The sequence below is a fragment of the Emys orbicularis genome, chromosome 5 (genome assembly GCF_028017835.1).
Source record: "Emys orbicularis isolate rEmyOrb1 chromosome 5, rEmyOrb1.hap1, whole genome shotgun sequence".
Lineage (NCBI taxonomy): Eukaryota > Metazoa > Chordata > Testudines > Emydidae > Emys > Emys orbicularis.
In genome coordinates, this window is record NC_088687.1 from 77946770 (window position 1) to 78235127 (window position 288358).

At 40.9% G+C, this 288358-nt stretch overlaps 1 protein-coding gene and 1 non-coding gene across 2 annotated transcripts; both read right to left on the reverse strand.

Moving 5' to 3' along the window:
* Positions 1-26697: 26697 nt before the first annotated feature.
* Positions 26698-170806, reverse strand: VEGFC (vascular endothelial growth factor C). The gene is made up of 7 exons (XM_065404876.1): positions 170085-170806; positions 70688-70901; positions 67109-67299; positions 52062-52213; positions 39119-39228; positions 38487-38820; positions 26698-27203 (listed from the first exon to the last, which is right to left on the reverse strand). Exons 1-7 carry the CDS (start codon positions 170226-170228, stop codon positions 27089-27091), a joined length of 1260 nt encoding a protein of 419 aa, XP_065260948.1. The 5' UTR covers positions 170229-170806; the 3' UTR covers positions 26698-27088.
* On the reverse strand, positions 139254-139394 carry LOC135879809 (U4 spliceosomal RNA). Its single transcript, XR_010561480.1, has one exon. It is a non-coding gene; the product is annotated as a U4 spliceosomal RNA (small nuclear RNA).
* Positions 170807-288358: the final 117552 nt, after the last annotated feature.

Here is a 288358-nt window from a genome sequence, read left to right on the forward strand (position 1 = left end):
ACCATGATCCAGCTGTTAGTGTTTCGGGCAATTGGCTAAAATCTACAGCTACTTCTGAAATGCATAGTTTTTTGAACGTCTGAAACATTCTCCTTCCACAGATAGAGAGGGCTTGATTCTTTGCTCCCAATCTGACCCTTTTCCACTGTGGTAGCAGTGGAAGGGGTCAGAAAGCAGCCCTAACTCAGCATCTTGGGACTCTCCTGGAATGGGGCCAAATCTCCACCATCCCCTCTGGGATCTTCCCTTGCATAGGATCATGTTATGTCTTCTGCTCCAGTGAATGGCCCCTGGATGATCATGTACTGCCAGCATACATTGGAGTAGCCCAGTTTCTAACTGGGATCTAGGGATTACAAAGGTGGTGTAAAGCCATTGCTGTCCCTAACTTCTTGGGTCCTACACCAAGACAGGTTGACTGGACTTGAAAACCTGGCACTTAAAAGTCAAATAAATATGAAAATCTGATGTGTTTTATACTAAAATTAAGAGCTAAGCAATCATTTTACCTTTATACTGCTCTGTCACTGCCACTGATACCCAATCATGATAGAGACTACTTGCTCCTTAGGAACAATGGAACCCGGGGTTTTTTGGTTCATTGGTCTGATAGATTTCAGCCCTTAGCTTACTGGTCACTGGAACGAAACTAGATTCTCAGTACACAGTGCCTCCACTTAGTGTCAAGGGGAATATATTAATATACATTAATTTCCCTACAATCTCTAGAACATTAAGAATTAAAAGCAATCCAGGAGCAACCAGTTTTAAAAAGAAGCAAACACTTCAGTTGAGGAAAGGACACAGTTTAATTAAAGAAGTGGAAAAGATAGGACTTGAAGGAAAAGGAAGAGGCAGGAGAATCAAGGGGTAAAAGATGAATGACCAATTAAACCCACAATGATAATCAGACTCTCTCTCAAATAAAAAATCCCAATAACTAAATGTAATCAAAATGCCACACATAATAAGGAGGCAAGTGGGTGCAACTCCAGCATTTATTTTCAGCTCTTGGTTGGTCAGTGGCGCACACATGGTCCGTAGGAACACTGGTTTTTGTGCTGGAGCTCTATACGAGTGGCTGAACTTTTTTTTTTTTTTTTTTTTTTTTTTTAACAGTAAAATGATCAAAAGAACAAGGCAGTCCTGTTGCCAGTGTGCAATGTGATGCCGCACGTCCCTTCAGTTCTGGGTGAGCCTTCAACTGGCAGAGGGCCCTCACGGATCAGGACTTTCCTCACCCTAGAGCCATTTCCTAACTAAATGAAGTAACCGCAGTACTCACTGTTAAGGCAGATCTTTCATTTTGTGAAGCAGGTCCTCAAGGTATTCAAATCCTTTCAGAGCACTGAAAACTTAAGAAGTGAGGACAGCACACTGTCCTGTCCATCTCACTATAAACTCTAGGGGCTCCTTCTCTCCCTGTTAGGTCCAGCTTGTGATTGGTGATTGCTTGGATGGGTCGCTGGCTTCTCTCCCAATCCCATCCTTTCAACAGGCTATCTGCTTTAAGGACCGGTCGCCAAGGGGGTTCTGGTCAACTAGGCCCCTTTGGCTGAAAAGCAAAATGGAATTCTCTCCCCTACGCAGCAGAGAACAACTGAGATGCTGTATCTCTTTATGCTGCTGGAAGCCAATCCTCTAACACTAAATAAATTACCCAAAGGGTAAATATCAGGTTTTTTTTTTATGATATCCATTATCTACATTAACAAGAGCACATCAGTTACTACGAATGACTCATGGAATAAGTATGTGCTAAATAAGGAGAAATAAACTATAGTTGTAAAACTTTTCATTCTGTACCCAAGCCTGGCAAATACTCTTAGGGTGAACCCAAGAAATATAGCATTCCATGCAGCTCATAAATAGTGGCAGACATCCCACGTTTACCTTTTTTAAAAATTTTTTAAATACTGGATGAAAAAATGCTTGTATTTAACTTTGACACTCCAGCTTTGCAGGTGAAATGTGACTCAGGTGGATACAGCTCCACTTCCTTTTACATTGATGTTTTGAAAGACAGGAAAGGAAGCTAAGGCAACTGAGGATAGGGAGAAGCACTGAAAATATGTACAAACATGAAAAGACGGTCTGAACCTGCTTAAGCTTACTTCATGCTTTGTTTCTTTAATCAGTAAATATGTCAAATCCAGTCCCATAGAAAAGAAATCTAAATAGTTCTTTTATGGCCCCAGCATTAATTCCACAAAAAGATCATACACTTTTCTAGGACATAAGGAAGACTTTATATTAAACCACTACATATCATTTTTTAAAATCTTACTGACTTAGTTCCAAGAATCTTTGGGTTTCATTTTACAGTTATAAATGAAATAAACCAGCTTTACCTTTCCAGATTTCTGAATTGTAGCGATAGTTGAATTAATGTCAAGTGTTAGTTCTCAGAATCCTAGCAATTAGGAACCTTGGTAACCTTTATGGGACAGTTTGATACTCTGCCCTTTTGGGCAGGAATACATTAGGAATGCAACTTTAGGTCTAAAGCCTGTTAACTTTAAGCATGTGAATAGTCCATTGATACAATGCTACTAGTTACATACTTAAAATTAAGCATATGTGTAAGTCCTTACAGGATCATGAACTTAATTGCCATCTATCAGTGTGTACAAGGGAACTATTTTATTGCAACAGAAATTGATAAGGCAGGTCAATTTTTAAAGTAAAATATCTTCAGTGGAAGATCATCATCTGGTTTCCCTCAAACCTCTGTCTGCAACTGCCTTTTTTTCCTCACTTCAAAATCTGTCTATGAAGTTTGTGAATTAGTTCGGATACTCTAACAGAGCAGCAAAAATGAATAAATTAGGAAATATCTTATGAATAGATCTACTAGATGTCTAATTTAGACTTCCTATTCATTTTGACCTCCTATAACAAATCAGAAGTACTTGTCTGTAGCTACTTGGCATGTAGCTGGCTTTGTCTGAATCACCCAATCAGGTTTTCTTTGTGGATTTATCATTGTAAGAAGTCAGCATTTGCCAATAATTACCACAATGTGGTATCTGAGATTCCACAGTTATTTCCTATTTCAAATATGGGGCAAAACTGTGGTATCTTATTTATGACTATGTGGTAACTGTTGGCAAATACAGTCTGTGTAATGGCAACCAATGAATGTTTTTTGAGTAGAGACAGACGTGAACAAACTCACAAACACCACATGGTCAGTGTTCAGGATGTTAACATTAAGAAATGCTTTTGAGTGCAGCTCTACACTAGAGATACAAAACATGCATCTAATGTCAACTTAATAAGAAAGCTAGTGTTAAACAGATAAAATAATTAGCACACAGCTTTTGACTCTCAACCCCTAGAGCTATGTATCCATTACATAGCTCCTAATCCATATTAAATATGTTAGACAGCCATTCACTTGGTATTTATTATATAATGCAGAATAGATTTTCCATGCAGGATAATATGACTCCTGTTAATGGGAATAGCACAAATAAGTCTGAAAACCCTAAGCTTTCAGCTTATTCCTGTTTTGCTTTATATCTGAATTAAATAATGGTTTGAAAAATCTTAATTGAAGACATTAATGTTTTTTGCATAAACGTCCAATGGGATTTCAATCACTTGGCACTGCCCTTTGCGCTGATATATTCAGGTAGGTTGACTACTGTGCAAATGTTAGGCTAATGAACTGAATCTAATGTCATGTAATTTTCATATATTTCTACTTTAGAAAGAAACCCAGGGCTTTGATCCAAAGCCATCATGTTTCCTGTTTTGGACAAGTAGCTGTGTAGTTTTACAGTGCTACGTGGAAAGATGCAGCTGGGGTGACCGAGTTACATATATTGTATAAGCAAATACTCTACAAGCCTGTACTTGGGGAAGTAAATGAGCAGGGAAACACTTTATGAATTGCCCTTTTCTGAAAAGAACAAACTCCTTATCAAGAGAGAGGCAAGGTGGGTGAGGTAATATCTTTTATAGAACCAACTTTGGCACGCTCATGTCCTTGGACCAACACTGCTACAACACTGAAAACTACTTATCAAGGTCCATTGGTGTATGTGTGTGTGGTCTTTGTGTTTTCATCAAAAATAGTGTTGGTTACCTAGGGCACAATATTAGATGTTTTTATTTTTTTACTTTGGTTATAATTAAAACATCGGTATTCTGCACCTAAAGTGAAATGAAAGAAACTGTATGTTCAGCAGAAGCAGTTTTCCTACCCATCCTACATGAATTTTTTTGGGGGGGAGGAACTTTTTGAGGGCTAAATTGATTGGTATAGGGGTTAGCTTTTGTTGCTATTTATTTTTATATTAAATGAAATAATGTGTAGAAGGGTATTACCTTACAGTAATTGCTACACAACCTGCATATGCAGATCTTGCCTTCACTCTACTAAGGTGAAGTTGTGCCAAGTAATTACCAGAAATGGTAGCTGCATGTTTTGAGAAAATTATGAATATTTGGAACTTGAAATTTCCTCGCTGAGCTAACTTTCTGAGATAATGCTATTTCACTAACAAGGAAATTTGTGTGACATTACATTCAGCCTCTCTTTGGTAGACAGCCTAAAAGCACTCTACTACTGGAAGAGGAAGAAAGACTATGGGTAAATGGCAGGTTGTGGTATCAAGACAGAGTGGTGTAGACAAGTGGCAGTAACAACAGTACAGAGTTAGGGAGAAGTTCAGCTGTGCTAGTGGAGAGGAGGTATGGAGCAGTGAGAGAAGCCTGGATTTTCTAAAGTTCAGTGCAGACAAGGTAGAAGTTAGGACAGTAAGGAGAAGAAAGCATTTGGGCAGAGTGGCAGGTTTTGATGTCCCTATTATAATAATGCTAATTCCAAGTATTCCAAAAAGCATGCAATTAAATAATTGGGTTCTTCTAATTTGCCTTCTGGGTCCTGAGCCTTTAAGGTACACTGGGTCATCTTTTCAAAATTTTCTCTGCAAATATGATGGCTAGAAGCTGAAATTTGTATAGAATTGAAGTATACCAGGAACTGAAGCTTTAAGAAAAACAACAAATGTCACAAGACTCACCACAGAATCATGGGAGTTGCCAGCACTGCTGTTAGTGAGAGGGTACATCCACCCATTGTGAATGTCATATGTGGTTGGCTTCTAGACCCCTGACTGTACCTGAACTCCATGGTAGCACTGCTTGATAGAAAGGCTTTTCCCATCTCCATTTAGTTATGTAACTGCACATACACCCCTCCAATGTGGGTCTTGCCACAGTAACCCAACTTTTATCGTCTCCCAGCGAGACTACTGCTATATGCTCAACATGGGGCCACATTTGATTCCCACTCAGAAATTTCAGCTAATGTTGCTTCCTGCTTGCTTTGCATTGTCAGTTATAGAGAACATATAACCTCTTCAGAAGCTTCACTGTCTCCTTATTTGTTTCTGGACACAATTCATTTGAATAGGTTTTGATCTATACAGTGCTACCTGGTTTCAGTCCTGGGTACCAAGCATAGTGCCTTTCTTACCATCAACACTGTCTATGATAGAGCAAAAAAAAAGTCTGAGAAAGGAAGCAGTGTTCTTGGTAGAGGGTTCTGGACTCTAGAACTCAGGCTCTGATGGCCCAGTCAAGGAGCAGTTCTGGTCATCTTAAAAGCAGGGTGCAAGGCTTATCAATGAATTCATGCAGATCTTTCTCTGAGCAGGTCAGGGATGAGACCATGGAAGATGTGGAGTTTGTGGGGAGAAAGTCCCTGTAATCTGTTTGACTTTTTTTTTCTTCTTTCTATAGGTTTTCTTTGCTTAAGTTTTTGTTTACTGTAGAGAAGCATATTTTATAAATAAAAAATGAATACATAAATAAATGTGAAGCAGTCCATTATATTGGGCCAAAATAGAGTATTCCCCTCTCTTCCTCCAGTTTGAAACGCAAATCTTTGAAATTTCCTTTTGATCTGAATCTAATTACGGTCTGCAGCATGTGTCACTTACCCAAGGTTTCTTGATTAGCCAAACCACTGTTTATAGGGATGTTCCCTCCAAAACATTTTGGAGAAAATATGTTGTACTGCAAGCAACAAAATACATAAACTTTCCTTTTAGTAAGAACATGATTTTTTAGCCTATTTTAAAATAGTGGTTTTGGTTTGGCATGTCTGGAATTCTTACATTTTCTTATTTTGTGCTCAAAGTAATCAGAATCCTTGGTAAATCTATCCTGAAGAACCCTCAAAATTAGAAATATATCATCTCTAAGTTCTTTTTCCAAAACCATGAACTTTTCCAGTTCATGTCTTGTTTTGAAATTCTATATGGAGGGGTTCCAGAGTGCTGCCTATAGATCAGTTACCCTATTCCTCTTGTGAATACATTGCTGCTGTCCTGCCTGGAAAAAAGTAGATCGTGGGAAAGGGAGAATACTGGCTCAAGAGAGACCGCACTAAGATTCTACTGCCATTGGTGTGGCGGATCAGACTTTATATTGGCTTCCTAAGAACAGAATTACTGGACTTGTGTATCAGGGCTCCGGGGATGATCTTGCAGGGTACTGAGTGCCCTCAACTCCCCCTGAAGTCTGCTTAAGTCCTTGGCAGTTAAGAGCACTCCACATGCTTCAAGAGGTGCTGAACATCTCACAGAATCAAACCCTAAAAGGAGCTGCCTTGAACACTGATCACAATCACCTTTGCTAGTTTGAAAAGGCTTATGCAAGAGCAGGGAGCTATTTCTTGCTATTGTTTTGCTTTTGAATGTGTCTGTCGTTAAAAATCTGTATTTATTTTTCTTTGTTGAAAATTTATGAATAGTATTAGACCTATAATTAATCATATTAAGTTATGAAAACTTTGAAATGTTCTTTGTATAATTTGTGGTTAAAACTCTCTAGAGGATAAGCTTAACATTGTTTTCTGTAATTTACATTGACATGGGAGGAAGATTTAGATCTTTAACATAATTACACAATGTTTGGCAGATTCTGAGGGTAAATGTTAAGTGATTAGAATAAAGGAATAATTCAAACAAAAAAAAAGAAAAAAATAGTCTAAAGGAAAACTTAGTTAAGTACAGATTTATTTGATGCTTGCCCCCTCTTATCAGGGTATATGGGGGAAGGGAAAATTCAGCTGAGAAAAGTGACTTTCCCTACCTGCCAAATGGTCTTCTGTTCATCATAGACAACAACTTGGACAGATTGGTGTTCCTTCCATCTACAGACAGGCAAGCAGAAAGACCATTAGAGAATTTATCTCCATTGAGCATCTCTCTTTAGGATCTCTTCTTGGAAGGTTCCCCAGGTTCCTCAGCTACTATATACAACAGTTGAAGAAAACTTCAAAACTTTGTGCAATAGGAGCAATCAACAGGAATGTACATAAAACAAGCAAAGGGTAACATTCTTACAGGGAAAAGACAATTTAGGGCCTTTCAGGAATAGAACAAGTGAAGGCCCTAATAGAAACCAGTTCTGGGAGTGTTCCAGATTATATTTTCTCTATAGAAAACTGTTAAAGGTATAAGGAAGTCCCTTTTCTGTGCAGCATAGGCTCCAGTTTCAAAAGACGAGAGACATCAATATTAATTCCCATGTGAACTCTGTAGGTTGGAAGCAAGACTTGTTTATATGCCTGCTGCTGAGACTTTACATCCAAAGGCAGCATCAGATGAAGCCTTTCCTTTTACCTTGTGAAGGCATCTGTCTAGGTAGATTAGACAGACACATAAAATGGGTACCCCAATAGGGGAGAGGCTGCACTTGTGTAGGATTTGGAAAAATCTGGAAAATCTTATGTTTAGTTTTGAGAATGTACATCCATTTATGAAATCATCTCTGTACCATCTAATCTTTGCATTTTAGAAGCCACAATGACAACTAGAAAGCTTGGGCATGGATACATGTAATTCAACAACAGAGGCTTTCTTTTTTGGGCTCTTGTAGCTGGGATCCCTTTTCTGGGATCTGACTGATGAGCTATTTTTGAACAATGGCATTTGCAGTGGCCACGTATTTGTCGACTGTTGTAACTGGTCATTAACAGTAAGCGGCTGCCTTGAGATACTGCCTAAGTGATGACTCTGTCCATTGCCCATGTTCTTCAACTTCCTTCTAGTTTGGGATATTTTGGCAATGGGTTTGATCAAGGAGGGCTACAAGATAGAGAGCAAGATAATTAGTTTTATAACATACATATGTGGTGGATACAGTGTTCACCATTAAAGTAATCATGTGCCAAAAAACCACAGATTTCCCATATACCTAATATAGGAGGCAACAACGTGGTTTCATTTGGCAAGCACAGATACCTACTGTGTTGTTTGTGACAGTTTTACTATGTGAGGTGAAAATGTTATGTTGACCAGACATTAGGATATATAAGGAGATCATCTCCCTTCACTGAGGAAGAATAGGTGTCTGCCTGGCTTGTGCTGGGACATCGGCACATCTGGAATATTTTAGCTACTACCTATCCCAATGTGGTGCAGTAGCAACTTTTAAAACGACAGGACTTCCCTTGGGAAGCCATTCAGGAATGCGTCTACTCGTGAGAATGAAGGAAACAGCCCACCATATCCAGGTTGACAAATTCTGGATACTAACCTGTGAGAGGGAAGTAATATGCTGACCTCAAATTACACACGTTTAAGTATAATATGTGCTATTAATGCTGTTGTATAAATGTTATTTTTTGTACTTGGACTTTATTAAAGCCACATTTAGTTACCAATCTATTGCATCCTTGATATACTATGTCTTGAGGCTATCCATCATTAAACAGTTTAAAGCAAACAACTGCCAAGCTGTTCTATGTAGAGGGTATTTTGGTGTGAAAATTACAGCTCTCTACCTGCATAAACTACCTTTCACTTTAAAAATAAGTTAGATGATGGAAAAAATCTGTTGGCTTTTATACTTTGAGCCCGAAGAAGTGTTATTTATTTTATTATTTTTGTTTGCCAGTTATTCTGGTGAGGAGAATGTTTTGTTTTCCCACAGCTCTTCTTACCTGGTGGCAGCAAACCATCCTCATTAGTGCATCCCAAGTCTGTATGTTTTCAGATCACTGTGTACTTTTCCCTTTTCCCCCCCCCTTTGACGTAGCAAAAGCAAATCAACTTTGAAGAGGCCTCTCAAGGGACTTGTGAACTGTTATAAAATTGACACTTAGATTTTAGCAGTTGTGTGGAATGACTATCCCTCTGATTACTGTCTGCATTTTTTTTAAGGAAATTATCTTATCAACTGAGCTTTCGGCATATAAATACTTGTAAAGCAAAACATGCAACTTTTCTTAATAAATACTCACTTGTGGTAAAAAAAAAAAAAGGGGGGCCTCTTATTTTAAGTTTTAATAATATGTAATCAAAAGGTATTTTACTGCTATTGTGTAAGAAGCTATTACTGAAGTTGAAGTTAGACATATTGTGACTTTTTTAAAAATGCAAAGTAGTTTGCTAACTCCCTCGGGCCCTCAACTTTGACATTTATGTAATCTGCATTATGCAAACTAATACCAGTTCCTTAGTCAGTCAGGCTTTCAGACTTTGAAAAGGTCCTTAAATAGCTAACTGATCATTTTGAGCCACCAGATTTTCATCAATCTTCTACATGAAAGGACTGGAAGTTCCAAATACGTGCAAGATCTGACCTCGCCACTCCAGCTAGTTCATCCTTCTTGCACTTTATGATCTCTTTTTGCTTGTCGCTTGCTTGCAGCTTGAGCTGGAATTTCAACAGGAATATTTTGTTTCTAATTTAATCAGACTTTAGTCCAGCTATCATTTTTCTAGCAGGCCATCCACAGCAGACAGCAAGTACTTAAACAAACCTAATGTCTATACATCTGAGGCAGTTAAGTTTTGTTTTCTAGATGATGTCTTGCATGTCAGTCAGCTATGCTCACTTTGCTGTGCAAAAGATTATTTAACTATTCCTGGGAAGGAGGCATTACAGGCAGAGATCTGATGGCGTTTGGGGAATAACCCCCCCCTCCCACCAGAAATCCTTGTGCCATTAAAATCAGTTGTAAAATTCCTAGTGATTTCAGTGGAACCAGGATTTGCCTCCCTGCCCCCTTCCCCAAGTTTGCCAGACTTTATTCATTTTTTTTAAAATTAGGTAGATAAGCCTGTTTTTTCATATTGATTCAATAGACCCATGTCTAGAATCAAGGCTGAGCATAAAACTGAAGCAATGCTCAGGACATTACTAAATCACCCTCTAGTAGTAGTAACTGAAAGATTGTGAGCGTGGTGGGATGCTTATAATATAATATATGAAGATATACCTATCTCATAGAATGGGAAGGGACCCTGAAAGGTCATCAAGTCCAGCCCCCTGCCTTCACTAGCAGGACCAAGTACTGATTTTGCCCCAGATCCTTAAGTGGCCCCCTCAAGGATTGAACTCACAACCCTGGGTTTAGCAGGCTAATGCTCAAACCACTGAGCTATCCCTCCCCACTTATGAGGGCAAGGTAGTGGGAAAGAAACCCATGGGAGCATTGGAGGCCTGTGAAATCAGAAGCGAAACTGAGGCTTGGGGTATGTCTACACTAGAAACATAAGTCAACCTAATTGCTGCGGTGGTGTATGACCATACTATCCTCCTGGGGTCAGTGGTGAGTGTCAGCTGCCCCACAGGCTAAGGGCTCCAAGAGGGCTGCCCCCTCCCTTTGTTCCCCATTTCCCACCAGAAGCTCGGGAGAAGCTGCTTGGGGCTTCTTGCCCCAGGGAGCAGGGTCTGGCTGCCTCAGCTTCTCAGCCTGTCCCCTCCCCGCTGGGAGCAGGGCAGTCTTGTCAAAATTGGCAAGGCTGCCCAGCTCCCAGCAGGGAGTGAACGGTGGGGTGGGGCACCATGGCTTCTCTCCCTGGCTCCCAGCTGTGAGTGAGGTCCGGTCTCCCTCTGGCTTCTGGTTGGGAGCAGGGTCCAGCTGCCCAGTTCTCCAGTGGAGCTGGGACAGCTGGGCTCTAGCTGCCCAGCTTTCTTGTCAGTTTCCTTCCGTGAAATTGACAAGACAGTCAACAGCCAAAGTAAGGGACACAGTGTCTACGCCAGGGGTTCTCAGACTGGGAGTTGGGACCCCTCAGGGGGTCATGAGGTTATTACGTGGGGGTTCGCGAGCTGTCTGCCTCCAGCATTTATAATAGTGTTAAATATAAAAAATAAGTGTTTTTAATTTATAAGGGGGGGGGGGGTTGTACTCAAAGGCTTGCTGTGTGAAAGGGGTCACCAGCACAAAAGTTTGAGAACCACTGGTCTACGCAGACACTTAATCGCCCTAACTACATCAAACTAAGCCTTATGCCTCTTGTGGAGGTGGAGTTACTATGCCAGTGTAGTAGGGCACTTACATCGGCAGGAGGAATGCTGCAGTGTAGACACTAACATAAGTAGGTTTCAAAGTAGCAGCCGTGTTAGTCTGTATCCGCAAAAAGAACAGGAGTACTTGTGGCACTTAGTCTCTAAGGTGCCACAAGTACTCCTGTTCTTTTAACATAAGTAGGTTGACATAAGCTGCCTTATATCGACCTAATTGTATAGCGTAGACCAGCTTTAAGATTCCCAACTTGAGGATCAGTCAAAGGCAGACTTGGGCTCTTGTGCACAACTAAATCCCCAACTCTTGCATAGCATTGGCTTGGAAAGTTGGCATTTTCTATTGTCCTCCCATCAGCTAAATAAATTCTCTTGTATGAACAAAGTGGTTTACTTTAAGTTTAAAGAATCAATACTATCACTAACTGAAGATAGGAAACAACAGAGAATTCCAAGCTAAAAAGATATGCTACACAAATGTTTTCTGTTCAGCAAAGGGATGGAAAAAGAGAAAGTGAGAACTTGCATGTTTCTTGTAGAAGTAATCAAATGCTGAGATACTACCGTGATGGGTGTGGTGCAAGTACATGGCTGAATAGATCGCCTTAGTGTTATAATTATTCTCCTCACTGTTTTTATGTCAGTGTCATTCCATTGACTTCAGTGGAGTTACTCCTGATTTACACCAGCATAAAAGGAGAATTGGGGCCACTGGGCTGCATTCCTCTTAACATTCCTCGGGGGTTACACAGTATGGGAGCAGAATTTGACAATACCGTCTTTTTACAGTTTGTTTCACAGCCTTAGAAAATGTAAAAGAAATTCTTCTATTTAAGAATTTTACCTCTGCAGACAGTTGGCTTTGGTAATATGTGCAGGTAGCTTGACTAATAAGGATTACAGCATTAAATGGAAGCCTCTCAGGTTTCTGCCCTGAGTTTCTACTGTGGAACCAATGACAGTCCTGCAGTTAAATGCTAGACAGACTCTTCATGTTGATTTTATAACACATTTTGCCATTTAGAACTCTGACTTTTCCTCAAATCTTCCAGGAAAAAATCAGAGTTATTAAGGACATGGAAGCAAATTTATACTGTTACTTTCCTGTCTTCAGGACATTTCACTCCATTTGAGTTTAGGGAATAAGATTGTTCCGCTTAAAATGTTTTGCATTCCTGAGTCATTTTAATTGTTATGCATAAACTAAAAATCAAGGTAATGCTTTTCTCATGGGAAATGCATTGGTCTCAAGAAAATATAGAATATTCAATAATGATTATCTATGTCAACAGCTATAATGATAAACCAACAGAGTGCAGCAAAAGAACAAAGCGCACATCATGTAAAACTAACAGAATTCCTACTTGATGAATGTAGCTGAGTTCTAACAAATTACATTTATCCTACAAGTTAATGAAACTATAGCAAATATACAAAAAGTTGTACCTTTGCCTGTAATGCTTTTACATGAGATATTCATGACCGCCACAAAGTCATTAGTCAAAGGGCCAAGGAACATATCTTATCTATTCTAGTAAAGCACAGTGAAAGTTAACAATGGAACTACTCACATGAGGTAGACTAACAGGATTTGTTCTTGGATTTGCCACAGCTCTGGAACTGCTGAGCAGTATGAAGTTGTCATCTAATAACATTCAGGACAATGTCATCTTATTCTGAAAGTTACCCAAGAAATTCTGGTATTAACAAAATCATCATCTTGAGATCTGAATAGATTATATAATTTCACTACTGCTAATTACAGACAGTGTAGGCAATGGTGGTACAGGTTGGTTAAAATTAAACGGAACCAAATTTCATTTGGATTGGGGGGAGGGGAAGAGATAAATGGGACACTGTCAATTTAAATTTCATCCAAAATTTAAATTAAAACAAAAAAAAAGTACGAAACCCAAGAGCCATGTTGTAATGACAGTAGGACCTTTGGAGTACGCACAACCATTACACACGTTTCTGTGAGTTTTTAAATTGAAATGTGAACAGTTACTTTTAAACAAATAAGCATTGCATTGCAAGCTCTGGTATGCAGACATTGAAAACCTGAAAGTGAACCTGACTATAAAGCGAAGTAAAATTGACTTCATTACCTTTCACTGACCATACTGAGAGAGCCTGATCCAACACCCATTAAAGTCATTGGAAAGGGTCCCTTTGACTTTAATGGGAGCTGGATCAGGCCCATATGACATAAACAGCTAAAAGTAAATTGGAATTCAAAATTCTTTCCAGTGTAGTAATATAAAGCACTGTTATCAATATAAAAAAAAACTACGTTAAACATATTTCTCTCTCTCTCTCACCTGGCTCTGTACGTACTGGTTTCAATGAAAATACCAGGAGAGAGGCTAGTCTCTCTCTGAGCTACTTTAAACCAGGATGGCCTTTTGAATTCTGCCGTTTTCTTTTGCAGCCTCTCATGGCAGGGGAATGGAGCATGGAGCAATTGTTCTGTGAATGAAAAGGGCTGGCTATTGGCATTTCCTATTAGCTTGCTGCTAGGCTACTTTTGGTAGCTTACGAAGGGATCTGGCAATGTTTATCATATAGGAAATTACTTCTTTTAAAGTAGGAGAACAAGATCAGAAGCATTAGCTGCTAAAGAAGCTAGTGGGCTTCCTTACTCCTTTGGGAATGTTTGCACAGTTGTGTAAATGATGGCATGTGCTATAGGTCCAAAGGGGTCTGTTTCAATAGAGCTCCCCAAAATGCAAATATGGTGGCCAGCTAATTTTTAAAGTATTCAGTTCAGTGGCTCGTTCTATATGAGTGAGTTCTATCTGCTACACGACCAAGCAGCTAGGGGCATGACGATGACAGCCTACAATACAACGATACTGGGAAAGCCTGGGTCTTCATTCTGCCCAGGCTTTCACCATTCCTCCATAGTGTAGTTTGACACTCTTTATTAGTGCTGCCGTCGAAGCCTATGCTGCCAAATATCATTCAATTATGTTAAACTACTGCTCCAGATGTGGGAAATATAAAAGACAATCTGAGGGGAAACATAGACCTCAGCCAGACAATTTTAAATGATTCCCATTTACAGTAAAATGTGTTTTAAGGTTAGTTAATACTTTAAGTGTGGAAATTTAATTGTGCACCACATCTGAATTAAAAAATTTTTTCCATTGTGTTTTTGTCAGCTCTCCATAGGCTCTTAGAGCAGGAAGAACTTCTAAAGAACAGTTTGCTCACCAGCCAGCTTTTTGTAAGCTCTCCCAACTCTCTCTCTTTCACCTGTTAGTCCTGTCCCGCAATGTATACTTTGAACTCCATCAGCTGGGGCTCCTGTTGTTCATCTTCCTGAAAACCGGCCCAGAATTTCAGTAGAGACCTATACATTTCATTTTGTGTAAAAATAGTAGTAAAAATTAAATTCAAGGAAGATGCAGATGGATAGTGTCCCCCTGGTCAGCTCTTCTGGAGAAATGGCATTTTTCCAGCAGCTGCTGTTTAGGATTAGGTACTTGTGAGTCTAATTCTATAAGCGAACTCTATACTGGAGATAATATATTGCTCTTTCTCCCTTCTGATTAATCAAACATGCTGGAACAACCTGCATAGAGTAGGATTGTTGGTGATTTTTGCCAGATCTTGTTGTCATGAACATAGGATACAACTGTATTTAAATGATGCCATCATATGCTTGATAAATGTTGGTTAAATCACATTCAAACTGAACTTGGATTATAGATGTGGCAGCAAAATGACTACACATACTCTCATGAAAGTAGAAATGTTTCACAGTGAGTTAGAAATACTGTATCTGGTTGATTTATATATGATATATTCTAAGCTACCTATGCAACTACATTGACTTCATGGCTGCATACACATCAGTGACTCTCTCTCTCACAACCACTTCTTCATGTGCTTAAACCTGCTGGGGAAAATTCTTGCATGTTCACAACTTACCTTATAGGGAAATGGTGTATATGAATAACATGGAAATTTAATGTTGCTTTAAATAAAAGCAACAAGCAGTCATGCAAATGTATGGAAAATGTTGGATCCACAGTTAATTTGTGGGTGGCACTTGCCAGCAGAGATTCTTCTAAGGAGGACATGCTTTACCCTGTTTTGGGTCCAACACTGTGCGTGTATATTGGCACTTAGCATACCTTTCACTTTTGCAGTACACACATTCACATGTCGCCAGCTCTGCTCCCATCTGGCTTCATGTTGGTGAGGGTTTCCCAAAATACTTTCAAGTACCTGAAACTTACTAGACTGATTTATATAAAAAAAGCTCCTTTGTTTTACTTTTACAGTCTTCACTTGAAGTGTTTTGACATCATTTTGGTCTCCAATAGCCATTACTGTAGCCATACATCCTTGCTATTGTTTGCATGGCTAATAGCTGCTCTATTTTGTTTCTGTTCTGCTGGAACCTTCCTTTCTCCAGCACCACTTCTCCTCCTGCAGATTGTGTTACTAATGAGTATGCATAAATCTCTCTTGTTTACTTGACTTGGGCTCTGCTTGCTGCTCAAAACTGCCAACTACACCATTTCTTCACATTAAATTACATCATCATAAAACAATGAAACTTCAGCAATATACTCCTCACTTCAGAAGGATTAAAGGATACCCTTACATCAGGCTGTCTTCTGCAAAAGATTTTCATGGCGTTGAATTGCTTAAGGCTGGACATATAATTTCACTGTGACTCATGCGTGAGGCGTAGCACAGAACTTGTAGCTCCCAGAGTGGGGGTGGGGTTCCACTGGTTTTAAGAGATCGGTGTGATCTCTTAACCCTGGGCTTCTTAGGGGTTTTCAGAAGGCAGCCTTACACCGGTCTTCCTCAGCCCCTGCACTAGGAGAATTGTCTCCCAGCCACAAACAGGGTTTTTAGGGCACCTTTATGCCACTCCGGTCCCTTTACCTGTGGTACAGTTGCTAGAGCAGGCATGTTTACTAAATATACAATAAGAACATATTTACTTGTAATACACGTTTGTTTTCATTTGATCATATGACTGACTTAGTTTTTCATATTTTTCATTTAGCTTTGAAATAGAAAAAAACCCAACATTCTTTCAAAGGACAAAATGCAAGAAACAATAAATCACACACACGAGAAGTAAATATAGTATCTCCTGTTTGAAAAGACCACACAAATGAACACATACAGACAGCTAAGTGTATGAAAAACAGTAAGCATCTTTTAGCTAATATGTAGTGTAACTTACAGATTATTGGCATTAAAAATAAAACTAGAAAGATAAACCATCACAAGATGTCATTGATATTCAGGGAGCAAGGACAGAGACAACCTTTCAGCATCCAGCTAATCACTTATACAAAATAAGGTCTTTTAAAATCTGTTTTAGCTTAATAATAATAATAATTAATAAAACACACAGAGAAAAAAAATTATACATGCCATTAATTAAAATAAATGTAGTGGGAAATGATAGTGACCAGGAAACCTAGGCCCAGGTCCTGCAACTAGAAGCTGATGAGCCTACCTCTGCACTTGCATGGAGTCTCGTTTAAGTCCATAAGAATCCACTAGTGCAGGAGGCCACCTGTGCAGTGAATTGCAGGACCAGGACCCATATAATAATTTCGATGGCAACGCTAATAATTTTCTAATGGGGATTATGAGTTGTTGGTAAAGATATTATGAAAAAAACTGATATTTTACCAAATTGCATTTCAGTTTTTCTTCTATTATGTTGTGAAAACAACTACAATCCTACAAGTTATAATAGAAGTATTTTGCAAAAGGGTACAGGAGATTGTTTCTTTAAACATACTGGAACTAAGTGAACCTTTAATTAAAAGATTCTTAATAGCAACAGTCTCAGAGGTATCCAAAATCTGAATATTTGTAGATTTAATAAAGTTTTCCATAAATTCCAAATTACACAGAACAAGCATATTGTTTTAAGTGCATTAGTAAGTTTGAATGCTGCTATTCTCTAAAGGGTAGGCTGTGATCTATCATTAGTCTTACAGGTTTGTTTTTTGTACATCATTAGTATGTTCTAAATGTACAAGTTCTTTTTTTTTTTTTTAAATTAGTCTGAAATTTGTCAAAATTAGTTTGAGGAACTTTTACTGCAGAGAAAAATAATAGTCAGTGTGATCTAAGGAAGAGAATGTGGTGGAGAAATGAGATCAGATTTCTATTCAGAGGAAAGACAGTCCTGAGGTACTATTCTGCAGTAGCTGGAGAATGAATGGGCTATCAAATCTGCATTTTCAGGGACCTTGAGGTATCTTACTGTCTCATCAAAGTGTGCATAATGTTAATGGAATTTATTTGTGTATCAGGGCAAGGATAAATCTCATATTTCTATTTACCTTCAATATTGGTTTTTCTGCTATCACAGTGCTATCTATAGCCTGCTGAAAGTGATCTAATACATGGAAGTACTATAGAAATGTGATTAGAATATCTCATTGTATTTATAATGTGTCCAACATACAGTGATGCTACCCTACACAACTTATTTTCCTTATATAAAATATGCTCTCTTTTTGGAAATGTTAGTTATTAGCCTGAATATAAAATGCACCCCAGGATGCCTTGTTCTTCCTTTTTTTGGTACTTACTCTACTAGGTACCTAAACTCCATTTAATGTTCCTATTCATTTATTATTCTCACCAGGGAAACCTAATAATATTACAGGAGGCAGTAGTGAAATTAATATTTTACTTCCCAAATCTTATCTTAGTAAAAGTAATTCGCTTGGTTTTATTTCAGAAAAAAAAAATCAAAATCTGTCTCTTTGTGGAGTTAGCAAAATTGCACTCTGGAGTTTAGCATGGTAATCTAAGAGGGTTGAAAAATTTTGCAGGTGTATGCATTTTTAAGCAGCAAGGCAATTTGGTATGGTTTTGCTGTTAAGTCCCTTTAAACAGAGAGATTTCTTCAATTTTCTGAAGATAAAAAAAGCATGTGATGTAAGTTATTAAAGACTTATGTCTGGTGTTTTAGAAACACAGATAATTTGCTGCAACAAAAATGTCTGAGTTTAAGGAACTGATTTGAATGATTGAAGTCAGTAGCACTACTTAAGTGCAACGCTGGATTGGGGCCAGAGTGCTCATCACTAGGCAGGATTGAGCACCCGAACTTCAAAGAGGTCATAAATTGGCCTCTAATATTTCAGAGCAATTTTACATAGCTGTTTTTTGGGCAGGAAGTTTTTGATTGCAAGGTTTGCATAGGCAGAAACTCATTTTTGCATGCAAACTGTATCTGTATGGGCTGATGGGCTTTGTACATACACAATGCGAGGTTTTGAGCCAGTACTTTTAGATGTTCCTTTTATATACAGTTTAAATTATTAGTAATCACTTATAGCTAGACTGTGCCCAGTGTGGGGGTGGCATATGGCTGCCCAGGTGGTAGCAGGTGGATAGAGTGGATTTTGGTAATAATATGCAAGAAAAAATGACAGGGTTTAGCAAGAGCTTGGATGCAAGGAGAAAAGAAGAATGAGGAGTCAAGACTAAAGCAAGTTAGCATTGATATGAGAAAGGTAGAAGAGAGGAAAGAGGGGCAACTGAAAGGAGACAAGATGCTCTCTTATGGAAAAACTGAATTTGAGACAGTGGCCAGATGTCCAAGAAGAAAGGCTTTTAAAGTTGTGAACCCTGGACAAGAGGGAGAGGTCAGGGCTAGAGGGAGAGATTTGGGAATCATCTATATAGTAGGAATGCGTGAAATCATGGGACAGGATAAATTAATCTAGGATGAAATACACCCGTAGCAGAAGTCCAGCACAAGCTGTTAAAATAGGATTTAAGTGGGACCAGTCCTCCGTATAGGGGTCAACTTCACCCTTATAGGGGGAAAGAAGGATGGGGACATGCTGAAGGTGCAGTCAGAAAGTTAGGTGTGGAACTTGGAAAGCTCTGGTTGTAGAAGCTTAGAGCAGAGAGGAAGTGTAAGAGAAGATTAATGATGGCAAAGGCAGCAGACAGATGAAGAACAGAAACAGATTAGTGTCTTTTCCACATAGCTAGGATGATACAAATGGAAATTTGGCCATCTAGATTTATATAAAAATCCAATCCAACTAGAGATTCATCTCATTCAAAGGGACAAAGGGAAGAGAAGAGGAAAGAGTGGAATTTGTGCTTATGTTGTTTAAAATTAGTTTGTGTGCATGATTTAACACACACTGAGAATGTTAGCAAGTCAATGTGGCATGGCCACAGATGCTGATCCAAATGTAGAAACTGGAATAGAGATGTTACTGAAATTGAGATGAAAGGTCAGTGTGTGTCGAGAACAGATTCAGAACTTTTACCCAGAATAAAAATATGAACATATAAACTGTGGTTTAGATGGGGAGTACTTTGCTGAAACAAGACAATAGCGCAATACTGTATGCTGAAACGAGGTAATAGTGCAATAAAATGACTTACAGAAATTTCCATAGAGGTTTGCCAAACAAATGCTTATGCAAGCAGCAAAGCATTATGTTTTATGATGTAAAACTTTTCATGTAATGCAAACCATTGCAATTCTCTAACATATCCCCAAGCTAAATTTAAGTTCACTTTGTAGCTTCAGGCACCAGATAAAATAATATACATCGTTATTATGACAAATTACTGAAATATTATGAGTCATACCACAATCAGATTGGTAACCGCTATTGTTCATATTCCATTTCCTACATTTGGATGTAAGAATACATATGAAATAAATCACTATACATGATATTATGGAGAAGCTTTAAAAGTTTATCAATGAAATAAATTAGAATTTAAAACTAGAAAGCTTGATTTTTATCAGCTTTTTAAAAATCCATCTTGCACCTCTAATTGGAGAACCCTAGCTTACAGGGTTGTCAAACTTGAGCCTTTCACATGCACTAAATTCATTTGTTTTTTGTGCATCCAAAGAAAGTTATAGAAGTGATTTCTATACCTGGCCAATCTGATTTTGGCAAATTCAGCAGGGCAGCGGAAGATTCTTTTGGATTGTTGCTCAGCAGGTTATCAGAGATAGAGGAGAAGAAGTCAGGAAATTATTAAGGAACCTCTATGTACTACTGCAGTTTTTCAGTTGATTCATTGAGGTCAAGTAGTTAATTACTACAACTAAGAGCTACTTCAGATATATGTACCCTTAATAATAGTCTTAATTGGTAGATTTCAAACTTCCCCAGCTAGGAATAACCTCTCCTTCCTCCAAATGCTGCAATATGTCCATAGCAGTTCCTAGATAGGAAGACTTGCCAGTCTGTCTGTAGAGCACAGTAGCCACACAAATTATTCAGATTTAGGTACAGGTGTGAAAACAGTGGTCTTATATGAACTCTTATATGAATAACTGTGCAAGGAAAAGTGTATTGTAAAGGCTTTGCAAAGACTGTCCCATCACATGATTTATTGCACCTAATTATACCTGTTTTGGAAACAAAACAAGACCAATCTCCATGAAAATGAGGAAAGGAAAACATGGAGTTGAAGGGCACTGTCATTAAGATACAGGCTAGGAAAATCATAAAGATCATTTGGAGGGTCAAAAGCCCCCAAAATAAAAGTTATATAAGGAGGGCCATTCAAAGTAACAATCCAAGAGGGGCACCATAAGCTTTTATGCTGCTCCTTTATATGGAGATAAGGGAATGGATATACCAGTTTGTTCAGTATGAATTTATAAGCATAACTACGAGTAGACCACAAAGGAGCTAAGGACACATGATACTGTACAAAATCTGTCTCCTCATGAAGAGAAGTTTCACAATTCAAGGTGTCTACACAACATGATGATAACTGCACTAGGTAGAAATTTATACTCTCATTCTCTGTACATTCCTGATGCAATGCGATATAAGCTTAAACCAAGATGCGTTTCCCTTAGCATTATTTCCGTAAATCAAATTTATCGTTTTGTGCCTGAGTGCCATCACTTTTCTGTCTACAGCACTATTTTAACATTTTCAGTTAGACTATGTTTGACATTAGTATGGAGACACTTTACATAGATGGTTGTGACCTTTTTATTTAGGGCTGGAGTTGCCAAAACAGCCTGAACTGTGCTTGATGGTGCTGAACCACTTAGAATATAAAATCTGCATTGGCCTACAAACTCAGCTCTGTACACCCTGAACACTGCACATTTCATTTTTAACAATGAAGTAATAAGATTAGAATGAAAAATAAAATGAAAACTGTTGTATAGTTTATATTCAAACAACACTATAAAAATGCACCAAAGCCAACTGTAATCCATATACATCACCTTCACACAGCAGGAAAAAAATGTCAACTTTTATGTAGCTTGCGCCACTCAACTTTAAAAAAACAAAACAAAAAAACCCACACACACACCAAATTTTGCATCCTTAAGTAAACAGCTGCCGTAAACATAGACTACTTCTTGAAACACTGGGATATACAAAATCACATTTTATAAGAAAGAATGGAGATCAGCAGGCTAATGCTAATTCAAGTAATTACTGCAAGCCTATAATTATAGCAAACGAAAAAATATTTTGTTTGAAACAAAACACATTTAGGACCGGACTTCCAAAAGTTGCATTCTGGTGCTAGAAAATAGTAATGCTGAGTTATCTGCGCATATGCATATCTGGGAGAATGGCCACTTATTCATTTGCACATACAAATACCTAATTTGTGTACATAGTAATGCTAATTGCACATGCAAATTAAGCATGCATGTATTTAGGTGCCAGATCTTTTAAAAATCAGGCCCTTGCTTTTGTCAAAATTTTAAAAACTGCATTTTAATATTTTTAGTTGAAAAGGAGATTTGGCACTTGCTCACAGATTGTGAACCACAATATATTTCAGAAGCTAAACAACTTGAAAAATTGCTTGCAATAAATGCTTTCTTTTTGACTGTTAATGTTTGTTTTAAAGTTTTGTATTCTCATTTTCCCACTTTCCCAATCTGTGAGGACTATGTATTGGAAAATGGTGATCACTGTATATACAGTATGTGCAATTGGAACTCAAAATGTCTGCTTGATGACTATTCTAGTTAAACCTTTTTATCTGGCTTTGACATGTTCACAGTGCTGCACTTGTTCATGTGCAAAATGAGCATTGTATAGCTAGGACTTCAGTTGACCACCTTTATTGGTATCCCTTGTTCTCATGCATTTTAGCAGTGTACAATGGGATTTTTATGATCCATATAGAGTTGATTGTTGGAATTCCTGGCACTGCTTTGTCTTCATCTGTATTTCCTAGTTTTTGATGATAAATCACATTTTACCTCAAGGGTAGAATTAAAATCTATTATGTTTTGGCTCACCGCAACCTCTATTCTAGTTTTTTTGACCTGTATAAGAACTGGGAAACTTATATTGTAGCACTGTGTAAAATTTTGTTTTGATGGTACAGTCAAGTAAAATTGTATTTCATCATAATTCATTTCTAATGAAATTTTCTGCCTATATGACTGATTGCCTGATATTCATAAATGGGTACCCAGTTCTCTCCAACTTTTTTAGCAATACCTATATTATCAAAATTACATTAGATGTGATTGACTTTGACAAATTAGACCTTAGTGACTTAAGTCACCATTAGTCCAATTGACAGGAAGTTGTGTGTCATACTGGCTCAAGGGTGCACTTTGATGCTGATCTGTCATCAAGGGTACTCCACCCCAATCTGAGATGAGATTCATTGTTTTATTATGTTACTTCATCTCCTTAGTATTTGTATGCCTGATTTCTATCCAATTTGGGTGATTACAGCTGGCCTCGTAGGAAGAACTTTGGGAACACTAGAACTCCTCACAAATTCCACTGCTTATCATTTTTCCACGAAACATCAACCTATCACCCCTCTTGCCTACATATTACACTAGCATCATATTGCCCTGTGGATTGAATGAGTACAAGGTGCTTTCATTCCGTTTTATGAACTCTGATATCTGAGCATCCCATGGTCTAGGGAAAGTACATTAACATTTTAAAAACATGCATTGACTTTCTAAGGAACATGGATATCATAATATTGAAACACACAAACAAAACAAGACAAAAAACAAAACAACAACAACAAAAAGAAACAACCTGAAATGGAACCATTTAAGTATAAAATTTAAGTATTGCTACATGATAGATTATCATTTCAAAGAGTGCTTGTTCCTATGTGTATTCCACTTCTGGTAGCTCATGTGGTCAACAAACCTGAGACTGTAAAGTTTTTGGTAGCAGTGTCTGTTGCTGGCTAATTGTCACTCTAGTTCCTTCTCACACCTTTGGCCGGAGACAGAGTGCTCATGTCCACACCTAGCTCTACTCTTGGATAGCTCCTTTCTTCTTGTACGTATTTAGTGTTATTGTAGTTTACTATAGTTTTAACCTTTTCCTAGTTAATTAGAAATGGTTTAGTTTGGCAGAGGGGTCTCAGGTATGGCGGTTATATCCCGTCTCCCTCCTGCTTCCTGCCACCAGGAGCCTGTGGATTACACCCAAGACCCCTGGTTTCAAAAACTGTGGGGTCTGTCTGAGGCCACTGCCTTTCAATGACAACCACGACGCTTGTTTACACTATGTCAGAGAGGCTCACATCACCTACAAGTGCAGCATCTGCCATTCCTTTTAGTGACGGACCAGACAGGAGAGGGAGGTCTGTCAGGAGAGGGGCGTCTGTCTGAAAATGTTCCTCGTGGACAGAACCGTAAGAGCAAAGAATGATCCAGACCCAGGGGATCCCCCCCATACATTGGCCTTAGGAGTCCAGGAGTGCCCTATTGAGGTCAGCTTCAGTTGGTTACAGAGCCTTCAACATCAAACACTTAGATTCCTGTAAGAAGCTGGGAAAGAGTGAGGAGATGGGATCTAGATATTCCCCTGATTCTCTCTCTCTCTCCCCCCCCCCCCAGATATTAAGGATAGATCTCCCTCCAAGTCATTGTTGTCTTCAAAGAGAAAAGGACTATCTACATCCCACTCCAAAACTTTGGAGGCCTTGTGTCCCAGGCAACGACAAGTACAAACAGTACCAAGGGGCCAGCACTCTGACCAAGCTGAAGACACAGATGGTGCCAAATAGTACAGGGAAAACCAGCATGGGACCGTCAAGAGAAGGTTCTTATACAAAAGGTGGAATCACTTCCAGACCCAGGAGCTACAGAACCAGTCCCCACTCAGCACATCTAGAGAGGCTTCTATTCAAGACAGTTCCTCATCCCAAAGACAAAAGGCTTATCCTGGACCTAAGGCTTCTAAACTCTTACATTCAAAATCTGAAGTTCAGGATGGTCACCCACTCTTTAATAATCCCATCCAGGAATCAAGGCAACTGGTTTACAACTCTTGATCTCAAAAATGCTATTTTCATAAAGACAGTCATTCAACACACAGGAGATTCCTGAGGTTTGTCATAGGTATAAACTATACAGAGTGCTTCCATTCGGACTATTGACAGCACTGAGTGTATTCATAAAGGTGTTAATGGTTGTGGTAGCCCATCTATGGCCTCAGGGCATTGCAGTCTTGCTTACCTGGACAACTGGCTCATCAATGGTCAATAATACCAGAGCATACAAGAGGCCACACACACGGTGAGGTGCTTTCAATATCTCAGCCTCAGATTAAACAGCAAAAGTCCATTTTAGCCCTGACACAGAAGATGGAATTCATTGAATCGAGACCGGATTCAATCACTGCAAGGGCATACTACTTCTTCAAGTGATGTCACTGGGGGTGCTCCATTTCAGGTGTCGGTGCGTCCCTGGGCTGTTGATCGGACAGGTCTCATGGCAGATCCACCATATACTGTCTTTCATCATGATAAAGTGTCCTTGAGGATCAACCCTAAGTTCATTCTGAAGGTTGTCTTTGGGTTCTATTTGAATCAGGTCATTCATCTTCCTGCGTTTTATCCAAAATCACATAACAGCAGAAAAGAATTTAAGCTACACTTGTTAGATATATGTAGAGCGTTGACTTTCTATCTAGACAAGGCTAAACTGTTCAGACGGTCTCCCAAACTGTTCACGTCCTTTAATGAAAGGTAATGCTGTTTCTACCCAAAGACTGTCCAAATGGATCTCAGGATGCATAACCAAATAAGGTTTCAGTTCCTGTGGGGGCACATTCAAAAAGAGTCCAGACAGTATCTATGGCTGTGCTCAATAATGTCTCCATCCTAGATATCTGCAAAGCTGCAACATAGGGTTCTATAAATACCTTCACTCAGCACTATACATTAGTACAAACACCTGCTTCAAATGCTGCTATGGGTACTCCAAGCACCCATATCCTGACTGAAATTATTGCTTAGAAGTCACCAGAAGTGGAATTCACATAGGGACAAACACCTGAAGAAAGAAGTTACTTACCTTGTACAGTAACTTGAGTTGTCCATACATTCTACTACCTGCCCTACTTCCCCTCTGCTCAGAGACCGTTTTTCAAGGTTAAGTGGTAGAGAAGGAACTGGAGTGGCAGTTGGCCAGCAGCGCCCTTTATACCCTCAGTAGGGAGCATTAAGGTGGGGTAGGGCCTCTTACGCAGGCCAGCAGATGCTACAAGTGAAAACTTCCCTATCTCAGACATATTGTGTGCATGCACAACCGGAAGTGGAAATGAAATGATTCCTTGATTACTATTAGACTATCTCATTCATATTATTATTCTATCCAAGTTAAAAGCTTACCTCTTTTTCTAGAGTTTGTAGATGTTAGATTGGAGACTCTCCATGTAAAAATGCTCTGTAACAATTGTTTGTACAGAGATTATCTTGTAAATCCAGACTGGCTTGTTGGAAGTCTTTTCTGGTGCCCAGTGGAAAGAAAAATACATTATTTTCTCTTAAAAGCATCTGGCTTACAAGAGACTTTAGATCACAATAATTTGACTTACAATATGAAATAGTAAAACATCAAATAATTTTAAACTAAGTTGTTTTGAATTTTAGGGCACAATCTTTAAAACTAAATAAAACAGCATAATTGATATTTCCATATATAAATATTGTAGTTAGATTTTAATTATTTATTATACCTGCATGAACACTTACCATATAAAATATTTTGAATATATATTAGCATGCATGTATGTGACTACTAATAGCTGCTGCTCTCCTCTGAACAAGCTTTGTTCCTGTGCAATAGAGAGGACTCATAATAGTTTTTATGAAATATCACCCATGCTTAGCTAGTTTGTGTAAATAGTAAAATATCACTGGACATAGATGTTGTAAATATAACTTTTTTTTAATAGCTCAGCCTAGATATTTTAACCAGATACAAAAAGTTTACTGCTGTCTCACTTACACTTTCTTTCATAAAATCACTTATTTTTATTGGATAGGAATTCTAGCTCTGGATTTCCAGAAACTATTTTAAGAACCACCATTCACGTTGTTGAGCTATGGTTGGTTTGTACAGACTGGGTCATAAAATAATCAATTAAACATTCTCACCACTATATAATACAATTTTCATTTTATTTAAACATATTTTGCATGATATAAAAATATTGATCACAGTGAGCTTTAACAATTGTTACTGCTATAAACAGGAATGCTGCACAATGTTTTTAGTGGAAATAAATTATATAGTCATTCTCTCTTTAAAAAAAAATCACAAGGAGGAAAACCAAGGCTGTTTTGTCATTGGCAGAAAACAAGTCCTTAGTGAGTTCTTTACACAACATGAGCCCCATTATTGTCTACATGTGCTTTCCACATTTCTTGGGGAAAAAGCACAATGTGTCTGTCTCTGTGAATCCCACAGGGTCTCTGGTGCACAGTTAATTCCAATGTTAACGCAGTTGTTTTTTTAATGGAAAAATGTACACCAAAATGGCAAGTAGTGCTTTCTTCACTAATTAATAAGCGGTCTTTTCCAATATGTGGGTACGCAACGGCACACTTCTTCACTATAATAAAATCCAGGCTCACAGCGTTTCGTTCTAACTGTACACGGTGGTCTGTAGCAACTGGAGGAAGGAAACAAAAAGCCATTGGTAAAATGGGGCAGGCACATGAATCAAAGAGAAATATACATCTGACTGTGTACACTTATGCTGCACTTATACCAGAGAACACTTAAATCCTATAAAAGATATATTTTATTGGAGATGGGTCTGAGTTTTACATATGTGCATGAATATTCTTTATCTTCCATTTCTGTGAACTTTCTTGCAATGAAAAGCAAATAAATAGGGTTACAAATACTGCTGAGGTGACTCTGTGATTTTATTCAAATGAATATTCATTAATACTTTTTTGAAATACTTACCCAGCTCTAATTACATTCTAAGCTAGAGTACACGTTGGTATATTATTCTGGCAAATACTTCTAACATTTTTTTCTAGTAGGCAACTCTGTTTAGTATGCCACTACTGAATGTCTCCTAGCTTGAGCCAGCATTCCCTAACGAGTTGATGTTACAGGCCAGAATACTTTACTTTTTTCTGTATATTTACCAGCTATTTGCGTAATAGAAAAGAGGGATTTTCTATACTATGACACTGATCCTGCACTGAGAACTGCACAGGGAAAACCTGTATACTTCCACAGATCCCCAGTGAGTTCAGTGGGAGTCTGTTTGCTGTATTGCACTGTGTGATTTTTATTGTAGGATCCAGGCCCATATGTATATGGTAAATTTTAAAGGAGAAGAAAGGGTAACAATAACAATAATATTAACTGAAATAACTTTAATGCAAATAGATCATTAAACTACAGATTACATCTATAAACAAAATGTTCCTCATTAGTGGATATTTGCTTGTACAAGGAGTTGTACAAAGCTAATTTCTTGGCTTCTCTCCCCCCACCTCATTTTTTTTTTTAACAGCTTGACCTAAAATAACCTTACAATAACAATGCCAAATAACCTCTGGTGTGTAATGGAGACAAAGTACTAGTCTGTGGCTTTTTTCAGACATTGGCAGCGACTCAAGAGAGAAAAGTATATGTTTCAAGTTTCAACAGTTATATTTTAAACTTGTCTTTAAATAATGTGTCTCTGTTTTATGAAACATACTGGTATAATGATGTTCTATTGTAATAATTCTTGCTATATATTTCTGTTTACAGATACCACATAATATACTATTGAGGTACTTTTAATATTCTCTTCCCCAGGCAATTTTTTTCTGTTTTTTAGACTATGCATACTCTAATTATCATTGCAGATGGTTTAGCACATTGCATGCTTATTTTGGACATTGACTTGCCACTTTACAGTAATGTGTTTATAAAATGAGATCTTGGATTACAGTTACATTAATGCAAGCCAATTAATTAAACCAATGAACATGAATATGAAGAAATCAGTAAAGAATGAGGAAGACACAGCAGTAATGGTAGTTATTGACTAGCCATATCTTGTTCAGATATTTCAGTGTAATTTGTCACAGTGGTCTGATTCATTAGCAGGTTTTATGTAATTCCGAGGTTCATGTTATATCATGTCACTTAGGACAAACTCTAGAGCTATCTCGGAAAAATTTAACGACTTTCATGGAATTTCTGTAAAAGATCACGTTGCTCCTTTTGCCTAATGCTAAACATTTTGTAAAATATACAACACCTGAAGTTTGGGGTGAGGGTGTTAGTGTTGGAAAGGTGTTGAGGATGCTGAAGCAAGAGAGGCAGAGCTGACCCCTAACCAAAATAATGTGGCTCTTTGATAGAAATGCATCTATCCTCCTGTATACCATCCCTGATAGTGCCAGCAAAAAAAGAATCAGGAGTAAGTTTGGACTGGGAAAATTAATCTTCTGTGGATACAAAAATGGGGGTGAAGTGGATGTAGAATTTGCCTTCTGAGCTGCATGTTACAATGATGTTTTGTCCTTCTATAGTGCCTTTCATTTAAAGATTTCAAAGCGTTTGTCTGAATTCCCACTAGAAGGTCATACCATCTGAGGCACTGATCTTTAAGGCAAAGCCAAAAAACGTACCTATTTGCATGTTGCATTTCCCAGGATGCCTAACCCTAGCAAAGCAGTTGAGCAACATAAATGAAAAAAATAGTAGATAAGGGCTGTCAAACAGACTGGATACTGCCGTCTGGATGCTTTCGTCTGGCCCACAGATCTCTCTGCCCTCATCAAAACAATCTGGCATTAGGCCTGGTCTACACTTAAAAGTTAGGCCAACATAGCTATGTCAGTCAGGGGTGTGAAAAATCCACAACCCTGACCAATATAGCTATAGTGACCTAACCTCCAATGTTGATGGAAGAATTCTTCCATCGGTGTAGCTGCCATTGGTTGGGGATGTGGTGTTCCTACACCAATGAAAAAACCCCTTCCAGCATTGTTGTCTACGCTATGTGGTTGCTGGCATAATTACGGCAACCTAGCTATGCTGATAGTCTGTATAGGTAAGAGTGAGGGAAGAACAGTTAGTTATAGATGGTGTTGATACTGTTACCTATTGTTAAGGTTGAGCAATACTTCTCATTCTAAGACAGTGCTTTCAGTTGCTTATAACTCTGTCAAACTTTAACCATCTGGACTGATTTTATGCGTCAAGTGTCTGCCTCAACCTGACTCTTTTTCAGAAAAATTCAGCCAAAATGCTTCAGGCATTTCTGAGAACGAGGCTAGGGGCAAACAACTTTTCCCCATGTTAAAAAAAATTTCTGGGGACCTTTCTTTCAAGCAGCTCTACATGTCCCCATGCTTTGGAGCAGGTCCTAGCAATTTGCTGGGGGAATCACCTTGTCTCAAGGATGTGCCTTTTGCCATCCCCAAAAGGGATTCTGCCTGTATCATTCCAAGTTACAAGCCTTAGAAAAATCATAGCAGGCGCATACCCAGTAGAGTCTTGCCAGAAGAGAACAACTAAAATCTCAGAAGATTCTGTCCCCATGGAGCATGTTTGGTCCTTTCACAACTCTTAGTGCTGACCAGACTGCCCATGTGCTGCCATCCCCACAGAGTGACCTGGCCTGCTCCAGCCTACATTTTTACAAGGGCAAAGCCAGACTTTCCCTGTAAATGCTGCTTCCAGCTTCTCTGAGCTGGGAGATTGGGCCTAGGCTGTGGAATTAAGAGAAGGTAGCCCAAATCTCCTGTACCCAGGCAGCATGGGGGAGGGGGCAGTCTGGTTAAAGTGCAGAGGGGCCCAAAGCTGAAGCAGGGGGAAGGGAAAGGAGTAAATTGGGACCAGGAATCTGGTGAGACTGGGACTGGAGAGGGGGAGGCAAGCTGGGACTGAGTGGGCAAGGAGACTGGAGCTGGGGGGAAGAGGCTGCAAATAGGACTTGCTGGGCAAAGAGGCAGATTAGGAACTGGGAGCTGGTGGGGACACAGAGCTGGGAAGGGAAACTGAGAGGGATACTGGGAGCCAGTTGGCTGGGGGAACACTGAGATTGGGTGAGGGGTAGGAAGACAGATGTGACAAGGAGGTGTGGGGGGGAGAACTGGGACTGATTGGACAAAGAGACTGGGCCAGGGAGTGGAGGTGGGGAAAGAAATGTCAGGTGAGGAGCCAGGAGTGGGGGCCTGGGACTGTCTGGGCAAGGTGACTAGGACTGCAGATGTGGAGGGAGAGAGACTGGTAATTGGGACTCTGACAGTGTGGGGATACCACCTCCCGCTCCTCTCCTTACAGAAATGTGAAGCACTAGGATACTATAGCGAAGAACACCATAGAAAAGCACATGAGGAAGTGAATAACTGTTTTCAGAGCAGGGTTTGAATGGTATGCTGTAAATAAGGCACTGGACAATGAGGAGAAAACAAAATATTGAATAGCTGCTCATTAATTGAGCACTGTCCAGACTGTGCGCTGACCAAGGCAGGAGTCCTCTGGAAAATACAGTATGTGACTCTACAATTAAAGACTGTATCATAATGCACATGCACAAGCAAACTTAATTCTGGCATTTCCTAACTTTTGAGTGCTTGACTTTGCAACCTTAATATTCTTTTAATGTTGTTTTCTGGTGCATAACACCGCTAAAGAGGCACATTCTGTGGTTGGAGAAGATCACTAAATGTATCTCTTACCAGTGAACTTTATTCCTGTGGTGCATGGACCACAACTCAAAGTGTAATTTGCACTGCACCCCAGAAGGAATTTATACTAGACACTGATGACCTTTAGCCCCCATCCTACGGGGTGCCAAATGCCTGGTGGTAATTGCCCTTATTTCCTATTAAGTCAGGGACGAGGAGTGGCCAGGAGCTGTTGCTGAACATAGAATGGAGGGAGTAGAGATGTACCATGTGAGCTGTATTTTGATATGTTTGTCTATATTTGATTGTGTGTCTTGTCATTTTAGATATTAAAATCTTCAGGGCAGGATCCATATTCTAGTATGTCCACCAGTGCTGTTTGGGGCCTTTTAGGTGCTGCCAGAATATTTATTAATAAATTAAAACGTTAATTTTGTAACCATTTCAATGGTTTTAGGTAACTGAACAAATATGTATCTCATACTATGAATATTTACTATTACTATTATTACTACTAGTATTAATGAACTTAGTGATCTTGTTTCTCCAAGCAGTATTATCTGAGTTATATCTGCTTAGCTTTACTTTATAAAAAAAAAAAAAAAGACAGTTACCTGTTCCATAACTGGTGTTCTTTGAGATGTGTTGCTCATGTCTATTCCACAGTAGGTGTGTCTACTCACCACGTGCACCGGTGCCGGAAGTTTTTCCCTTAGTAGTACCCGTACTGGGGGAGCACCACTGCGACCCCTGGAGTGGTGCCTCTATATCGCGCTATCAGGGGAGCTGCGTGCTCCCCCCAGCCTCAGTTCCTTCTTGCCGGACAACTCCGACAGAGGGGAAGGAGGGCGGGATGTGGAATAGACATGAGCAACACATCACAAAGAACAGCTGTTATGGAACAGGTAACTGTCTTTTCTTCTTCGAGTGATTGCTCATGTGTATTCCACAGGTGATTCCAAGCTATATCTGTTGGAGGTGGGTAGGAGTTATGAGTTCCCAGGATGCAGAACTGCCCTGCCGAACCCGGCATCATCCCTAGTTTGGGGGACGATCGCATAATGCGAAGTAAACGTGTGAACTGAGGCCCAAGTAGCCACCCTACAGATGTCCTGGATAGGGACATGGGCTACCTAGGCAGCCGATTAGGCCTGAGCCCTCGTAGAGTGTGCCCTGATGATCGGGGGCAGGGGAACCCCTGCCAGATCATAGCACGTGCGAATGCACGAGGTGATCCAGCGGGAAAGACGCTGGGTAGAGATTGGTTACTCCTTCACACGCTCGGCCGAGGCAACAAAAAGTTGCGAGGATTTCCTGAATGGCTTGGTCCGATTCAGATAAAAGGCCAGTGCCCTACGCACATCGAGCGTGTGAAGGCGGCGTTCCTTGTTGGAGGAATGGGGCTTAGGACAGAGCACGGGAAGAAAGACAGGTTCTGTTCCATATGGAAGGTGGAGACCACCTTCAGGAGAAATGCTGGATGAGGGCGAAGCTGGACTTTATCCCTATAGACCACCATATAGGGGTTCCGAGGTCAGGGCCCTGAGTTCCGAGACACGACAGGCCGAAGTGATTGCTACAAGGAAGGCTACCTTCCATGAGAGGTGAGGCCAGGAACACGTAGCCAAGGGCTCAAAGGGAGGCCCAGTGAGGTGGGACAACACCAGGTTTAGGTCCCATTGCGGCACAGGGGGTCTAGCATACGGGAATGAACGGTCAAGGCCTCTCAGGAAGCGGGAGGTCATAGAATGAGAGAAGACCGAGTGCCCTTGCACCGGCGGGTGGAAGGCCGATATGGCCGCCAGGTGTACCCTGACAGAGGTGGGTGCCAACCCTTGGGTCCTAAGGGACAGGAGGTACTCAAGGATGAGCTGGAGCGGTGCGGACGACGGGGAGGCTCCCCGCTCCCCCTGGAGAATCTGGACCACTTCGCCAGGTACGTCCAGCGTGTGGACGGCTTCCTACTTTCCAGGAGGACCCGCCTGACCTCCTCCGAACACCTCTTCATCTAGCCACTGAGCAGCCACGCTGTTAGGTGGAGCGTGGCCAGATTGGAATGGAGGAGGTGGCCTCCGTCCTGAGAGAGGAGGTCCGGGAGAAGTGGCAGCCTCCTCAGAGGGGCCGCCAAGAGGTGCAGGAGGGTCCCGTACCAGTGTTGGCGGGCCCACGCTGGGGCTATAAGGATGACATGCACTTTGTCTGTCTTTACTTTTTGCAGGACTTTGCTGATGAGGAGAAACGGTGGGAAAGCGTAGAAAAGCTGGCCTGACCACTGCAGGAGGAAGACATCTGAGATCGCACCCCTCCCTACTCCCCCCCTGGAGCAGAACTGGGGGCAACGCCGATTCTGGCGGGTTGCGAAGAGGTCGACCTGGGGAGCTCCCCACTCTCGGAAGAGCCGGTGAGTGACCTCCGAATGGAGCAACCACTCGTACTGGGGGGAGAAAACCCTGCTGAGGTGATCGGCTTGTGTACTGCAGACACCTCGTAAGTGGAACGCCCTCAGGGAGATATCGTGGGCTATACAAAACTCCCATAGGCTCAGGGCTTCCCAGCAGAGGGCCGAGGAACGAGTCCCGCCTTGCCTGTTGATATAGTACATCGCGCTGGTGTTGTCGGTCAGGACTCTGACCACTTTGCCGCGAAGGTGCGTGTTGAAGGCAACACATGCCAACCGTATTGCCCTGAGCTCCTTGACATTTATGTGGAGGGACAAGTCCGAGGTCGACCACTTTCCCTGGGTTTGCATGTTCCCTGTGTGAGCTCCCCAGCCCAAGTCTGACGCATCGGACACCAGGTCTAAAGATGGGGTCACCTCCCGAAAGGGAACCCCTTGCAGCATATTGCTTGGGTAAGACCACCATTGTAGGTAGGCAAGTATCCGGGATGGCACCGTGAGAACCTTGTCTAGCCCGTCCTGGGCCTGGGAGAACTGGGAGGCTAGCCAGAGCTGGAGGGGCCTCATCTGGAGCCTGGCGTGGCGGACCACATACGTGCATGCCGCCATGTGCCCCAGGATCCGAAGGCACGCTCTCGCCGTTGTCACCGGGAAAGCCGTGACCGAGGTGATGAGATCTTTTAGGGCCTCGAACCTGCTCAGTGGGAGAGAGGCTGTGGCCCTTGAGGAGTCCAGCAGTGCCCCAATGAACTCTATGCGCTGCACCGGAACTAACGTTGACTTGGTCTCATTCACCACTAGGCTGAGATCGACGCATGTGGACAGGAGCAGCTCCACATGGGCCCTTACCTGGGACCGAGAGTTGCCCTTGAGAAGCCAATCGTCCAGGTCTGGAAAGATCTATACCCACTCCCATCTGAGGTAGGCGGCTACCACAGCCATGCACTTTGTGAAAACCCTGGGTGGTGTGGATAGGCTAAACGGGAGGACTGTGAACTAGTAGTGGTCTAACCCCACTAGGAAGCGGAGGAAGCGCCTGTGCCCCTCGAAAATATGGATGTGAAAGTACACGTCCTGAAGGTCCAGGGCCGCGTACCAATCCCCTGGGTCCAAGGAGAGGATAATAGAGGACAGGAACACCATGTGAAACTTGGAGCGGACCAGAAACCGGTTGAGATCCCGCAGGTCCAGGATGGGCCTGAGGCCCCCTTTCGTCTTTGGGACCAGGAAATATCGGGAGTAGAAACCCTTGCCCTGGAATTCTACTGGTACTCTCTCCACCGCCCCCAGGTGCAGTAGTTGCTCCACCTCCTGCCCCAGGAGGTGGGCATGCTACGGGTCCCCCGGGCCCATCAGGGAGGGGGGTGGTTGGGTGGGAGTGAGCTGAACTGCAGCGTGTAGCCCCTGGAAACGGTGTTGAGGACCCATTGGTCCGAAGTTATACGGGACCACGCCATGCATAAGGCAGATAATCGGTTGCAGAACGCAAACTTTATTAATAGGGGGGTCTCCCCGGCAACTGCCCTGGCGCCCCCTACAAATAGTCAAAGCCACCTCTTTCCCTGCCTCTTGCCCTTAGAGGGTCCTGGCCGCGGGGCAGTCACTGAGACCGGCGTTTCTGGTCTCTCAGCCTCTTGTACGGAGACTCGTATCTGTTCCTTGCCAGTTGAGCCGATGGGTGTGGTTTTGCCTTGTCCTTAGCCGGAGGGACGTAGAGGCCCAAGGTTTGCAGAGTGGTACGGGAATCTTTCATCCTGTGCAGCCTGACATCCATCTGATCTGCGAACAGAGATTTTCCATCAAACGGCAGGTCCTGTATGAGGGACTAGGCCTCCACCGATAGCCCGGACAGCAGGAGCCACGATGCCCTGCGCATAGATATCCGATGCAACCTGAAGAGCCGCTTTGGCCGCCATCGCACCCTCATCCACCAGAGCCTTAAAGTCCTTTCTCTCCCGCTCCGGGAGAAGAGGTTCGAACTTTGGCAGGGACTCCCATAGGTTAAAGTCATACTGGCTCAGCAAGGCCTGATGATTGGCGACCCTGAATCGGAAACTTGCAGAGGAATAAAATTTCCTACCAAAGGAGTCCAGTCTTCTGGCGTCTTTGTTCTTGGGAGTGGGTGCGGGCTGGCCCTGTCGCTCTTGGTGGTTCACAGATTCCACCACTAGTGAGTTAGGTGCCGGGTGAGAATAGAGGTACTCGTGGTCCTTGGCCGGCACGAAGTACTTCCTCTCAGCCTTCTTGGAAATCGGGGCCAAGGAGCCGGGAGTTTGCCACAAGGTGTTGGAGATGTTGGCTACCCCCTGGGGAAGGGGTAGTGCCACGCGGCCCGGTGCCGAGGAAGACAGTACATTAAAGAGGGAATCGGACGGGCCCTCCATCTCCTCGGCCTGCAGGAGGTTGGACGCCACCTGCTTTAGCAGGTCTTGACGCACCTTAAAATCCTCTTGCGGGATAGAGGGCGGGGATGCCGTTATGGTGTCATCCGGCGCCGTGGGCCTCGGTTGGTATCGGAGGATCGACCCCCAGGTCGGAGTCCGGGCGTGGAGCCGCTGACTCATAACCTGCCAATTTGTCCCTCGGCTGAGATGGAGACTGGGACGCCCCGGCCACCAAGTGGGTTCCTGTCTGGGCGGGCATCGGTGGCCACCGTGCCCATTAGGCACCACTGTTCCTGCCACGGGGTCCCTTGCCACTGTCCAAGTTGAGAACCTGGTGGTGCTGTCTGGTCCAGCTGAGCCGCGCGGCCCTGGAGATGGGTGCCAAGGCTGAGGTCACCGTCGAGCACGCGGTCCCATAGGAGTGGTAGGAACGACGGTGCCTGCGACGCCGTCTTCCGCGGGACTGGGACCTCGGCGTCGAGGACCAATACCCATCAGAAGTGCAGCTTCAGTACTCGCCTCGGCGCCGGGAGCCGAAGAATCGCAAGGAGAGTCCCGTGTGCGATGTCTGGCAGAGTGGGAACTTGAGCAGGAGCGTCGATGTCGGTCGCGCCGAGACCGGCTATGGTAACTGCGCTGCGAGGACGAGCGTCTCCGACGCCTGTCTTGGTGCCTGCGCCTGCTACTGCGCAGCATGGAGGGACCCCGAGACTCCTGGCCAGGCAGCGAACTGATTAGCCTGGTTGGCATCGAGGGCGGGCGGAAGCTGCGAGTTGACAGGCCGCTGTGTGTTGAACGAGGCAGGGAGTGGTCCTCGGAGTGGGAGCTGTGCCGCGCTGGGGAGGTCTGACGAGCACCCAGCGGCGTCTTGCCGCGGGACTGAGGGCCCGTCCCCGGTGGCGCCCCAGGTACCGGTAGGCTCAGACTGTCTCGTGCAGCCTGTAGAGCCTCCGGTGTTGATGGCATTCTGGCCGCAGGAGACGCGTGTGTGGACGGTGCCGGGCTGCTCCGCTCAGCACGAGTCAGAGCTTTTGGGCCCGGGGGGGACCGAGGGCTGCCCAACGCGGGACCAGCCTCTCCCCTTTCCTTCTCTCGGCACCACTGCGAGGCGGAGCCCCTCCCTTGCTTCTTGGAGGGAGTGGTGCCGGCTGGTGGAGGGGGCCACACTGCGCACTGATGACGCAGTGCTGGTCGCCGAGTCTGCTCGACGCGCCGGAGTTGGGGCCAGTGCCGATTCCATAAGGAGAGTTCGAAGCCTGATGTCCCTCTCCTTCTTAGTCCGTGGTTTGAATGACCTGCAGATCTTGCAGTGTTCACTCACGTGAGTTTTGCCCAAGCAGCGGAGACACTCAGCATGGAACGGCGACAGGAGTCGCACGACTTGAAACCTGGGGCACGGGGCATGCCCCGAGCCCACTCTAACAACTGAAAACCGCTAACTGTAGCGAACGGTACCACTAAGGAATAGAAAGGCTGCAGTGGAGCTGGAGCACGAAGTTCCGACCACCTTCACTGGTGGCAAGAAGGAACTGAGGGTGGGTGATATAGACGCGCCACTCCAGGGGTCGCGGCGGTGCTCCCTCAGTACGGGTACTGCTAAGGGAAAAACTCCCGGCACCGGTGCACGTGGCAAGCACGCACACCTACTGTGGAATACACACGAGCAATCACTCGAAGAAGAAACAAGACTTCACTGTTTTCAACATTGCAGAATTAATAGTGTTTCAGCAAAGCAGCCAAACAAGATACGATAGTGACAGGTGCCTTATATATACCTGTAATAATTAATTACCTCAACAAAATTACATGACAGATCACTGCATTTTAATTGATAGTGATGATGTAGGAAGCAGAAGAAAAATTGATTTTCAGAATTGTGAAATATTTCCAAATTGAGTGGCTTTGATTATACTGCTAGCCAAGAGAAAAAACTTGTATGCAATATGAACATGAACATTATCAAATTTACAGTCTGCTTGCTGACCAGAATCCCATTTTAAAGGATAATATGGGCAATTGGGTTGGCTATTGGCTAGGACACTGTGAATATTCCAGCTCTAGTGAAAAGTACACTGGGATTTTTAAGGACCACAAATAGTCTAGAATTTGGTTTTACAGTATGTCTCAGCCAAAAGACCTACTGAAAGAGTGTAAATTCATGTTGTTTTCTCTACCTGAAATCACAGTGAATATCTATAGGATCCAAGAATCTCAATGTGGTTTTCAAATACTCATTAACCCTCAGACTGTCCTTTTACAGACAGGCAAATCATAAAGCTCTCGGTCATAAAGTAATTCCATGGCAAAGGTAACCTAACATTTTTAGTCCCTGTCCAGTGCTATTAGGGTGACCATATGTCCCGATTTTATAGGGACAGTCCCGATATTTGGGGCTTTTTCTTATATAGGCTCCTATTACCCCCCCACCCCCACCCCCGTCCCGATTTTTCACACTTGCTGTCTGGTCAGCCTAAGTGCTATACAATTGGATTACAGAATCTTTTAGTCATTTAACTCACCTGCATGTCTGGTGATGAAACCTTTTTCCTTTTAAGAAGCATTTATTTGGAGATTCTATACATTCACAGATACATTTTGCAGAATTTAGTGGCTGATGTTTGGGGCAGGTTCTTTTACATACACACTGGCACTTATCTTCATCAAATTCTTTGTTGGGACCACAGGAACTAGGCAAAAGTTTGTTTTTACATGTACACTGGCACAATGTTCTATCTAATTCTTTTTGGGGTCCACAGCTTGAAGGCCGTACACCCCCTTTGCAAACACATTGACAGGTTTCTTCATCAAGCTCTTTGTTAGGTCCACAGATATCATGGAATTCGTCAGCAGTGTCTAGGAATACAGCAAACATAAAAAAATCGAAATTCACACATTACTAAAAATGGAGAACCCATCTGTGTATTTCACGTTTTTTTTATTAAGGAATTATGATAAATCCAATTTTAAAATGATGAAAAAATAATCCGACCCTGAGGATGCGTGTTACTTATCTAAAATGCCATTCTGTAAACAACGAATTACAAAGAATTAAAAAGATTCAAACTGTTTAATTTGCATGGTGTATTGTTTTCTTTTTCTGTAAATCAGCACAGAACAACTACGTTTAATCCTATAAAATATAACTGCTTACCAGTATCTCCATGTTGGGAAGAGAAACTGAAGTCATGCTGCACCAGACATCTGCAAATCTGATTATTCCAGATAAGATTCTTTGGACAAGTTTTGTTTGCCACGTGACACCTATGGATGAAATACACTGTTTGTTTATTACCATAAAAATACAAAAGATAAGTATCTTTATATATGGATAACAGGCATTCTCCTGTTAGAAATGTAACTATTGAAAGCTTTGATTTCATTCATATTGTTACCAGCATCTTGCACTGTATAGGTTATTTTCTTTTCCTTATGAAAAACTGATTATAAAACATACTGGGTTTTGCGATCCAATTTCATCTAAGCATGTATATACTACTACACATAAATTATGATTTAGTGCAGTACACGTAATAAAAATGTCATGATGCTCTGCTTCACTAGAGAGCTGCCAATTGGGAAGACAGGTTCAAGGACAAGTACAGTTTGACTCATTTAAAGCATTATAGGTATTAAGAGAAAAAGGTGTGAGTAATTAGCACTGGAATGACTGATGAAAAGTTTTCAGCAAGCCCAGTCGAGCTCTGTCTTTTTAACATGTTCAGAATTCACTTAATCCTAATTGAAGGTGGAAATGTTTTTCCATTTTGGAAAACTTCCTTGAATTGAAATCCATCCCTGAACTGAAAATACATGACTATTTGTGATATTTTTGTTACATCTCTAATTTCTTTAGAAAACTAGATTTGTTAAGTCAGAAAAGGAGGTTTCAAACTGGGAACTGGGCCTCTTAAAAATGTAAAAGAGAATATTTTAAAATATTTGAGAATGAAAAACATTTTCTTGGTTTCCTAAACAACTGGCTGCAAAACTGAATTGGAATATTTCACATTCAGTACTTGTCATTAGACCACTAAAGATAAAATGAAGCTCATTCAGCATTTGCTAACAGCTGATATGATCAGAATAGCACAGCTTTTTAAGGAGGCAAAAATGTTAGTGGAGCGCTTACAAGTTATAAGATAAGGCAGCACTTCTAATATTACTCAACATAAAGTCCACTTCTGTAGGGAAGCCATAGATATAGGGGGAAAAAAATTCCGACCACTTTTTACAAAGAGTTGGTCTCTCTGCGTAGAAGACTATTCTGATCTTATGGCAAAACAACAGCAAAAGTATCTGATCTACTGACAAAAAAGATTTGAACATGTTATTGCCAGAGAATCCAAACTGTGGGATTATATACACAAATGGTCATATTCTAATATATTTAAAGGGTAATGTAATTAATGCAAATCAAACTAACTTGATTTTTTTTGAGATTACAAGTCTTATGAATAAAGGTTATAGTGTTGATGTAATATACTTAGACTTCTGTAAGGCATTTGACTTGGTTCTGCATGACATTTTGATTAAAAGAATAGAATGATATAAATGTCAGTTTTTAATCCATTCAATGTGTGTGCTAACTGATAGGTTTCAAAATGTAACTGTAAATGAGGAATAGTCATCAAGCGGGTGTGTTTCCAGTGGAGTCTTGCAGGAAACAGTTCTTGGGCCTATATGGTTTAACATTTTTATCAGTGACCTGTAAGAAAACAAAAAACCATCACTGATAAAGATTGCAGATGATACAAAAATTGAGGAAGTGGTAAATAATGAAGAGGACAGGTCCCTGTTTTAGTGTGATCAGGATCACTTGGTAAACTGGCTACAAGCAAATAATATGTTTTTTTTTTAATGACTAAATGTAAATGTACACATTTAGGAAGAATATAGGCCATACTTACAGGATGGGGGACTCTATTCTGGGAAGCAATGACTCTGAAAAAGATTTTTTTGGGGGTAGAGGGTGGATAAACAGCTGAACATGAACTCCCAGTGTGATACTGAGGCCAGTAAGAGTTAATGTGAGCTTTGGATGCAATAAATAGGGGAATCTCGAGTAGGAGTAGAGAGGTTATTTTACCTCTGTATTTAGCATTGGTGTGACCGCTGCTGGAACACTGTGTCCAATTCTGATGCCCATAATTCAAGAAGGATGTTGATAAATTGGAGAAGGTTTAGAGAAGAGCCACAAGAATGGGTAAAGTATTAGAAAAACATGCCTGTGAGGGGTGTCTACCTGACACAAGGCCTGAGTAGGTAAAAAAGAGCCAATTAGCCCCATGACAGGCTGCACCTGGAGGGACAGCCAGGCTTAACCTACCATGAAGTTTAGCTGGGCAGGAGCAGGCTGGTTAGTATAAAGCTTGGAAGTTGAGAGCAGGATGGAGGTGCAAGGAGAGACTCTGGAGCAGAGAGGTGGTGAAGAGGACGCCTACAGGGGAGAATAAGCCCTTGGATCCTAGCCCCAAAAGAAGGGTCAAGCCAGAGACGTTGGAGAATGAAGACCTGAGAAATGGGGTAGGAAGAAGCCCAGGAAAACAGCAGAGAAGAGTGGGACTGTGCAGACCTTGGCTGCTGGTTATAGGGTCTCTGGGCTGGAACCCAGTGTAGAAGGAGGGCCTTGGTTCCTTGGCCAGTCACTGGGAAAGTGGCACAGGATCTGGTGAATTGGAATAGAAGACAGCCTGGGACAGCTTATGGACAGTTTGTCCAGTGGGAATTTGTTACCTCAAAAGGGGAAAACTATATAATGACCTGGTGTTAGGGCTGAGTCAGGAAGAGAGAGCACCCTAAGTCCTGGAGCATGAGAGGAACTGTGGGGCAAGTGAGTGATAGAGGGGGATGCTAGACCAGGTGAGAGCTGATCCCTAGACCCAGCTAGAACCCTGTTACAATGTTTTATAGTGATAGACTCAAAGAGCTCACTCTATTTTGCTTCACAAAGAGTAGGTTAAAAGGTGACTTGATTACAATCTAGAAATATCTACATGCAGAACAACTATTTGATAATGGGCTGATCACTCTAGCAGAGAAAGATCCTAAGGCTGGATGTTGAAGCTAGAGAAATTCAGACTCGAAATAAGGTGTACTTTTTAAAATAAGAGTAATTAACCATTGGAACAATTTACCAATGGTCATGGTGGATTCTCCATCAATGACCATTTTAAAATCTAGAGTGGATGTTTTTCTAAAAGATCTGCTCTAGAACTTATTTCATGGAAGTTCTATGGCCTGCATTATATAGGGGGCCTGACTAGATGATCACAATGGTCCCTTCTGGCCTTGGAATCCACGAAAGAAATGCTTAAAAAGTATAAGAAATCAGAGGGGGATATTCACTTCTCGGATGATGCCTAATGTAGGTTGGAAATGATGTACATGGGTTTGAGTGCCCACACATCAAAGACTCTGGAAAATGGTACATTCTGGTGACCATTAACCTTGAAAGCCCACAATTCAGAATGATTTCCCCTTTGACACTATTTCAAACTGCCAAGGATGAACAATTAAGATGACTTGTCTGATCACCAAATCCTCTCAGAGAAAAATGTGATATCCCACAGATGGAAATGGCCTGCAACGCAGGTGGAATGAGTCCAGAGAACATGGTCTCCAGGGTCATGGACAAATGGATCCCCTTTGCACAGCATTAAGTATCAAGATTATGCTGTAAAGGGGCTTTCATGCCACCAGCTATATCTACACTGCAATTGGGGGTGTGACTGCAGCTTGGGTACACACACCCACACTGGCATAGTAGTGCAGATGTGGGGGCATGGGCTTCAGTGGAGGTGAGTGATGCGAATACAGACCCAGGCCTGTGCTGAAGCCCAGGCCACCGCATCTACACTATTTAGCAGCTATGTCTGCCTGAGCTACAATCATACCTCAGATTGTAGTGCAGACACACCCACTTATAAGAATGCCTAAACTATGAAACTTGGGAAAATCACAGTATGAAGAAAAATGCAGCCTACAGCATTGTTTTTCACAGGAAATATTATTCACAAAAAGTGTCCTGAACTAAGTGGCAATTATGGGACAATATGAACCAAATTAGCTAAATAAATGTTTATATTTGGGGATGAATATCTTGAGAACAGCTTGTGTTATGTTGAAACAGCCAAAATAAAGAAAGACTTAGGGGATGAGAGAAGTGTCTAAATAAGAATGAGGTTTCGGAAGGTGTCGCTGAATATAAAAACCTACTGCTATTAATGTGTATTATTGTTGTATCTGGTAATTTTCAGTAAAATTCAAAACAAAAATAGAAGTTCTGTATACTGGGTGGAAATCTGTTTTCTAAGCTTTAAATAGGAAGTATGAAACAGATCTGAGACTCCAACTCTGACTTCTCCTAAACTTTCATTACCTAGTAAAGAATATTGTTCAAATTGTAAATACTTAGTTAATAAAAATGATCACCACCTTTGTTCTGAGAAATTAAAACACCCAGGCTTGATTCTGTTGAATATGTTGTCAGCCTACAGCCTTAGGTGCAGCAAAGAAAGTGCTCAAGAGGTCAAGTCAATTCTTTTATTCATACCGAAGTGTACAGTAATGCAATATTTCCTGAAAATTAGAGTTAAGCCAGTGTATGATTTGCTTCTTCATTGAACATGTGAGATGGAGAATTGACCTACATTTTGGCTGGGAGTTTAGCACCTAACTCTCTTAGACTCCTTTGAGAATGTCAGCCTTTGACTATAAATTCCTCCCAAAAAAGCATCTTAATGGTGTCCTGTATAAAATCCCAAAAGGAATCAAGTTCCAGTTCTTGATAATTTAAGGACATTATCCATACGTGCTCAGGGGCTGCATTTAGCACATCTTGTTGGACACAGGGGTGTGTGAACAAAGGTTGCAGCTCTAAGTTGCACCAACTTGTAACTAGCTCCTTGGGATCACAGGAGCACATTATGCTCCAGCTAAACTCCTGTATATCCCTTGTATGTCGCTTATACTAGCTGAGGTTTCCCCCCACACACCAGAGAAATCCTCAGTCAACTGCTTAAGGAAGCTACAAGACCCCTTTGTGCAGGCTGGGATCTGCCCTAATTATCTTCCTTCCTCAACCCATTTAAGTAGGTTTATAGACACTGATAGTATGACAGTTCTCCCAGTGTAGTTCTGGTCATGGTTCGGACTCTCAAATGTATATTACTCCTTATGTAAAAGGTAGCTACAATGAGTGAGTTCTAATGATTAGCTGTTTCCAGAATGAAACACAGGTGTCATCAATTATAAAATACCATAGATGTTTTGCAACATAATACATGTTTGTTTTTAATTAGGCATATTGCTATCAAAATATATTTGATATTTTGTGTACAAAGCAAATATTATGATGGCTTTAGAGAGAAACATAACTTCAAATATCACAAGACCAGGTTTTCTACTTACAAGCAAGTCCTAAATCAGTCTGATTCTCCCCCCCCCCCCTGCCCCGTTCCCCCATCTACCACTCACTTCTCAATCACCATTTTTACATCTAAAGAAGACAGGGTTTCCCTTGGATGTTATTAGCACTGCTCCTTAATAAACTGCAGAGATCACTGATGTGAGATACTTCTAATGGTTCAGTAGATAGCCTCTGCTGCTCCCTCAAATATCTCTAGCCTGAGCAAGAGTGTGACAAAGGAAACAGAGCCAGCCCGGCTCTTTGTCATGGTTGACTGAACTCTGCCAGTATGCCTGCTACAAATACAGTCTACAACACAAAAACCAGATCACTGTCAACCACATAATTTGATCTTCCCCTCTCCCCCAATTTCTCTGTCTTTGTGGATTTTCATAGGCACTCTGGGCACCATCTTAGATTTGGGCCTCTCTCTACACCCACCTACTACTTGCTGTTTCTACCTATATAATAATTGTAATATTCCAACTTTTCTAACTATGGAGCCTGCCAGGGCCTTTGTTCATGCTCGCACCATTTCATCCCTCAAATATTTATCTCATTCTTTTTTACCTTGATGCCAACTACATTGCTCCTGCAAGCCCATTCAGAAATGCTGCTGCTAGGATCATCATCCTAGCTCAGCAACCCTAACACATCACCAGCCTCCAATGGGCTCATCCTCCTCCACTGCACTGAACACAAACTCCTTGTCTTTATCTTTAAGGCCTCCCATCATTTAGCACCACCCTATCACGTCCACTAGTTTAGCAAGGTGTGAATCCCCACCTTCACTTTGCCAATATTGCTTGATCAGATGCTTGTCTGCCTCTCCCTCAGGCACCTTTGTGCTTTCTTCCATGTCCTCTCTCCCCCACTCATCCTCCCCAGCATGAGGAAAAACTCCCTTCCAAATTAATAAAAATTGCTATCTGCTTTTTTCAATTGCTTTTTAAAACCCATTCCAATCTTGTAGGGGCCAGGATGGGTGGATTAGTCAGGAGAGCAATAAACTAATAACAAAAGGAGAGGATGAAAAGGGGGAACTAATGACCATTCATTTAGAACAAGATCAGGATGTTGGTAGCAAAATTAATCAAGGCACCAAGAGAAGAGGAGGGGTCCTAGCATGGGTGGATAGGTAATTAAGAATTCTTATTCTTAATAATGAATTCTTAATTACCTATCCACCCATGCTAGGACCCTCAGGAATCATAGAATCATAGAATATCAGGGTTGGAAGGGACCTCAGGATGTCATCTAGTCTAACCCCCTGCTCAAAGCAGGACCAATTCCCAACTAAATCATCCCAGCCAGGGCTTTGTCAAGCCGGGCCTTAAAAACCTCCAAGGAAGGAGATTCCACCACCTCCCTAGATAACACATTCCAGTGTTTCACCACCCTCCTAGTGAAATAGTGTTTCCTAATATCCAACCTAGACCTCCCCCACTGCAACTTGAGACCATTGCTCCTTGTTCTGTCATCGGCCACCACTGAGAACAGCCAAGCTCCATCCTCTTTGGAACCCCCCCTGAGGTAGTTGAAAGCAGCTATCAAATCCCCCCTCATTTTTCTCTTCTGGAGACTAAACAATCCCAGTTCCCTCAGCCTCTCCTCATAAATCATGTGCTCCAGACCCCTAATCATTTTTGTTGCCCTCCGCTGGACTCTTTCCAATATTTCCACATTAGCAAGAGAAATTTAAATAGATTATTTATGAGCATAAATTCAACCTAGTGGTACCCCCCAGGGCTTTGTATTGGGGACCAATCCTATTCAACATATTCATAAATGATCTGGAAAAAGGGGTAAACAGTGAGGTGGCAAAATTTGCTGATGATACAAAACTACTCAAGATAGTTAAATCCCAGGAAGACTGCGAAGAGCTAAAAAAGGATCCCTCAAAACTGGGTGATTGGGCAACAAAATAGCAGATGAAATTCAATGTTGATAAATGCAAACTAATGCACATTGGAAAACATAATCCCAACTATACATATAAAATGATAGGGTCTAAATTAGCTGTTACCACTCTGGAAAGAGATCTTGGATTCTTTGGGGATAGTTCTCTGAAAACATCCATTCAATATGTAGTGGCAGTCAAAAAAAGCAAACAGAATTCTGGGAATCATTAAGAAAGGGATAGATAATAAGACAGAAAATATCATATTGCCTCTATATAAATCCATGGTACGCCCACATCTTGAATACTGCATGCAGATGTGGTCGCCCCATCTCAAAAAAGATATATTGGAATTGGAAAGGGTTCAGAAAAGGGCAACAAAAATGAGTAGGGGTATGGAACGGCTTCTGTATGAAGAGAGATTAATGCGACTGGGACTTTTCAGCTTGGAAAGGCGACAACTAAGGGGGGGGGTATGATAGAGGTCTATAAAATCATGATTGGTGTGGAGAAAGCAAATAAGGAAGTGCTATTTACTCCTCTCATAACACAAGTAGGGGTCACCAAATGAAATTAATAGGCAGCAGGTTTAAAACAAACAAAAGGAAGTATTTCGTCATACAATGCACAGTCAACCTGTGGAACCCTTTGCCAAGGGATGTTGTGAAGACCAAGACTATTACAGGGTTCAAAAAAAAAAAACTAGATAAGTTCATGGAGGATAGGTTCATCATTGGCTATTAGCCAAGATGGGCAGGGATGGTGTCCCTAGCCTCTGCCAGAAGCTGGGAATGAGTGACGGGGATGGATCACTAGATGATTACCTGTTATGTTCATTCCTTCTGGGGCACCTGGCATTGGCCACTGTCAGAAGACAGGATACTGGGCTAGATGGACCTTTGGTCTGATCCAGTATGGCTATTCTTATGTAACCTAAGTTACATTAGTATTATTGAAACCTAGTGGTGATTTTCATGTTAAAATCAAAAGCTATAACCTCTTTAGGAAAGATCAAGTTGGCAAAATGGGAGGAGAAGTGTCATTCTGTCATAAATGATATTACCTGTTTGAGTCGCAGACAACTCAGAAGCAAATGATCTTGAATACTTCAGTGTTTACCAGGTAAAGCACAAGATGAGTACTAGCTGGTGTCTGCTACAGACCACCAAATCATATGAGGGAACAGGGATGACTGATTCTTTAAGCCCCTATCTATGATGTGTAAGGGGAAAAAAAGCTGTGTTATCATTAGGGACTTCATTCTAAGTGATGCATCCTGGAGATCTCATTCTGCCAGCACTAAAATATCCTCTGAATTTCTAAAATGTATAGATAACAATTTCCCAACTCAAAGTATTGCACCCATCATGGAGGAATTCTATATTGGATCTCAGCTGGAGAGATACAGAGATTGATCACAGAAGTAAAAGTTAGTGATTGCTTAGGTGCAAGTGATCATGACTTTTGTTCTGTTTGCACATAACAAATGTAATCAAGTCCAAACTAGTAATCTCTCTCTCTCTCTCTCTCACACACACACACACACGGTTTTAAAGGGCGAATTCCAAAAAAGCTGAAAAGAATTATGACAATTAGGAGCCAAACCAACTAGGAGAAAGACAATTTCCAATAATCATTCACTTTTTTTCCTGTTTAAATTCTAAGAATATTTTACTAGATACCAAAAAAAGCCACAACTAAACAAGAAGGCTACACTGGTTAAAAAAAATCTGACCTGGTTTAGAGGCAAGTAGCTATAAAAATAATATATAACAAGTGGAAGGAAGAGGAAGTTGATAGCGATGAATAAGGCTGCAATTTAGTCACGGAGGTCACAGAAGTCACCGAATCTGTGACTTTCAGCAGCCTCAGTGACTTCAGCCGCGGTGGTCAGGAGTGGCAGGGTCCCCCGCCGCCTTCTGGGGCAGGAAGCTGTGGGGTACCCCCGCTGCCTCTGGTGGCTCCCGCAGCTCCCTGCCGCCGCGGTCGGGGGAATCCCCCAATCTCTCTGCCGCTAGGGGCAGTGGAGGACCCCCCCAGCTCCTAGTGGGAGGCGTCAGGGGAACCCCCCCCAGCTCCCTGCCATCAGGGGTGATGCTGTGGGGGCGAACCCTGAGCTCCCAGAGGGAGGCGGCGAGGGAAGCTCTGAGCTCCCTGCCGCTGCAGCAGCTCCTGGCCCCCGTGGGAGGCCCTGAGCTCCCAGAGGGAGGCAGCGAGGGAAGCCCCAAGCTCCCAGCTGCTACAGGAAGCTCCTAGTCTTGCTGCAGCTGCCCCCCTTGAAATAGTGTGGGGATTCACAGATCCCCATTTTGCCAGGGATATTTTTAGTAAAAGTTAGGGACAGGTCACGGCTTCCGTGACATTTTCTGTTTTGCCCGTGAGCTGTCTGCGATTTTTACTAAAACTATCCCTGACAAAATCTTAGCCTTAGTGATGAATATAAATTAAGAGAATGCAATTGTAGAAAATTGATCAGAGAAGCAAAAAGATCCAAGGTGAAATCAATGACCATCAGAGTTAAGGACAATAAGAAGGAGTTTTAAAAAAAATATTAGGAACAAAAGTAATCCTAACAATGATACAGTCCATTACTAGATGGAAATGCTAGAATTGTTAATAAAAATGCAGAAGGGTTCAATACATATTTCTCTTCTGTATTTGGGAAAGCCAGATGAAGTATTCATGTGGTGATGATGAAACACCTTCCATTCCAATAGTAATTCAGAAGGATGTTATACACAGCTGCTAAAGTTAGACCATTTTAAATCAGCAGGTTTGGATAACTTGAATCAGAGTATTAAAAAGAGCTGGCTGAGGAGCTCTCTGGGCCATTAATGTTGATTATCTATAAGTCTTGGGGAAGTTCCAGAAGACTGGAAGAAAGCAACTGTTGCATGAATATTTAAAAAGGCTAAACAGGATGACCCAGGTAATTACAAGCTTGTCCTTGGCAAAATAATGGAATGGCTGATATGGGACTTGATTAATAAAGAATTAAAGCAATGTAATATAATTAATGACAATGAAAAACAGATCTGATGAAGCTAACTTGGTATTTTTATGAGATGACAAGTTTGATTGATAAAGACAATAGTGATGATGTAATACGCTTAAACTTTTGAAAGGCATTTGACTTGGTACCTTGTAACACTTTGAATAAAAAAACTAGAATGATATAAAATCAACATAAACACACATTAAAACTGGCTAACTGAAAGGTATCAAAATGCAATTGTGAATGAGGAATCATCCTTAGGTGGGTGTCGTTAGGGAGGTCCTGCTGGCTTGGGTCTTAGCCCTGCACTATTTCAGACTTTTATCAATTACCTGGAAGAAAACAAAATCATTACTAATAAGTTTGCAGATGATACAAAGATTGGGGAAGTGATAAATAATGAAGAGGACAAGTGATGTATACGGAGCCATCTGGATCACTTGATAAGCTGGGTCCAAGCAAACAATGTGTGTTTCAATATGGTCAAATGTAAAATCATACATCTAGATTGAAAGAATTTAGGCCATACTTATTGGACAGGGGACTATCCTGAGAAGCAATACTAAAAAAGGTTTTGGGCTCAATGTGACCCTCAATGTATAAACAGGGGAATATCAAGTGAGAATAGAGCTTATACACCTCTTTATTTGGCACTAGTGTGATTGCTGCTGGGGTACTGTGTCTAGAATTCAAGAAGGAGGTTGACAAACTGGAGAAGATTTAGAAAAGAGCCACGAGAATGATTAAACAATTGGAAAAAACTACAGTAAAAGGTGTGATTGCAACTTGGGTGCACCTACCCATGCTAGCTTTAGTTTAGCCAACACAGCTAAAAACAGCAGTGGAACCATGCGGTGTGGGCTTCAGCATGGGCTGTACAAGCCCGCTTGGAACCCTAGGTAAGTGCTTGCATTCCTAGTCTGCACTGGCGTGGCTTCACTGCTATTTTTAGCTATGCTAGCTAGATTAAAGCTAGCGCATGTATGTCTACCTGAGATGCAATCACTTTCTTCAACTGCAGTGTAGATATACCCCTAGTGAGAAAGAGCGAAATCTGACTAGTTTATCAAGAGTAGGTTAAGGGATAATTTGCTCATAGTCTGTAAGTACCTACATAAAGAACAGAAATTTGATAATAGATGGCTCTTCAATCTAGCAGAGAAAGGTACAACAGGATCCAATGGTTGGAAGTTGAAGCTAGACAAATTTAGATTGGAAATAACATGCAACAATTTTAACTGTGAGGGTAATCAGTCATTGGGACAATTTACCCAGCACTGTGGCGGATTCTCCATCACTGCAATTTTTAAATCAAGATTGAACTAGACTCTAGAGCGTAATCTTTTAGAAAAACATCCAAACAGGAAGTCCTAGGGCCTGTGTTATGCAGGAGGTCAGACTAGATGGTCTCAGTGGTCCCTCCTGGCCTTATAATCCACGAATCTTATAATTAATAATCTGTATTGTCATAGCACCCAGGAGCCTCAGTCATTGTACAGAGCTCAATGGAGTCCTGGTCCAACACAAAACAAAAAGACAGTCCCTGCCCCAAAGAGCTTATGATCTAAGTATAAGCAAGAGATGACAGATGGATACAGCCAGTTGGGGGGATACAAATAAACAATGAGATAATATTGGTCAGCATGATAGGCTGTGGTCTCAGCATGCCAGCAGCCTAACCACTAAACAATTGGAAAAAACTACAGTAAAAGGTGTGATTGCAACTTGGGGGCACCATTCTTTTGTAGGCATCACGGCAAAGGAATGTAGACACCCAGAGGTTGTAATAGAAATGTTGACTGGTACTTACAGAGCTATGTTAAATGGGTGTCTTAGTTTTCATGTTCTTTCTATATTTAATTCTTCTTAAATAGGCTATTTTATATTCCTTTTATGGTTCAAATCATTTCTGGAGTTGATCAGCATGGTACCACTGTTTTCAGGTACAACAACTGTATTCTGCTAAATTCTGAGGTCCATGCTCAGTCTACACTTAGACAAACTCTCACTGGAATCAGTGGGAGTTTGCCTGAGAAAAAAGTGAGTGAAATTTATTGTTTTGGTTTTGTTTACCCACCATGTCTGTAATTTTGATGCGGTAGATTGTTCTGTAATGAACGAAAAATAGTTTTGACTATTGTTCAGCAACCTGACTGCTTTTGCAGCTTGATGCTTTATAAAGAAAATTATAATGATTATTAAAATGAATAAGCAAGTCCATGATTTGGCTGATTAGGGACTAGTCATAACCCAAACTGTGTGGTACAGTACTTTATGATTTGATCATATGTAGTCATTTTATATACTAGTTTTATTTAAAAATCAATAGCTGCACTACAACACTGGATTGCAATCCTCCTCCCATGGAAGTAGGGCGACCAGACAGCAAATGTGAAAAATCGGAATGGGGGTGGGGGGTAATAGGAGCCTATATAAGAAAAAGACCCAAAAATCAGGACTGTCCCTATAAAATCTGGACATCTGGTCACCCTACATGGAAGTCAATGGCAAAACTCCCTTTGATTTGAATGACAGTGGGGTTCAGCCCCCTAGATTACATCACTGCTTAAATATACTGTGCTAACACCACTAATAGGGTTCCTCCCATGTAAAACAATGAAAACAATATATTTTCCTTATTAGTATATTTCCTAAAGCTGTTCTTGAGGGAAATGCATATTAATATTGACAATTAACCGAGTTCTATTGCCTGAATTACCACAACAAATAGTAAGCTATTGTACACAGGCTTTATGATAAGGCATAAGGAAATATGCAACTCATATACTTACTGTGGTTGCGTCGCTGGCAAGGAGCGTCTAATGATTGAATGAACTTGTCTGTAAACATCCAGCTTAGACATGCATCGGCAGGATGTATGATTAGCAAAACTGACTGTTACAGGTTTAGGGCCATGAGACAGCGGCACAGTAATCTCAAATAACTACAGAAAGGGAAAAGAGAAAAGAACCACTTATAAATCAGAGTATACTTGAAAAGAAAAACTGTGTACACAAAATGAAATGTAAATGAGATAAAATCTTGATTCTTGTTGTACATCACTATTCAGTATTAATGACTTAGTAAATTACCATTATGCACCTGATGAGTATAAGAATTAGGTATTTATACCTTCCATTAAAATAGCATATTTTCCTGCATTACAAAGTCTTTCACATGTCTCTACCATTTGCACACTAGAGTATTTGGGAGGTAAGGAGAAAGTTAAAAAGCAGAAAGTGCATAAAGAACACATTGTTCCAGGGAAAAAGACTTGCTGATATTTTTAAAACCAAAAATTAATATTTGCAAGGTACTATCCTCATCAAAAGGTCATGTATTAAGAATAGTTTAAAAAGTGGCACTTTTACAAGGTGGAATATTGGCTATGCAATTACAAAGATGTGTAAAACAGTAATACTGGATTTCGGTCAAAACACTTCTGTGTGAAGGGAACATCTTTATTGTGTTCTGCAGCATGATTTTTTTTGGTAGTGTTGTTCACTTTGCATCAGTTTTATGGTAACCTTTAAAGTCCCATCGGTGTTCTTAATATTTGTTATTGTGATGATAGTAATGTTGGACAATAATATCTGATGTCCCACTTGGGCACAAAACATTTCTGTTTTTCTGTAAAACAAGCAACAATACTGAGCAAGACTCTTAAAAATGATACAAGGTGGAATGAGTGAGGTTGGGATGAACAACAGGAAAGAAGGGAAAATCATTTTAATTACTTAATCCAAGACTTTTCCTCTGGATGCAGAATAAAATCAGGAGAAGTCATTTTAACAATAAAGATTCTTGCTGTGAGACTCAGTTCATGGAAATCTCCTGACAAGTTATCACAAGTATATTCAGGCCAAATATGTAAAGGTGTTTAGGCATCTGAAGTGCAGATTAGGCACTTATTGGGATTTTAAATCCCATCTAGGTGCCTAATTCCCATTGATTTTGATGGAAGTTAGGTGCTTTTGCAAATCCCAGTTGGGGCCTATCTGCACCTTAAGGAACCTAAATATCTATTAAAATTTGGTCCTTAGTTTTTAAACTCCAATAGTTTCCACTGATGGGATTGTGCAACGTAACAATGAATTAGCGCTGAGATGGAATACACTTGCTAACCCTATGATCTTTTATGTTAAACTGTTTTATACTCCTAACTCAGGGTACGTGTATACTTACCTCCGGGTCCGGCGGTAAGCAATCGATCTTCTGGGATCGATTTATCGTGTCTTGTCTAGACGCGATAAATCGATCCCAGAAGTGCTCGCCGTCGACGCCGGTACTCCTGCTCCGCGAGAGGAGTACGTGGAGTCGATGGGGGAGCCTGCCTGCCGCGTGTGGACCCGCAGTAAGTTCGAACTAAGATACGCAACTTCAGCTACGTTATTCACGTAGCTGAAGTTGAACTATCTTAGTTCGAAGTGGGGGGTTAGTGTGGACCAGCCCATACAAGCAATGTGAAATGTAGTTACCACTTAACATTTACAGGTTTTATTTTAAAGTTTCAAAACACTTAAGACATATGCAGAATAGGGAAAATGTATCAAATAGTTCCAAGCACAAAAAAGGCCCATGGTCTGGTTCTGCTCCTAAATTAAGTGGGCTTGATTCCACGGCTTTTATATTTTATGCTGGTGTAACGCCATTGGATTGTTACGTACTTTGGAGTAGCACCAATGTAAAATGGGAGTAAAGTTGCGGTAAATAAAACAACCTATGCTTTATCTTCACTAATGTTATAAAGTAGCAGTCTACGGTAAGTCTAGAAATGCACTGTTTTATTAAATTAATAAGAAAAGCAAAGGTCAGATTTCTACCATTTATTAGACATTTTCAACTTCAAACATCTGTTATAAACAAACACAGTCATTAATTATAGTAACAATGCAACCCTTAAAGTTAAGAATTTTAAAAATTCAATTTACTTCTTATTTCTGTTCTTTATTTACTTCCCGCATTTCTCTTAGATTGGCTAGTGAAATGCAGTAATGTCAGTTAGCCTTTATGTATATTCAATTTCACTTTCAGGTTGTTAGTGCTGCAGTGTTTATGTTTCAAACACTTCAAGGTGATGTTGGTTAATGATTTAAAAAATTGTATAACTAGTAATAGTGATCTCAGGTTTTATAGAAGTTAGTTTTTACAATGTGAATTTTGTCCAAATTTTGATGACAGTGTCCCTTTAAAGATATTTGGCAGTAATGTGTCCTTTTGTTGGCAGTCTCATCAGAAACCAAGGACTGAATGGGCAAAAGGATTCTTTTTTTCTATTAGAGAAGTCTGAATTACCACTGCCTGTGCTGCACCTTTTCTGTTAACAAACAGAGGACTTTTATTCTGCAGTCCTGTGACTCCAGCAACTTTTAGGAGTATTAAATTACCATGAATATTTTTAAGTGATCATTTGCAACAGAGTTTCTAAAGATTGTAAATAGATTTGTCTACTGTTGTGGATTAAAAATAAATAATCAGAAATCAGATTCACTGATCGTCCAACCTGATGAAATGGACATCTATCTAGGGAGCTGCCATGGGAAGAATGATGTCATCTAATTCAGTGCAAACTAGCCAAACTATTAACATTTAGACTCTTGCTTCAGTTGGAAAAAATAACTCTAAGATTTGGTTCGCACAGGGATTAGCAGAATAGGTCAAGTCAAAGGACAAGTCCACTTTTAGTTTAAAGATTTGTGCTATTAAAATGAATTCTAAACTGATGTCTGCCTCTCTCAAGCATAGTTATCACCAGAGAGACCTCCTGGGTCTTCACTAAGAGTTCAACACAGACCCCTAAAAGGAGGCTTCTTATCAACTTTTTATTAGATTTATAATCCCCCTTGCCTTACGATCCACTGCTGGCCCCTTCCTTATCCTGCCTATTATAGCAGTACTGTCAAATTCATGACTACACACATTCTTACCAGTATGTCACATCCAAAAAAAGCATGTAAAAAGTAATTGTAAGTACACAAATAAAGCAGACATGTAGGTTTTTTTAACTAATCTCATTTTTATATGGCTATCGTTCTAAGTGCCTATTTATTTGTCTAAAAGACATTCACCAACCGCAGACCATGGTATTTGTTTTTGCTACAATACACTACATGTGCAAATGAGTTGGAAGATTGTTCATGTTTGGTTTTCATTACAGTTTGCTTGCTTTAGTTTAATAGACACAAAGGAATAAATTTTCAAAAGTGGCTTTTATTTGTGCACAGAGCCACACGAGAAAACCTATGCGCGCGCATGCACGCGCACACACACACACACACACACACACGTACTAGCTCCTCTATGTGTCTGTGATATAATTCACACACGAAACCCAGTGGGTTTTATGCAAATTTTATCACTTGTGTATACCAAGTTGTGCACACAAAAACAGAGGCCAGGTTGAAAATAAGGACGACATAAAAGGATTTACAGATGTGAAAACAGGCTTATCATATTGACTCTCCTGTACACATGTGAACTTTTGGAATAAGACAAAGGGGGTTTACTTCATTTTATATTACAATCACACAGACATTTTTCTGTTTTCCCTATTCTCATTTATGAACATGCACACCACCCCCCAAGCCCTAAATGAAATAGTACTATAGGTAGAACTGGCAAAATCTATTATCTGAACACTATTTAATATCTGATATCGAATATCTGAGACCAATTCTTGGCTGCAGCCAAGCTGTGATTCATGCAGGAACAGGGATGAGAGACAAAGGTGGGTTCAACACGTTTTTGTACCTCCTGTATTTTTAGGCCATCTGGCTGCCACTTCTACCCATGATGTAAATTAGACTGTTGCTCTGGTTTTAAGGGGTGTGTATACCCCAGAATGTAATCAAGCTAATTGCAACCATATTATGTGCATTCAGCCACCCTACATTAATAAAACAAACACCACATAATTGTTAATTTAAAAACAGGCTTTCAGAAGCAAAGGTTCTGAAAACCCTGGGTAACCAGACTACACTCAGGATTGCGAGGGAGAGCAGTATAGGACTATTCTTGCAGCACTAGGCCACCTGAAGAAGCCCTCTCTGCCTCAATTATTCCCCAGGAGCTACTTCTGCCCTATTTATGCTGCTGGAAAAGTGTAAACACTCTGGAAAAAAACATATCTCAGCAAACATCTAATAGTAGGGTTTAACAACATTTAGCTGAAATGGAGATGAATACAGTTTGTCCTTGTCTACATTTAAACCATATTTAGCACCAGTTCAGCAGCAAATGTTGTTAACTGTTGTCATTAATAGTTCCATTTTATCATGTAAACAAGGCCTCAGTTACACCAGCATAAAACTAGACTAACTCCTTTGACTTCTGTGAACTCTCTCGAACGTATACTGCTATTAACTATACAGAATTTAGTGGAGTATTTCATATTACTCACAAGCAGATGCTATGCATAGGCAAAGTCAAAATAACACAGTACACTAATCTATGTCACAGACTATATTATATTAGTTATTAAATTTCTATTCCTCGTTTTTGTTAAATGCCACAGGCTGTAAAAAAACCAAACACAAAACACCAGTTCTCCTGGAAGTGATACTGTCATCTGCCTTACTGAAGATATTTTGTCTTTCTTTGTCAGAATAGGCTACTAAGAGCTCTGAATCATACAGGAAGAGTTCATATTTATACTTATTTCTTTTTCTAGTTGAACCTCTCTAGTCCGGCACCCTTGGGACCTGACTGGTGCCGAACCAGAGAATTTGCTGAACCACGGGAGGTCAATGCAGAGTGCCAGTGGGTCTCCATAGGCGCAGGAAGTAGAGGTGCGGGTGTGTGTGTGTGCTGCAGCACCCCCAGGCTTTGCGGCCAGCGTGGCCCCCCACCCTGGGGCCCCTCTGATACCCGGGATCCCAGCCACCAGCCCCAGGTCCTCACCCTTCCTCCCAGAGCTTGAACAACGTGAATCAGCTGTTTGCGGCACTCTGGAAGTGCTCAGAGGGAGGAGGAGGAGATATTAAGCTTGGGGTTGCCAGCGCACGAGAGGCACGGGGGGAGGGGGACATAGAAGGGAGTTTAGCGCCGGTGGATGCTCCCCGCCCACTAATTTTTCCCTGTGGGTGCTCTAGCCCTGGAGCACCCACAGAGTTGGTGCCTGTGCTGGACCACGGATGTGGCCGGACTAGGGAGTGCCGGATTAGAGAGGTTCAACCTTTACTGGAAATTGTGTTTACTCAAGGAATTATTTTGTGTATTAATTTTTGAAAATTTAAAATAGATCAAAGTCCAAATTCTGCTCTCAGCTATGCAAGAGCAGTACCAATGAAGTCAATGGAGCTGAAGTAGAAGCAGGATTTGGTCTCACATTGTTCTCTCTATGAATCAATGAAATTAAACAAGGTTGGACTCTTAGTAATGTCTCCTCTCTTTTGTTTGCATCTTTAATTCATTTCCTGTTAGTCCTTGCACTCCATCTGATCCAGCAATGAACCCAACATCTGTGGCCACTCTGGGGCATGTTTGGCAGTGTAATAGCCAGCTATCAATCTCTAGTATGGATTTTCCAAGCAAAAATGCAGCACATATTTATGGCTAGCTCGTTGGCTGGCTTCTTTTCTGGCACCACTGCTGGCTATTTCATGGACATGAAATTACCTCTGGGACTGCCCAGAGGTCAGGCAGCTGATTGACTGTCTGAACTGTCTTGTTTAGCTAAAGGTTACTTTTATTTTATTCACATAAGGCCAAATCCACCCTCCACCCCCACATCAAGACCAAATTAAATACAGTTGGATTCTGCAGGGAAGAGAGAAAGGAAACCTTCCCTTAGGGTTCCATTCCAGGCTCTGGATGGGAATATAATCTAGTAGGCAAACTCTTCTGTCACATCCCCTGCAACCAGTCTCTTTGCCCAGCCAGTCCCAGGTTTTGTTCCCCTCACTATGATTCCTCATCAAATGTCTCCCCTCCCTGACCAGCCAGTCCCAGTCTCCCCACTCCTACAGACTCACAGTCTCTATTGTATTCCTCCACAGCTCTCAGGCCCAGTTAGGGTGACCAGATGACCCGATTTTATAAGGACCCGTCCTGATTTTTGGGTCTTTTTCTTATATAGGCTCCTATTACCCCCAACCCCTGTCCCGATTTTTCACATTTGCTGTCAGGTCACCCTAGGCCCAGTCAGTCCCAGTTTCCCTCCCCGTAACCAGCCTTCAGTCCCAGTCCCCACCCACAAGCGCCTTGTCCTAATCTTGGCAAAGTTATAACAGGCATTGCTACCAGCACCACATATACTGTATCTTAATGAAATTCATGTACAACTTTATCATAAATGAAATAATTTCCTCATCCCTGATGCCTTATGAGAATCCTGGAGAATGAAAAAAATAGCAAGGTCTCCGATTCGAGTAAAATCCAAACCCTGCTTATAACATTGAAAATATAGTCCAAATTTTGCCTCAATTCCTTTGCAGTTGGGGGAGTTGCATAGTATAAGCGAGTTCAGAGTTTAGTTCCATCTGTAAACTAGAAGGATATATTTTTTCTTTGAAGTTCCTAATGAAAGTCTCCATGATTGACCATTATTTTCAAATTTATTATCTCTTTTCAGTGTATATTTAAGTAGAAGTTTGCTCATTTTCCAGTCCAGATGCTGATAGAGACAAGCATTTTTTTCTGCTCCCAGCTAGAGATCATGTACAATAAACAAATTTGGTTTAATTAGAATAAAATGTAACTTGCTGTTTTGTAAAACTACTAATAAATACTAATAAATGTGTTTCACCACCAAAATCATATTTGTTCTTCTGGTTGCATTTTCCTATCTTGCATACTTCAGACAGTAAGTGTTATTTTTATATTTTACTTCTGAAAGCATTTAGATAAAATGGTTAATAATAGCAGCTAGATATAGTACTTTGAAGCATTCATTATCAGATAGCTGACTTTCTTGGTATGCTAAGTGCATGAGGTTTTACTTTGAAAAGAAGGCTTTGTTTACAGACACATTATTATAACGTGCACTTTGTTGAACTTTATTGTCTAAATATTTCTAAGAAGATTTCTATAAACTAGCTTTTCATGAGTAACCATACACATTCGTCGTTGTAATTTATAATATGTTAATTATTTTTGGGTGGAAGCAAACAGACTGGCTGATAACCCCTTATCAAAATTGTTTTTTTCAATCCAGATACCTACTGCACACCACTACAAATCAAATATGAGTGTAAGATAACACGTATAGTGTGTCATAACACTTAATTTTTCACCTTTTAAAAATAAAATCCTCATGTTTCAGCACCAGGACTCTTAATTTTTAAATGGAAAACAAAGCTGTGTACAAAATGTTATCTGGCTGACAATATTAAGATTTCTAGGAAATCAGCTGAATTAGCCATTGATAAATTATTTCATTATCATTATGGAAAGCTTTCAAAAGTGCCAGACAAATGCTGAATATTTATAGCTATATTTAAAGGAATTTACAACTAAGATCTGTACAAATGTAGTTTATAGTAAACCCTCATTGTCTCTCGTTTTTACAATCATTATTGCCAGATGAACTGGTGGAAGAGTACAAAAATCAACAAAAACCTAGCCAAATATTTTAAAACATATAAACAAACAAAAAAGTGAAACATAGGGACTGTCACACCAGAGCAGATCATTGATTCATCTAATCCAGGACTCTACCAGATAAAGAACAAAGATCTATATCTGGCTGTGCCAGGGTTGCCGCCCCTAGGTACAGGTCTCTGTCAGTACGTTGCTGTCTGTGGGAGGTCCGAGGTAGTGGCCAAAGAACACTTCAGTCCTACCCTTTACAGCATGTTAAGATCCAAAGGAAACCAAGAACCAAAAAAACCACAACTCAAATCAGGCTGAATCCAACAAGCTTTTCTGGTGGGACCCCTTCCTTCTATTCAGGGCTTGTCTCAAAACTCTATATGTTCAGCTGTTCCCCCTGGGCCTGGCTGTCCCTTCTGGCAGGGGCTTAGCCTGCTGGCAAGCTAGCTCATGCTCTGGGCTGCAATCAGGCTCCTCTCCCATCAAGAGAAGCTGCCGCTGTTCTCCTTCCTGGTTGGCCCTAAACAGCATTAAGTTCTCCTCCTTTTAGCTCCCCTTGCCGTGCCTCACATTTACTGTAGGTGTATGTGGTGGGGTCAACTGGGTCCACAGGCTCTCCTTACCATCTCCTTGTCAGCGTGGGACATACCTGAATGTGAACCCCTTCTTTCACACACCAACACATGCACATTGCACATGCTTGCGCACCCCTCCCCCCCAATATACCAATAGTTCTTGATTGTACAAAGCTTCATGGGGAAATATTTACCAGTCCCAATCTATTCAAGCCTAGAACTTATGCCCTCAAACAGGAGGGAGACTCCTCTTTCTTTGTAGAGGAATGTTCACATATACAGTAAGTTGATATATCCTGTATGAAAATCTGGAGGAGAAGACAAAGAGGAAAGTACGAATTGGGTTTGTTTCTGCTTTGTTTATTTGTTGGGGTTTTTATTTTTTTTATCTGGCTTCCTTTGTTTCTGTTTATTAAGTATATCTGAGTCAAGAAATAGGTAACTGGAACGCTGGACTAAGCTGCTACCTAACTTTTCTCTCAATTAAACTGCTGGGTCTTCCTTCTTAGCTGTCTTACATCACTGGAACTACATGCAGCAGAAAGGACTGAACAGCACTCATGTCAAAGCTCATAAAAAGCCACCCAGGGTTGCTATGAGGCGCTGTTAGACATTTTATGTAAATTCATAAAGGAACCATTTCAGTTTTGAGAGGTTTGCCCTATGACATGCTTCAGGAAGCCTTGGAATGCGAGTTCTCTCACTTTTGAAATACTACCCACATCATTGCTAATAAAACAAAAGCGGATATCACAGAATGGATCCTCTATTTCATAATATTATCCATTTTCCATATTTCTCTATTTTTGTAATATTTAATATCTGGGATCAAAGCATATGTATAAAAGCACTTCAAAGTTAATAGATGGTTCAACATATTATTATTTATTCTGGTATTTTTGATAGGCTGGTACTTTATGAACAGTTGGATAAAAAATATCTGGCTTAATTTTCAATGTTTGTCTTTCATTATATTATATTCTCATATGCTTATTTTATAGCCTACAATTAAAGAATATATTATCATAGCAGCGTATATTCAACTGATTGAAATCACCTCCTGTGAATGGTAGGTGTTCTCTAGACACTGGTCTTTTTGATTGAGATCAAGTGAAGAATAAGTTTAATATTTGATACATCTGCTATATCCTGCAATGGCAGTGGATAGATTTGATAGTCTCTTCCATCTTTAACTTCTGTTATCTTATTTACATATGTAAAGAAGGTAAACAGAATAGTTGAATATGTCAAACTACACTTTACTTCCAAAGCATAACAGCTAGATAAACAAATCAGAGATTTCTTTCAAAGAATTTGGAGATAGCTCTAATTTAAATAGCAAGTATATTTACCTCAAGCATAATCAGTAACGTGTATTCTGTGCCATAACCCAAATGCAATCCTCACAGCCAGCGCTGGCAGCACTGGCTTGCCTTCACCTAACCCTTGCACTCCTAGAGTGCAAGCAGTCAAATTATGGCAGATTCCTCTGTGTGTTTTACAGTTGGAAAGAGGATTCTTGCATCTTCTCCTTTCCTGCACATTTGCACTGGAGAAGCCATAATTTGGCCTATAACTTTAAAAGATACAAACATAAGAATATTGCCCAACATTTCCTAAAAAGGATGGTTCAATTTAATTTAAAAGCTCAAACAAGTTCAAAACCAAGGTGTGGCTGAATGATCCTGTACAAAAAGACTCTGAAGAAACTTATCCAAAGTATAAATTTACACATGAAAGTAAAAACTTTACTATATACTCTAAAGTTTTACCCTCCAGAATTCTCAAATCCTGTCCATGATCCTGTAGCTATCTGATATAAATAAATTGAAACACTTTTCTCTTTTTAAACCATCATCTTATCAATCATTCAAGTTAGTATGGCTTAGTGGATAGAGCACTGAACTGGGATTCGGGAGACCTAATTTCTATTCCCAGCTCTGCTATTTGCCTGCTAGGGTATGTCTACACTGCAGCAGACACAGGCCTCCCATCCTATACACACGCTAGCATGCTAAAATTAGCAGTGTGATGTTGTAGCTTGAGCTCTCTAATCTTGGGAATCAGGTGGGCTTCAGAGCCCAAGCTCCAGCCTAAACTGCAATGTCCACACTGCTATTTTTAGCATGATCGCTTGAGCCCTGCTAACAATAGATCAAGCCCTGCTAGTGTGAGTCTATCTACCCAAGCTGGGAGGATCACTCCCAGCTACAGTGTAGACATACCCCTGGTGACCTTAGACAAGTCACGTCACCGCTCTGTGCCTCAGTTTCCCCATCTGTTAAACTGGGATGACGACACTGGTCTCTTTTGTAAAGTGTGTGGAGAGCTATGAAAAGTACAACATCAAGCTACAACACACACATGTCCAGAGTCACCAAATGACACACTATTTTTAATAATACTTAATTCTTGCAGGTCTGAAATTACATTAAAGAACTTTTGGATGAGAACAAGGGTAAGACTATGATCAGAGAGTCTGTATAACCATCTATGTGATTGTAACAGAAATGCTTTTCAAATGCTTTTCAAGGAACACAGGTTTTACCTCTATTTGTATAGTTTTTGAAATCCTTGAAAACAAGGGAGTTGATTCTGTACCTGCACCTCTTAAGAAGGTGCAGCCGAGGTAGGGCAGGGTAAAGTACATTAATAAAAAGAATCCCAAACTGCATCTCCAGAAAAGCTATCAAAATCCAAATAGAGGCAACGATTAATATATTTTTTCACACATCCATCTTTATTTAAATATTGTATTTCTGAGTCACTGTCTGGTCAATTCTTTATATACAGACTACCTTGAGATAATGCCATTTTTTCTGGTACGTACAAATTAACATTATGACCAGTAATTTCTGATACAATCACAATTGAGGACCTCACCTTAAGGCAATGCTTTGTGTAAACTTATCCTTTCCCTCTTGTATGAAGCACTGTATTTATGTAATTCGCCTCCCCACATCCCAATTTGTATTAACGGTACTATGTTTTTCTGATGGACTGTGGTTTATTTTGGCAGCTTTCCTGCCAAGTAATTCACTCTTGGTTTCCATGACTTGTGATCTGTACACTTCCTAAATTGACACTATAGGCTAAAGTACAGGCCAAGTATTCCAGTGTAACTGAGAGTAGAATTTGGCTAGAAAGCTTTCCAGCAAGAGGACAAAAGTTTGTTTGGTTCAAAAAAAAGAAAAAAAAACACCTTTCTATACTACAAATGAGGAAAATAAATTGTAATCTGATAGCTGCTGAAATATAGTTCTTCCTTTTATGATTACCTAAATTGCCTTTAGGTCACATCCCTCTCTTTTGATAAAATTACATTGAATTTTGTGTGTAATATATAAACTGATAACAGTGAAAAAAATCAAGTCAAATGATGCATTTAACTTCTGTTAATATATTAGCTTTCATTATGCCACCTTCTGCGATTTAAAACAGCTTACACTGTAAACTAACATTATCAGAATGTCAAAACTTATTGACTCTGTATTGATACAACAGCCAATATTAACATTACTTATTATTTTTGTCAGACTAAACAGAAAAAAATACATGGGAAAAAGAGGCCCATAGTTCATAAATGACTCAAGCATTCTTCTGATGCATACATCTCCAAACTGTGCATATGAACATAATGTAAGTCTCAAATATTGCAAGCAATTTCAAGCTGGTAGCATGTTTCCTGTGAGAATAGTTCCTCTAAAACATATTTCAAACTATTTTGAGAAATGTTTTCCCTTGAGAGATTATTACTGTAGTCATGAAACTAAACGATTTAGAACTTTATGCTCACTTCCACTTCAATGATCAGAGAGAAACCAAGAAATGTGGGTCTTACCAGCAAAGGTACAAAATGGGGAAAGATGTCAGTAAGGCATGGTCTCAACCTTCCTTGAAGAAGTGCCTTTGTGGACATTGTGGCTGAGATGTAGGCAGCGTAGAACTGGGGACTGGTTGCTTTTCCACCAGATTCTGCTATCTCAGTCTAGGGAGTACAGCAATTGAATTGCTGTTGCATCACCGAGATGCTATGGAAATAAATACTTTATAAAATGCGTAAATTAATAAAAAGTCAGTTTCTTCACTGGACAAGCCACCACCAACAAACTTAAGATGTTACTGAATGACAGAAATTAGAGAAGGAAAAGGTCTGCTGTATTAAGTTACCTAGTCCAGGGGTTCTCACACATTTTCATGTTGTGGACCACATCTGAATAAAAAAAATTGTCTTGTGGACCATCTCCCCTCCCATTTGTATAAGCTCCCTGTGCCAACTACATCAATTACTTTTGTGGGAAAAGTGATATCAGGAAAGCATATCTGTATCTTTAGCTGTCTTTTAGTCTCCAGTGTCCAGTTATTGGCCCTAAACACTGGAATTCATTTCGCATTGGTCTGTAAGACTAATATATTTTCTCATGCTTTTCCTGAGTGGCAATGGTAGTTTATCCTCGGGAATACCAGTGGGGATCTACTATGGCAACTGGTGTGATGGCTTTTATGGAAATCAAACAATGTATAGCAAATAGAACAATTTTTCTTATTTCATTTGGGAAATATAAGAGAAGAAGGAGTGAAAAAAATGTGACTGACATCTGAAATTTTACAGTGTGGTCCCTTTGAAATTAGACCCGATATCCTTTTGTCTGATGTGCTCTTTGCTCATTTCATTGCACTATAACAATGTTGAACCACTGTTGCATAGCTTCAATACGATCATTTTCAGGTGAGCAAAAATGAAAAAAAATAAGGCTGTGCTAAGGTCTCTCCCTTTAAAAGGAAGTCTTCTGAAACTCGTGGGTCCTGGAAGTCACAGTACCATTTCTAAGGAATTTTGCCAATGACTTCATTCAATAGGAGGAGGATAGGAACCTAAATGATGAAGTTCCTTGGCTTTGTGGAATAGGTAACCAAAATAAATAAATAAAATAAAATAAATTACCCCCCCCCCCCAAGAAACCAACCCCACCCACCACCACATAGTGCTACCTTTTTTTGTCTAAGCAAGGCTTTGTTTAGTTCTGGTGAGCCCACCCCCCATGAGCCTTCTGTCTTTAGTTCTGATATTTTCTTAACTGTTCATGTCAGGTCCCTCCAAAGACATTTATCACCTCTTAAAAGGCTACTTTCTTAAGATCTTGAAAAATGACGTCACTACCAGTATCAGAAATATAAATTATGCCATAAACTGATGTTGCTCCACTGACATCAATGGACTGGTGCCTATGTATTGCAGCTGAGAATCTGGCCCTGAATCTGGAAATCTGAGCTACACCTCTACCTCGATATAACGCGACCCAATATAACATGAATTCGGATATAATGCGGTAAAGCAGTGCTCCAGGGGGGCGGGGCTGCGCACTCCGGTGGATCAAAGCAAGTTCGATATAACGCGGTTTCACCTATAACACGGTAAGATTTTTTGGCTCCTGAGGACAGCATTATATCGGGGTAGAGGTGTATATGCTATGACTACATCTGCATTAGGCGATCTCTTATTCAGGTAAGCAGGACTTGGCAAAAGTACATATTTGAGACAGTAGCTACTAAAAGAGTGAAGCACATGTTTCTGAAGTTATAGCAATGTGAAGATATATCATTTGTATCTCTCAACCAGCTAGAAGAACTGTGGCTTTGAAATAACAGTTGTTTTCTTTTTTTAAACTGTTTGACTTGTACCATCCCTGTGTGGCTGTCTAGAACGCTAGAGTAGCTCACATTCTGCACTGGAAATCCTTGGTAGAATGCACAATTACAGACGAATATGTTTGAAAAAAGGCTTTCACGACTGGATAAGATTATGAACATTTATCTTTTCTTCACTGACTCTTCTCTCCCCTTCCCTAACCCTTTCCTTAGCTGGGTGGTACACTAAGCAGTTTCATGGTAAGGGATCCTACTCGCATGAGCTGCCACTGCACAGCTGCTTCTGCTGTGTTGGGGCTCCAATTGAGCAGTATTTCACTAAACAGGGAACGAGGTGATAAAGGAGATTATATTAACACTAAAATTAGATCATCCTCATTTAGAGCATCCAGCAAGAAGAGAGAGAGAGGAAAAAATAGAGACTACCAAAGGAAAAACACAGACAGCTGATCTGAGAAGATGACAATAGTGAATGGCTATTTGGGAGGCTGCTTAACTATGCTGCTCAATGACAGAATGTGTAATTGTTATAGTTGCACATAACAGTATTTAATTTTAGCTTTTTTTCCTTTAAAAAACCCTAGAAATTACAGTAAAAACCCAACTATGTTAAACAAATGTCATTTCAGTTGGAAAGTCAAGCAGTTGAAAGTTGTGTCCATGCAATCTCAATTCTGCCCATTTGCATGTACCGTATGAAACAGTCTGTATTGAGATGATCACATACTATTTTTTCTACAGCACTCCTATCTCATACAGTGCATAGTGGGACACTCTGGGGGTAGGATTAAAGTTGCATAGGCAATCGCAAATCTGGCATTTCATAACTTTCAAGTGCTTGACTTTGCAACCTAAATTTCTTTTAACATAGTTTCTCCCCCCTCCTTATGTCATTAATTATTGTTAGCTGCACGGTTTATAAAGGTAACAGTTCTGGAAACAATGTGTGTTCAAATGAATAATAAATTGAAATAAAATTAGATTCTGGGATAGGTTTTTCCATGTAGCAATACATTAAAATGCATAACTATCCATTTACTTGAAATGTAAAGACAACTCAGAATATAACTGGAATAAGAACCTACCGTTTTGCTGATGTAACTTGTGCTGATATTCATACATTGCAGCCCCTCACTATTGCAGCAACCTCCACATCTGTAGATGGATACACATGGGGGTTTAAAGAAGGTGTTTGTTGTTGCTCCAAACTCTTTCCCCACATCTACACACACCTCACGTGGCATGCACTGAGTTTTCCTCCATTCATTATCAATACCTGCCAAGTTATAGGGAAGTTCATACGTTATAATGCAGCTAGTTAAAATAAGAACAAATATCCCACCATAGATTAACAGCAACTTGCTTATGTTTGGAATCAGACTAGCATGTGACTTCGTATATTTAGATTCTTGATTCAATTAAATACACATTTCTTTAGAGAAACTGAATTCTCTCTGCAGTAACTTTCCAGAATCCCATGGCAGTGCTGCCAGGGAGCAGAGCCGCAGTGGGGACAGAGCTGTAGTGGAACCACTGGGATCCTAGTAAACATCTCCAAAGTCTAGGCAGATCTCAGGATAGCCAAAGATTTCAGAGAGATTTCCATGTAGAGTTTCCTATCCCTATGTGGCAATTTCTGCAGAGGAGAATCATCTGGCCTGGGTAACAAACACTTCAGGATTTGGACCATACCGTATGTTAAAAAGCATGTTTGATTTGTGTCTTGTACTATTAAGATGGTATTAAGGTAATTGGATGTTCATTTACTTTTGCTAACTACAGAGTGCTCTATCTATGCTTTTCCAATGCAAAAAACAAAAACAAGTTACAGGGCAATATTTTATACCTTCTTCATTAAACTTAAATTCTAATTAGGCTAGGCCCTTAGACAGTGATGGGATTTTCTGGCTGGGCATTTCTGCCAAATTGCAATTGTGCACAGCTCAGACCTCATTACTAAAAAGTGATGCAACTTGCCTCACTACAGCCCCGTTCCTCTGTCTTGGAGCCAACTTCTGTTAGGTTGCTTTCTGGCTCAAAGAAGAACTAACATTACACCTGTTATCTAATCAATTCCTCCTATAACAATTCAATTCAAACCCACCTACTCTATTGTAAATTTTACTCTTCCTCTTATAAGTTCTACATCTTCCCACCAAAAAAAATCTATAAAGTAGGGCTGTCGATTAATCGCAGTTAACTCATGCGATTAAGTAAAAAAAAATGAATCACAATTAAAAAAATTAATCGCAATTAATCGCAGTTTTAATTGCACTGTTAAACAATAGAATACCAACTGAAATTTATTAAATATTTTGGATGTTTTTCTACATTTTCATCTATGTTGTATTCTGTGTTGTAACTGAAATCAAAGTGTATATTATTTTTTATTATAAATATTTGCACTGTAAAAATGACAAACAAAATAAATAGTATTTTTCAATTCACCTCATACAAGAGCAACTTACAAATGTACATTTGTTACATAACTGCACTAAAAAATAAAATAAAATTTTAGAGCCTGCAAGTCCACTCAGTCCTACTTCTTGTTCAGCCAATCGCTCAGACAAACAAGTTTGTTTACATTTGTAGGAGATAATGCTGCCCGCTTCTTATTTACAATGTCACCTGAAAGTGAGAACAGGCTTTCTCGTGGCACTGTTGTAGTTGGCGTTGCAAGATATTTACATGCCAGATGCACTAAAGATTCATATATCCCTTCATGCTTCAACCATCATTCCAGGGGACATGCGTCCATGCTGATGACTGGTTCTGCTTGATAACAATCCAAAGCAGAGTGGACCGACGCATGTTCATTTCATCATCTGAGTCAGATGCCACCTGCAGATTTTCTTTTTTGGTGGTTCAGGTTCTGTAGTTTCTGCATCAGAGTGTTGCTTTTAAGACTTCTAAAAACATGCTCCATACTTTGTCCCTCTCAGATTTTGGAAGGCACTTCAGATTCTTAAACGTTGGGTCGAGTGCTGAAGCTATCTTTAGAAATCTCACATTGGTACCTTTTTTGCGTTTTGTCAAATCTGCAGTGAAAGTGTTCTTAAAATGAACAACGTGCTGGGTCATCATCCAAAACTGCTATAACATGAAATATATGGAAGAATGCAGGTAAAACAGAGCAGGGGACGTACAATTCTCCCCCAACGAGTTCAGTCACAAATTTAATTTACTCATTTTTTTTAATGACCGTCATCGGCATGGAAGCATGTCCTCTGGAATGATGGCTGAAGCATGAAAGGGCATATGAATGTTTAGCATATCTGGCACGTAAAATACCTTGCAGAAGTGCCATGCTACAAAAGTGCCATGCAAATGCCTGTTCTCACTTTCAGGTGACATTGTAAACAAGATGCGGGCAGCATTACCTCCTACAAATGTAAACAAACTTGTTTGTCTGAGCGATTGGCTGAACAAGAAGTAGGACTGAGTGGACTTGCAGGCTCTAAAATTTTACATTGTTTTATTTCTGAATGCAGTTTTTTTTTTACATAATTCTGCATTTGTAAGTTCAACTTTCATGATAAAGAGATTGCACTACAGTACTTGTATTAGGTGAATTGAAAAATACTATTTATTTTGTTTTTTTTTACAGTGCAAATACTTGTAATCAAAATTAAATATAAAGTGAGCACTGTGCATTTTGTACTCTGTGTTGTAATTGAAGTCAACATATTTGAAAGTATAGAAAACATCCAAAAATATTTAAATAAATGGTATTCTATTATTGCTTCACAGCGCGATTTTTTTTTAAAATTTTTTGACAGCCCTACCATAAAGTAATTTATTTTCAGGCAGAATGATTAAAAAAAAAAAGAATTATGTTAATGTCCATTAATGCTTCAACTGGTCTGTTGTAATATTATAAACATGCTTATTTTGATTGTGTAAAGTCACACCAAGGTGTGCAGTACTTGGCTACTCCAGGTGGTTGAAGATCCTTTGCCATGAGCCTCCCAGTGCATCTGAGGCATGCATCAATAGCTGAATAATGCATGCATTATTCTGGGTTATTGCTTAATTGAAGAAAATCAGGAGGAAAAAGACAAATATTTTCTCCTCCCTCCCCCTCCCCCCAGTGGGGACATTCTTTGGGAGTCACCTATTACTGCCTTCTTACTTCCTGCAAAGTCTTCAAAGTCCCAGCATAGCAGAGATTCTTTCCAGCTGAGGACTTCTGGATTTAATTTCAAATATCTGCTGTAATGTGCCATCTGAAAATGGTGCAAACACTTCCTTCTGCATCAGTGTACACCTCATGCATCCCACTGAGTTCACAAAACGTATATCAGAAAAAAATAGCCATAAGGATTAGTTTCTTTCATTATGGAAGTGTCTAAAGCAGTGCTTAATTTGTGCCAGAGCTTGCCAGGGCTGAGTCCTGGCACCTGTAGGCTTGGCAGTTCATAGCCCCGGCACCTCTGGCCTTGCCACGTCAGTTATGAAAATAAGAAAAATTGCTGAGCCCTGGCACCTCTTTAATTACAAATTAAGCACTGGTTTAAAGGTCCTAACTGATGCATTAATACAAATCAAAGGCCTTAGCCGTTTTTATTTTCAGTGCTTAGATTTTAAAGTGTTTTTGACACAATTGACATTTCTTCAGATTTTGATTTACAGTATTTGGTACATCTTTTATTTCCTGAACTTACTTTTCAAGATCTCTGCATTATAATGTGCTGCTGCAAATTTTATTGAATCATCTGATCTTGTGTCGAAGCTGGAGTGTTCCCTGTTGTGTTGCCAGCCCCCTTTCCTCAACTGACATTTGAACATTTTCCAGTACTCTGGGTAAAGTACTGTCATGAGTTCATCCACACTGGACACAGACCGCAACTGCTCTTCCAGCTCTTTGCTTGCATGAGCCTGTTAAAGAAACATGCAAGATTAATTACTTTCTGCATTGCACAAGTTTTGCTGTAAATTAGTTTGTTGAACAGCTAAGCTTTTGTAAAATCAAGTCTCCCCCTTAAGAATCTTCTTGCAAAAAAGTCTACACTGATGTTGTTCTGTAACGTCTGATACTGCAATGCCTTTCTCTCATCACTAATTCTTACTCAAACATGTTGTTCAAGATAAGTATTATTCATGTGAGAAAAGGGTTGCAGAAGTAAACCCTTGCACGATACAATTTGGAGGTTAAGGCAATGTATTACATTTTGTATTATGGATAACCGAATGATTTTTAAATAACATTTTTACTTTTTCAAACAAAATCAGAAAGATTTTATAATTATATTCATATTGCCTAGCATCATGTAACATTAAAAAGGATGAGATCAAGGAAAATTTTGCATGTTTTCCCAAAATTTCATGAAAGCAAAAAATGATGAAAGTGCAAAAATGGGTGAAAATGAAATTAGAGAATTTTTGAAAATTGTTTTTTTATAATTTTGTACATTGTTAGGGATCAATCCTGCAGACACTCGCTATAGAGCATAGTGTTTACTACTATGAATAGTTCAATTGAAGCCAATGAAACTATTCATAGTAGTAAGCACTATATTTGGTAATAAGTTATTGTAGGATCAGCCCTATCTTGTAGTTCTTTATTTGATAAATATCAGTTTCTCCCATCTCAAATATAAATGAGATATGAACATAGGTATTTTAAAAAAAATCTTGTTTAGAGTCAATCATGACTCTGCCACAAGCTTTGCACAAGTTTTCCATTGCCTCAAATGCAGCTTGTGAAAGAGATGATGACTATGAATTACATTCTGCCTTGTGATTCCCCTGTGTTGCCGGTGGAACATGCACCCCACCACCATACATTACACAGAAAATGTACCTGGTTAACACTCCATCCATTCCCTGCCCACTCTTACCCACATGCACAATGATGGTGGAGAAAACCACACACAATGGTTCTCTGGAAGTTGCTGTCTCCCCAGATGCAACTACCCACAGTATGGATATCCAGTGCAGAAGAAGAAGGGATGCCTTACAAGTCCTCATGCATGTGCATGCAGGAATGGACACAGTGTGGCCCTTCGATGGCAACATTAGAGACAACGTAAGCAGTGTTCATTAACTACTGTTTCTGTACATATAAATACATACACATACACTAACTATTGTCTTCTGCATCCCAGAAAGAAATGGCCACATTAAAAAAATATTGGTGACAAAACAGGTGGTTTAAAAATAATATAGCCTTATCAGAGTCTAACAATTTTAAGCAGGTCACATTTATTTTTTATCCTAACCTGCACAATAGTGTATTTCTAAATTTTCAAATATTTTGATATGGATGCTTTTAGGTGTCTGTGACAAGAAGTAGTATTAATTTTAGCAATGAATATGGCTTACATAAATTGGTTGCAAGATTTAGTCATGAATTAATTTCTATATGTAAACAAAATAAAGACTATTACATAATAAGAAATATTTTATTCCCTGCACAGTTGCAAAATATTGCTCTCAATGTTGCCAACTCTTGTGATTTTATTGTCAGTCTTGCAATATTTATTGCTTTACTTAAAACCCCAGTTCCTGGAGCTGACAAACTCATCTTCCATTATAAAACAAAACAGAACCTTCTAGCCTTCCAGGCAGCAGAGAAAACCCTGAAATGAGCACAATCTAAAGGCTCAGAAATCAAGAAGTCAAATAAAAGAACCCTTTTCTAAATCTTACGATTTTTTTGGAGGCCTGACTCATGATTTTTGAATGACTGGAGTTGGCAAGACTGTCCTGTACAATTACTACCAGGAAAAATAGAAATGATACAAAGATTTCATATATACTGAAAAACACTTTGTAGCTGAATGAACTATAACATGTTCATCTTATTTATTCTTCATTACAAGAGATATGAAGTATTCTCCCCCTTTCTTCCCTCCATCGGGGACACAGCAGCAGGGACCAGCCAGAGGCGTAGCGAGCGCCCTCCGTACCCTCCGACCGGAGTGGGCCCCGCAAGGAAGGGGGCCCCTAAAAGTGGCAAAAAAAATGTAAGGTATAACTAGGTAAGTGACATTTATTGACGCTATTGCACAATCCATGTCGGTTTTACTGACAAAACCGTGAAGTCATTATGATACGTCATAATGCTATTGGCTACATCAGTTGTCTGTCGGTCAGTTTCGAATTTTAGTTGGACCCATTCAAAGAATGTGTATTTGCGTTCATAATGGCGGTCGGCGGATAAATGTTATTAATTTAGTTGTTTAATTTTTTATCGTTTGAAGCGATTTGTTTCCAATGCAGAAGCGTGCTTTGTGATGTCTAAGAGAACGTATAAGAGCGGAGCTAGTAAACGAAAGGCAGCAAAAGATGCCGAGAAGGAACTTGAGAAAATTCCAAAGTTGTCAACGTATTTTGCGCTGCAATCCAACGTACAGGTACAGGCACATGAAACGGACAGCGCTAGCAGCGACGAATCGTATCCAGAAGTATCCAGAAGTGCTTCAAGTGAGGTCGAAGGTGAAGCCAGTTGTTCTACCAAACAAACTGTGACAGATATTCCAGCTGCTGCCGGGAAAGAAGTATCTGAATCTGAACCACTGACTGATGATCCAGGAGATTGGCCGTCTATAATATCGGACAGGCAAGTGTGTGACATTGTTGCACGTGGCCCACCGCAGCAGAATGAAAGTTACGAATTTCCATTTAACGAGGAAAGACGAAGGTTCACAAGTACTCATTTCTATCGAACCATGGCAAATGGCGAGAAAATAAGATGTTCATGGTTAATGTACTCAGTTCAGAAAGATGCCATTTTTTGTTTTTGTTGTAAATTATTTGGCACTGGCGACATACCGCTACGTCGTGGAACATCTGCTTGGAAAGCACTGTCAAAAAGACTTCAGCAGCATGAAACAGGCAAAGGTCATCAAGACTGTATGGTGAAATGGTTTGACCTTCGGTCAGGCATAGTAAACCGTACATCTATTGACCAACTCGAATTGCAGGCTTTTCTGAAAGAAAGAGATTTCTGGAGAAATGTTGTCAAACGCATGGTTGATGTCATTATTTTCTTGTCCAAAAGAAACTTGGCATTTCGAGGAAGTAATGAAAAGCTCGGCGATCCTTCGAATGGCAACTTTTTTGGACTGTTTGAATTGCTTGCAAAGTATGATACTGTCCTCAGCGAACTTTTACAGAGGATTAAGAAGGCAGAGACACATGTTCAGTACCTCAGTCCACAGATCCAAAACGAGCTGATTCAACTTGTTGCCAGTAACATTCAAGAGGCCAACATAGTGCAGCTTAAAAAAGCAAAATATTATTCAGTTATTTTGGACTGTATTCCCGACATGTCACATGAAGAACAGATGTCTGTGGTGTTACGCTTTGTTGAATGCAACGGTGAAGATGGTGTCAATATTCGTGAAGCGTTTGTTGGTTTTCTTAATGTTCATGATACAACTGGCGAGGGCTTATTGGAAGCATTTCTTGAAAAGGTAAACAACTTAGGAATAGACATTGCTGACATGAGAGGCCAAGCTTATGATAATGGCGCAAATATGAGAGGAAAGAATAAAGGAGTTCAAGCCCGCATGCTAGAAATAAATGACCGTGCCTTGTATGTACCATGTGGAGCTCACACTTGGAATCTTGTGATCTCAGACGCGGCAAAGTCATCGAAATATGCCGTTGACTTTTTCGGTCTGATTAACAGAATATACGTTATCTTTTCTTCTTCACCTTCACGTTGGGATATACTTCAAGAACATATGCCAATATCTGTTAAAGGGTTATCGGACACTCGTTGGGAGTCGAGAATTGATGCTGTGAAGCCATTGCGTTATCACCTTGAAGAATTGTGCAATGCTTTGTCATCTTTGCGAGAATATGCGCTCGAAAAGAAAGATGGCAATACAGCAACAGAAGCCGGTGCGCTTTTAGACCATGTTACGACGTGGCCTTTTGTTCTGACTGTGTACACGTGGTACGATATACTATTTCACGTCAATAAAACCAGCAAATTAATTCAGTCACCAGATGTGTCATTTGACGTACTGCAGGCAGAAGTCGGTGCTACAAAGACGTTTTTGGAAGACTATCGAAATACAGGATATATCTCTGTGGTCACAAATGCACGTGAAATAGCAGAGCATATGGGTATTGAGCAGGTGTTTCCAGAAACCAGGGTGCGACGTAAGAAGAGAATGTTTGATTACGAATGTGCTGATGATTCGAGTCGTCTTTCTGCCGAAGAAAAATTCAAATCGCAGTTCTTTCTTGTTCTCACTGATCAGGCCATATCTTCTGTTTCGTCGCGATTTGACCAACTCGTGGAGTGGTATAAGTTGTTTGGATTTCTGTACAACGCTAACAGCCTGAAGCAGTGTCACAGAGAAAATGAACTGGAGACTCACAGCAAAAATTTTGAAAGAAAAATGGGAGACATTGATGCCAACGAACTCATAATGGAATTGAATCGTTTTATTTATGTCATCGAGAAAGAGAGAGGACTTGTCACGGCAAACAATTTTTTAACGTACATATACAAGAACAGCCTTCAGGAGATATATCCGAATCTTTGCATTTGCATCAGAATTCTTCTGACCACACCAGTTACTGTCGCTGGTGCTGAAAGGAGCTTCAGCAGAATGAAACTGATCAAGAATATCCTGCACTCAACCATGACAGATGACCGGCTTTCTGCGCTTGCAGTTATCTCAATCGAAAACAAGATTGCCAGATCTCTGGACTATGATGCATTGATTAACCAATTTGCAGAGAACAAGGCTCGAAAGAAGTGCTTTGCGTAAATACGGAATACATGTACACTGTAGGCCTATGTATACATAATATGAACCTTGTATATTGTATAAAATAAATACCGCATTCCAGTTTCTGCATTGTAAGGGGCCCCGCCCGGACATATGTTCGGAGGGGGCCACGTTCTTTGTTGCTACGGCCCTGGGACCAGCTCTAATTGCTACGCATGCCACCAGCCTCATAGGAGCAGCAGAGAAGCCTGAGTGCCCTTAAAGGGGCTGGGACCCTGCTTCTCTTATAATGTAGACATTCTGGACCTCGCAGGATCCTAGACTGAGCCCAAACGTTTACATAGCAATTAAACATCCCTTAGCATGAGCCCAAGTCAGCTGATGTGGGCCAGCCTCGGATATCTGCAGTATAGACATACCCAAAGTTACCTGAAATAAAATTGATGCTGTTCTGAAGGAACTCAAGTATGAAACTGTAGAACTACTAACAGTGAGTGATATGTAACTTATCATTTCAATCAGCTTCTGTACCAGATGACTGGAGGATATCTGGATGATATCCAGATCACTGGACAATGTGACACCAATTTTTAAAGAAGTGTCCAGAGGCAATCCTAGCAACTAAAGGCCGGTAAGCCTAACTTCAGTACCAGGCAAATTGGTTGAAACTACAGTAAAGAACAGAATTAACAGACACATAGATTAATACAATTTGTTGGGGAAGAAAGAGTCAACGAGGCTTTGTAAAGGGAAATCATGCCTCTCAAATCCATTAGAATTCTTTGAGGGGGTCAACAAATATGTGGACAAGGGTGATCCAGTGGATATAGTGTACTTGGATTTCCCTTTGACAAGGTCCTTCACCAAAGGCTCTTAAACCAAAGTAAACAGTCATGGGATAAGAGGAGAGGTCCTCTCATGGATCAGAAACTTTTTAAAAGACAGGGAAAAAAAGGATAAGAATAAATGGTCAGTTTTCAGAATGGACAGAGGTAAATAGTGGTGTCCTCCAGAGATCTGTACTGGGACCAGTGCTATTCAACATATTCATAAATGATCTGGAAAGAGGGATAAACAGTGAGGTGGCAAAATTTGCAGACAATACAAAATTATTCAAGATAGTTTAATCCAAAGCAGACTGTGAAGAGTTACAAAGGGATCTTGCAAAACTGCGTGACTGGGAAACAAAATGGCAGATGAAATTCAATGTTGATAAATGCAAAGTAATGCACATTGGAAAATATAATCCCAACAATACATACAAAATGATGGCGTCTAAATTAGCTGTTAGCACTCAAGAAAGTGATCTTGGATTCATTGTGGATAGTTGTCTGAAAACATCCACTCAGTGTACAGAAGCAATCAAAAAAGCTAACAATGTTGAGAACCATTAGGAAAAGGATAGATAAGACGACAGAAAATATCATAATGCCACTATATAAATTCATGGTATGCCCACACCTGTGTGCAGTTCTGTTCACCCCATCTGAAAATAAATATTAGCATGGAAAAGGTACACAAAAAGGCAACAAAAATGATTAAGGGTATGGAACAGCTCAGTATGAGGAGAGATTAAAAAGACTGGAACTTTTCAGCTTGGAAGAGAGACAACTAAGAAGGGATATGATAGCAGTCCATAAAATCATGAATGGTGTGGAGCAAGTGAATAAGGAAGTGTTATTCACTCCTTCACGATAACACCAGAACCAGGGGCCACTGAAATTAATAGGCAGAAGGTTTAAAACAAAAGGAAGTACTTCATCACACAACACATAGTCAATTTGTGGAATTTGTTGCCAGGGGATGTTGTGAAGGCCAAAACTATAGTGAGGTTCAAAAAAGAATGAGATAAGTTCATGGACAGGTCTATCATGGCCAATGGGAGATGTGGGGGTGGCACTTGGGGCAGGAGCAGCATGCAGAGCCCCCTGGCTGCCCCTACACGTAGGAGCTGGAGGGGGGACATGCCGCTGCTTCCAGGAGCCACGCAGAGCCGTGGCATGCGCAGAGCGGGACTAGCCCCCAACCCCGCTCCCTGGCTGCAGCACCGGAGCGGGGCAAGCCCCAGACTCCGCTTCCTGGCAAGAGCTCGAGGGCCAGATTAAAATGTCTGAAGGGCCGGATGCGGCCCCCGGGCCATAGTTTGCCCACCCCATGTCTAGCAGCAGAAACCAGAGCCAAAAAAAAAACAAACAGATTTTTTTGTTCATTTACAGACCACCAAAGACCAACGGATTCAAAAAGGAGCTAAGTAAAACCTTGTTGTGAAAGGGTGGGGGCTTCAAATTTACCAGACACCTACCAGCCTGAGGTTGATATGAAAGTTATATCCAGAAATTAGGGTGCAAGGCCAAGCATCTCAATAGGAATTCTTGCCCTTCCCACCAAAAATGCTGCTCATCAGCAAGTTGATCCTGGACTATGTTGATAAGGTTCCCCATCCCTCATCTTTAGTACTGATCTCAAGCTAGTATGTTTAGTCCTCTGGTAACCTAGACAAGCGGATTTCCTTAAACTCTACAAAACCGTTTTGCTTATGAGCTAAGTCATAAATTAGGCACTTGTATAGCATTTTAGATCTATGTTGCAAATTGAATTTTTTCATGGCCATACCACTTAGTAAAAAGCTTCATCTTCAAATTGGATTGGAGATATTATATGCAATTTCAGCTATTCAACACAATTGAGGAGGTGGCTTTAGAAACAAGTGTTTGGTCATAATTTTAAAGTGCTGAAGTTTTATTTATTTGTGATAAGATCAGAAGCATTTACAAAAAAGCAATAGTACTAAAAACAGTTAAAAAGTCAAACATATTGTCATTACATTATTTCTTCATTTGCAAATCTACTCTATTGTTCTCTTCTTGTAATAGAGCTGCCAGTGGAGCTGAGAGACTGGGCTCTCAGCTCCCCGCAGTGCCCCTCTTAAGTCAGTGCAAGTGCTCCTGGTGAGAACACGCACAAATGACTCAAGGAGGGTAGTGTAGACATGCACCACTGCAGTAATTACTGTGGTGGTTGTAAGTTGACCAAATGTAAGTTGACTTAGGATTGTAGTATAGACATACCCTGAGGAAGTCACCTTGGTTCACTCACATTCAGAAGTTTATCTCTGTATACCCATACTACTGAGAAAAGAAGACTGAGGGGGAACCTGAAAACAGCCTTTAACATATTTCAAGACTCTTATAAAGAGGATGGTAACCAACTGTTCTCCAAATCCACTGAAGGTAGGACAACAAGTAATGGACTTAATCTGTGGCAAGGGAATTTACGTTAGATATTTGAGAAACTTTCTAACTACAGGGGTAGTTAAACGCTAGAATAGGCTTCCAAGAGCTGCTACGAAATCCTCTTAATTGTTTTTAAGAACAGGCATGACAAACACCTGTCAGGGATGTTCTAGGTAACTTGGTCCTGCAGCAGCACAGGTAGCTGGACTAGATGACCTCTTGAGGTCCCTTCCAGCCCTACATTTCTATGATTCTGTCAAGAGCTCGAAATGCCATGTGTGTCTGAAGCTTAATATCTACAGAAATGGATGGCTTAATATTCCAGCTCCACTTGCCAGAGAAAGTTGCATATTCACTCCTGATAAGTATAATTTTCAAGTCCTGATCTAAGATAATGTTGTGAAATATTGTTTTAAAAATGCATTTCCTCATGGATTTTCCAGAAGGCCATGTGTACTGTTAATGTAATAGTGTTTACAATTTAAAGGGTTCATTTAAAGGAGAACATAATGAAGCATGCACACATTTTTCAAATGTGGGCAAAAGGAAAACACAATATATTTATAAGATACAGTACATATTTTCTGCAAAATGAAGTCTTGGTGGAGAAGACGAATACTATTTTGATGTCTGCTGAGAAAGTGCAGCAAGATTATTCCATTATACCTGCTCAAATTCTAGGAGACTGATTAAAATAGATTCACAGGGAGTATTGAAGCATTTTCAGTATAGCAGAGGGAAGTTTTCTAATGCACTATACCTTGTTTATTCTATAAATGACCCATGAAACTGGACCTATAATTGTCCTAGTTACAAGTGAGTAATTAGAATGATCACAAAATCACAATTTTTGTTCTTAAGAATCACTCGCTATTGAGCTTAATTAATGAACACACTTCCCTTAAAAGCAACTGATGTTTTAAGTCAGGTTTACAAGTACAATGTAGGGAACCTATTCAGTCACTAGAGGGCTTTTGCTATTTCTTCTCTTCAGCCTGACAAGGGAAGGAAGCATGGAAGCAAGAGTGAATAGCAAGGTACACATACTGTACTAAGTATTGTAACCAGAGCCCTCCGAAGCACCATTAACGATTTAGAGGAGAAAGAAAAGGAAGGTTGTCTATTTATTGCCGGTATGTGTCTGCAAATGTATTTCAAAATGTGTGTTGACCTCTCCTTGCTGTAGTCATCATTAACCTGTAGGCATGAATTTTGAACTGCGGCAAATTAGGCAAGTATTTATAACTGGTTCATGTTGAATGAGATAATTAGAGGCATTAATGACCTATGTAGAAATTTAATTCTGGCCCAGCAATCAAACAGACAGTACTGCCAAATTGTACACACAACTAAATCTTAATTTCCACTTGATTAAATGAGGGCGTGAACTGCATTTCTAACAGTAATTGAGTTGGCCAAGGAACCTTGAGCTGGAATTAACTGCCAGCAACATTTGATAAAGGAAAAAGTATTCAGTATAAAAAATTAAATAAATGAATTCTTTAGAACCAGAACTATAAAAGCAGTTCTTACTGATGTCTGGACATTTGCAAAAAATCTACATATAGTGGTTTTGGTTAATTAATCTAATCAAACTAGCTAACTCTTTTTTTATCTAGGCTCTTTGTTCTGCTTTTGGTTGTAGCATAGTGCATACCAGAAATGATACTTTTAAATCTTTAAGTAGTTTGGCTTCATGAAAATCAACATCATAATAACTGTTCAGAAAAGCATAACATGAAAAAACCAAAACCAAAAAGAAACCAAACAAGAACAGAAATGTACTGTAAATTAATGAATAGAGCCCTTATGTTTAACAGTGTTATGCTAGATCAGATTAACAAGGTTTGGAAGTGATTAAGGTTTGAATATTTGATTACTTACACCATGCTAGTTATTCTCAAATGAACTTTTAGATGTAATCCTAAATTTAAAATAAAACCATTGTATTAATCATGACAACTGTTATTTTGCCATAAAATAACAAACATTATCAAGCTATTTAGATAATAGCAATTCTAAAACAGTGAGGGCCAGACTGTGACTTCTGATTAATTAACAGTCTGCTGATTTCAATGGGAGCCACTTGCATGCAACAGAGGGTAGAGCCCAGCCCTAGCTTCTTGATGGGAGGGAAGAGTGCTACCTATACCCACCATGCTTTCCTTTCTCTTTCTATTATGTAAATGAGTCAGTTAAGTCCAAGGAAACATTTCACTGACCCGTCCTAAAATACTCAGGCCAACCCTGGGCATAGTTGTGATATCACGCTGAGTAGGAGCTGGTTACATTTTGGAGGAAAAGCCTGAAAAATTCTTTCACTGACCAATCTTTACAAGGTTAGGAGTGACTGTGTGGAGTGGAACAATTCCTCAAAAGACAGAAGTGTGAGCAGGAAATCCCACAAGAAGACGCTCACTTCATTTCTTTTCATCTACATAGTTTATTGAGGAGCAGGGGAGAAAAGGGCCCTAAATGAACCAAGTGACAAATCCTCTCCTTCTAAACAAAGTAACAAGGCCTAGTAAATAAACTATCCCACACAGTAAATTTCTTATAGACCTACCTATCTATATTTCTATAGTTCTTATCACTCTGGTATCTTAGTGGCATTGTGAAACAAGAAAGTATATGGCTTGATTTTCTTATTCCAAAGCTATTATATAATTACCTACATTTTGGAAAACTTTGTTCTGTAAAATAGATGTATTTCATAATGTGGTATTCCAACTCTATAGTATGTTAAATATTTCATAAAATTATAGTTAACAGAAAAACAATATCTGGAAGGTTAAAAAACATCTATGAACAAAATGAAGTTTATAACATGTTTCCCTATTCTTTACATTTACAGTTTATTTTATGTATCCCTTATATCCTTCTCTATTAATATCAAAGGTCAAAATACTTAATATTTGGCAGAGACTATGACACAATTGATGGTGCAATATGCAATAACAGTAATTAATGCATCTGCTGTGATTATAGTTGTCAGCACATTAGATTTTCAAGGATTTTCTTCATAGGAAAATTCTGGCTCTAAAGCAATCCATTTTAATGTACTTGTATACCCCATTTATTGACCAATTTAAATATATTAAAAAATCATGTCATTAATTTAGCATAGGGAAGCAAACATAGGTAGTGTGCAAATACATGGAAATATTGCTAAAGAAAGCTGTGCGTAAACATTTCTCTTGCATAATCTTTTAGAATTATTGCAATTTATATGTATTTTCCTTTAGAATATTGATGTGATTAATGTCAATTAAATGAAAATATAATAATTCCAACTGAAGAAAAATCTGAACCATATAGTATGATTAAACATCAACTTTGCTATATGCCACTTACATTCAAGCTGAATATGATATGCCTGATTTTGATCTCACATCTGTTTAGCACTAATATAATTTAACTGATTTCCAAAATTGTAAAACTCCTTTTTATTAATTTTAAATATTTATAGAGCACTGTAATTTTGCATGGTTCTTTATAGAAATCAGAAGATGACACTGACCCTGATTCTGGTCTCATGCTAATTTAAATCAGGAATAACACTACTGAAGTCAACTGGACAATGTACAGCTGATATGAGTGAGATCAGTACCAGACCCACTGTCCCTAAACCAAAAAGCTTAAAACCACACCAGACAAACAAGAAAACATAGAAAACAGACAAAAGAAATGATAGAAAAGGAAGTGAAAAAAGGATAAAATAAATACGATATGATTTAGATTATACTGCAAATAAGCTTTATATATTCTGATATTTTTAACACTGAGAATGAGGTAGAGAAAAGGGAAATGAATAGAGGTTAAAGGTGGAAAGAAAAGCAAAATAAATGAATTTGAGAAGGGATCTGAAGAAAGAGAGAGTGAAAGTCTGACGCACAGGAAGAAGGATATAACATCAGGTAAAGAGAGGATGAAACAAAATGTAAAGGGCTGCAAAAGTTTTATTTCTAAATGAAAAAGTACACAAATTCTTTAATTTAAAACAAAACAAAAAAGGAGATAGTTGATAATCCTGCATGAAACTAATCCTATCCTCAGTTATTGAATTTATCTGCATGGTTTACCTATTCTACATAATTAAGTATCTGAAGAATACAGCTGGTTGAGAAATAGAATTTCCCTTCCACAGGAAATAGGATATTTTGAAATTTCTTTAGTCCCTAAGAACAACAAATATTAGAAATTTTTTAATTTACTGCAAAATGAAAGTTCTGAAATATTTTGTTTTGGCAACACTGAAATGACCTAAACATTTTGTTTCAATAAGGTCAAAATGTTTTGTTTAAATTTAATAATTTTGTCATACACATACACACACGTCAAAATGATAAAAATCAAAACAAAATGTTTTGACCTTATCAAAACAAAACATTTCAATAATTTCCCATCAAAAATTTTGACAAAATAGATACGTTCCCATTAAATATTTCAAATTGGCATTTCCTGAAAGCAAACTGTTCCACTGGAAAACTTTAAGCCAATTCTACTGAAGAGTTATCAGTCTGTGAATGTAATCAATAATGGCATCCAAATGCTCTTGAAAGATATCTGGTTTATTTTATAGTTATATATTATTTTTTCATAAGGTGCTGTTTTCATCACAGTCTAGATGTAGTCTGATTCTGAGGATAGGAAATTATCAATCACCAAAACCAGAATCTGTTTTAAATTTAGCTATATAAGTGATATAAAGAAGTATTAACAAACTGAAGAAGTGTTGTCACAGTGCTTGAATCCAGACTGATCTCAGTTCTCCTCAGAACACTGACCCCCAGTTTATGACCCTGAGACAAATTCTACTCCTATTTACATCAGCGTAAATCTGATCTAAATTTACTGTGTAGTTAAGACTGACTAAATGAGAACTGAATTTGTACTCCTGTATGCAACATTGTAGGTTGAGATTTTACCAAAACTAGATTTATTTAAATCATATTTAAAATACGGCTTTGAAAATGACATATTGTAAGCTTTTTTTGTTTATTAATCTATTATTGACAGTAATGCTTTCTGTCAATATTTACCAATAAATCATTTTATCACCTATAATATTTTAATTTAGGTACTGTCTGAAGTTATAGCTTTCTGTTGCTTCATGTTATTCTAATTATCCAACAGTGCCTTAAGGGTGAATGTTTGGATCAAATAACTTTGACAGAGAAGTATGTATATATCCCACATGCAGGTGAGTTAAGTAATCTTGGGCAAGCAACGTAACTTCTCAATACTTCAGTTTCCCCCCTCCTTTGTGAATCACTTTGAAATCTATGTATTTCATTTTTTTTCAATGTAGGATTCATTGCAGCAGCCATCTTTTCCCTCCCCTACTTCAGTAAACAAGAAAAGTTATATCTGAGAACTTTGAGAATCATTAGTTACCAATACAGATGGACTCACACAAAGTCTTTTATGGGAGACAAACTTGATATTTTATTTATAAGAATAAATTCTCTAGATGAATATGTTACCAAGATAGAAGGGTGACTGGATAATGTGAACAATGTGAGCAAACAGTGAGTGGAAGAATTTAATCCACTCTTGTAAAATACAGCACAGTATGTGACAGGCTTATAAAAAAAGATGGGAAACCAAATCTGTGTGTGTGGAAAAGACCTAAACCCTTGGAATTCCTACAAAAAAGAAAAGTCCTGAAGCAAATTCCTTCCATATTGATTTGGAAGCACAAGATGAACTGAAGTAGCTAAATTCTATAGTAGTCCTGCCAAATGGTCTGCTACACAAGAAAATACAATTACAGTATTGCTACAATTTTAGATTACAGAGACAGAGAAACTCTTTGTTACAGCTAGGGGAAAAAAGGAGACCAAACATTTCAAGGAAACAAAACTTTAATTTTCCTAGATCTTAGCTAAACCATACATTCTCACAGGAGAGAGCTGGAGGCTATGAGAAGGGATTTCCAATAAGAAAGCAATGATGGTACAATCCTAAGATTTCATGGTTTTATATCGTCTCTCCATTAGTGTAGTATCTGACCATCTCTCACGTAAAATTGATTAGCAGCAGTGAAGTCCCTAGTGGACTTCACAGAATTTCTGTCTCTTCTCCCTTTTCAGGGTAAAAACTCTGCTTGGGGTAATTTTTTGTTACTGTTCTTAGTTTCTGTTTCGTTGACCGGGTCTATGGGATGGAGGTGGAAGGAATATCAGTGTTGTGAGTGTCATTCTGGGCATGCGGGAAAGCCTTCATTAAAAAGGTAGGTTCTGCAGCATTTCCTAAAGATGGTCAATTCACCTCTCTGGAAGTTCTTTCCATATTGACCCCCCTTGACTGAGGCTGTTTTGTCCCAGCTCTCGGGCACTTCTGTCTGGTCTTTGTGATCTGCATTGTTCTAAAGCAATGCAACTGTCAGGGACATTCCATCACCATTCTCAGAGTTCTGCTAGACAGGAAAGATGGGAATCACTGTAGTGCTGTGCTATCTACTCCTGCTATGTCACATGGGTGGCTAACCGTGCCTTGTGGTCCACTATGTCAAAAGCTCCGGAGAGTTCTAGGAGGATGGAGGGAGTTATTCACCTTTTGCAGTAACGATGGTTCTTCAAGTTGTGTCCCCCTATGGGTGCTCCACTATAGGTGTGTCTGCGTCCCTACGCCTCTGATCGGAGATTTTAGATAGCAGCATCTGTTTGGCTCGCACATGCACTCTTCCTGTCTCATGCCTTGCCTTGAGGCTATCAATCGCTAAATGGGCAAATCGCCCTCAGTTCCTTCTCTATTGCAGAGCCCCATATTGAGAACTCCAAAATAGAGGGAAGAGGGTGGGTTGTGGAGCACCCATAGGGACACACATCTCGAAGAACCATTGTTACTGCACAAGGTGAGTAACTCCCTCTTCTTCTTCTTCTTCTTCTTCTTCGAGTATTGTCCCTATGGTTGCTCCACAACCCACAGCAGTATGATGGAGGACTGGGGAGGACTGGGGCTTCAGAGTCGAGTCTATTAATGATGTCAGCACTGTACAGACGAAGATGGCATCGGAAGCTGAGTGTTGTGTAAGTGCATAGTGTTCTGTGAAGGTATGAGTAGACGCCCAAGTTGCTGCTCTGCATATTTCTGAGATGGGGATATTTCTAACGAATGAGACAGAGGTGGAAACAGATCTCATGGAATATGTGTGGACTCCGGATGGAGGTTGCAGATTACGGGCATGATAACAACAGTTAATACAGTTGAGACCCATTTTGAGAGATATTGCAGAGCCCTTGGATCTGTCTGCAATAGATAGGAACAGTTTAGGAGATTTCCTAAAGTCCTTTGTCCTGTTCAAATAAAATGCCAAAGCTCTTCTAACATCAAGAATATGTAATATTGCCTCCCTGTTGTCATGGTGAGGCTTTGGGAAGAAGGTGAGAAGTGAAGGAATTGGTTAATATGGAAGGACGAGGCTACTTTGGGGAGGAACTTTGGGCGTGGCCTCAGTGTGGCTTTGTCTTTAAAGAAAATTGTGAAGGGGGAGTGTGCCATTAGTGCAGCTATTTCACCTATTTTCCATGAGGAGGTGATGGCCACTATGTACGCGAGTACATAGCCGTGGGTCCGAAAGGTGCCCTTGTTAGGCTTCTGAGAACTAGATTAAGGTCCCATGTTGGCATGGAGCATCTGGTTTGTGGGAAGAGGTTTCCCATGCCCTTGAGGAATCTCTTTGTTGTTGCATGGGCGAATATTGAATATCCATCTGTCTGCTCATTGAAGGCCGTTATAGCTGCAAGGTGTACTTTTAGTGAGCAAAGAGACAGTCCCTTCTTAGGATCTAGTATGTAGTCTAGAATTAGGGGAAGGGTGGAAGATGCTGGGGTAATTTGTTTGGAATTACAACAGATTTGGAATCTTTTCCACTTTTGCACTTAAGTGTGATGAGTCATTGATTTTCTGATGTGTAGTAGCACTTCTTTGACCTCCTCAGAGCAGAAATTCTCTATGCATTGGAACCATGGAGGAGCCAAGCCTTGAGTCAGAGAACCTGTAAATTGGGATGAAAGGTCTGTCCAGCATTCTGGGAGAGGAGGTGAGGAATTGGTTGAAGAGAAGTTGGTGTGGGTTCCTTGAAAGCTGTGCTAGGGGTACCACATTTGTCTTGGCCAGGTGAGAACTATGAGTATAACTTTTGCTTTTTCCCTCTTTATTTTTAGTAAGACCTTTTATATAAGAGGGAATGGAGGAAAGGCATACAGAAGCTCTTCGTTCCATTGAAAAAGGAAAGAATCACCTAGTGACTGTTTCCCCATTCCGGCTCTGGTGCAATAACAGGAGCATTTCTTGTTCAGGTAAGTAGCAAACAAGTCTATTGTTGGAGGCCCTCAGCGACTGAATATGTCGGGTCCATTTCCCATTCATGATCATGTGAGAACTTGCGACAGACTGTCTGCCATGATAATTCTGTAATCCTGGAAGGTAAGTGGCTGATATGAGAACTTTGTGGTGAATGCACCAATTCCATAGTTTTACTGCTTCTGTGCAGAGGGAGGGTGATCAGGCACCCCCTTGTCAATTTATGTAAAACATGCATGCTATGTTGTCTGTCATAATTTTTCGTATGCATACCCTTGATTACTGGTAGAAAAAACGCACAAGCATTCCTGACTGCTCTGAGTTCCAAAAGGTTGTTATGGAGTGCGGATTCCATGGGGGACCATTTGCCCTGAACCTTGTGGTTGTTCAGGTGAGCTCCCCAGCCTATTAGAGATGTGTCTTGTCAGTATCAATGCTAGTGGAGGTGCATGAATGGGATCCCTTCAGACATTCCTTGGATCTTTTCCACCATTCTAGGGAGCCTTTGACCAGGAATGGCATCGACAGTGGCTTGTTTAATCTGTCCTTGTTTGGCATGTATACCAATCTAAGGCATGCTTGTAGGCACCGCATGTGTAGTCTCACATGAGATATCATGAATGTGCCCGCTGCCATGTGCCCAAGAAACTGAAGGCAATTTCTGATTGACATTTGTGGGCTGGCCTTGACTGTGTCTATTAGGGTGGTCAGGGTGTTATATCTGTGTAGTGGGAGGAATGCTCTGGCCTCCACCGCGTCAAGATAAGCCACTATCAACTCCAAGTGTTGCACTGGTGTTAAGGTCAATTTCTGGGTATCGAGTTGTAAACCCAACTGTGCAAATATGTCCATAATCTTTCGAGTTGCTCGTAGGGTGTCGTCAAATGAACAAGCACTGAGAAGGCAATCGTCTAAATATGCGTAGATTATGATTCCCAATTTGCGTAGATGAGCTGCTACCACAGATAGAATTTTGGAAAATACTCTGGGTACAGACAATAGGCCAAATGGAAGCATTCTGTATTGGTAGTGGTCTTGGCCAAAGGTGAAGCAGAGGAATCTTCTGTGGGATAGTTGAATTGATATGTAGAAATAGGCATCTTGGAGGTCAAGGGCTGAGAACCAGTCTCCCTGGTCTAGAGATGGAATAACTCCTAGTTACTAGTGTAACCATCTTGAATTTTTGCGCCTTTATGTATTTGTTTAGTGCTTTTAGATATAATATAGGTCTCCAACCTCCTTTTTTCTTGGGAATCAGGAAATATCTGGAATAAAAGCCTTTTCCTTTGAGTAGCCCATATGCATAGCAGGTGATCTATGTCCTACTGCAGAAAGCTTTTGTTAGAAAGGTCCCTGGAGAGGGACAGGGAAGGAGGGAGGTGAAGTGGATGGGAGTAACCTTTGGAAATGATCTCCAGAACCCATTTGTCTGAAGTTATGTTTTCCCAGTTCTATCTGAACAGAGCAAGGCGGTGTCCAAAAGGATGTTGTAAGAGTTGTATATGGCAGCAATTGTTGATGAGAGCGATTGCTGCGGGCCTCAACCAATGTGTCAAAACTGGTGTTTGGAGGTCAAGGGTTGTGATGTTGAAGTTTGGTGGGCTGATGGCCTTCTTTCTTGGATTCTTGGTCTCATGCGTTGAGGATCAAAGTACTTTTGGGACGGAGGGAACTGGGCCGGACGGGATCTATAGGACGATTGTGTACTAAATTTTATTTTCTAACCGGTGTGTAGATCCCTAACAAGCAGAGCATGGCTCGAGTCTTTGAGTGTGTGAAATGAGGCATCAGTCTTGTTGGCAAAGAGCTTGGAGCCCTCAAATGGGAGGTCTTCTACTGTTGTCTGTACTTCCTTTAGTAGTCCTGAGAGGAGTAACCAGGTAGCTTTTCTCATTACCACCGTTGTCGACACCGAGCAGGCTGCTGTGTCTGCGGGATCTAGAGTAGTCTGCAGTGCCGTGCACACTACCAGCTGGCCCCCATTAAGGATGGTTTGAAATTGTTCTTTGTTTGTCTGGCAGGTGTTCAATAAAAGCATTAAGTTTGCCATAATTCATGTGGTCATACTTTGAGATTAGGGCCTGGTAGTTTGCAATCTGAAATTTTAAAGTTGCAGAAGAGTATGCTTTTCTCCTGAATAGATCAAGTCTCTTCCAGTCTTTATCATAAGGGGTAGATTTAATGTGGTACTGTCTTCCATGAGCATTCACAGCATCCACAACTATAGAATTTAGTGAGGGGTACAAAAAAGAGAAAGTCTACATCCTTGGACAGCATGTAATATCTTTTATTGGCCTCTTGCAATTAGGTCTTATGGAGTCTGGTGTTTGCCAAATAACCCTGGCAGGATCAAAAATCACCTTGTTGACTGGAAGGGCGTTTTGTGATGAGGAGGCTATATGCAGGATGTCTAATAGTTTGTGATGAGACTTATCTCCTTGAGAGGAATCTGGAGTGCATCAGTGACCGTCTTAGTGAGGTCTTGAAAGAATTTAAAACCATCCACCTTCTGATGGTGAGGATGATGAGATATTTGCTGGTGGGGTAACATCCCTTTTTAATCTAGGCTCCTGCTCCTCCTCCTCAAAAGTTTGCTCCTGCAGTTCTGGGGCTCTGGAGAGAGAGGCCGAGGGAGATTGCTTTGCGCTCTCTCTCTCTAGGAGATACTGGAGGCCCTAGATGGATGATGCCTGTAAGCTGTCCTGGCGCCACTGGGGCGGAGGAAACTGCATGGGTAGTGGCACTCACAGGTGTTCATACCAGGTGGGTTGAAACTCCAAATGTGGGTGCACATTGGATATCCCCGGGTGTTGCTCAGATGCGCTGTGGTGTGAGGCTAAGGAGAGGTTGTCATCCTCCTCACGGTCTGCCTCTTCACTGGAGAAGAATGGGACTGACAGGGAAGCTGGTGGTGAGTGTCCTGGTGCCAAGTGTGATCCTGGGGACCAGGATGTAGTTGGAATTGGAGCACTGGTACTGAGTAGCGGAAATTCTGGCATCTCTGTTACCAATAGGTCCCTGGAAAAATAAAACTCCTGCAGTATCACAGTGATGGTCGGTACCACTAGGGTTTGCTGCTGCTGGCAGCAAGTCAGTACCCAGGGAGATATCTCTGGGGTGACCATTGTTAAGGAGGAGACCCAGGACAGGATCACAGGCCAGTCTGAGGGAACTATCCATCATTATGAGTTTAAGTTTTAGCTCGCGGCTCTTCCTTGTCCTGGCCTTTTGGGAGAAGGTGCACTTCTGCGTATGGTGAGCCTCTCCGAGGCACCGAATACAGAGCGAGTGTTAGTTGCTAATTGGTACTGCCTCTCTGCAGGAGAGGCAATGTTTGAACCCAGGAAGCCAGGCATACCCCATAATAGGGAGTGGTCCCCCGTGAAGGGGAGAAAAAAAATGTGTCAACAATGACAGGGAGAAAAACGAAGGTATAAAAGTTTTTTTGTTTTTTTTCTTTGAGAAAAATAAAATGGGGAAAGGAGAACAAACGGAAACTCTACTTAGAAACTATAAAGAAAGGAAACTCTACTGTCAACTACAAAAATACAACAAACTGAAATTTGAATTGGACTGCTGATCGCTCCGTCTCAGGCCAAGGGTGGTTCACCCAAGCAGTGCTAGATAGCCTCGAGGCAAAGCACGAGACGGGGAGAGCATATGTGTTGGCTTAGCGGACACAGCTATCTAAAATCTCCAATCAGAGATGCAGCAACGCAGACACACCTACAGTGGAGCACCCATATGGGACACTACTCGAAGAAGGACTTTTATAGTGCAATCTCTAGGGTTCTCTTTATGCTGTGCCCTGGATTGAACCCTGATAATGAGGCATCCGGGATGTTGGATTGTCATATGGCAATTCTGTACCCTGCAGAGCTCAATATATGTTATAAAAGTAAAACCTGCGGTTTTTGGTACTCAAACTCAGATAATCAATTATTAACTAACATGAATCTCAAACTTCTGAGGAAGAAGACTTACAGGAGTAAAAACTGGAGTTTGATTAAGAGGTTTGCTTATAAGATCTTATTCTCTTGGAAATTAAGGGTTTGTCTACGTGGTGTGCCATGCTAACTAACATGCTGCACTCTAACCTGGGTAGACTCTGCTGGTATGCTCTAAAAGATACCTAGTTTGTGTTAATGCAGTCCTAACATAGTACAGCTAGGACTATGTTATTGTGAACTAAATGCCTTTAGAGCACGCCAGTAGGGTCTACACACAGGGCAGTTAGAGTGCAGCACATTAGAACACTTTACAAATCACACCCCTCTAGTGTGCATTGCCAGTGCTGTGTAGATAAGCCCTAAGAGAACCTTAGTTAGTAATTAGGATTTCCTTTTATTAGTTTAAATTCTGAACACTTTTTCAATAACATGCAATGTTATCCAGCTTGTATTTTCTTTACGACTGTCAGAAATGACTAATTAGAATCAGTATACAAGAGTAAACTATCATTCATTTATATTCATGTTGCTTTATTACCATCCCTAGCTGAATTCCCTTGATACTATCATTATTTCTGTTAGCAATTGCCAACTGCTCCACAGCTAAAAGCAAACAAATACTGAGACAAATTTATGTTGTGAATAGCTATACTCATGAAGTGAACCATTAATATGCTGAAAACTGGAGTCACCTATTATCATTTGGCCAGCTGCAATACAGGTGACCACAATGCAAGAAGCTTCTTCATATTCTCCCATCAAAGTTCTCAATAGTGAACTCAAGTGTTTGCAATCTCTAAATGTAAGAGATAATTCTGTTATTTCAATCTGCATGCCAGCTCACTCTTGGACATTGTTTCAGGACAGACTACGTACTATGGGAAGATATGCCAGACTGTTATTAGTAGGGTTAAAAATAAGAGTTTGGGCCATCCATCAAAAGATGGATTATGATAGAGCACGACCCATAGTTTAGCTGGTACCTCTCCAAAGTTGAAACTTTACAGTGTTATATCTATAGTCAGTCAATGTTGCAAAAACATTACATAAAAGTTTATGTAACAGTTGGATTAAATTAATTAGTAGTTGCATATTCTGAAAAAAAATATTCCTGAAATGTGTCTCTTTGGTCAAAAACAATAAATCAAAATTAGGACTTTTAGCTTAATCTGAAAAACTACACTGAAATATTCTACTTTAAACAACTTGATAACCCTATGTACCGTATAACTATTTACGTGATTCTGCAACTAAAGGAAATTTGGTTGAGACTTGAAGAAAAAAACTCACAGGTTTATCATAAGAAAAAATCAATCCTGGTTTTAGACAGCATTTAGTTTTATACTCAATTCAGTTGTTGCATTTTTGACAACTCGGATGTTTTTATGATGGAAGTTATTATTTAAACACATCTCATCTCTTATTACTGTTTATAGTGTCCTTCATATTGCTAAGAAACCTTCTTTTTTGGCAACTGTTTAAGAATTACGGTACTAGTTATAAAATTCTGCGCAAACAGAAGTAAGGTACAGTCTAAATATTTAGCAACAGGTCACAGAAATTACTTCAACTAATTATACATTTAAAGCAGTTCTTGAAAAAAAAAATCATTTCCATAGACCATGAAATGACAGCAATTGTGTTTCAAGGCAAATGTTGAACTTTATTCCTAAACAAATGTCTGAACATAATAGGGCATGAATTCTGAACTGTTAAACAATCCTTGTATAGTTTACAGATCTGAACTGTAATATTAATTAGAAGACCACCTACCTTGTCACATTGCCTATTCTAACAAATATTTCAACTATAAACATTATTCACGAATAGAAAAAAATCTCATAAAAAGCTAAAGAATAAGTTAATGGTCCAATATAACACAGTGAATTTATTAACAAAACAGTTGCTTTAAATAATTCTAGGCACTGTTTTCCACAAATGATAATTGAGAATGGAAATGTAAAGACTTATTAAAATCTCAAGAGTGTCTATGGATATTCCAGTAAAAAATGTTATTCTCTGATATTTTTTTTTTATACAAATGCCTAAGATTGAGTCTACTTGCTAAAAGTCTTCTTAAAAAAACATCTCTATTGTATTCTTAAGAAGCACACTGGACTGAATAACAAATCACATGACTATATCACTGATACCTCAACTTTTTACTTCTGACTCTGAAGATTCCATTAAGAAATAAAAAGCTAGAAAATCTTTAGTATTTGTGATGTCAAAAATTGGGATCTTACCCAAACACTTTATAAAAAGCTTCTTCATTAGTTTAAAATAGGTAAAATTAAAAGATATTTTGAATGTAGACAGAATGTGGTGGACACAGAGAGCAGGGTACTTGCCATCCTAAAGCAGTGTCGTTTTTTCTTGGTTTTAAAAAAAAAAAAAAAAAAATTGTGGTGTGGGGGGTGTGTGTGGTAATTTGGCCTGCCCTAAATTGTTATGATGAGGAACATTATTTGGATCTCCTTTGACTTTGTAAATCTACCATCTGTTGCAAAGAAATTAAACAAAAAATAAAGACCATTGTTTATACCTTGACCCTACAATATTTTTGCTTTGATGCTGCAAAGACAGCCAGTCAGTAGAGGAAAAACACAAGTTAACTATCTAACCATAAACCCCAAACTAGACTAAAGTGGATGACAAGAAGAAAGTGAATAATATAAGCTATGTACTGAAGCAAAAGAAAAAAAAAGTAAGTTTTACATATACAGTGCCGCAATAGGAAAAGAAGTTTTAATTTCAAGCATCTAAGGAGAATAGTGCAAATGAAGGGAACACAAAACAAAAGCAGAAGAAATTCGATTAAAGGCAAATTATTAAATGTAACTAATTGCATTAAACTAACGTTCTAAACACAGTGGAAAAGTCTGAGTTGGAATGATATATTTCAATTTCTCTCTTGGTTGTTTGATTAGTCCAGGGGTGGGCAAACTTTTTGGCCCGAGGGCCACGTCTGGGTATGGAAATTGTATGGCGGGCCATGAATGCTCACGAAATTGGGTGTTGGGGTGCGGGAGGGGTGTGGGCTCTGGCTGGGGGTGCGGACTCTGGGGTGGGGCCAGAAATGAGGATTTCAGGGTGTGGGAGGGGGCTCTGGGCTGGGGCAGGGGGTTGGGGTGCGGGGTGGGGGGGAGGGCTCCGGCTGGAGGTGCAGGCTCTGGGCTGGGGATGAGGGGTTGGGGGTGCAGGAGGTTGCTCCAGGCAGGGATGGAGGGGTTTGGAGGGTGGGAGGGGGATCAGGGCTGGGGAAAGGGGTTGGGGTGTGGGAAGGGGTCAGGGGTGCAGGCTTCAGGCGGCACTTACCTCAAGCAGTTCCCAGAAGCAGCTGCATGTCCCCCCTCCGGCTCCTACATGGAGGCGCGGCCAGGTGACTCTACACGCTGTCTTGTCTGCAGGCACCACCCCTGCAGCTCCCATTGGCCACAGTTCCCAGCCAATGGGAGCTGCGGGGGCAGCGTGCGGAGCCCCCTGGCTTCCCCTATGTGTAAGAGCTGGAGGGGGGACATGCCGCTGCTTCTGGGAGCCACGCAGAGTGGGACAAGCCCCAGACCCCGCTCCCCAGCTGGAGTGCCAGAGTGGGGCAAGCCCTGGATCCCACTGCCTGGCGGGAGCTCGAGGGCCGGATTAAAATGTCTGGAGGGCAGGATACAGCCCCCGGGCCATAGTTTGCCCACTCTTGGATTAGTCTATATCATCTGTACACATTCAGAGGGTCAATCAGCGGTTCATACTATGCACCTGCACAGGGAAGTAAGTGGATTTAAAGCACCACCCCCTTACTCCATTTGTGTAGGCTATCCACCTTGCAATTCACAACGTGAAGGAGACAGAAGCTGCCACGGGGCTGCTATCCCCTTTCTGCACGTGTGAATGAGAACTTGGAAGAACCTTCGCTGCCTCCCCAATATATCACCAATACAGCTTAGCCAGTACAAAGAAAGAAATAACTTGTGCCATGTAAAGGGCTGGCACAACTTACTGGATGTAAAGGAAGACTCTTGGAGCACGGGGGATCCAGGGACCAAATTGTGCTGTGCACCTGAGTCAGCACAGCTATATGCTGCACCTTACTCAGAACTCATGGTAACTCCACAAGCTAGCTCATAATTAGCATTCATTACTATAATGTTAATTTTTGAAAAGTGGTTTGGAATAGACTAGTGCATCAGTGGTATCAGATATAAGATGACTTTCTGCTGACTAGAAGCCAGGAGAAATTGTGAATGGAATCTATTAGGGAATCCTTGGCTCCTGAGTTACACTGGCAGAACCCAGAGCTGAATCTAGTCCATCATCATTTTTGTATCAATTTTGATAATTTATCATTCAAAACTTCAACAAAGCACTTTGTTTTGATAAAGTCAAGGCACTTTGCTTCCACTTTATTGGTTCAACTATTGTAGTATGTCTTATTATGATGAGTTTTGAGCTGCCTATAATAATTTGTTAATATTATATATTATATCTATTTGTCTGATTGTTGAAAGGATGTTTACTGTATGCATATACTGAGTTAACTTGTCAGAGGGTTGTCAGGAAATGCACCCAGAAAGGAGGGTGGCTCCTGCTATGCATTTCCTAGCAAACACTTAACTCATAACTCAAGAGCCTTCTCTTTTGAAGTGACACATCCAAGATCATGCTGAGCTCCCCAAACTGGTTTAACTAGACTCAGAAAACACAGAACAATAAGACTGGATAAACAGGGTCAGAGAATGGGAACCCAGACTCTAGAGGTTGAAGTTCTGGGGCAAGTTAGACCTATTGAGAGGAAGGTTAAACTCCAGATAAGATAGACTTGTGTGTAGGCCTTTTGTTGTGTTCAAAAGCTTTTATGTCATGCTTTGTTCGTGCTGTTATGATTAAACAATACTTTGTTTTAAGAAGGTTGTCTTGTGATTCACCACTGGTCACAAGCTCCCAATGGGAAGAACTGCAGGTATCTAAACCCAGTCAGTCCTGTTGGGGTAAGCCTGGTTGGTACACTAGGTGCTGTATTTTAGCACCTGGTCTAAGAACGGGAGAATAGCAGATTTCTAGGAAAGCAAAGGCACGAGCATAAACACTGTAAACATCACATATATGATATATTATAAAAATTGAAACAAAGCTCTTCAACCTTAATAAAATGAAGTACTTCAACCTTATCAAAATGAAGCACTTTGATAAGATTGTTTAGATATTTTTGAAACAAAATTGCTCAGAATTTCATTTTGAGGGGAATCTCAAAAGTTTGACTTTTTGTTCAGATCTGTGACAAAATGAAATTTTGAAATGTTAGCATTTTGCATGGAATGGAAAGTTTGAGTTTTAACACTGTCAATAATAGAGCTGGTCAAGGGCTGCAGGATTGTGCCCCCAAAACAGGGCTTTTCTAGTCTTAAAAAAAAAAAAGTGATCTTAACTTATCCCTTAAAGCAAACCAGAAGTGATTATTTATAACAATTTAGGACTAGAACATGACTGTCCCTTATACACAGGCACAAAAAGAGTGATAGAGGCATTGTTTTGTCTTTATGTTTCAGTGGAATTACTTGTGCATAAAATTAAGCACATTCATAAATCTTTTTAGGACTACAATCCTGCGAACAGTTACTCTTGGTGTCTATTTACTCCCATGAAGAGTCTCTTTGAAATAAATGAGGCTACATGTGGCAGTAACAATTTGCAGGACTGGGCCATAAAACACAATCTCGATTAATGTGGTTGATTCTGGTATTTTTGTTACTGAGACCTGTAATTTCACTCACACTTCCTAGCAGAATGTCCAGTCTGATAATGTAGATTTTAATATAGTGAATGCTGCTCCCATTGGAATAGATGACACAGTAAAAGACTTTCACTTTTCTGGTAAAGTAAATTAGATTTTATTTTAAAGTAGAATTTATCACTTGTTTTCAACTTTATTGTTTTAATAGATGTGAATAGGATTGGGGAGGAGAGACAAATAAGCAATATAAATAAATGAACCTTGACCAGTTTTTACACACATCAAATATTGTAGCTTTGATTCTAAAATTGTTTCAGAAAATAGAATTATGAAAGCAATCATTTATATAGCTCTAGAAATTCATACCATGTGCTATTACATTTTTGTGTTCACTTACCTGAAATATTTTTCAAGACTGGTGAGATCACTCAAGCCCACATACCAGTCCTCTACAATAAGATCCATCATTGATTTCTATTTTTGGAAAATCAAGCTGTTAGGACCAAATCTTACTCTTCTTTCTCGGTATGCAAAACATCCATTAATTTCCACTAAACTCCTATTTATTTCAATGGGAGTTCTGCCTGAGTAAGAACTGAGCAAAGAATATAGAATTTGATATAAGTCAATAAGAGTCAGATTTTAAAATGCCTCATCTTATGTGCTTGCAATTATTAGCATTTGCCATTTGAATTATTTAGATATTTAACTACACAATTCGCAGGCACAATTAGTTATTTCACTGTCTCAATGACAATGATTGTATCTTAAACAAATGTGCCAACAGGTTTTGTGGATGGATTTATTTACAGGGACAATCAAAGGCTCAGTTAAAGCCAGGCTGAAATTTGGCCCTAATGGCCCAATTCTGCATTCCTTTTACACCCAAAACTTCCACTGACTAAAATAGATATTTTTTTTTGTATTTGGCCTAGGATGATTTTTTTTTTTAAATGTTGCATTTATACACCATTATATGTAGCATGTTGAAGTCCCCAAGTTGAATATATCTGGATGTTTTATTATTAGCCCCAAACATAATGTTAAGCTTTCTAATTACTTCATCCCAAAAAGAGTCTTAGAACAATGTTTGAAGTCTCTCTCTGCCATACATTCATATGGGACTTTCTTTTCCTGTTCCCTAATCTACATTATAGGACTGTTACAAATGGTAGCATATTATTTAACTAGTAACTTTCTTTTTTTAATGCAAGACATTTTATTTTTGCTTTTAACAATTTAGACTTTAAGAACATAAGAATGTCCATACTGCGTCAGACCAAAGGTCCATCTAGCCCAGTATCCTGTCTTCCAACAGTAGCCAATGCCAGATGCCCCAGAGGGAATGAACAAAACAGGTAATTATCAAGTGATCCATTCCCTGTCGCCCATTCCCAGCTTCTGGCAAACAGAGGGTAGGGACACCATCCCTGCCCATCCTGGCTAGTTGCCATTCATGGACCTATCGTCCATGAATTTATCTAGTTCTTTTTTGAACTCTATTATAGTCTTGGCCTTCACAACATCCTCTGGCAAAGAGTTCCACAGGTTGACTGTGTGTTCTGTAAAGAAATACTTCCTTTTGTTTGTTTTAAACCTGCTGCCTATTCATTTCATTTGGTGATCCCTAGTTCTTATGTTACAAGAAGGAGTAAATAACACTTCCTTATTTACTTTCTCCACACCAGACATGATTTTATTTACTTCTATCATATCCCCCCATTAGTCATCTCTTTTCCAAGCTGAAAAGTCCCAGTCTTATTAATCTCTTCTCATATGGAAGCCGTTCCATATCCCTAATAATTTTTGTTGCCCTTTTCCAAACCGTTTCCAATTCCAATACATCTTTTTTGAGATGGGGGTGACCTCATCTGCACGCAGTATTCAAGATGCGGGCATATCATGGATTTATATATTGTCAATATGATATTTTCTGTCTTATTATCTATCCCTTTCTTAATGATTCCCACTTAAACATTCTGTTTGCTTTTTTGACTGCCGCTGCACATTGAGTGGATGTTTTCAAAGAATTATCCACAATGACTCCACAATCTCTTTCTTGAGTGGTAACAGCTAATTTAGACCCCATCATTTTATATGTATAGTTGGGATTATGTTTTCCAATGTGCATTACTTTGCATTTATCAATATTGAATTTCATCTGCCATTTTGTTGCCCAGTCACCTAGTTTTGAGAGATCCTTTTGTAGCTCTTCACAGTCTGTCTGGGACTTAACTATCTTGAGTAGTTTTGTATCATCTGCAAATTTTGCCACCTCACTGTTTTCCAGATCATTTATGGATATGTTGAATAGGATTGGGCCCAGTACAGACCTCTGGGGGACACCACTACTTACTTCTCTCCATTCTGAAAACTGATCATTTATTCCTATCCTTTGTTTCCTATCTTTTAACCAGTTACCTATCCATGAGAGGACTTTCCCTCTTATCCCATGACAGCTTACTTTGCTTAAGACCCTTGGTTGAGGGACCTTGTCAAAGGCTTTCTGAAAATCTCAAGTACACTATATCCACTGGATTCCCCTTGTCCACATGCTTGTTGACCCCCTCAAAGAATTTTAGTAGATTGGTGAGGCATGATTTCTCTTTACAAAAACCATGTTGACTCTTCCCCCAACAAATTGTGTTAATCTATTTGTCTGACAATTTTGTTCTTTACTATAGTTTCAACCAGTTTGCCCGGTACTGAAGTCAGGTTTACCAGCCTGTAATTGCCGGGATTACCTCTAGAGCCCTTTTTAAAAATTGGCCTCACATTAGCTATCCTCCAGTAATTTGGTACAGAAGATGAATTAAATAATAGGTTACAAGCTACAGTTAGTAATTCTGCAATTTCACATTTGAGTTCCTTCAGAACTCTTGGGTGAATACCATCGGGTCCTGGTGACTTATTACTGTTTATTTTATCAATTTGTTCCAAAACCTCCTCTAATGACACCTCAATCTGGGTCAGTTGCTCAGATTTGACACCTAAAAAGAATGGCTCAGGTTTGGGAATCTCCCTCACATCCTCAGCCTTGAAGACTGATGCAAAGAATTCATTTAGTTTCTCCGCAATGGCCTTATCATCCTTGAGTGCTCCTTTAACAACTCTATCGTCCAGTGGCCCCACTGGTTGCTTAGCAGGCTTCCTGATTCTGATGTACTTAATTTTTTTTTGCTATTACTTTGAGTCTTTGGCTAGCTGTTCTTCAAATTCTTTTTTGGCCTTCCTAATTATATTTTTACACTTCATTTGCCAGAGTTTATGCTCCTTTCTATTTTCCTCACTGAGATTTATCTTCCACTTTTTAGAGGACGCCTTTTTGCCACTCACTGCTTCTTTTACTTCGTTTAGCCACGGTGGCACTTCTCTGGTTCTCTTACTATGTTTTTTAATTTGGGGTACACATTTAAGTTGAGCCTCTATTATGGTGTCTTTAAAAAGTTTCCATGCAGGTTGCAGGGATTTCACTTTTGGCACTTTTTTCTTTACAATTAACTGTAATAATTAATATATATTTTTGGTTTCCATGCAATTTTTCTTTAATTTATCTACTGAAAATTTCAGCTCCAGATCAAAGCAGCCTGGAGATTCCTGGATGACGTGGCCTATCATATGAGCTGTGATACCCATAAAATTCTTCGATCATCCCTTAGTTCCATTTTGTCTGGTACCTTGTGCTAGATTTACAAAGGGACCTACTTTTGGTGCCTAAATTCCAGATTTAGTTGCCACTGATATTCACAAAACCCCTGCTGTCAAACCCTGTAAGCTCCTAAATCACTCAGCACTTACATTTTCACAGTAGAAGTTCCCTAAGTGCCTATGTTTTGGCCTCTGGGCATGAACACTGCTGCCTCCCTCTAGATGTCCGGATGCCTATCTCCCACCTAAGTCCCAGTGTGAGTCATGATCTGGAGAAAGATAGGCATTCCTCCACCTAACTCACCTGTAAGGCCCAATCTGGTAGGTGTGCTCCAAGCACATCTAACTCCACACAAAACAGGTGAGGCTAGGGGAGATCTCTCTTATAACTTTTAGCCAAGTGGCTAGTGTACTCACTTGGGATGCAGGAGATCCCCAGATAAAGTCCCCTTCTTACTGATAAGGAGAAAGGATTTGAACAGGGATCTGCCATCTCTCAGGCGAGTGCTCTAACCATTGGGCTATAGGATAGTCTAAGTTGGGTCTCTCTCCATCTCTCCTGTTGAAGCTGTTCCACTTTGGATAAATAATTAGAGTCACTGGAGCAGGTGGACTGGATGCTGGGTGAGTGCTCTAGCCCAGCGGTTCTCAACTGGGGGTCCATGAGCCCTTTCAGGGGGGCTGCGGCCCCTGGAAGCTGAAAGCCGGTGCCACGAGCCCTGGCGCTGAAGCCGGGAGCAGCGCGGGACTGAAGACGGCGTCCCCCCTCACCTCCATCTGAAGCCGGGAGCAGCGCGGGGCTGAAGGCAGTGTCCCCCATCCCCTCCCGAAGCCGGGAGCGGCACGGGGCTGAAGGCGGTGTCCCCCCTCATCACCCCCTCCGAAGCCGGGAGCGGCACGGGGCTGAAGGCGGTGTCCCCCCTCATCACCCCCTCCGAAGCTGGGAGTGGTGCAAAGGGGAAGGTGGCCCCCCCCCCCGAAGCCAGAAGTGGCGCGGGGCTGAAGGTGGTGTTCACCCTTCTTCCCCCCTAAAGCTGGGAGCGGTGTGGGGGGGCTGAAACCAGCAAACCTCCCCCCGAAGCCAGGTGCAGCGGGGGTGCTGAAGCCAGGAGCCCCAGTGCCGCCCCCTGCTGAAGCTGGGAGCCCCAGTGCCGCCCCCTGCTCTGGTGAAGCTGGGAGTCACACTGGTAGCCCCCCCATACACAGCCCTTAGCTACCCGCTGCCTGCACACAGTCCTAGCTACCCCCTCCTTGCACCCGGAGCAGTTTTCAAACTTTCTGAACTGAGTCCCCCCTTTGAGAGTTATATTTTTTGGTTACAGCCCCCCACAGCCCAGACAGGCTGGGTGGCCTCCTGAGTGAGTCGGGGGTGGAGGTGGCGCTCCCTCTCTGGACCCGCTGTGCGGAGGTGGCTTGAGCCCCGCCAGCTCTTGCCCCCCCCAAATAAAAGTAAAACTATGCCTATGCCCAAGGGTCGTACCCCCCCAGCCTGGAGTCCCGAGTCCCCTTCCCCCTCCCCCCTGCTAAGCCCTGAAGTTTTTATAGCATGTTGAGGGGGGCCTCAGCAAGAAAAAGGTTGAGAACCCCTGCTCTAGCCAACAGGCTACAGTCACTCTCATACTTGCGCACTCTCTCTCTGTCTCTTTCGCTCTGACCCAATGACTCTAACTATTTTTCCAAAGTGGAACAGCTTCAAAGGTTTTGTGAATCACAGTGATTTTCTGAGCACCGAAGTTCCTTTATGAATCTGGGCTGATGAGTGGGGAAGGAAAGGAGGGACAACTGTACCAGGGCCCTGAGCTTGTGGGGGTAGGATGCCAAAATATCCCAAATAAAGTGAAATGAGAAAGGGTAGGGCCCCAGTGACCATGATATACGAGGGCCCAAAATTTCTTTCAGTGAGCCTGGCCCCTTGTGCCCAGGGGTGAAAGTAAAAATAGGGACTTGCCGGTACGGGGTTGGGTTGGGGCCAGCTTTGGCCCCCAGAAGGGGCAGGGCCTCGGGCAGAAGGGACGGGGATCGGGGGGGGTCAGAGCCAGCCCCGGCCTGCCCTGTACCGATAAGTGCCCTCCCCCTGCCCCGCCGGGGTAGCAGCGGCAGCTGGGGGCTCTGGCAGCAGTTTACAGGGCCCAGGGCTCGGCCGCTGCTACCACCTCGGGCCCTTTAAACCGCTGCCGGAGCCCCCGGCTGCCGCTGCTACCCCAGGGCTCCGGCAGCAGGGCTCCGGGGTCTATTTTTAAAGGGCCGGGGCTGTAGAGGCAGTGGGAGCCCTGGGCCCTTTAAATAGCCCCCAGAGCCCTGGGGTAGCAGCGGCGGGGCTCTGGGGGCTATTTAAAGGGCCCAGGGCAGTAGAGGCAGCTACCCCAGGGCTCCAGCAGCGGGGCTCTGGCGGCAATTTCAAGGGCCCAGGGCTCCAGCCACTGCTGGGAGCCCCAGGCCCTTTAAATTGCCGCCTGGGGAAGCCGGGCCACCCCGGTACGGCGCACCGGCTCTTGCCAGTATGACGTACCGGGGCGTACCGGCTTACTTTCACCTCTGCTTGTGCCTCTATGATCCATTTTCAGTAAAGCTGGTCAAGAAGTTTGTGATGAAACAAGTTTTCACTGGAAAGTGCCAATTCGTTGAAACTGAGATGTTTCTCGGAAACATACAGGTTTTGATGAACTTCCAGCAAAAAATAGGCAGGGTTCAGTCTAGGGTTACCATATTTTAAAAAAAACAAAAAGAGGACACTCCACAGGGCCCCGGCCCCGCCCCCACTCCGCCCTTTCTCCGCCCCCTCCCCTGAACGCTCCGCCCCCTGCTCCTCCCCCTCCCCTGCTTCCTGCGAATCAAATGTTCGTGGGAAGCCTGAAACAGACAGGCAGCAGGTAAGCTGAAGCTGGGGCTAGGGCTGGGGCTGGGGCGGCGCGAGGAGGCGCGGCCCAGTCCGGCCCCCCCGGCCGAGCGTCTCTGGCCCTGGCGTCTCTGGCCCTGGCGTCTTATAGAAAGAGCCCTTCTAAAAACGTTAAAATGTATTACTGGCACACAAAACCTTAAAATTAGAGTGAATAAATGAAGACTCGGCACACCACTTCTGAAAGGTTGCCGACCCCTGCTCCAGGGCAATCCTGAATGGGCTTTAATTATTTTTTTCTGCTGGGTGATATGGAAGAGTGTTAACAAGGTGAAATAGTTTACAGTAAGAAAGTTAGCCTTTTGCCACTGCAAGGATTTAAAGCTTGAAAACTGATTTTCAAAAGTGAAAATGTGATTGTTTAAAAAAAAGTATATTTTTTTATTTACCACCACAAAATTAGTTTGATTTTATAGAAAATTATGTAAGTTAGACAAGCTTCCACATACTTCATCTGTACAATGCAGTGTTTTAAAAAAGTTATATTAAAAATGTAGATCAGTAAAACTGTTCTTTAACTACAAATTGCTTTAAATCGTCATTTCAAAGTTAATGTACCATATCATGACTTATGCGGTTTCTGTAACATGAGCCATTCACACGCACCCGATCGTTCATACAGAGTGCAACTGTATAAGAATTCCCCTGCTAAAGAACACAGTTGCAGGGTCCTGGCCTTAATTATTATATCAGTTCATACTGAAAGAGTTTTGTGAATGACTCAGTCATTTATCAAGAGAAAAAATTTACACCTGAATACTGATTAGGATTTTTATCTTTTGAGATCCTAAAACTGTAAAATGCTTTTATGAACGATGTCTCTTCAAATGTGATTTTGCATGTTATATATTATGAAAAGCAGCAGAGAAATATCATATAAAATTGACCATAATCTATCAATAGATAAAAGTATACTATTCCTATCTTTCTCTCTATGGAGTATGTGTATCTCAGTATGCTATAATGTCTGTGCAACCTATTCAGTATTCTGCTGGTTTGTTTGTTTTGGCAGTGTGAAAATCTGGCTGTGAAAAATGTTTCCATATCCGTGCTTCAGGCAGCAAGATAGTATTCAAATAGTGATCAGAGACACTGATATCAATGTACATGAGATAGCACTGATCAGTAAGTTTAAACCCATAGAGCTCAAAAGAGGCATCCTGATTACAAAAAAAGATTCTGTACTTGATTTGTATCATATGCAAAATTTCTAGGGGTTTATTAATTTCATTTTCTGAGTTTATTTTTTTTAGCAATTTTTGAGTTTTATGTAGTTGTCCACAACTTGGTCATTTTCAGGGCTTTCTCAAACAGCACTACATTAGGCACACTAGAGAACTTTTAGTGCAAACCAAGCAGGGTCTACACAGACCACTTAATGTGCAACATAATAGTGAGTTTCAGAAATCCTCTTCCCCTCACCCATAACATACATTATTCTGCATGTAGACAAGGCCTTAGATACAGGTAACCTATCTCCCATGTTTTTCAGGTGTTTTCCAGATGAACACCAATTTCACTGTTTTTCCCGATCTGGGAGTTTTATCAGAGTTTATCAGTTAAAACAAAAAAATCATATGGTAATTTAATCAGAAGGTGAATGGACTTTGACAATAGCCCACAGTGGGCTTTTTTATTTTCTGTAGTAAATATTGTTTACTAGGAAATCTACCAATGAGAACTCTTGACACGTCTCCAGTCTCCCTCGTACCACTGACGGATTAAAACCAATAGAACTATTACCTGCACATGAACTGTATAAGAATGGTGTTCTAGGCTTAAAAAAAAAAAAAAGTGGGTAAATTAAGAAACTAAACTCCATATTCCCTAAATGAGAAATGGGAAAACTCCATTTACTCACTTTTGCCCTCGACTATACCAACTGGGTTGATCTCTGCAGCTTTGGGAGGAGCAGCTGTTTTGACTCACTTTGTGGGAGAACAGGAGGAACAGCAATTTTTTCCCAGTCAAGTGGGCCTGACACAGATCCAGAGCCCCCTGCTCCTCTATAGACAGTCCAAGCTCCAAAAAAATGTGGCACACATGGGAGCTGAAAACTTGTAGAAACCTAGGCCCCCTCAACTGCAAGCCAGGGCTTGATTCTGCTGTGGACACCATCCAGCTGGACACGAGAGCTGCCATCTACACCGAGCTGCCTGCCCTACATCCTGACCTCCGGTTCCACTCGGGTTAGCTCTGCGTGAGGACAGTGATAGATGTGAGTCCTGGGAAGTGTGAGGAATTCAAAAGACTATATTGAGATGTGCCAGACAAACATGAATTTTTGGGACAGTAAGTGTTAAGTGGGGGAATCCCTGGGGAGTGGTTAATGCAAATTCCACAACTCTGGTTATGCAAAATAAAACAAAAAAACCCAAAACCCCAACCCCGAGGAAAGGGACCTTGACTGGTGATTATTACCTGTCCGCAGAGACTGAAGATCAAAGGCTCACGCCATATAAAGAAATGCCTGAACTATCCAGTCTGGGTTCTCGTTTCTGATCTGAAAATTGACATGGATTTGTACCAACAGGGTAAACCCAGTTGGGAGGTTTGAAAGTCTGATACCTACCAGAGCCCTAGGTTGGAGTTGGGGTGACCTCTGGTAAGCTTACAGCATGCATGTAGGTTATTTTGTTTTTATAGGTTTTCTCTGTCATGCTTTTACCCTAAGAATAAATGCAGCTTGCTTTGTGAAGGCTAGTTGCTAACTGGTGTACACTATTTGAGCCCCTGGACAGAGGATAATCACAGGTACTGAATCCCGGTCACACCTGCTGAGGAGAGTCAGATGCAGCGGGACAGTAAACCTAAACCCGTGGTCTGGAATGGGAGAGAGATACGGGTCTCTGCCTGGAAAGGTGACAACTAAGGGTGCCCTCAAGGAAGACATGGGGGAGGGAGGTGAGGGGAAGATGCAGTGACTCTGAGGAGAGGTGCCTAACTTTAAGCATTAGATTCACGTGCTTATAGTTAAGCACATCCATGGTAGCAGGCTGGGGGTCCAGGTTGGCTCTATTTTTTTAATGTGTGTTTTAGTATACAAATCGTTCCATTATTGAGTTATCATCAATCTGTCTTTCAATATTCAGACACTAGGTCATATCACGCTGAACATTACAATAAGACTAATAAAAGGCCTGGTCCACACTAACCCCCCACTTCGGACTAAGGTACGCAAATTCAGCTACGTTATTAACGTAGCTGAATTCGAAGTACCTTAGTCCGAACTTACCGCGGGTCCAGACGCTGTAGGCAGGCTCCCCCGTCGATGCCGCGTACTCCTCTCGCTGAGCTGGAGTACCGGCGTCGACGGCAAGCACTTCTGGGATCGATCCGGGATCGATTTATCGTGTCTACACAAGACGCGATAAATCAATCCCAGAAGATCGATCGCTTACATCCGGACCAGGAAGTAAGTATAGACGTACCCTAATATTAGGACAACATTTCTAACAAGAGATCTACTGACCTGTAACCTCCCTAGAGAAGTGTCAAAAGCTCCCTTACTGGAGACATTTGGGGACCAGAAAACGCAATGGAGAACATACTGCAAGGAAAAATTCTGCACTGACAGTTGTTGTGAATATAATTTTGTTGATTTTAACAGAGCTATGACCATTTGTAGCAGCTGAGATCTGGTCCTCCAATTCGACTTTGTCCTGTGCAATTGCTCTGACTTTGTCCTGTGCAATTCCGTTGACATCAATGGGATTACATGGGGTGTAAATTGGACCCAGAGGCCACTGTAGCCTAAAATGTATTTACAAATTTATCACAGTAATTTATAAATAACTAATGTCTGATGAAGTGCTGTAAAGCACTTGGCGCATTGTTTCATAAGGTCTTTCAATGGTTTTCAGGGCAAAATCCACAGGCACATTTCCGGTAAGCCACAAATTTGGAAATGCAACGATGAAGCTTTAGCTCACTTCCAGACGTTGTGAATTGCCTATATCTCTGCCTTGTCACCAGTAGTAGTCTTTTATAATGAGCAAAAAGATGTATTCTATTTGAAAAAATAAATCAGTAGCTGAACAGAGACAGTGTACTATGCTTGAAGACACAGTTTAAGCTAACTATGTTCCCTCAAATCCAAAAATATTTTAACTGCTTATTTCTAGGAACTTCAAAACACACTCTACCAGCTACAAAAGAAAGAACATTCATTTATTTTTCCATATTTAAAAGAAAAAATGTTCATTGTAAACTTAAAGAACTGTGAAGGGAGCGATATTTAAATAAACCATTAAATCTCCACATTTTCAGGCAAAGACAACCTTTCATTACACAAAGCCTATGTTTTGTATATTCTTTGCGGCCCACAGTTGATTCTGCAGTTGAGACTTCAGTGGGACTACTCATGTGTAAAGATAAGGCAATAAGCATTTACAGGATTGGGGCCTAACCTCACTGAAGTGCTGTATTAAGTAAGTTGCTTTGCGATGCATGAACAGAGCAGCCTTGTCTTCCTTTATGAACAGCAATGTGTACAGTTTTGTAGTATGCATAAAAAAAACAAGTTCAAGAAGCAAATTAAGATATAAACGTGTACAAGACTATGCCAGCAACAGCATTTTATCCTAACTAAGCATAAAACCACTGTGAGAATTCCAAACAACCACAGGAAAAAAAATACCAAAGGTCACCATGCACCAGTTGTTCATTTGGAGGAACAAAAAAGGCAGATACCAGATGTTGATAAATTCTCACTTACTGAATTTATTAACCAGATGCAGAAATATGCTTGTTGCTCTGCATGACCATGCATACTGAATAAGTGGTTCAATTCTGCTTTACTTTCCCTCCATGTTACATAATCCAAACTACTTACATCATGCAAATACATAACAAGGTTTTAGATCCTGTTAAGCCATGCATGAAATTTAACAGCATAGTTATTTAGGTACTGAAAGCGAAAAGACAATAAGGAAATGAGATACGTTTAAGGGCTAAACAAGACAGATATAAATCATGATTATGAGACGGAAATGTTTCTAGCATGCAGCTCATTAGATTTATAAGCTACTACCATCACATCACTGCTTTTCTGTGCTAGAAACATAAATCCCTTATTTGAGAGCTGGAGTCAAACAAGGAGCCCCGAAAACAGGGAGAGAGCAGAAAGGAAGAACAAATTGGTCTTTGATCCATTCAACAGAGTTAAATACCGATAATAACATAGTAGAAGTTGCTGTACTTGCATATCTGCAGTCTATCTCAGTAGCAGCTGTAGTGTGAAGCCATGAATAAAGAACCTTAAAAGTATAGAATTATGCATTTCTAAACTGGGAACATAAATAAGCAAACATTTACTGATATTAGCTCAAATAAAGCCGATGTTACTGTGTCAGATTGTAGTAAACTTTGGCACCATATAATTATTGTGATGTTGTCTCAATGTGGACATAATCCATATATTTTTATTACGTCATAATAATTGTTAAAAAAGTTCTCTCTTCAAAAAGACACAGGCTGTAATCCTGCTAGCACTGAAATCAAATGGGAATTTTGTTGTTAATTTCAATGGGAGAAGCATCTGGCACATACTATGTTCAAGATATTACAACAATCATTTTGGAAAGAAATTGTTATAAATCTACCTTGGATTCCTATAATAAAAAAAACCTTATTGTTAGTCCAGTTTTTCAAATGGATGCAAATTGGTGTGGCTCCAGATATGGCCTACTTTCTTCTGATCAGCTGAACCAATTTATATCCCAGAAATACATCCATCTTTACCTTTAAACTGTATTTCCTTTTTCTAATTATGGAGTTCTAAACTAGTTATCCTTACAGGGAAATAGCTATGTTACAACAAAATATTGTCTTTACTAATATTAGCAATAATTATATATGTTGATCATTGCAGATATAATAATAATAATAAACTCCAATTTGTGAATAACTAGGTGCTACTCAAACATAGTATGAGTTTATAGCTAAAGTTAACCTACTACAATTTGGATAAAGAGGAAAAACAATACTTTACCATGGACTAATGCCAAATTTATTTTTTAAAACAGAGCACAAAATGTATGCACTGAAATAACATTAAATACTTGACATAATACCATAAAAATGAGGAAGTTCTATAAACTGTGTGATTGTTTACTCCTTTGAAATGGAAATATGCATATAGTAGGAAAGGTACTGTTGTGATTAAGGTGCTAACCTGGGACTCACAAGATCCATGTTATATCCATGGATCTGCCACAGACATCTTATGTGATTTTGGGGAATCAGCTAACCTCTCTATACTTTAATACCGCCATCTATAAAATAGGAGTAATACTTTCCTAACTCTCAGTTGTTTAATATGCTCAGATATTATGGTGATGAGTAGAGCTGAGTGAAATTTGGAATTTCCATCCGGTGAGAAATTCTGATGTTTCAACATCTGTTCTTGTTGTGAATTGGGATGAGAAGTTGCAATTCTTCATGAAACAAATTTCAATTTGGAAATGGCAAAAAGTTTTGGTTAGACATTTTTGATTGAAATTAAACATTTTTATATCCCCAAAATCAAAAGGTTTTGTTTCCGTTTGCTGAACTGAACCTAAATGCTTTCTTTAGAATCAGTTCATCATTAAACTGCATTTCCCAACTGTGGCACATTGACTCATAACAGTTGTAGTTTAAGAGCCTGATACCCCAACTCTCTCCTATGCACCAGACTCCCATTTTCCCTGATGCACCACACAGCTTGGTCAGAGAGAACTTCATGTTCCATTCTGGGAGATGTAGTTCTCCAAACAGCCTAGCCCATAAGAAAGCATGGGGGTCCGAACTAGAAATCACATGAGGCAACAACATGCTAATAGAGAAGTGTGGTTTAATGTTTTGTGGAACTGATATGAAACAAAACGTTTGCCAATTTAACAAACAAAATATTCTGATTTGGATCAAACTGACCCTAAATAAAAAATAGCTTTTTGATTTTCTGGAGAGAAACATTTAGCAAAATTGAAATTTTTCCTGCATAAGATTTTGATTTTGCTAACTGCATTTTCTGTCAGAAAATCATTCTGATGGAAAATCCCAAACCACCTCTAATGATGCGTGCCAGAGGGAAACCTAGGCATATTGAATAAAGTGTCCCAGAGCTAGCTGTACTTCCGACCCTTTCTCTGGTCCCTCTGAGTGTATCTGCACAGGTGTAGTCCTTGTGCCCTTACCTTTTATTGGGTGGAATCCTGTAATTTTCCCATTCTTAGACTGGGTTCAAGGCTCCAGTACCCTGTGTGTCATCTTGTGCTTGCCCAGCAGGTCTGACTGGGTATGATACTGTGATACTTCCCCATCAGGGCTTTTGACAAACAGTGAATACAGTGACCCAAAACAGCCTCTTAAAACAAAGTATTGTTTAATTTTAACAGTAGGAAAAAGGATAATTTAAGAGAAAAGGTTTTTTATAATACTAATAATAGGTCCTCATGCTTGACTATCGTACACCAGAACCCAAACCTGTGGGAATCTTGATCTCAATCTATTTCCCTGAAGTCTCTCAGACAGTTGTCCTTGAGGAAACCCTTTTCAATCCAGCAAAGTTCTTTGTTCTCTCAACTGACAAACTTGAAGGCTATGTACACACTACACTTACGCTGGTATAAGTTATGTGACTAAGCAACCCCCCTGAGCGATGTAACTTACACCGACCTAAACGCTGGTGTGGACAGCGCTATGTGGCAGGAGAGCTTCTCTCACCGACATAGCTACCTCTACTCATGGGGGCTGGAATAATTAAGTCGATGGGAGAGTCCTCTCCCTTCGGCTTAGAGCGTCTGCACTAGCAGCGCTACAGCGGCAGAGCTGCATCAGTTCAGCTGTACCACTACACGCTCTGTAGCATAGCCATCGCCCTGGATCTGCTGTCCAAAAACTGTTTCGATCACATATGGTATATGGCTTTTAACTCTAAATTTCCTTGATTTTGAGGCTTAAACCAGATTCATTGGACCCAATTCTGCTTTGAAATATGCAGACAACTCCAACTAACTGGATGGCGTGTGGCACCTGCTACCATAACTGGATAAATATTTCAAACAATTCCTACTTTTTGTCATTTAATTTACTTAGATGTGTTAGGTGTAACAGTTTTATTAAAAAGAGACCAAAAGGAAAATGAAACTGAATTTGATATGTATGAGAATAGATACAATAGACTGATTTTTCATTAAATCCACATTAGATATGGCTAGCCAGCATAATCTCCTTTTTTAATAATGAGTATTTGTAATCTATAGCAGTCCATAAATATTCTCTAAACCACCAAACTTTTGTTTGTTTTGTATTCCAGTAAAAAGTCAGTCTAACAAAGATGCTTGTAGGTTGGTTCAAGATTGTGACTCTATGTATATCATATTACAACTTGGTACATTATTTTTTACAGCTCTGTTATAAACTCAATTAACAGAGGTAGTCTAAGATCCTTAATTATAGATCACCCTCATAATGGATATTTATATAAATTACAAACTTTGTAACATCATAAAAATTAAGTTTGCAGAGTTCATTATTAGAGCCCAAGGAATGAAATCCACTCCACACACATAAAGCAATATGTATAAGCATGTATACGAGGATGCACATTTGAAGTGGACCACCCATATGGATAAGCGGTTGAAGAAGAAGCATAAATGTATTTAGAATCTAAGCAGATGGAGAACAATGTCTAAGCTCAGAATCAAAGTGAGGAGCTGCTGCATAATCCCATCTTCACATCCAGTGGTTTATTTTCCTGATCATGGGCTGAAAGAGCAGTCACAACACCTTAGCACTGACTGCATGGGTGCCCTGAGTCTGCACAAATGCAGACCTGCAGCTTCTCCCTAAATTATCTTGCATGCTGGCTGGCACCACCTAGACTGGTGCAGAGCTACCAGTTCCCTGTGCAGCAGCTCAACGAGCTGACCCAGAGCACAGCCCATGTGTGGCAACGCTCCACATCAGGGATGAAAACTGTCCCCAAACAGGGTATCTTCATGTCATATGTACACCCTGAGATAAGCATTTCTGTCAAAGGATAAGCTAAATAATGTTTAGTGATCTTTCTTAAAGAAAAATTTCTCATTTAAAATGATATTTAAGCATTTCCTGAGGAAAAACAAACATTTGTTCTACAAAATGTGACAAAGATTGGCTATAATTTCTTTATTTTCTGTACTGAGCTATATTATTTTATGATAATGTGGTATGTGTGCACTGAAAACCTTGGACTTCGATCAGCTTAATAAAACTGAAATCTCACTAAAATATAAGAACATAAGAACATAAGAAAGGCCGTACTGGGTCAGACCAAAGGTCCATCTAGCCCAGTATCTGTCTACCGACAGTGGCCAATGCCAGGTGCCCCAGAGGGAGTGAACCTAACAGGCAATGATCAAGTGATCTCTCTCCTGCCATCCATCTCCATCCTCTGACGAACAGAGGCTAGGGACACCATTCTTACCCATCCTGGCTAATAGCCATTTATGGACTTAGCCACCATGAATTTATCCAGTCCCCTTTTAAACATTGTTATAGTCCTAGCCTTCACAACCTCCTCAGGTAAGGAGTTCCTAAAGTTGACTGTGCGCTGCGTGAAGAAGAACTTCCTTTTATTTGTTTTAAACCTGCTGCCTATTAATTTCATTTGGTGACCCCTAGTTCTTGTATAATGGGAATAAGTAAATAACTTTTCCTTATCCACTTTCTCAACATCACTCATGATTTTATATACCTCTATCATGTCCCCCCTTAGTCTTCTCTTTTCCAAACTGAAGAGTCCTAGCCTCTTTAATCTTTCCTCATATGGGACCCTCTCTAAACCCTTAATCATTTTAGTTGCTCTTTTCTGAACCTTTTCTAGTGCTAGAATATCTTTTTTGAGGTGAGGAGACCACATCTGTACACAGTATTCGAGATGTGGGCGTACCATGGATTTATATAAGGGCAATAATATATTCTCAGTCTTATTCTCTATCCCCTTTTTAATGATTCCTAACATCCTGTTTGCTTTTTTGACCGCCTCTGCACACTGCGTGGACATCTTTAGAGAACTATCCACGATGACGCCAAGATCTTTTTCCTGACTCGTTGTAGCTAAATTAGCCCCCATCATGTTGTATGTATAGTTGGGGTTATTTTTTCCAATGTGCATTACTTTACATTTATCCACATTAAATTTCATTTGCCATTTTGCTGCCCAATCACTTAGTTTTGTGAGATCTTTTTGAAGTTCTTCACAATCTGCTTTGGTCTTAACTATCTTGAGTAGTTTAGTATCATCTGCAAACTTTGCCACCTCACTGTTTACCCCTTTCTCCAGATCATTTATGAATAAATTGAATAGGATTGGTCCTAGGACTGACCCTTGGGGAACACCACTGGGGGTTTAGAAGTAGCTGGTTCTCACAAACAACATGAACACCACCACCGAAAAATTTAAACTTTGAGTTTCTACTTTCAGTGTGTGTAGAATATTAATATGTTCATTCAAATCTATTAGCAGAAACATTTGGGAAAGACAACATATGTAAATATTTTCTTACAGGTAGGTCTAGGGATTATAGACATTTATACAATAAAATTTCCTTTTTTCTTTCTGATATTCTGTGTTCCTTTTTGTGTGTGTCTTGCGCATAGGCTTGGCAGAATTCAATTTTAAAAATAATTTTGATGGATAATATTGATATTTATTTTAAGCATCTTTTACGTTTTTATCTATTAAAATGTTCACAGTTGAGGAAAATAGACATTGAGATATAAAAAGTTAAAGCTTTAACTGTTAAAACACAAATTGTAAACATCACATCTCAAAACATAAGAAGTAAATATCCTTAAATCAAACTCTAAGAAGTTCTTGAGCAGCATTTTTCTTAGTTTCCCTATCTGTACATTTCAGTCATTATCAATGGAAAGCATTTTAGTTGGTTTGTGCATGTTTCATGAAATCAATGTTTACCATATTTAACATACAAATGACACAGAAAGGATGATCTCAGGGTAAAGCACTAGTGTTCAACTCGAGAGCTGTTCCAGTTCCGGGCTCCTCTACAGACTTTGTGTGACTTACAAAGTCATTTGACTTCTCTCTACCTCAGTTTCCTACCAGTTTCTATCTGCCAGTTTTTGCCGATCTTGTCCTTTCTGATTGTAAGATCATAGTGGCAGGTACTCATAGACTCAGACTCCATCATGATCATCTAGTCTGACCTCCTGCACATTGCAGGCCACAGAACCTCAACCACCCACTCATGTAATAGACCCATAACCTCTGGCTGAGTTACTGAAGTCCTCAAATCATCATCATTTAAAGACTTCAAGTTACAGAGAATCCATCATTTACACTAGTTTAAACCTACAAGTTTAAACCATGCCCCAGGCTGCAGAGGAAGGCAAAAACCCGCAGGGTCTCTGCCAATCTGACCTGTGGTAAAAATTCCTTCCTGACCCCAAATAATAAGTTAGACCCTGAGCATGTGGGCAAGATCCACTAGGCAGATACCTGGGAAAGAATTCTCTGTAGTAATTCAGAGCCCTCCCCAACTAGTGTTCCATCACCAGCCACGGAGATATTTGCTGCTAGCAGTTGCAGATCGGCTACATGCCATTATAGGCAGTCTCATCATATGATCCCCTCCATAAACTTATCAAGCTCAGTCTTGAAGCCAGTTAGGTTTCTTGCCCCCACTGCTCCCCTTGGAAGGCTGTTCCAGAACTTCACTCCTCTGATGTTCTTATGTCCACACTGGCACTTAACTAACTCCTCTCCCTCCCTGATATTTCTCCCTGATGTATTTTTAGAGAGCAATCATATCTTTTGGTTATATAAGCCAAGCTCCTTGAGTCTTCTCTCATATAGTCAGTTTTCCATTCCTCTGATCATCCTAGTAGCCCTTTGCACCTGTTCATTTGAATTAATCTTTTTTAAACATGGGAGACCAGAATTGTGCACAGTATTTCAGATGAAGTCTCACCAGTGCTTTGTATAATGGTACCAATGGTTCTCTCTGCTGGAAATACCTTATCTGCCTCCTAGGACTGCATTAGCCTTTTTTCACAACCTCATTACACTGGCAGCTCATAGACATCCTATGATCAACCAATACAGTCAGGTCTTTCTGCTCCTCTGTCACTTCCAACTGATACATCCCCATCTTATAGCAAAAATTCTTGTTGTTAGTCCCTAAATGCATGACCTTGCACTTTGTGCTATCAAAATTTCATCCCATTTCTATTACTCCAGTTTACAAGATCATCTTGTATGACATTCCGGTCCTCCTCCGTATTGTCTACTACTGTACATCTGTACAGTGTGTCGTATATAATTGCTATACATATGTGGGGTGGGAGAACAACAGAATCTCACAATTTACAATAGCAATATTCCTCTTCCATCAGTGACCACCATTATAATGTCCTTCAGAGTTCAGTCCCTGGCACTCTCCTCTGTGTCATCCCCAGTGGCCATTTCCTGTCTGAATTCAATCTGCTCACTGCTATGCAGATGACATGAAAATCTACATCCATTTTACCTTCTTTTTGCCTGGCTTCACCAGGATAATATAATTCATCCACTATTTTGGCCTCCCTTTTTGATTTATCACAACTGGCAGGAACTTAAGTGTTCACATTGACTCTGAACTCGCTTTTGCTTCCTACATGTCCCAATTCCTAATATCTCCACAACACAGCCTACATCAAATCCTGTTTCAACTATACATCTCCCAAAATATTCCCTTGTTTGTGCTCTCAAATTTCAATTGGTCCAACATGCAGTTGCTTACTTTCTTACATACTGGAAATAAAAAAAACTAAATACATCTCACCCATTTTCCAGCATCTTCATCCACATCCTGTCCATACCAGAAAGCTGGTATAAGAAGTGCCTCTTAGGAATCAATATTCTCTGTGGACTCTTAGCCGTCTCATCTCCAATACCTCAACAATATTTCTGAGGTTTCTCAGTCTTAGACTTCATTCTTTCCCCAGTATATATGTCCACAAAGGGAGATAGCTCACACAAACATCTTTGCTTCTAATCACCTGAGTCTTTATCTCATAGATATGGCTTCTCTTTTTCCTGATCTATGATGATCAATAAACAAATTTCTAATAAAATAATCACATTCTCTTCCTCATGCCTTTCCCAGCATTCAATTATTTTCCATGAAACTTGGCCACTGTAGCCCTTTGCAACCTGACTCCTCATGGACAGATGCTACCAGATATATTATGACCAAAACAGCTTATTTGTATTTGCTTGCATATGCTAATCTATTAAAATCCAATATGTGATTTCTGTATGAATGACTGTGATGGGGTGGACTAGGCCCAAAGCCCCCCCAGAGGTCTCAGGGTTCTGCCACACCCATCCCAGGAAAGGAGCAGTAGAGAGATCCTCCAAGCAGGCTAGAGTGGCTGCAGGGGAAGCAGCCAATCAGGGCCCAAGAGGGCCACATAAAAGGAGCTGCAGAACAGAGCAGCAGGCAGTTGCTGTGTGGAGCTCGATAAGAAAGGCTCCCATGCCTGGCTGGCTGAGGGAACTGCAGCACAACGGACAGCTAAGTGGAGGCAGGGACCAGAGGAGGGAGAGGCTCCTGGCTGGCTGCTAGGACTGAGCCAAAGACAGTTTGCTAGCAGGGACCGGGGGAGCAATGAAGGAGCTCCTAGCTGGCTGCAGACTCTGAGTAGGGATTGGGGATGTAAATAGTGTTTAAAAAGTTAACGGTTTAAACTATTAAAATTATATCGTTTAACAGGTTACCAATGAAAGGGAGAAGGCTGCTGCTCTGGCTGGGGGTTAACGGTTAGGGTGGGTTAACCGCTAAGACTAATGCTTACCGGTTAACCGTTTAATGTTTTACATCCCTAGTAGGGACTGAGCCTGAGGAGGGCTGCAGGAAGATAGTGTCTCCAGGGAGGAAGCCCTGGAGATACGGCCCCATACCAGGGCTGGACTGGTTTAAAAACCACAGACACATCCAACCAGAGGGGGCGCTCACAAGAAGTGGGTGCTGGCCCCATTACAATGATGCTGTACAAAAATACGTAAGTGTCGAAAGTATCACACAGAGTAAAAACCCACACTTCTTCCCATATTTTTCATCTATATTTTAATGTCATTAAAGCTTCTGAGACAAATCAGAAGACAGAACAAAGCTCATTTTACTACATAAAATGAAACAGTATTGGACTATAGAAAAAGATGAGTTTCATGCTGGCCAACATGATAGCTGATGAGAAGCAAAGTTCTGGAGGAGGCCAATAGCTCATTTAAATCAACTGAAGGCTGTGAACATGCCAAATCTATATATGGAAGCGTACACAGTGCAATTTAAGCACAGATATCCTTTCTCAGCTACCTCTACGTTTTATATCTGGAGGTCCCTGCACCAAGAACAGCAATACAGCTGGGGAGCTATGTAGTCCTATATGGATTAGAGAAGGACTTGTAGTAGAAGAGGTCAGTTAACAATTGAAGAAAAAGGTATTAGATTTTCAGCATATATAATTACGTATACATAATGCATTTTATATAATAATACATACATCAAAACTGAAAAATCCTTTAGTTTGTTGCATGACAACTACTTTCTACAGCTGTTTGGTCTAGGTTTCTAAAAAAGAAAGCCCATTACAATTATTGACATATGCTAAAAATCAGTAAAACAACCTTAGGGCTTCCTTAAAATGTTAAAGGACGTTAACCTGAGTTTGTTTAAAGCTCAGAGGATGTGGGCATACAAAATATTATAAGCATATTTGCAATTGTTGTTGGTACTTGTTCAGGAAATTTAACTATGAAATGCTAACAGCATGTTACCGCAGATTATCTCTCTGTATTTTTTTCAAAGGGAAAAAACAAAACCATTGATAAGAAATCTTCAAATCTGAATATCTATTTAAATTAAGTACAGAAACTGCAGAAGAGAGATCACAGAGGATCCAAATTTGTGTCCCATCAAGTTTAAATTATTAAAAGCCAGTGCCCACGCCTCTCTTTTGTTTTATTATAGAAATTCTGTGTGTATGTATGAAATAATGCCACAACTCTCTTGCTGTCAGCTTTAAGTCACGTCTCTTTTTAACACAGACCTTACCATCAACAGAAGAATCCCATCACTAATTTTGAAAATGCTTCTAGTTAAAAAGGTTGACAAAAAAAGAAAACCAAACAAACAGAATTTAGGGACTGATCTAACTCGCATTGAAATCAACTGAAAAATTCCCACTGACTTCTATGGAAGTTCTATCAGGTCTATACCAAAAGGGAATTTTAACAAATTATGCACTGTGGCCAGAGGTGAAAGTAAGCCAGTACGGTCCGGTACGGCGTACCAGCAAGAGCCAGTACACCGTGCCGGACCGCACCAGCTTCCGCGGCGGGGATTTAAAGGGCTCGGAGCTCCGGGCCCTTTAAATCCCGGCCCCAGCCCGGCAAGGCTCGGGGTTCCCCGCAGCTGCGGGAGCTCTGGGCCCTTTAAATCCACGCCCGAGCCCGGCTGCCGGGCTGGGGCCGGGATTTAAAGGGCCTGGAGCTCCGCGGCGGCCGGAGCCCCGGGCCCTTTAATTTGCCCCTGAGCCCTGGGGGCTCCCAGCCACAGCCGGTGCCCCAGGGCCTTTAAATCTTGAGATGCCCCACCTCTTCCGGTTGAGGCCACGCCCCCTCAGGACTCCAGCAGTACCAGTAAGTCCTGTAAGTTACTTTCACCCCTGACTGTGGTCCAAAGCTTCCCACTGCATCTCTGTGTACAGAGGAGCCTGCACCCACAAAATGAAGCGGGCATGGTATAGGTGAGTGCTGCCTTTGTGGCATGAGGTCCCTTCCCCCAAAACCTGCATGTGTCCCAGTTCTGTGGATATTGAAGTGGCAGGCTGGTGGTGGAGGCACCAACCAAGCTCCAGCAGATTCAGTGCTATCTACAGCAACTTACGGTATTGCCACTCCACAGTTTGGAATCATCGTCTTGAATGGGAGTAGTTGGGGAGCCTTAGGCAAAGATTTATTTATTTGTTTAATTAATTTTTGGGTGGGGAGGAATGTTGTTGGGAAAGGCCCATTAAATAGCTAATAAATATTCCCATCCACTCTCTCTCTTTTTTATTATACAACATCAATGTTCCAGCACATACAAATGATGGAGCATGGGGGGGGGGGGAAAGAAGTAGTCAATCACTGAAAGCGAGACTCACCATCAGGCATTTAAATTAACAAATTAACTGCTTATTCCAGATTAGTAGATTAAAACAGGAGAAAAAAGTCTGGACTCAGCAGCTCTCCTTCCCCTCCAACATAAATTCATAATTTAAAAAAAAAAAAAAAAGGATTGAATTAGCGTTTTAAATCATAGTGTCTGAACCACATCAAAGGTGTTTCAAGAGTGAGACACATGAGTCAAATTGGAATTTAAATATTTAATTACAATATCCCTGTGAAGTTTAATTTTATAGTAAGCAAAATGCATTAACATTTTTCTATTATTATTATGACCTATTATAACAAAACATTCTGAAATACCTCAGCTTCATGTTAAGTCTTTGATCTGTAAGATGATTCCTGAACTAAGTCATTATATTCTATTTGAGCTCCATCACACTTTAACCTTATAATAAACATCTTCTTTAATAAGAATTAACATAAAGCTTAGAAACACTTGGCTTCTGAAGATAATTCGTCCTTATAATAAGGACAGAGCATCTTTGCAGTTCTGGTTGAGATTAATAAGGTAAAGCATTTGACTTAAATTTTATAAAAATAAATTATTTTCCTTTCATTCGGACTAAACCATAGACCCTAATACCACAAAGCACTTAAGCGCATGCTTAACTTAAGGCACTTACTGAAAGGGGGTGAACTTCAGTAAAGCTCTTAAGCACATACTTACATGCTTGGCTGAATTAGAGCCATAATGAATTCAAATGTTAATATTTTAAATGCATGAAAAGAAACAGGCTCCAATACTGCCTAATTACATACATGCCTAATTTTATGCACTGTTAGTTATGTCATAGTTCAAGGCAACTACATCTGTACTTCCCCTCTATGGTCCACCAAGGGCACCCACTGTAGACTCCTGGTTCCTCAACTGTCACCTCCCGTGGGTGGAGACTGAGATCTCTCCCCTTCCTGAGTGATTTTTCCAGGCTTCACAGTTCCTGCCTATGCTGTGATATTCCCAGCCAGTCAGCACGTGCTAAGACTATGTCATGGAAGTCACGGAAACCATGACTTTCAGAGACCTTCGTTATATTTTCCGCTTCAACCCCAGGACATTGGGACTGGAGCTGTCAGCCAGCGGGAGCTCCATAGCTCCCAGCCACCATAGGCAGGCCCCGCAGCTTCAAACAGCTGCGGGCAATGCGGGAGGGGGGGACCTTGGCATTCTCAGCCACCATGGGCAGCAAGGGCCCCTGGAGCCACAGTTATTTGTCACAGTTATTTTTAGTAAAAGTCGGGGACAGGTCACTGGCTTCTGTGAATTTCTGTTTAGTGCCCGTGACCTGTCCGTGACTTTTACTAAAAATAACCGTGACAAAATCTTAGCCTTATTTATGAATAGTGTAATTGCCAGCAGTTACCACGCAGCTCTTTATAAGCAAGCACATTTACTCTTAAGGTGAAAGCATTGCAGAGAAAACATATAAAACACAATAAAAAGGTCCTATGTGAGTGCTAAAAGCTTACCAAAAGTCACCCATCAGCTTTACAAGGCCTCAACAGGTTGAAGTCCTTCCAATCCTTCCCAGGAAGGATTGAAACCCTGCCTTGGACAGAAGGTCATATCCATTCTAGATCAGAAAGCTGGCCCCGAGTCAGTTTAAACTCAGGCTACTTACCCACAATGTCCTTTCTTTTTCCGTTGGTCTTTAGACAATCCACATCTAGTATATGTGAGCCTTTCCAGGCGGTGGTACCTCTCGAGAAGTATTTTTAAGGGAATACTCAGTGTGTAAAAATAAGCAACCATCTAAGTGTGCAGTTTTGGGGCTTTAGCCAGTACCAAAAATAATAATAATAATCAATAAGCTTATTTGAATCCTATTTACATAATCTTTTTATAGAATATAAATTATTTTGTTTAAGAGATACTAGTTCGGTAGATAATGTACTGGAGAAGACTCAGGAGACTTGAATTCCATTCTCAGCTCTGAAACTGAACTGCTGCGTGATCTTGAGAAACACACACATTGCCTCTCTGTCTCTGTTTTACCCCCCACCTTTGTCTATCTGGTCTATTTAGACTGTAAACCCTTTGGGGCAGGGACTGTTTCTTACTATATGTTGGTACAGTGTGTAGCACAATCTCTATTGGGGTCTCTAAGCTCTACTGTAATACACATATCAATAATATTTTTTCATTTTAATAGTCAACATTTACACCACTGATAAAGTAACAAAGAGATCTTGCAATCATATAACAAAAATACAAATTTTAAAAGGGTTAGACTTATTAGTTCTTGGCAGTTACTGCGCTTTCTGATACTGTGTGTGCTGAATAAAACACACATACAAAAACATATACAGTGAGAAGCTTTAAACATTTGCCAAAATAAAAAAATTTCCACACTGAAAATATTTCTCTTTAAAGATCTTTATCCATAACCTGCTGATTGACGTGTATTCATCTTTCTTTTTATTGCACTCAAATAAAGACATAACTCAATAATTTTGACTGCAAAGCAAGGAAATCTCTATTACCAAGAAAACAAATTTGAGTCAACCAGAGTATGATTTATGCCACCTCTTTGCTGCCATTTGCTTGGCATAAGTGATGACTTTTAGATTTTAGCTAATATCATTCCATTAAGCTGAAAACCTTGATGCCGTTTTAGTACTCCTCCACAAGTCAGATCAGCACATCAAATTCTGTGGAAATACTTTTGCTTCTAGGGATATCCTTAGTATGAATTATTTTAAAAAGCTTACACACTTGTTTGTATTGGTGTAAAAGTCCAAAAAATGCATGAAAAATATTTTCACACGTTTTCACTGTTTCAGTACAAATCTAGAACTTGAGGGCTCTTGGTGTCCCCCTAGGTTCAAATTCCACTGATGTCTGTAAGAGTTGAAAATGCTCAGCACCTAGCTCAGAAGTTTGATCAAGCCTTTAATGAATAATCTTTATATGATCATAGTACAAAAATTCTTTAGAAGATGTAAAGTTGTCAGAATGTTTGAAGACATGTAAAATGCATCTGCACAGCACATTAGATACAAAATACAGTTAATCTGAAAAAGACAAATGCAAAACAACAAAGCACTCAGATACTATGGTGATGGGAGCCATATAAATAAGTACAATAGAACCTGAAAGATACAAACACCAGAGTTACAGACTTACTGGCCAACCAGACACCCTGTGGAACTGGAAGTACAGGCGAGTCTCATCTTACGCTGGGGTTACGTTCCGCTGTCAGCGCGTAAAGCGAAAATCGCGTATAGTCAAAATTACATTGAGTGTAATGGCGGGCGGAATCGCCCGTACTACAAGTACAGTATTTAAATTTCAGAGTAGCAGCCGTGTTAGTCTGTATCCGCAAAAAGAACAGGAGTACTTGTGGCACCAAATTTGTTAGTCTCTAAGGTGCCACAAGTATTTAAATTGTTATTTTTCTCTTTTTTGTTTTTTTGTTTTTTGTTTTTGCTGACCGCGCAAAGCTGAATTCGCGCATGTTAAATGCGTGTAAGATGAGACTCACCTGTAATCAATTAGACAGCAGAGCACACACACACACAAAAAACCACACAGCCCCCCTCAGCAAATATTGTACTGCCTCGAGGCTTTAGCCCTGGAACTCAGGGCTTCAGCCATAGGGGGGTGGGGCTACCCTTGGGGCTTCTGACCCTCAGAAACACCGGGTCTCAGGGCTTTAGTCCCATGGCCCCATTCCCGAGCCCCGTTGCCCCCTGCGAGGCTGAAACCAGGAGCAGAGCTGAAACCCTGAGCCCCAGCGCTCCCCCAGATCTAAAGCCCTGAGCCCAGGTGCTCCCGAGGGGCAGAAGCCCTGAGCCCCACGCGCTGAACCCCCCACCCCCGGAAGCTGCAAACACCCCTCCCGCCACGGCTGAAGTCCATAACCTCTTGTTCAGAGTTACGGAACATTTCAGAGATACGGATAACCTCCATTCCCGAGGTGTCCATAACTCGGAGGTTCTACTGTATGTAGATAAGATGAGACAAAATAGACTGACTCACAAAGGGGTGCTCAAAGATCTGAGGATACAAGAAAATCTATACCAGAAATAGAAAAAGAGAGAGAAGGGCAAGCAAGAACACTCAGAATCATAATCAGTGTATCCAATTCTCCCCATTTTATTGCAAGTTTTGTGATAGTAGGATGCTCCAATTTTTAGGGTCTTGTTATTACATGAGAATTTCAGCTTTCACTAAACAAAAAAGTAAGTTTCTAACCCTCATGGTCGCAGAGAAAAACTTGATAACTTGAACCCTAAAGGCTCCAATAACAGAAGGCAAATAAAAAGAACTCAACATTTATTATTTTAAAATCTCATCATTTATAAAATCTCATTTTCACACCAATCATGATTTTTGGGGCCTGGCTCATGATTTTTGAACACTTGTGGATGGCAATACTCAAGGTTTGCAGGGATAAGATTAAGATAACATTATTTTGCTTTTTGGCTAACCAATGGAGTTAAGAGGAGCTTTTACAAATGAAGTATATCAAGAGAAAAAGTTGTACTGGACAGAAAGTAGGTCCATTAATGAATGAGAAAACAGATTAAAGTCATGACTGAAAAAAAGGCCACAATATTGAACATCTTTTAAAAACCTATCTTCAATAAGAAAAGTACGGAAAATAATTTGGAGTTGAATAAAGAAGGCAGATTCTGTAACAAAATCAGCTTTGTAAAGTTGAACATATACAAATCAGTTTGTCCGAATGACCTGCGTACTGGGATATTAGGGGAACAAAGGTTTTATCATGTTCCCTGAATTTTACACACCCTCCACTTTCCAGAGATTTCCTAAGACATTAGGAAGATGCATCTCCATCTCTATGTTTTGGCATCCCTTGTAGGCAGACATTATACTGGCTGCTAAAACAAACAAATCCCCCCTCCCCCCAAACCTTCATGGTCACATCTCTCTGTGTATGTGTGCAATCTCTAACAATTTTATTGTGTTTTAATCTTTTATTTTCTCTCAGATGTCATGATAAAAGAATTTGCTGGCAGAAATTTTTAATTTTAATTTGTGATTTTTATATTCTCTTGAAGAACATATGTATCTCCCATTAAAGTTAATCAGAGTTACACACGCACACAGCAGCTAACACAAAGCCCATTGAAGTCAACGGTAGGTTTCCACTAACTTAAGTAGGTTTTGTATCAGGCCAAAAATTCAACAATCGCTATGTACTACACCAACATATAGAGATCAAAAGATGTACATTTAGACATACTGCGTATTTACATAAACCTTTTTACTGTAATTCTGAAAGTATACATTAGCTGTGACCCAAAGCCAAAACATTCAAACCTGCATGCTTAACATTAGGCACCATTAGTGGCCTTATATTCACAGATTTGTGACTTTCATTGGCAATTGCAGGATCAGGGCATATGAGCATATTTCTTCAGTTTATCTTCTAGGTCAGGGATCGGCAACCTTTGGCACGCGGCTCACCAGGGTAAGCACCCTGGCAGGCCCGGCCGGTTTGTTTACCTGCCGCGTCCGCAGGTTCGGCCAGTCACAGCTCCCACTGACCATGGTTCGCCGCTCCAGGCCAATGGGGGCTGTGGGAAGTGGCGCGGGCCAAGGGACGTGCTGGCCGCTGCTTCCCGCATCCCCCATTGGCCTGGAGCGGCAAACTGTGGTCAGTGGGAGCTGTGACTGGCCGAATCAGCGGACGCGGCAGGTAAACAAACCGGCCCGGCCCGCCAATGTGCTTACCCTGGCGAGCCGCGTGCCAAAGGTTGCCAATCCCTGATCTAGGTCCTCATATGGCACCCATGATCATGGCATCTAAGTGCCTTAAGCTGATTTCCACATTGTGATCCTTGTCCAGGCAGCTGTATTGAACTTTCCCAAAATTTACAGAATTGGTTAATTATAGAGGACAGGAAGCAACTCCATAGTTCAAGATGCATTGTGGTTTCTGTTTAAAACCAATTTTTCATATATACAGAATAGGCCAATGAATGAATTTCTGAGGTCTTGAAAATACCCTTCCTTACATGATCAGAATCATAGATTCAAACCACATATTTCTATGTTCTTTCCTTTGAGTCTGTGAATCCCATTTGAGTCTATAGCTCCAAACAGCTTAAGAGAAACTCCCTTTTCCTCAATTTTTCTAACTGTACATTACCAAGTATTTTTGCTCTTTTCATTTGTCAATCTATGGCTACACATTCAAACATATATTCATTTATTAACACGGTATTACACTGAAGTCATGCCCAGGCAGTTAAGTACTATTCTAAATGGACATTAATTTGTACAGTATTTAAATTTACTTATGCGATATTAATCCAGCTGCAGCTGGCTGGTACATATTATTAAAGAATTAGGAATAAAATTTTCAGAAAGGAAAGTCAGTGAGGATTTAGGATCCCAAGACACCTAGGCCATTCTGAAATTTTTAACCTAAATATTAATTTAAAGGTTAAAAATATCTACAAAGTGAAGACAATATTACTCTATTTTAGCCTATAAGATATATGGCTATACATAAAACCATAAATTTTTTTTATGATGTCTCTATTACAATTTCATACTTCAAAATATTCTGCATATAAAACATACTGTACGGTTTATATATTTTTACAAAAAAGTGTAAGGAACATTGACATCTTGTTGATTACTACTCAGGCAAATAAAAAATGTTTTTGTGAGCCAAATTTCTGTGGTCATTAACAGTGCTGCATGCACACAAAATAACTAAACAAAAGAAAAATATTTAAATTGAATTAATTGAATAAAAAAAAGTTTGTGCTGAATCACAGCAGTCTGCTCATGTTTTCTCCTGGCCAGCAATGCCAACTTCTCAGTCTCTAAGTGAATATCCTTTGCAGAGGAAGTTGTGGCTGCTGCAACCCCCTCCATCTGGAAGGTTAGATTCTGGGCCCTGCTCTGGCCTCTTCTATAGGCTGCTCCAGTGGGGTACAGGTACCATAAAGGAGTCACAATGACCCTAGGAGAATTCCCCTAGCCTAGCAGCAGTATATAGACATAGAAGCCATAAAGGAGCCACAATGGCGCTAGGGAGAATTCTCCTGGCCTAGCAGCACATAGGGCTGATGCCTGCACTTCTGCACGTTCCTTCCCTCCCTCTATCTCCCCCCGCCCCTCACAGTTTAGGCGCATGCCAAAGATGGGAGGAGCAGTGGCCATAACAGCTTCAGCTATTCTGGTGCTCTAACTTATGCTGTAGGTCAAAACATCCAAAGCAGGCACAGTACAATAGTTTAAAGTCACCTTTCCACAGGCTGAATCTTCTGTTCTGTCTCTCCTGAGAAACTTAACACTGAATCTATCCCAGACTTTCTGCCACCAGGGGTCTGTTCCTGACCTACAGAGGAAAAAGCTGATACAATTTAGGGATATTCCTAGCCTTATATGTCTGCATTATGTGCAAATGTGTACACATCTGGAAATTTTTAATCTATGTGACAAGGTAAAATGAACTTTATCTGTGTTTTTTATACAGTGCCCATCATGGTTAATTGAGTGTTCCTATGCTACTGGAGTGCCTGGTAACCTTAAAGATGGGCAAACCAGTTTGAAAACTTTAATTGGAAACCCAAGCTTGGAACCCCAACTGCGTTTACTATATTTAGACCCATTCCCTGTTCCAGCAGGATCAGGCCCTTGATCCTTACCCTAAAATAAAGAGCAACAGTTTCCTTTCTGATATGTGTTGTGAGTGTCTGCTACACATTCAACACTCTAAGTTAACAGAGTGTGAAACCTATATGTAGACATTAAGGACCAAATTCTGTTTTCACTCTAATGTAAATATGAAGTGACTATTGACTTCAATGGAATTAATCTGGATGTACAACTGAGTGAGAAGAGAATTTGGCCCTAGCTGACTAGAAAGCTATGTTTTTCAGAGTTGTGTGTGTCTTTATGTGTCTTAATACTGTTAGAACAAATCACAAAAATAATGGATGATGTATTTTTAATATGCAAATTATATTCTGGATTGTTCTGAATTTGAGAAGAACATTTAGATTCAGAAAACATCTTACTTTTATAATTTTAAAAACTAAAGTATAGTATACTATGTCTTTTATGCTCTTGTATTCTGGACTTCGCTGCAAATATAACTGAACGACTCATTTTACTGTTATTAATGTTGCCAACTCTTGCGATTTTATCTCAAGTCTCAAAACAGTAGTTATTTTACTTAAAGCCCCAGCTCCTGGAGACAACTGATTTTGTAAGAATCTCAGCTTTCCTTTTTAAAAAACAAGAACAATGTATGTTTCTAACCCTTACATTTGCAGAGAAAAGCTTTAAAATAGTAACTAAGTTAGAGTTATATGTTCCAAGTCCATAAAGGATAATTATATCATCTAGTCTGACCTCCTGCACACCACAGGTCATAGGATTTCACTCAGATACCCTTGTATTGAGCCTAATAACTTGTGTTTGGACTACAGCACATTGTGGTTAGATGTTGATAGATGTTTGGCTGGGTGTGTGTGTTCCCTCTGTGTGCCACCCCAGCCCTGCGCAGACAGCTGGTACAGCATACCTCGAGCGAACCACCCAATGACCCACAAGATCTGTTAAGGGACGAAGGCACCCAAGGCATGTTTAATGTCGACGAAGCATGGTACTAGTATCCCGCAGACTCTACCGGACCACTAATACATGTATGCCCACAACAATGGATCAGCTCAGTGAATGGTGGGACTTTCCATTCCTCCCTAGGCTGGACAAAGATACTCTCTCTGAGATACATCTTTATACCCTGATACAAACAAGTTAGTACTGCCCCTCTGGCATAGTTACTGTAATTACTGCCCCTTGACATGGCTAGTTATTACTCATTACCTTGTACATGTTGGTTTGATCAAAACATCTCTATTATGTACTGTTATTCTGACCTTATCATTTAGGAAGGGTTAGAGTGTTCCTGTTATCCTTGGGGAATGTTTTTGTACCATCCTTGATATTGTAATGTTCTCGTACCCACTTGATATTGGAATGTGTTTGCATGAGTACTCTGTAACTAGCACTTTTTAGGAATGTGTATTTTTGCAATATTAGCCCTGTTCTTGCCAGATTCTGTGAGCAGGTCCTGCCTCATACCAGGCTTCTAATACAAAGACTTATGTCTCAGACTCTCTTCCTACTACACACATCTTCTGAAAGGCATCCCGTCTTAAGTTGAAGACTTCAAGAGATGGAGAATCCACCATTTTCCTTGGCAGATTAACCACTGAAACAATCACCCTCATTATTAAAAATGTATACCGTATTTGTAATTTGAATGTATCTGGCTTTAACATCCGGCCATTTGTTTTGTTATGCACCTTTCTCTGCTATATTTAAGAGACCTTTTAGCTGGTATTTTCTTCCCATGAAGATAGTTATACACTGATATCAAGTCACCTCTTGATCTTTGGGATGAGTTCTGGTAGTCTCTCTAATTTTTCCAACAGCCTTTTAAAAATGCACGCACCAGAACTGGACACAGTATTCCAGTATCAGTCTTATCAGTGCCATACATAGAGGTAAAATCACTTCCCTGTTCCTACTCACTACTCCGCTCTTCATACATCCACAGCAGCACATTGGAAGTTCATGCTGAGTTGTTCACTATGACTCCTAAATCTTTTTCAGTCATGGCTTTCCAAGATACTGTTCCCCATTGTGTAGCACGAAGCACATTCAAAATGAGAAGGCAGGCAAACAAAATCCAATTTTTATCTTATATGCAAAGTTCCTGTTCTCTGTACTTTTAAGTGTTGCCATTATTAGGCCATATTAAATACTAATGTACTTAATTACAGAGGCCATAAAAGTTAGCATGCTCTGATACTTGGGTTAGTCTCTTTAAAAGGTAACCATCTTTTAAAGAGGAGCTCAGTGGTTTGAGCATTGGCCTGCTAAACCCAGGGTTGTGAGTTCAATCCTTGAGGGGGCCACTTGGGGATCTGGGGCAAAATCAGTACTTGGTCCTGCTAGTGAAGGCAGGGGGCTGGACTCGATGACCTTTCAAGGTCCCTTCCAGTTCTAGGAGATGGGATATCTCCATTAATTATTATTATTATTATTATCATCATCATACCCAGGGTTCTAAGAAGACATTCTACCCAGTCTGATTTCCTCCAATGCCCAATGAGGATGGGAAATGTGTGGCTTTACAGAAGCAAAATTTTCATCCTTGATCTGGATAATGACACTTGTCTGGATTTAAGGATTGTAAATCAATAAGTATTTTCATTACCTCATTTCAGTCTTGTCTCCTAATAAAGCTGCAGCCTTTTCCCAGCAAAAACAACTGAATGTTCCATATTTTCTATAAAAACAAGACTTTTCATTAATTTCTCCTAGAAACTCTTGATCCTAAATACTCCTAAATCCTTATGGAAATTATTCAAATAGGGTCCACTCCTGTTGTACATGTGGCATAGGTGGTTCCACACCACCTCAAAAGGTACATAGCCACCTAACTTTTCCTCTTGCCCAGGGAATGATGTTTCCTCTGTACCAGAGTATCTAGGAATGATTTCAGAAAGGCAGTTTGCATGCACCTATGGATTAAGAAGAAGATTTGCTTACCTACTTCCCAGAGCATTGGTTTTTAAAGTAATTTGGAAAGGAAAAATGCTATATACAGTGTGCGCTAAATAATGTTCAAAAATATTATCTGAAAGTAAATATTATGAAATTAGAAATTAATGGAGATATCCCATCTCCTAGAACTGGAAGGGACCTTGAAAGGTCATCGAGTCCAGCCCCCTGCCTTCACTAGCAGGACCAAGTACCGATTTTGTCCCAGATCCCCAAGTGGCCCCCTCAAGGATTGAACTCACAACCCTGGGTTTAGCAGGCCAATGCTCAAACCACTGAGCTATCCCTCTCCCCCATGGAATCATCTATGACAGTGGTTTTCAACCTTTTTTTCTGGGGACCCAGTTGAAGAAAATTGTTGATGCCCACGACTCAACGGAGCTGGGGATGAGGGGTCTGGAGTGCAGGAGGAGCTCTGAGTTTGGGGGGGCTCAGGGCTGGGGCAGGAGATTGGGGTGCCGGAGGGGGTCAGGGCTCTGGGTGCAGGCTCAGGGGTGGGGCCGGGGATGAGGGGGTTTGCAGTGCAGGAAGGGGTTCCAGATTTGGGGGGGGGGCTCAGGGCTAGAGCAGGGCATTGGGGCGTGGACTTTCCTCCGGCGGCTCCCAGTCAGCGGCGCAGGGGCAGGCTTCCCGCCTGTCCTGGTACTGCGGACCACGCTGCGCCTCGAAGTGGCCAGCAACAGGTCTGGCTCCTAGGCGGAGGCACACAAGTGGCTTTGCGCGACTCTCGCCCGCAGGCACTGCCCCCCCAGCTCCCATTGGACGGAAACTGGCCAATGGGAGAGCAGAGCTCGGGGCGGGGGCAGCACGCAGAGCCCCGCAGCCCCCCCGCCTAGAAAAATCAGACCCGCTGCTGGCCGCTTCCGGGGCACAGCGCGGTGTCGGAAAAGGTAGGCACTAGGCTGCCTTAGCTGGGCATTACCGCCGACGGGACTTTTAATGTCCCGGTTGGCAGTGCTGACCAGAGCAAGGCGACCCAGTGCCTTACATGCCGCGACCCAGTACTGGCTCATGACCCACATTTGAAAAACACTGATCTATGAGATGTAGACAATATTTTATGAAACATGTAACAGATGAAGTTTGACCACACATGGACAACTATCCCCTATACTTAGCAAGTAACTATAGCAAACTATCAACAATTTTCTTTGTACAGTACACAGGTAGTGACAGGGTTTAACATTCCTTGGGGTTCTCTCCTAATAAGAGGAACTAGAAAGCCACCCAGACTTTTTTCTGTGTTCTGACACTGATAGAAATCCTAACAGCAGGAAGAGTTAAAATAAGTAGGATGTTGATTCGTCATTTAAACATCTACCATCAACTGCCACTAATTTCTTAGTTAACCTCTGTGTATTGTTCTTGATAATTACATTTGCTGAATCTAAATGCCTGTAATTGATATTTCATTTAATGAAGCATTTTGAAAGAATATCCTGAGAGAATGTAGACAATGAAGGACATATACCAGATGTTTAAGTTCCAGGAGTTTCAGGGGCAGGACTGGACCAGTAATAAAAAGTAAGGTTAATAAACTATAATGTGTGCAGTTCAGTTTTAATATTAAACATGCACACATACAGGATGAAAACAAAACAGACAACAGAAATGTGAACATTTTACATTAAAATATGGTATTTTGAATACTTAAAATATCTTTATAGATTCATGGGGCTAGACAGGATCTCAAGGGTCATCTACTCTAACCCCTGCCAAGATGCAGGATTTGTCATGTGTAAGACTATGTTTTAGTCACAGGTATTTTTAGTAAAAGTCATGGACAGATCACCAGCAGTAAACAAAAATTCACGGCCCGTGACCTGTCCTTGACCTTTACAAAAAATACCTGTGACTAAAACTTGGCGGGGGCCGTGGGTGCTGGGGGGGGGGGGGGAGGGCGCGGTCCAGAGGCATTGTGGGTGCTGGGAGAGGTGGCCTGGGACCCCGCTAGTGCTGGGGGGGGTGGGGAGGGCTGGGCCATGGCATGCAGTCCGCGACTCCCGCTGGTGTGGCCAGGGGGAGGGTTGGCAGGGCGGGGAGGGGTTCCCTATCCAGCTCCACGGCAGTAGAGGGGCACAAGCGCCAGCTGCCACAGCTCCCATTGGCCGGGAACCGCAACCAATGGGAGCTGCAGGGGCGGGGCCCTCTGCTGCTTAGGAGCTGCAGGGCCAGGCCAGTGGGAGCCCCCCACCCCAAAGTAAACACCCCTCACGCCCCTCAACCCCTAGCCCTGAGCCCCCTCCCACACACCCAAACTGCTGCTGCTGGCCGCTGCAGAAGTTACTGATGTCATGGAAAGTAACGGAATCCATGACCTCTGTGACAGACTCACAGCCTTAGTCACGTCTAAACAATCCAAAAGAGATGGCTATTCAGCTTCCTTTTGAAAACTTCCAGTGGAAGAGATTCCAAAACCTCCCTAGGCTGTCTGTTCCATTGTCCTACTGTTACTACAGTTAGGAAGTTTTTCCTGAGATTTAATCTAAATCTGCTATGCCGTGGTTTGAACACATTGTCTCTTGTCCTGCCCTGTATGGCAAGAGAGAACAACTTTTCTCCATCTTTTTTATGGTAGTCTTTCCAGTACTTGAAGACCCCTATCATGTCTTCCCAGACAGTGGTGCCGGAACTGGGGGGGAGGGAGAGGTCAGGGGTCATGGCCTCCCACTTTTTGAAAGTGGACAGACCTGGCCCATCCACTTTTTGCCCATGGCAGACCCCCCCCCTTCCCCCAGGGCAGATGGAGATGGAGGGTCTGCACCGGCTGCCCACAGCTGCCCACGTAGCTCTTACCCTGAATTGGCTCCAGCTGAGGGGCAGGACCTCAGAGCCACAGCCCGGCTATGGTAAGAGCTGCATGGGCAGCTGTGGGGATCCTGGGTCCCTCCACCTTCCCTGGCAGGGGGGCTGAGGGGCAAGGACATGGGCAGGGGGCTTGGCCGGGGCTTCAGGGGGAAGAGGAGGGGCAGGGCCCCTGGCCCCCCAACTTTTGGGGAGGCTCTGCCGCTCCTGTTCCCAGGTATCCAAGTCAGGCTGGCTGGTCTATAGTTCCACAGCTCCTCTTTTTTCCCCTTTTTAAAGATGGGCACTATGTTAGCTCTTCTCCAGTCTTCCAGGACCTCTCCTGTTATTCATAAGTGTGCAAGTATATTGCAAGTGGCTCTGAGTGGCTAATTCTTTCAGTGAAGGGTGAATACTATCAGGCCCCGCTGATTTCAATTCATTCAAATTAGTGAGAAGATCTCTAATGTGTTCTTTACTTATACTGCAGTGCAGATTCCACAAGCAATTAAGAGGAACACAGTCAATGTTTGAAGGTCAAAAATCAATCTATCTTAAAGTCCTTATAATCTAATGGGGAAAGTTTCCTGGATCCTTTAAAAATATTTTTATTTTTTAAAATATCTGCTATTCTATCACCATAAAATTTGATATTAATTTCATAGTCACTAGTTTTTAGAACCAAAAAAACATATTAGACCAAAGAGAAGAGAAGATGGCCCAATATGTTCTGACTCCCTACTTGCTCTGAAATGGAAATTAACTAAGAAATGTTACTTCTAGTGATTTGATGAGTTTGTGATAACTGATTTACCTCACAGAATCAGAAGACAGACCATGTCGGGGTTTTTTGCAAATAATTTTTTACTGCAGGGACAACTAGTAAATTGAGCCCGGGACTAGCAGTCAGAAGACTTCGTTTCAAATCACAGGTCTACCACTTAATGTGTAATCTTGGGCAAGTTAAATGTAACTTTTCTATTTAATAGAGTCAATTAAATGAGCTCAGTTAATGTTTTGAAGTTATTAAACGAATATAAAAACTGAAAGATAAAGACATGCAACATTTGATGCTCTTGATTGAGTTATTATGGGGATTTAAATGAGGTAGGGCAGGCATTCTATGCAAAAGGGTCTCCCTCTCATTAAAAAGAGTGGAGCTGTTAATATAAAAAAAAAAAAAAAATAAGACAAAGGTAGCGTCAAGGCTGGTAACACTGCTGGGGCAAATGGATTAGGAACTTTATCCAATAGGGCCTCCATCCTGCAAAGAATTAAGCATGTGCATAATGTTACATATAAGAGTAATCCCATTGAAGTCTATGGGACTAGTCATGTTTGTAAAATTATGTACGTGCTACAGTCTTTGCAGGATCATGGCACAAAGGACTAGAAAAAGGTCTCAATGCCTGTGGGGAATGAGAGGGAGGAGACGAAGTTGACAACCAAGTTATGAGCCTCGATGACAGGAAGGATGGTGTATTGTTATCAACTCTTCTGATAGTACACATACAAGGATGTTTTCTAAAGGTAAGCTAACACTATATATGCTAAAATTATTAAACAAGAACAGCCACATTAATTTCAGGCAATGTCAGTTCAATCTTCTATCCATCCAAACCAGCTGATCACCCATGGGTCGACAAAACTAGGAGGTATGTGAATAGGGAGGTGGCCAAATTCATAGATGGCACAGGGGGGCTTGTAATTTCTCATCCGGGGCAGTCCACTTGTCAGACTTGGGAGTTGATATGTTTTTGGCCAATATTATATATTATCTGCACTGTACAATTGTATCTGCCAGGTACTCCCAGACATTTAGGAATAAAGTTGTGACCTTTAATTATACCTCATCCTGTGGCTCCTATCCTCCTTCCAGCATAGCAGGACAAGAGATACACTGATTTCCTGTCCTTTCACTTTCTTTTTCCTCACTCTTTTCCTTATCCTTTCCATCTCCTCCCTCAAATTGTTTTATTTATAACTCATCACTAAGTAATGGGGCTGTAACTTCATGCAGGACTGTAACATCTAACTTCTCATCCTTGGTCTGAGGACACAGGCACATTTTTTATGTTAAGCACAGTCTTTTCAGCAATTTCTAGTTCAGCAGTGGTGACTGCAACTGAACATAGTTGTTGAAGTAATATATATACACACCTCTACCCCGATATAACACTGTCCTCGGGAGCCAAAAAATCTTACCGCGTTATAGGTGAAACCGCGTTATAGCGAACTTGCTTTGATCCACCGGAGTGCTGCTTTACCGTGTTATATCCGAATTCGTGTTATATCGGGTCGCGTTATATAGAGGTGTAATAGTACATTTTAAAAACCCACTAATTAAAAGTTGCAAAATCAGGTTTTAGTTTAGGAAATGTCCAAACAGCAGGGGAGCAGAACATTTCCTGAATGAGGCAGGGTCCTTTGGAAAACTTAGCATGTGATCATATGTTTGGAGGCTATCATAATACATACATAGAAGGGAGCTGAATTAAGGTTTGACCTAGATTTTAGCAATTAAATTCCCTGAAGACTTCATTCACAATAAACATGCTCAAGCCTGGGACTAAGCAAGATTTTCTCTGCAATTGCATCTCTGGGATGCTGCAGGCTGTATCAGGTCTAGGCATCTAACTGGAGGCCAGAGTGGAGACAGACAAATAAGATGAGGAACTGGAAGGGGAGGAAACTGGTACTGGGAATCCAGAGTGGTGTAAATAGGACTGGCTGGGCAAGGAGAATGGGACTGGGATGAAAAGCCACAGGAGCGGAGACTGGGTCTGGCTAAATGAGGAGAATGGGACTGGAATTTTAAAAAGTGTGGAGAAGAGACAGGACTGGGACAAGTTGTAGTGGACAAGGCAGAAGGGGTCACACTTAGAGGGAATGTGTACAACTGTCTGTGCCCACTAGAGCCTGGAATTGAACCTAAGATCCCAGAGTCTCACCATTCTTCTGCTGTCAGCAAATATCTGTGAAACCCACTGGCAAAGTGTGTATCTCATCCCCCGCTGGTCCACACAGAAGATGACAACCTACTATTGTTATTGGTTACTTTGTCAGCTCAAGTGGCAGATATCAGTGTGGTGGATCTAAATGTTCCAACCCTGCTACTGACCCATGTGGGTGTCAATATGCCACCACATGATAGAAATACTGTTTCAGTTTGCTTTTATAAAAATTCTGAAAATTACACACAAAAAGCCCTATGTTAAAAGACGGATAGGAACAAAGCAATGTTCACAGACATGGTCACTCAACAGCAGCAACAGACAGCAATAATGGAGGATGAGGCTAATGCTATTCCATATGATCAGATATATATGTATACTAGATCGGCATTACCGATATTAGAATTAGAATTTTTGCTTGAATTTGAGATAAATTCTCAGTTCAGACTTATGGCAAGAGAGGACAAAATAAAACATATAAATCCAAATGAGAGTCATCAGACAAACTAAAAAACAAGTGAATAAAAATAAACAACCTCTCACAAACGTCCAAAACAGAACAAGCAGAATACAGAGAAATGCCTTAGACCATCACAACAGCAACAATTTTGAATTCTAATTTATCTGAAAGAATTGCTCCACAGAAGAATGACCCCACAGTATGAAAATTTAGACAACCACTTTTTGTTGTTGGACAATCAAATCTGACGTTATCCAGGGCTTTGGAGCGGAGCCCAGAGCTGGAGCGTGGAGCAGCTCTGGAGCACTGGAGCTGCAGGTTTTTGCTTGGAGCTGGAGCGGAGCCGGAGCACAGCTCCAAAGCCCTACATGTAGACAATATCCCCCACCCCCACCTGACCTTCTAGGCCTGGATTAGGCCTGTCCTGCCACAGCATGCTTCCACTCTGCCCCCAAATCCTTCATAAAACCCTCTTGGTAAGTACTCTATCGTATCAGACTCTGCAAAGATTACAGGGTGGGTGTAGTCAATGAGTTGCCTTTCCTGTGGGCTGATCCCTTCCAGACACTACAGATACTGATCAAGTCCTGGTCTGCACTAAAAGGTTAGGCCGAGCCAGTGTAGGCAGCGTTAGGTCAACGGACAAATTTTTCTGTCAACCTAGCTACCACCTCTTGGGGAGGTGGATTACCTATCCTGACCCCTCTTGTCAGTGTAGGTAGTGTCTATACTGAAGCGCTACAGTGGTGAGCTGCAGGGCTGCAGCTGTGCCGCTGTAAGCATTTCAAGTGAAGACAAACCCCAAACATTAAAGTTGCTCCAAGAAAATTAGCTCACCAGGGATCTCCTCCTCTGCAGCTGCTATTGTGGCAGGACAGAGAGTTACAGGCATCTGATGCATGGTGGAGATATCCTCAGAACCAGAAACTGGTTTAATATATACTAGCACCAGCAATTAGTTTAATATGGAAAAATCTGCCCTATTCATCCTGATGGTGGAATGCTGAGGAAAAAACCTCAATCTCTGCATGTTGAAACTTATGGACCTTCTTCATGCTCACGCAAGGTATTTTTGTGCAAGGGAGAACTTAGCCCTTGGGACCACATCATCCATGTAAAATGAGGACACAACACGGTTCATAGATCTGAACAGTGTTGAGGGGATTCTCAGCTACTGAATTCACTTAATTGAGAACAAGCTTAATTCAAACAGCATGAACAGAGATGAAAATAAGAAGTAACCAATAATTATTATTTTAATAATTTAATGTAGATCACATCCATTTTAGAATTCTTTTCATGCACCAATACTCTTACATAAAACAAACACTTTTTGGCCAATTACCTCCCATCCCATATGTTAAAATAATTAGCAATAATTGCTCAAAGGAAGGGTGTGTAATTGTCAGCTTATTTTTAGGTGTTTACAAACTATGCATGGATTTTGTTACAGTCATTATCCTTGTTTAATAAAAGTATGCCATTAATCAAATCACACACACATACAGTAATACTGACTACAAAGAAAGCCAACATGAAGCTTAATAAATTATCATGAATCACTCCTGGAAGCAGGATACCTGATTAGCTAAACCGATGGTATGATCTAGTATGGCAGTTACTAGGATCCTGTGATTTATTAACACCAAATTTTATCCGTATATAAGAGGACAAAGGGTAAAGTATAAAGGGAATGGCCCATTACACTGAAATAGGAAGTAAGTGTATATTTATATGTAAGCCTTCTTTCTCTCCCCCTCTCTCTATTTTTATCCATTGTGGCACCTTGCAGAGACCATAAACAATGATAATTCCCAAGGCATATTTGATTTCATTTCTTTGGAGGCTACAAAGACATATTTTATTCAACACGCAACCCCTATTTTCTCAATAAATCCTATGTATACATATTAAATAGGTGAGAGAATAGAGAAAATTCTATTGGAGAAAACGCTAAAGCACCCAAAGATTCCCAAACACAACATAATCTAGTAAGGGCTTGTCTGCAGAGGGAAATTTACTGGCATACTTATTTCACTATAGTTATACTAGTGTAGACCAGCCATTATACTAAAAAAAAAAAAAATCCACACACCTGAGCAGTGTAATTAAGTCAACCTAAGTCCCTGTGTAGATAGCACTAGGCCATCGGAAGAATTCTTCCATCGACCTAGCTACCGTTCTTCAAGGAGGTGGATTACCTACACTGAAAGGAGAATCCCTCTCATTGGCGTAGGCAGCGTCTACGCTGTAGTGTTTTAAGTGTATACAAGTCCCCAGTCTTATTCCAGAATAAGTGCCTTTTTCCAGTTTAGTTTATACTACTTTCAAAGTGACAAGCTAAACTAGACAAAGGCACACTTATGCTGGAATAAGGGTGTCCACATGGGGAGTTATGCCAGTATAACTATGGAAGTATAATTATGTTGGTAAATTTCCATATGCAGACAGCCCCTAAGTAAAACTGGCTGAAACTCAACCAGAGAAAATGTTGCATTTGTTCTTCCCAGACACAGTTATGCGACCACAAGGGCCAACAATCTGGTCTTAAGCAGAGTAATCTTATCCAAAAAGTAGACTAAAAATTTCTCACAGGTGTAAAACATTCAACTCTGTCACTTAATGGAGACAACCAGGATCCAACCCCTAGAAGTCTGTGCAGCCAATGTGGTGGTTCTGCTAATAGGAATGCTTTTCAGTTTCAGAATGGCCATCACAAAATTTGGATTTTTAACGGATTTGGCATATTACTAGCTCTGGCTAAAAGTAAGGGGTTTAAAATCAACTTTGGCAAGTTTTTTTCCCCCCCCTCTCACATGAGACTGTCAAAAATTGCCAGTTTTAACTATATTTCAAATCAACACAGTGGGGTATTGGGAAAAGTTTTCAACTAGCAATAATCACGCCTCGGATTAACCTCATTGGCTATGATACTGCCACTGCGCACAAGTTAATGATTATAAAAATATGCTAGTTTGTTATTTTTCTCTCCTTCAAAGATTCCTGCACAGCATTCAGCCATTGGCTTTAGAATTTCTGCCATAAGATCAGCCATCAAATCAACACGGTAATAAGACTTCATTTTCACATATTAAATCCCTCAACACTGTATCATAATTTATAAACTGAGAAAGGGAAATCCCCAACCAAATTATACCAGACAGTTAATGAACACACCTTACTAGGCATCACCATATTAAAGTCTTTTTTATAGCTCCCTTGTGAGGCAGTTAAGTTAAAAAATTTGAACAGATTTTCTAAAAGCATGATAAACCTTTGCATGAGCAACTGCTGAATGAATAGCATGAGAATTTATCAGCAATGTATGTATGGAATAAAGATTAGGAATAAAATGGCAGTTGCGCGGAATTAATTGGAGACATGATGTTCACAGAAAAAATGTTTGGATCCAAAATCCTTGTTTTATGTACAATTTACAAAACTCTAGTACAGAATATTCTAAATAGTGGCACAAATGAATACATTGCCACAAAGACTGAGTTAAAACAAAACCAATTTGTTTTGTTGATCTTAAGAAATTATGGGATACTGTACCTTGCGAGAATAAGATTACCACCATATCATGTTAATTTTATTACACACAGAGTATAGACCTTTTCAGTGTAAAAGGAACGTGACTAGTTCAAAACAAGCAAAGCCAAGCTGAAGCACCATTTGCTTCAGTATCTACTATACAGTAGTAGCTGTGCTGGATAAAAACAAAAGCAAAAATCAAAATGTTCAGAATCTGAACTTTTTTTTTAACCTGGCAATTGTTTTCTGGTACAGTAACTCCTCGCTTAACATTGTAATTATGTTCCTGAAAAATGCTACTTTAAGTGAAACGATGTTAAGCGAATCCAATTTCCCCATAAGAATTAATGTAAATAGCAGGGATTAGGGAATTTTTTTTTAAACAATTTTATACTGTTCACAGCAATGATGATTGTGTAGGTTGGTTGAGGTGGTGGAGTCAGAGGGTGGAAGCAGGAGGCTCCCGGGAGCAGCTCCAAGGCAGAGGGCAGGAGCAGCACACTGCAATGGGGCGGGGGACAGCTGAATTGCCCGGCAATTGATACGGGGGGGGGGGGGGGGGAAGGGGGCTGCTGGTCCACCCTGGTTCCAAGCCCCCACCAGCTAGCTCCAACAGACTGCTCTTTCTGCAAGCAGTGGACAAAGCAGGCGGCTGCCAAACAACGTTGTAAGGGAGCATTGCACAACTTTAAACGAGCATGTTCCCTAATTGATCAGCAACGTAACAATGAAACAACGATAACCAGGACGACTAAGTGAAGAGTTACCGTATGTGGCCAGAGCAGTTCAGACCTTTGGGTATGTATCTCCCTGGTTGTCACCCAGGCAAGAAGCTTCCAATCACAAAAAGTTGTTCATACCTCTTATCTCTCACTCACTTATGCTTGTTGTCTCTCCAGTAGTTTACTTCCAAAGCTAAAGATCCTATCCCACTCTTCCTATGACACTAGCCACTCTACCCAAGTCATAAGCCCAATGGCTATCTGCACTGCTTTGATAATGTTCAAGAAACAGTTGATACTGATCTATAGAAAAAACAGCAGAAACAAGTGCCCATCACAAAACAGAGTTTAAGAGCTAAAATACAATGTCAGATAATTATCTGTCTTGGAGATTAGTCAAAAATGTATTTTTCATTTAGATAGTTAGTCGAAATCTAAAAGATCAGTCATCTGTCTGAACACATTTTTGGGCCCTAGTGGAAGCCACAGATCTCTGAAATAGAGGTTTGAGAGGCACCTGATATTTCTCCTGAGGGGAAGAAAAAAGAAGGAAGGAACAGGGGAGATGAGGAAGAAGCCTAGAGGACTTTTAGAGAATCTTCTTTGTGGGAGGACACAGAGTGCACTAAGGGGAAAAACGTAAGGAGGCAGTAGAAGTAATGTATCCAGACTGTAGGTGGAGAGTTTCCCCATCAGAGGAAAAAAAGGGAGGTCAGAGACACCCTCTACCTCTATTACTACATTGTCTTCTCGTCCTCAAACTCCCCCTATAACTCCTACCTTTCCTCTTCTGTTTGTTGAGGCCATAACTATTGGGAAAGGGGAAGAGGGAGGGAACAGGACATCCAGGTAATAGAGAGGTGAAAGGATGGGCATGAAAATCGTCTCATCTGGTTGGTTCTTTAATGCCTAAGTCACATCCAGAAAAAAAATGCACACCTAGTGTCCGCATGGATCTGACCACAATGCAACAATACTTTTATACTTGGTTAATTAAAACACACAGGGTGAAAGTAAAGCAATGAATAGAACAAAACAAATATATGTCTCATGTATTTTACTCTTCCAATTTGCTTTTCATGTGTCAAATTTAAATGATAGTCTGACAGGAATTTACATTAAACTCTCAGAAGCTACATCACAAATCTTGAAACAATTAGTTTTATTTGTTTTCTAAATGCTGAAAGTTATTTCTGAACCTGCATTATAGATAGAAACTGCAGAGAGATGCAAAAAAGAACATGAACCATTGGAACAATTTTATTACTCTTGGAAGCCACATTGGCACTAGACAAGATCAGGCATATTCAAGCTGGTAGCATCCTGCATGGCATAAATCAGGTCAGAATCTGAACAATCATCAATGATGACATTGTTTTGGACCAGGTATGATGTATATCTTCTTGAAGATTTTATAATACTGAATATGCTGTGTATAGACATGTGATTAAAAATGTGTAATGAACTACAATTAAATTGTCATGAATCTTACTGGACATTTATCGCATGTTAAAACTTGTAAAGATGATGCAGTTTGTTTTAAAACTGGTTGTACATTTCATAGACTACTGTGAAGACATAATTTTGACCCTTAAAAAGTCACAAAAACATTAAATATATGGGTGATAGTTCATGACTCAGAAAATAACGACTCATAAAAATATCATTTTGCACAGATGCCAGACAGAAAAAAATATCCAAAACTTGATGAGCATGAAGGCTGAATGATATCATCCTCAGATGTGCCTCTGAAAGAACAGCATTCATACGTATTCTAAGGAAGTAATAAGAGTCATCCATTCACCAAATAATGATCTCTAAGTAAACACAGGTCTAAAGTAGTATTTCCAACTTTTCAATAAAACATGGGCATTTCTTAAAGAATGAAGGATGTAATATGCTAAAATGAATATAATTGAAAGGACTGTAATACGGTAAACAAGGTGCTGACTTAACCTAGTCATAAATGCACTTTGAAATTAGGATGAATTGTGTTATATTTGGGTATTAATCCCACCATTTCACTCTGCGGTCTGTCAAACTGATCTGGTCAACTTCTCTATCAGCGAACTGCAATAATCTTGAAAGGATGATCATTTTGATAATTTCTAAATACATTTTTGAAAAGTATAGTTCACTCAGCACATGAACATTTTTGTCACCCAAATAAAGTACTTCAGGGCTTGAAACAAATACCAGACACCAACTAGTGAAGGTACTAAACCAACTCTCTAAAGGCTTATATGAAAAACATGTATCTTCTTTCTGCCACCAGAGTTTAGGATAAGAGCAGTGACCTGATGAGAAATACACTCACTGTCATAACCCATGTCCTCTGGTATTTCTAATAGGTTGCTTTCCTTCGTACCTGCTCAAGGACACCACCTTCTGTGCTATTATTAATACTGTCCAATCAATGTGGGACTCTCTCTCCACGCCTTACCTCCTGGCTGCTGTAAGAGATAGCTTCTCTCTTCCTTCCCTTCCTAGGAATGGTCCTGCCTCCACAAATCCCTTTCTAATGTGAGCGAGGGGACTCCTCTCTCCCTCCTCCAACCCTGTTCCTCAGGGCTGGCCTTACCATGAGGCGAACTGATGTGGCCACCTCAGGTGCCAGACTCTGTGTGTGTGTGGGGGGGGGAGGGAGGTGCCACTAGGACCTAGAGTGTAGAAAATTGTGTCTGCTGCTGGTGCATATGTATTCTCTCTACTCTAGATACACAGAGATGGTAGAGTGCTGTGCTGGAGGAAGGAGGGCACAAGAGACATAACAGGCAGGCAGGAGAAAAGGTGAGAGGGAATAATAGAAAGCAGCAGGAGCTGCAGGGAGAGAGAGGAGGAGCAGCTCTTATGTACCTCTCTAGCACCCCCAGGAGCCTGGACTGATTAACACCAGCTTCTCAGGGAGCTTCCTGTTTCCTGCTGCTTCCCTGAACCCACTTCAGGAGAAGAGGCAATCAACTGAAGTAGTAGGAGCCAGTTAGGCCCTTAAGATGCTGATATCTTCCCTCACTCAGGCCCTGCTACCAGCCTCCTTATTTGTCCCCTTCAATTGAGTGTTGAGAGCCACTATAGCTGGCACAGAACAGCAGTCATGAGTGAAAGAAGAAAACGCCCCCTGGGGCAGCATTCAGAAAAAAGAAAGAAAGCAAAGGAAGCTTTTCTATCTAAGCAGGAAGGAGCTCTCCTGAGATACATAGACACAAATGCTCACGGTGAGCCTTCCGGCCTCAGTGAGGACGTGAGTGGTGAGGAGATGCCTGATCTTCCAGTTAGTCAGAGTGCAGGTGAGCTGGGAGCTACTGCAGCATTCATATCTCCATCTCAAATGGATGTAACCATGCACATTTCCGAAGAAAAGTGTAGATCAGAGAAGAGTGTGGTGGAAACGCAAGAAACAGCTGCTGCTGAGTTTAGTTCCTTAAGTCTAGATGATCCAGGACTGTGGACCCACTTGAGCAGTAGCCTGAGGGAGGTCATTGTACTGCATGGGCCACAGCAAGTGAAAAACTTCATGTTCCCCAAAGACAATGAAAATAGAAGTTTCCATCCAACACATTACTGGCATGAAATCCCCAATGGTGACAGAGGCCATGGCTTATGTACTCAAAAACCCAGAATGCTGCATATTGTTTTTGTTGCAAACTCTTCCAGTCTAATGTTCCAGTCACACTGGGTTCTACAGGAACAAAGGACTGGAAAAATCTGGCATGCCATGAGAAGGCAGCAAATCACCAAGGGCATTCCATAGATGGAAAGAGCTTGAGATGAGACTAAGGTTAAAGGCCACCATAGATGATCAGCATCAAGAGAAGATTGCATCAGAGTCTCTTTACTGGCAAAATGTTCTGAAAAGGCTCATTGCCATTGTGAGAATGCTTGCTACCCAAAACCTAGCACTGCGTGGCACTTCAGATCAGCTGTATGTGACAAACAATGGAAACTTCCTTAAAATTGTGGCGCTGATGGCTGAATTTGATGCTGTACTCCAGGAGCATCTAAGAAGACTCACTAACCAAGAAATGTACACAAACCACTACCTTGGAAAAACAATTCAAAATGAGATCATACAGTTATTGGCAACAAAAGTCAAACAGAAGATTGTGGCAGATCTGAAGTCAGCAAGATATTACTTTGTTATTCTGGACTGCACACCTGACATCAGCCATAGGGAACAAATGCGTTTTGTAACAACAACAGAACCTAGTGAAAATGTCCCTGCAATGGTGACTGTCAGAGAGCATTTTCTAGAATTTATTGACACTGATGATACTAAGAAGCTGGTATGACAAATGTGCTTTTTAAAAAGCTGGAAAATACGGGAATTGCGATAGCCGACATGAGAGGTCAGGGCCAACGTAATGGTGCCAACATGAGAGGAAAGAACAGAGGAGTGCAGACATGGATCCGAGAGTTAAACCCTCCAGCTTTTTTTTGTCCCTTGCAGTTCTCATTCATTGAACTTGGTGGTCAGTGATGCAGCATAAGCTTCTAGTGAGGCTGCTGAATTTTTTAATGTAATTCAAAGCATCTATGTATTTTTCTCTGCATAAACTCATCGATGGCAAATTTTGAAGCAACATCTGGGAACATCCTCTCTGACACTGAAACCACTGAGTGCCACACGATGGGAAAGTTGAGTGGAGGCGATAAAGCCTATCAAACACCAAATTGGGAAGATAGATATGCCATAGTTGCCATTATGGAGGATAATACTATGACAGGAACTGTTCGTGGGAGAACAGTGGCAGAGGGAAATGGAATCACCAGAAACATACATAACTTCAAATTTCTGTGTGGCTTAGTGTTATGGCATGACATACTGTTTGAAATAAATGTTGTAAGCAAGAGACTCTAAGCTGTTGACCTTGATATATCTGGAGCAATGGAACAACTGGACAAAGCAAAGTCATACCTACAGTCTTACTGGTCAGATGAGGGATTTCAAAACGTTCTGAAGAGTGCACAGAAGTTGGCAGAGGAACTTCACACTGAAGCTATTTTCCCACCCATTCAAGAATACAAGAGTCACCAAAGAAGATGACATTTTGATTACGAGGCATGGGATAATCCCATAAGAGACCCCAAACAACAATTCAAAGTTGAATTCTTTAACCCGGTGCTAGATTGTGCAATACAGTCAGTTAAAGAACGTTTCATGCAACTCAAGGAACACAGCAGTATATTTGGGATGTTGTATGATATTCCAAAACTCCTCACTATACCTGAAGAAGACCTACACCAGCAATGCAGAGCACTAGAGACAGTGTTGACACATGCGTGATATTGATGTGAGTGATTTAGGTGATGAACTGAAAGCCCTTTCAAGATACATTTCAGCAGGATCAACTTCAAAGGCTGTTCTGGAATATATGTGCACAAATAAGATGACCACACTCTTTCCAAATGCTTTTGTTGCTCTGCGCATACTTCTAACACTTTCTGCAACAGTTGCCAGTGGAGAACGCAGCTTCTCCAAGCTGAAGTTAATAAAAACACATCTACGCTCCACAATGACACAGGAGAGGCTGGTTCGCCTTGCAACCATCTCAATAGAGCATGAGCTGGCCCAAACCGTGGACCTTCAGGAAGCAGTTCAAATCTTTGCAGCCAAGAAGGCATGGAAAGCAACACTTTGATTAGTCAAACAGATAAAAATGCCAGTGTTTACTATGCAGACAAGAAAAGTTACATTTGCTGTTCAGGCATTTGAAAGTTAAGTGTTACTTAAAATTTTTGAACAAGGCATTTTAAGTTGTTAGTTATCCTTTATTGGGGTAGGTAGCAGAGCAGTACCATGAGAGGAATAGAACAGGAAGAAGGCAGAATTGAGACCTTTCAAAGTTTTGGCCCAAGCAAGGAGGTATGGGGGGCGTAATTTGAGCTCCCCGCCTCAGGTGCCAAAATGTTGTGGGCGGCCCTGCTGTTCCTGAGAGGCTGTTGTGAGGGTCAAGGGAATACTCTCTTACCATCCTACTACTCTGTTCCTGGATGCTTGGAAAAAGAAAGGTATTCGCTATTTCACGCTATCCCTTTTCCTCCTTTCACCTGTTTTTTTAGCTCCTCCTCTCTCCTGGATCATAAGTGCCTTTATTGCTGGTCAAATCAGCAGCAGAGTGAAACTGACAAGATTCTTATTAGTTGTAATAAAGACCCGGATCATTTCTATGGCTGCTGATCAGAACGATACAGGCTGCTGTCGCTGGGTGGTGCATACGGAAAGCAAAGCCATGGTCCCATCTCTCAATCCACCTCTTCCCATCCCCTTTTTGACAGCTAGCATCCAAAAAAAGTGCTAGGAAGGAGCAAGGCCTACATCCCCCAGCCACTCAGCAGTGGCCGGGGGGGGGGGGGGGTGGTTAGGAACTGCTTATCCCTCCCACCCCTGTGCCCATTCAGGGGCAGCTACAACCTGGCTCTTCACGTTACTTTAAAATAAACAAAGATTTGGCTGCACAGTAACCAGATATAAACTGAGCTGCTCAAGCACAGACACAACCTTCTCATGGATAAATTAAGAAATTACCCTCCTTTCAGGAGAAACAATTCTCTTCAGATAGCTTTTACAAAAACTCTGCTTCCATAAACTTATTTCTTCTTTAAAACGGCTCCTGTCAAAAGGATTTTCTTTCTAGGCTTGGGGTTTTGTTTCTGCATTTTTTCCAAATCATGAATATTAAAATATTAAAAGGATATATTTAATATAAAAGTAATAGGATAATACTGCAAATGAAGTACTATAGAAATAATACTGCAAATGAACATCTAAACCATGAAGCATCTGAAGAACTGCTGCCCTCTAAGATGCTTCACTGGTGGGACAGCCCTGATTCATTCCATGTCACCGGAAGCCATAGAGTGGATGACGAAAGTGAATATTGACCTTTAATGTGGCTTTTCAAGTTGCCATACAAAAGACGACGACTGCAAATGAAAATATACAATGACTTTAAACTAATGCCTTTCTACAAAGTGACGTAGAAATCTTGTCAAGCGTGACTGTAGTTCAAAATGACAGGTTATGTGAACAATCATGTTCAAGTTACAGTGGTATATTGGTTGAGATTGGCTCTAGTATGGAAAATTTGCCTTTTCTGGGAAATGACTGTAGGTTTTGTGGTAATTTGAAAACATCCACTCTTAGGCATAGTCTACACTACAGAGTTAGGTTGATGTAAGGCAGCTTATGTTGACCTAATTATGTCAGTGTCTACACTACAGCCTTGCTCCCACCGACATAAGTGCCTTACTACACTGACATAACTCCATCTCCACAAGAGGCATAGGACTTGTGTCAGTGTAGTTAGGGCGACACAGTGTCTGTGTAGACACTGCATTACTTACATCAGCTGTTGGCTGTCATTCTTGTCAATTTCACAGCTCCAGAATTGACAAGAAAGCTTGGCTGTCACCCAAGGGCTGGGCTCCAGCTAGAGCCCGGCTGCTTCCAGGCTCCCTGCTGGGCTGCTGCCCAGGCTCCCCACTCCCAGCTGGGCGGTGTCCACCAGGGTTTCCATTCCCCGCTCTGAGCCAGACTGCCCCCGGGTCCCAAATACCCACGGGCCTGCTGCTCGGGCTCCCCACTCCCCGCTGGGGGCCCGGCTGCACGGAGCTGGGCTTCTGGCAGGCTGAGAGCCCGGGGGTGGGCAGTGATGCTCCCTGTGGGGACCGAGAGGGGGCAGCCAGGCCTCTTCTTAAGTCAGTGGAAGTGCTCCCGATGAGGACGTGCACCACCAATAGAAGAAGGGCAATGTGGGCATGAACCATCACAGTAATTACTGCAATGGCTGTAAGTAGACCTAACATAGGTCGATTTATGTCTGTAGTATAGGCATGCCCTAAAGAGACAGAGATATCAATGAGACAGAATGGAACTGCTTAGCACGTTTCTTTTTTAGCTTCCTTAGGAAATTACCACTCTGTAGACTAGAATATAAATAGTGAATCTACAAAAAATGCACAGTTCTACGAAGAAACTTAGAACTATAACTTTAAGAAGTTTGAATTTATATAGAACATTTGGGCCAACAGATACATGTTTCTATCATTGCAAAATACCTGTTACTTTGGTTTTGCTGAAATATCTCTTTTCTTATGTGTTATATCACTATCGATATGAACAATTCCAAAAAAGGTACATATTAGCAAGAAATATTCAAAGTAGTGATATCCAAATAATAAGTGAGCATGCAATCAAACAGATTTCATGCGAGTTACATGGAATAGTGGGTTAATTAACTTGCCTTTAACCTCCAGAGACCAAATGTTTTCTTAGAGTTCCAGTGAAACCTACTTCGATGGTATCCATCCTAGTCCCTAGTGGACAGCGGCCCACAACACCAAACTAACACACAGTTTTGTACAATTGGTAGCCTTTAATCAAGAGAGGCCAATGTCTAGAATAGAAGTGTGCTATAGGTCAAGGCTGGGGTGAATTTTCTGTCTGAGGAAATTTGCACAGCATCTCCTAAATATAACTGGTTCATATACATGCTACACATTCACCAGTAGCTAATTCACAAAGATGTCAGGCTAAATTTTAAAGAATTACTAGTTAATTCTGGGTTTCAGAATGACACACCATAAAGAGGTGTGATTTAGAGCAGTGCTTCTCAAAGCTGGTCTGCTGCTTGTTCAGGGAAAGCCCCTGGCGATCCGAGCCGGTTTGTTTACCTGCCGCGTCCGCAGGTTCGGCCGATCGCGGCTCCCACTGGCCGCGGTTCGCCGCTCCAGGCCAATGGGGGCTGCGGGAAGGGCGGCCAGCACATCCCTCGGCCCGCGCCGCTTCCTGCAGCCCCCACTGGCCCGGAGCAGCGAACCGCGGCCAGTGGGAGCCGCAATCGGCCGAACCTGCGGACGCGGCAGGTAAACAAACCAGCCTGGACCACCACGAGCTTTCCCTGAACAAGCGGCGGCCCGACTTTGAGAAGCACTGATCTAGAGGTCATGTGTACATAGCGCAAAGATCGATTTGCTTAGATCAAGTTGTAGGAGTGAAGGCTTTGTAAAGTGATATCTAAAGAATATTCCATAATTATTCCCAACCAGTTTCAGCACTAAGTAGAAGTGCACTAGGGAACTTTTAGTATGCATCAACAGGGTCTACACGGACCAATTAATGTGCAACAAATTAGTGTGCTTTAGAAATCACGCCCTGAAGTGTGTAGCCAGGCTCTCAGAAAGTACTGACTACACACCTTCTGAAAAAAAACATTAAGGTTTCTCAACATGGATGCCCAAAAATTGAGGCAAACAAAATCACTATTCACTTTAGAAAATAGAAGCATTCAATTTCTCAACTGCAAAGTATCTAAACAAAATTCTGAAAAAAAATCAAGCAAATCTATTTTACCTAAACTTATTTTTCCCCCAACAGAAATATTTTGTGTTCATAGTTTAGAAAAAGTTTCATATTATGGCACCCAATTCATTTTTTTTTTAAAACGTGGACACTGTTAGTATCCAAGGGCTGGTCTACACACACTCAGGAAAACTAATACAAAATTAACTAAAGGTGTGAATTTAACATGCATTACTTAAATCATATTAAACTTCCGAAGTGAATTAAACTAAACTGAATTAAGGCCACTTTAATTCTAAATAAGAGCATCCACACAGGGATTTAATGTGGCTTAATGAATCCACTTTAAAAGTTCATTCGAATTAATCTTCCTGCATGTTCTCACGTACACAAAGGCCTAAGGTGACATATCTGTAGACTATTTTCTGTATCACTCCATTACAGTCTGCATGGGCAATTTTGGATAAATACAAGAATTTCTAAAGGCTTCTTTACTGTCTATTATTTGAAAAGCAGCTATAAAAAATATACATTTCATTAACTTTCTAGATAAGTCAGAATAATGTAGTAAACAGACTTTGTGTCAACAGTTTTTAGAAAGCTATGTTCTGTTACATTTTACACATTCCATAGAAACGTTTAAGACTGTAAACAAATGTAAGCTTTAGTGGTGGAGTTTGTTCTTCAGTCACCTATATATGCAAATACAGAACAATATACATTTAATAATTTTCTCACGATTACAAAATCTAAAACATATAATAATGAAATGGAAAGAAAAGCTGTGTGAGAAGGGCAAAATATCTGTGGAACATTTAACAACAATCCTACAGCAACTTTTATTCTAAATTTTGCAGAGAAATATCTAGAGTTCTGCAGAAGTATTTCAGTTTTCTTGCACTATGAATGGGCTAATCAAACACACTCTCTCTTTCTCTTTATATATGTAAAATCACTTGAACATTATTTATCGATTAACAGATTCCAAGGCCAGAAGGGACCATTGTGATCATCTAGTCTGACCTCCTGTATAACACAGGTCATTGAACTTCCCAAAAATAATTCCTAGAGCAGATCTTTTCGAAAAGCATCCAATCTTGATTTAAAAGTGGTCAGTGATGGAGAAGCCACCATGACCCTTGGTAAGTTGTTCCAATGGTTAATATTTTCCACTGTTAAAAATTTACACTTTATTTCCAGTCTGAATTTGTCTAGCTTCAACTTCCAGCCATTGGATCATGTTATACCTTTCTCTGCTACTCTGAAGAGCCCATTAAATATTTGTTTCCCATGTAAGTCCTTATAGACTGTAATCAAGTCACCCTTTAGCATTCTCTTTTTACGCTAAATAAATTGAGCTCCTTGAGTCTATCACTATATGGCATGTTTTCTAATCTTTCAATTTTTGTGACTCTTCTCTGAACCCTCTCCAATTTATCAACATCCTTCTTGAATTTTGGACACCAGAACCAGACACAGTATTCCAGCCACTGCCATACCAATGCCAAATACAGAAGTAAAATACCCTCTCTACTCCTACTCGAGATTCCCCTGTTTATACATCCAAGGATCGTATTAGCCCTTTTGGCCACAGCATCACGCTGGGAGCGGATTATCCACCATGTTCCCCACATTGTTACTGCTTTCCAGGATAGAGTCTCCCATCCTGTAAGTATTGTCTACATCAGGGGTCGGCAACGTTCGGCACGCGGCTCGCCAGGGTAAGCACCCTGGCGGGCCGGGCCAGTTTTAATTACCTGCTGACGCGGCAGGTTCGGCCGATCGCGGCCCCCACTGGCCGCGGTTCGCCGTCCCGGGCCAGTGGGGGCGGCGAGAAGCGGCGCGGGCGAGCGATGTGCTGGCCGCGGCTTCTCGCCACCCCCATTGGCCCGGGACGGCGAACTGCGGCCAGTGGGGGCCGCGATCGGCCGAACCTGCCGCGTCAGCAGGTAAATAAAACTGGCCCGGCCCGCCAGGGTGCTTAACCTGGCGAGCCGCGTGCCGAACGTTGCCGACCCCTGGTCTACATTCTTTGTTCCTACATGCATATGTTTAGCTATATATCGTTTGCTTGACCCTAGTTTAGCAAGCAATCCAGATTGCTCTGTATCAGTGACCTGTCTTCTTCATTATCTACCACGCTCCCAATTTTTGTGTCATCTGAAAATTTTATCAGTGATAATTTTATATTTTCTTCCAGGTCTTTAATAAAAATAGTAAATGGCGTAGGGCCAAAAACCAGTCCCTGCAGGACTCCACTAGAAACACACCTATTCCATTAACAATTACATTTTGAGAACTATCAGTTAGCCAGCTTTTAATTCATTTAATATGTTCCATATTAATTTTATATCTTTCTAGTTTTTCTATCAAAATGTCATGCAGTACCAAGTGAAATGTTTTACAGAAGTATATTACATCAACACTATTATCTTTATCAACAAAACTTGTAATCACATCAAAAAGATATATCAAGTTCATTTGACAGGATCTATTTTCCATTAATTCATGTTGATTGGGATTAATTATATTACCCTCCTTTAATTATTTAGGACTCAAGTCCTGTATCAGCCATTCCATTATCTTGTTCGGGATTGACAGGTCTATAATAACCTGGATTATTCTGTTTTTACCCTTTTAAAATATTGGCATAATATTAGTGGGTTTTTATTAAATTTAAGTCTTCTGGAACTTCTCCATGGTTCCAAGTCTTATTGAGAATCAACATTGACAGGCCAGTGAGCTCCTGAGACATCTCTTTTAAAATGCCTGGATGCAAGTTAACTTTAGTAGCTGTTGTTTAAGATCCTCTTAAGATACTAGTGGAATGGAAAGAGTGTTATATGACATGACTATATCAGTGGTTCTCAAACTTTTGTACTGGTGGCCCCTTTCACACAGCAAGCCTCTGAGTGCGACCCCCCTTATAAATTAAAAAAAATATTTAACACTATTATAAATGCTGGAGGTAAAATGGGATTTGGGGTGGAGGCTGACAGTTCGCAACCCCCCACGTAATAACCTCGCAACCCCCTGCGGGGTCACAATCCTGTTTGAGAACAGCTGACTACATCATCTGTTTTTTTCCCCAAATACAGAACAAATATATTTATCGAACACATTGGCCTTTTCTGCATTGTTTTTGATAATTCATTTATATCTAGGAATGGACCAGTACAATTGTTAGGATTCTTTTCATTCCTAATATACTTTAAAAAGTCTTACTGTCCTTAAGTCTGCTGGTCATAGATTTCTCTTTGTATCCTTTTGCTTCCCTTATCAGTTTTCTATAATTCCTATCTTCTGATTTATATTGGGAACTATCAACTTCCCCTTTCTTCCTTTTATTTTTATTTAAATTTAATTTTTTTATAGCTGCCTTCACTTCCCCTCTAATCAGGTTGGCTTATTAACCAATATAGCCTCTTTCTTGATTTTGGGATTGTTGCTTTTTGAGCATCTAAGTGTTCTTAAACATTTTTCTGATTAAGTTCTTCCTCCCAGCTGTTTTGACTCATAACTGTTTTCAGCTTTGTGAAGTTGGCCCTTTTAAAGCACCAAGTATACATATCAATGGTCTGGACTTTATTGTGATTGCATGTTATAAATGTGATCATGTCATGATCACTTTTTACCTTAGTTACCACTAACATTATAAACATTATAATGGTAATTATAACAATAAATCTATATTTTAAAAATATGTTGATCTAAAGTCCTTCTGCCAATCTCCAGTCAAGGATGGAATAAAAAGGATCATGTGGAACTTTTCAGAGAGAAAGAATGACCACGTATCTTGTCTTACATTTCTTCTTAATTTAAAAGACAAAACAAAAAACAAACAAAAAACCCAAATAGGATAATTCCAGTATCTTTGGGATGTGGCACCTTTGGAGTTCCTCCTTTTTAAATAGCCAGGTGGGAAAGAACCCAACCCATGTCAGGACACCGGAGGACTCATTCTGAGCCTTTTGATATCATGCCCATGATTTGAGTTGCCATGATGTATGTGGTGAGTAGGCTAGAGAGGAATAAGGAATTTACCTCTAAGAAACAGGTGCTCCATGGCAATTAACAGAAATATTTTGAAGTGCCAGTTCCTTAGTCCTTTTGGGTACTCTGCTCAAAACTGGAGGCAATTTGTCTGTATCTGTTTTCAAGTTACAATATAAATATGATAGAAAAAACATTTCATAGACGCCATGTTAAATCACCAGATGAACCAGCAGAGACAGAGATGAACAAAGAAAAATAATAATTTTACTTACACTGTATGTAGGGTCCTACCAAATTCATGGCCATGAAAAACACGTCACAGACCATGAAATCTGGTCTCCCTCCATGAAATCTGGTCTTTTATGTGCTTTTACCCTATACTATACAGATTTCAGGGGGAGACCAGCATTTCTTAAATTGGGAGTCATGACCCAAAAGGGAGTTGCAGGGAGTTATTTTAAGGGGGGGAGGGGCACGGTATTGTCACCCTTACATCTGCGCTGCCTTCAGAGCTGGGCGGCCGGAGAGCGGTGGCTGTTGACCAGGAACCCAGCCCTGAAGGCAGCACCCCGCCAGCAGAAGCGCAGAAGTTAGGGTAGCAATACCATACCAAGGGTAGCAGTACTGCAACCTCCCCTACAATAACTTTGTGACACCCCCGCATACACAACTCCTTCTTGGGTCAGGACCCCTACAATTACAACACCGTGAAATTTCAGATTTAAATAGCTGAAGTCATGAAATTTATCATTTTTAAAATCCTATGACTGTGAAATTGACCAAAATGGAGCGTGAATTTGGTAGGGCCCTAACAGTGTGCAAGCAAGCTGAAAAACACATCTACAAAAGAAAATGAGTAAAGAAAAAAAAGACAGCAAAAACAGACAACTAATGAATTGTAAAGCAAAAGACTTGTCCTAACTTCATGGTACGGGCTACTTTCAATGCCAAGCTATTGGACTAGGTGGACACTGGTCTGATCCAATATGACAATTTCTATGATCCAAAGATATTGCCTTAATGAGCCACTGACTATAGATCCAACAAAGCAGCAGTCTTTTTTATAAAACATGATCCTGGAGGAGTCACACCTTTAGGACATGCAAGCATTTAACACATTTTAAAATGGTGTTCTGGAAGGGTTATTTCAGTGAATGCCCCTAAATACTGCATTTAGTTAAATACCCCTCAGAAAGCTTAATTCTGCCCTCAGAAATACAGGTGTTCATCATTGATTCTCCTGTGAAATGAGCTACTCAATATGCATTGCAATTATGTTTCAGAAGATCTACAGGAACACAGTCTCATACCAAGACCTGGACAGAGCCATGAACTGCAATCTTTACTCAAACAAAATGTTGGACTAAGTTTTGCTTGAATAAGGGCATTGAATTGGGCCTTCAAAACGTACCTTATACAATGCATCCCTAATGCTGATCAGATCATGCCTGACACAAAGCACAAGTTAAGATAAATTAAAAAATAATATAAACAAAGACAAGATGCAGCTGACAAAAATAAAATAAAATCATGGGAAAATATAGTTACCTCTATCTGCCTGAAGTAGCACTGGTTTGAGTCTGATGACTACAGTCTGGACCAAGAAACCTGGCTAGATCTTTTGAAGTGTCAAGATAAACAATAAAGCACTGTTTACAAAAAGAAGTAGCATAGCATATTTTGCCACCAAATCTATATTTTTTCCCATAGATTAGAAACCTAGAGAAAGCTGGAGTGGGGAGAGCAATTGAAATCCACATTGTCCACACTATTTTTAATCCTGACCGTGCACTAGAAGTAGTTAAAGCCACTTTGCATTATATATAAATTGGCAGCTCTTTAGGATAAGCTGTTATTAAGAAAGATCTGTCTCAGCTGGGATTAAAACTAGGACAAGAGAAAGGGAACTCAAGTTTTCCATTGCAAAAAGAGACTTATGGGGGGGAGGGGGGGAGAATGTTCTGTACTTTATCAATCTAATCCTGTCTGGGTAAAGAGATCATATTGCTACCTTTCAGTATGAACTTTAGAATTGGCAACAAGTGGCAAATTGAATTTATTTATTTCCACTCTAAGGATGAAGCTAAGAATTGTTGCATAACCGTTGTGAAACTTTTTGTAAACATTTAAAAGGGCAAAATTCATCTCAGAGCTGAGGCACTATAGAGCCAAATGCTGCCCTCGTTATACGCAGGAGTAAGGTATGTACAGGCCCTTAGTGCCATATAGATAACCCTTCTTCACAACCTGACCAATTCAGTAGTAAGGACGATTAGGCCAGAGTGGAAGGAGTGCAAAATAGTATGCAGTACCTCCATGGTTACATCCTGTGGATCTGAGGATGGCAGTGGGAAGCTCATGTGTCATGGGAGTGAGAAGGGGGAGAGGCAGGTGAGGGAGAGGACAGCTCAGGCCTCCACATATCCTTTTCTAGATTCTTCCCTGTGAAAGCTCCACAGAGAACTATAGCAATGATGAGGTTACATCATGTGGAGCTGCCACACTGGAAAGAGGTTTAACCAGAGATAGGATGAGAGAACGTTTCCCTGTGAGTGGATGTGGGGGACCTGGGACTAATAAGAGAGAATGTACCATCATCCCTCCCAAGTCAGACTTCTTCGAAGAAAGGGGAACGGTCATATCGCCATTTTGGAACTGTCAACTAATATGGTGGTTGTTGTGGCTGCACACCCTTTTGTAAGAGCTTTCATTCATGCATAAGGGAATATGTGTAAACAGAGGAAGACATGACCTAAAAGTTTCTAGAAGTGGTTACAATCAAAGGGAGCTAAATATTCATAGGTAAAAGGTAGGGCTTCTTAGTTACATGCTTCAAAAGTGTGGATGGTTAAGGTGTGCATGGTACATATTAGGGTTGTCAAGTGATTAAAAACATTAATCGTGATTAATCATGTGATTAAAAGCATTAATTGGGATTATTGCACTGTTAAACAATAATAGAATACCATTTATATAAATATTTTGGATGTTTTCCACATTTTAAAATATATTGACTTCAATTACAACATAGACTACAAAGTGTACAGTGCTCATAAATAAAAATAAAAAAATATTTGCACTGTAAAAAGAAATAGTATTTTTCAGTTCACTTAATGCAAGTACTGTAGTGCACTCTCTTTATCATTAAACTTGAATTTACAAACGTAGCGTTATGTACAAAAAATAACTACATTCAAAACTTTAAAAAAAGTAAAACTTTAGAGCCTACAAGTCCACTCAGTCCTACTTCTTTTTCAGCCAATCGCTCACACAAACAAGTTTGTTTACATTTGCAGGAAATAATGCTGCCTGCTTCTTGTTTACAATGTCACCTGAAAGTGAGAACAAGTATTCACGTGGCACTGTTGTAGCCGGCATTGCAAGATATTTACATGCCAGATGTGCTAAAGATTCATATGTCCCTTCATGCTTCAACCACCATTCCAGAGGACGTGTCCATGCTGATGATGGGTTCTCTGCTCGATAACGATTCAAAGCAGTGCAGACCAACGCATGTTCATTTTCATCATCTGAGTCAGATGTCACGAGCAGAAGGTTGATTTCCTTTTTTGGTGGTTCGGGTTCTGTAGTTTCCACATCGGAGTGTTGCTCTTTTAAGACTTCTGAAAGCATGCTCCACGCTCAGTCCCTCTCAGATTTTGGAAGGCACTTCCGGTTCTTAAATCTTGGGTCGAGTGCTGTAACTATCTTTAGAAATCTCACCTTTTTTGGTGGTACCTTTTTTGCGTTTTGTCAAATCTGTTAGAGCAGTCTTGGGCTGGAGCGGCGCCAGGGTTTTTGCCGCCCTTGGCGGCAGCGCTCCTCCTCTGAGCATTCAGGGGGCCTGGGGTCTTCGGCAGCAGGGGGTCCTGCCACTCCGGATCTTCGGCGGAAATTCGGCGGCGGGTCCTTCACTTGCTCCGAGACCCGCCACCGAAGTGCCCCGAAGACGCGGAGCGGAAGGACCCCCGCCGCCGAAGACCCAGGCCCCCTGAATGCTCAGAGGAGGAGCGCTGCCGCCTAGGGCGGCAAAAACCCTGGCGCCGCTCCTGCCCAAGACTGCTCTAACATGAAATATATGTTAGAATGCGGGTAAAACACAGAGCAGGAGACATACAATTCTCCCCCAACGATTTCAGTCACAAATTTAATTAATGCATTATTTTTTTAAACAAGCGTCATCAGCATGGAAGCATGTCCTCTGGAATGGTGACCAAAGCATGAAGGGGCATATGAATGTTTAGCATATCTGACATGTAAATACTGTACCTTGCAATTCCGGCTACGAAAGTGCCATGTGAATGCCTGTTCTCACTTTCAGGTGAGATTGTAAATAAAAAGTGGGCAGCATTATCTCCTGTAATAGCGATTGGCTGCACAAGAAGTAGGACTGAGTGGACTTGTAGGCTCTGAAGTTTTACATTGTTTTGTTTTTGAGTGCAGTTATGTAAAAAAAAAAAAAAAACAAAAAAAAAAAAAACCTACATTTGTAAGTTATGCTTTCACGATAAAGAGATAGAAATAATATTATTTCTTTCATCATTTTTACAGTGCATATATTTTTATTACAAATATTAAGTGAGCACTGTACACTTTGTATTCTGTGTTGTAAGTCAAATCAATACATTTGAAAATGTAGAAAAACATCCAAGATATTTACTAAATTTCAAATGGCATTCTATTGTTTAACAGTGAGATTAAAACTGCAATTAATTAATTTTTTTTAGTTAATCGTGTGAGTTAACTGCGATTAATCGACAGGCATAGTACATATTCATTTTAACTTGCTACCAGATAAATTCAAATTACGTCAATCTACATCATATTTGCAGAAAGTATCTCAAGACCAGCATTACTAGATTTGGGATGTTCTCATCATTGGCTGATTGCCAGAAACATACTGTATTATGACACTGCAAGAATGGACAGAGTTTTAAAAAGCCTTTTTAAACCTTTTCTTATACAAAGGAAACACTCACAGACTGATTTCACCACCTTCACAGAATCTGTTACCAAATGTTATAGTGTAGTTTTATGTATTTATGCTCATAGAACACATATTCATAGTGTCCTTGCTCTGAAATTGTAGTATTTCCTGTTTATTTTGCACATAGAAATGGATTTGAATAGGTATAATTTTAAAGAAGAATTTGGTTCTCTATCCTTCTTCTTGCATGTATAGTATAGATTCACTGTACATTATGGATTCTTTTGCTATGTACTGAACAGGAGTAATTCCATAATAAAATTAAAATCACAAGATCTTCTTGACAGGTGCTATTGTATTCCTTCCCCTAGGAAGCCAAAGTTTCAAAACATTTGATGCTAGTCAACTGTTTCCCCCTCTGCTAAGAAGAGGTCAATTGCTAAAGCTCACATTTGTTTACTTCACTCCTATGGGAAAAGGAATGCTTATATTTCTTTGAAAAAGAAAATCTCTAGCAATATCTGCTGGATTCCATGAGTGCATGGTTGATGGAGAACAAATCTGTATGTATCAATAGGTTTTGTTTCAGTGAATGGAGTTTACTGTAGGTTTCAGAGAACATATGGGAATAATTTTGTCAGATAAAACTAAAAGCCATAAAATAACAAAAGCAGGTGTAACATACACAGAAATCGGAAAACATTACAAAAAGCGTTCTAGTAAAATCAAGGGCAAAGTTTTCAAAATTTGCCTTGATGAAAGTAACGTTAATATACATGGGTCAACTTTTCCTCTCAGTTACACCACTGCAACTCCAGTGGCTTCAATGGGGTTGCTCTAATGTAAAGAGAATCTGGTCTCATGGGATTTGCAATAAACTAAGTATTATTTTCTTAGGCCTTGTCTACACTGGCAAGTTTCTGTGCAGTAAAGCAGCTTTCTGCAGTGTAACTCCTGAGGTGTACACACTGCCAAGCCACTTTGTGCGCAGAAACTGCGTAGTTGCAGCACCGAAAAAAACCCCACCCCAATGAGAAGCATACAGCTTTCTATGCCAGGGCTACAACGCTGCAGTGTCAGTGTAGACACCCTAGTCGATTACAGAGCTGCAATTGGCCTCTGGGAGGTGTCCCGTTCTCGCCTGTTCTCGCCTCTCTGGTCATCGGTTTGAACTCTACTGCCCTGCCCTAAGGGGATCAACCGTGAGCACCACCCCTTAAATTCCTTGGGAATTTTGAAAGTCCCCTTCCTGTTTGCTCGGTGACGTGTGCAGTGGTCTCAGTGCATCTTTCCAGGTGACCATTCCTGCTCCATGGAGCAGGCGATCCCCCGCTTGGAGCAATGCCGAGCTGCTGGACCTCATCAGCATTTGGGGAGGAGGCTTTCCAGTCCCAGCTGCGCTCCAGCCATAAGAATTATGATACCTACGGACAGATTTCACGATGCATGACAGAAAGGGGCCATGACCGGACTACACTGCAGTACAGGGTCAAAGTGAAGGAGCTACGGAATGCCTGTCACAAGGCATGAGAGGCAAACTGCTGCTCTGGTGCTGTGCCCATGAGCTGGTGGTTCTACAAAGAGCTGGACGTGATACTCGGTGGTGACCCCACCTCCACTGAGAATACTCCACTGTGGATACTTAGGTGGCTTGCGTGCCAGTCGAGAGTGGACCGAGCCAGGAGGAGGAAATCTTGGACGAGGATGTGGAGGGGGACCCAGAGGCAGAGGACAACTCGGAGGTCAGAGATGCATGCAGCCCAGAACTCTTCTATATCCCAGAGGAGGCTAGCCAGTCACAGCTGGCGGAGCTTGGTGAAGCACAAACAGGAGAGGAGGCCCCTAGTAAGTGGCTTTGATTTTGGGAATCGCTGAAGCGAGTTGTTGGGGACAGGGGGTTGCAGAAAGGAGGCTTGTGTCTGTATGATGTACATACCACCACATGCCTAGTCTGAGCGGCAGAACAGGGTGTTGATTGACTCCCTCACTTCACGGGAATCTACCTCAGAGATCTCCACGAAACTCTCATGGAGATACTGGGCAATCTGCTGCAGCAGGTTCTTCGGCAGAGCTGCTTTCTTTCTTGCCCCATTAAGGGTAACTTTCCTGAGCCACTCTGCCATCATGGGGGGGAGGGGGCAAGGGAGGGGAGGGGCGACCATTGCTGCACACAGGCAAGCCGCATATGGGTCAGGGTGGAAGCTGCAATCTTGGAGAAGACCCTCTCTTGATTCCCTGCTCAGCCTCAGCAGCAAGATATCTTCCATAATGAACACAGCCTGGGGAAAATGTGGGGACAGTAATGATTATAAGCTCCCACCCCACACACAGCGCTGGCTTTCCCCAAGAACCACATGCCCAGTGTACAGTATGGTCCTGGAACACTGATTTCCACTGCCCCTGCTGTTACTCACCATTTTGGGGGTCTTGTGGCTCGTATGTGCTTCCTTGGGGTCAGCCAGTTAGTGATAGGTATGTGAATAGTGGCTGTGTTTTAAATCACTGAATCAGTGGTCTGTGTGTTGCAAACAATACTGCTTCTGTAAAATGTTGCATTTTGGCTTCACAGATATGACCTTGGGAGCCCAGCCTCCCTCTTTGCTATTGCCGGCTGAACAGCTGCACAGAATTAGAAAGCGGCCATGAAAAACAAAAGAGGACTTTCTGCACGATGTCATGATGCACTCTGCGGCCGAAAAACAAGGAGTGACAGGACAGCGAGAAGAGGGACCAAAAAGAGAATGCGGCACGCCAGAACGAAGCCACGGAGCGGCTCTTAAACGTTTCCCATGCGCCCTACAAACACCGCCAACAGACTCTTATCAACCTCCTGGCTCCAGTCTGTACCCGCTACGTTCCACTCCTGCCCCATCACAGTCCACCTCCCAGTACCCACTGCCCTCAACACCTGTCCCTCTGCAGTTTAGCCATGCTGAAGTACAGTACCCGCTGCACTGTACTCCAAAGGACAAGGTTGCATATGATACCTGCACATACACAAATCTTTAACCGTCCTCGGACCCCACCTCCTCCTGGGACGCTCCCTTCTCCTATCTCCCACAGTGCAGATGTGTTTTTTTGTTTGTCTCTCTCCTCCAGTTGTTGTTTTTAAATAAAAGAATTGTTTTGGTTTGAAAGCAATCTTTATTCCATTAATTGAAAGCAAACAGAGCCCAGCAAAGCAACAGGCAATTTTCTTAAACCTTCACATTGTATCGTCTGCACCAATCACAATCACCTCCGAGCATTACAAGCACTGCATTCCCAAGCATAGCAACAAATATTAGTGGCTTTCAGCTTCCAATTGCTGCCTCAAGGCTTCCCTGAACCTTATGGCCCCGCGCTGCACCCCTCTAATAGCCCTGGTCTCCAGCTGTTCAAATTCAGCCTCTAGGCGTTGAGCCTTAGCGGTCCAGCCCTGAGTGAAGCTTTCACCCTTCCCTTCACAAATATTATGGAGCGTACAGCACTCAGTGATAAGCATAGGAATACTGTCATCGGTCAGGTTCAGCCCCCCTTATAGGCAGTGCCAGCAGGCATTTAAATGGCTAAAAGCACACTCAGCAGTCATTTTGCACTTGCTCATCCTGTTGAACCTCTCCTTGCTGCTGTCATGGTTCCCCGTGTATGGCTTCATAAGCCACGGCATTAAGGAGTAGGCAGGGTTTCCCAGGATCACAATGGGCATTTCGACTTCCCCTACAGTGATCTTCTGATCTGGGAAGAAAGTCCCTGCTTGCAGCTTCCTGAACAGGCCAGGGTTCCAAAAGATACGTGCGTCATGCCCCTTTCCGGACCAGCCTGTGTTAATGTCCATGAAACGCCCACAGTGATCCACAAGCACCTGAAGAACCATAGAGAAATACCCCTTCTGATTAATATACTCGGTGGCTAGGTGGTCTGGTGCCAGAATTGGAATATACGTGCCATCTATCGCCCCTCCGCAGTTAGGAAAGCCCATTTGTGCAAATACAGGCACATTGCTCGAAAGACCGTGATTCTGGAGCAGGATGCGATTAATGGCCCTGCAGACTTCTGTCAACATGAGTCCAACGGTCGACTTTCCCACTCCAAACTGGTTAGCAACTGATCGGTAGCAGTCTGGGATAGCCAGCTTCCACAGTGCAATTGCCACGTACTTCTCCAACGACAGGGCAGCTCTCATTCTTGTGTCCTTATGCCACAGGGCTGGGGCGAGCTCATCACACAGTCCCATGAGTGTGACTTTCCTCATCCAAAAGTTCTGCAGCCACTACTCATCATCCCAGATGTGCATCATGATGTGATCCCACCACTCAGTACTTGTTTCCAGAGCCCAAAAGCGGCGTTCCACTATGGTCAGCACCTCCATGAATGCCACAAACAATCTCGTGTCATAGCTACTACGCGTGGCAAGATCAATGCCGAACTCCTCTTGCCTTTGTAGTTTAAGGAATAACTCCACTGCCATTTGTGATGTGTTAGTGAGAGCAAGCAGCATATTGGTCAACAGTGCGGGAACCATTCCTGCAGAACAAAGAGGCAGAGAGCGCAGTACACAAACAGTTGAAAGGTGGAGCCAAATGCGGACGGAAGCACAGGGATTGCTGGGATGTGAAGCAATGCATCACAGGGCATTGGGACTGGACCCAGGATGCCCCACGACCCCCCCGCCTTCCCACAACTCTTAGCGGCAGAAGAGGAAGAGATGCTCTGTGGGATAGCTGCCCAGAGCGCACCGCTCCAAATACCAATGCAAGTACAAGTGTGAATACGCTATTGCGTAGGCAGCTGACAGTGTGAACACACAACAGCGGTTTCCCTTCAGCGCTCTCTGAGCAGTGATGTAACTGCCAGTGATGTAACTCTGCCAGTATAGACATACTCTGAGCCCTGGTCTATACTATGAGGGCTAGTCTACACTTACCCGGTAGTTCGACGGCTGCGGATCGAAGTTCTGAGTTCGATTTATCGCGTCTGGTGTGGACGCGATAAATCGAACCAGGAAGTGATCCCCGTCGACTGCGGTACTCCAGCTCGGCGAGAGGAGTACCGCGAAGTCGACGGGGGAGCCTGCCTGCCGCGTGTGGACCGCGGTAAATTCGAAGTAAGGTATGTCGAATTCAGCTACGTTATTCACGTAGCTGAATTTGCGTACCTTACTTCGACTTGGGGGGTAAGTGTAGACCAGGCCTGAGTTTAGGTCGAATTTAGCAGCATTAGGTCGATTTAACCCTGCACCCATCCACACGACGAAGCCATTTTTGTTGACTTAAAGGGCTCTTAAAATCGATTTCTGTACTCCTCCCTGACGAGGGGATTAGCGCTGAAATGGACCCTGCTGGGTCGAATTTGGGGTAGTGTGGATGCAATTCGACGGTATTGGCCTCCGGGAGCTATCCCAGAGTGCTCCATTGTGACCACTCTGGACGGCACTCTCAACTCAGATGCACTGGCCAGGTAGACAGGAAAAGCCCCGCAAACTTTTGAATTTCATTTCCTGTTTGGCCAGCATGGCGAGCTGATCAGCACAGGTGACCATGGAGTCCCAGAATCGCAAAAGAGCTCCAGCATGGACCAAACGGGAGGTACTGCATCTGTTCGCTGTATGGGGAGATGAATCCGTGCTATCCGAACTCCGTTCCAAAAGACGAAATGCCGGAATATTTGAAAAAATCTCCAGGGCATGAAGGACAGAGGTTATAACAGGGACCCGCAGCAGTGCCACGTGAAACTTAAGGAGCTCAGGCAAGCCTACCAGAGAACCAGAGAGGCAAACGGCCGCTCCGGGTCAGAGCCCTAGACATGCCGCTTCTATGATGAGCTGCATACCATTCTAGGAGGTGCCCCTACAACTACCCCACCCCTGTGCTTCCCTCCTTCCCTACCCCTCCCGGGCTACCTTGGCAGTTATCCCCCTATTTGTGTGACGAATTAATAAAGAATGCATGAATTTGAAACAACAATGACTTTATTGTTGGGGGGTGGGGGGGGGGAGAGGCATAGCTCAGTGGTTTGAGCATTGGCCTGCTAAACCCAGGGTTGTGAGTTCAATCCTTGAGGGGGCCACTTAGGGATCTGGGGCAAAATCAGTACTTGGTCCTGCTAGTGAAGGCAGGGGGCTGGACTCGATGACCTTTCAAGGTCCCTTCCAGTTCTAGGAGATAGGATATCTCAATTTATTTATTTATTGCCTCTGCAAGTGGAGATCAAAGGGGGGAGGTCTCGGTTGGCTTACAGGGAAGGAGAGTGAACCAAGGGGGCGGGTTTTCATCAAGGAGAAACAAACAGAACTTTCACACCATAGCCTGGCCAGTCATGAAACTGGTTTTCAAAGCTTCTCTGATGCACAGCACGCCCTGCTGTGCTCTTCTAACAGCCCTGGTGTCTGGCTGTGCATAATCAGCGGCCAGGCAATTTGCCTCAACCTCCCACCCTGACATAAACGTCTCCCCCTTACTGTCACAGATATTGTGGAGCACACAGCAAGCAGTAATAACGATGGGAATATCGGTTTCGCTGAGATCTAACCGAGTCAGTAAACTGCGCCAGCGAGCTTTTTAACGTCCAAAGGCACATTCTACCACCATTCTGCACTTGCTCAGCCTATAGTTGAACTGCTCCTTACTACTGTCCAGGCTTCATGAGCCATGGGAGCAAGGAGTAGGCTGGGGTAGGTGCGACCGCATGGAGCTGCCAACTAGGAGAGCAGCCTGAGGCAGAAGCCTCCAGCTGGCATGATATTCCAGGCAGGACTGAATCTCCATTAGACGAAACTTAAAGAAGAGAATGACCTGGAGTCATTCCCATTTTTGTCAAGGCAACCCCGACCAACCTCACCAAGGCCGGCCAGGAGCACCCATGTCTTCCCAGGCGCCCCCGACCAACCTAATCAAGGTCAGCCAGGAGCACCCACGGGACAACAACGACGGTTAGCAATCATATTGCACCGTCTGCTGTCCGCAAGGCAAGGCAAGGGGATGCTGCTGTGTAGCACTGCAGTACCGCATCTGCCATCAGCACCCAGGAGACATACGGTGACAGTGAGCTGAGTGGGCTCCATGCTTGCCGTGGTATGTCGTCTGCATGGGTAACCCAGGAAAAAAGGCGAAAAACGATTTGTTGCCGTTGCTTTCACGGAGGGAGGGAGGGGGGCCTGATGACATGTATCCAGAACCACCAGCTACAATGTTTTTGCCCCATCAGGCATTGGGAGCTCAACCCAGAATTCCAATGGGCGGCAGAGACTGTGGGAACTGTGGGATAGCTACCACAGTGCAACACTCCGAAAGTCGACGCTAGCCTCGGTACTGAGGACGCACACCGTGACTTAATGCGCATAGTGGGGACACACACAATCGACTGTATGAAATCGATTTCTAAAAAAATCGACCTAATTTCGTAGTGTAGACATACCCTTAGAGTTCAGTTCTATCAATCCCTCTTTCTCTACAGTTTTAGATCATATTTTTCACCAAGAGACTTTTCTTTTTCTCTCTTTTTTTAAACTCTCTTTAGCTCCATGGTGTGTCACCTGTAGGCCAGGGCCACTTTTGAATATCAAAACTCTAAATTGTGGCCCATGAGTGCAGCTGTGTTAGAAAGAAAATTATTTGATTATGAAATGAAAATATGTTTCCTGAGCCACAGCCTGTGATTTTAATCTGAAGTACTTGAATCAGCTTGGAAACTAGTAAGGGGTTCTAACTTCCCAGCAGCCTCCCACCACCTTTTTTTGACATTTCAGGATCAATTCTGATGTAACCTGAAAGTGCTCTGAGCAATAGCTGTCCCTTTCTTGCTACCAATGCTCAGCAGCTCCCCCGTTGACAGCCTGCTGGATCACAGGGGTGTGAGGAGTGGCGCGCAGGCTGCTCCACTGTCTGCTTCTTTAAAGGAGTGTGGGAGCCTCAGGAGGAGCAGGATAGGAGCAAAACTTGTTCTGCCTTAACCTAGGGGAGCACTTAGCAAAGAAGGGTTTGCCTTTCCCACACAGCCCCACAAAAGAGGGAAAGTGGAGAAGCTGAGAACCAACCACCAGTTATAGTTCCCTGATTTTCTGCCACTAGAGTAGTCTAGTGGCTGTTCTAGCTTATCCCAGCTGGCAGTGGTTCCCAAGGGACCGTGAGTCAGCTGTGCTTTATTTGAAGCATAACATGCCTCAGTCACTCCCCCTATGCCAGGGCTGTGGAGAGGGAAGCACAGAGGCTAGTTACACTAGCTCTACACCTTCGGGGGGAAGTCCGTAGCAGGGGACTTGCAGGTTGATTCTGTTGTTTTTGTGATGCTAAGAGAATCTGTCTCAAAAGTACAGTCCCCTCAGGCTGAAAAGGTTGGACACTATTGCTCTAGCTTATCAGTGTCCACTTGCTGCACCACATGTGCTTGAGGCAGCAATATATGAAAAATAACTATTATTTATCTATAACTGACATTCAGTTAACTGCAAATGTCTAGGACAAATTCCAACTTTCACTGAGTCATCTACATTGAAAACAGGATAGACCGCTGTATACTTTTATACCAATGGGAACAAAACTATCATAGTAAACGTTTTTGAAAAAGACAGTGTAGTTATATGTGCTCATCTCAACTTCCTATGTAAAGTAAAGGATATGTAATGTAAAGTTAAAATAATTTCAGATTTCACACAAATCATAGAATCGTAGGACTGGAAAAGATCTCGAGAGGTCATCTAGTCCAGTCCCCTGCACTCATGGCAGGACTAAGTATTACCTATGAAGACAAGAGGCACTCATTTTCCATGAGTTGAGAAAGTTCAAGTAAATAACTTATATGATCACAACTTAATCACATTTTCTTTGAAATAATTATGTACAGTTTACTTATCTAATCTTTTTTAATTCCTTCAGAAATTCACTGAAACCTTCTCTCATCTCACAGGGAGAAACAGTTAATGGGGACCCAATCCTGCAGATTTTCCTCACCAGAGTAGTCCAACTGAAATGAACAGGATTACTCATGAGTAAGAACGTCTAAGGTGCCTAAAACTTGCCAGAGTAAACCCTAAAGATCCAGGCACAAACACAGCATCTATCCCTATACCCCTCACCTCTAGTCAGATACAAAAATCTTTTCTGTTAATATGATCAACCTGACACCTGCTTTCCTACCCGCTTCCCATTTCTGATTCTTTCTTTCTTCAGTTTCCTCATTGCTCCAAGTTTTCCACTAAACCCTGGTACTTTTGCAAACTGCAGCACAATGGTGGCTATTTAAGATTCTGAAATCACTTTAAAATTTGTAAGAAATAGAATGGATAATCTATAACATGGGCATGTATACACATAGCAATATTCAACTTTCAGGAGCATTTCCTCACTGTTCTACCAGATATATGTTGCTCCAGCACTTTTAGAAACCACCATGCTTATTTCAGCATTTTCAATATAACTATGATAAAGTACTTTCATGGGTTTATAACTCAGTCATCAATGCCACTCTGAGTTAATAACTGGTTTATACCGTTTAACTAGGAAGGATTGGATTTCCCCTGTATCAAATATTAAAAAGTTTTAGAAATAGTATTAGTGATAAAATCAGTTGATTGATTTTGTGTTCATATTACTTGGATTTAAATTACTTGGATTAAAAAATATTTGACAAGCATTTAGCTCATATTACAGTTTGACTAATTTTTAGGATTTACAATTAAAGGAAAATAAATTTCTAAATTCCGAGGGGTTATAAAAACGTCCAGACTTTGTTAAAGTGGTACAGCATGCACAGTAACTTCTTTCATACAGAATTTTAGTATATATTTAGAAATGCAAAACAAAGAATGCATGCAATACATGGAGTCTACAGCTTGAACATAATATTAGTGTAACTAATATGCATTATAAACCAAATATACATAACCATGTTTTTTCTATGTCAACGCTGTAACATGTTTTATAAGCCTGATATGACTTTTTATTAAACCTGTATAAACAGTATTAGAGTATATGTTCAATAAAGCTAATTGTGTCAAACAGATCAAAAACAACAGCAAACTTCAAAGTGAAGGTATATAGTCTGTATGTTAACTAATATATTTTGGTCTAGTTTTCCATACGGTAACGAATTAAAGATATAGTGTCATTATTGCTATCAATATGTGTGTCACAACTTTAACACTGCACTACTTAAAGGTAATCTAATAAAGAGTTTAGAAACTGAAGCCTTCATAGCAATGTCACATGCTTACACAATCATATACTGTATGTCCTTTTTCTGCATTGACAGAGTGCTGGGAGCTAGCTGCACAAGACATAGAAGATATAATGCTAGTTCCAAGGTACTTACATTCTAAATCTGAAGATACTAATACAAATTAATACAAATTTAAGAATCTTCTGCCTGTGGAAACCAAGAATTTCTCTGAAATCTTAACTGTATGTCTGGGCAGCACTTTCATATTCAAGGGTCAAGTTACACCCTCGCAAACCATGTTGTCCTTCAGTAAATCATTACAGATTTCAGAAACTCCAAAACAGACCTCCAGAAGATAGAAACAATATGAGTTTTTGTTATTATGCCTGTGTATTTGCCTCCCATCATATCATTCCCAAATACACCAGCTTCTCGAAATGCACCCAAAAAACTTACTCAGATCCAAATCGGAAAGTTTCAAGAATCCACACGCATCCACTCCAAGGACACAAACCCACATGGCACCCTGCAGCTTTGCCCTTGACGAAGAAACCTCAAATATATCAGTGATCCACCTCACTGTCAACACCAAGCCAATTGCATAACAGAAGATTTTGGTTTGCTAGTGACTGAACTAGGTTGTCAATTCCTTGGGGGCAAGAAGTGGGGCTACTTCTCCGCTGTACAGCACTGAGGACACTGTACAACCCATATATAAGAGCAACAATAAAAAGGGTGATCGCTACATTCACTTATTATGTGAGCTGAGCCTCTGGGCTTAATTCTTAATATCAGGTGTCTCCATTTATTTTAAACCGATTTGTATCACCTGCAACAATCCACCAACTTGTAACTTTCAAACCCTCCCTCGCCCCCAAAAAAGCCTCGTGAAGAACCACAACATTAGAAGATTTTCCTCAAATATTTTCCCCTCCCATGAAAGGACTTGCAAACAAAGTGATCCAGGAGTCACATGCCTCAGAAAGGGGTGTCCCATCTGCGGCAAGGGCATGGAAGTTGCACCTACCTTTGCTTCCCCCAAATCGGGCTCCTCCTCGTAGTAGCCCTGCCCGGATTCATAGGCAGCGGCGGTGGCCGGCTCCCTGGGTCCCAGCAGCAGAGCAGCAGCAGCCAGATAGCAAACCAGAGAGAATAATCCCAGCAAGTGCATTGTGCAAGGATGGCAGGGTGGATGCGTGGCGGGGCGGGGGGAGCTTGAGGAGTGTACGGGGAATCGTGAGGCTCCTTGGCTTTGTTGATTGCCTCCCCCCAATATCCAAGGCGGCAGAATCCCTGGGATGGAGAAGATGCAGCAGCACCAGCTGCCTGCAAGGGAGCTCGCAACGTGCCCGGACGCTTTGCAATTGCTCACCGAAGTTAGCTGGAGTTTGCCAGGTGAAAAGCCACCAGGAAACCGGACATCCGAGCCGGGCTCGCTCAGGAGCAGGGAGGTGAGGCAGGGCAGAGAGGCGAGGGAGAGCGCAGCTGCTCACACCAATGGGGCTTCCTCCTTCTGCAGCAGCAGCCCCCTGCCTGCACACACGCAGCGCAGCCCCATGGACTAGGCGAAGCAGGCGCGGGGGAGACAGAGCGGCTCTACTCAGTCTCCTGCCTTGGCTCGCAGGACGCTGTCAGCGGCTGCGGGGTCCGGGGTGCAGGAGCCTCCTCAACGCGTGGAGCTGAGCGGCAGCAGCGGCCGCAGGGGGCGGACATGGCTCAGGCGCCCTCTGCCTGTGCCTCTGAGGCTGAGCGACTGGCTGGCGGCGGGAGGGCGGGGAGGAAAGGGTGTGAGCCCCCCCCCGCTCCTGCGCTTCCCACAAGCAGCCACTCGCCGTGCAACGCCTTTCCCGGGGCTGAGGAAATGTGAGACGGGAGACGCGCGCCTGCTCCGGGCAAGCCGGCGAGATGGGGCCACACGCTGCGCCGGCCTCTCCCTAGAGCCGGGACCTGCCTCCCGCGGCTGGCAGCGTCGCACCTCCGATTTGCAGCCCCGAAAGGTGCAAGGAGGCTGCAGACCAAGCTAATTGCATGGGGGCAAGTGGTGCTAAGTCTCAAACTGATGCCAGGTACTAAGCCCCGTGCCAGGATCTCAAAGCGCTTTGCAAACACCTATTAAACAACCCACAGTACTGTAGCCTCAACCCTGCACTCCCTTTCTTCATAGGCCAAACTACCACTGGCTGCAGGATCAAACTCTTAGGAAGTTTATGTATTGTATTTTATTCAGCCTTCAGCAGCAGCGATGTCAGTGCATAGAGTTGCGTACATCACAAATGGACAAATCCCGAAGGCCTTAGGCAAAATTCCCATTGACTTCAGATCGATTATTGGAAAGGAGTTACTGGGCGTTTTTGCCTAAGTAAGATGAGGATTGAGAGCGTTGTTTGTTTGTTTTTCTTTTTTTTAACCGATGGCCAGAGCAAGATTTTGCCACCTTGAGAAGAGGCACTCACCAATATCTTACTTCTGTGCTGGGCTTCAAATAGAATTGGAGCAATCCTCGAATTGAAGCGGTCTTCAATCGGAAGTGTATTGGTACTGTATTTCACTGAAGCTGTGGTTAAAATATAAAGCCTTTTTAAAACCACACATTTCTAATGAAAGTAAGGTGATACATACTTTGCTTAAGTCTTAGGTGCATGAAAGGAAGGGGTTGTATTCCCTACATACTACTTTTCCCATGATATCAACAGTGTTATTGAAGAGCTACTGCCATATGAAAACTTTTGAAAATAATTGAAAGGAATTTGCTTATGTATCAAATGTTTTGTATTTCTTTCTTCCCCCTGATAAGGGTATGGGGGAGGGAGGGCTTGGTTCCTATGGGCTGGATTCTGCCACCATACTGTTATGGTACCTTACTTCTTCAGTAATTCCATTATGATTACTTAAGAACAACAAACTATTCAGCATAAGTAAGGGTGGCAGTTTCAGGCCCTAAGAGTTTCTGTGCATCTGTTTTATTCCTCATCTTAAATCATAATCATTGATAGCATCACAATTGGATGCTGTGGAAATTTTGATGCCACAAAGAATTATACACTTTTAAGATACAAAGATCCAGTTTTCATAAAGGTTAAAAGAAATAATGGAAAAGAAATACAGAAAAAATATAGTGCTGAAGCAGAACTGCAGGGGATTAAAACATTTTTCACAGTTCTCTATAAGTAGGGCTTCTGTTTTCAAGTTTATTAGTGTCATTTTTCAGGGTTATTTTTTAGCAATTTGACTTTTGTGTGGATGTCCAAAAATTGGGGGTTTCTTGGCTCTCTCTTTACAGTATATACTGTAATGAGTAATGTATACAACATACATCAGTGCATACTGTAATTAGTAATCTCTTTGTAATGTTCCATAGTGCACTTTCACGTAGTACTGTTTCAAACAGTGCTATGTTAAAGCACACTAGGGACCTTTAGTTCGCTCTAATTAATGTGCAACATATTAGCGCACTTTAGAAATCACACCCCCATTCACCGCATTACTGCTTTATGTGGACATGCCCTTAGAAGCAACCATTTCCAGTGTTTTTCCAGTAACTATTGGATAAACACGAATTTCATTTTTTTTATTGGGGGTTTTTTATTGGGGTTTATCGGTTAAGACCTAAAATCAGAAGCCATAAATCTGTAGCAGTGTAGCCCTGTTGGTACCAGGTTATTAGAGAGACAAGATGAGTTAGGTAATATCTTTTATTGAACTAACTTCTGAGCAACACAGAGTTCTTATTTTGATCTTGAAGAAGCAGCCCTGTGTTGTTGCTTGAACCTTGTCTCTTTCCACCCACAGAAGTTGGTCCAATAAAAGATATTAACTTACCCACCTTGTCTTTCTGGTAAATCTTTAGTTTCTTCACAGAAACCAACATAGCGGCATACTGGGAACCATGGTGGGAGTTGAATGAAACAAAAATGGGAATAATTATGTAATGTTCTTCAGCTATTACTTTACAAAGTTTTCAGTTGTGCACCGGGATCTAAGCAAATAGACCTTTGTGCCTGTGCAGTCCAACTACAGGACTGAGGGGGGGGGGGGGAAAAAGAGTGTACTCTAGGAATGCAGCACTGTACAAACCATACTGGTTTGAATTTAAACATCGCAGGGCCCGTTATCATAATGGCGGCCTATTGTAGAAAACATTTTTTAAATGGTAAGATTTCCTACTTTATAAGTAGGATTTTTTAAAACCTACATGGTTTCTAATTACAGTCATTGGTCTCTGTGTGGGAATATGTTTATGTAAATATAATCCATCTGTAGGTAAAGGATTTTCTAGTAGTGCTCTAGCATCCTTTGTTAATAAAAGCAAATGCCCTCCCCCCCCAATGCTGTACCTTAAACTTGAGCTTTAATTGGAAAGAGCTGAAATTTACACAGTTAAAAATTCCAGAGTTCCAAATCATGATAACTTATGTGGGAACAGACCAGGCCTTCCATAGTTACCATAAATTTACTTTGTTGACATATATTTAGATCCAGCTATTCCAATCTCTGAGTCTCAGGCAAGGACCAACTCTTAATTCCCTAAAACTAAATCAGGACACAACACAACCCATGTTATTCTAAGTTCCCAGCTTTAGAATTTTCCCAGCTCCTTTTACAGTCTCATTCGGTCTGTACTTTGACTTTGCAATCAGGACTCCAATCCTCTAAAGACATACACTTGTGCTTAAATTAATGCATGTGAGTAGTACATTTAAGTTAAATGGGATGACTCCAGAGTGTAAAGTTAATCACATGCTTAACTCTGCAAGATAGAGGCCAAAATTCCTGAACCTTGCAGAGTCCACCAGTACTAAATCTTACACATCTTCTCATCCCCAACTGTAGATGCTTTGTATCAGTGGTTCTCAAACTTTTGTACTGATGACCCCTTTCACACAGCAAGCCTCTGAGTGTGACCCCCCCTTAAATATATTAAAAAGTGTTTTTCATTTATAACACCATTATAAATGCTGGATGCAAAGCAGGGTTTGGGGTGGAGGCTGACAGCTCGCAACCCCACATGTAATAGCCTCGTGACCCCCTGAGGGGTTCTGACCCCCAGTTTGAGAACCCCTGCTTTGTATCTTCTCTATGCAGATAATGAGATATGCCACTGGTGATTTGGACTGGCTGCTGAACCGTTCTTTCTCAAGACCTTTTTTCAATTCACGCTGTATTTTTTTCAGCTGAACTAGAGACCATTTTCTGTTATTTGTAAGCTAACATACAAACTTTTAAACAGCTAAATTAATAAGAATCTTAAAATACTATCCTTTTTAGCTAACAATTATGTACAGTATTATGTACAATCATATATCATGCTATAGCATGAATAAAATAACCAAAAACCATTAAAAAGTTACATTTTCAGCAAACCCAATGAAATCTTTTCATCTAATCATAGAATCATAGAATATCAGGGTTGGAAGGGACCTCAGGAGGTCATCTAGTCCAACCCCCTGCTCAAAGCAGGACCAATTCCCAACTAAATCATCCCAGCCAGGGCTTTGTCAAGCCGGGCCTTAAAAACCTCCAAGGAAGGAGACTCCACCACCTCCCTAGGTAACGCATTCCAGTGCTTCACCACCCTCCTAGTGAAATAGTGTTTCCTAATATCCAACCTAGACCTCCCTCACTGCAACTTGAGACCATTGCTCCTTGTTCTGTCATCTGCCACCATTGAGAACAGCCGAGTTCCATCCTCTTTGGAACCCCCCTTCAGGTAGTTGAAGGCTGCTATCAAATCCCCCCTCATTCTTCTCTTCTGGAGACTAAACAATCCCAGTTCCCTCAGCCTCTCCTCATAAGTCATGCGCTCCAGACCCCATATCATTTTTGTTGCCCTCCGCTGGACTCTTTCCAATTTTTCCACATCCTTCTTGTAGTGTGGGGCCCAAAACTGGACACAGTACTCCAGATGAGGCCTCACCAATGTCGAATAAAGGGGAACGATCACGTCCCTCGATCTGCTGGCAATGCCCCTACTTATACAGCCCAAAATGCCGTTTACTTTGAGCTGGTCAAGAAAGTCAAACTTGGATCTTGGCTATGGGCTTTTTGCCCAAACCTGGCAACAGATATTGATGTCTAGTAAACAACAGAATAACCCTAATTTTCCCTGGCATTAAATCTGCCGTGAAAACTCACAAAATCTGAAAATATAGAATTGCTTATTTTGAATTTTTTTTTGTTGCTATTGAGTACTTAAAAGTATTTACCCTCCCCTCACCCTCAATCAAGCAAAATAATGTTATATAGATATGTGCATAGTAAGGAAGGATGAATTTCACTCCTATGGAGTGGACCAATGGAAGGCCAGTAGCTGACATTTTAAGGACTTCAGTGGGACTTAATAGCGCATAGGCCTTGTACTGGCCTTCCATACAGAAGTGAGTTTCATATAATATATAATAAGATATAAGTGAAGGCATACATGGCCATTTTTCAGTCTGCCCACCACTACTCTGTAGCTGCAATACTAACTGTGATTAGCAAACAAACAGAATCTTATATGACCCAATTTCAAGCAATTTTCTCAATGTATTATTTTAAGAAGTGTTAAAAAAATCCAAATGTCAACCATCTTGGTGTTTTAATATACCAGGTACATCTGTCAAGCACATTCCCTTACTGTGTCTAGACATACCTGATATGTCCACATGTTCCATCTGAATGAATGGAGATAGAAAACAGTTGTGGAAACATATGCACATTTCAGAAGCAGGATGCCTCAATGATAGGAAATGTCATATGGGAACTGCAATAAGGAAACATGAGCTGAAAGGGTGGGATTTGAGGAAGTTTATCTACAACAGTAGCAGTAAAGTCAGTAGCTTGTTATTATAACTTGGTTTTATGCTTGTGGAAGTTATAGAACTAAGAATCTTATGTGGTCAAATTTTCTTTTATGATTTTCATTTTTCCTTGTGTTTAAGTTTCAACTAGTCACTGAGTTTTCATTTAGATTCAAAATTAAATTGCATTCTGTCTCTAAATAGACTCGCATATTTTATAAATTAAGAGGTATTTCCAAGAGATAAAAAAGAGAAATGGTGCTGTTTTGCTTTTGTTCTAACACACAAGATCTTTATTTCTCACTAGCAGGTTTCATTTAGTTTATATATAATGTAAGTCTCAACGAAAAACAGACAGCCCAATTCCTGAGCTCTGCAAATCAAAAGAACCTTGGGGTGTTTTTTTGGAGTTGTTCCAAAAGGTGAAAGTGTTGTTGTAAGACTCACTTCTCCTCCCCTGCCCTCCAACCACTCTTTTTCTTTGTGTCTATGCAAAGGATTTAAAAAAAAATCTGGATGCTAGCCAAGATTTTCATAAGTCATTAGTGATTTTGAGTGCCTCCTTTCTCAGAGGCCCATCTTGAGATGCCTGAAAGAAGCCTGATTTTCAGAAAGTGCTGAGCACCCAACTTCGGGGGGGGGGGGGAAGACCTTTTTAAAAGGCACCTTAAGTTGGGCACCCAAAAATCAAGACACTGAAAATTACTGGTCGTTTCACAGTATCTGTCCCTTTGTGTTTTAATGCCCCAAAGTGGGCAAAGAATCACAGAGAAACATGAAATTCTTTCCTTTCATGTTTCTCTGTGCTTCTTTGCCACTTTGAGAAACATACCTATCACACAGTGGAAAACACCTGAGATGCTGTCACATACCAGTTGCAACAGCAAAGTTAAAGGTGCAGTCTGATGTTCAGTCTGTACTTCTCCCCCCCCCCCCCCATTATCTCTTTTGTGTATTTTATAGAAAGGAAGTATTTAAACGTACCGCACCATTTTACTGCTTGTGTGCTTAATGCACTCTCTTTCCTTCTTCACGCTCTCTGATTTAAAAGGGTAGTTATTTTGGCTGGCTCAGTATTTAGTGTTGCCTTGTCTGATCCAAGTTAGGATCCTGAGCCTAGTCATTTGAGACCTGATCTAAAACCCTTTGAAGTCACTGGGAGTCTTTCCACTGACTTCAGTGGGCTTTGGATCAGGATGGTGTGAAGTAAATCATGCCCAAGGAGAAAGTGCACTATGCATCTGTGCTAGTCATGGACTCTAGCATGTAGATTTATCCATTCCTCCTCTAAAGAAGAAATTGCCATGATGAATGAGCCTTTTAATTCAATGAGAAAGAAAATTATTTTGCAGAAGTGGTATCTAAGATATTTAGACTGATAACTTGGTCTATAATATCTGGGACTTTTATTTATTTTTGTTTTGGAAACTTGTACTTGTTTAAAATCACCACAGTGATGATCAGTAAGGTCCTGATCCTGCAAGCCCTTGATGTGAGTTCTGCATTCAAAGGCTTGCAGGATCATGCTTTGAATTACATCATTCTCTTTAGATTCAATTCAGTCCTAGTTTTCCTCTTTCTGAAGCTGTCAAAACGCCTCTTGCAGTGGAAATTCCCAGTGAATGGTGAGGGTCAGAGGACTAAAGGCACCTGAATCCTTGCTGAACTAAAGGACTGGAGCCAGCTGGTGCAACCCACAAATAGGCAGCACTGGCCAGCATGCTCAAGGGAAGTGCTTGTTCAACAGAGCACTTGGGTAGTCTCCACTCATGGGGCCACTACAAATCTTTAAAGTTGTTCCTGAGCTGGAATCCCTGGGGGAGGGCAGCAATGCAGACACTGACACCCATCTTTTCCCAGAGCTGTGGCTTTGGCCTTGGGTTCAGTTGTCCCACAATAGGGGTAGAGGCTTCTCTTTAACGTAGCTTCTCTCTAGTGGTGTCATAAGCCTTGCACAAGCATTGGTATGTGGGCAATATTGGTTTGATTTCCTATAAACTGACTATCTCTGCATGTAATAATGCTGTTCGTAGTCATAACCTTAAATCTAAGCAATAAAAATTACTGCTCTTGAGTTTGTACTGCTCCTTAGCTGAACATTCTGTACAGTCTATGTGTACAGTCTGTGTATAATCAAAGCCATGTTGTTATATAAATAACTTCAAAATCAACAGAAAAATATTAGTAGTCAATAGCACATGACTACCACACACATCACATTACATATCCAACAGTGTGTTACTCTTCAAACTGACAATTTACTGAGAGAGACAGAATGCATTCAGAATCTTTTTTTCCTGCTAGCGTTTATAAAATGTATTTGGAATGTAACAGAGGAAAACAAGCCCCAAAATAATTGAAAACAAATTCCTGTATAATTGTTCAACAGATGGCCAAATTCAGTCCTGATGTGAGTAGGTGCAACTCCGATTACCTTTGTTTTTTCATTCCACTTTCCTTTTACTGTGTGTCATGGTGCTTGTTTTAACTGTTGGTTTCTCCAATACTGGTTTTTCCTTAGCTTAAGATTTCTGTTTAATAATTTGGCATAATTTTCGAAAATCAGAATGCAGTAAGTTCTCCCTATGACTTTGCCACATACATCAGAGGGATAAGATGTAAACATTACTATATGTGAAAATTATTTTCAGTTTTATTTATTATTGTCAAAGGCAGATGTGCACTAGTCTTGGGGGGCAGTGGGTCGAAATGGTAGTGGGCATTTTATTATCCTCACACCTCTATTTATTATTGAATGCAATGAATAGAATTGACTGAGACCCATTCGGTGCTATCTTTATTTGTTGTAAAATATACCTAGATATGGTAATAGGTAACTATAGTTTAGACAATGCTAAAGTGAGTTTTCAAAAGGTATCATAGTTGAATTTTACTTACTTTTTTATATTTAAAAATTGGGGGGGTCGTGAAAGACATCCTTAAATTCACCAAATTATACAGGGCCAAACTGTGCCTTTCCTCCTTCAATGCCTATTTAGGAACCAGGCACAATTGCAGTTCTTGCAGTTGTGTGAGTGCAATGATTGCTTCTGGCTTGTACCACCCAAATGGGATAGAGAGGAGATGGGTCTGTAGCTCCACTCTGCCCTCCTATCCCCTTTGAGTGATGCAACCCAGGTACAATGACTGACAAATCTAGCCCTGCAGTCACAGAGGAGTGTATGCTGCATTCACTAAAAAAAACGGCATAGTTTCTATGCTTCTTTGGAGTAGGCACAATGCCTTCTGGAGTTCCTACTGCAGAGGTATATCTGGGCAATGTCACAATGCAAGGGCACAACTCATGTTCATCATATGTTAAATCAGTTATAGGATTCCCTCCCCCGCTGTACTTATGCAAAACACATTCAAGATAGAATTTCAGCCTTAAATCCAAATTTCCCTCTCTTTTGGGATGGGTTAAATCAGACCCTTAGTATAAATGTGCATAAATATCTATTTACAAGTTATTGACTCAGTGTGACAGGTTTATAATATGGATACTGCATATGGGTTGGATTCTCAGCTGCATCTGAGCTGCACTCAAGCACAGTGGTGGTGGTGAGGCTGTTATGGAGCTGGTTGAGGTTCACTGATCCTGAATCGTGTGGCCCAGATGCAAGCTAAAGCTAGAAGAGAGCAGTTTGAACTTATACCACTGGTCTTATGCCAGTGAAGGATTAGGCAGAATAGAGCGCTGCTGTGCTGCACCTTCCCCCAGCTCACCCCGAACATGTCTTTGAAGTTATACATACATTATTTACTGTACAGCTCTTTGGAACCATTATTTGCCACCTGATAAATTATAGACATGCACAAATTTTAAAATACATAGTAATAAGACACCTCTAACAAATTTGTCCAACGGTCTTGTGTACAGACCATTCTGTAATGGGTGTTGTTTAATGTGACAGACTACTGTTTCTTCCAGACTGTTATAGTCCACCATTTTAGTCTAGGATCTTCGAAGCAGCCCAAGGGAGCTAGGCACCTAAATCCCATTGAATTTCAATAGGATCTGAACACCTAGCTTTCTTAGGCTCCTTTGAAAATCCCAGCCTAAGTACTAATCAAAGCCCTTTAAATTAAAGAAAAGATTATTTTAAAGTGAAATTTATGCCAGACTGCTCATTTTCTTTCCTTACTTAGGTGTATACCTGTATTTGGAAAATTTTCCCCAAAAGGCGACAATGGAGTCTCTCTCATTACCTAGGAATATACTTTGAAAATTAGTTACTTAGGTTACAAGAATGGGATGAAGGAGTCTATTCTCTTTCCTGCCAGACAGGATTTACATTTTGGATATAAAAATGCATACAAGGCTACAGAACAGAATTTAAAGTAGATCAGGTTTTGTGCTTATTAGGGTGTCTTTCACATGACACCCTAGAGGTTTTTAAGGTCAGGCTTGACAAAGCCCTGGCTGGGATGATTTAGTTGGGAATTGGTCCTGCTTTGAGCAGGGGGTTGGACTAGATGACCTCCTGAGGTCCCTTCCAACCCTGATATTCTATGATTCTATGACACATTGTCTGGTAAAACCGTGTTGCAGATGCCTCATTAAAAAACCTGCTGAATGCCAGTGGAGAGGGGGAAAAAAACATCATGACTTCAGTTCATTCGCAGTCAAGGTCAAACAGAGAGCTGCAAGTCCAACTCCTTACTTTTTTTAAAGTCCCTCCCCGCACACACACAACTGCGGCGCATACTTGAGGTGAAAGTTTCAGCATTTCAGTAGTTAGTCAGCTTCATGTTTTCACAGCACAAGGAGTATTATAACACTGCTCATTCTTTCAGGTTGACTTGAACACTTGACCTTAGATGTAAACTCCTTTCCTAAGGTGAAAAGCTAAACATTGTAATTTTAGCTAAATCAGCTTTTGGTTTATCAACCATGACAAAACAAAGAGCTGGCAATTAAATATTTCAGGGCATATTTAACCTTTACCCTTCATTGAAGGAGTAGGGCAGCTTGTGTTAAAAACAAACAAAGGGCTACAATTACCTGGGTTTTACCATGCGTGGATTTGGAAATTCAGAAAGTTTCTGGCCATTGAATTTCTCCCCCAGTTCAGCAGTTGGAGCAGTATTTGTTCCACCCATGGAAATGACGAGTACAGGCTCTGAAATCTATGGAAATCCCACAAATGTCAGGATGCTTCCAGAGGGCAGTTGCCTTGATACCCTTCCAAACCCATGTCTGCATGCAGTGCCTCTCAGAGAACCTGAGGGTTGCAGCCAGAAAGAATTAAGTATTGTTCTAAGCAGCGGTGACATGTGGGGCAGGTTTTCAAATAGATTATCTGCCACACCCAAGGAAAGCAAGCCAAATCCAGTGTCTGCATCTAGACTTCTCTCCGTTCCACTTACTCCCAGCCATGGAGTCTCAATGCTGTGAAGGAGTGGTCATGAAATGTGGAGGTCAGGGAAAGAATGCAGCAGAGCCATGGGATTGGGCCCTAGTTTGGTGCATTTTGCCACCATTTGCTCCACACAGTGGAAGGTAGCAGGTAACTTGGTATTAGACGCTACATTTTTATCCAGGTTCACTTATGCTAGTCATTCCCTTACCGGTCAAACAACAGGAATGTCTGATTGTAGCAGTCAATCAAAGATAGCGAATTTTGGAAATTGCTGGTTGAGTTACTTGCCTTTTTATATCTTACATTTTTCTCTTACTCCATTCTTTTTAGATAGGCATTTACCTAAAAAACCCAAACAAACCTGGCAATAAAGGCACAATAAACTACAATTCCTATGAAAAAGACTAAAAGAGAAACTTGATAGATTTTAGTGAAGGAATGACCAAATCAGTGGATGAAGATAATGCAGCAAATATACTATACGAAGTTGAAAACTGGTCAATAGATCATAAATAAAGGGTTATGATATATTGCAAGTTATCAACCTGGGAGATATCTAGTGAGTTGCTGCAGGGTTCTGGCTACGTTCTAGTTTTATTTACTGTCTTAATCAGTGCTATGCAATTAAAGTAAACAACATGTTGATTAACTCTAAAGTTTGAAAGATTAATATTAAACAGAGGATTTGAGATTCAATGAGAACAGAGAAATACAAAGGGGCCTATTTCTGATCATTCTGGGGGACTAATAATCATCTACATTATTTGTAGATTAGAAACACGCTAAGGACAGAGAAGAGTTCCTTATGGTGGTATAAGAAGATTTCATGGGAAGTAACAGGATCAAATGAAGAAAAGGAAAAAATTCCTGAAAGAGAGAGATGCAGTAGGCTGCAGAATGGGACAATTAAACTAGTCTGGACAAAGCAATAAAAATGCAATCAAGAGACCAAATATGCACTGACCAGTGAATGGATTAATTTCTGTGATTCACTAATCCTCCTTCATTCTGTGACTGGAAAAAGTCACTGAATCACTCCTTGTCTACATGATCTGCTACCTCCCATAGAACATGACAATTATAGCAGCAACAAAAAATATAGTCCAAAAGAAAGCATTCAAAATTATAAATGTCCTTTTTTTCGAATAATTTATGTTTACATTAAAAGCTATATTAACCAGGAACCAGCTCTCAGTACCTTATCCTGGTCTGAAGCATGCTTGCCATGAATATGCACAGAAGGGACACAGAGTGGATCTTTCCTTATTGGCATCATCATTGTACTCCATTTCTCCAAATCCCCAAAACTTGCAGGTAAATACAGCTGGGCATTGTACAAATATAACTCATTTTGAATACTAATAAGCAGTTTCAAGGCAACCCAGTCAAGGGCAGGAGCTTTGGTGCCACAGATGGGGCACAGGAAGCAGACCAATGGGGAGGCAGGAGTGGTCCATGTGGTGGTTCCTACATTTATGGATCTCTTGGGCTTCCTACCCTGTAAATCCCCTGGATATACGGACTTGGAAGGGGGTCTTATCCTTTCCCTACTCTGCAGTCCCCCAAATCCCTCTTTTTGAGGTGAAGATTGGGAGAAAATTCTGCAGGAGGGACTTCACTGATATTTCCTGCCTCCTTGATCATTTCCCACAGTTTTTCCAGGCTGCAACAGTATGTTTTGTTGTTTTTTCCTTACATTTAAAATTTCTGGAGGCATTAAAGGGCCAAAACCTCAAAGATGGGCATCCTTTACATCAAGCCAACTGCAACAAATGGTAATATGGCTTTCCACTGAAAAGTAAAGAGGAAACTGTACTCACTCAGTCCATGAGGGAGCAATTGCACCAGTTTTTAGAGTGGATGACAAGAGAGAGTGAAATCCTGGCCCTACTGAAATTAAAGGGAGTTTTGCCATTGATTTCAATAGATCCAGATTTCACCTTGGGTGTACATTCTTCTTGTGTATCTGAATTCAGAGAAAATCCTGGGAATAAAGTATGTACAAAGTCTAGATCATTGTAAACAGGGCAGTTACAAATGTATATCCAAGGGGAGATCTGACTACTACTAGAGCCTAACACTGCTAGCACCGATGAACATCGCAGTAGTAGAAGCTTCCACTAGGTCACTGGGTATTGTATCACGTGAGAATGTTCTGATCTAGTCCCAAACAGGGGAGAGTTCCAGATAGCATATCCACTTGCTGCGTCAAACATTCAATCCTGAAGTCTGCACTTCCAGTTTTCCTCCAGAGAATTTCCAGTCTGTAGGGTGAATTCCGTTAAATTGCACTGAGTTCTACTAAAAGAATCACATCCTTCCTACAGGATAGGTAGGACGTTAAAGCTCCCGGACAGTAAATAAAAGTAGGAATGTAAACAACATATTGTCAGATATTTTGAAGCTCAGCTGGATGTATTACTTCTTTTTAACAATAATATCATCTGTTTAAGGAACAATGACTGACAGGGAGGGCATTTTTGGCAGTTAATGATGAATTGGCAGAGATGAGGTCCTGAGGTGGAGTCTGTTATTATAAACCTTTGGAAGTGTCAAAGAATAATAAAGAAGAAAATTAAATAATTACCTTTTAATGGGCTGGAAAGTTAAATAGTGGTCATTGTTATGGATACAGCATTCTGTTTACAGCACTGTATTTTCCTAGCGGTTAATAACCAGTACACTCACCAGTAGGAAATGACTTCATTCTGATCAGTTTAACATTTATTAGTAAATTAATACATATTTTACAATGCCCAAAGAGTGCAAGTGCTTTGTGTGATAAACCAAAGAACAAGTCACCTGGTCTAACAGGGCATGGTGTCACTCCTGTCTTCTTCCCTTCAGAAACTGCACCAACTCCACCCGGTGTGCACCCACTGACCTTTTATTTCAAGTTCTCTCCAATATCAATATCACTACAGTCCTCGTGCAACAGTCTATTTACAATATCTACAGTGCTTTTTGCTCTCTCATCAGGACCTGAGGGGAATAGAACTCTCCCTTGTCTGAGGCATCTGCCCCCCTCCGGCACTTCCTTTTTTGTGCCTCTTTATCAGATATGGGCTCATGGGCTAATTAGATCTTTATGCCCACCACCCTGATTAGATAATTACCCCAATCAGCTTCCTCTGGGGAACTAAATAACATCTAAGTGATCAGAGTGCAGGCTCACCAGTTCACTCCCTGCACTCTGTGACAACTGGTTTACAGAGCTCTCAAAGTTAAATTTTAGATATGACATGGTGCTGATCTAGAGTCAGAAGGTGATGGGATGAGGAAGAATGAGGGATACAGTACAAAAAAAAATAAAGGAAAGAAAGGACACTGACCTTTGACTGGATTTTTAAAAAAACTTTTTAAAAAACCTCTCTGTTATAATGTATTTGGTCTCAATGATTTATAATTTAAAGAAGTATTATCCAAAATGCTGATTTTTTTTTTTTTTTTTTTTTTTTGCCGTGGAACATGGATAAGGGTTGAGCATCGTGTAGTAATTTCTCCTAGGGAATCCAACAGTTCATGCTACAGAAAGTGGCCTTAAAGTATAATTATGCTCCAAAAAGTCTCTTTAAAAATGTCATCCTTGACCCCATGTTTATTGTTTCTCAGTTACTCCAGATCAAAGTTTCTCATTTTACAAGAAAAATATATGCCTTTTCTTTAGTCTGGAATCTAAAAGTCAAGCTGGGCTCCTTCTAGTCCAAGAATCATTCCTGCTAAAGATTTTGCAAGTGGAACTTTGCTACAATTCTGTTGTTGATTCATGACTCTCATAAAAGACCAGCCCATTCTCCCATGACTCTATCTTCTGCAGGACTAACATGAGTAAAACACAGTAAAAAGGTATTTTTGTCAAAGTGAGCAGATATGACTTGCAATACACGTAAGGAGAAGTTCTGTCAAGGAAAAAGATGACATTTTTACATGTCTTTTTTTTATGTCAGGCAAAGAAACAATTAGTCCCCCTTTTCTATCTCATTTTATGGTTTCACTGCCTGCTACAAGCCCAACCTACAGATACACAATGTTTAGAACATCAGTTTACAATACTTCTAATGTGGGTGTCTGGCTTATTGGAGTCTGTGGAATCATAAGGGTCTTGAAAGATTTTTGAGTGGGATTTCTATAGAACTACATAAACATTTTATGCAGCATTTAAAATTCCTGGAATTTGTATATGTTTGCCAAACAAACATCTTTTTATAATATCATATTTACAGTAGAACATACAATATGCTGTATTAGATTACATTTAATGTACATGGCCAAAACCCTTGTCAGATAGAAAAGAGAAAAAGCTACATTTCATAACTATGATTTCATTGCAGATATGAAGAGTATTTCAATAAGACTAGTATTTCAATAAGATAACACCAGAGCTGTTAAAAATAGCTGACACCAAAACCACATCATTTTCCCCCGACAGATGACATTTAGAGTACTGTCCTCTTTAAAGATCTGGGAGCTGCTAATCTCACCTCACTGAAGTTATGGTAGTGATATTTGAAGATCTGTGGAGCAGGATGTATTCTACCCATGAATTTATGAAGATAACAGACCTTTTTTTTCACTGAAAGATAACTATGAGCATAATGCAACAGAGAGTCCTGTGGCACCTTTAAGACTAACAGATGTATTGGCGCATAAGCTTTCGTGGGTGAATGCCCACTTCGTCGGATGCATGTGGGACATGCATCCGACGAAGTGGGCATTCACCCACGAAAGCTTGTGCGCCAATACATCTGTTAGTCTTAAAGGTGCCACAGGACTCTCTGTTGCTTTTTACAGATCCAGACTAACACGGCTACCCCTCTGATATGAGCATAATGTTCATATACATCTGTTTCATTGCAAAATTAGTTTTTAAATATGAAAACTGGTGGTCATCTTTGGTCCAGATTCTGCAAACACTTACACACATGATTATTATTATTATTTATTTGCTCATCACTAAAACACAATATTCCATCACTGCCAAAAAATATAGCTATAGACCAATTTTCAAACACGAGTACTTTTTTTTTTTAATTATTATTTATTGAGCACACAAAAACATGTAGACAGCTTGTCTGTCCAAAACAGTTTCCAATCTAAATCTAAAATTTAGGCATTTGCAACTATATTTGCAAATAAGTGACCTGATTTTTCAGAGGTGCCACAGTTCAAATTTGAAAAGCACATTTGAAAAAAAGTCAGGGTACTTAGCTGCCTAAATATGAATTTAGGTGCCTAACTTTTGACATTCAACTTTGAAAATGTTGGTTAGGTTATGTTATGTTATATTTGCTTCTACATACAGACTTATTGCAAACATTGAGTTTTTGTCTCAATCAGTTTGTGCAACTGGAAAACCAAAGGCTACACCCATCCATTAGGAGACTTTTGTGGGGGGAAGGTGAAAAAATATGCTTTCAGTACACAACTGTAAAAAAAGAGGAAAACAAGATGATAGGCTGAAATAAAAGCAGAGTAGAAAAATGAAGGTGATAATGATACCGTGATATTGTACACCTGAAGTACTGTACATTTACAGGATACATTTGGAATGCTGAAGTACTTTTGGTCACTAAATCATAGGAAGCAAAATTTCATTGGAGAGGTATTTTTTCTGAATTTAGTTATAAAATCTTGCAGTGAATTCAGTAACCGCAGTGATATTTTCATCTACTATACTGTGTTTAATTGAGGTCCTTTGCATTACAAAAATGACTAGACACTAACACACCCCAGTCTGCTTTTTTTATTATCTGCTATAAAGGCACACTAAGTTTTAATTTAAGACAATAATGAAAATCAGTAAAAACAACATTTATGTCTACCATTTTTTCCTGCACATTTTATAACTTTTACACGATGTAGTACTGTAAGATGTCCAAACAACTGAAATGGTACGTACTTAAACTGTTTTGTGACAGTGTTTGTCCTACTTCACTGAACCTTTTAAAAAATGTATCAAATGCCACATACTATCCATCATAGAGATTTGAGTCTATCCAACAACTACAAGGAGTCTATAGGATTGGCTAGAGAGCCATTATAAAGTGCAGAGCTATTAGTGAAGCCTTAGCTGCTCTATAGATCTACGTAATAGAAGTTCTCACATGGGAATCAACTCAACGGAACCAAGCAACAATAAAAGGGCAGCAAAAGCCTATGGCCTCTGCTCTCCGATTCAGTAATGCAAAGAAAAAGTGGAATGCACTAGGACCTGTCAGCTTTGAAACATCTCAGTTCAACTTTATTTCACCAAAGATCAAGTGGAGAAGGCTAATCTTGTTTTCTAGACACTTAAATCCCATTTTCCCAGGCAGCTTTACCCCCTGGTTTGTTTAAATGTATCTTAAATAGAATATCTTATTCTAAAGTGTCTTTTTTTGAAGTGTGACAGGCACAATAGAACTGAATAAATCAGTGTCATAGTTATTGTTTCCAAAAGTTAGATTAAAAAAAAGAGACCGTAAGACATCTATTGAAATCCCAGAGGGTGTCATTAATACCCTTACAGGATACTTACACTTTATGAACATTTTTACTCATTTTAATTTTAGAAATTTTCAGTTTCTGACCCTTTACAGACATTTAAATGGCTACATATTAACTACATATCCTGAAAGGGGGAAAAAAGCAACAGCCCTTTATTTGGAAGTATGTTGTGAGGGTCTACAAGTTATTGTAGCCAACTAAGTTTGGCTCATGTTTAAATATAAGATTGGCAGGGCTGCGGTTTCATTAATGTCTGGTGAACATTTTAACTTGTATACAAATGGTGTCCTGCTGCTCAATCAGTCATAGGCATGCTACCAGAATACTAAAGCTTAAATAAGCAAACCTTATGGTTACAATTAGTTTAGTTGTCAAAAGAGATTATTCTTTTTAAATTGTGGAACTAGCTACAAAAATATGAGAAATATTATCTTTCCAAAAATACTGGAAGAGATAAGGTTCTTTTTGTGTTAAAGCTGAAATATCATTTGCAATAATCAATAGTGTTCAGATATTTAAAATGCAGTGAAAGTAGTCTGAAATAACTAGGCAAAAATGGCACCATGCTACTCAACAGATCTGCTCTTTGTGTAATTGAGTTTTATCTGATTCCTTTAGTAACCAAAATGAGATATTACTGCTTTCACTTCAGAACTAAACAGCTGAGGGTGAATGAGAATCCACATTGTGCATTACTGTTAGGACTACCTTCTATGTTATGCTTTATCAAGAGAAATATTTGCTAAGTCTCAATCAATCAGTTACACTTGTGTAAATCTACTGAAGTCAAGGAGATTGCACATTTTCCACTTGGGGTGTAATCTGAAGACAGCTACACATACTGAGGTTTTTATGGTTTAATCAAAATCAGATTTTTAAAAATTACAATTGGTGAAATCCTGGCTGTATTGAAAGTCAATGGCAAAACTCCCACTGACTTCAGTAAGGCCAGGATTTCACCATATGTGTTTTGCTTCTTAAGCAAAAAGTGAGATAATCAAGAATTTTCTTACACTTTGGATATAGAATTTATATAAAGGATTTCTGTTTTGCATGTGATTTTTTTTAGATTAAATTGTAAATGGCCCATGCAAAACAGCAACAAAGTTCTATCTCTCGTATTGCCAAGGGAGTACTCCTGATTCTCCATCAAGTTCAATCCTGTATGGAGAGTAATGGTAATGCTTTTTTATTTTCAAGATGACACAACTCAACACTATGACTTTAAAATTCTTCATTCTATAGGAATGGAAGTTTAATGTAAGGTTACACATGATGAGGCACATTGGAGGTTTGCTCTATTGTTACCAAAAATGCTCTCTTTTATAAAGAATTTGTATTCTTTATTTGGATCAGGACAAACAGAGCCAAGAATTGAGTGAGATGCTGCCAGTAATTCAACAAATGGCTCCCACAAAAATATTTCTCTTAAACTGTGAAAAACCCCGGGTGTGTTTGCTCAGGCAGTAAGAGTGGCTAATTAGTCATTTGTTTTCCTACTAAAAGAAAATTAGTGTTTCATAACCACAACCAAGGGAAGAGGCTAGGCTCTGGGCAAACCAACTAATATAAAGCTGCACGTTGCTGGAAATTTATACCCGGTTCCTGAAAAGAATATATTGAGTACTATCTGCAAGCCTGTACTATTGCCTGGGTATAATCTGTAAAGTCATATGGAGCAATAGTAACGGCTGGAAGAAAATATTAAGCAACTAGCATAAAAAGAGAACAAATGCAAAACAAGCACATTGTTAAATTGCAACCTATGCATGTCAGCTTTAGCTCATACCACCCTAACTTAACATACTCATTTTCCTCCCAGTTGTTTGTTAGATTACTTGAGACATTTGTCCATGTTTTCACAAAATTTTGAACCACACATTTCATTAAGCTTGAAAGCATATAGCTATTTTCATTTTGTGGCAGACAGAACTCAACAGCTTGAGTTCCTGACACTTCTTTTTGTTTTGAATACGAACCTTATTTATTTCCAAGGCACATTTCACCAATCTCTGTATACCACTGTACCGATAACATACTCATTGCTAAAGTAGGTTTTCACCAGAGTCTGTCTTTGGACTTTTTAATTTCCCTCTGTGAATGTATTTATGATCATTTCATATTGAAAAGTCAACCTTAAATGCAAATTCTCTCCCTGCCTGCTCAGACCCAGACTTCACTTATTTTTTTCTTCACCTCTAAGATAGGAGAACTGCCATCCATTTCCTATTACTGTCTTTACCCAGCAGCAACATTTCTCTGCCTCCTGCTATCCTGAGACTTCTCTACCTGGGGAACCTGTTGTAATAATTGGGCCTACAAATTTACCCTGACTGTGAGCTCAACTGTAGAAAGTGAGTATAAGTCCATAAGATGTCACAATAACCTAAAACAACAAATATTGATGTGTACCTTTTCCAAAGTGAGTTAGACAGACTGAATCAGTACAAACAAAAAGGCCTACAGATATAACTTAAGGACTGTGTTAAGATCATGCCTATTAAACAAGAAATATGTGGAACTGGAAATCAGAATTGGTGTATCAGAAACTAGGCCAAATTGGTGGACAGAATAATCAATGGACAGGCTATTCCACCAATCACTCCCTTTTGGGGTCCTTAAGGGAACATACTTTGGGGGGGAAATGGGCTACTAGAGCTAGTTTCACCATCATGCTGACACACCCACCATTTCCTGAGACCCCAGACCTTTGTCATCCTGATCCTGAGAGATGTTCTGATGAGATCAGTCCAGAGGAAGGATGCTGATGATGTTGCCACCCCTACCAACTTTGGCTAAATCCAGGCCACCACCTGAGATGTGAGACATTGTTATCCCCTGGCCCTTGTGTGTTCTTTCCATCCCCACTTATTTTTTGTCTTTTCCATCCTCACTTATTTCTTCTCTTTTCTATCCTTCTGTAAGCCAGTGGCCAGAAAGAGGCAGCCAAATACAAGCTCTAAACAGCTCAATACTGGTACAAGTTTGATGAGCAACAACATTAAAGGAACATTAAGGATGCAAAGTCAAGCAAAGTGGCCACCTGTGACAATGCTGGTTTCAGGGACTTGACCAGCATCACAAAGAAACTGTGACAAAGGGCAGGGATAAAATCCAACTTTCCAGCTGATAACCAACTCAGCTGACAACCATGAGTCATCTTCTGTCTTCCTGCAGTCCCCTGCCTCATTCGCTACACACTTTCCAACTTCTGCAATAAATGAGGCAGGGATCCTACAGATCACAGCCATCTTTACTATAGAACCCAGAGCAGATCTATCCTGTACACCAAATGAGATGAGTTTTGTGGGGGAAAATAGTATGTAATAATGTGATGAAAGACTGTATCATAATGCATACACACATAGAGGCCAAATTAAGGTTTCACAGGCAACCTTCATTCTTGCATTTCCTAATTTTTGAGCACTTGATTTGCAACCTCGCGTGTTCTTTTAATGTAGCTTTTTATATAGAGATTCTTTCAGTGAAGTCACTAGGAAAAGTGTAATTTTTTGTCCCTTGCAGTTTTAATTTATTCCAAGTATTTCATTGCGGAAATTAAAATGCCAAAACCAAAATGTTTATGGAACCAATCCTGCATTCCTTAGTCAGGCAAAACTTACATTGACTTAAAAGGGAATTTCACCTGAGTAATATCTGTAGACTCTGATCAGACATGTAATTTTTTTGGCGGGGGGAGGGGGGAAGGACTTAGAGAAAAAAGGGTTAAAGGTCTTAATCTGACAACATTTGAGACCTTGTTATCTTCTATAAAACTGACTCTTTCTTTAACCAAACTTATTCATTTTATAAAAGGAGACTACTAGAGAGCCATGGTGGTAAATAAGCTGTAGCTTACTTACCTCAGTGCTGACTAGAGATGGGTTAACTACTAGCAACAAGCAGTTTATTTAATTTCTCCTGTAACATCTGTAAGATGACATCATAAAGGGGTGACTGAAATATATGAGGTTGAACATTTGAAAACTCTTCTGGTGGGGTGATCTGTGGTGCTGCATTTTATTCCCCTTTATGGTATCATATAGGGGAACACATAAAATCATGGTATTTAGAGATGGAAAAGATTCAATAGAGCATAAAATCCATCTCCCTGCAAAGCTGGAAGTAGCTTCCAATAAATATAAGACAAGATTCTCAGCTCGTATAAATCAGCTTAGCCCCACTGACATCCATGGCACTACATTGATTTAGACCTGCTGAGGATCCAAAATATTGAAGTGATAATATATTTGATTTGTGCCTTACTACTACTAAAGAGATATGTAAGTTACACAAGCATATTTTGTTTTTATCTAAAAAAGATTACAATTTGGCCTGCTTTAGTTTCCAGCTTCAACAAGACCAACCCATGCACTGTAAATGATGATTCAATAAATACACAAACTGTATGGGAAGCTTCAGCTATCTGATTACTTTGGTTAATTTATAAGAGATAATCTTTTTCTTTAAAATGTACAAGTAAGATAGGAAAGGGTGGGGTGATTGTCTTCCAAGTCTATGTCATATTAAGCTTAATAGAAATAGCGCTTTTAGGATAGATCTTCCAAGAGCATAATCCTGTTATTTTTCAACTGTCAATATCTGTTGTGAGAAGGTCTTGGAAAATTGTTGCAGACAGTGTTATAGCAGCACAATAGTTAAGTTTGCGTCAGCACCTTCATGTGGGCTAGATCCACTCCATTTGGAACCAGAGTATCCATTGTCTTTGATTGGGCCCAAATTCCTGTATTTTCCACTTTTAACAATAAACCTGCCAAAGCTGAAAAGGATTCAGCTCAGGAACACCTGTTTTTTAGCTTAAAAATGCTACTGAATTACAAAATAAGGCCCTTATAGTTATGCATGCACTTCCTTTAAATCATATTACTAGTTTCAGTGAAGTCAATGGGACTACTCAAGTGCTAAAAGTTAAGCTCGTGTTTATTTGCAGGACTAGAGTACATGTGTGTGTGTGTATAATATAAGTATTTCAACTTTTTTTGTTCTTTCATAACTCAAACACAATACTTATAAAAATGATATTTTGTAGGGCCTTCATTTATTAGGTGAAACAGACAGTTTTCTAAGTAGAAAACCTCCAGATAATTAATGCTAAAAAGATGTCTATTTAGCATGATGAGAGATTTTTGATGCTGTTAAACTGAATTGTGGGCCACCATGATTTATGGCTCCCATATTCTTAAAGTTGGCCTACAATAAGTTCTGTAATATATGTTAAGCAAATAGCCATAATATAGTAATGATTCAATTATTCATGTTATAGTCGAGAGGACTTGCAGCCAGAGGGGATAGACCGGAGAATCGCACCATCACCAGGAAAAGGCAGGTCTACGTGATTGGGGACGTCTTACTGAGAAGAATAGACATGCCTGTAACCAGAGCTGATCCAGAGAACAGAAGGGTGTGCTGTCTGCCGGGTGCTAAGATACGGGATGTGGACCTGAGGCTGAAGAGGATCCTAACGGGAGCGGGAAAGAATCCACTGATTGTCCTTCATGTGGGAACAAATGATACGGCTAGATTCTCGCTGGAACGTATCAAGGGAGATTATGCCAGGCTGGGGAAGACGCTTAAGGAAATCAAGGCTCAGATGATCTTCAGTGGTATTCTGCCTGTTCCTAGAGAAGGGCAACAAAGGTGTGACAAGATTATGATGATCAACAGATGGCTCAGGCAGTGCTGCTATAAGGGATATATGGCCACTAGGAAGCATTCATGGACAGAGGACTGTTCTCTTGGGATGGACTTCACCTGAGTAGGGAGGGAAATAGACTTCTAGGATGGAGGCTGGCACAACTGATTAAGAGAGCTGTAAACTAGGAATTTGGGGGAGATGGTTGGGAGATGTCCAGGTAATCTCCACACCGGATTTTAACATTGAGAGGGAAGAAAACGAAGAAAGGATACAGCAGTGGGTATAATGGACATAAGGAGGAAGGGTAGTGTAGATACCAGTCTAATAGGTGATACTGGTGCTAGAATGTCTGTGCCTAATCGGGTAAAGAATGTGAGAAAAGCCAAACAGCAAAAATTAAGATGTTTGTACACTAATGCAAGGAGCCTAGACAACAAAATGGAGGAACTAGAGCTACTGGTGCAGGAAGTGAAACCAGTTATTATAGGGATAACAGAAACATAGTGGAATAGTAGTCATGACTGGAGTACAGGTATTGAAGGGTATGTGCTGTTTAGGAAAGACCGAAATAAAGGCAAAGGTGGTGGAGTAGAATTGTCTCTCAATGATGAGGTAGACTGTAAAGAAATAAGAAGGGATGGAATGAATAAGACAGAGAGTCTGTCTGGGCAAAAATCACATTGGGGAAGAAAGCTACTAGAGCCTCCCCTGGGATAGTGCTTGAGGTATGCTATAGACCACCAGGATCCGATTTGGATATGGATAGAGACCTCTTTAATGTTTTTAATGAGGTAAATACTAATGGTAATTGTGTGATCATGGGAGACTTTAACTTCCCAAATATAGACTGGAGGACAAGTGCTAGTAATAATAATAGGGCTCAGATTTTCCTGGATGCGATAGCTGCTGGATTCCTTCACCAAGTAGTTGCTGAACCAACAAGAGGTTTAGATTTGGTTTTGGTGAGTAGTGAGGCCCTCATAGAAGAAATGGTTGTAGGGGACAACCTTGGTTCGAGCGATCATGAGCTAATTCAGTTCAAACTAAATGGAAGGATAAACAAAAATAGATCTGTGACTTGGGTTTTTGATTTCAAAAGGGCTAACTTTAAAAAGTTAAGGAAATTAGTTAGGGAAGTGGATTGAGCTGAAGAACTTGTGGATATAAAGGCGGAGGAGGCCTGGAATTACTTCAAGTCAAAGTTGTAGAAACTATCAGAACTCTGCATCCCAAGAAAGGGGGGAAAATTCATTATTAGCTAAATTGGAAAAGATGGGGATCAACATGAAAATTGAAAGGTGGATAAGGAACTGGTTAAAGGGCAGACTACAACGGGTCACACTGAAAGGTGAACTGTCAGGCTGGAAGGAGGTTACTAGTGGAGTTCCTCAGGGATCAGTTTTGGGACCAATCTTTTTATTACTAACCTTGGCACAAAAAGTGGGAATGTGCTAATAAAGTTTGTGGATGACACAAAGCTGGGAGGTATTGCCAATACAGAGAAGGACTGGGATATCATACAGGAAGATCTGGATAACCTTGTAAACTGGAGTAATAGTAATAGGATGAAATTTAATAGTGAAAAGTGCAAGGTCATGCATTTAGGCATTAATAACAAGAATTTTTGTTATAAGCTGGAGACTCATCAGTTGGAAGTAACAGAGGAGGAGAAGGATCTCGGAGTATTGGTTGATCACAGGATGACTATGAGTCGTCAATGTGATATGGCCGTGAAAAAAGCTAATGCGGTCTTGGGATGCATCAGGCGAGGTATTTCCAGTAGAGATAAGGTGGTGTCAGTACCGTTGTACAAGGCACTGGTGAGACCTCATCTGGAATACTGTGTGCAGTTCTGGTCTCCCAGGTTTAAGAATTCAAACTGGAACAAGTACAGAGAAGGGCTACTAGGATGATCCGAGGAATGGAAAACCTGTCTTATGAAAGGAGACTCAAAGAGCTTGGCTTGTTTAGCCTAACCAAACGAAGGCTGAGGGGAGATATGATTGCTCTCTATAAATATATCAGAGGGATAAATACTAGGGAGGGAGAGAAATTATTTAAGCTCAGTACCAATGTGGACACAAGAACAAATGGATATAAACAGGCCATCAGGAAGTTTAGACTTGAAATTAGATGAAGGTTTCTAACCATCAGAGGAGTGAAGTCCTGGACCAGCCTTCCAAGGGGAGAAGTGGGGGCAAAAGACATATCTGGCTTCAAGACTAAGCTGGATAAGTTTATGGAGGAGATGGTATGATGGGATAGCCTAATTTTGGCAATTAATTGATCTTTGACTATTAGCGGTAAATATGCCCAATGGCCTGTGATGGATGTTAGATGGGGTGGGATCTGAGTTACTACAGAGAATTCTTTCCTGGGTGTCTGGCTGGTGAGTCTTGCCCACATGCTCAGGATTTAGCTGATCGCCATATTTGGGGTCGGGAAGGAATTTTCCTCCAGGGCAGATTGGCAGAGGCCTTGGGGTTTTTTTGCCTTCCTCTACATCGTGGGGCACGGGTCACTTGCTGGAGGATTCTCAGCACCTTGAAGTCTTTAAACAATGATTTGAGGACTTCAATAGCTCAGACATAGCCCTGGTCTACACTACAAGTTTAGGTAGAATTTAGCAGCGTTAGATCGATTTAACCCGGCACCCGTCCACACGACGAAGCCATTTTTGTCGGCTTAAAGGGCTCTTAAAATCGATTTCTGTACTCCTCCCCCACGAGGGGATTAGCGCTGAAATCAACATTGCCGGGTCGAATTTGGGATAGTGTGGACGCAATTCAACGGTATAGGCCTCCAGGAGCTATCCCAGAGTGCTCCATTGTGACCGCTCTGGACAGCATTCTCAACTCAGATGCACTGGCCAGGTAGACAGGAAAAGCCCCGCGAACTTTTGAATTTCATTTCCTGTTTGGCCAGCATGGCAAGGTGATCAGCACAGGTGACCATGCAGAGCTCATCAGCAGACATGACCATGGAGTCCCAGAATCACAAAAGAGCTCCAGTATAGACCGAACAGGAGGTACTGCATCTGATCGATGTACGGGGAGATGAATCCGTGCTATCAGAACTCCATTCCAAAAGACGAAATGCCAAAATATTTGAAAAAAATCTCCAAGGGCATGAAGGACAGAAGCTATAACAGGGACCTGCAGCAGTGCCGCGTGAAACTTAAGGAGCTCAGGCAAGCTCAGGCAAACCTACCAAAAAACCAAAGAGGGAAACGGCCGCTCTGGGTCAGACCCCCAGACATGCCGCTTCTATGATGAGCTGCATGCAATTCTAGGGGGTGCCCCCACCACTACCCCACCCCTGTTCGTGGACTTCTGCAAGGGGGGAGTCTCACACACTAGGGATGAGGATTTTGGGGATGAGGAAGATGATGATGATGAGGAGGAGGAGGAGGGTAGCGCACAGCAGGCAAGCGGAGAAAGCGTTCTCCCTGACAGCCAGGAACTGTTTATCACCCTGGAGACAATACCCTCCCAACCCTCCCAAGGCGGGCTCCCGGACCTTGAAGGCAGAAAAGCCACCTCTGGTGAGTGTACCTTTGTAAATATAATACATGGTATAAAAGCAAGCATGTTTAATGATTAATTTGTCCTGAAGACTTGAGATGCATTCGCGGCCAGTCCAGCTACTGGAATGCATTCAAGCAACATCCATTCTTTATCTCTCTGTGTTATCCTCAGAAGAGTGATATCATTCATGGTCACCTGGTTGAAATAGGGGAATTTTATTAAGGGGACATTCAGAGGCAAAATGCGACCTTGTACCGAAAGCACATGTGCTATGTAATGTTAACAGCTTGGTTCACCGTGAAAGAGCCTACCTATTGTTCTCTAAAAAATGTGTCTTTTTAAATACTACTCTCCCTTTTTTTCCTCCCGCTGCTGCAAATGTTTCAACGCTCCCCCTATCATCTCCATCCCAGAGGCTAGTGCAGATAAGAAGGTGAAAAAAACCGCACTCACAATGAAATGTTCTCTGAGCTCATGCAGTCCTCCTGCACTGAAAGAGCTCAGCAAAATGCATGGAGGCAGACAATGTCAGAGTCCAAGAAAGCACAAAATGAACGCGAGGACAGAAAGGACACACAAGAGGAGAAGTGGCGGGAGCAAGAGGAGAGGTGGCGGGAGCAAGAGGAGAGGAGGCAGGATGCAATGCTGAGGCTACTGGAGGATCAAACTGATATGCTCTGGCGTATGGTTGAGCTGCAGGAAAGGTAGTAGGAGCACAGACCGCTGCTGTATCCCCTGTGTAACCACCCACCCTCCTCCCCAAGTTCCATATCCTCCTCACCCAGACGCTGAAGAACGCAGGGGGGCCCCTCCGGGGGCCACTCCACCCCAGAGGGCTGCCCAAGCAATAGAAGGCTGGCATTCAATAAGTTTTGAAGTGCAGTGTGGCCTTGTCATTCCCTCCTCCATCACCCCACCCGGTGCTTCCCTCCTCCCCCACCCCTCCCGGGCTACTTTGGCAGTTATCCCCCTATTTGTGTGATGAATTAATAAAGAATGCATGAATTTGAAACAACAATGACTTTATTGCCTCTGCAAGCAGTGATCGAAGGGGGGAGGTCTCGGTTGGCTTACAGGGAAGTAGAGTGAACCAAGGGGGCGGGTTTTCACGAAGGAGAAACAAACAGAACTTTCACACCATAGCCTGGCCAGTCATGAAACTGGTTTTCAAAGCTTCTCTGATGCGCAGTGCGCCTTGCTGTGCTCTTCTAACCGCCCCGGTGTCTGGCTGCATGTAATCAGTGGCCAGGCGATTTGCCTCAACCTCCCACCCCGCCATAAATGTCTCCCCCTTACTCTCACAGATATTGTGGAGCACACAGCAAGCAGTAATAACAATGGGAATATTGGTTTCGCTGAGGTCTAAGCAAGTCAGTAAACTGCGCCAGCGTGCTTTTAAACGTCCAAATGCACAGTCTACCACCATTCTGCACTTGCTTGGCCTATAGTTGAACAGCTGCTAACTACTGTCCAGGGTGCCTGTGTATGGCTTCATGAGCCATGGCATTAAAGGATAGGCTGGGTCCCCAATGATAACTATAGGCATTTCAACATCCCCAATGGTTATTTTCTGGTCTGGAAAGTAAGTCCCTTGCTGCAGCTGTTCAGGCAGACCAGAGTTCTTGAAGATGCTAGCGTCATGTACCTTTCTCGGCCATCCCACATTGATGTTGTGATCCACCAGTGCTTGCAGCACCATTGAAAAGTACCCCTTTTGGTTTATGTACTGGCTGCCAAGGTAGTCCGGTCCCAAGATAGGGATATGCGTTCCGTCTATCGCCCCACCACAGTTAGGGAATCCCACTGCAGCAAAGCCATCCACTATGACCTGCACATTTCCCAGAGTCACTACCCTTGATAGCAGCAGTTCAGTGAATGTGCTGGCTACTTGGATCACAGCAGCCCCCACAGTAGATTTGCCCACTCCAAATTGATTCCCGACTGACCGGTAGCTGTCTGGCATTGCAAGCTTCGAGAGGGCTATCGCCACTTGCTTGTGAACTGTGAGGGCTGCTCTCATCTTGGTATTCTTGAGCTTCAGGGCAGGGAAAAGCAAGTCACAAAGTTCCATGAAAGTGCCCTTACGCATGCGCAAGTTTCGCAGCCATTGGGAATCATCCCAGACCCGCAACACTATGTGGTCCCACCAGTCTGTGCTTGTTTCCCGGGCCCAGAATCAGCGTTCCATGGCATGAGCCTGCCCCATTGCCACCAGGATGTCCAAACTGCTGGGGCCTGTACTTTGAGAGAAGTCTGTGTCCATGTCCTCATCACTGCGCTGTCGTCACCTCCTGGCCTGCTTTTGCAGGTTCTGGTTCTGCACATACTGCAGGATAATGCATGAGGAGTTTACAATTCTCATAACTGCCGCGGTGATCTGAGCGGGCTCCATGCTTGCCGTGGTATGGCGTCTGCAGGAGAGCAGAGTGGCAGCGGAAGCGATGGTTGGAAGACCAGTTTTGCAGACCTACTGCACTGTCTTCTGCCAGGTCACAACAGCAGCGGTGTCCATTAGCTGAGCTGAGCTGGCTGCACGCTTGCCGTGGTATGGTGAGACAAGAGCAGGAGAGCAGAGTTGCAGCGGAAGTGGTGGATGACGACGGTCTTATAGAGGACCTGCGAGACCACCAGGAGAGCAGAGTGGCAGCGGAAGCAGTGGTTGGAAGACCAATTTTTCCGACCCATTGCACCATCCGCGGCCAGAGCAGACTGGCAGCGGAAGCAGTTGTTCAATGACAATGGTTAGCAGTCCTACTGCACCGTCTGCTGAAAGCAGTATGGTGCCCGCATGGAAAAAAGGCGCGAAATGATTGTCTGCTGTTGCTTTCACGGAGGGAGGGCGACTGATGACACGTACACAAAACCACCCGCGACAATGTTTTTGCCCCATCAGGCATTGGGAGCTCAACCCAGAATTCCAATGGGTGATAGAGACTGCGGGAACTGTGGGATAGCTACCCACACTGCAACACTCCAAAAGTCGACGCTATTCTCGGTAGTGTGGACGCACTCCGCCGACTTAATGCGCTTAGAGGGGACACACACAATCAACTGTACAAAGTCGCTTCCTAAAAAAATCGACTTCTATAAATGCGACCTAATTTCGTAGTGTAGACATACCCATAGGTTAGGGGTTTGTTACAGGAGTGGGTGGGTGAGATTCTGTGGCCTGTGTTGTGCAGGAGGTCAGACTAGACGATCATAATGGTCCCTTCTGACCTTAAAATGTATGATTCTAGAATATGATATCAATGATGATTTCCACAATTTACTGTAGTATCTGCAGAAAAGGTTTAAATAAATTTAGAGGTGCACTACAAGTTTATAAGAAGCAGTAAATATGCTTGACAAATCAAGCAAGACAACTGAGAGTAAGCGTAAGGAGTGTAAAAATAATGTGCGCAGAAGCTGTGAATCCATCAACATAACATAAATCATCCCTCTCTCCACAAAGTCCAGTTACTCAAGCCTTTTACAGGGACAAAAGCAGTGGTGTGGGAGGTCCCACCCTATGAGCAAGAACCTCTACTCCGTTTATGCAGGTTCTTGGGTGAGTGGATTTGTAAACCAAAAAATCCCATAATTACCTCTTCCTGCTCACTCTGGCTTGTCCCCAGTGTCTCCCTCTGGACCAGCCCATTTGTAGCTGATGCAGAGGTTGCCTCTACAATGGGAAGGGGATACAGCGTCCACTCTGCTTACCCCTCCACCTCCAGCCCCACTACATAGGCCCAGCATGGTTCCTAAATGCTGTGGAAGGCCATATGTAGAATGTCTCTGCACCTTGATGTATACCACCCTTGACTGCCACAGTGTCAGTCTTCAAATGAGGTGTGGGCCTGAGAAACAGCTGATTGTACAGGTTAAAAGTAGAGTTAGCAGGGTACAGAATAGACCATCAGGAGTAGGATGCATTATTTCCATTTGGGGGAAAGGTTGAGGCTTACGTTTTGCTTTTTTTAATTAATATTTGTTTTACCATCCTCTAATAAAAATATTATAATTTACATGCTTTTCTTGGACATAAGTAAAAACTTGTCTCATTGCTGTGATTACTTTCATTCTCCCTGAACTTAGACCTGTTTATTTCTACACATTCACATCAGCCATCACAGAGTGCCCCAACATTTGCATAGTACCGAACAATATACCTACGTATAAATATAGTTTAATGTAGCCATAATCATATGTATGTGCAATATTAAACTGTGGCGATGAGATGTTTGTGGCATCTGTGAATCTATTGCTTCTTGTATAAATTTAGAGAAGGTACAAACCATCAGGGCGGTAGGCACCAAGGGCTTCAAAATAAGAAAGAACCTCTGTGCTTATTTCTTCTAGTAGGCAGAGCTTGTTAATTTTGTTGGAAGGGCAGGGGAATGGCAAGAATTCCTTATCTTTGGAGCACTGAAGTCTCTTGAGGTTCTATGGTGTAGCAAGAGTAAGAAATCAATTATCTTCTTACTATTCAATACCTATTTCCAGGCTGCTTTTCTGGGAGGAGAGGGACGGGAAAGTGGAAGTGGAGCCTGTAACTATGAGTCTGCAGGAAAGGAGGTTTATAGCATCTGAAAATTCAATGCTGGGATTTCAGACATTGTTCCATTACCATTAAAAATATTGTCCTGGAAAATGTGTTGATAAAACATTAATTTTTTGTAGTATTGTATTAATTGATTTCTGCTATTTTTGAGGGGGAGAAGGCAGGAAGAACACAAGTCAAGCAGCAAAAGGAACTCAAGAAACCTTTAATTTTGGGCTGTTTCTGATTCTTACCCTATACATGTCTGAGGAACAAAACAGAAGTCATGTAACTTGACCCTAGTAATTTCAGGACTATTTGAATAATAAAAAATGGTAATATACAACTAATCCTGAAAGAAGTTTTAAAAAAAGTGTCCACTTCACTTTGAGATGGAGAATGTATGTTTTGTGAATTAGATCCCTAAGTTTGTATGTGTCAAAGGGGGAGGAAATTAGCTTTGGTTTTGTAAGATTACATACTATGTCTAATTAGACCTCACACTCCAGCTATGCCTTATTCTGAATAAACGATGTCGTGAATTAACCAACCTCAGAATGGCTTATCATATATGAAGTTCATGGTTCAAAAAGTATTACAAAGAAAACGATGATTTTACAATGTGGGTGCTAGGGAAAAATCATCAGAAATAATGTTAGACTGTAATACATCTTAATGATGGTGGGATGCAGAGATGGCCTAAATTTAAAATACTTGATACTCTTGGATATTGCCAAAACACCCACTGATAACATGACTCCAGAATTGCAGTCTAGGTGTCTGGAATTCATATTAAATACCTTAGAATGACTTAGTGAGCTTAAATAAAGTTTCATCTGATCAGTTTTCAGTACCATACCGGAAATAAAAAGGATATAAAAAGGTTCTTTATTAATTGTAGTATGGAATTGCTTTCCAATAAAGCCATTCTCTGCCACCCTCTACCCAAAAACAAATCAACAAAAAACACCACAAAAACCCATGCGTTTGATACGTACTCCTACTGCATCTAAAGTGTGTGGCAAGTCTACAATTCCAGTATAAACTCACAGATGTTTCTGGTCAAATCTGCCACTTAGACTTCAGAACTCAACAGTACAGTTGTGTAATCAGAGCAGATTTTCAAATGAATTCTTAAGAATAAAAGTTAGGCACCTGACTGACTGCTGTAAGAATTGTTCTTTGGTAGATCGCCAGACCAGCAGTACCTAAGAGGTGCTTTGAGCCACAACTGACATCCCAGTGACTCATTCAGTTGACAGCCTTATCTGATTCATGCAGACCTTCTATGATTAACAATCTTCTGGTGATCTAGAGGGACTTGGGACATAATTCAACACCCAATTCCACTCATGAGACAAGGCTCATAAATTTAATTGCATTCAAAAGCCTTTAGAGACTAACACTACTAGTGCTGTTAGAGTCAATGTGGCTTACAGTTTCTTTTTTTCCCTACACTTCCTGACTGGACTGAAAGCATTCTGCTTTGTGATGTGTTACAGTGACATGCATTCACCTGCTAGAGATGCTAGGGTAAAAAGAGATGATGTGACCTTCAGCATGTACGAGGAAGTGTTGCCAGGGGAGGCAACCATAACTGACATCTAAATAACTTATTCAACTGGTGATCTTATCTGGAAGATTAAGTTCATAAGTGAAGGCTTGCATGTGTCAGATAAGACATTCAGTTGCATTTGTTATTGAGATGACAGTTGCGACTGCCAGTTCTGGCAACATTTCCTCCTTTCATTTTGAGCTGTCCAATATACAGTGAACACTCAAAGCTCATCTTAAGTATGACTGGTATATTGACTTCAGGGGTTCTTAACATGAAACAGGAAGGCTGCACTAGCAGAGCCTGATGCAGGATAGGGACTTCAGTTTTGCTGCATGTCTGTTGTAAATGTTACTCCAGGCATTTATATCACTAGTTGGAGAGAGCTCCACAATGAATTTGAAAACCAAAAGAAATACTTTAGTTACTCAAGTGGAGAATGTAATCTATAGTCAACCCAGAAAAAGGCACAACATGAACCAATGTCTGGAAGCTGAAGACAGACAAATTCAAATTAGAAACAAGTCACTTTTTTTTTTTTTTTTTTTTTAAAACAGTGAGGGTAATTAACCATAGGCACAAACTATAAAGAGATGTGATGGATTCTCCATCTCCTGATGTCTTTTTGGAAGATATGTTTTAGTCAAAACACTATTCATTCGGCTCAATATCTGGATGAAATTCTATGGTCCGTGTTAAATGGGAGATCAATCTAGATGATCTAATGGTCCCTGCTGGCCTTAAAATTTATTAATCTTTTAACCTGGATACACAAGTCATTTTAAGGTTCCAGAACAAGTGGAATGTTTGCACAGTACGAATGTGTGTTTGTAATATTGCTTTATTCATGGCTACTGAAATAAAGAATATTCTCATAAGGGACTGGAGGCCTGTCACAATGTTCTCTACTCAGTGCTGGGGTACCTCCTTGGGGCTGCATCTGGGGAATAGCACCGTCTGGTCTGACGCCCCTTTCTGTCTTGTTCATGCTGCAGCCCCTCTCACTCTCCAGAGAGTTGCAGTGCTTCCTCTTCCTCTAGGGCCAGTTCATTATTGTTGTCCCCTTCCAGTAGGAGCGGCGCCAGGGTTTTTGCCGCCCTACGCGGCAGCGCTCCTCCTCTGAGCATTCGACGGCAAGGGTCCTTCCGCGCCGCGTCTTCGGGGCACTTCGGCGGCGGGTCCCGGAGCGAGTGAAGGACCCACTGCCGAATTTCTGCCGAAAACCCGGAGCAGAAGGACCTCCCGCCGCCGAATTTCCGCCGAGGGCGGCAAAATGCCACCCCCCAAATCCTGACGCCCTAAGCGACCGCCTAGGGTTGCCTAGTGGAAGTGCCGGCCCTGCCTTCCAGGCTATCAAAGTCATAGTGGACCATCTGACCAGGTATTGTTCCTAACAGTCCTCCAGTTCACGCACTACCCTGGGTTCCAGCTCAGGGACCCTCGAATCAGCAACAATCTGCAGTGTCCCAAACTTTGCTGCCATTTCACAGAGCCTTTTCCTACTCCACCTTTATCAGACTTCTGCTCTACCACACCTCTAGGTAAGCTCTTTCTTCAGGGCTAGGATCGCAGGACTACTACTTGCCCCCGGGGTTTTCCCCTTTCCCTCTCTAAGCCTAGAGAATGACTGCAGGCTTCCATGCTGCAGCCCCCTTCTGCCCTCACTTCCTGCTCATATACCAGCCCTTCCTGCTCCAGCCCGGCTGGACTCCATTCTCCATCAGTGCTTACCTATCAAGCCTAACTGTCCTTCAGGTGTGGCTTATCAGGTTACTTAACCCCTTCTGAGCCACGTTAACACTTTCCAGGCTAGCATGGGGGTTAACATCCCACCACAAGTCCTACATCCTCCTCTTCCCTCACCACCACGCTTACTGTGCACAGCAGTATGCTTTCGAATGCAAAGAAAAGGAGACTGGAGACAGCAAACAGCAATAGTGGTTTTAACACTGCTTTAATAGATTTGAACACAATCATACTTACAAGCTTTGTCTTATTAGCAGCATGCACTGCTGAATCATTTCAGTAAATTGAATTTACTTGAAGACTGTGTTCATGCTAGACAGTCTGCATGTGTTAGATAAGACCTTTGGCTGAATTAGTTATTGAGATATCAGTTGTGGCTTCCCACTCTGGCTCTGTTGCCTCTTCTCTTTTTTGAGCAGTTCATCATACAAGTAGTCAAAGCACATTTTAAATGCTGCTGGTTTGACACCCATGAGTCTTTGCACAACTTCAGGGATCAAGATTTTAGGCTACAATGCAGGGTCAGGGCCTAGCATGTCTTCTGAAATGACCATTACAAATGGTAGCTAATTAAATAGATAATAAGAGCTGTCCCTATAATTCTCCACTTCTTGACATATTGAACTGGTGAAGGATTATCTTGGTACTCTTAGATATATCAGGACAGTCCTTGGTTCTTGTTCCTAAACAGGCCACCCCCAGCTTCCCTTCCCCTACCCCATAGCCTTCCTCTCTCATGGACCTTGCAATATTTTAATCAGCATCTGGTTTCTCATGCTGACAGGCTTTGATTGTGATGCATACAATGCATAATACATACCTGACCAGATACAGATAAGCATCTTCAAACCCCAGCCTGAACAGAATCTGTCCAAAGCCTGTCACTCCCTGGTGACCTACTTTTAACTTCAAGGCTTTAAGAACATAATTTCCAATATAGATAAATAATTCCTTAAATATTACCTGTACATATATTTCACAATTACTATGATGACCAGTGTGTTACTGGCTTTTGGTAGAGACCTCCCATACCACCCTATGCACTATTATGCAGACATCAGACTCAGGGGATCCCTGTAATCCCCTAAGACCTCCTCATGCCCCCTGCCAGTTGGCACTAAGGGGTCACTGGGTCTTGTTCTCAGGAATGACCGAACCATTTTTGCTGAAATCCCCCCTGAAAAAAAATCAATCGGCCTATGGCACACTGCCGCTATGGAAAATTTCAATCCAAATGGTTAAAAGTCTGGCAGAGCTATGAGCAACTGAAAGTGGGATCTCATAATGGGAAGTGTCAGGCAGTACTACCAGCCTGTAGCAGACCGTGGACTCACCGTCACGGCGCCTCCTGCTGGTCAGTCCAGGAATTAGCTCTTTCCAGTCTCAGAGCGTCTCCTACTGGCCAGTGTCTCTCCTACCTTGGGCCCCCATGTCCCTCCTGGACCCCGGTGCCCCTTACCTTGGGGTTCTACTCTACAGCAGTACCTCCACACTTTGGGTCTCCTCTCCCAGGGGAACCTCCTCCCCCTATGCTCACCTTGCCTCAGTGGCTACTGCCAGTCATCATCTAGCCCCCTCTCACTGGGGCAAACTGCAGTCTGTAATGGCCACTCATCATTGGCAAGGGGGTTGGACCTGCTGCCTTTCCCTGCAGCCTCAGTACCTCCCCTGGTCTTTAACAAGGCCTCAGGCTGGGGAGTTGCCAGGCTGGAGCTCCCCAGCTCCTCTTGCTCTTGCCCTTCCCCAGCACTGCTCTGCTCTGCCCAAGGTACCCTGTGCTCCCAGGAGCTAGCTCCTTCTCTCTCCAAATCTAGAGAGAGGCTGCCTGCCTCCTGGCCTGGCAGCTCTTTTATAGGGCCCGACCTGGCCCTGATTGGCTGCCTCCCAGCCTTTTCTTGTTGGCTCTGCCCCAGCCCTCTCAAGAGCTGGCTTTTAACCCTTGCTGAGCCAGAGTGGGGCGACTGCCCTGCTACACAGCCCCACATAGAATACATACTAGTTTTTAAATTAAGGATATGAAACTGATACCATTGTAGCCATTTTAAAAAAATAACAATGAGTATGAATTTACAAGCTGTGTACACAACAAAAGTCACAAAATATACTACTTGTAATCCTTGCCTGACCTTTCCCTCCAACTACTTTTGTTAGTTGTTATCCTTTTCTTTGTCTAGTTTAGATACTAAAGTCTTTGGGGAAGGAACAGTGTCATCTTGTTTTCTTAAAGCACTATGTATACCTTTAGCACTATATACAACTTTAGGCCCTCGTTGTGCAAGAATGTATGCACTCTGAGTAGTTCCACTGAATTCAGAGAGCCTAAGCCCATGCACATCTTTGTAGGATTGGGACCTTATATCATAACTAGGGCTGTCGATTAATTGCAGTTAACTCACGCAATTAACTCAAAAAAACTTAATCCCGATTAATCACAATGTTAAACAATAGAATACCAATTGAAATTTATTAAATATTTTTGGATGTTTTTCTACATTTTCAAATATATCAATTTCAATTACAACACAGAATACAAAGTGTACAGTGCGCACTTTGTTATTTTTTTATTACAAATATTACAAATATTTGCATTGTAAAAATGATAAACAAAAGAAATATTTTTCAAATCACCTCATATGAGTACTGTAGTGCAATCTCTTTATTGTGAAAGTGCAACTTACAAATGTAGTTTTTTTTAATTACATAACTGCACTCAAAAACAAAACAATGTAAAACTTTAGCGCCTATAAGTCCACTCAGTCCTACTTCTTGTTCAGCCAATCGCTAAGAGAAACAAGTTTGTTTACATTTATGGGAGATAATGCTGCCCACTTCTTAATTACAATGTCACCTGAAAGTGAGCACAGGTGTTCACCTGGCACTGTTGTAGCTGGCGTCGCAAGATATTTATGTGCCAGATGCGCTAAAGATTCGTATGCCTCTTCATGCTTCGGCCATTTTTCCAGAGGACATGCTTCCATGCTGACGACACTCATTAAAAAAAGAGCGTTAATTAAATTTGTGTCTGAACTCCTTGGGGGAGAGCTGCTCTGTTTTACCTGCATTCTGCCATATATTTCACCGTATAGCAGTCTCAGATGATGACCTAGCACATGTTCATTTTAAGAACACTTTCACTGCAAATTTGACAAAATGCAAAGAAGATACTGATGTGAGATTTCTAAAGATAGCTACAGCACTCAACCCAAGGTTTAAGAATCTGAAGTGCCTTCCAAAATCTGAGAGGGATGAGGTGTGGAGCATGCTTTCAGAAGTCTTAAAAGAGCAACACTCTGATGCGGAAGCTACAGAATCCAAACCACCAAAAAAGAAAATCAACCTTCTGCTGGTGGCATCTGGCTCAGATGATGAAAATGAGCATGTGTCGGTCCGCACTGCTTTGGGTCGTTATCAAGCAGAACCCGTCATCAGCATGGACAAATGTCCTTTAGAATGATGGTTGAAGCATGAAGGGACATATGAATCTTTAGCACATCTGGCATGTAAATAACTCGTGACGCCAGCTACAACAGTGCCATGCAAATGCCTGTTCTCACTTTCAAGTGACACTGTAAACAAGAAGCAGGCAGCATTCTTCTGCAAATGTAAACAAACTTGTTTGTCTGAGCGATTGGCTGAACAAGAAGTAGGACTGATTGGACTTGTAGGCTCTAAAGTTTTACATTGTTTTATTTTTCAACACAGGTTTTTTTGTACATAATTCTACATTTGTAAGTTCAACTTTCATGATAAAGAGATAGCACTACAGTACTTCTATTAGATGAATTGAAAAATGCTATTTCTTTTGTTTTTTACAGTGCAAATATTTGTAATAAAAATAAATATAAAGCAAGCACTGTACACTTTGTATACTGTGTTGTAATTGAAATCACTATACACCTCTACCCCGATATAATGCTGTCCTCGGGATCCAAAAAATCTTACCACGTTATAGGTGAAACCGCGTTATATCGAACTTGCTTTGATCCTCCGGAGTGCACAGCCCCAACCTCCCGGAGCACTGATTTACCGCGTTATATTCGAATTCGTGTTATATCGGGTCGCGTTATATCGGAGTAGAGGTGTAAATTATATAAATTAAATAAATGGCATTCTATTATTATTTAACAGCGCGATTAATCACGATTAATTTTTTAAATCACTTGATAACCCTAACAACAACTAATAAAGATACTGTGGTTAAATGAAATCCATAACAAAAATAATCTTATTGTAAAAGATTATGGGGGTAACTGGAGTGTCAGCTAAGGATTAAGACATTATGTCTAGATGTAAATTATTCATTACATTCAAAATTACTTGCTCTCTTAAAAGGAAGAACTGACAGGACCTTATAGTCACTGAGATCCTATTTTGTTTTACACTGAGGATAAAAACTAAACTGTAGAAAACAATGGTTTTAGTAGTTAGAGCAAAACAACAAAATCCACACAACTTTTTCTTCTTGTGCCTTGACTCTTCTTTCTCTTGTTCCCCTCTCACAGCAGTCAAATGAGGGACAAGGTAACAGGTGGAGAAGAGAAAGATCCTACATTACAGGCAGAGTTAGCCTACAAGACACCTTTAGTAAACTTTAAAAGAAATAATCTAAATAATTTTAAAGCACCTGAGTGGATTTTTATTTGGTTTCCATAGAGTAACACAGATGTGATGTTACCTACAATATCTCCATCAACGACAACTTAGAATGACTTTTGTGAGTGCTGTGATGTCACAGGGCCACTTTCTTTCCCTACCTGCTGTGACGTTACAGCCCATATTCTTTATGGAAATATGCTTATGACATGGATATGGCATAACAGATATATTTTATGCAAGATGGGTTTTGTAAGGTATCATTGGAAAGGTTATAATTTACTGAATGTGATTATTCAAATTGTATGCATGTATCATTTCTGTATCTAAAGTTAGGCATATTGACTATGTAACAATTACAACTGTGTATGTATTTGGGAGACACCCACCAGACAACAGGCCATTAGCCTTAATGGGCCATTAGGAAGAAACAATAAGACTTTGAAGATACTAATCTCTCTCCTTCCTGAGAGGCATCTTGGGATGTAGCTGCGACACTACTAGGTCAGGGGGTCCTGTCACCTGGTACTAAACACCATCTTGGACTTCTAGTAATTTTCCACTAAAAGGAGGGGGAGGTCAAGACTGGGAAACAAAAGATTCCCCCCTTATGTAAATCTTATTTAAGGCTGGGGAGTAAGGCAAATGGGACTCTTCTCCATTGCCTTCGTGCCCAAGAAGAAAGACTGTTGAAAGTACCTGAGGAGACAAAGGAATTGAGCTGAGGGAAAGGCAAGGGCGGAGTCCAGACTAAGACAGGAGTCAATCTGTAAAGAGAAATAACTGGAACTGTAAGCTACAGAAACTCTGCAACTTGCCTAAAACAACATTTAGGATGAGAAATTATTTCTTGAAACCAGTCTCTTGAAGATCTTAAGCTTAATATGCATGTTTTGTTTTATTTACTTGGTAATCTGCTTTGTTCTGTTTGCTATCCCTTATAATCACTTAAAATCTGCCTTTTATAGTTAATAAACTTGTTTTTGTTTATTATTAAACCCAGTTTGTGCAATTTTTAACTGGGTGGGCAAGAAGTTGTGCATATCTTCCTCCACATTGAGGGAGGGGGAAAATTTATGAGCTTACATTGTATAGATTTATCTACAGTACAAGACAATATTATTTTGGGTGTATTTTCCAGAGGGGATCTGCACTTGAGTGCTGGGCAATTTCCTAGCTGAGTCTTCTCATAGAGAGCTGTTTGCAGACTCTGTGTGATTCGACAGCTGGTGCGTCCCTACCTGTGTGAATGTGCATCCAGAGGCTGGAGAGCCTAATTCAGCAAAACTGGGAGAGGGAGCCCAGGCTAGTGGAGAAGGCAGGGTCAGTACATCAGGTAGCATCCCAGACAGAGGGTCTAACCGGTCACACCTGCATCTTCAGCATGCATATAGGGTCAGACGGAGTTTCCTTTCAGAACCCAAAGAGAAGGCTGGATCACTACCACCTGAGTGACAGATAGGAAGACTGAATGGGCTGAGTAGTCCAAGGGGAACAATCCTAGATAACAACTCTATTAAAGGAGTTGCTGTTCAGCCAAACATTTCCCCCATTCCAGGAGGCTGGTGAAGCAGTGGAGGGAGAAGATGATCCTTCAGCAACTCAAAATTAGCTATTTCAGCAAAATAATTTACGAGTTGCTCCCATTGGGGCCATGCTCTGCTTTTCTATACTAGCCACTTATGATAGTCCCTATCTTTAGCAACTGTATAGAACCAGCTGATGACACGGGATCCTTATACACATTCACATCATCATCCTCAGAATTGCTTGGCCCTGGATGGAGCCAGTATACATGACACTGAAGAGCTACTGAGCACCATAATGATGCTTAAACTAGTCATAGGATCTGACCAATAGAGATATGTAGAATGACATCTGAAGCAAGGCAAAGACTCCACCTAAACAACAAAGGGCCCAGTCCTGCAAGGTGCTGCAAGATGTTGAGCAAGCTTTAATTACAGCCAGTTGGAATTAAAATGGTGCTCAGAAGTTGCTCAGCACCATACAGGACACAATGTTGAGGCGTGTGCTCAAAATACTGACATGTTTTTGTACTGGTATCCTTTGCTGCCTGTCCAAGCAGCTGCAGTGAATTGATAAACGGCAGAGTTGGCAAAGTCCTTTCCTGCAAGAGGTAACAATTAACCAAACCAGTTTTCTGTTCTCTAGTAATATATATAAATATTTCTACTGCATAAGGTAGGAAGAGATCTTCTGAAATCAAGAAATAGTCTGTGAAACTCATTATAAACCATCATGCTTTTTAGGACATTAAAATTTTCAAGATAAATACTGCCGGTGAAGTCAGCATGGATTTGAGTACTGTTTACATGATAACCTAACCCATTGAATAATTAATTAAGTATATTTTTCACCTCTTAGAGCTTGATTGGTAAGGTGAATGTGATATTTATGATCCTCATAAGGAACTCTGGACAGCCTAACTATCTCTGATAGGGGCTATTTTTAAAAAGAATTTTTAAAACAATTATTCAGTTGGAGAAGATTCACACAAAGCTGCCGAGGCATGGCACAGGCGCTCAAATAATTATTCAAAAGGATTTGAAGTGGCCAAACTTTATGTACACAAAAAGATTGAACATTTCTTGTTTCTGGGTCACAGGCTATCAAGACCTTTGACCTACAAGCTATAGATCTCTTACCCGGCAAATTACTTACACTGGACTACTTCATAAACAACAGAAGCTTTAAGTGTCCCACCAGGCATTACAAATAGGGTGGAGTTATCCATTGCTGGATTTTATTTGGATGGAAATGAGCCTTCCTGGGAAGTCTACTTAAACCTTTTAAATAATGCTTGAGTAGTGACTTTACAACAACTGTATTTAATTTGTGATGAGAAGGAACGGTTCCAAGTGTTATTTGTCTATAACTTCACCTAATGAAACTCCTCTTAATGCCAGCACTTAACTGGCTCAAGGCATCATTAAAATTTTATTCAACCAGTTGCAGCTCTCTGTATTTCAACTTTAACAAATATTACTTGCTGGATGAAATGGGGCAGCCTGTCAGTCCTGCATCTGTCACATAGTATTAAGTGATTTTCATTTTAGCTGAGTTCTGTGTTTTTTGGAGGTTTTTTATTCCATCTCTATAGTCACAATTAAAGGTCTGTGAAGTCTGATGCTGAAGCAAGAGAATCACTGAATGAAATAAAAGCTGGTTAGAATTTCACTCTGCTAGGTCTCCTTTATTTACATCCCCACTGTGTTCTGAAGAATTTTACAAGTGTTATTTACTAAACAGCCTAGAAGAAGATAGCAGTTATTTTAAACGCCATCTAGAAGTTTGCATGTTCATCAAAGAATGGTCTCCTAAATTTCTTCATTTTACTCCAGCTATTATAATCTGATACTTAAAATGATAATGGTTTATATATCTCCAGATGTTACAGTAAGATTTAACATGGATGTTTGCAATAAATTATATAGTCTCCTTTATTATTTCTCCAACAATCTCAATTATTATTATGAACCATTTTGATAGCACCATATACACAGAGATTTAGAGAACATAGAACAGTGTATAGTCTAATTTAAATAAAGACAACTAGTGAGGAGCAAGAGGAGCGACGTATTATCGTGTAGGCTGACAAGGCCTAGGCCTAGGGCAGCAAATTTGCAGGGGCGGCAAATTTATAATAGCAGCATTTTTGTAATCGCGGCATCAGTGATGCCGCGATTCTACCAATCATAGCACGTATTGAAACCACCAATGACGGCGCGATGCCATTTAGTAAACATACTCGTGAGAATCCTAAACGTTAATAATATGACCCGAAGGAAGAAATTAAGTGGTTCTCAGTTTTAAAAAAATGCTATACAAAGGAAAGAAAGGGAAAATGAAATGATAGCAAAAATGTGCAAAATAGATTCCTTTGTTGTATCAGTTAGTGCCGACAGTGACACAGAAAAAATAGTTGAAAGTAGTAGTGAAGTAAAAAGTGAAAATATTGGTGTTGATATTGAAAATATTGATGTTTAATAAGTTCATATGGGGCTGGGGGTGGCAATTATTTCAGGGCTTAGGGGCGGCAAAATCATTAATCCACCACTGGGTCTATGGGCTACTAAGAATGAGAGAGAAGGGACAAAAAGATTTCCAGAAGAAGGGTGAGAGATGGGAAAAGAAAATTATTTATTCATATTAAAATGGGGATAATTGAGAGGCAGGGAGACAAGACTCGAGTGAGTCAGGAGATGTGTGTGGGGGGGGAGGATTTTAGCAGTGAAGACAATAAAAAAGGGTAAATTTTTGAGATATTTAAACCAGAACATGCTATAAGACACGATCAGGATAAATGGAGAGAAGAGTCAAAATTATAGGCGAAATCCTGGTTTTATTGAAGTTAGCAACAGTTTTGCCATTCACTTCAATAAGCCCAGAAGTTCACCGTACATGTCTGGGAGCGTATGGGTCAGAAGGACAGGAAGGTAGTAGAATTGCCAAAAAGAGACAGAGAAGTGGGAAAAAGAAAAAAGACACATTTAGTCGGATTAGCAGAAATTAGATTTTGGAGGAGTTAAATTTGAGATGGCGGCTAGACAATTGAGAAAAAATATCAGAAAAGCATTAGTGATGCAAGACTGGATGAACAAATGGATGTCAGGGGAAGATAGGTAGATTTTGGAATTATCAACATAAAAGCTGTAACTAAAAAACTTTCCTCAGATCCAATGCCCTTGACCTTTCTCTACCTTAAACACCCTGATCAGCCATCTTCCTAGCCCCCTTCTCCTCCATGGCATTCCTCTTTGTCCAGGATGTTGCCAACTTCTTTACAACAAAATTCTACAAACATTCCTTCTTCTCCTCCCTCTTTCTTAATCTCCTCTAAGATTAACGAGAGGGGGCGGGGGGAATCAAGAAGAGAATTCTCAGGGAAATGAAGGGCTTATCTACCTGGAAATATTTTACCAATTATACTGGTATAATTATATTGATAAACTGATATAGTGATACCTGTATAATTCCCCAGGTAGACACTTTTATACCAGAATAGGAGTGGCTATTTTTGGCTTAGGATGCTGTGGAAGGGGTATAAACTAACAAACCAAAAAGGGGAATTATACCAATATAAATGATATTGGTTTAAATTCACACCTTAGTTTAAACTGGTATAAAGCTTTTTCATGTAGACAAGGCCTTACACATATATGAAGAGAGGAAGATGAGCCCATTTAAAACAGATATTGGAGGAGATATCAGCAAGGCAGGAGGAGAAACATGAAAATGCAGAGCAAGAGGGGTCAAGAGAAAAGAAAAAGTATAAAAGGCAAGACTGTCAAACACTGGAGACAGATCAAGAAGGAGGATAAAGAACCATGTTAGCTACATAAAAAGAGGTCAGTCATATGACTCAGTGAATCTTCACTGTCACTTCCTCCCCCCCCTTTTCCCCCGCTACTCTTGATCGCCTTCCCCTTTTAGACATTATCACTCATTTGTTGTCTTCTTCCCACAGCTGCTTGCTGCCATCACAGATGTACAAATTTGGGATCCTCAGGCAGCTCATTCATTATTTTAAAAGGTAGCAATGTATTGCATGAAAGATTCAGACCATTGGTGATCATCAAGAAGAGGTAAAACAGACCAAACATGGCTTTTAAAAACTATAAATACTTTGAATTGTTGAAAGACATTAATGAAGAAAATATTTGGAAATTTATAATTAGACCCATCTAAATCCACCAGATTTTAATTGGCTTTAACTTGACACTCCTGCTATCCATGCCTTTTAAGACTCAGTTTCTTTGTTATTTATTTCAATTAATAAAGAATGTAATGCTTCATTGTATAAAATGCCCCCCCTTTTTAGGTTTTAAGATAAACAAAACATGAAGACTTCAGCCAAAACCACAAACAAGTTTAAATCTGATTTATTTTATTGTTTATAGGATTAAATAAGGAGTTTGGCAAGTTTGAGGTATATTTTCAAACTCTCTCCACAAGTGTCACTTTGTCTCTACACAAATCTAACATGAGATACTGACTGGAGACCATGCCTGAATCTCCAGTTCTTCCAGTAGTTTACAATAAGTCAAGAAAGGCCATATTTTGCCCTCATTTATACTACTTGCCACTTTGACTTCAGTGAAGAAATGAAGACAGAAAAGCAGGATTCAGTGAGGGTTCAGTGGAGTCAAATGGGTATAAGTAAATGCAGGTTTTATCTTAAATTACCACCATTAAGCAGATGAAATTCTTCTGAGATCTCTCTGAGCAATACCTTATAAGGCTCAAGCAATTAAAGGTATGTGCATAAATACTTAGAAAAAATTTACATCCTTGCTTCTCTATGGTTAACAAAAAATCTAAGCTTGTTATCTGAGAATTCATGTCAGGTGAAGGATTCCTTGCCTTCTCTATTGAAAAGAGACTTTACATTTGTTTGGAAAGTCCATCAAACATGCATCAGATTAATCAGAGAATTATAATTATTCTCCTAATTCTCAAAGAAAGTAATCCATTTTTTTATATATATGTGTGTGTGTGTGTGTGTGTGTGTGTGTGGTAGTAGTGATAAATCTTGTAACATACAGAAATTCTCACAAGATGTATCTGATGAAAACTTGACATAAAGATTGATAATATTCTTAGTAGCTATTCCTAGGAAGAGTAGTGTCAGGAATATAAAAAGGAAATACTTGTTTAAAATATATGCAAAAAGTCATACAAATAATACTTTGTTTATATATATATATAAAAAAACACATTACATTTTTAGAGCACCTTCCATTTGAGAATCAGTACAGCCCCAGTTAATCAAAGTGCTCAGATGGGTGATTAACTTTAAGTATCTGTGTAGCCCCATTGAAGCTGCAGGTGCTTAAAGCTAGACATGTGCATAACTGCTTTGCTGCATCAGGGCCTAAATGCTTTACAAATCAAGCCTCACAGAAGCATTGTGAGTAGGGGTCAAATTGGGGCAAAAGAGGTGATGGAATACTTCCAAGCTCCACTCACGTAAATAATCACAATGAGATGCCATGCTCAGTAGATCAGAAGTTAAAATGTAAAAAGAACAGGAGTACTTGTGGCACCTTAGAGACTAACAAATTTATTAGAGCATAAGCTTTCGTGGGCTACAACCCACTTCTTCGGATGCATATAGAGTGAAACATATATTGAGGAGATATATATACACACATACAGAGAGCATGAACAGGTGGGAGTTGTCTTACCAACTCTGAGAGGCCAATTAAGTAAGAGAAAAAAAAACTTTTGACGTGATAATCAAGATAGCTCAGTACAGACAGTTTGATAAGAAGCAAGTGTGAAAATACTTACAAGGGGAGATAGATTCAATGTTTGTAATGGCTCAGCCATTCCCAGTCTTTATTTAATCCTGAGTTGATTGTGTCTAGTTTGCATATCAATTCCAGCTCAGCAGTCTCTCGTTGGAGTCTGTTTTTGAAGTTTTTCTGTTTTAAGATAGCCACCCGCAGGTCTGTCATAGAATGGCCAGACAGGTTAAAGTGTTCTCCCACTGGTTTTTGAGTATTATGATTCCTGATGTCATATTTGTGTCCATTAATTCTTTTGCGTAGAGACTGTCCGGTTGGCCAATGTACATGGCAGAGGGGCATTGCTGGCACAATTGGCCATTCTATGACAGACCTGCGGGTGGCTATCTTAAAACAGAAAAACTTCAAAAACAGACTCCAACGAGAGACTGCTGAGCTGGAATTGATATGCAAACTAGACACAATCAACTCAGGATTAAATAAAGACTGGGAATGGCTGAGCCATTGCAAACATTGAATCTATCTCCCCTTGTAAGTATTTTCACACTTGCTTCTTATCAAACTGTCTGTACTGAGCTATCTTGATTATCACGTCAAAAGTTTTTTTTTTCTCTTACTTAATTGGCCTCTCAGAGTTGGTAAGACAACTCCCACCTGTTCATGCTCTCTGTATGTGTGTATATACACATCTCCTCAATATATGTTTCACTCTATATGCATCCGAAGAAGTGGGTTGTAGCCCACGAAAGCTTATGCTCTAATAAATTTGTTAGTCTCTAAGGTGCCACAAGTACTCCTGTTCTTTTTGCGGATACAGACTAACACGGTTGCTAAGTTAAAATGTGTTTTTCTAACTGGGCTCCTTGAATTTGGATCCCCTTCATGAGATCTGCTAGTGTATATCTATGCGGCAATCAGGAAGTGTGTTTGTAGCATGGGAAGGGACACCCAAGCCAATTTTGATTGAGCTAGCTCTCTAAAAATAGCATTGTAGCCGCAATGGCTCTAGCAGTAGCACAGGCTAGCTGCCCAAATACAATCCCTTCCAGGACCCTAGCTACATACTCGGGTGGCTAGCCTGTGCCGCTATAGCTACACTATTTTCAGTGAGCTAACTCAATCAACGCTAGCTTGGGTATGTCTGTGTGTGCTTACCCAATTGCAGTGCAGACATACTCCTAGCCATCCTGAGCATGGCATCCTCTAGATTTGGGGGGGCGGGGGGGAGGAGGAGGGAGAAATGTCTTCCAAACCTCACCCCCTTGAAGTGAAATGTTACTCACAGTAAGTTGGGCACATCTGTGAACTTCCCTCTCCTTTCTTACATAAGGAATGATTTATCAATATTGACATTTAAATTATCCATCACTGGACATCTGAGTCAACCCCTTCCCAGGGTGAATGGGATAGCTTATAATCCTCTGAACTATTGTTCCTGGCTTTCTGCAGACTCATGTCTTCATCACTTCATATTTGTGATATTTTCTTTACAACCATGACAGCTAGAGCCTTATAAATGAAAACTGAGGTTTTTTGAGGGAAAAAAACCCCACAGCAGCTTTGAGAGGTGCTCATACACCGCTACCCTGATATAACACGAATTCGGATATAACGCAGTAAAGCAGCGCTCCGGGGGGGGGGGGGGGGGGGCTGCGCACTCTGGTGGATCAAACCAAGTTCAATATAACGCGGTTTCACCTATAATGCAGTAAGATTTTCTGGCTCCCGAGGACAGCGTTATATCGAGGTGGAGGTGTATTCCATATCACCTCATAATGGCTGATTTTGACCCTGGTTGTGAGGTAGGGAAAGATTATTACTTGCCTTTTGTAAATGGGAAACTGAGGTACACAGACTTACCTTCACACAGGAAACCTATAGCAAACCCAGGAATAAAACTTAGAACCTCTTGTATTTTAACCACAAGACCAGGCCTCTTCAATGGGAAAGCAATATAGAGTTAGGTACCTATTTGCCCTACTACTCCACTTACTCACCCAAAGTTTAGCGTCAGTACTTTCAGGAGCCTATCATAATTATATATGCTGCATGTTAGTATCATAACATTACAACAGTGTGAGAAACATGTTTTTATTTTCCTTTTAGAAAACAATCTTTTCATTCTGCATCAGGCATAGAGGTATGCAAAATTTATCTTAAAGGCTTTGAATAAACTTCCCAAATGGACAATGGGCAGATATACTGGAATTCCAGCAACAGAGAGGAAAATCCCATTTTATGTAATCTTTCTAAATCTGTTAATGATCACAGAAGATCATAAGGTAATTTGCACAAGCATCTTAAATTAGTCCTTTGACATTTCATGTCTTGGGTGCCTGGTACTTTTTTGCTTTGTATTATCTAAACTCAGTTATTAAACACTGACCTATAATTTGCTGCTTAGCCCTGATTTCAAACAGATCCAATAAGCTGATAGAAATATTTGATGAATACAAAGCCACAAGCCTAAGTAAAACAGGAAGGATTTGTGAAAATGTTCAATGGCATTTATTATGCCCTTTGAAAATAGTATAGCATGTAGCTGCAGGGTTTTAGCTAACAAAACTCCCTCTGATTTCATATAAAATCTGTTAATCTGCAACTACAGTCTTTAACAGTCAATATACATATTTCTGTGTATGTATATGTGTGGAAATTATAATAATGTTTTGGTCTGAAGTAAATATTTGAAGCCAAAAATTAACAAGCATTCAACAGCATGGACCATCAACAAGTAACACAAGTTTGTGGCATAAAAGGGGAAAAGACACAAGGTTAGAATAATATTTTTAATATTAATATTTTCAGATATTTAACACCAGCTTATGTCTGTGGCATTTTCAGAGTAAAAGAAATTCTCACACTTTTAAGTTTCTTACTTTCAAATTATATTCAGTCTCCAAGCCTGACTTTTCATTGAATACATATTACATTAGGCTCACTGGCAACATGCTAGAAAAGACAACTACATAGATATAGCAAAATTAGATGTCTTACTGATCAGTAATACAAAAGTGTGTTTCTTAAGGTAAATGAGATTTTGTTGCATTCTGCATAATTTTACTTACATGATTCTGCTTCATTTATTCAGTTTTACATAGTCAAGATAAGCACATAAGAAAATTTAAAAACAAGATAATGTCATCTATCATGTAACACTGGTAAAATATCACAGGAAGACTTTATTCCAAGACTGAACAAAGACCTATATTAGAATAAGGAAAACAGTATTATCCATAAAATTATCCCTTCCCTATCTCTGTTTTATGCTGAGTTTCTTCCTAGTTCTAGCCCTCCCTGTCCTGCCACAGCTTTCAACAGTACACATAATCTCTAACACAGAGCAACTCAGACAGGTTCTTATAAAAATATTTTTGTCCAAACTGGTCTTCTTTTTCATCATACACTACAATGCCCTTTTTCAAAAATAAGTTTAATTGTTCTTTGAATTCATATACAAACAGTGCTTCAATTGCATTCCCATGTTAACTTAATCTGTTTATCACTTTTCGAATAAAGAACATTTTCTAGAGTTCCCTTATTCATTCTTAGCATTGGGTCAAATTCTGAAATCTTTACACAGATTTTTTTTGGCAGATGTCATTCATTTCAAAGGGGATTTTTGCTTAAAGGTAGCCGATAGAGTACCCTTATACTGGCAAAATTCCAAAATCAGTGAGTAAGCACTAACTAAAACTGAATCAGGACTTCAAGATTGGGACTTTCTAAATTATGGTCACTAATTTTTTTATCTCAATACATGCTAGTGTAAAAAGTGTCCCTTTCATTATCTTCAAACCAGTTTAACAACTTTAAAAGCCTCTACTATGTCACTTCAAAGAGTACTTCCCCCGCCCACCATCAAGGGAGATCTCAGCTCCCTTAACTTTTCCTTATAAAACAGATTTTTAAACTCTTTCTTGCTCTGTGCGCCTATCCAAAATATTAACCCTCCTTGCTCTGGTACAGTGACCGGTGCTGTGTGCAGTATTCCAGATGAGCTTTAACAAGGTCTTATAAAATAAAACTACCACTGTGACTGAATGCACCCCAGTATTCACACCTTACACATCATTGTAATAACCTTTGTACAAAATATGCCTTGTGTGGTATCATTTGAAAACTAGTAACTCGCTGGTCAATAATATCATGGAGAAATGCATGTAGCAACATTATATGTAAAGTTATTCAATCTCCCTGTACAATGGTATTAGCACATATTCAAAACCATACAGCCTTACATAGGCAAAGTTGTCAAACAGGTCTATCCTAAAAAAAGAAATGCGTGTTTTACCTCAATTTACATATAAGTAGTAAACAGGGTCCTCCAGACAGTAGGGGGAGGAAATTTCAGAAGACAAAGCAAATTTGCATTTCAGCAAACACAGGTGAGGAGAAAGAGCCTGGAGCCTCCTTTACCATCAGACCCTATGTGGTTTTCTTTACTGCCTGAATAAGCTCAGAAGAATCTACTGCACAGGTTCCTGGACTATAAAAGGAGGGGTAGAGAACCCCAAGTTCTCTCTCTTTCACCTAAGGAGACAAAGGCACCAGCACTGTTGGGCCGCTGGGGGTGATCCTTACCAAGGAAAGGGTCAATCACTATATTGCTGGAAGACTGTGGGTGAGAAAGGCCATTTTAAACAAAGCAGTAAACCAAAACTTGCTAGATTTAAGTTTTAGACATTTAGATGCGTGTTTTCTCTTATTTGCTAGTAACCATTTCTAACTTTCTCTCTTATACTTGAATTCACTTACAATTCTATCTTCTTTTGTTAATAATCTTGTTTTATTTTATTTTTTTTAATCGAAACCAGGCCAGTGCTGTGTTTAAGCAGAATTGTTTGGTATCTCTAGTGCAAGTAGCAAACTGGCCCATGTCAGCTGACTCTGGCTTCCAGGGCTCAGGCTAAGGGGCTGTTTAATTGTGGTGTTGACATTTGGGCTTGGGCTGCAGTCTGAGCTCTGGAACCCTACCACCTTGCAGGGTCCTAGAGCACAGGCTCCAGCCTGAGCCCAAATGTCTACAGCGCAATCAAACAGCCCTTTAACTCGAGTCCCATGAGCCTGAGTCAGCTGTGGGTTTTTAATTGTAGTGCATATATACCTTAAGAGGCTTTTTGAAACGCCTGGACAAGCTTTATGGGATGAATAGAACAACATTTCCTCACTCATCCCCTCACTATCAACTGCAGGCCAGGCCTACCATGGAAGGCTAGATGGATGTACAATGCTGCATAATCATGAATTGCTTCAGTGATCCAATGCCCATCAAAATCAATTGGAGTCTTTCTATTCAGTGAGCCACACCTATTGTGCATAAAACATATTTCAGCTTAGAATTAGCAAAGATGTCATGGTAAGTTTAGGATGGGGTATAAGAGACAAGAGGAAGTTGCTATGTGCAGCAGGTACCTGATGTGCAACATGTCCCAATTCTCATGGTTATCCTTATGAGTCAGAGCTACAGACAAGCAGAACTGCAAATCTACTACTTTTTGTGGTTGCAATATTTCTGGTGGAATTTGTACAATTTGATTGCTTTAATCACTGGCTCAAAGCCACTCAGAATTTAGTCCTTCGTGCGGGATTTTTATTGAACACCCATATTTTTATTCCTTGTTTGAAGTACAGATAAGGATCACTCACCCCCCCCCCCCCCGAATATTAACACAACAGAGCCTTCACCTGCTTGAGGTCTAAAAGTGCTAGAATATTTAGTAAAATAATGAATCAAAAGAAAAGATGAAATGGACATCTGGAAGGCCAACTTTAAGGGAATGTAAGTGTGTCCTTACCTCATGGGAACCCTCCTCATGCCTGAATCCAGAATTACAGGGGACTTCGCCTCTTGCACACCCCTACCGCTGTGATCACTTAGATGGCCCCACGGTCAGCTGTCCCAGCCAGCATCTTCTTTCAACTTCCTCACTAGGTCTTCTGTGGCTCAGCCAAGTCACATAATAGTTTCCCTTCCCCTACAAGGATAACTAAAGGCCCATCTTAAAGTTCACACATAATGTCCTAACTTATAATAGTTCTGCCTTTCTCTGCTTCAACTCAAATCCTGTTTCTTGGCCCCGCAGAGATTCTCTTGAACCACTTCTTCTTCCACAGAATTCAACCTTTCACCAGGAACTCCAACAGTTTACCTCTAAGTACCTCCCTGCTTTTTGTAGGCTGTAATTCAGAGCTCCCCACACAGGTCCCGATCCTGCTCTCTGTGAGTGACTCAACCTGACTTTCCTAGGCTCTTCAGAGGAGAACTCCCCTTTCTGTTTAGTTCTTCTCTTATGTTAGTATCTCTGATTTAAGCTAACCCTTGTGACCTAAGGATGGATGAAGAAGCCGTCTCAGTACATTCTGGCAGGCTTTATTTTATTTTCCCTTTACTTCTATTTTTAGAAGTACTATGCTATTTTTCACTAAGTTTCCTCCCTCTGAGTTCCCAGTTCTATTTAAACATAAAATCCTACTACTACATAAGTAGTGCTTTCCCAGCTTCACCATCACAACGGGGGCCAGTCTTTCTAATTAAGCCCCATTACAGCTAGCTGGGATCACTAATTAGTCTTTGTGTTACCAGGTTAGTGAGTTTGAGGGATAGCTCCTAAGTCATGGTCAATGCTGATCCCAGCTTGCCTCAAAGGGCAAGCCAGCCTATGAGAGGAAGTTACAGAAAAGGCACAAATACGCTAAAAGCCAAGTTCAAAAGCATTCCCCCTTGGTTGAATTGATTCAGTATCCTATGCAGTTCACTGAGGAATGTCTCTCTTTAATTGAGGGGCTGAATTATTTTGTATCTTATCTTCCCTTTCTAGTTCTCTTCTCCCACACAAGAAAGCATGAAAACATAAAAGAGAAGACTTGTTGACATAGTCTGGCTTTCAGTGATTTTGCCTAGTTGAATGTTATGCTACATCACAAATTTGAAAATATTTTTAAATGCAAGAAAGAGCTGCCATGGGTACTAAAATACTGAAGAAGCATCTCAACATATTTAGTTTATCAGTAATTTGTTTATCAAATCTAGGCTATTTTAATATTTTTCGTCAAGCTTTCCATTGGTAAATCATCTTCCCCTCCCACATCCAGTGCTGTGGTACATTCTGTTTTCCATGAGTTGGAACTGATATTTGGAAATACTGACTAACACCAGACAATTATTCTTTTGCAGTATGTTGTGACAAAGAAAGTATCTATACAGTAGGTTCCATGAGAAAATTCTCAGAGAAGCTCTTCCCAAATGTTCATTCTGTAACCCAAGGTCCAGTATGCATCAGCAGCAGTGGGAACTACAAGCTGTTGCATGTTGGGAGAAGCTTTCCTTGAGCAAGTCCTGCAGGAAGGGGCTCCCTGGCACATTTCACCCCTGCCCGCCTCTGACACGCAAGCTAAAGCAGCTGCACAATATCCAGCCAGTCCACCTCCAAACCGTACCCAGAAAACACCTGTATGCACTTGTGCTTCACATCACTCAGTTCCTCTCGCTCATGTCCCACCCTGCCACCAAGTGGCAGGACATGCTGACACCCAAAGAGGGCAAGGAACTCCAGTAGGCCAGTCTGTACTCCAATCTGGTGTCATGGCCCGCCTGGGATATAAGCTGGATGCTCCTTCATGGAGCCCTGAGCATGGGCGTGTACCTGACACAGTTCACAAACTCTCCCGACACCTGTCCCATCTGAAGCAAGAGGGAGACCCTGGTGCACATCTACATAGGGTGTGTCCGGTTATAGCCTCTCTTCCAGCGCCTCCAGAACCTCTCAGTAAGATTCTGTCTTCACTTTTCTCTGCACCTGCTGATTCATGCACACCTCATCTGTGGCCCCAAAGTCACGAGACCTCCTTGTCAACCTCCTCCTGGTACTGGCCAACATGGCCATCCATCATACCAGGAGGAGGAAGCTGAACAGGGTGTGTGTGTGTGTGGGGGGGGGTCTCTACAACTGTATGGCCTATTTCTGTTCCCTTCTCAGATCATGTCTCCAGGCAGAGTTCCTCTGGGTAGTGTCCACTGATTTCTTAGATGCCTTTGAGGAGCAGTGTGCATTGCTGGGGGCTCTGTGCTTGAAGTCCCCCTCCAGTCACCTGATGTTTACTCTATGACCTACATTTATGTCCCTGGTGTTTTTTTTTTTTTCCATTTGTGTCCCCATAATATCTTGTATCCCAGGTTCACTGGCCCCTTCCCCCTGGCTAGGGAGAGGGCCTTTAGCTATGGGTAGGCCTAGGCCCACTGTTTTACCCCAGACCTACACTAGGTGCATGTGGGGAGAACTTCCTGGCTTCTGCCAGGAAGTATCCTCTACCCTCCCAGCTTCAGTGTTAAAATTTCCTGCTGGGAGGGTAGAGGCAAGCAGAGAGGATACCACTGGACTGTAATCCTGTTCTATATATCCTTACAGAATAAAACTTTGTTCCTGGTAGTTTGTCTGAGTGGGTCTGGTCTGAGGTGAATACAAGCTGGTACACAACACAGAGCACATTGAGGCACCTCAGGCCAGCCCCCAAAGCTGCCTAAAAAAAAACCATGTAGTAGCTTTCCCAGACTGGAAGAAAAGCTCTGAGTAGCTTGAAAGCTTCTTTCTCTTGCCAACAGAAGTTGGTCCAATAAAAGATATTACCTCACCCAACTTTTCTCTCAAAAAAGCCACAAGGCAGACTTACCCTATCTTGAGCAATCTCATACTGGGATGGTGAATGGGAGGGGAGGGGGGGGGGGGGATTACCATTCTTTTTCTGTCTTATGCATCCCATATCCAGTATCTCTGATTTAAGCTAATCAGGTGATCTAAAGAAGGATGAATAAGTTATCAAAACTGCTTACAAGCAGACAGCTAACATAAGTTCTCTCTTATTGGTGGTGCATCAGTATATTCTGGCAGGCTTCACTTCTCCTTTTATTTCTAAAATTAAAAGTGTTTGGTATCTTTCACTAGGCTTCTCTAGAATAGTTTATTTATCATTAGATTTCCTCAAGCATGAATATACTTTGAACTTATCTAACTTCAAAAGTTAGCAAAAATTTGGTTTAGAGAAGTTTCATAAACAAGGATTTTTGTTAGACGCCAGCTAGTCAAATGTGGAGACTTGAGCACAGGAGCAAACTCCCACTTTTCATGGATTTAAAAAAAAAAATTGTTCATTTTAAAGGGGCTGTGTCAGGGCAAAATCCTGCTCCTTGTGCTCTGCCTAAAGAGACTGTTCAGAGATCTTCTGTTGCTACACACCACTATATAGTCTATTTACATTGCTCTTCCACAAACTTGACTGATCAATACACTACAACATTTACAGCATCAGTTTCTCTTCAGCCCTCTGCTGAAGAGAAGGGATCTCTCTACCTGGTTATAGCTGCACTAGTTGTCTTCTCTCCCCAGCTCTTCCTTCCTGTACCATCTATCCTCTGCATTGATAGTCTTATTAGTTCTTAAGTCTTCCCCAGCATGTTCTAATCTGCTAATTGGGCATAGTCAGGCCCACAGGGACTTAATTGGTATTTAAGTGATCAGAGTGCTTGTTCAGCTGTTGGTTCATGAAATGGGGTGGGGGGTTCTGAATTGCAGAATACTGATTGACAGATTTTTATTTGTAAAGTCATCTTTTTGTAGCAAGAAACTTAGCTTGGCACAGGTACAAGGCAGTGGTTTCTTAGGTATTTGTTTACCAAGGATATGATAAGATGTAAGAAGATAGTACATGTAAGCAGATTGATCAATACTAGAAGCTGAAGTCTAAAACAAGGTCTGCTTTAAAGACTACTCTTTTATCTCATTAGGGAGGAGTTGTTTCACAGGAAGATCTAATTTCTTTTAATCTCTTCCATTTGATTTCTGTTAGTTTTTCTCCAGTTACAGATTGTCAGTTCAGGTACAGTTTCTCTTATTTTCCATCCAATTTCTGTGACCTGTATTTTTTTCCCACGTGAACGGTTTCTCAGATTGCAGCAGCAACATCTGATGCAACTGTTTAAAAACTCTATGATGGAAACCATAGCAAAGTACTATGCATGTCTGCATGTTTACCACAACACTGACTAGTGAGGGAGGCACTAATAGGACATTACATGATGTTGTTGTTGTTTTAAATGATTGTGCAACAGATCCTGAACACCTCACTCAGGCAATATGCCCATTGATAGAGTTTTCCTGAAATGCAAGTCAGTCCCTGTGGCTATAGATTACATCTATTTTAGTTCATTCTCCAGCTAACTTTCTGTGACATCACATTTCCAAAGCAATGCTTGCAACTCTGTAATAATTCACTTCTGCAGTGTATTAGAGGTACAAACAAACAAACAAAAAAAACCCCAGGAAGTCGCCTGCACAGCAATGCAAGGACTAGCAGTCTAACCCAAAGCCCCCTGACCTAAATGAGAGTCTATTCATTTACTTCAATCAGCTTTGGGTCAAACTGCAGGTGTCTAAAAAATTTGGGCCAGTTCCTCAGCTGGCATAAATTGGCATAACTGTACTAACCTTATTTGAGCTATGCCGATTTAGACCTTTTTTCTCCCAAATTGTCATAGTACAGATAATTTAGGTATTAGATGTAGGACTGTCCATTGTTCTATTGGCACAGTTCCCCCCCCCCCCCCCCCAAAAAAACATTATTGCTTGCAGTGTGATGTAATGCTCCCTATTTGTCCCGCTGTGGTTTTTGTTTGAGTTTATACTGAACAATTATGAAGAATGGAGCAAGGTAACTGATCTTATGGCTTGCAAAAAAATTGTAATAACACACAGTCCAGCTCAAGATTAAGAGAAATGTACAAAATTTTCAGATGAGAGAACAAAGCTAATTTTGAACATCAGCCTGCCATGCATCCTGGAGCCTGATCCTTTTCCATTGAAATAAATGGGAGTTTTGCCATTGGCTGTAATCAGATCAGGCTCCACACGTGCATCACCTGGGCAGATGGTATATACGTGTGTGAAGACATGCCTATTCAACAACATATAGCTACACAAATTCCCATTAAAGTGTCCCTAAACTTTTGTCCTATTGATTGCAACTGGAGTTCTCATCAGAAGAAATGTTATCAAAATATTGTTGAGTATGCTTAAAACCCCCACATTTCACAGTTAAATCTCTCAGCTGTTTAAAAAAAATCTTTAAATACCAAATGGATGTAGTCTGTTTTATGGAATAACTGGTTACAAATTTTATTTTTGAAAAATTGACTTTTTATTATCCATATTTTTGAATCCATATTTTTGGCAGCACTCTGACAAATGACTTAACAGATTTAAGCCATATTTGGTAACAAAATTTCCCCAACAGGCTGAGAAGTTGCATATTAACTTGATGCATTTTAAAACTGCCAAGATATTAAACCACTGAAATATGAGCTGATTACAGCAAACCTGATTGTCCTGTTAACTTCTATAGATAAACACAAATCATAGTACATGAAAATAGGTCATCAAGTTTGAGTAAACTTGTAAATCTTAATTACTTTTAGTGTATCTTTGTGTCAGTGCTCTGTGTCTAAGTAAGGCATCATCTATGGGAATATTTTCACACATTACATATGTAGACTCAGGCATACTGATATAGACCCTGTTAAACTTGAAAAATATTATTTCCTACTGTATAAATGCAAAACCAATTTAGCCAGTATTGTTGAGTAAAATGATGGTAACATGTTATACAAAGGTTTAATTCCTTAATTTACCACTAAGGACCTGCTTGGTTCTTACTTTGGTGTGCAGGGGGGGGACATAATAAGGAACCTTCCCCCCCAACTTGTGTGGGCTAGTCCTGCAGCCCAGGTGCATTAGGAAGCTCAGGGTGTGCTGAATTGCCTGGGATACCAGCCAATGTAACCGCATCACACCTGGGGGTCAACTATGCAACTCAAATAGAAGTGTCTCACAAACAGGAGCCTGCTGGTCAGACTAGAGCAAGCAGTCCACTTCAGTACCTCACAGGAGTTCAAACAGTGCTCAGTGTTTATACAATGAATGCTCCTCTATCCCTAAGTCGGAGTAAACTTTCATGGACAGGAAGAGTGAACCACATTAACGGTTAGCAGCCATTTTGTAGTTCCACTGAAGGCTGAATAAACCCAGTGACTTCTGGGACCTTATCTTGCTAGGACAGAATAGGAGGTTGGCTGATACTGGTACCTAGAGCCAGCATGTGAGGCCTTCTTATGAATCTAGGTTCTCATAAAATCTTTATACCACCAGTGAGACCAGGCAAACCTTTCCAACAGGTACAACAATACAGAATAAAAAAAAAAAAAGAGGGAATCAGTCAGTATAGGCAAGATCAGTGCTTCTCTCCTTCAAAATTGCTATGACTTTTCCCCTAAGGTTTAATTTTTTTTTTCATTTTACTGTAATAAAGATATGGCCTGTTCTGCTATTTCAAGCAAAAACAAATAAACAAACAAACAAAATAAGGGGATGTCACAGCCTATAGTACAGACCCACTTGATGAAAATAAGGTAACTGGATTTTTTTTTTTTATTATTATTATTTTTTTTTTGTAGAGTTCCTGACATTCATCCTTCCTTTTCCTGCATTCGTAAGGCTATACATCTCATGGAGCTCCATCTAAGATATTTATTAGTTTCTTTTGAAGCTGGTCAGATAAGACTTAGATTCCCACACCCATCATAATTACATTCTTAGCGATTGAAAACAGCAATCACAAGCTGCAGGAAAAAATAAAGATAAATTACAAGTCTAGCAAAATTTTCAGCTAAATATACACAGTTGTGGAAAGAGTAAAAATGAACCAGGCTTTCAAAAATAATTCTCATAAGATAAAGAAACAGGATTTAAAAAAAAATTAAATGCAGGAAAAGTAAAACAATCTTATCGACAGTATAGCTGGGATTTCCAAGGGAGCCTCAGTCAAGCCTAGATGAATGCTTATTTCCCTAACTATGTTAGGGGATATTTTTACCAGCGCCACTTGCTTCAACTACCTCTGTAGTCTAGTGAGCCAAAGGCATACAGTCTTCATCTCTTATCTCGCTGGGTTCAAACAGTTGGATTATCCAGCCTTAGACCCAATTCATCCTTTAACTGAGGTGCACTACTCTCTTTTGAAAACGTAATCCAACTCCCAGAGTTCCTAAGCCTGAGTAACCTCTCTCTATACAAGTCAGATTCTATCCCCAGACTGGCCTTCCACTTCATAATTAAAATCAAAAGATACATTCCATGCTTGTATCCTTGGTTGCTATGACAACGCCAGACACCAGTTAAACATTCTATGGCACCTGCTGGAGTTAACTTCACAATTAATCAGTATCAGCATTCAAGTGTGTCCTTCACAATGTTAAGAGATCTGTTCTGTTTAAGGTAAACATTTCACCTTTTTGCTTTACAATATTTGTTCCTTCATTGACTTGTTCAGGCACTAATATCAAATATCTTTATTATTCATATAAAAGGTTTTCCCAGTGCAATGAAAGCTAGCTAAGATGGACCCTGGCAGTAGAATTGGCCGAATAGTAGAAAAATGATTCATAAATAAAAGCTATATCACTATAGTTCATAAGTTAATACTGTTCATTATTCACAGGTATTCAGAACAGTGTTAAAATACACAGCAGTCATTAGTCCTACTTTAATAGATTTTCTGTGTAATTGGGACTGTATTATAAAAACCCACACAGCTTTGCTTAATTTTCTCAATTGTTAGTTTTGGTAGAAATTTTGGCAATTCAAACTAGCATTCTGAGAAAATAAGGTTTTTTTCCATTGTTTTTCTGTGTTTCTTAGTTTCCAAATTGCAGAAATGACTTTGTAAGCCAGAATCCAAGTATGTTTTATGTTATTTTCAACCTCCATCTCCCCAGAAACTGAAGGAAATATTTCCCTCTGTTCAGATGTGAACTGAAATACTTCTTAATTGCCAATTTTTCAACATATTTTTAGCAGCAGTTTTAATCCATTCCACTTAGGTTAAAAAAAAAATCATGATTTGGATAATGTGACAAAATTGTTTTTTCTGCCATATGACAGAACTTGACATGGATACATTTTCAAAAAGAGACTGCCTCTCAAACTGATCTAACTATACCTCTTCTAGCCAGCCAGATACAACTGCTGCAATAGGGCTCTGATCCAGCAAGACACCTCGGCATGTATGTAACTAAACACATGATTAATCCTATGTATTTTAAAGGGAGTACTCCAAAGTTTAAAATTATGCATGTGCATAAGAGTTTTGCAGGACTGGGCACTTGATTATTTCTGAATATGCTCATCCAGTTCTGATACATTACATTTCCCTGTTCAGAATTGCATGCTTTTTTCACATGCTTGCCTGTCTATTTCTTAAGATTATACAAATAGACTGTATTTCTTTTGAGTGCAACATTAATCTTCTTCTAATGCCTCAAAATTCCCATCTATATGTAGGCTGCTAAGTAATAGCCATTTTGTTCAGAGTAGACCACTTATTTGGTAAATAGGAACACAACCCAACATATTCAATTCACATCTAGAGCTGGGTGGGAAATGGTTTCCTCATCCCACAAATATTTATGAGAGTTTGAAATTTTTTACCATCTCAAAAAGTAAAAATCTCAAAAAATGTTCATGAATTGCAAAACTGAAAACAATTTTGGTTTGGGTTGAAACATTTCATTTAAATATTTTGAATTTTTATTTCAACCTTTTTTTTCTTGTAATCTTTTTTCAGTTTAATTAGCTTAAATTTTGAAACAAAGTAGTTTCAAAATGGAAAAACAAATTGTTTTCATTTAGAAAATGTTGAAACATTGACAGTTTTGAAATGTTTTTCAAGGCAGAAGATTTTGTTGAAACCATCTCATAATCATATATAAACAGTCTCATATATACTAGTAGATATTTAGCAAACTTGTTCCAACTGTTCTTTTACTGGAAAAAATTCTGAGCATTTCTAAAATGAGTCATAGATTTAAAGGACACAAAAGACCATTAGGCCGTCTAATCTGACCTCCTGTATAACTCAGGGTAAGAATCTCATCCAGCTCCTCTTATACTAAACCCAATAACTGATGACTGCCTAAAGCATATCTTTCAGAAAGCATCTAATCTCAATTTGAAGAATTCAAGAGCTGAAAAATCAACCACTTCTCTTAGTAATTTGTTATAGTGCTTAACCACTTTCACTGTTCAAACTGTTTAAAATGTGTGCCTTATTTTTAATTGGAATTTGTCTGGCTTTAACTTCCAGCCATTGTTTATTGTTATGCCTTTCTCCATTAGATTAAAGACCCTTTTAGTACCCAGTATTTTCTCCCTGTGAAGATAGTTATACATCATAGTCAGGTTACCTCTTGATCTTCTTTTTGATAAGCAAGTGATAGAATCTTTATAATATATTTTCCATCATCTATGTGTCCCCTTTCTTTTGATGGTATGGAGGTGCAATTTTGTTTTGTTTTGTTTTGGAAAAAAACGTGTGTGAGTATTGTAGAGAGAACATCTAGTAGCAAGAAAGCCTAGTTAAATTAAGCCCATAATCTTGTATAGCTTTCAACAAGGCTTGTTGAACTCAGTTTGAAAGGTATTTTAGATCTCTTGCCCAGTTGTAGAAGAGAAATGGAGAAAATCCTATTTGCCAGTGATAATTGACATGTTATTTTTAATGAGTTTCCTTAAATGAAGCTTTTAGCTCTGTGTTTGGATGTAGTAGGTGTGCACGTGCCTATCAAAAAAGTCTGAGAATCTTCTGCACTTTTGACAGGCTCACAGCATGGGTAGCTGGCAGAAGGAGCAGAGATTAGTGCAGACATGATAGATCCCTGCTCAGTCAGTCAGAGTGAGTAGGGAAGCTTCTATGATAAGAGTTCTGTTTACTGTGCTTACATGAACAAGGAGCATTCCCCGTGTTCTTTACAGACAAGCAGCAGGTCAGGAGCTTAGTATAAACAGCTAAAATTGGTGGAGCCTGAGGAAGAGGAAAGAAATGGCGTTCTTTTGGGATTGAGTTTTATGTAAGCAGATTACCCCATCCTTATTCCATATGGGTGTCTTCATACCTGATTTTCTGATGTGGCACGCCACTCTCTTTTTGCAAAGCATGGGTCTCTTTGCAGCTACACCATCTGCACATGCCTGTGCATAAAATTATATGCACCTAACAAAAAGATAGAAAACCCATTCAAGCCTCAAGACCTGACATATTAGTGACCTTTAACTATTTAGACTTTTGGCCTAGTTTGCTTCTGAAGTATAATAGAAATGCGAGGCATAGTTCCTCTGGCAAAGATTCATTAAGCAGTGAATTGGTTACATGGATTTATAGAAAACACTCGAGGAGTTTTTTTCCCCACTGTACTTTAAGAACTGAGTTCATTGGTGGAGAAAGTCAATTAAATGCGGAAGCAATATAACTAAAAAAACCAAACCAAACCAAAACCCCTCTGCTCATTGAAATTACCATTACATTTAAATGTGACTTTTATTTACAGTTTTATGAAATACACTTGTGAATTTATTTCATGGGAAGTTTAGAAACTACTTATTTGTTCAGGAGAAATCAGAATGTGCTAAGAAAAAAGAGATGAATAAAAGGTTAGTTACTTATTTAAACAACGCACATTTTTCTGGGAGTAAAGAGGTACAAGAGATGAATAAACCATAAAAAGCATCCAGCAGAAAACTTGAATAGTTTGCTTAAAGTAGCAATACAAACATACCTGACTGTTTTCAATGAGAAATCCTACAATTCTATAAAATGCAGCATTTAACTTGCATGGTACTTTTTAAAATGTGCCTTTGAACCCCATTTACCTTTTATGTACTCCCTTTAAACTCACTTCCTTCAGTTATTCCCATCGTGCTAAACTACTCTCTGGTATCATCTAATCCTGCTCTTGTGCTTGACCACATACTCCTAAAAATTTAAGTCACATTTAAAAAAAATCAGAACTAACAAGGTATGAACCATACAAAACCAAACCAAACAGTATGATTTTTTTTTCTTCTGTTGCATCCATTCCCTCTTGTTTATCTGTCTTATATCTAATATGAATTATATGCTCTTCAGGGTAGTGACTTTGTCTTTTTATGCATCTAGTCTTACTAGAGGAATAATTTTTAATGTTCAAAAGGTTAAGCAGAGGGGTATACCAAGGTTGACTATATAGTCAGTATTATTTAATATATTTATTAATGATTTGGAAAAAGGGGTGAATAGTGAGGTGGCAAAATTTGCATATCATGCAAAATTATTTAGATCGGTCAAGACTAGCGAAAACTATGAGGAACTTAAGAGGGATCTAATATAGGTAGGCAAATTGACAGCGTGATGGCAGATGAAATTATATATGATGAATGCATTTTGGGTGGAATAATCTGAACTACACATACACATGGGTTCTAAATTAATGAACCCTTCATGAAAAAGGCCAGAGGTCATTGTGGATGATTCGATCCAAACATCTGTTCAATGCAGAGTGGCCACCAAAAAGCAAATAGTGAACACATAATTTTGGCATTCAACAAATTGGTGTTACACCCTAATCAGGAATACTGTGTTCTGTTATGATCACAGGGGTGAGCTGGGCCTGCAAGGGCTTAAGGCACAGCTCTGGCTTGTGCCTGAATCAGTGGACCCAAGGTCATGTGATGGCAGCATGAAAGCAGTGCTTTTCTCACAGTGGGAGAGGCCAGCAAGGAGTACGTAATGCTGGATGGGGGCTTGGGGAGATCCAATTGGTGACAGCAAACAGGGGAAGGAACTTGCAAATTGACCCCCTGTGTGCTTGAAACAGGAAGGACTAAGCTCAGAGGCCAGATCCAGAAAGAGCCTTAGGTGCCTAAGTTCCAGTTTTAGGAACTTAAAACACAAAACCCCTGGTCAGCTGTAACCTAACCCTATAGACACCTAAACTAACTCAGCATCTACATTTTTCATTGTAAAAGGTCCCTAGATGCCTATGTGTCTGCCTCTGAGCATATGCACTGTTGCCTCACTCTAGACGTCCAGATGCCTAACTCACGCCTAAGCGCCAGTGCAATTCCCAGACCAGGTGAAGATACACAGAGGAATGTCTGTCTTCCCTGCAGGGCCCAACCTGGTAGGCATGCTCACAGCATACCTGACTCCAGACAAAACAGCTGTAGGAAAAAGGCCTCCACTGTAACCTTTAGCTCAGTGGTTAGGGTATTCACCTCCAGTGTGTGAGACCATGGTCAATTCCCCCTTCTTCCTGATGGGGGGAAGAGATTTCAGTAGAGGTATTCCATCTCTCTGGTGAATGTTCTATTACACTATGGGATATTTTCATGTGGCTCTTTCTCCAGCACTCATGTTGAATCCATTCCACTTTAATTTAATAATAATTGGGCCAGAAAGAGAATCACTGTATAGTCTAGTGGTTAGGACATTCAGTTGAGAGATAGGAAACTCCTGTTCAAATTCCCTCTCCTTATCAGGCAGAGAAGGGAATTGAACCATGGTCATCTATATCCCAGGTGAGTACGCTAAACACTGGGTTAAAGTTTATAATGGAAGACTACTTTGTCTTCCTATCCCCCAGCAGTTTTGTATAGATTTAGGCACAAGAAACAGCTGAGGCACCTAAGCTTCTTGACTCCAAGAAAGGGGTTCCCAATTTTAGATCACAAGCAGAGATTGATGCCTCCCTGCTGCCCAGACTTAGGTGCCTACCTCCATGAGAGTGGCAGAGCTTAAAACACACCCCTCTCATCAGCATCTCCTATTGGCTAACTTAAGTGGCTCCACACCTAGCATGCTGATTTTTGTGTGCATCATTCTTAGGAGCCTCTCTTTCAGTATAGGATCCTTAGGTGACTAACTCAGCCTCTGTTGACCCCATTGTTTTGCCAGTAATTTTCTAGGCTCCTACGTGTTACAACATCTAACTTTTAAGTCCCTTTAGAGCTGGGCCAGAGGACAGATTCTCCTTCTGACTCAAGGAGAAACTGTTTGCCCCTAGGAGGGGCAGCTGAAAGTTTGTGTTTCATGTTCCAAAAGGAAAAAAAAATAGCCTGGATAATGCGTGAACTTTATATGCAACATGGGGTGTGCATGTAATTCATTGCAGAACAAAAGGGTAAAATGGATGTCTCGATATTGGGATGGGGTAAATTGACATTATCCCATCTCTAAAATAGCTACTGCAGAAATAGCTAGTGTTTCAGCTTCAGTTGAAAAAAGGGATTAGAAGCATGGAGAAACTTCCATAGTGGAAGAGATTGAAAGAGTGTGTTTGTTTTGTTTGGAGAAGAGATCAGTTGGGGGGGGGGGAGGGCTGATATAAAATAATGAATTATATTCATATAAAATAATGAATGACATAGAATCCTCCATGCTACAACCGTGGTGTGAAATATTTACACATCCGAGTCAATAGCAGATCTATTAATTTGTTAACTCCTCTGTCATGTATTACATAAGGTAATTATGAAAAAAGGAGCTGTGCTCTGGAGCAAAATACAATGTGAAATATTCAAGTTCGAATGAATGGATCTTCATAAGAGAATGAAGAAGAAATGAAGGATATACCCATATGTTGCTCAGGCATCTGGAAAAGGTCATTGCAGTGATTCATTCCTAATTCTCTGGAACAAAAAATAAAAGAGAAATGCCACCTCTGGATATGCTTTCCCATTTCTGCTTGTACTAACTGTGAGGATTGGCATACAGGAATGATCTCTTTTTTGAGTAAATATTTTGTCTCATTAGAAATGGCATGTGATCAATGCAGAGGAGTAGGTTCTCTGTGTTACTATCCCCTTAGCTGCAAATTTTGCAGGTGTGAGGGAGTCCCCCAGTGGGCATACATCTGCTGTGGCCGACTGCCAAACCACCAGTTCATGGTTAACAGAGTATGATAGGGACAGGAGATGTGACCTGACCATGCTGTATTCCAGCTAATCTCAGCTGTCAGTTTGTCCCTGGGGGCTGCTCTAACCTGCCTGTGGGACTGGGGCTACACAGAGAATTACAGAATTGTAATCAGCTCCCAGTACTGCTTCTTGCTAAATTCTGCCATTGTTTGTACTGTTTCACAAGGAGGAAAAGAGTATAGAAAGGCATTGCATGCAGGATCTGTCAGAAGGCATTCTAGTTTGGCATACAGGAGTGCAGAGTGCTACTAGAATGTCCTAGGGAACGGAATATGTCAAATGATGTTGTTTATAAGGCTGCCAGCACATATTCTGACATCACTAGAAAGGTAGTTTGCTTTTCTTTGCTGCTGCTATCTAGCATATGTCTTCCTAGTTGAGAAGGCTGCAAATATACTGTCAGATGATGTAGGCAGCTAGAGTATTACTGATACTGTAATGACTCCCAAAAAGTAAATAAATAAAACTCAAAGTTAATTCATTATTAAAATGTATGGTAAGATCACTGGCCCTAAATATGTGTGCTATAGGCACTGCCCCCAGTAGCTCACCATTGCAAAGCCTCTGGCTCGTAGCAATAGTGAGGCTGATTTAATGATTTGGTAAGTCCTATGAAATGTAGTGGCTGCACATACGACCTCCTCCAAAAATCTCTAGCTGTTCTGCTTTTCACATTTACTGATGGCCTTCATCCTGCTACAAAACCAACTGTAATACCTTGGGAGTGACTTTAATTAATTTGAGATTTCCTGAACTCCCTGATTTTCAGAGGACCCAAGAGCTGGCAAATCCCATTAAACACAAAGGGAGCTGCTAGTGTGCAGCATCTTTGAAAATCTGGCTAATGATGGTTGAAGTCATTAGTAAATAATTATGATCACTTTAACTTATTTCAAACCATATTTTAATAATGCAAATTTCTCAACCATGCTGTTTACTAGCAATATTAACATATGTCCCAGTCTTCATAAATCTACAGTTGTAGCTTCCTTGTACTAGCTTATTTTCATAAAGCTGAATTACTAGATTTCCCCAGGATGAAAACTTGAATTACCACTTCCTTGTGAAAGGATGTCTAATGAAAAAGATCCTAACCTACAGAAAAACTCTATAAATCTGGTAATAAAATATTAACAAGTAAAGGATATAACATGTTATCTTTAGAGCTGATAAAAATGTGACAGTCACTACTGTTTTTATAAAAGGAATATTATAGTCTGATAATGAAATAAAAATCCTCAGTTTTGTACTGTATCTTTTATGTATAAAACTACTTTACAGAGTTAAGAGTTTAAAAGTTAAGGCAGCATTAGTTTACTATCAGTTTTCTGTAATAAGTTAGAGGGTTTTTTTTTTTGCAGGATAGCACACATAGTACTTAAGCATTGCCCTGACACTTCCCATATTTTTTTCAGACCATACTCCCCTTTGAGGTGTTTACAGGGATATTTTTGAAGATGTGTGTGGGGCAAGTGCTGCAAATTGGTGTGGCAGAATAACAAGAGGGAGGTTTTAGCTATCGAGACTCACTCATCACTGCGCTGAGTTACAAAGTATAAAAATGTGATTAGTCGAAGGACTGTGCTCTCCTGTTATCCTTCTAAGACACTAAGAAGGTGCACGTAGTAAAGTATTTTTAGGCCATGTTTGGGAAGATTAATGAGAACAGGCAGATCTTTCATTCTGTTCTGGAGATGGTAAAAGCTGTAGTCAATCTAGTATCTTGTGAAAGGATTTTCTGTAGCTACTTGCCAGATGCCAAGATGTCTTTTATAAAGGTGTTTGACCCTTGGTAATGCCAACTCTGTCTGTATCCTTGAGGAGCACAGTTATTGAGACAGGTCATGGTCATGGTAAGGTAGTCTCTACTCAGATCATTTAGAATGTTGAAGGCTAAGAAGAGGACTTTAAATTGGGTCTGGTATTGGACAGGGAATCAGAGAACTGTGCAGAGCACTGAGGAGATATGTTGCTTAGGGTATGTCTACACTATGAAATTAGGTCTATTTAATAGAAGTTGATTTTTTAGAAATCTGTTTTATACAGTCGATTGTGTGTGTCCCCATTAAGCGCATTAAGTCGGCAGTGTGCGTGTACAGTACCGAGGTTAGCGTCGACTTTCGGAGCATTGCACTGTGATAGCTATCCCACAGTTCCCGCAATCTCCGCCGCCCATTGGAATTCTGGGTTGAGCTCCCAGTGCCTGATGGGGCAAAAACATTGTCACGGGTGGTTCTGGGTACATGTCGTCAGGCCCCCCTTCCTCCCTCCCTCCGTGAAAGCAACGGCAAAAAATAATTTCTTGCCTTTTTTTCTGGGTTACCCGTGCAGACGACATACCGTGGCAAGGATGGAGCCCACTCAGCTCACTGTCCCCATATGTCTCCTGGGTGCTGCTGGCAGATGCGGTACTGCAGTGCTACACAGCAGCATCCCCTTGCCTTGCGGACGGCAGACGGTACAATACGACTGCTACCCGTCGTCGTCGTCCCGTGGGTGTTCCTGGCTGACCTCGGTTAGGTTGGTCGGGGACGCCTGGGCAGACATGGGTGCTCCTGGCCAGCCTCGGTGAGGTCAGTCAGGGGGCGCCTGGACAAAAATGGGAATGACTCCAGGTCATTCTCTTTTTTAAGTTTTGTCTAATGGAGATTCAGTCCTGCCTGGAATATCATGCCAGCTGGACGCTTCTGCCTCAGGCTGCCCTCCCAGTCGGCAGCATAGCGTGGTCGCACCTACCCCAGCCTACCCCTTGCTCCCATGGCTCATGAAGCCTGGACAGTAGTAAGGAGCAGTTCAACTATAGGCTGAGCAAGTGCAGAATGGTGGTAGAATGTGCCTTTAGACGTTTAAAAGCTTGCTGGCGCAGTTTATTGACTCGGTTAGACCTCAGCGAAACCAATATTCCCATCGTTATTACTGCTTGCTGTGTGCTCCACAATATCTGTGAGAGTAAAGGGGAGACGTTTATGGCGGGGCGGGAGGTTGAGGCAAATCGCCTGGCCACTGATTATGCGCAGCCAGACACCAGGGTGGTTAGAAGAGCACAGCAGAGTGCGCTGTGCATCAGAGAAGCTTTGAAAACCAGTTTCATGACTGGCCAGGCTACCGTGTGAAAGTTCTGTTTGTTTCTCCTTAATGAAAACCCACCCCCTTGGTTCACTCTACTTCCCTGTAAGCCAACCGCCCTCCCCTCCCCTCCTCCCTTTGATCTCCGCTTGCAGAGGCAATAAAGTCATTGTTGTTTCAGATTCATGCATTCTTTATTAATTCATCACACAAATGGGTGGATAACTGCCACGGTAGCCCGGGAGGGGTGGAGGAGGAGGGAAGCACAGGGGTGGGGTAGTTGTAGGGACACCCCCTAGAATGGCATGCAGCTCATCATAAAAGCGGCATGTCTGGGGCTCTGACCCGGAACAGCCATTTGCCTCTCTGGTTCTTTGGTAGGCTTCACACGGCACTGCTGCAGGTCCCTGTTATAACCTCTGTCCTTCATGCCCTGGAGATTTTTTCACATATTCCGGCATTTCGTCTTTTGGAACGGAGTTCGGATAGCACGGATTCGTCTCCCCATACAGCGATCAGATGCAGTATCTCCTGTTCGGTCAATGGAGCTCTTTTGCAATTCTGGGACTCCATGGTCACCTGTGCTGATCAGCTCGCGACGCTGGGCAAACAGGAAATGAAATTCAATATTTTGTGGGTCTTTTCCTTTCTACCTGGCCAGTGCATCTAAGTTGAGAGTGCTGTCCAGAGCGGTCACAATGGAGCACTCTGGGATAGTTCCCGGAGGCCAATGCCGTCGAATTGCGTCCACACTACCCCAAATTCGACCCAGCAGGGTCAATTTCAGCACTAATCCCCTCGTCAGGGAGGAGTACCAAAATCTATTTTAAGAGCCCTTTAAGTTGACAAAAATGGCATCGTCATGTGGACAGGTGGAGGGATAAGTCGATATAATGCTGCTAAATTCGACCTAAACTCGTATTGTAGACCAGGGCTTAGAAACTTATAGCACCATCTGGAGTTTCTTTCTATCCCAGACACAGTGAATTGCAGAATTTGAGCCAACAGATGAGGAATACATTGATCACCACGACTCGCCTTTGCATCTGATAGACGCTGACATGGCCTCCTGCCTTAGAGGAGATGGCAGAAAACAGTTCCAGCTGATGAGATCATGAGTGTCCAGGAGTTGTATAATCTAGGACAATCCCTAGAGTGCATAACAAACTGATGATTGGAGGACAGATACCCCCATTCAATGGTGAAGCTATGGTTTGGCCTTGACATATGCAATCTCGTCCACTCACATCCATTCAGAATGTTGCTACAAAGATCGTTTCCTAGCTTGTTGCTTTGACCATGTCACCCCTCTCTTTGCATTCCTCCATTGGCTCCCCCTTCTTCTGTCACATCAAACAAAATATTTATCTTCAGTTTCAAGGCCCTATATGACCTATATCCATCCTACCTATCATCTCTCATTCACTATTGAAAGGTCGACTTCCACCTTTAGATCGACCCAGGATGCCCACCTCCACTGCCCACTTGTTAAATTTTGAGACAAATTCCTTTGTGCTTTCTCCCATGCTGCCCCTCACACTTGGGAAGAGCTCCCCATAAACATCCTCAACGCTACCTCATTATCCTTCAGATTTCTCCTGAAAACTATCCTTTGCCATGTTGCCTACAAAAACTGGGCAATTGCTAGGTCACTGGTGTGCCAAGACCAATGCCTATCATACTGATTAATATTATCCTCACTGTTTCCTTGTACTCCCCTGCCTGTCTGTCTGTATTCACCTGTCTCTTGTCTTATCCTTAGGTCATAAGTTCTTGGGAGCATTGACTGTCTTCCTGTTTTGCTCTAGCCATTATGCTAATACATATAAATAACTAATAATAATAGTTCTTCAGAACAGTTTTCTCCACCACCAGCATCACTTCTGTCTCCATTGAATTATTTTTCATCCAGCTACTTTCTCCAGGAGCTTTTCTTGCTCAGGAGAATTGCTTGGTGGTATTATCTCTGTTTGATGTGAAGGAAATATATTAGGGTTTGACTACATTTTTCTGGCACTGAAGTTCATGGCATATTACATTATCCCCAAGGGATTTAACATATATGTTGAATGCAACAGAGGATAAAATTCAGCTTGTAGGACTCCACCTGTGAATGTTCCCAAGTCAGAAGAGCAGGTGCCCAATATGACCCTCTGAAATCTAAGTAACTGGAAGGACTGAAGAAAGTACACACCAGGTCCCTCCAACTCCCCGGTAGGTTTCTCAGATAATTTAGTAGTACCCCATGGTCAACTGTGTCAAACACTGATGATAGGTCTGCAGTAGAAGAATCTATTCATTTTTTTTTTTTAAGAGAGCACTCTTCACCCCTACTGGTACTAGCTCTCTCTGTGAAGAATGCATTGATAATACTGGCAAGCAAGAGCTTTTCGTTATTCATTAGCAACACATTTTTATTAGAGGGTGAACTTGCCCTATTTAAGACAACAGTGAAAAATTACTACTTAATTCCTAGTGCTTCTCTTAATGTGCCTTGGGTACTTTTTGAGTTTTCAGTAATATGTTCATAAGTTTTATGACATTATGCATACCATTAACTGACTGCATTTAATGCAGTATTATTTAGAGTTATGAACTCAACTGATTAATATTTTTTAATGTTTCCAGGAATGAAAGCTCAAAGAAACACTAGGGCCAATCACGCCCTCTCATCGTTTTTCCTGTGGGAGGAGGGAAAAAAACATGTTGGAAACTCATGAGGTTCACCTGGCAGAGTTTCCTCCGTATTCTTTTCTCAAGGGGTATTCTAACCTCTGTACGAAAGAGATGCTGACTGGAAATCCTGCAGAGCCCTAGGTTTTCACAGAGCCAGGAGCTGTAACAAAGAGTCAGCCTAGCCCTAGCGGACTGGTTCCCTAAGGCCATTGATTCTTGTGATAAAGATGCTTGGAGGGCCAGGTGGCTTAGAAGTTAGTGCCCCTGACTTCTGGCCCCTTGCTTCTCTGCTGGGGTGGCAGAGGTGCTGAGCACACAGCATAGGCCTCCACCCACCTTTGGGTCTCAGTTTTTGAGGGGGTATAATACTGGGACCCAGGTCCTCCCTCTCTACCCAGTCTCAGCCCAGGGCCCTATGGGAAGCAACTCTGGCAGAGGCCTCCCTGCAGCAAATTCAAATATGCTACCTTGGGCTACTTCCTACCGATGTCCCTTCAGTTTGGGGCATAGGCCTGATAGTCCAAACAGTCTATAATGTCCTGCCTGGGGTAGTGCACCCTTGTGGACGTTTTGCAGTGTCCTGCTGCGGCCTCAGGTCCCTCTGGGCAGGGCAGATGTAAAACTGGAGAAGCCTAACCCCACAATGTCCTTACAGTCAAATAATAAAGTTCACTCATTCCTGGGTGCTCCCCATCTCTGTCGGCCACACTGTTCTTCTCCCCAGCAGCTGTCCCAGTGCTCAGGCTTGTCACGATACTCCCTGCACATAAAGGCAGGCTACCTCTTGCCTCTTTGCCAGTCAGCCCTGAACTGAGCCAGGTTCTCTCCTTTTCTCCCCCCTCCAGGCCTGGCATTGGCTGCAGCTATAGCAGGGTAGAGATCTCTGTAACCCCTTTTCTGCTGGCATGGGGTTTCTCTGCTCCATCACAGTTCTCTTCCCAAGTTTGTACCATATTCCCACTGAAGGGATTAGAAGGCGCAGAGAGGAAATTTATGCTGTTTAGAATGACATTAACCACTGGGCAACTTCCATTTTTAAATCTTCTGAATTAAGAGAGAAGCATGGCACATATAATGGCATTTGCCCAGTTCCACAGTGTCTTCCTCCCCCATAAGTTTTCTCTCTACCCATACGGCCCAACCCATCTATGTCTATGGAAAGGGTTGCAGATGTTCAGGGAAAGGACACACAGGTGCTCATGCAACACAGCCAGGGCTCCTTTTTCACACCACCCTGCCCAATCCTTTTGGTTTCAATTTGGATCCAGAAATACAATCAAAGAGTATCCTGCTGACTTTATTATAAATAAAAATTGAAAATAGAGTTGTAACATCTACATTTAAACTAAGACATTAATTTAATAGTTATATTATAAGTTGTGTGTGACAAGAAGAATACTCTCTGCACCAAGTTTGAGGATAGTTCTTGAAGGGAAGAAAATTGATAAAGGCCCTCTCAGCAGAAGAAAGATTTCTGGTCCTGACTAGACAACTCCTTTGAGAAAATATGGCTTGCCTAATTACAGTTGTAATGACACAGTGTTTTTCTTCTTTGAGATTATTAACAGGACCTAGATGCAAGTATGACTGAAGTATTTTAACTCTGGATAATTTGAAAGCCTAAACAGAATGCTTATATTTTATTCAGATACTTTTGTCACAGAAAATAGCAATGTGCAGTTATCTAGAGGATGCACAGATTAGGAGGGTGGTGAAACACTGGAATGGGTCACCTAGAGAGGTGGTGGAATCTCCTTCCTTAGAGGTTTTTAAGGTCAGGCTTGACAAAGTCCTGCCTGGGATGATTTAGTTGGGGATTGGTCCTGCTTTGAGCAGGGGGTTGGACTAGATGACCTCCTGAGGTCCCTTCCAACCCTGATATTTTATGATTCTATGATCACCCATGACAGTATAAATCAAACCAACTAGGTTTATATCTAAATCCTATTGTTTTTTACTTCCTTCATTCTTTCTTGTTGTTTTTCTGTTTAAATATAGATGTCCTTGGGCATATCCATCATGGCTGAAGATCATGGCTCCTGCCCCAACGGAACTACTGTGATTCCATTACAAATGGGGTGTGGGAGGCAGGATGTTGTGCTCTGTAGGGGCTCTTACTTCACGCTAGTGCACCTGGTGTCCTGGCAGGTGTTGAGGAAGGAGGTGTAATCAGGTGAACATGCTACCCCATGGATCCACTAGCCAGTCCTCCCTACAAAGCAGACACTCAGGGTTCACTGGGGGAAAATTATGGAATGGCTCTGTTTCCACTCCACTGACTGGGATGGAGGATTCCTTTCTCCACTGGCTTCCACAGATTGAATTCTGTGCATTGAATTAAGTAAAAATTGGAAAGTAGATACAAATATGTTCATCAACTTAGCCTTATGTCTAAAGAATTATCATAAAAACTATTAAATATGCCTTATAATGTCAAGCATAGGAAGTGGATAGATTTACATTACAGACATTCACAAAGTGATCAAGAGCAAGTCTGAGAACTAGAACTGAACCAGAGATTTAGGGCCTCATCCAAAGCCTATCTGAAGTCCAGGAAACTCAATGGAAGCCTATCAGTATTGATAGTAAAGAAAGCAATGTGATTATGTTTATGAAAGTCAGTTTCATTTGCTTGCTGGAAAGACAAAATATATTTTGTTATACTGATATTTTACAAAAATTTAAGACATTATAAAGTCTGCTGGAGACTATGTGTACTTCATTGGCAACTATTTTGCAAACAGTTACTCTTAACTTGTATCCCAATTAACTTGTCTGATCTTTACAAAATGTAAAATATACATGGCCAGCCTTTGGATAGACTCAGAACCAGAATTTGGCACATCCCCAAATCAGGAATCTATATTCATCTGTCTCCAATGGTGCACCCTAATTCTTGTCTGCCACCCAGATTGCCCATCATTAAGGGTATCTTTGAAAATGGCAAATCATAGGGTCATAGAAATAAGTAGATGGAAAAAAAAACATTGAAGCCATCCCTCTGCAAATGCAATATTTAGTATCCTAGACAAAGAATATACAGAATAATAAATTTATATCCTACATTTGCTTTCATAGAATATTAGGGTTAGAAGAGACCTCAGGAGGTCATTTAGTTCAATCCCCTGCTCAAAGCAGGACAACACCAACTAAATCATCCCAGCCAGGGGCTTTGTCAAGCCGGGCCTTAAGAACCTCTAAGGATGGAGACTCTACTACCTCCCTACGTAATCCATTCCAGTGCTTCACCACCCTCCTAGTGAAATAGTGTTTCCTAATATCTAACCTAGACCTCCCCCACTGCACCTTGAGACCATTGCTTCTTATTCTGTCATCTGCCATCACTGAGAACAGCCTAGCTCCATCCTCTTTGTAACCCCCCTTCAGGTAGTTGAAGGCTGCTATCAAATCCCCCCTCACTCTTCTCTTCTGCAGACTAAATAACCCCAGTTCCATCAGCCACTCCTCGTAAATCATGTGCCCCAGCCCCCTAATAATTTTCGTTGCCCTCTGCTGGACTCTCTCCAATTTGTCCACATCCCTTCTGTAGTGGAGGGACCAAACCTGAGGGCACGTCTTCACTACCCGCCGGGTCGCAATCGATCTATTGGGGATCGACTTATCACGTCTAGTGAAGGCGCGATAAAATTGATCCCTGATCGCTCTGCCGTCGACTCCGGAAATCCAACGTGGCAAGAGGCGGCAGCGGAGTCGACGGCGGCGCGGCAGCGGTCGACTTGCCGCCGTCCTCACAGCAAGGTAAGTCGACCTAAAATATGCAACTGCAGCTACGCTATTCACGTAGCTGAAGTTGCGTATCTTAGGTCGACCCCCCGCTGTAGTGTAGACCTAGCCCCACACAATACTCCAGGTGTGGCCTCACCAGTGCCGAATAGAGGGGAATAATCCTCTCTCTCGATCTGCTGGCAATGCTTCTACTAATACAGCCCAATATGCCGTTGGCCTTCTTGGCAACGCGGGCTGACTCATATCCAGCTTCTTGTCCACTGTAATCCCCAGGTCCTTTTCTGCAGAACTTTCAGCCAAATGGCCAAAGTAAATAATGAATGAAGCATATAATGTGCAATAGTGCAACTGAGAGGCGAATTAGGGCCATTAATTAATTTGCTTTGGCCATTTATGTTGCTTTTTTCTTAAATGGCAAACAGGGTCCTGTGAGTAACTGAGGCTTAGGGAGTTCCCATAGTCTAGTTGCGCCTCAGCTCATTGAGCAACATAAGAAAGGGACAGCCTGGGTCACCAAGTCCAGTCTTCTGCTATCACTGGCAACCTAGACATATAACTTGCTTTCCTGCTTTCTTTGTCATCAAAGATAGAGATCTGAAGTTCTTGGGAAATGGGGACACTGCAACATGGGGAATGGGAGACTAATTTATATGAGCTTTCCTCCTCCTCGGCTGCTCCACAGTTCTCAGAAATGAGGCAGATTTATTTTAGGATTCTGTGGAAAAATGATCTCTTTTGAATAGCTGAGCCTGCTGTGGAGTTAGGATCTGCAGTCTTATGGGTCTTACATGGCTCAGAAGGTCATGAGTATTTTGTGCTTGATCAAGCCCTAAATTGCTAAAGTCAATGAGGAAGGAGGGAATAACTGCAGCTGGTATGCATCGCTGGTGTATATGTTTTTAGACTTGTTCCTTCCATACATTCCATAAATGCTTTGTAAATCGGTTCCCATTAAGCAAAACAGCATGTGCTTGGGGATTTCAGTAGTTGGTGGAAGAAATAACTTTTAGCCAATCAAGTGAGTTTTAAAAGGGTATGTGTTTTTTAGCATTATAAACATTACTGCTATGCATCAGAAAACAAAGCCTTAGCTTTTCTTTCCCCCCTACTTAAGTATATCCCTGCTCTGGAATGTGAGACTTTTAATTCATGGCTTCTTTCATCCTGAAGTTTTCAGTCATGCTACGTTGATGGGAACAGTGAAAGCAGACCTAGTACTATAATTTTCATTTAATAACCAGAACTTGCTAAGGGTGAGGTTATACACTGCAAGGAGGTGTTTATTGAAACAAACCTTTTTTTCAAAATGTAAAGCCATTTTTCTACTTTTACTCACCAGCACTTCCTTTATATGAAAATTCAGTATCTGCTGAAAGCATTCCCTGTTGTACAGTATCTGAACAAAGGACTAATTTTGATGATTACTGAAATGCTTTCCCTCAGGCCCTTCTGCATCCTTTTACATAGAAATGCTACAAAACTGTCATTCCATTAAAAATATTTTCAAGCTATAATCCAGATCCAATAACCTGTTTTGATTTGAAAAGACTGTTTTGATATATTACCTTTATATTTTTGCCTTTCAGCATGTGTCATATTTTATTATACTTGGTGGCTCTATGACCTATAACAAAGAATACATGTACTGTATATCACTTATCTTTTCGAATTATATATACCTGCCCAGTCACACTGACAGAAGCACTAACACCCCTGATCTTCTGCTATGCTTCTTTCTTGAAGACTGCTATGGAGGGTTTATATCCTAAATCCTGCTGTTACACTGGGCAGCATATGTTACCCTCAATCTTTGTTTTAATATGTTACTTTGATTTTAAATATAATTTCAAATTGTTGACTAGTTTTGTGTTTATATTAAGACATTGTGGAAGGGGTTTGTTCAAGTATGTTAATGTTTACTGGAAAGTCAGGAAGAGGTCTGCAAATTAGTGTTCTTCTAGGGGCAAAGCAAAATTTACAGTTTTACTTTTTATTCCCTATTTTGGCCATAGTCTCCTATTTTGGGCAAGCAGTGCTGGAACAATTTGCTTGGTGAATACAGTGTGGGGGAGGTATCGAAATAAATGCATAGCCAAACTCCACCATCATCCCTCTACTCTTTATGGGGTAGAGAAGAGAAAGATCCACTTTAATAGAACTTCTGAGGGTTTTGTTGATACAAGTTGTGAATATAATCACTGTATCCCTTAGGCCAAATTGTGAAGTCATTTATCAGTGTTTACTCAGTATTTCAAGAGGATTTTTTTCCCCTGAAGAAGGACTAAGTAAAGGCTTCAGAATTTGGGCCCTTTTTGAATGATCCCTTAGGTCTTGCTTTTGTGGAGCTGCTATGTTTAGCTGCTGTGTTTGAGTAAAGGCCAAAGATGGAGGAGCTTCTCTTCAACTACTTGTGGCCATTAAAAGAGAAAGGATCCAAGGGGTGGGGGTGGAGAGAAAGAGTATTGAACAGAAGGATGAACACAACATTGCCTGTTTAGTCCCAGACCATAGAAACGCAAATAATTTCCTTTTCACATTTTTTAGTGCTCTGCATTCTATTAGAAGCCCCAAAGAAACCTTGCTAAGATCATTGAGGTGCACTGTTATTAGCTGGAGTTCAACGCATGGCTTGACAGTTCAAGGACAGACCACACAGTTTACTGCATTAGTGTACCTACTTTATTGCCCATTAAATGGCTGTTAACCAGCATCAGGACAGCAAAGATATATCTTGTATGTGTGCTTTGCCTCAAATTTATAATTAGACAAAGTATTTCCTTTTTAAAATTCATGACATTTTAAAAATACATTTCATGCTTGTAACAGAAAAGCAATGTATTTCATTGACATTACATTCTCATTACATGTACAGTACGGAGATAATTTGCTTATTTGTTTCAGATTTTCAGCTCCACAATGTTTTTAATTTTACTTCTTTTGCATTAAAAATATTATTTTATACTCTGATTTATGGCTTTGAATCACATAATTTTGGATCCAACTGTTAGCCTTTGGTAGCTATGCAGAATTTTTTTTAGTGTTTATAGAGTAACATGTTAGCTAAAAAAAGAACAGATTATGAAGAATTAAGAAACAAAAACTCTTTGGGGTAACTTCATCTGACAGTCCACATGCAATCATTCCCATAGTAATTTTGTTTCTTTTCTCACTACCCTCCCCTTACAAAGTATCCCATATTTAATTGTTTAAATTAGCAATGGGCAATAATAGTTATGAAGAGATACTGAGTGCTTTTTCATTCTGCCATGTAGTTTCAAGTGGAAAAGGAATTCTTCACTTCCTGTCCTGAACTGTTTTATACTCTTGCTGATATTATTTTAAGTTTGTAAAACCATTTGTGACTAAAAGCTGCTTTATAAATGTAACGTCATTATATAAAAAAAAACCTTGGCATTTCCAAATAAGGGGGGTTGGTCCTATGCCTCCAAGTTTGGAAGGTTGTTTTATATCCACTTGATAGGCCCATAGCATCTTTGATGGAGATGCTCATCAACAAGACAAGCTGCAGTATTACTGAGTTAAAGACCCATGCTGTAGCACATACACCCACTGTCACGCAGGTATTATTCACCACTCCCTGAATTACTGTCAGTATTAGCTACCAACCCTGAAAAACAGACCTTTTATGTTGGTTGGAAAATTGCTTTCTTCCTCTCCTTGTTACAACAGAAAAATTATTAAAGGACAAGCCTATAGAAGAGAATGAGAACTAAAGCACTTGTAGATTTTTTTGGATACGTTATGAATTGTTGTACTTTTGCCTTCTACTCTAAAGCTCAGCTGACAGAAATGTTCAGACATGAATATTAAAGGATTGAGTTTTCAGAACAGAGTACAAACTACAGGAGCAATTTTGTGCTGTATCTTGTGGATGTCAGGTCACATAGACCAAACTTTCCTTTCAGCCAAAAGCAATACTTAGTTTAATTCAGAAATGGGCCTGAACCAAACCTCCAGTACTGAATAACCCTAGACTCTGGGACTGCAGGTGATGTCTTGCCCATTATCTGCTCGACTTGTGTGGTCTTTACCAGTGGGACACCCGTCGCTCTCTGGACCGCAGTGTCCTTTTCAGGACACTGCCCTCTGGCAGTGCCCACTACCCCAGTCTCCCCCCTTCCAGAGGTATATCAGCAGTCCTAGTCCACACCTGCCTTCATGGCCACCTGCCACTCCAAAGTCTAGTCCCTTACCTCAAGGACAAGGTGCAATCCATGGGCCATGCTCCCTTGTGGCAAGGTGCGGTGCAAGGGGGGGGGGGGAAGACCCAGGCCCACCCACTACTCTGGGCTCCAGCCCAGGGACCCTTGAGTGGCAGTTGCTTGCTGCTTTCCTCCACTCCCCGTCTCTGCCTGCCTTCCCTGGGCCACTTCCCCGTAGCCCTACCACCCACTCAACCCTTGTTTCAAGGCCTGCAGTCTGGCAGGGTCAGCCAGAGCTCCCACTGCCCTGCTACCCTGCCCAGCACTGCTCTGTCCAGGGTGCCGCTCCTTCTACAAGAATCCAGTACTCCTCCCTTACTGGTCAGGGGAAGACTCATCTCTCCTTTGTGCTGCAGCCTTTATATAGGGCTCAGCCTGGCCCTGATTGGCTGCCCATCTGCACAGCCTCTCTGGCCTACTTTAACACATTTTCTCCTGGAGTGGAGCAGCCGCCCCACTATATGGGAAAAATTATTAGATATGACCTGTCACCTCCTACGGATTATAATGCAAAATTTAAAAATGAAATTGCAACTTTGTTTTTTCCAGTCAATCATGCATGCCCACGTGATTTGTGGCATGTCATTAGCAAATCCTATTACCTCAGAAAATGACTTGGTGTATTTTTTTTTTTTTTTTTTTTTAATTATGTCTATTTCAGATAAGAAAGACAACAGCAAATTCAATGAGGGAGAGCATCACATAGCATGAAATGCAGTCACCTAAAAGTGTTTTGGTACATAGAACAAATGAGTAACATTTTATTTATGCTACTCTTTTCTTATATGGAACATTGACTATTGCTTATATGTGGCTACATACATAGAGAGAAGTATCCAAGAAAAGTAAAACATTTTGTCTGTAGGTTCACAAAGAATTGCAGTTTCCCCATTTCATTCATATAACTTTAGCAGGCATCATCCTGAAAGTATTTTGGCAAGATAACAGAGTTTTACAACTCTGGTGAAAATAATCCCACTATTGCTCTGATTATTCCCTTGATACTTTCATAAAATGTTAGACCAAACAGAAACTCTTCAGGAAATTCCTAAACTCTAACCTTTCAGGGTCAGAGAATGCAGCAGACAGTTTGTTGTCTTGAAAAGTGACCTCAGTGCTGTTCTACTCCAAACAACCTTTCAGATGTTATCTATGTATTGTCTTAAGGGACTTCAGTGCTAACCCTTGAAGATCAACAGTAGCACTTTTTGTACCACTTTCTATAAAGAGTGGCATTTATAAGGAAGTGACCCTTAAATCTAATCTTTTTTTAAACATTGTAATTTATTGAGCTGTTTAGAGCTGCAACTGACTGTACAAAATATTTCCATTGCAAAATAGGTCTGCAAACTTAAATTGTGCAGCATGAAGTGCAGTCACATAAGTGTTACGATACATCTTTAAAATTTGAATAATTTCAGACTATCATCAATGTTTCTTCTACACATGTAGCTATGCAGCAATTTATCAAAATACAGTAAGAATACCATAGACTAAACTTTTTGCTAGAATCTACTGCTGTTATTGATCTTTATGTAAACAAAATTATAGGAAAAACGCACTTTTTAGTGTGTCAGGAAACGTATTTCTGAGATTTCAAATTCTGCCTGTACATACGTACATATATCGCTTATTGACTTCTATGGGAGTATCATGCATGGATCTGAGGGGAAAAAATGATCTGTATGTTTATTAGTCAAAATAATCCATTCAAAGCTGTAACAAAAATAAATTCTGAAAAGGCTCCCTAGAAAAGGAATTTCATTCAATGTGTCTATTTAATCTAGAAAGTCTATCAAATTAATATCACTTATTGGTGGGATCATGTATCAGAACAACCGCTACCCACAAGGTTTTACTCTTTGGCGTAATATGGTTTTTTGGGAGAAGTTTAGCTTTTTTGGTAATGCATAAAAGTATTGCTGCTTTGGAGAAACTCCTCTGAATTCTTGAGGCTTCTTAGGAAAACACACTGCCCTAACTTCTGTCATTCTGTGTTAGAAAAGCTACGCATTGGAATTCCTTGCTGTTTTATACATTATTTTCCTCCCAGAAGGCCAAAACTTAAAGATCCTCAATGCAGTTCCAGCTGTAAAAGCACATCTGTCAGTTTAAATTAGATTGACAGGTTCCTATAGTCAAGGGGCAGACTAATGCCATTAACCTTCAAGCCTTTCAGGAACTTTTTGACATTCAGTTTTCAAACATGCCACATACCAACTTCATGTAAAGATGGTAAATGCTATGCGCGGTGCATAAGAGTAAAAAAAAAAAAAGCAAAATACAAATGAAAACAAAATCATATAAAGGCTTGCTGGGGGTAGTTTCTGACAACATACAAATTTCATTTGGTGTAGCAGACATAGAATTCAGAAAATTTTTCTACAAAGTGGTAGTTTTTATATTTCTAGGAATATAGAAAATGTAGGCTATTTAATATAGGTTGGTATTATTCAATCTTCTACAGTATACTTTGATATGGTATTTATCTGGGGCTTCTTTGTGCCTTATAGTCACTGGCCTGGGTTGGGAGCAGGGTGGAGTTGATCAGGGAAGTAGGATTTCTCCTAGCTGGGAGGTCTCCTGGTTAGGGGCAGAAGAGGGGCACTCATCCATGGCCATGTCCCTTCCTGGGTGCAGCATGCTCACCCAGTGCACTTGGTGTGAAAGGGTGGGGACTGGAGCCAGGTTCCCACCTCCTTCTTCCTCTCCATCTCTATCATCTGAAGGTATGTCCTGCACACAAAGGGAGCAACCCCTACACTCCCAGGAGCACAGAAAGTATTAATGTATGTGGCTGTCACAAAGGAGCGGATAGGGTTATTGTGACCTCCCACACCTTTGTGTATGTGCAGAGCAAAGTAAAAATAGAGTAAAATTCACCCCTTCTTGCAACAATGCCAGAGTAAATGGGTCAGTCAAGGGCAGCAACACTGATAGAATCCCACCTCCGCTGTGCATCTTGATAGCATAGCCATGATAGGGGTGGAAATAGGCCATTAAGAGCAACTAGAATGAAAACAAGTAGTGTGTGCTTGATGTGGTGGAGAACCGGGAGACAATCAGGGTGGGATACAAAGAGTAGGGAGACATGGAAGATGTGATGCAGCAATGTTCTGAATGGATACCATGGGGATAAATAGGGGATTTGTCAAGGCCAGAAGGGAGGAGAATGAGATGATTAGTATCTAGATGAGAGTTTTAGCTGTGCTGGCGAAGAGGAAATTCCAGAGCTTGGAGATGATTCTGGCAAGATATAGACACAACCTGAATGTGTAGGTCCAGGGAAGAAGTCAAAGATGATGTCCTGGATGATATGGAGGATAGTGATGTTGTCCACAGTGACTGAGAAAGGGGGACAAGGGAGGAATTATGGAGAAGCTCAAGAGCTCAGCTATAGACATGTTGAGCTTGAGTTGACAACTGGACATCCATGAGGAGATTCTGCAAAGGCAGGCCAAGATATTGGTTTGGATGTAAGAAGAGAGGGCTGGAGTCATCAGCATAAATCTGATAATTAAAGCCAATTTTATGAATTAGGTCACCAAGAGAGATGAAATGAGGGGGTCAAGAATGGAGCCCTGTTATTTGTAGCCATTCTTGATTTAAAGTTAGAAAGAGAAGATAAGGCTTCTAAACACATATATTGGGTATGTACGTTCTTCTGTGTTCCATTCTAGTTGGTCCTTATTTTGAATGTAATAAATACTGAAAACAAATAAGCAAACTAAACAATGCTGCTTACAAGGTGCTGAGAACTTGCAGGACCCAACCCTAGGGCAAAGGGAAAATATGGAGGATAAAATAACTTGCTTTTGACATTCCACATTGTTCATTATTCTAACTTAGCATGACACTCAATAAGAAGCTCTCAGATGTGTCAATGAATTACTAGTATAATTTGTAGTTTTATGGAACAAATACACAGAGTTCAATACTGTGGCGCATCCTTTGTAATTCAAAATTAAATTCTCAAATTAGGCTTCTAAAGGAAGAATCATCAGGCACTTTCCCAGAAATAGTTGCCAAAATTTTCAGCATTTTACATAAACTTAAGACTACTCCCATGCTCCTAATGAAGCATTAATAATATCATACTGTTTAACTGTCAGATTAGTCAGCTGTTTGCAGCTACAAAGCTTTGACCTACTGGAACATATTAGTTACCAACACTATGTGAATGAGCACTGATTGAACAATATCAGTAGTAGCAATAGTTGAAAAGCACAGTGGTGTTTAGCTGGAGCAGCATGAAGCAGTGTAATGTGATTAAGACAATCTTTTGCAAGCAATTGTGGGTGATTTATAGTAAGAAATACCCTGTTTCTGAAATCAAAGGACATTTTTTTTCTATTCAACAATTGGTAAAACTCACACCTTTTGGTCTTTAAATATGCCTGTACAATTTCATTTATACTTTTCTCTACCTCTTCCTGTTTTTCCCCCCCTCTCCTTGAAAGAATATTGGTGTGTATGCCATCCCTTTGTGTAGCATACATTTAAGCCAGCAATAACTTTTTGGTAAGCATTCAGACAGAAGCCTGTCAGAAGAGTTTTGTTCCAATAAGGTTTACAAACTGTCACCTCTTTTCAAGTTGTTATCACAAATCTAGTTTCTATTTCTCAAAGTTATGCTTGGGACTTTCTAGATAGCATGCTTGAGACTGAAAAGTTAAACAGCTAGCTTTAATTAAACACCTAATTCCATTAAACTTAGGGCAGGCCCATTCTTGGAGTGTAAAATAGCATTGCTTATGCATTAATTTCCAATGTTATTTAGGATCACCAGCAATTATAGTACAAACAAGTCAAAAAGATAATCCCAATCCTGAAATTCTCTCCTTGAATTAGTATGAAAGATCAGATTTTGAATCCCTTAATGTAGATGCAGAATGGGAAATAGGGTGACCAGATAGCAAGTGTGCAAAATCAGGACATTTTGGCGAGGGGGGGCAGAGGGTATAATTGAATATACAAGACAAAGTCACATACTATTGGCACGGGCCTGATAATATTCGGATGTCTGGTCACCCTAGTGGGAAGGCCACAGGGGAGCCCTCGTGCAGGGACAACAATGTCGATGGACTAATTTATGGATGTGATCCAATTCCCATTGAAATTAATGGAAAAATTCCCAGTGACTCTACTGGGTGTCTGTAGAATGGTGTCTCTACTGGACCTCTGAGTCTAAGCACCAAGGAGATTAGAGTAGGACTGGACACCATAAGGGCAGGCCTCCCCTCTTCCTTAAACCTATCTTCTGGGACTGGGGGGGAGGGAGACCATTTGGGAGGGAGCACACACTGCACTTCCAAAATAGAGGAGTCTTTTTCAGTGCACCTTCACCTTGGAATAAAGAAGAAAGGGTATTTTGCAGGCTATGGGTCTGATTCTCCACTGCCTTGCACTTTGTGCAATCATTTATACCTGTGAATGTAAAACACTAGCACTGTGGTCTTTTGCTGCTTTAAAATACTTTTCACTGGTGTTAAATGGCTGCGCAAGGTGCAAGACTGTTAAGAACAAGACCCCAAATGCCCTTGGGAACTACCATTCTTACAGTACCTCTCTATACAATCTGGTTCCCACAGCTGTGGATTCTGTAGCCATAATGTTATCCATAGTAGTGCCTGTAATTAATAGAGAATGTTGAGTTTAATGAAATCGGTGAAGGAATGCTCTTCCAAAGGCTGCTTCAAAGTATATCATATTGACTAAAATGCCATATATTTTTGTAAAATTGCTCAAGTTTGAGTAAGAAGGATATTATTCAGCAGTCAGTGACCAACATACACATTTCAAAATGTTAATACCTTCCAGTGCTACATATACAGTGTACACAATCAATTCTGTAAGTAGTTGCCATAGGAATATAAATTCTGTACAAGTTTAAAATAAATGCACGTGTATGCTTTGAAATATACAACAATTCTAGTTAGCTCAAAAAACCCGGATAACAGAAACATTACAGGATTTTTGAAGAAGGCAATATCAGGAATGACTCATGGAGGATTCATGTCAGTAGTTGTTAAGCAAAAAAATAACAAACAAAAATGACAGCAACAAGAATGGGGAATTCTGTTTGCAAACTGATGGGATGACAGTATCCTTCTACTATTTTACATAAAAATCCATTAAGAAAGACCTTACCAAGGATTATTTTTTTTCCTAATGCACCATCCAAGTAAACACTGTCCACACATCTTACAAATTCTGTGTGTCAGGGGCTATTCTTTACTAGCATAATAGACAAAAGAAAGAAAGAAGGAATTATACTTATTTTAGAGATAGAGAATTGACACACAGAGATTATGACACAACGTTACACAGGAAATCTATAGTAGACCCAGATATTGAACCCATCTGCGGAGTCTTAGTTCACTTCCATAACCATAAGGCCAACCTTCCTCACGAAGAACTCCAGCAGATGTGAGTCACTCGGATTGTGGTTTTGCACAGGTAATATTTTACTTCTAATTTGTCACATTATATTCATTTTAATTTGTACTTGGGAATAATGTGTTATTTTTGGCTCATGATTCCTCCCCTACATCATGTGCTTAAGGGAATTTGCTAAATCATCAGTAATTCAAAAGAAATTATTTATATAAAGAACTTGTTCTGAAGAACTAATATATGAAATAAAAAATTCCATAAGCACACAATGCAGTTTCCTGTTCAACATTGCTTACATTGGCCTCCCAGCTTATTATGAAAGATCAGCTATTTATATTAGAACCATATTTACAAGTATTTACACACAACAATTTTATGATCCCATGATTATTGCTTATGTTTTTGATATAATTTTGTTTATAACCGTTATTTCAGGTACATATCAATTATTGCAAACCATTTCAAAGAAAGAAAAAGAAAACATGAAAGCAAATACATAGGAAGAACGTTAATTAAAGATGCATTTCTTCAACTGAATATAATGAAGGAAATAGTGAATAGCCTTGAGATATCCAAACACTGGCAAAATGAGGACTGCATTTGCAACTTGTGAAGACTGTACCTAGTTGTTTAAAGTAGAGAAGACTGTAGCCACTATCACCATTAATACAATTTTTCATCCTACAGAGTCTATAGGGACTAACATGCAATGCTTTATCTTGATCCAAGAAGCCAAGTTAGAACATATAGTATCTCTCATTTGTACTTCTTTATTAAGGGTGATAGCAAAACTATTCAGTAGCATTACATTGGGAAAATCCATGGACCAATGTGTTCAATATTAAACAGTTGAAACCAAAGATACATCTTTGATTCCTTTATTTAATATTTAATCAGTTTAATATTTAGACAACTGAATTGGATAAATGATGTGCTAGGCCTTAAAAGTCTACATTTACCAAATTACTACACAGAGGGAAAATGTCAGTATCCATAGTCTGATCTACACTACAGAGTTAGGTCAATGCAAGGCAGCTTACGTCAATCTAACTATGGAAGTGTTTACCTGAGAGTTTAAAGGTTGTATGGTAGTAAAATTGTGGTATCAGCTCTGAAAAAAATATTTTGTACAATGTCATAGCCCATGGAAATGTATTATAAAATTAAATACAGGCCATATGAGCCACATCTCTTCCATAAGATGGGCTCCCTGAATTTTTTCAATATCACTCTTTTTACTGTTTCTGAACATTTTTTCTCTTATTTTGCCTTCAGATAGATTTTTTCCCCTCCATCCTAATTCCTTGTTAACATACTATTTTATTATAATGTTTACTTAGTATTATGCTTCTGTATTATACAAAAAGATAATAAACCAGAACCCTACTAATTGATTATTAAAGGTCACAGAATATCACAAAGGCCAACACTGCACAAAAAAGTGTATCAAGTCAAAATCCCACACATTCCAAGCCCTCAAATGCTTTCCTTCTTTAGGAGACATGAGAACAGGCAATCTGGTTTACAATTCATTATGTTATCTGTTTATAGTTCAGTGGTTATGCTGCAATATACAGTGGTAAAAGAAAACTTCTGAGTGACCAGTACTGCATTCTAAATTAAACTCTAGCCTCCCCAAAGATAATCTACATATTTCAGTGTAAAAATGTTTGACTCTGCACTAAATGCAAAAGAATTTGGATTGGATCATAGTCCGTTGAATTAATTGTGCTTGCTTCATCTGAACATGCATTTTCTTTACAAATATATTTGTAATTTTTCATTTCATGTAACAAGATAATGTAGCACATGGCATGACCAAGCCTCAGATTACGTGATAATGTCACTTCATATCATGTCACATTCTGACACATCTAAGCTAGATGGGCTGACCTATAGTTCATGTTTGTGTATATTTCACAAAAAGTAGGAGGAAGTTTATATGTTACAACAGTCTGTCTCATTAATTCAGCTGTGAAAACTATGACATAGTGAAGTGGTTTTTCCCAGCTGAACAGCTGCATATGGTAACTTTATATATTTTTAGTAAGTGGAACAGATGCACCATTAGGGCATATTGTGTAAGTAAACCTTTGAAGCTAAATGCATATTCAGGTACTAGGGCCTGATCCAAAGCTTATTGAAATGTTCTTTAAGGGGCTTTGAATCAAGCCATTAATGAAATAACAGGGGCCCTTAGTTAGCACTTATAAATAAAAGATCATGAGAACGGCTTTAAAGGTTAAGAATAGCACTCCAAAATTAATATGGGCTCTGATTGGCCAGCAACAGAATGGAACCCTAACTGGAGTTTTCTGTGTTCCGTTTATTGCTGGTACTCAAAATCCAAGCAGCAGCAATGGATTCTGTGTACTGCGTATGTACATAGATGAGCAAAAATGGCATTAAACTATAGTGCAAATGGGAAGGTATAAAGCCATGAAAAAGGATCTACACTACAGTAACAAAACAAATTAGGGACATACGTTGTCAGTCAAAAGTCAGACTGGAAAAGAAAAGGTAGCAGTATTCAAACTCTGCTCATAGTCACAGAATAGGTAGTTGTTTCTGCTAAACTGATCAGCAGTAAAATACTTAATGTTTACATTTAAATTATCTTCACTGGGCTTCAGAGATAAAAACCAAGGGAGCACTGATTCCTGGTGCCCAAAATAAACAGTGGGACTGGAGCTAGCAGTTAGATCCCCCAAACACACACAGAGTCATTTCTGATCTCCTAAACAAACCGTCTAGCAATTTGGGGCTCTCCCTGTATTCTGACTCCCCCAGTAACTCCTCTGCTTTCAATCCCACCATTGCTTTTCAAAATGAACAAGCTGCTCTGCTTTTTCCCTGGATCACAAGTTCTGCCTTTCAAACCTCTCCTCCAGGTCACCAGCCCCTACCTGCTGCCTCCTTGAAACCACACTATGACCAGCTCCTCTACCTTAGTTTGGGACCTTAGTGCTGCTCCTGAGTTGGAGCCCTGAAATAAGATTGCACCTGCGTTCAATCCCATCTTTTGGGACAAATCTGCGTTAGTCCCGTAGGGGACTAAAAAGGCAGCTTGTGAGCATGCTCTGCTCTCAGTGCTCTTTCATACTTTCAGCAGAGGAACAAACTCCCTTAGGGGCTGGGGACCTACCAGCACTGTGTGCCCATCCCTCCCTTGACTGGGCTCACTGGTGTTGCCCTGTAGAAGCTAGCATCTGATTGTCCCCATACACCCGGTGCTGGTCTCGCTTCTTTGTGGTGCTGGAGAGAAGTCATAAAAGAAAGATCTGGCACAATGTACTGACTTGTTGGAAGGCAGTGTGGCTCAGTGGTTCATACATTAGCCTAGGATTTGCAAGACCTAGGTTCTTAGCCCAGCTCTGCTACAGGTTTGCTGTGTGGCCTTAGACATGTTGCTTTCCCATGCCTTAGTTTCTCTATCTGTAAAACTGGGATAATGATACTAATCTTCTTTGTAAAGTGATTTGAAATCTACTGCTGAAAAGTGGTATAAAAGAGAGAGAGATGGATATCATTTGTTTAAAGGGGAAGGGACTTAAAAGACAGGGCTTAGTTCCTGTAGCCCCTCATTACCAGCTGCCACTGAGAGAGATGAATGGCAGCTGAAGTCTCAGGAAGCCAGCAGTATATCAGTTCACATTTGGAATGTGCATCAACACAAAATTATTTTTGTTGTATTTTGTTTTTTAATGAACGTTTAAACTGATGAGGAGGCCAGCAGAGAAATGTGACTTATGGGATCTCACTGAGTACTGGCTCCCTTTGGCTCCGCCTGGAAAGAGCCCCAAATCAGCACCAGACAATCATGCAACTCAAGTGCTAGAGTAGCATAACCTTTTTTATAGATCATATATTATTGTTAAACATAGGGCAATAACCAAAAGGTTATATCTTCTGAGGAAGAATTGGTAATAAATCCTAGTCGTTAGCTGCAAGTGCTAATATCATGGCTATCATTCGTTTAGATTCTGTCATCCTGGGTTTAGTGGACAGTATATTGTGTTTACTCTTGAATAAAATATATTCAATAAACAAATGTAGCAGAATATTGTTACACTACATGTCACCAACTGATTAAATCACTGTAGAGATTGCAGTGAAGAATGGTGTCTGTCCGGGATGCTCATATAAGTCTGTTACATTTCTGCTGTTTGTCAGTTATAAAACTGTCCCTTGCACTTATGAATTCAAGCCTCTCCTAACACGTGAGGGATATCTTTTTAACACTAAGTTAAATGTATCACCCTTTTGGATGTTGTGTACAATAGATCCGTCATTTATTTCTTAGCAACTGCACTTTTAAGATGCATCTTATCATATAGGTACTGTCAAAGCTCTTAACAGTATGAATATTTTTATTTGTACAACCAATTGTAGAAGGTTTTCAAAGCAAATGTGTCAAGAAAGCAGTATTTTTGGGGCTGTGGAGGACATCTGCCCAGGTCACTTTATATGGGACATCTCAATATTAAATACATTGTTTTGATCCATAATTAGCATTGTCACCGGAAGTTTTCTAAACATTCATTAGGCATTTACGGCCTATTTTTCACTGCCATTCAATATATTGACCTGTTAACACTGAAGTGTTGATCATATACCAGACAAAATAAAAATATTTGAAGATAAGTGTCATGAAAGGAAAAGTTATTTTAGGACAGGATACTAAAGTAAGTACTAATCAAACATTCAGTGCATGAAACCTTGACCCTTTTTACTTTAAATAGTATTTCAGAATACTTTCTTGGGAATGGGAGAAGTGAATATTTCTCTGTTCTTAATTTCATTGTAATAATTGGAGTAAAGACTGCTGGATTTGGCTCATTATCCATATTGTAGTATTGACTATGGGAGATGATATCATCTGTGGGTAATTTTAATAGTGCTTAAGTGACTTCAGAACCAAATGTCAGGTCTACCCTTAAATTTTATTGGCATAGCTAGAGCAGTTGGGGAAGGCAGTGTGATTTTTTTTTTTTTAATTGACATAGCTATGCTGGTAGATGTAGAACCAGCCTAAGCTGTACCAATATAAGCATTTATACTGATATAGCAGCATCCACACTAGAGGGTTGTGCTGGTTTAACTATACTGTTATAATTATAGGCAAACCTTGGTATTATAGACCAGGCCTTAAATTTTGCTGGCTCTTTATGGGATTTAGGGGCTTCTGAAAATGTTACTCTATATCTAGTGACAGTCCTTGGTACCAAGTCAGCAACTATTTGGTCAACATTGGTGTCCAACGTAAATGTTCCTGGAGTCACTACATCAATACTAACAAGAGCACATTTAAAATAATATTTCAACAGGATTTTTTTGCCCACCCGCCAACTACAGATCTTCACTGAAGACTAGAGGCACAGGACTGTAGCTACAGTACTCACTGGAAAAAAAATACACAATCATAGAACTGGAAGGGACCTAGAGAGGTCCCTGTCTCACTCCTGCACTCATGGCAGGACTAAGTATTATCTAGTCCATCCCTGACAGGTGTCTGTCTAACCTGCTCTTAAAGATCTCCACTGACGGAGGTTCCACAACCTCCCTGGCAATTTATTCCAGTGCTAAACCACCCTGACAGGAAGTTTTTTCTAATGTCCAACCTAATCTACCCTGGCTGCAGTTTAAGCCCATTGCTTCTTGTCCTATCGTCAGAGGTTAGGGAGAACAATTTTTCTCCCTTCTCCTTGTAACAACCTTTTATGTATGTGAAAACGGTTATGTCCCTTCTCAGTCTTCTCTTCTTTAGACTAAACAAACCCATTTTTTTTTTCCACTTTTCCCTCATAGGTCATGTTTTCTAGACTCTTAGTCCAGAGGAGAGCAACAAAAATGAGTTTCTCCAATTTGTCCACATCTTTCCTGATATGTGGTGCTCACAACTGAACACAATACTCCAGCTGAGGCCTAATCAGCAAGGCATAGAGTGGAAGAATTATTTCTTGTATCTTGCTTACAACATTTCTGCTAATACATCCCAGAATGATGTTTGCTTTTTTTTTTGCCTTTTTTTTTTTTGCGCAACAGTTACACTGTTGACTCATTTATCTTGTGATCTACCATGACCACCATATCTGTTGCTGCAGTACTCCTTCCTAGGCAGTCATTTCCCATTTTGAATGTGTGCAACTGATTGTTCCTTTGGAAGTGTAGTACTTTGTATTTGTCCTTATTGAATTTCATCTTATTTACTTCAGACCATTTCTCCAGTTTGTCCAGATCATTTTGAATTTTAATCATTCTCCAAAGCACTTGCAACCCCTCCCAGCTTGGTATTGTCCGCAAACTTTATAAGTGTACTCTCTATGCCATTATCTAAATCATTGATGAAGATATTAAACAGAACCGGACCCAGAACTGATCCCTGTAAGACCCCACTTAGAGCTTGACTGTGAACCACTGATAACTACTCTCTGGGAATGGTTTTCTAACCAGTTATTCACCCACCTTATAGTAGTAGCTTGTATAGTAGGTTGTATTTCCATAGTTTGTTTATGAGACGGTCATGCGAGACAGTATCAAAAGCTTTACTAAAGTCAAGATATACCACATAAACTATCCACAAGTCTTGTTACCCTGTCAAAGAAAGCTATTACATTGGTCTGACAATTTTATCTTGACAAATCCATGCTGACTGTTACTTATCACCTTATTTTAGGTGTTTGCAAATTGATTGCTTAATTATTTGCTTCATTATCTTTCCGGATCGTGAAGTTAAACTGACTATTCTGTAATTCCCCAGGTTGTCCTTATTTCCCCTTTCTTTAGATTGGCACTATTTTTGCCCTTTTCCAGTCCCTCTTGCACCTCTCCCATCTTCCGTGACTTTTTGAAGATAATCTCTAATGCAGGGGTCAGCAACCCACGGTACCCGTGCCAAAGGTGGCATGTGAGCTGATGTTTCATGGCACGCAGCACGGGTTGAGCCGCTCAGCCCGCCACCGCTCTGGGGTTCCCACTGCTGGCTCCTGCCAGCCGGGGTCCCACCGCCGGTGCAGCTCAGCACCCGCTGCTGGCCTGGGGGAAGGAACCCCAGGCTGGCAGCGGGCTGAGACCCTGGCTGGCAGGAGCCGGTGGTGGAAACTCCAGAGCGGCTGTGGGCTGAGCCGCTCAGCCGGCCCCGCTCTGGGGTTCCTGCTACCGGCTCCTGCCAGCCGGGATCGCACCGCCGGTGCAGCTCAGTGCCCGCTGCTGGCCTAGGGTTCCTTCCCCCAGGCTCAGACCACACTGCGTTTGACCTTGTTCCTGCCTTCTATCACCATTTTTTTTCCCCCACTGAGAGTTGAAGGGAACATTTGACAAAATGGCAGCTCCTAAGAAAGCGAAGCTAGATGTCCAATCATTTCAGCCTGCTTGGACAGATGCATTTTGGATTTATTGAAAATAAATATTTGTGCTTTCTGTTATGAAAGTGTTGTTTGTTGCACATCAAGTGTTGGACGACATTTTGAAACTAAGCACGAGAAAACCTTTCTTGACGAAGCAGACAAGTCTGAATCAATCAAAAAGGCAGTAGCAGCCTATGAGAAGCAAAGCAGTGTTTTTAAAAACTTAAGTGTAAGTAAAAATCAAGCTACAGAAGGAAGTTACAAGATTGCAGTGCATTGCAAAAAACGGAAAGCTGTTTACAGATGGGGAATATATAAAAAAAGTTTCTCAGCAGTTCAGAGATTTTGTTCAATGATTTGCCAAATAAAGATACAATCCTGTCTAGAATAAAAGAACTGCCCATCTCTGCCAGAACAGTTGAGAAACGCATAAGTGAAATGGCAGAAAACATTAAGGAAAAGCAGATGATGAGTTGTGCAGTTGATGAGAGCATGGATATAAATGACGTTCCACGTTTGGCAATTGTTGCAAGCTATTGTGTTTCTGATGAAATCCAAGAGGAACTTTGTTGCCTAAAACCCCTTGTAGAGGAGCAGACTCACCCCTGCGGCACCTCCTGCTGGTCGTCCAGGGAATTAGCTCACCAGTCTCTGGAGCGCCCTCTGCAGGCCGGTGATCCGACTCATTCTCTCCTTCTCGGCTCCCGTGTCCCTCCCAGGACCCCAGTGCCCTTTGCTCTGGGTGCTGCCCCCTGGCAGGCAGTACCCACACACTAGGTCTCCCCTCCCTGGGGAACCCCCACCCACTATCCCCACCTCACCTCAGAATAAGGCCACTGCCAGTCACCAACTAGCCCCCGCTCCCTGGGGCAGACTGCAGTATAGGCCACTCATCACTGGCAAGGAGGGTTTGGACCTGCTGCCTTGGCCTAGCCCTGGGCTGCCCTCTGCAACCCCTAGTACCTCCTGGCCTAACACTAGGCCGCAGCCTGGGGCTTTCCAGGTTGGAGCTCCCCAGCTCCTCAGCCTTTCCCCAGCCCTGCCCCACTACAGGTACCCTGCTCTAGTTCCCTGCAGCCAGGCCCTTCTCTCTCTGAGTGCAGAGAGAGACTGCTGAGCTCTTGGCTCCCAGCCTTCTTATACAGGCCATCTGGGCTCTGATTAGGGTGTGGCCCAGCTGCAGCCACTTCCCCCAATCAGCCAGGGTTTTACCTTGCCCAGCCCAAGCCCTCTGCAGGGCTTTTCCAACCCCTCAGGGCAGGAGCGGGTGTCCATCCCGCTACACCCCTGCATGGCACAACAAAGGGGGAAGATATAGTGGAAAGTTTTGTAAACCACTTTGAAGAATGAGGAGTTGACATCAGAAAAATATTTTGTGTCACAACAGATGCACCATCTGCCATGGTCGGAAAACAGAAGGGATTTGTAAAGTTACTTGAAGATCAAATTGGCTATCTGACAGTCAAATTTCACTGTATCATCCATCAAGAAAACCTTTGTGCAAAAATTTCTAATTCAGAGCTTAATAATGTGGTGAATACAGAGGTGCGAATTGTGAATTTCCTTGTTGCTCGATCTGCTTTGACTCACAGACAATTTCAAGCACTGCTAGAAGAGATGGACAGTGCTTATAATGACATCCCACTTCACAGCAACATTCGGTGGCTAAGTCGTGGCAAGGTTTTGGTGCGCTTTGTAAACTGTTTTGAGGCAACCAAGGCCTTTTTGTCGGAAAAAGAACAAAACTACCCTGAACTGGATGTGTAAGCTCATGTTTCTAACTGATATCACTGCTCACCTAAACGAACTCAACCTCTGTCTCCAGGGTGCAGGGCAAACAGTTCTGGATCTTTATGAAGCCTGGAAAGCATTTGTTGTGAAACTAGCAGTTTTTTCCAGGGATATTCAAACTTCTATTTTCCGCTACTTCCAACACATAAAAGAGCTATCAACATGTTGCACTGTCAGTGTCGATGAGATTGGAACGTACATGCAAGAACTGGAATCAGAATTTTCTGACAGATTTCAAGATTTCCAGTGATTTGGCCCAATGCTTTCTTTTCTAATTAAACCTGAAAAGTTCAACAAAAGTGACTTGGATTTGTCTGTATTTCAGTGGATGGGTGTCGAAGATTTCGAAATGCAACTCATTCAGTTAAAAAGCTCAGAATTGTGGACATCAAAGTTTGTGGATCTGCGGAGTGCACTTGAAGCTACCAAGAGAGATCATGGGGCCTCTATTCTGACCTGCTGGACGTCCCTGCCAGTGAAATTTAACTGTTTGAAGAAAATTGCATTTGCAATGCTTTCAGCATTTGGATCCACATACCTGTGTGAACAGGTATTTTCACACATGAAATCTGTCCTCTGTCCCTCTCGGAGCCGGTTAACAACTGATCACTCAGAAGCCTGTGTGCAGCTTGAAGTATCCAAATATGTGCCAGACATTGGAAAACTCAGCAAGGAAAAGCAAGGGCAAGGAGGATAGGAAAAGCAAGGGGGAGGGATAGCTCAGTGGTTTGAGCATTGGCCTGTTAAACCCAGGGTTGTTGTGAGCTCAATCCTTGAGGGGGCCACTTAGGGATCTGGGGCAAAATCAGTACTTGGTCCTGCTAGTGAAGGCAGGGGGCTGGACTCGACTCGATGACCTTTCAAGGTCCCTTCCAGTTCTAGGAGATAGGATATCTCCATTAATTAATTTATTTAATCACACTAAACTGATAAGATCTGCATTTTAATTTAATTTTAAATAAAGCTTCTGAAACATTTTGAAAACCTTGTTTACTTTACATATAACAGTAGTTTGGTTATATATATATATATATAAATATAACCAAACCAAGCAAGGGGGAGGGATAGCTCAGTGGTTTGAGCATTGGCCTGTTAAACTTATATATATATATATAGACTTAGACGGACCTTCTAAAAAGCGTTAAAATGTATTACCGGCACGCGAAGCCTTAAATTAGAGTGTATAAATGAAGACTTGGCACACTACTTCTGAAAGGTTGCTGACCCCTGCTCTAATGGCTCAGATATCTCCTCAGTCAGTTCCTTAAGTATTCTAGGATGTATTTCATCAGGCCCTGGTGACTTGAAGACATCTAACTTGTCTAAGTAATTTTTAACTTGTTCTTTCCCTCTGAGCCTCTCTCATTTTCACTGGCATTCACTATGTTAGACATCCAATAGCCAGTAACCTTTTTCGTGAAAACCGAAACAAAAAAGTCATTTAGCACTTCTGCCATTTCCCCATTTTCTGTTTGTGTTTTTTCCCCCTTTATTCCTAAGGATAATGGGCCTACCCTGTTCTTGGTCTTCCTCTTGCTCCTAATGTAATTGTAGAATGTTTTCTTGTTACCCTTTATGTCTCTAGCTAATTTAATCTTGTTTTGTGCCTTGGCCTTTCAAATTTTATTCCTACATACTCATGTTATTTGTTTATATTCAACCTTTGTCTTTTGACCCAGTTTCCATTTTTGTTGGACTCTTTTTTGAGTTTCAGATAATTGAAGATCTCTTGGTTAAGCCAGGGTGGTCTCCTGATATACTTCCTATCTTTCCTACACAGTGATATAGTTTGTTCTTGTGCCATTAATAAGATCTCTTTGAGAAACTGCCACCTCTCTCAAACTGTTTTTCCCCTTAGACTTGCTTCCCATGAGATCTTACCTACCAACTCCTTGAGTTTGCTACAGTCTGCCTTCTTGAAATCCATTATCAATTAGCTGTTTTCCCTCCTACCATTCCTTAGAATCATGAACTCTACCATTTCATGATCACTTTTACCTAAGCTGCCTTCCACTTTCAAACTCTCAACCAGTTCCTTCTTATATGTCAAAAATCAAATCTAGAACAGCCTCTCCCCTTGAAGCTTTCTCCACCTTCTGAAATAAAAAATGGTCTCCAGTACATTCCAAGTACAAAATACGTTGTTTGGAGGTTTTATGAATTCTCTCATACCCTTAGGAGCAGAAAACTGCAATAAGCTCTTTGGATGCCATAGTATAGAGTATAATTGGTATAAATTTTTTATGGGTTAATATGACAGTTTCTGCACAGGGTAGTCCTCAGTTGTAATTTTATTATTGCTAAGGGCTGGGATACAAACAGCTGGCTGAATAGAGACTTAACTATAAATATTTTTATAATATCCTCCTAGAAATAAACCATGTATGTGAGAACTACTATTCCAGGTGCAATATCTATTTTACTGTTGTTGGGCAGCAGTACTGAACAAAAGAGGCTTGTTCTCAGGGATAATCAGACTGGCCACAGTGGTGCTGCTAGTTGGATGAACCTAGGAGATCCAAGAGGCATTGCTGTTGTAACACCAAGAGACCCCCGTCATAGTCAGGTGGGATCAAACCTGGGACCTCAGTGCATGAGACTCTACTGCATGAGCTAATGGCCAACTGGCTGTTAGCTAAGGCTGTAAAGCTCTCTCTCTTGCTCTCTCTCGCTCTCGTCCAGTACGGACAAGCAGCTACTTCCAAGTGACAGGAATGAAAAGGACAATGAAGATCCAGTCCTGCTGCCTTTAGGAAAAGCTCCCATTGACATAAAGAAGTTCTCTTTCAGTAAAGCTGCAGGATCAAGCCCTAATACTGTATAGTGAACAATTTACAACATAGTTGTGACTACTGGTGCATTGCTTAAATATCAGAAATGTGGCAGTTAATTGTGGAAAAATAACTGAATTGCTTGTAACCTTTCAAACAATGTAAGTTCATTGTACAGTAACTACTGGAATATCATATATCAATATCTCCATACAACAGCATATCATTAGCAAATCTTGCTCTCTCTCTCTGAGACTTCCAATGATCATTGCAAGTCATGTGTGTCCCCAACACTCATTTATTACTTCCATAGAAATGGACTTTTTTAAATTGAATCTGAAACACTTTACAATATATTGCTGGGAAGCAACTAGCAGGGAAATGTTCAGCATGACGTATAGGAAACCAGATGGGTAAAGAACAACAGGAGTTGCTCTTAGGGTCTGCTCCAAAGCCCATTCAAGTCAATGGAAAGACCCCATTGATTGTAACAGGTTTAGGATCAGGACCTTAATGGCCTTGCCTAGGCACTGACAATGTGCCTCTGAGCATTCCCACCTGCTCAAAAGCCAGCACAATCAGTGCGTTTATATGTTCTTCATAAAGTAACCTGTTTTGAAGATTACAAATGGCAGAACAAGTAAAATGTAAAGCATTGTTAAAAAAAAAAAATTGAATACTTTTAGGTAGGTCTAATTAAATTTCATGCCATTTTACAGATCCATTTGAAATGAATGAACCAGAAATATCAATTTAAAAGATCAGTAGAATGAGGTTGTGATGAAAAATGAGAATGTAAAATAGGATGAGGCTGCTGAGAAAGCATTAAAAAATGCTTTTCAAAGTAAACCAAAGAAAAGAGTGTGAGCCTAAAATTGAAAAGTCCTGTGTTGCAAGGTCTAACCGGCAGGGTTAAATTTTTATAATGTACTTAAGAATGCAAAGGATAATCTTTCAATTTACAGTAAGCTGGGAACACAGTGACATTAATCTTAAGGTTATGGCAACTAACAACTTGGACCTTTGTAGTAATTATAATACTTTCTTGTTTCTGTTGATGCTAAAATTAATTAATTTATAGTTTCCAAGTAATCAATCAAAATTAAATGACTGCATAATTTCATATGGTAATATAATATAAATCTCAGCTCTTGAAAGAATATTATGACTCTGTACAGTACAGTATCAAATATCTTTCTCCCATTAGATGACAACTCTAAGTCAGTTCCCTGATATATTGTTGACAGACACAAAACTAGAGAAATTAATATACTATCACACCTAATGCATTATCACTTTTCAAAAATGTAACAAGTATGAGGCAAAAGAGTATTTAATATGCAAGTTAAGTTTTAATTGTCTGACAAAAAGAGTGTAGAAAAATAGTCTGATTAGTTAAGGGCCTGATTCAACTCCCAGTAAAGTTAAGGAACAAAATTCCAGTGAGTTCAATGAGAATCAGAATAGCACCTATAGGGAAATTTTTCAAAGGCACAAATGGCAGTTCAGCAGTCTTTGAAAGTATCCCCTTAGATATGCAAAATAACTCAATCTTTCAAGATAGAAACTTGCTTAATACTCTATCAGATAAACTACAGTGGGCTCCCTTATTCCTGACAGCTGGAGCAAGGAACTAAATATAAACCAACAATTGCTGTTCTAATGTTTGTCCTGCACAATCGTGAAAAGCAATCACTCATATAGGAATTTAGACGCAGTTAACCTATATAATAGCTATCCTACATAATGGTTATATTAAATCTAGACACTAAAGGAGCTTTAAAAAAATGCAACAAAGAGTCCTGTGGCACCTTATAGACTAACAGACGTTTTGGAGCATAAGCTTTCGTGGGTGAATACTCACTTCGTCAGATGCATGTAGTGAAAATTTCCAGAGGCAGGTATAAATATGCGGGAAGAATCAGTCTACAGATAACGAGGTTAGTTCAATCAGGGAAGATGAGGCCCTCTTCTAGTAGTTGAGGTGTGAACACCAAGGGAGGAGAAATTGCTTTTGTAGTTGGCTAGCCATTCAGTCTTTGTTTAATCCTGAGCTGAACTAACCTCGTTATCTCTAGACTGATTCTTGCCTGCATATTTATACCTGCCTCTGGAAATTTTCACTACATGCATCTGACAAAGTGAGTATTCACCCACGAAAGCTTATGCTCCAAAACGTCTGTTAGTCTATAAGGTGCCACAGGACTATTTGTCGCTTTTTACAGATCCAGACTAACACGGCTACCCCTCTGATACTTAAAAAAATGCTTAGCTCCCATTGAAGTTAATAAGAATTCGAGGCCTCTGAAAAATCAGGTAACATTTAGGCTATATCTATACTATGCAGCTTTTAGTGACATGGCTGCGCCGCTACAACCGTACTGCTAAAAGGCATGCAGTGTAGCCACTGTTTGTTGGCAGGAGAGAGCACATTTGGAAGTTTTGGCTCCATTGAATAAGTTATAGTGGACCATTAGGATAATGAAGTAAATATATCTCTAGAAGAGAAGACTATTCGAATTTGTAATATGCAAGAGGAGTCAGATGAAGAGAGCTTATTCTATAATTTTATAATTTTGCTACAAAAATCCTTGCTCAATCTCAATCAGTTCTGAGATAAGATGGTCAAGTAGTGAAAGTAAAATCTAGACTCCATAAGAATCCAAGGGTCTATTCCTGGCTAAGCCATTGTGTCAGTGTTTGACGTTAGGCAAGTAATTTGACCTCTATGTGCCGAAATTAATTCAGCAGTTTAACTAGATGAGAAGGACCGCACTGAGAACCAGCTGTTTTGTCTGGACTTAGCTTTCTCTTGAGATGTTTCTTTAGCACATCAAAAAACAGTAAAGCAATGCTAACTACTGAGTAAGTGAAAGGCTAGCTCATGCTGCTGAACGTGTTGTACTGGAGAATGAAAATACTTTAAATTTGAGCAACTGTCACCTGATATACTCTCTTTGGCCTGAACTGTGCTAATAAACATTCTAAGGTACTTATAGGCCCCCACCACCACTGTAGTATCTGAGCACCTCATAATATTTAATATATTTATCCTCTACACCCCTGTGGGATAGGGAATTATTATTCCCATTTTACAGTTAGGGAGCTGAGGCACAGAGAGGCTAAGTGTCAGATTTTTAAAGGTATCTAAGTGTCTAAAGATCCAGATAGGTCCCTAGTGGGATTTGCAAAAGTACCTAAGCACCTACTTCCCATTGAAATCAATCAAGTTATGTGTCTAGGTGTTTTTGAACAGCCCACTTAGTTGTCCACCTGCATTTTAGGTACCTACATACCTTTAAAAATCTGGCCCTCAGTGAATTGGCCAAGGTCATGCAAAGTAAATGGCAAAACAGATACTTGGACTCATAAGAACATAAAAATGGCCATACTGAGTCTGACCAAAGGTCCATCTAGCCCAGTGTCCAGTTGCTAATGCCAGGGGCTCCAGAGGGAATGAACAGCACAAGTAATCAAGTGATCCATCCTCAGTCACCCATTCCCAGCTTCTGGCAAACAGAGGCTAGGGACATCATCCCTGCTCATCCTGGCTAATAGCGATTGATGGACCTATCCTCGATGAATTTATCTAGTTCTTTTTTGAACCCTGTTATAATCTTGGCCTTCACAACATCCTCTGGCAAAGAGTTACACAGGTTGTCTGTGTGCTGTGTGAAGAAATATTTCCTTCTTTTTGTTTTAAACTGGCTGCCTATTAATTTCATTTGGTGACTCCTAGTTCTTGTGTTATGAGAAGAAATAAATAACACTTCCTTATTTACTTTCTCCACACCAGTAATGATTTTATAGATCTCTATCATATCTCCCCCTGCCCCAGTTGTCTCTTTTCCAAGCTGAAAAGTCCCAGTCTTTTTAATCTCTCTTCTTACGGAAGCTGTTTCATACCTCTAATCATTTTTGTTGCCCTTTTCTGAACCTTTTCCAATTCCAATATATCTTTTTTGAGATGGGGCGACCTCATCTGCATGCAGTATTCCAAATGTGCGCATATCATGGATTTATATAGAGGCAATACGATATTTTCTGTCTTATTATCTATCCCTTTCTTAACGATTCCCAACATTCTGTTCGCTTTTTTGACTGACGCTGCACATTGAGTGAATGTTTTCAAAGAACTATCCCCAATGACTCCAGGATCTTTCTCTTGAATGGTAACAGCTAATTTAGACCCCATTATTTTATATGTATAGTTGGGATAATGTTTTCCAATGTGCATTACTTTGCATTTATCAACATTGAATTTCATCCGCCATTTAATTGCCCAGTTTGGAGAAATCCCTTTGTAGCTCTTCAGAGTCTGCCTGGGACCTGAATATCTTGAGTAGCATTGTATCATCTGTAAATTTTGCCATTTCACTGTTTACCCCCTTTTCCAGATCATTTATGAATATGTTGAATAGGACTGGGCCCAGTACAGACCCCTGGGGGACTCCACTATTTACCTCTCCCCATTCTGAAAACCCGCCATTTATTCCCATCCTTTGTATCTTATCTTTTAACAAGTTACCTATCCATGGAAGGACCGTCTCTCTTATGCCATGACTGCTTACTTTGCTTAAGAGCCTTTTATGAGGGACCTTGTCAAAGGCTTTCTGAAAATCTAAGTACACTATATTCACTGGATTCCCCTTGTCCACATGCTTGTTGCTCCACTCAAAGAATTCTAGTAGATTGGTGAGGCATGATTTTGCTTTACAAAAACCACGTTTACTCTTCTCCAACAAATTATGTTCATCTATGTGTCTGACAATTTTGTTCTTTACTATAGTTTCAAGCAATTTACCCAGTGCTGCAGTCAAGCTTACTGGCCTGTAATTTCCCTTTTTAAAAATTGGTGTCACATTAGCTATCCTCCAGTCATTTGGTACAGAAACTGATTTAAATGACTCAGGTCTATGCTAACACCCTGACCAACAGACTAGGTCATTCATTCAATAAATAAGTGTTCCTTTGGAACTGATGCCTCATGAAACAGGATTAAAATAAAAATTGTAAGGAATAATTTGAGAACGTCATTTGAGATGTGAGACCATTTGTTCTTTCTTTACGACAGCAATAACAAGGAAAAGAAAACTGCAAGTGAAAAAGCATCTAATTTGGATATGCTATTTGAGCCTGATATCATAGCATTTAAAACACAGTATAAGAAATCACTCAATGTTCCCAGGAGGAGTGGGATGAGTTAAAAAGCTAAACCTCACTCTTATCTCTGAATGTACTAGTTTTGTGGCCTTTAACATTACTGAGACAAAGGTTGTGATTTAACATACTGGAGACTCTGTGATTCACTTACCACTGTATTTTCAGACACATCTGCTTTCCTTCCCACTGTTTCTCCCCTCTCCCCATATTGTCTCTTCCCATGGAAGTCTGAGAAAATCATCCATTCTCAACCCATGGAAGTCTCATGACCTTCTCAGCGTATCTTCATTTAAAGTGGGTTTACCGTTGGTGTTGTGGAGGGGGGTTGTGTTTTTTTAATTTATACATCCCACAAGGTTTCTTTATGGACTCATCATTTTGGCTGATATATCAACAGAGAAATGAGATTTTTAATAACGGGTCTAGGATTTGTTGGCTGCTAGAGAAGTTAAGGTGAAGCTTCTATTTCCATGTAACGAGACATGTAAAAGGGAAGAGGTCCCTTACAATAAGAATTGTACATAGAAAATCCTCCCCAGTTAATATGAGATCCTGTCTTTTTAAGCTAGTCTCCTAAAAAAGACGCTCTAAATGATCATTCTAAAACGTATCTAATGACACCTTACTAATAAGAAATGGGAATTGACTAACATGGGGAAATATGAATTATCTGAATTCTACCTTTGCCGTTAATTATAAGCTATTTTCAATACCCTCACTGTACACTGAATTCCAGTTGACATAAATGAGATTTCGCATATGAAACATTTGTACAGCTTTGGCTGGCATGCTTTGAAATGAAGCAGTTGTCTTGTAAAACTCTATGACTACCAGCTGAATTCTTCAATATCTCCCTCAGTAAAGACATACTTTTCTAATCTTTATAAATGTTGTCTTCCTTGACCAGATATTAGAACATCTGAAAAAGTTGTCTTTGCTGGCCACCTAATTAACTTAAAATGGAGGATCTGTAGTTGCCAATGAATTGGTGAAATTTCAGGCTTATACTTGCAGCATACCTTCAAATATCTTTTATTATTCATTTTAGCTCCAAAATTAACTATGTCCCACATAAATTTGGTGTCCCCTCACTTCTTTTGTTGAAAATGATTTGCCAGAAATAAAAAATCATGAATGTTAGGTTATGAAAAGAAAAGGAATAAATCCTGTGTCATTTTAAATTTGCTGTAGAAACAACTTTTTGTGTTCCTCATTTTAGGTCTTTGTAACACATTGTGTCCCACATTTGAACACTGTCAAGCTGAGAGGTATAGTTTAGAGTTTAAATGAAACTAGGCCAGATCCATTGGAATTAAACGTAGACCCTGAACTTTCTTTTGCTCATTCTTCCATCTCTTTACAGTTTATTAGCACACCTCATTCCTGTTATTTACTGAACTGAAATGAGTTTTAATGCTGTAGCTTACGGCACTTCCTATAACTCCAGAATGTGTTTTTCTCATGATGAAGAAATACATGCTTACAGTCTATTAAAGACTACTCTGTTTTCCATCACTGATCTATACTTATGGTGTAGCAGATTGTGCTTCTGCTTTATGCATAGAGTACATTGCTCTTAGTCGGTGTTTGCCTTCCTTTTATCATAAATCCCAGTCCCCACAGAGTAGGAAGATATTTGTTCACATTACCTGCATTTTGAAGTAGGAACATGAAGTTTAGATTTTGAAAGATGTTTAAAATGAAAACTCAGAATTATTGTTGGGAGAAGGAATTCAAACTCTGTGAAACACTGACATGAAACATTGCACTCATTGTTATGGGATAAGGTCACTAGTTCAAATAGCATCTATATTACAGACAGTTCTTAAAGTGAAATTGAAGAAGTGCTGATATATATATTTTAAAGGGCCTCTTTTATAAGCTCAGTTATATGGTGCCAAGTGTGGTGGGTTTGTGGCAAGGGGGATGGAGGAGGTAATAATTCATAGTACAGCCTAATCACAGCATGTATTAATGGCTGAAGGAAAAATGGACTAATATTAGATGTAATTAGTTATACCTATTCACTTGTCTATTTTATAAGGATTTTTATATCATAGAAGGAAGGATAGCAATGAGGATTTTTTTCTTGAAAAATGGGAACTCCCAGTAGAGCACTCTGCTCAAGAGCATAAGGATTTGCTGTTTGACCATCCATGAATCCAGCTGTCCACATATAGACCAAATACATATATGTGTCACAGTCAAAGGAACCCCTTAGCAGCAGAATTTAAAAAAAGTACTGAAGTGGTTAAACTACAGTCTTGATTAGGCCTCATCCTACAAGGATTTCATTCACTTAATTTCTTAATTGCCTTTTCTGCTGAAGGATCCCAAATAACTTTACAAATCATAGGCTCAGACCAACGTTTAGACCAGCAGAGAAGTATTTCTAGGTTCTTAGGAATGTTATCTGAACTCTTGAACACCCTGCACTCAGTCTTCAGTGGGGCTATTTGTTTATTTAAATTTAAGCATGTGCTTAGTTGCTTTGCTGGATTAGAACCTTAATTAAACATGACTATTTCAATATATGTCTGTCAAGAACACTTCTGTCACAAATAGTGTCGAAGCTAGGTAATTATCCTTCTCCTAGGTATTTTACTTTATAAGATCACACAATAAAAAACTGCACATTATAATGCACCAATTATAAAATAAACCAACAGAAGTAAGAAAATGTGGCCCTAATTCTTTTCTAACACTGTCGTAAAAGTCAGGATGAACTCTGCTGAGAACAATGAAGTTACAGGTGTGTAAAACTGCCCTATGATTAGGCCCTATTTAATCTGGCTTGTTATATCCTGATATTGCAGCATGAATGGGTTTGAGAAACAAAGTCAAGTTTTATACATATGACACATGATCTGCTCATGCCACTGAATTTAAGTAGTTATAGAAAGTAATGTACTTTGTTAGAAAAGATGTGACTGAGGGCTGATAATATATTGTTAGTAAGTGAGATAAAGAAAAAAGAGGAGGAAGGGAATATAAGCGGAGAAAATCATGGTCAGGTCACGGAATGGATTTAAGGCTGAAGATGATTCAGATTTGGTGGTGCTGACATAATGCTAATCATTCTTGCAAGAAGGTTTTGATCCCAAATTTCAGAAATCTGAGATTTCTACAGTATTGAATAGTGGAAATTCCATGAAATCAGCTGTTCTTGTAAGATTTGAGCCATTTTTGAGAGATTTTCACAGGAACGTCTACTGTTTATGATAGTTCAAGTGCATCAAAATAAGAATACTAATTGCAGGTTTAAATCCAGTGTTATGAATCTGTGTTTCTTCCCCAACATCCAAATTTGAAGAGATGAATTCATATGTGGCATTGATATTTTGTTGTATATCTATGTTTAACTTGATTTAAAAGAATCTTAGATTATCTACCATAATGTCTTGTCATCTGTTGCATAGGGGACAGTGATGGTCTGCTTGTTGACTAATGGAAGAGAAATAATTTGGGGGACTTATTTTTCCATTCAATGAGAAGTGAAATTAGAACAGGGTCATCCAGTTATTAATACACAGTATATAAATGCTTACGGATGAGCAAGAGATGAACATGTCAATTCTATGTCATTCAAGATATAATCACCTATTTCCTTAATCTGCATTTTTATCCATCACTTAGGTGGCTTGTGCAATGCCCTTCTTAATACAGCTAATATTTGGGCCTTGTGAAGTAAAAATATTAGCTTTCATTGAAAAATTGAGTTTCTAGCTCTTTTGCCTATGAAGATAACTGAACTGATATTAACTCCTTTGTACAATGGAAAGGATCAAGCAACTGGTTTCCACTTCAGGAGATGTGGGGACCTGAAGATCCCACCCACACATAGATTTGTTATGCAAGATGTATCTGTTAAGTTTGAGATGTAGCCAAAAATTTCAGTAACCTTCCCCAAAATCCTTAGGACAGCCTTGAGCATTTTAAATCTTCCCAAAATACAAGTTTCTTGGAACCCTCTACAAAGTTTTGTCTGTGTCTAGTTTCTCACTAGTCTTCCTGACAGACTGTCATCTGATTAAGTAAGACAAGATGTTCATTTTGTCTTGGCCAAACAAAAAATCCAATTAAATTTTAAATGTAATACATTCTTTAGAGAAAGGTCTGTCTTAATACAACTGATAACATTGCTTTTAAAGCAATATATTCTTCTGAGTCTTAGATATTTCTATTTTGAGCTTAGAGACAGTTCTGATAGTCTTTGCACTGTTAACAGATGTTTACACTTCTCAGTAGTCTGATGAGAGAGTTTCCTGGACCTCTGCATCTCATATTGGGCTATGCTTTTTATATGGAGTTTGTATTTTATACTTTCTACAACTCCTAGATTTATCCTGGTAGGAGAAGAACTATTTATCAGAATGCGAAAGGAAATCGGACCTAATTTAAGTCTAAATTCCAAACTGAAGTTGGATGATTTATGAAACTTCAAGTTTTCCTGTGTACACGAATGCTCCTATGACCCTTTTAAAATTTAGTTTAGTTTCTGTTTATGAGAGGAAGGCCAATAATCTCAGAATTATTAAGGAAGATAAACTATTTACATTAAATTCTGCTCTGATGTAAATGTAAATCCAAATTTCAATAGTGTTACTCTAGACTTAGTGCTCTTCTTTGCACTATCTAGATTGTTATCTTCAGGTGGAAAAGTATTTGACTGTTCCATTAAATTTCAAGCATGGCTTTTTAACAAGTGTCACTGCAAATTCTAAGAAATTATTACTCTTTCTTAGAAAGAATTTCTGGCCTGTGGTGACACCAGACTTGACATCTCAGCTATTTACTGTTTGGCAGTGGGAGAAATCAAGAATTTGTGTTTGTGCTACAAGTTCAAATATTTTGATAAGTGGTTAAGTATGTATCATCTCAGTGACTCTGTCTCAGTATGTTCTTCACTTCACCCACTCAAATAAGCAGATTCTTCCTAAAGGAAATCAAGCTTCTTCTAAAAACTAGAAAATTGATAGGAGACAGAGCTGCTAGAGGAATCCAAAATAATGTTTCACAGATTAAGATTAGGTTTAGAGTCTGATTTTAAAAAATGTGCATGTGCAGTTGTGCACTGGAGGCCTGATCCACAGCCCCACTGAAGCCAATGAAAAGTCTGAGCTCAATGGGCTTTGTATCAGGCTCAGGATTTGTGCACATAGTTACTGTCATGCAGTCTGCAGTGGCTCAGCAGCATGAGTACCAAACTCAGGGCAGACTGTGAAGAAGCAGGGCACAAACCTCAAATTGGTTGTGAGTTCTAGAATTAGATTTCACCAAGTATCAAGTATGAACCTCTCAAGTGCTATAACAGGCTTAATATTGAGTCAGCCAGTCCCCTTGGGCACTCCAGTCTATCTTGCCACCTCGGCAAACTTGCCTTTGGGATGGATGGCCCCTTACACCAAAAATCACAACACAATTCAAATTACTCCTAGTCTCAAAGGGCCAGTCATTTATCCCAGGTTAATTGCACCTCAGATCTTAAAACCATAGATAATGCTTGTAGCCAATCCTATAATAAACTGTCTAAAGGTTTGTTAATTAAGGAAAAGAAATGAGTTATTTACAAGGTTAGATCAGATAAACACACACAAATGAGTTAGTCTTAGGTTGCAAAAAAAAAAAAAAAAAAAAAAGCTGCTGTAATATGCAAGCTCTGTAAGTCCTCTAGGACTAACCCACACGAGACTGCAGGGGAATCCCTTGCTTATGCTTCCAAGTCTCAGAGTTCAAGCAGAATAGAAAAATTATTCCTTCTTGTCAGGGACTTTTATTCCCTTCCCCCAGAGCTCAAGCTGATGGGATGAGTCCACCTGCGTGTCTCTTCATGGGTATGGGGGAGCAATCAATAAAGCATTTGTTGTTTCATGTTTCACAATGGTTCACTGTTTCAATGGGCCTTCTTCATGGGCAGGACCTAACACCTTGTGTAGGAAGCCAGCATTTCGACTCCTTTCCTGTTTGACTTACACAATTACAGAGGATTGCAATGCAAACACTTACTATACCCTTATACCATGGGGTAGAAATGTTATCAGATTAATACATGCAGCATCTCCTACAATTTAAACACTAAATACATTCTTATAAACTTAAGGTCTATTTTAACCATACTAACACATAGGTGAGCCAGACTGGTTTGTCAGTGTTCAGAGAGGCCTAAGGGCCTTGGCATGAGCTGGCACCTGGTCACCTCAATTGCCCTCATTTTGAATGCATGTTTTATTGAAAAATCAAATTCTTCATATGCCTGATCTCTGACCTTCTCTTTTTCAAAGCTTTTTTAAAAAGAGAGATTCAATACAATCTGCTGGTTTCTGCTTGGAAATGCCTTTGAGCTTGCAAAATGAATTGCTTTTATCTAAACTGGTAACTATGTATAAAAGCGACTCCTCCCAAATTTGGAGAACTTTACTTTGTACTTAGAATCATGTAAAAAACAAAGCACTACCCTATCGTAAGTCATGACTCATACTCAGACTGTCAGAACAATTTCAGAAAATACATGTGTACCTGCTCAGATAATGATCTGACAAACTGCCTGAAGTTTTGGGGGCTGCCAGATTGGTCACCATTCTTGGAAATATAAACCTCAATTAGGGTTGCCAGGCATCCAGTTTTCGATGGGAACACCTGGTCGAAAAGGGACCCTGGTGGCTCCAGTCGGCACCGCTGACCGGTCGTTAAAAGTTTGGTCAGCGGCACAGCGGGGGCCCGGGTCTAAGGCAGGCTCCCTGCCTGCCCTAGCTCCGCGCACCTCCCAGAAGTGGCCACCAGGTCCTTGCAGCCCCTAGATGCATGGGCAGCCAGAGAGGCTCCGTGCGCTGCCACCGCCCCAAGGGCTGGGTCCGCAGCTCCATTGGCCAGGAACTGTGACCAATGGGAGCTGCGGGAGGCAGCACCTGTGGCAGGCAAGTTGTACTTGAGGGGTGTTGGTATTGATCAGATATTTTAATTGCTTCCTACATTGCCTCAATATGTTTTTCACTCAAGACATTTTAATGACCAAGTACAAGGCCTTTTGATTCTTACTGTGATGTAAGTGTAGTTATCAAGTTTGACAGCTTGTCTCATGATCTTGATCCATGAAAAGATAGGATTGGGCAAGATGATCTGAAGAATCAGCTTTTCCTAGATAGCTGGCAATCATCTTGGTGTTTAAGAAAATCCCCTGGGAAAAGTGAGCTTCTTTAACTTCTGCAATAATTAGACTAATTATTTTCTTACTATCATAATTTAATTACCCATCGCAGTATCTGTAAATACAGTGAGCACACAGGATTTTCTTGGCTGATTTTGCACATCATATTACATCTTAGGGATAGGTGAACCAGATGGATAAAATAAGACGTGGCTCCTCCTCCAAAGTTTGTGCAGAACTGTTCTTAAACTGGAATAAAATCTTGGTTTATATATATTTACAAATTGTATAATAAACCAAGAACTTTCATGAACAGTGAAAACTACGTACTAGTAATTTTTCATGTAGTTTTACCAGAGAGGGATGATCAAAGGGAATATTCCAAGAGAAGAAAAACATAATTTCTAAGGCCCTGTGCTTGAAATCATCTTAAACAGTAGCTGTACTGAAATCAAACCTCCTGGTTGCATTACTTTGTTATATATGTGAATACTAAGCATCAACAAAATGTTAAGAACACAAGAAAAGGCTAATTAGAACTACAGTAGACCTTAGACTGCACCTTACCGTCTCCTACCGTTAGGGTTAGACTCCTGACATAAGACAACATCCCAGCCACACTAAATCTGTGAATCTTCTAAGATGAAGCGTCCACTGGGAACTTTAGATAGAAGGAATAATTTCACACAATCTGGCATGCATTAACCATTTAGAGATGATATATATACACTGAGTCAGAGAGGATTGTTCACTTAGATGACCAAGAAAAATGATGAGTTTAAACCCACAAATAAATCTTTCAAATGAATTGTGAAAGCAGTTGGAAAAAATATTTATAGTATGTTCTTTATTTATATGGAAGCACTAGGTACTTCCTCAATGAATCATAGAATCATAGAATATCAGGGTTGGAAGGGCCCTCAGGAGGTCATCTAGTCCAACCACCTGCTCAAAGCAGGACCAATTCCCAACTAAATCATCCCAGCCAGGGCTTTGTCAAGCCGGGCCTTAAAAACCTCCCAGGAAGGAGACTCCACCACCTCCCAGGAAGGAGACTCCACCACCTCCCTAGGTAACGCATTCCAGTGCTTCACCACTTCATACATCTTTAATGATTCCCAATGAAGGTAGAAGAGATAATCTCACTAATTCACACATCAATAATACATCCACAAACTCAATAATTCTCAAAACAAGATGGTTTCAATGCAAGAGAATAAGCTCACTGCAACCTTCATGCGAGTGCGTCTTTGTCCAGATAGCTGAAAGAAGATGGTAATTGTTCCTTTAAGGGTTTGCTTACAACAGGTGGGGCAAAAGGGGAAGTGTACAGGGATGGACAGGAAGGGCAGGAAGCACTTGGGGCCAGGTTTAGAGAAAGTCACTGCATTGCCCTTCCTGCTGACCAGAAGAGTGGAGAGGTATTTATACCCCATGCACCTCTGTAGCGACCCTCTTCCCATGATTGGGATTGGCAGCACCCACCCCTGAGTGTGGCAAAAGGACCAGGTTCCCTCTTGACCGTCTCTGGCCATTATGCCAGTTACCATTTTCCTTAGGGGGCTGGGAAGGAATTTTCCCCTCACCACAACACTAGCCAAGGCAGGTGGGTTTTTCATGTTCTCCATGGGTGGTCTGGGACTCGATGGCGCTGAGGGACTCGATGATGCTGTTGTGGTGGATGGCCAGTGCAGATGCGCAGTATACAAGGAATACAGTTATCAGGTAAAATGGGTTGGAAGAGGATTTGAAAGAAAGCATCCCTTAAGAGAGATGAATAAGGGGGAGATGGTTGGGAATCCTACATCTCATAGAGTGCAGAACCAACTCCCTTCCTTCTTGCACTGTACAAATTTGTTGCTGGCTACTCCCAGATATTTTAAGTGAATAAAGTTGAAGACTAATTAAACCACATCTGTGGCCTCCTGTCTTACCTCCAGTGTGGATGGATAAAGGTGATTTATGAAGTCTCCTTCTTCAACATTCAGTGGAGTATGAAGTTTTGCATGTACTTAAATAATTATCTTGCTGAACTGGGGCTTAAGTGATCCTGTGGCATAATAGGACCCATAAAATATGTTTTAATAAACCATCAGGTGGAGACTACGACTTAAACTTTAGCATTCTAAATCATCACTAAAATCTCTTCAGACTGTAGCATTTCTGAAATAAATGTTTTTATAGCTGCACACTTTGAAAGCCCCAGTGACATTACTACCAGGAGCCTATGCCAGACATTCAGTGGGAAGTTGGCACTTGTTTTGATTCCCAAGGTTGTATAAATGTCTGATTGTTTACATTGCTGTTATCTCAGGAACAAGGTTGGTGTACCTTTCTTAACTATAATTCATGTTCTCTTACTGGTATTAGCAGAAATTAAAATAAGTAGGCACTACAATTTATTTTTAGCTTACTTTAGTTGCGGGGCAGTAATTTGTGTATTTTTTTCTCATTCCTCAAGTTTCTCATTGCTTATTGAGAGTTGGGGTTCTGCACAAAACACTAATACAATGAAGTTACATATTGCTCACTGTCGCGGGTCAGGCCCATGGTCACGCCTGTGCACCCCTAACCATAGCTGCGCATTCCAGTGATCGGAGTCAATAACTGCACCATGCAGCCTAGTAGCCAGAGTCAATAACTGCCCCCACGCTCAGGGCTGTGCGGCCTAGCAGCCAGAGTCAATAACTACCCCCACGCTCAGGGCTATGCGGCCTAGCGGCCAGAGTCAGTGACTGTCAGGATGGCCCACCACTCAGGGTGGGTGGCGACCAGGATAGGGGGACCTGGGCCCTCCCTCTCCACTGGGTCCCAACCCAGGTCCCTGTTGGTGGTGGGGTTGCAGGTCACCAGGTCGGTGGGGATCTGGTTGAAACACGCCGAGCTAGCCTCTGGTTGTCCAACCAACTCGCTGCAGACTCCCTGGGTTACTTCCTACCCGCTTCTCTGCATTTCATGGCTTCCTAGTTCCCCCAGTTCCTTCTCCCTCAGTCGCGTCCAGCGCCTGGGGGTTGAGGGTTGCTGTCAGCTGGCTGACCTCCGCATCGTGAAGTGCCAATGGCCCTTTAGCAGGAGCCAGCGGCACACCTCCTTTCCCTACAGCAGTCCACCCAGACTGAGCCAGGCTGCTCCCTCTTATACTGGTGTTGCACTTTGAGTATGCCCAGTAGGGCCATGGGGGCGTGGCTTCCTCAGCCCACAGTGAAGGGTTAACCCCCGCAGTCCCAGTGTGGGGCATGCACACCTCGTCACACTCACCTAACATTGTGTAACAAATGTCTGTGTAATTGCAACTTAAGCAAATAAACTCCAGAATACACTGAAGGAAAGTACAATTGGCATTCACATACTTGGGTGTCTTCTGACCTGTTAACGGTTATACTTAAATCTTTCAAAAAAGTGCTAGGAAAAAAGAATGCAGACTTTTTGAGAAAGTATACTTTTGATACTATTTACCTGCATGTCTGGCTTTTCCCTTCTCTTAACTCTTGTCTATCCTATCTGCTCTGCATTGATATTGAAGATTCTACAGCACTTTTAATAAGAATAAGTGTTTTCTTGGGTGCCCTTGGCAGAATGGAGGAATTTTGGCTATGTACTGTACACCAATGGTCTACACAACTCCATCCTTTTACCCAAGAGGTGGCCGTATTTTGATAGCGGGTAATGCTGGATGTGCAGAGATATGGGTTTTTTTTATGGAAGGTGATTTTTAAATGTATTTTTTTGTAATTTGACTAACATTTAGATTAATGAAATATGATCAGCTATTTCCAAGGACCATAGACAAATGGAAGATAGTTGTAGAAATAAAGCATCCATTTGTTAATTGAGTAGTCATTTTGGACAAGTGCATCAATTTATCAGATTAAGATCTCAGTGTTAAAAAAATGGTGTAGAAGGAAAATGTATACCTTGTTAAAAGATGTGCCAGCCAGGTAGCACAACCTTCTGGCCAAGTATGGCTCTACTGAGGCCTGCCTCAGTTTCCCCTTCACTCAGGATCCCTTTAAAAGTCCACACAGTCCAGATATTCAAAACATTCCCTCTTCTGGGGTCCAATTAAGTACTGCACAAAACTTTCAAAAGAAAAAAAGTCTTATACAGTGTTCAGTTTCAACTTCCTCTTTCTGAGGGTCTGTCTTCCCTTCAGAGTGCCAATACTTTTCTGCTCCAGTTTCAAGCCAGGCATAGCCCTTCCTCCCTGAGGGTCTGTATTTCTGCTCTCCCAGCACCTCTTGCCTGGAGTTTGGCCTTCTCCACAGACCTTTCCCCCACTGACTAAGGGCCCTGCAGGAGCCTTCCTACTTTCTGCAGTGTCTGCAGGCATCTGCTAACAATAACCTGCAGCTTTCTTCCCCTTTATAAGGCCCAGGTGCCTCCTCTTAAGCCATGTGGGGCAGCAGGTAGTCAGTCCAGGTGCACTGGACTCTGCTCACCTTATGACATGTCTGAAAAACATTAATATTTGAACATAGAGTACCTATAGAGCAGGGGCGGGAAAACTTTTTGGCCTGAGGGCCACATCAGGTTTTTGAAATTGTATGGCGGGCTGGTTAGGGGAGGCTGTACCTCCCCAAACAGCCAGGTGTGGCCCGGCTCCTGCCCTCGTCCAATCCCCTCTGCTTCTCACCCCCTGACAGCCCCTCCCTGTCCCCTGACGGTCCCCCCGGGACCCCTACCATATCCACCCCTCCTTGTCCTCTGACCGCCCCCAGCACCCCCACCGCCCCATCCAACCCCTCCTCTCATTCCTGAATGCCCCCCCCCCGGGATCCCTTCCCCATCCAACCACCCCTTCTCCCTGTCCCCTGACTGCCTCCAGAACCCCTGCCCCTGACTGCCCCCCGCTGCCCCATCCAATCCCCCCCCCTTCCTGACTGCCTCCCCAGGACCCCTGCCCCCATTCAACCCCCCTGTTCCCTGTCCTCTGACCACCCCAACCCCTATCCACACCCCCGCTCCCTGACCACCACCCCAAACTCCCCTGCCCTCTATCCAACCCCCTCTGCTCCCTGCTCCGTTACTACGCTGCCTGGAGCGCTGGTGGCTGGCGGCGCTACAGCTGCACCGCCCAGAGCACCTGGACAGGCTCCTGTGCTGCTCGGCTGGAGCCAGCCACGCCACCACGCAGAACAGAGCACCGGGTCAGGCCGCCCAGCAGGAGCTCCCAGCCCCGCCGCCCAGAGCATTGCGTGGGGAGGGGCCGGGGGCTAGCCTCCTGGGCCAGAGGCTCAGGGGCTGGGCAGGAGGGTCCCACGCGCTGCAGTTTGCCCACCTCTGCTATAGAGAGAGACCTCACCCCATTTCTTCTAACCAGTGTTAAGCTACATTATGACTTAATTGGCATCACAAACTTGATGGAATAAATCTAATGATTTGAATATTAGTAGAGAGGGGTATAGCTTGTTCAGGAAGGATAACCAGGTGAAAAAAGGAAGGTGGTGTTACATTATACATCAGGAATATATACACTTGTTCTGAGGTGTAGCAGGATGTGAGAGGCAGACAAGTTGAAAGTCTCTGGGTAAAAACAAAAACAAAAAGTGAGGAAAATATGGGCAATGTCATAGTAGGGGTCTACTACAGACCACCAATCAGGAGGAGATAGATGTGGCATTTCTAGAACACACAAAAGTATCCAAAACACAAACCTGGTAGTAATGGGGAAAATTAACTTCACAGATATCTATGGAAAAGTAATATGGCAAATCAAAGTCTCCATTAAGTTTTTGGAATGTATGGGGGACAACTTGTTTCAGAAAGTTGAGGAAGTAACCAGGGAGACAATCGTTTTAGACTTCATTCTGACTAACGGAGGAATTGGTTGAGAATCTAAAGGTTGAAGGCAATTTGGATGAAAGTGATCATGAAATAGACTTCAGGATGCTGAGGAAAGGAGGGAGAATAAGGAAAGCGGACCTCAAAAAAGTAGTGACTTTAACAAACTCAGAGAACTGGCAGCTAAGATTCCAGAGGGAAAAAAATCTTAGGGAAAAAGGAAGTCACAAGAGGTGGCAATTTCTCACAGAGGCAGTATTAAAGGCAAACAAACTATACCAGTGCAAAGGAAAGAGTAGAACAGCAAGAGGCCAATATGGTTCAATCAGGAGCTTTTAAAATTACCTAAAAATAAAGATGGAATCCGACAAAATGTGGAAACCTGAAAAAATTGCTAAGGATGAGTACTAAAGAATAGCACAAATATGTAGGGACAAAAATCATAAAGACTAAGGCACAAAATTAGTTATACCTAGCAAGGGACATAAAAGGCAATAAGAAGAGGTTCTCTAAATGCATTTTAATGAAAGAATGTGTAGGTTCTCTACTTAGCAGGGAAGGAGAGCCAACAGATGACATACAGAAGGCTGAGGTGTTTACTGCCTGTTTTGCTTCAGTCTTCATTAAAAATGTTGATTGTGACCAGATACTTAAGACAATCCATATTAACAAGGGTGAAGGAACACAAGCCATAATAGGGAAAGAACAGGTTAAAGATGTTTATATAAGTCAGATGTATTCAAGTTGACAGGGGCTTATGAAACTCATCCTACAATACTTAAGGAAGCAATTTCGTAACCATTAGCAATTATCTATGAGAACTCCTGGATGGATGAGGTCTCAGAAGACGGGAGAAGGGTAAACATAGAACACCCAGGAATTATAGCCCGGTCAGCCTAACTACAGTATCTTTCCAGGTATCAAAGCAAATTTTTAAACAATCAATTTGTATACATCTATAGTATAATAGGTTTATAAGTAAGAAACAACGTGGATTTGTCAAGAAGTCATGTCAAACCAACCCAATTTCCTTCGTTGACAGGATTACTGGCCTAGTGGATGTGGGAAGCCATAGATATGATATCATGACTTTAGCAAGGCTTTTGACAGATTCTACATGACATTTTCATAAGCAAACTAGGGAAGTATGGTCTAGATGAAATCACTATACGGTTGGTGCACAACTGGTTGAAAGACCATGCAACAGGTGCTTGGAGAGCCAGGCAGCCTAGTGGTTGGTGTGCCTGAATTCCAGCCCCTTGTTTCTTTGGTTGAGGTGCCTCAGTCTTTTAGGAGGTGGGGTAGGTGACCATGGGCCCTCTCGCTCCACTGGGTCCCAGCCAGGGCCCTGTGTGAGTCAATCCCTGAACAGGGGGGACCCCCTCAGCAGGAAGATTAAATCCACTGCCCCAGGATACTTCCTACCACTGTCCCTTCAGTTTGGGGTAGCTTACCTCCAGTAGCACCCCCTCATGGACCTTGAGGGGGCACCCTGCCACAGTCCCAGGCTACTTTGGGTAGGGCAGCCATAAGTTTGGTGAGGCCAAACCCCACAATGTCTCTGTGTTTCAGACACCCAGTTAATTCAGTTGCTGGAGGCTCCTAGATCTCTTGCCAGTCTCCCTTGGCTGACAGAGGAAAACACTTACTCCCTGGTGGCTGCCTTGGCTAGCAGGCTAGTGACCCTTCCTCTCAGGTAGTGAGGCATCTAGCTCCTGCCTCTTAGCCAGTCAGCCCTCAAATGAGCCAGGCTCTCTCCTTTTCTCCCCCTGTTCAGGCCTGGCATTGGATGCAAGTATAACAGGGCAGGGCTAGCTAGGCCCAAAGGCTCCCTTTAACCCTTGCTATGCTGGTGGGCAATTTC

Bases quoted from the DNA above. Each gene is read 5' to 3' on its own strand.
- VEGFC (XM_065404876.1), bottom strand. From the start codon at position 170,228: ATGCACTTGCTGGGATTATTCTCTCTGGTTTGCTATCTGGCTGCTGCT. The intron at 52,214-67,108 runs GTAGGTTCTTAT...CCCTTTCTGTAG, and splicing joins CAAGTTACATCAGCAAAACG to TTATTTGAGATTACTGTGCC. The intron at 39,229-52,061 runs GTAAGTATATGA...TTTCATCCATAG, and splicing joins TTGCCAGCGACGCAACCACA to GTGTCACGTGGCAAACAAAA.